Raw genomic sequence first — 276,971 nt, forward strand, 5'->3', positions numbered from 1 at the left:
TTCCAGGATTTATGTCACACGATGAGAGGTCGATTAGAGATTAGTGGGTCAAAGTGAAGGTAAAAGAGATTTGTAATGTACCAAAGTAAAAGTTTAATGTCACGGTATGAGATATCCAATTAGGGTGGATAAATGTGAAATAAGATGGATTGGTCAGTCGAAGTTAGGATAAGTAAGTCAGGTTGTTTATTGTAAAATATGTAAGGAGATGTACTGTTTGACCGAAATGAATGTAAAGTCTTAAGATGAGAGGTTGACTGAGATTATTGGGATAAAAAATATGGAATGAAATTGATGGTTAGCCGAATTGAGGATAAAAAATGTTGGGTTGTATTATTGCAAAATATGGTAGGAGATAAAGTTGTTTGACGAAGTGAAATCAAGGTCTCGAGATGAGAAATAAATTGTGAATTAATTGATAAATGTGGAATGAGATGGTTAATTAGTTAAAGTAAAAAATAAGGTAAAAAGATGAGAGGTCAATTGGGGTAGATAAATGTGAAATAAGATGTATGGTTAGTCGAAGTGAGGATAAGAATGTTCGGTTGTATTATTGTAAAATATGTTAGGAGATGATTTGTTTGACGAAGTGAAAGAAATGTCTTGAGATGAGAGTTCAATTGTGAATTGATTGATAAATGTGGAATGAGATGGTTAATTAATCAAAGTGAAAATAAGGTAACAAGATTAAAGGTCAATTGAGGTAGATAAATGTGGAATGAAATGTATGGTTAGCCGAAATGAAGATAAAAATGTCGGGTTATATTTTATAAAGTATGTGAGAATATGAGTTGTTTTATGAAGTGAAAGTAAGGTCTTCGAGAGAATAAGGGTCGATTATGATTGGTGGATAAAATGGAATGATATGTTTTTTGATTAGTCAAAGTGACGGTAAGGTAAAGAGATAAATGTCAACTGGGAAAGAAATTGATATTGGGGGTTAAAATATTCGAGAAGATTAGTTTTTTGACCGAAGTAAAAGTTAAGGTCACGAGATTAGAAATCCGATTTGAATTAGTAGATTAACGTGGAATGAAATGGTTGGAGATTGAGTCTACATTTGACATCAAGAAGGATTGGGCGGCGCGTTGAGTTTATTTAGACTCTCTGTTTCTTATAACTCAATTCATTTCTATTCTAGAAATTCAGTGGATGCAATGATGCAGCGTGCGTGGCTAGGATGAACCTTTATCAAGATTCGTTGATTCTTACGAATACCGAAAGTTGATAGATATTGAGGAAACCTCGTTTTCTGATTAATAATCTTCCCCTAACAAAGTGTTTTAAGATTCTTTAAATACTCAAACCCTAGCTTGCAAAAGAAATAAACAACTTTTAATAAATTGAAAAAAACACCCGAAACTAATAAAAATGCGATTTTGAGCCCCTAAACGTCGTCAGATGGCCTTAAACCATCATACCTCATGGCAAAACCATGACTTCTTCACAGCACCACGTTTCCGCCCGAAAAACACTAGGCAATCGTCGAAATCTGACACTTGCGAGATATTTTCGGATGCTGCAACTTTCGCATAAACGCCTCTTCGACTCGCACCGCATCATTCCCCCCAGGGTAGAAAAGATTCGTCCTCGAATCTGGAACCGCATCATCCTCATCAGAAGAAGACTCACCCACAAAAGGAACAAGATGCTTCACATTGAACACATCAGAGGTACGCACATGGCTGGTGTAACGAAGGGTCTGTCTAACACGGAAAAACACACCAAAATTTTAAAACTTCGGCTAACCCTTTGTCCGGCTCAGGTCCTCCTCGCAAGCACCTGATCAGCCAACTCTCTCCAAGAAAGAACAGAATATAACGAAGATATAAAACAGCAAAGAGGCAACACAATTACGGCCGAAGCCAACCCTGTATCTTACTATTGATTCACACTCAACCAAAGAAGTTTACAAGGAACCCACGGGTAGGCACAATCCCCAGGCTCAAGAATATCTCTCTCGTTCTTAATTGATGACTTGATCGATTTCTTGATTGAATGCCTTAGGGTCGCCTCCTCTAGAGATATAATAGGATAGAAAACGTGTACAACTAACTTTGCCTAAGTCTACGCTGAATAATTCATCTAAGACTTAGTCTACCGAAAATATAGGGACTTTGACCGGGCCTTACCGAAATACTCGGTCTCGGCCAAGACTTCTTCCATCTTTAACTTAACGCTGCGCCTTTCTTCGGTCGCCTAGTGGATCGGGACCTTATGGGTCCAAAACTGGCCCAAGGCCCAATCCCTAGTCGAGGCCTGACCCATGCACAATGATCTGACCCATGCTGAAACGCTTCGGTCCTCGGTCTTCTTTTTCCCCTCGGTCGGATGCGTCGGCCAGGATACCTTCTCTCGGTCCCTGCTTCAACCATGCTACCTTCTCTCGGTCCCTGCTTCAGCCAGGCTACCTTCTCTCGGTCCCTGCTTCCGCCATGTACACTTTTCCGCACCTATGCCAAGGCCCCCACACGCGTGCCTTGGTATCTCCGGTCTGGTGCCCGAGCTCCACACTTGGCTCTTTTCTGGGCACCTCCTCTCGGTCCTGGCCTCCACTCAAGTTAGCCAGGCCGAGAGTCAGCAACTAGGGTTGTGACAAACCAGCCCCACCTACCGGACTCAACGTCCGCGTTGAGGGGTTCTCCACCAGACCCTTGCTCGTCAAGTACGCCTGCACCTTATCCGCAAACTGCCACAGGTTAGTATTACGTACCCATGTAGCATCTTCCCGACTCTCTCCGTGCCATTGGACTAAGAAGTCCGTGCGCCTATTCTTGACACTATGACCGGCTGTCCTGTGATCCAGAATCTGGGCCACTTCTTTTTCGGTCTCAAACTGCACCACGGGTGGGGCTCGCCTAGCCTGCACCCTGGTACCATCGGCCATATCTTCATGAAACTTCTTCAGATAGCTCACGTGGAAAGTAGGGTGGATCTTCAACCGGTCTGGAAGAGACAACCGATAGGCCACCCGACCGACCCTTTTCAACACCTCAAAAGGCCCGTCATACTTAGGAATTAGTGCTCGCTGCCGACTCTTAGCACTAATCCGCTTCCAAATCTGTGGAGTCAGCTTCAACAAGACCTGTTCTCCGACCTGGAATTCCACTTCTCTTCTACCCGCATCAGCATACTTCTTCATCCGCTTCTGAGCCTTCTCCATGCTCTCCCGAGCCAAGTCTAACATCTCTTGCTTAAGCTTGGCGAAGCGGTATGAAGCAGGACAATCACCCCCACCGTTCCTTGAAGCTACTGTGTGCGGGGTATTGGGCTGGACCCCCAATACTATCTCAAACGGACTCTGGCCCGTTGATGAAGACCGATGCAAGTTGTAACTGAACTGTGCAACGTCTAGCAAGCCGAGCCAATTCTCTTGGCTGCTTGTCACATAATGCCGCAAGTACTCCTCGAGCACTTGGTTGATCCTCTCCGTCTGGCCATCGGTCTGCGGGTGATTGGCCGTCGAGAATTTAAGTTCTGACCCCAACATATTGAAAAGAGAAGTCCAGAACCTGCCTGTGAACCGAGCGTCCCGGTCGCTCACCATGTCCTTCGGCACTCCGAAATTTTTCACAACATTCCGGAATAATAAGTCAGCTGCGGTCTCGGCTGAACACACCTTGGGCACCGGTATGAAAACCGCATACTTGGAAAACCTGTCCACCACCACTAGGACCGAGGTCTTCCCCTCCACCTTGGGAAAACCGAGAATAAAGTCTAAGGAAATCGACTGCCACGGTCGATCAGGTATGGGCAGGGGCTGCAGCAAGCCCGCTTGTCTTCTCTTCTCGGTCTTGTCTAGCTGACACACCAGACACGTCTTGACATAAAATTCCACGTCCTCCAACATCTTGCTCCATGTGTAGGACCGTGAAAGAAGCGCCATCATTCTGCCTACTCCAGGATGACCGGCCCATTGTGGATCATGGGTCTCTCTGAGTAGTTTCTGACGCAAGGGCCCGGTTGGAACGACCGCGCGCCCTCCTTTGGCAAAAAGCAGACCATCTTCAAGCCAATATTTCGTGCTTTCTCCCGCAAGCACCTGCTTCACCGACGCTTGGTAAGCAGTATCATTCTTGGCAGCTTCTCGGATCTCATCCATGAACCCTGCCTCCACCAGTGTCAAGGCTGCCACATATTCCTCGGTCGTCTGGCGGCTCAATGCATCGGCCACTTCATTACTCTTCCCGGGCCGGTGCAGCCATTCGAAATCAAACTCGCTGAGAAATTCTTTCCACCTCGCTTGCTTAGGGGACAGCTTCTTCTGAGTCTTGAAATAAGTGTTAGCCACGTTGTCGGTGACCACCACAAACTTGGTGCCCAAAAGATAGTGGCGCCATGCCTCAAGGCAATGCACGACCGCCACCATCTCCTTCTCATGAGTTGAATATCGAGTCTCAACATCTTTGAACTTCCTGCTTTCGAATGCAACCGGATGCCTCTCCTGCATCAGCACCCCGCCCAAAGCTCGGTCGGATGCGTCGGTATGTACTTCAAAAGGTCGGTCAAAGTGTGGCAGTTGCAACACGGGCTCGGTCGCGACCGCGTGCTTCAGGGCTGTAAATGCGTCTTCACATCTGTCTGACCAGACCCACTCTCGGTCCTTCTTTAGCAAATCTGTAAGGGGCCCGGTCTTCTTGGAATAATCTTGAATGAACCAGCGATAATAGTTGGCAAGACCGAGGAAGGACCGCAGCTCGGTCGCTCGGCTCGGTCGTGGCCACTTCTCGATAGCAATAACCTTGGCTGGATCCATTCTGATTTCACCATGTCCGACAATGTGCCCCAGAAAATTGATTTGCTCCAAACAGAACTCGCATTTGCCCTTGTTTATGTAGAGGTGGTGCTCTCGCAGCTTCTCAAACACCCACTCCAAGTGGCTATAGTGCTCCTCGGCCGAGGCACTATAGACCAAGATGTCATCCAGGTAGACCACAACGCTTCGGTCTAGCCTTTCATACAAGACATCATTCATCAGGTTGCAGAACGTAGCAGGCGCATTGGTTAGGCCGAAAGGCATAACTAGGAACTCATATGACCCATAGCGAGTCACACACGTAGTCTTGGCCACATCTTCGGTCGCCACCCTAACCTGCCAGTACCCTGATCTCAAGTCTATCTTTGAATAGACCCGCGCCTGTGCTAGTTTATCAAATAAATCCAACACGTTAGGGATCGGGTATTTATTTTTGACTGTTACCTTGTTGAGGGCTCGGTAGTCGACGCACATCCGCAAGGAGCCGTCGGCCTTCTTTTGGAACAGAATGGGAGACCCATATGGCGCTTTGCTAGGTCTGATCAGCCCACCTTCCAGCAGCTCGGTCAGCTGCTTCCTCAACTCCACCAACTCTGACGGACCCATCCGATAGGGAGCTTTCGCCGGTATCACTGCCCCGGGCTCTAGCTCGATTCTGTGGTCGATGTTCCTCTTCGGAGGCAACACCTTCGGTAACTTGGGCGGCATAATATCTTCATACTGCCCCATCAAATCTGCAACCCTACTCGGCACATCCGAGTAAACGTCGGGCTTCATCTCCACTAATGTCGCCACGTAGGTGCGCTCTCCACGCCTCAAGCCCTTCTTGAGCTGCATGGCAGAGAGCATGGCCGCCTTCTTCTCCTTGGCCGCCTCATAGCGCCCGGCTATGAAAGATGGATTCTCTGGCGCCGCAATGAAAATCCCTCCTAAGTGTGGCATGACCGCCACATGGGCCGCGGCTAGAAATTCGATTCCTAGGATGACGTCGAAGTCATCAAGGGGGATGGCCATGAATTCCACCCGGCCCTTCCAAGACCCTATTTGTAACTCAGCCGTTGCCTGCCCCTTGACTGGCTGAGCTTCCGAATTCACCGCCTTCATCTTCGAGCGGTGTTGAGCAATCTCTAGCCCAAACTTGCTGATCTCTCTATCAGCAACAAAGTTATGGGTTGCACCGGTGTCAACCATAGCCATAACTTCCTTCCCGTTGATCTTGATCTTCACATACATTAGACCCCGGGCCTTATGTGGCACATGGGCGCCGGCCTGCATTGCGCCTAACATTTGCAGCGGATTCACCCTAGAAGGTACATCATCTTGTTCCTCCTCTTGACCCTGGATCGCACTAACTCTGCCGCGCTGCGGGCATTCCCGCATCAGGTGATCACCATTGCACAGATAGCATCCAGCTTGTCTTCGGGCCGGACCGGCTTTACTCCCTCGGTCCGACTCTGGTTTCTTTCGGTCATGACCGGCACTTTTGCCTCGGTTATGACTTGTCTTTCCCCCTGGTCCTCGATCTCTACCTTGGACTCTGGCCTTCCCCTTGTCTCTGGCGGAGGGCTTACTTGGCTCGGCGCTGACCGCGCCAATAGTTCTATAATCGGCCAACCGATCGGCCCCAGCTATGGCCGACGGTAGGTCCTTCACATCCAATCTTCGTAGCTCGGTCTGGGCCCATGGTTGCAGTCCGGCTAGAAAGTTGAACAACTTATCCTGCTCTGACATATCCCGAATGTCCAGCATAAGGGAACTGAAGCTCTTTACATATTCTCTTGTAGAACCAGTATGGCGTAGACGGCGGAGGGACTCGCGGGCTATCCAGGAAGCATTCCCCGGGAGGAATTGCTCCTTCAGTTCTCGCTTCATCACATCCCAGGTGTCGATCTTGTCTCTCATTGCACTAGCATCATCTGAAAGGCGGGCTCTCCACCAAAGCTTGGCATCACCTACAAGATACATGCTGGTGACCGACACCTTCTTATCTTCAGGGATCTTGGAGGTCTCGAAATAGACTTCCATATCCCAAAGGAAATTCTCTATCTCCTTAGCGCTCCTGGCTCCTCCGAATGAACAGGGCTCGGGTACCTTGAATTTCGTCGATGGAGCTGCTGCGTTCGGGGCATCCGAACCAGCCGCGCGCCTAAGCACTCGCACCTCGATCTCCAGCTCTTCTATCCGAGAGATGAGTGCGTTCTGCCTAGTAATTTGTTTCTGCTCTAACATGTCGCTCAAACGCCAAATGTTCTTCTGAGCAGTTTCCCATTGCGCCTTCAACTCGCCCACCTGACCGAACAGGGAGGGCTCGTTTTCCTCTGCAGGCATGCCTACGAGCTCCTCGAGCTCGGTCAGCCGCGTGTCCGTTTCTGCTTCGAAATCTTCTTGGACCGCACGGCTGCTGCCACTAGTCTTCTTCATTATTTTCTTTCGCCCAAAATATACGTCGCTGTGCTCTGATACCACTTGTAACGAAGGGTCTGTCTAACACGGAAAAACACACCAAAATTTCAAAACTTCGGCTAACCCTTTGTCCGGCTCAGGTCCTCCTCGCAAGCACCTGATCAGCCAACTCTCTCCAAGAAAGAACAGAATATAACGAAGATATAAAACAGCAAAGAGGCAACACAATTACGGCCGAAGCCAACCCTGTATCTTACTATTGATTCACACTCAACCAAAGAAGTTTACAAGGAACCCACGGGTAGGCACAATCCCCAGGCTCAAGAATATCTCTCTCGTTCTTAATTGATGACTTGATCGATTTCTTGATTGAATGCCTTAGGGTCGCCTCCTCTAGAGATATAATAGGATAGAAAACGTGTACAACTAACTTTGCCTAAGTCTACGCTGAATAATTCATCTAAGACTTAGTCTACCGAAAATATAGGGACTTTGACCGGGCCTTACCGAAATACTCGGTCTCGGCCAAGACTTCTTCCATCTTTGACTTAACGCTGAGCCTTTCTTCGGTCGCCCAGTGGATCGGGACCTTATGGGTCCAAAACTGGCCCAAGGCCCAATCCCTGGTCGAGGCCTGACCCATGCACAATGATCTGGCCCATGCTGAAACGCTTCGGTCCTCGGTCTTCTTTTTCCCCTCGGTCGGATGCGTCGGCCAGGATACCTTCTCTCGGTCCCTGCTTCAACCATGCTACCTTCTCTCGGTCCCTGCTTCAGCCAGGCTACCTTCTCTCGGTCCCTGCTTCCGCCATGTACACTTTTCCGCACCTATGCCAAGGCCCCCACACGCGTGCCTTGGTATCTCCGGTCTAGTGCCCGAGCTCCACACTTGGCTCTTTTCTGGGCACCTCCTCTCGGTCCTGGCCTCCACTCAAGTTAGCCAGGCCGAGAGTCAGCAACTAGGGTTGTGACAGCTGGGAAGGCGTAAACGATAAGCATTGGGGTTGATCTTCTCCACAATCTCAACATGACCAATCTTCTTAGCAGCAAGCTTGCTATATTCATGAGCTGGAAAACGATCCTTAGTCAGAATAGCCCACACAAAGTCACCAACTTCAAAATCAACAGCACGCCTTCTCGAATCAGCCTTCTCCTTGTACTTGGCAGTAGCAGCAACCAAACGGTCATGAGTGGTCTGATGAACCTGAGCCAACTGACCAACAAAATCCGCAGCAGTGGAATGAGGACGCACCTTGCTGGGCAGCGCTAACAAATCAAGAGGAGCACGCGGAGACAGCCCGTAAATCACATGGAAAGGACTGAAACTAGTGGAGCGATTAACAGCATGATTGTGAGCAAACTCGGCCTGAGGCAGCTTCAGATCCCAAGCCTTAGGATGATCCCCAACTAAACTGCGCAGAAGGTTCCCCAAAGACCTATTAACAACTTCAGTTTGGCCATCAGTTTGCGGGTGATAGGCACTGCTAAAATTCAGCTGAGTATTAACCAAACGCCAAAGACTCCTCCAAAAGTGACTCACAAAGCGAGTGTCCCGATCAGAAACTATGGAGGCAGGAAGTCCATGAAGGCGATACACATCCCTGAAATAAAGCTGTGCAACAGCCACAGCATCAGAGGTTTTCTTGCAGGGAATGAAATGAACCATCTTCGAGAATCGGTCAACCACCACAAAAATCGAATCAGAACCACGCTGGGTACGTGGCAGCCCAAGGACAAAATCCATACTGACATCAGACCATGGTTGAGTGGGAATAGGCAGAGGCAAGTATAACCCGGCATTAGTCGAAGCGCCCTTAGCCAACTGACAAACACGACAGCGAGCAACAAAACGCCCCACCTCTTTGCGCATCGAAGGCCAGAAATAAGAAGCTGCAAGAAGCTGGAAGGTACGATCACGCCCAACATGCCCTTCTTTGTGGAGTTCCTGAATCATCCTCAAACGCAGGCTGCAATCTGGAATGCACAGCTGCACACCGCGGAAAAGGAACCCATCCTCCAAGACAAAGTCCCTCGAATCCCCCTGTTGGATGCGAATGAGGACCTGAGAAAAGAAAGGATCATCACGATAGAGGTCCACAAACGAATCAAAGCCGGGTACATGGACACGCATCTCCGCCAACAGCCCATGACGACGACTCAAAGCATCAGCCACGCGATTAGACACACCAGCCTTGTGTTTAATCACAAAAGTAAACTGCTGTAAATAAGAGACCCACGAAGCATGACGATGAGAAATCTTGTCCTGACCACCAAGATGCTTGAGGGAATCATGATCCGTATATAAGACAAACTCCCGCTGAAATAAATAATGACGTCAGTGTTTGACTGCCTGGACAATAGCATAGAACTCAATATCATAGGTACTGAAATGAAGTTTAGCGCTAGACAGTTTCTCACTAAAATAAGCAACAGGACGCCCAGATTGGCTAAGTACAGCCCCAATACCCAATTTCGAAGCATCACAATGTAGTTCAAATGGCTGGGAAAAATCAGGAAGAACCAAAATAGGGGCTGAAGTGAGTCGGTGCTTGATCTCAACAAAGGTAGCCTCGGCATCATCCGTCCAGAAGAACTTAACCCCCTTCATACAATCAGTGATAGGAGCCGTAACACTGCTGAAGTGAGGAATAAAACGCCGATAGAAGGAAGCCAAACCATGAAAACTACGAACTTCAGTGATCGAAGAGGGGCGGGGCCACTGATTGACAGCCAGTACCTTACTCGGGTCCACTTTCAGGCCCTCCCGAGACACCACATAACCGAGGAACTGGGTAGAATCAGTAAGAAATGTGCACTTCGAGGAAGCAGCATAGAACTTGTCACGCCGGAGAACAGATAACACCTCACGAAGATGGGAGAGGTGTGCTACCTCGCTGTCACTGTAAATCAAGATGTCGTCGAAGTAAACGACTACAAACTTCCCAATGAAAGGGCGAAGAGCCTGGTTCATCACACGCATAAAGGTGCTAGGAGCATTCGACAGACCAAACGGCATAACCAGCCACTCATATAAGCCCTCACGAGTCTTAAAGGCAGTCTTCCACTCATCACCCATGCGAATACGAATCTGATGGTATCCACTCTTGAGATCCAGTTTGCTAAACACAGAAGCACCACCCAACTGATCCAACAAGTCATCCAACCGGGGAATAGGAAACCGATAACGCACTGTAATCTTGTTGATAGCACGACTATCAATGCACATACGCCAAGACCCATCCTTTTTTGGGGTAAGAAGGGCCGGGACAGCACAGGGACTAAGGCTCTCTCGAATGTGTCCCTTAGCCAGCAAGTCCTCCACCTGTCTACGCAACTCTTCATGTTCTTTGGGACTCATGCGGTAATGAGGACGGTTGGGTATGGCAGCACCTGGAACCAAGTCAATGTGATGCTGGATATCACGCAAAGGAGGCAAGGCACAAGGCAGATTCTCAGGAAAAACATCTGCAAACTCCTGTAACAGCGGCTGCACTAGAATAGGCACCTCAGAACTAGCACCACAGGTAATCAGCGAACAAAATAGAGCAAACACCATGCCCGATTCGACCATGGCGGTCTGAAAAGGACCCCGAGACAACAAGGTGGTAGGGGGGGACGCATGATGAGTGGGGGCAGCACCCTTCTTGGGCTGATTTGGCATCAACACAATCTTGGTACCATGAAATAAGAACGTGTAGGTATTAGCACGCCCATCATGTATAACAGAATGATCAAACTGCCAAGGGCGACCAAGTAAAAGGTGACAAGCATCCATAGGAACCACATCACAATATACAGCATCACGATAATGGGAACCAATGGAAAAATTAACAAGTACGCGCTTGGAAACTGTAACATCCGTACCTTGACTCAGCCAGGACAGACGATAAGGCTTGGGGTGAGGTTCAGTGGACAAACCCAGCTTCGAAACTGCAACCTCAGAAATCACATTCTCACAACTCCCAGCATCAATGATGAAGGTGCAAACTTTGCCACCGATGGTACAAGTGGAATGGAACAGATTATTGCGTAACCACTCGTTGTCAGGAGCACGAGGGGTTAAACATGATCGACGAATCACCAAAAGGGGGCCAACATCACCAGAAACATACTCCTCCGCTGCCTCATCATCATAAACATCATACACTGGGGTTGAATCTGAAGGAAGAGCAGAGTCAGGATCATCCACCTCAGTAAAAAGACCACGATTGGTGGACTTTGGGTTGCGACACTCTGCTTGGCGATGGCCAACTTCACCACAATTGAAACAACGCAAGCCACCGGGACGTCCCTGCGAGGGGGCTGTAGTGCTGCGAGGGGGGGCTGGGGTGGGATGGGCCGGCTGGGAAGAAGAACCAATGCCACTAGTGGGGACAACCTGTTTTCCAAAGCTACCCGAACCGCGCCTGGCTAGCTGTTTCTCAGCCTGTGAAGCACGCTGATGTGCCTCAGAAACAGTCAAGGGATCAAACATATTCAAAATATCCTGCAACTGGAGGCGAAGGCCACCAATATAGCGAGAAACCAACTGGAGAGGGGACTCAGACAGGTCAACACGAGCCACAAAGGTGTAAAACTCAGTGGAATAGTCATCCACGGAACGAGAACCCTGACGAAGATTCTGGAACCGCTGGTACAGGTTACGTTCGTAATTATATGGTAGAAACGCAGCCCTAATATGCTTCCTGAATTTGTCCCAATTCGTGAGCTTTGCCTTACCATGACGAACACGTGTCTGTTTCAACTGCTGCCACCATGCTTGTGCACGACCATGTAAGCGAATCGTAACAAGGGGTACACGACGATCTGCAGGAACTTCCTTGAAATCCAGAATCTCTTCAACCTGAGAAAGCCAATCAATAAACTCTTCCGGTGGTAGACTACCATCGAACTTAGGGATGTCCACCCTGAAAGCCTGCTCCCAGCGATGATTGGGGCGTTCAGGGGATCGATTCCGAAGACCACCGAGAGGGTTTTCATCTGTCATCGTAACATCATCTTCAGGGTGGTGCATGTGCATAGATGCATCCATCCGTTGCGTCAACCATTCAACCTGCCGCCTCAAATCGTCGTTATCACGGCGAAACTCAGCGTTTTCACGTCGCAACTCAGCAAGGTCACCATCATCAGCACCAGGGGTAGGGTTGTGCGGCTGTCTTCGGGGCGGCATACCTCAGGGTCGACTGGAAACTGATACCAACTGATGCAGCGTGCGTGGCTAGGATGAACCTTTATCAAGATTCGTTGATTCTTACGAATACCGAAAGTTGATAGATATTGAGGAAACCTCGTTTTCTGATTAATAATCTTCCCCTAACAAAGTGTTTTAAGATTCTTTAAATACTCAAACCCTAGCTTGCAAAAGAAATAAACAACTTTTAATAAATTGAAAAAAACACCCGAAACTAATAAAAATGCGATTTTGAGCCCCTAAACGTCGTCAGATGGCCTTAAACCATCATACCTCATGGCAAAACCATGACTTCTTCACAGCACCACGTTTCCGCCCGAAAAACACTAGGCAATCGTCGAAATCTGACACTTGCGAGATATTTTCGGATGCTGCAACTTTCGCATAAACGCCTCTTCGACTCGCACCGCATCATGCAATGAGTTAGAACCTTTTTAAATAATATTAATTTATTCTTTCATTATCCCTATCAAGGTTAGAGTGTGACCATTTCAAGAGAATCATATTACTTTTGCTGGCCTACTTGAATAGTGAACAATTGTTTTCCCTAAAAGTTATATTTGATTCTGTCTCTGGTCTGAAAGTTATGAAATTCGAGGAAGTTTGTAAAAGTAACCATATTTTGAGTTTGTCTGTTATATGTGATGGTAATCTCATCTTTGGGCTTGTGAAGCCAGAGAGGCAGCTTGATGGAATTAACCAGGTCGCTGTACTCATTCACAATGATTGTATCTATCTCTGCCAAGAGGTTCTTGGCCTTGCATTTGAGGTATGATCTGCAAATTTGATTAGCTTATTGACTATGACAGATTCTCGGAGCTTGTTTGATGTAAGTTGATTTGGAAAAAAAATCATGTTTGATGAAAAAGTAGATTATTCGGGTTAAAATATAAGTGACTAAAATATCATTTGTATATAATATTTAAAATGTTATAAAAAAATAGTAAGGGTCATTTATTTGGTATCTTGAATGAAGATTTAAATGATGATGGCATTGATGAAGGGAAAAGGGTTATTTGGGTTAACCCTTCATCAAATAGGCCTTAGGTTCCAGGCATCTATTTATGTCAAGCCTTTGGATATAGGTGAACTTGAAAAGACAGAAACGATGAACATAACCCGACCCTTAAGTGGATAAAATGAAGATTTAACCCCTGAAATTACAAATTAATCCTCTTTCTTGTGTATCTTTGGGGTCTCATGTTTATTCAGCTTATATTCTTGAACATCATTATTTCAGTACCGTCCAGATTTCCCAAGCTCCATTAAGGAAATTGCTGTGTTTGTTGATTTGGCTCCAAGATTCCAGCTAATGGCAGAAAAGATATTAAAAAGGCAAATTCATGTTGTCATTGATAACTTGAATGAGGTATTTTATCAGATATTTGATCAAAATCTTCCTTGCTCAAAGCTAATTTTTCTTAACGTGTATTCTTTTTTGCATATTGTGATTTTAGGCCATCGATGGTGCAGATGGCTTCCAGAATACTCATCAAGCGAAGCAATATGAATCTGCAACATTTAGCATAGAACGGGTAAAACTTGCCTTTATTTTTTTTGTGTGTGTTTTCATGGACTTAACATTTCGCTGGTTTTTATCAGGTTGTTTTTACTTTAGAGAAGTTATGCATGATCTGGGGTTCTCTTATGCTACCTTTGACTTACAAGAGGAGTATGTGTCTAGTTTTGGAGGCAGTTTTCTCTAGGATAGTAAAGGACATACTGCTATTAGATGACATTGCTGCTGAGGAAACATTGCAGGTAAATTATATCCATAATGATGTTAGATGGAAATCTAAGTTTTTAATATTGGTCATTTTTAATGTTTTATTTTTCTGCTTCAAAGACTGATTCAGCTAATGATGGAGAACCTATCTTCTTTGTTGGTGTCCCTGGATTCTATCGATGAAAGAAGGAAGTTACAAGAAGGGCGTACACATACACCTTCAATTGATGCTAAAATACCTTCTCTTAAGAAAATTCAGAAACTAGCAGGTAAGCCTGAAACATTTTCTCACTTCTTGCCGAATCTCTTCTGATTGTTGTCTCTCAATTAGCAGAGGTGGAAGAGTTCATCAGAGCTATATTTGCTGATTCACCTTCGAGGAAAGAATGTTTATGGAGAATACAAAATAGCAGCTTATAGAGATATGTTTTTGCACAAATAATTTCCCTGTACATCCAATCAGTCTTACTATATCGCACAAAAAATCTCGGTTTTTTTTACTCATGAATAGCAACACCACAGATAGAAAATTTGTCAAGTTCCATTGTTTTACGAAAGGCTTTTGTACAATATTTTATTGCCCCCTAATTTACCATTTTTGTTGTTGAGGAGTAACACCTTTTGAAGTTAGAAAAAATTCTATTAAACTCAGCTAATGCACTTCTTTTCACCACTTTTCCTACTCTAATGGTTTGGTTTGTTCACCTAAATGTCCATTCAAGCTGTTGTCGTTTCCGTTTTATCTAGATGGCCAATAAAAAAGATTGGTTCAAAATCTCAAATGCTCGTACCATTTATTAATGTTGTGATGTTATTATGGTAAACAGTACTCTCGTTTTGACCTTCAAGTCAAGTGTTTGAATTTAAGCGAATTGGTCGAATTTTGCAGTTCGGTTGATCAGACTAGTTAAGTTGTAGATACCCATCACCGTGTGAAACCAACGTCACTATTGCATTATCCGAGTGAGTTGAAAGATATTTTTTTTATCAATGTTCCTGCTTCAGCAATAAAGTCGAGGGATTTAACTCAAACAACGTTAGAACTCTTCTGGGTGTTTATGAATTACAGACTAGTCTCCGAATAGGCTCATGATATTTAATTTCACTTCAAAGACAAAAGTCCTTATGTAAGGGGGAAAGGAAGGCTTACAGGGCCAGACAATTCTATGACTTCAACAGGACCACTATTTGCTTCCAGTTGCATTAGAGCAAATCCTTCAATTGCTAAGGCAGTTCTTGCTCCTTCATAAAGTGATGGACTACCCTTGTCGGCACCAAACAATAAGATTGATGGGAATCCTTGCACATTGAACCTGCTCATCAGTGACTGGTAAAAAACACCTTATTTAGTTAGTTAGTTAGATGAGAATATGTCTGCAATTGGATATCAAAATCAAAGTATTACCTTCTCTGCATCACAGTCCACATGACCCAGCTTCACCTTTCCTTTCAAGTTCTTAGCAGCCTTCTTCCACTCAGGTGCAAGGCTCTTGCAGTGACCACACCTTCAAAAGCATCATCAAATTCTTTAATGATAATTTATCTATCTTTAGTTTAGTTTTTAGCATATCAGCAATGCTCTACTATTGCATTCACGCCTAAATGATAGTTACCAGGGAGCAAAGAACTCCACAATCCAGAGTTCTTTACTTTTAAGCACCAGTTCATCAAAGTTGCAAGAATTCATATCCACTGATGCACTAGGCTCTGATTTTTTTTTTTGATTCTCCTGAAGCTTTTCCGTTCAAACGTTCCTTTACAAGTGCTTTTACCTATATTAGAGTACATAGTCATTAGCAATTAATTATACACTATAAATGCTGTTTCTCTATGTTCATAAGAGAAAAGGCTATTTTATACATACAAATGTTGTCAAGAGAAACAATTCCAACCTGTTTTAATGCAAATTCTGCAATGAGTTTTGCTTCCCTGTCTCCCTGGTAATCTACCGGAGGTTTCCCAGGAACAAAAACCTTTATTGTTGGAAATCCTTTAATTCCATATTCCTACCCCAAGTTAAAAGGATAATTTATCAGAGCAGCATATAAAATGACAATAATCTATAAGAGATGAATAGGGACCTGAGCAAGACTTTGATGAGCATCAGTATCAACTGCTGCAATAGTGGCAACCCCTTTCAAGACCTTAGCAGCCTTTTCCCATTTAGGTGTCAAAGATTGGCAGTGACCACACCATGGAGCAAAAAATTCAACCAGAACAATTCCATCTGAATTTAGAACCTGACAACACACATACAAGAACAAGTCTATTCGACAGATCTCTAATCTATTTCATTAAGAAGAATGCAATCCTTAGGAACTCTATGGTCTTTGCAACATAATTAAGGAGAGTAGAAGATCAAAAGAGTCCACAGGACGAGTCTTACACTAATGAAATGCCAGAAGAGACCACTCCGTCTGGATTCTTCGCTAGAGGCTCGTATACTGTTAAGTCAAAGGTAGTTTCGATTATAAAACAATCTACTCTATGTTTCATGTTAATGATTGTTCTTTTTTTTTTTTTTCAGTTTTTTGATGATGATAACAAGTGTTACTTGGAGATTGACTATACATTTGACATCAAGAAGGATTGGGCATCACGTTAAGTTGATTTAGGCTCTCTAATCATCAAAATATTTCTTGTTACTCAATTCATTTCTATTCTAGAAATTCAGTGGAGGCAATGAGTTAGAACCTTTTTAGATAATATTAATTTCTTCTTTCTTTGTCTGTTAATGTCTCCCATGTTTTGATGTGAACTGACTCAGCAACGCAACAGCTTAATGTTATTCTTATATTGATCTATTTACACAGAGGTTGTCATCTAACAGCAGATCAGATTTCTTTGGAAACAGTTTTTGAAAGTAAGACCCATCAAATAATCCTACAAACATCTTAGATCTTGGACTAACTTGAGAAGAATCTTTAATCTAGAACAACAAAATTATATCTTTGCAATTGAGTTAATCAAAATAGAAACATAGTTGATCTCTCTGTTTGTTAAAAACAACATTAATCAGAATGAAGCAAAGCTTGATGATGACTATACTATACTACTCCCTGGTTCTTCAAGAACTCCAAGCCTTTTGATTCCTCTTCTCTGATGATGACTATGCTATACTACTCCCCAAAAGCCTTTTGATTCCTCTTCGTTGATGAAGCTGAAGATTTCAGAAAGACCCATTTCACCTTGAAAGATATTTACTAATTGGGGAATATCTTTCTCAAACTTTGAGATGAACCTTTTTCTAAACATCTTTTTACCGGTTTGCAATATAGACGAGATTGGAACTTGTTTGTTCAACAATCCCCTAATCATCAGAACTTTGACAATTGAGCACCTTGGAATTACCCTTCTATCCAGACTGTAGTGAAGAACAGTAGGAACAGATGCAATATCAGACGGCTTCACTCCCATTTTGTTAACAAGATAATCCATCTTACTGCATATGTTTTCCTCGGATAATATCATACAAAAAGGATGTTTTTTCAAAGCTGTTTCAAGGTCATCTCTAGACCATCCACACTTGACATAAGTTTGACCTTTAAGTTCCCTCGTACGAATGCTCAGTTTAGTAAAAATAACTAAGGCGTCGCAAAAGGATAAATTCTTGGAATCGAATCCCATCCGAACAACCTCATCCACTTTTTCCTTAAACTGAATTGGGTTCTGGAGAAGGATTCAAATATGAACAGTAATTAAGTGTGTCAACCGGGTTTCAGGGACATGAAGTTCTCTCAGGAGTGGAATATTGGTGGCTAAATTTCTCACACCGTTTTGTCTTTGTTGTTTGTCCTGTTGGAATTAAATGGTTTAATTAATAAATTAAAGTTTAATAATTGGGATAATTACCCACTAATTAGTAATAACTACTCATTTGGAATAACTACCCACTAACTAGTAACTATCCATTAAGGTCTCTTTGATGAAAAGAGAGGGATTATAAATATAGTGTTAAGGTCCCTAAGGCCATTATCTCATCTAAGAAAAACACCATCGATAAGAGATAAATCGGTTTTAGAAGATCGAAACTTTAAAGTATCAAGAAGAATGGCTGGAGGTAAGTTTAAATTATTTTTCCGCATTAAATCTAAATAAAAGAGTTATTAGATCATTAAGTATATAAATTCTACATTTGGTATCAGAGCCTTAAAAACTTCTGCCTTCTTTGTTAATGAAACTTATTTATAATATTTCTGCACTAATTCAAGAAAGTTTCGTTCATTTAATTATTATGGTTGATTCACGTTATTTATAATTTGAGTATATTTTATAAATGTTATTGTGAATTAAAATGTCAAATGATTCGATTGATTTAGCTAATTAAAGAATAACCACAGCATCTTTAGTTAGGCTGAAAAATAATTGTTTGGAATCATATTAACATTATTGTAATTAATTTCATTAATATAATAGATTTTATCCCACAGGAATTTCTATTATTTGTATGTGATTAATTGGGATGAAATATCATGTTATATATTTTTTTAATTACCCGCAGGAGTTAAGAAAATGAATGATTTGATAGTTTTATCATAAGGTTATGAATGTATCTGACTGAATTGAATCTTTAGCCCACAGGCAAGTTTTATGTCATTAGATATATTTTAATTTAAGCATGATTTACATTGGTAAACATGATTTTGTTTATTTGCCTCAACTTATTTTAAACATGTATAATTAAATTTTACAGTTATGATACCTGGTACTGTTACTGATATCAAGTGTGAGATTCCCGAACTTGTGGGTGATAATTATAAGATCTGGAAAGAAAGGATTTTGCTTCATTTGGGATGTTTAGACATTGATGATGCTATAAGGAAAGATGAGCCAATCATTGATGATGAGAGTACTACGGATGATTTACTTCTTCATGAACGATGGGATCGATCTAATCGTCTCAGTATGATGTTTATAAAGACTAAAATATCTGAGAGTATTCGTGGCTCAATTGAAGAGCATAAAAATGTCAAAGCATTACTGAAAGGAGTTGATGAACAGTTTGCAACTTCTGATAAAGCTCTTGCCAGTACTCTTATAATCAAGTTCACAACCACGAGGCTCACTACTATGAGGGGTGTGCGTGAGCATATCATGAAGCTACGGGACATTGCGGCTCAACTAAAAAGACTTGAGGTTGATATGTCAGAGTCTTTCCTGGTGCACTACATACTAGCGACCCTTCCATCTGCGTACGGAGCCTTTAAAGTCTCCTACAACACACATAAGGAGAAATGGTCAATTAATGAACTTATGACCATGTGTGTTCAGGAAGAGAATAGGTTGTCAATGGATTTGGGTGAGAGTGCATTTACAGTTACACATGGAAAAGACCAGAAATCTCATAAGCCAAAAGGGAAAGGAAAATTATCGGCAACCGGAGGGATTAAGAAAGACCCAAAGGATATAAGGTGTTTCTTTTGTAATAAGAGAGGACACGTTAAAAAGGATTGCCTAAAGTATCCGATATGGCTTGAGAAGAAAGGTAATTTAATCTCTTTTGTCTGTTATGAATCTAATATGGTTGATATTAATTATAACACATGGTGGATTGATTCTGGTTCTACAATCCATGTTTCTAATACCTTACAGGGTATGCGAAACCTAAGGAAGCCAACACCAAATGAAGAACGCATCTATTCCGGAAATGGGATGCAATCACGTGTGGAGGCTGTTGGGACATGTTATTTAATTTTAAGTAGTGGTTTTAATTTGTGTTTAGAAAAGACCTTTTATGTTCCTAACTTTACTAGGAATTTAATTTCTATTTCAAAGCTTGTACCTTTGGGATACTCTTTCAACTTTTATGGAATGTCGTTTGCTTTATTCTATAAATCTAGTAATGTTGGAAATGGTACACTGTTGAATGGTCTTTTTTCTATTAATTTACAAAATGACGCTGCTTATAATACTTTACATGATCAATCTGGTGTAAAACGTTGTGTTATAAATGAAGATTCCTCTACTTTATGGCACCGTAGATTGGGACACATTTCTATTGATAGAATTAAAAGATTAGTAAAAGATGGAGTACTTAATACTTTAGATTTTACTGATTTTAATACATGTGTGGACTGCATTAAGGGAAAGCAGACCAATAAATCCAAGAAAGGTGCTACAAGGAGTACAACCATTTTAGAAATTATCCATTCAGATATTTGTTGTCCTGATATGGATATGGTTAGTCCGAAATACTTCATCTCTTTCATTGATGATTACTCACGATATATGTATATCTACTTTCTTCATTCTAAAGATGAAGTTTTAGACGCCTTTAAAGTATTCAAGGCGGAAGTAGAAAAACAATGCGATAAGCAAATTAAGATTGTGAGAACAGACAGAGGTGGAGAATATTATGGTAGATACACTGAGAAGGGACAAGTGGCTGGTCCATTTGCTAAGTTTCTTCAAGAACATGGTATTGTGCCCCAATATACTATGCCTGGTTCTCCGGACCAAAATGGGGTTGCAGAAAGAAGAAACCGGACTTTGATAGACATGGTACGGAGTATGATGAGTAACTCCAATTTTCCAAAGTCATTATGGATTGATGCTCTAAAAACGGCTGTGTATATATTAAACCGAGTTCCAACCAAGGCTGTCCCAAAAACACCATTTGAATTATGGAAAGGTTGGAAACCGAGTTTGCAACATATACGCGTTTGGGGATGTCCGTGTGAAGTAAGAGTTTATAATCCGAAAGAAAAGAAACTAGACCCAAGGACTATTAGTGGATATTTTATTGGATATGCCGAAAGATCTAAGGGTTATAGATTCTATTGTCCTACTCACAGCACTAGAATTGTGGAATCGAGAAATGCAAAATTTCTTGAGAATGACTTGATTAGTGGGAGCGACCGATCCTGGAACACCGTTCCAGATAAAGATCATTATGATGTGCAACCATCATGCCCAAGTGATAGATTGATTGTTGTTAACAATAACCCTCCAGTACAATCGGTTATTGTAAGAACAATTACTGAAAATCCACAAGTTGTTGAAAATGAACCAGTAGATCAAATTTCTCAAGAGTTACCTGAGAGAGTTATGCAACCAGTTGATCAACAAGTTTTACAAAATAATGTTGATCCAACATTAAGAAGATCTACTAGAATAAAGAGATCAACAATATCTGATGATTATATTGTGTATCTACAAGAATCGGATTTTAATGTCGGAGCCGAAAATGATCCTGAAACATTTTCACAAGCTATAAGTTGTGCAGAATCAAAATTCTGGCATGACGCCATGAAGGATGAGATGGATTCTATGACTGTCAATGAAGTCTGGGATCTTGTCGCGTTGCCTGATGGTGTAAAAGCCATTGGATGTAGATGGGTCTTCAAAACAAAGAAAGACTCAATGGGCAACATTGAAAGATATAAAGCAAGACTTGTTGCTAAGGGATTCACTCAAAGGGAAGGAATTGACTACAAGGATACATTTTCTCCTGTATCAAAGAAAGATTCACTTCGCATAATCATGGCATTAGTTGCATATTTTGATTTAGAATTGCAATAAATGGATGTGAAAACGGCTTTTCTCAATGGAGAACTAGAGGAAGAGGTATACATGAAACAACCTGAAGGATTTTCCTCTAGTAATGGTGAGCATTTAGTATGCAAGCTTAAGAAATCCATATACGGATTGAAACAAGCTTCCCGTCAATGGTATTTGAAATTCCATGATGTTGTCTCTTCGTTTGGTTTTGTAGAGAATGTTATGGATCATTGTATATACCAAAAGGTCAGTGGGAGCAAGTTTTGTTTCCTTGTTCTATATGTGGATGATATTCTACTTGCTGCAAATGACAAGGGTTTGTTATATGAGGTGAAACAATTTCTCTCTAAGAACTTTGATATGAAGGATATGGGTGATGCGTCTTATGTCATTGGCATTAAGATACATAGAGACAGAAAAAGAAGAGTTTTGGGTCTGTCTCAAGAAACCTATATCAATAAGCTTTTAGAAAGATTTCGGATGAAAGATTGTTCACCAAGTATAGCTCCCGTTGTTAAGGGTGATAAATTTTGTTTGAACCAATCCCCAAGGAATGATCTCGAAAGAGAACAAATGAAAAACATTCCATATGCTTCTGCTGTTGGAAGCCTGATGTATGCTCAAGTTTGTACAAGACCTGACATTGCATTTATTGTTGGGGTATTGGGAAGATATCAAAGTAATCCAGGTTTAGACCACTGGAAAGCTGCAAAGAAAGTGATGAGATACCTTCAAGGAACGAAGGATTACATGCTTACATTTAGACGGACTGATACTCTAGAAGTGGTAGGCTACTCCGATGCAGATTTTGCTGGATGTATTGATTCACGAAAATCAACATCTGGTTATGTTTTTATGCTTGCTGGTGGAGCTGTATCTTGGAGGAGTGCAAAGCAGAGATTGATTGCAACCTCCACTATGGAAGCCGAATTTGTATCGTGTTTTGAGGCTACTTCGCATGGTGTATGGATGAAGAGTTTTATTGATGGGCTTAGAATTATGGATTCTATCTCTAGGCCATTGCAATTGTTTTGTGACAACTCAGCTGCAATCTTTATGGCTAAGAATAATAAGAGTGGTAGTCGAAGTAAACACATCGACATTGAATACTTAGCCATTAGAGAACGTGTTAAGGAAAAGAAAGTGGTCATTGAACACATTAGCACTAAGTTGATGATTGCTGATCCTTTGACTAAAGGCATGCCACCAAAGAATTTCAAGGATCATGTAGAACGAATGGGACTTAGTTCTGTTTTATGATTTTATTTATTGTAACAACAATGTTTTAAGTGAAACTCTAATAAGTAATGATTTCTCATATTTGATTTACGTTATGCGCATATTGATCGTTTTTGAGAAATAATAAAGTTCGGACCTAGAATAAAAATATGGTTTATTCATTGAGTTTTATGGGTTGTTATTGAGAAATGTGATGCATTGTGATACATAGAAGATGATTCTCAATTTTAGAGGATTTATCTCTATGATTCATGTATCAAATTTATTGTGATATGATTTTATTTATTAAAAATGTTGGAATTAAATGGTTTAATTAATAAATTAAAGTTTAATAATTTAGATAACTACCCACTAATTAGTAATAACTACCCATTTGGAATAACTACCCACTAACTAGTAACTACCCATTAAGGTCTCTTTGATGGAAAGAGAGGGATTATAAATATAGTGTTAAGGTCCCTAAGGCCATTATCTCATTTAAGAAAAACACCATCGATAAGAGATAAATCGGTTTTAGAAGATCGAAACTTTAAAGTATCAAGAAGAATGGCCGGAGATAAGTTTAAATTATTTTTCCGCATTAGATCTAAATAAAAGAGTTGTTAGATCATTAAGTATATAAATTCTACATGTCCATGATGCTTTCTTAATAGATTTAGCGATTTTAAGATCATCCAAACGAATCACGTCTCTAAGGAAATCATGAAAAGGAAGAATCCGTTTCTCAAGGCTCGTTGTCAGAATTTTCGCCATTGAACACAAGAAAGATGCGAGTTCAGTACCTGAAATGCCCAATGAATAAAAGAAATTCAACTTGGGTAAAAGGGATTTTGAGGGATTAAAAAGGGAAAGTAACTCAGGGCATGACTTGACAAGTTTAAAGATATGGGTATCAGTGAATCCATGGTTTCTAAGAAGTGCGATCACAGAATCAGGCTTCTCTGCATATTTGAAATGTAACCTACGAGATAGAGATAGAGCGTCTTTTGCAGGGAATCCACATGAAGACATGAGATAAGAGACTGCAAATGACTCCGTTGAGATTGCTGCTGCAAAAAGCCTAACCCTGATCTGGGTAAAGAAGAAATCAACTGGAGTTCCATGCCCATTGACGCGGCAAGCTGTTAGCCTTTTGCAAAGCATCCACATAGAACCAAACAGTAGGGTTCTAGAGCTGCTATAAAGAAATCCGAGGAGAAGAGAAAAGAAAAATGTAGTCTTTTAAGAAAACCCAGTTATAATAGGAAACGCCTAACAGGGAATTGAAAACTAACCTTATTTCTTATTTATTTTTATTTTTTAAATTTATTATTAAAGATATATCTAAATTATTATTTTATTAAAATATTTTAATTATTATTTTTATAAATTTGATTATTTATATTTTAATATATATATTTAAATTAATATTTTAAACTATTATTTATATAAATTTAATTATTTATATTTTAATATATATTTATTTTTAATTATTATTTTATATAATATTTTATTTTAAAAAATTTAATCTAATATTCTATAAATAAGAATTTTTTTAAATATAATGACAAAAAATATTTAAAATGAATAACAGTTCAAAATGTCATCAATAAAGTAGAAAATAATGAAATTAAGTATTTGAGAAATAATAATAAAATATAGTTAAAGATTTAATGAGTAAAATTGTTAATAATTTAAAGAAGAATAATTATAATTATTTTTATAAATTATTATATATAGTTATGATTAAAGTATTTTAAATATATTAATATTTATCAATTATTTATGAGAATAGTAAAGTAAAGATTTATTATATTATATTATATTATATATAAATAATAATTGAAATATAAATATATATATTAAAATTATAATTATAAAATTTATAAAAATAATAATTTAAAATATAAATAATAATGTAAACATATACATCAAAATATAAATAATTTAATTCATAAAAAAAAATTAAAAAATTAAATAAAAATAATAATTTAAATATATATATTTAATAATAAATTTAAATATAATAAAAATAAATAAATAACTAAATTAAATTAAAATAAAAAAAAAACTGAATTTGAATATTAAAGTAAATTAGTTTAGAAAATTAAACGGTAAAACAAAGTTAATTTAGAGACAGTATATGAAATTATTCCTTATGAATTGAAGTTAGAACTTCTTTTAAAAATTGAATTATTTGATCAAATAAAATAAAGTATTAATATTGTATTTAATTAAATAAGTGATTTATAATGAAGAAAGATAAGTATGCAAAATTGAGTTGTCAATACTTATTTGATACAAAATTCTTGATAAAAATAAATTGGGTAACATAATTTAATAATTTATACATAACCAAATTATCAAAACTTAAAAATAATAATAATAAAAAATCATCTAATTTAATCCTCTATCATATTAAATAAAATATAAATTTTAAATTTTATTTTAATTTAAAAATTAAAATATACATTTACTCAAATTGAACCCATCCACTACCTAACTTTTGTCTCTCATTGTAACAGATGCTTTTGTCGTTAGTGTTCTTTCCGATCTTTAAGCATTTCACCGTTCCAAAAAAAATTCCCTTTAACGCTAACGTACTCCAGCTTGGTAGTTTTCATCGCCTGTCCAAGATTGAGCCCTGAACTTTGACGGCCGACTTAAAAATCATTTCAGATAGCGCTTGAATCCTCTGTATTACCGCAGTTGTTGGCACAAAGTTAGTCAATGCTTATTCCCCGGATACCGTCATTGGTTCTTATCCGGAAAAAGAAGTTCACGACCTGTGGCCTTCTTCCTCCACGTGACATTGCTCCGTCAAGTTTTCGCCCATTGCGGAAAATTTCCCACTGCTACCTCCCTAGTTTGGACTGTGTCTTAGTCCCAGCGTGGTTGATCATCCTCTCGGACCAGTTACTGCTAAGCTATTACATCACAGATGCGAGCCCCTCCTCAGACGGATTCCTCATTTTGCTCCTCGGCCTACAGAATATTAACAGCCGTTTATAGTTGTTGTTCCCTTTCCAATGGTAGGTTCTTACGCGTTACTCATATGTCCGTCACTAGAAACATAACATCCCATCTGACTTGTATGTGTTTCCACAAATTTTTTAAATTACAAATCTTTTTTAAAATTTAATTGTTTCAAATTTATGGATGAGTCACCCCACAAATTGACTCAAATATATACATTTACTCAAATTGAATATACAATAAATAAATAAATAAATAAATATATATATATATATATATATATTAGGATAACAAAATACTAATTTATAATAACCTCTATAGGTTCAATTTCAATTTTTTATTTTAACAACCTTGTGGTGAATTTGATACTTAATCCCAAATGGGGACAAGTATCATATCAATTCGATCCCATACTTAAAAGACATAATATAGAAGTAGTCAAACTTTTACTAGAATGATTATGTACATGTAAAAGATATGCACAAAAGGCATCCAAGCAAATAATTCAGCAGGGAAAGAAGTCTAAGATGATTTATTTTCTTATTCTAATGTGTAAATTCTTACTATTTCTGCATAAGAAAAATTGTAATCGGTTCAATTTGAGAATACAAAGAAAAGACGGATTTGCACAAAAAAACGTTATAATTTAGATCAAAAATGAAAAAGTCAGATATTGTTCTGCCTTCGAAAAACTCTCAACAACAATTTCAAATGGACAAAAGCTAGAGAATCCCCTTTGACTTACAATTTGAACATGTAATTCTCATCTCTTAAGAAATGAAGAAAGACGAATCTCATCATGATAGACTCATAGACCAGTTAAATAAAGATCATAATCTAGCTAATGCAAACAAAAGAAAACAAAACCCCAGATAAAATGTGGGATGGTTAAGAAGGCTTTAAAACTAACTACTTACCACCACCGCCAGCCCCGGGTTGAAAAAACCATTGTTTCCTTCAGAAAGAATTTCCTCGTGATGATCGAATATATTCAACATTTCAGGAACATCCATTTTTCCATGAAATATATCCAATAATCCAGGTAAAGCCTTCTCATACTTGCTTATAAACCTGTTTATAAAAGTCTTATCAAGGCTGCATAATACAGAGGACAAGGGAACTTCTTTCTCCAAAATTCCCTCCAACATCAACATCTTTATAATTGAACACCTGGGTATGACCCTCTTCTCCAGACTGTATAGAAGAACCGAAGGCACGCAAGCGATATCAGCCGGCTTCGCCCCCATTTTATTTATCAGAAATTCCATCTTTCCGCATATGTTCTTCTCAGACAACCGCAAGCAAAAAGGATGTTTCTTGAAAGCCATTCGAAAATCGTTTTCAGTCCACCCATACTTCAAATACGTTCCAACTTTAAGTTCCCAAGTGCGCTTTCTCAGCTCAGAAACAATAGTCAATGCACTACAAAACGTCATTTTCTTGTGATCGAATCCCATTTCAATAACTTCATCCACTTTTTCCTTAAACTGTGTTGGCTTCTGGAGCAGGACACGTATGCTGTGAGTAGCTAATTGTACCAAGAATGATTTAGGAACATCAAGTTCTCTTAGAAGTTCAATATTGCTTGCAAGTCTTCTAATATCGCCTTTGTTGTCAGCCCATGATGCTCTCTTAATAGATACTGCAATTCTATGATTATCCAAGCCAATCACATCTCTCAGGAAACGGTGAAAGGGAAGAATGCGTTTATCAAGGCTCATTCTAAGAAGATTTGCCTTGGAAGACAATAAAGATGCGAGTTCAGTATCTGTGACCCCCAATGAATAAAAGAAATTGAATTTGGGTAAAAGGGTTTTTGAGGGATTACTAGAAAGTAAGTCCGGGCATGATTTCACAAGTTTGAAGATATAGGTATCAGTGAATCCATGGCTTCTAAGAAGTGCAATCACGGAATCAGGCCTTTCTGCTGATTCGAAATGTACCCTTCGAGATAGAGATTGAGCTTCTTTTGTGGCTAACCCAAATACAGACATCAGATATGACACTCTAAAGGACTGTTTACCATTGCTGCATTTCTTCGTTGAGAACGACTCTGCAAAAATCCTAACCCTAATCTGGGTAATGAAGAACCCAATTGGATAAACCCTTCCTGTTCCACGCATATTTAAGCGGGAAGATGCTAGCGTTTTGCAAAACATCGAAACAGAAACAGAAGCAGTATGTAATATGTATGATTGACGAGATCACAACGTTTTAGGAGGTAACAAACTAGGTTTTACTGACGACGTACCTTGGAAGCGTCTATGTTAGGATGTGTATTTTGCAGTCGCAGTATAGGAATGGCGAAGTGAGGAGATACAAGGAAGGACTTTTGGAGCACAAAAAACCTCAAAAAATTGGCGGCGGCCCAACCGGTCTAGTTTGGTTTAATTATTTATAGTCCCAACTTATACGGAAATGAGAACAATAAACATTTTAGGTTGGGATCTGGATAATTTGGTACTAAAGTTGTGATTGTTTCATTAATTTTTAAGATTATATATGATTTTATTTGTTAAAATGTGTCATTTTTTTTTTGTACCAAAAAGGATTTAGGAACATCAAGATCTCTTAGAAGTTCAACAACATGGCTTGCAATTCTTCTAATTGTCTCTTAATAGCTTTGTTGATCATTCAACTCAATCTCATCTTACGGTGAGAATCTGTTTATCGAGGCTCATTTTCAGGTCTTTCGACATAATTCACAAGTTGTAAGACAATTATATCGCCCATCAAATTTCATTATCTAGAGTGCCTTTCAGAAGATTTGATGAGGGGTTGGGATACATTTTGTGGCATAGTGTGATCAAATGAAGATTTGGATGATGTAACACCAAAACATGACCAATCTTCACATAGCATATTTTGGTCATTTATCGATAAGTATACATCAATTGAGAAGAGCATACGATTGAGTTGCAAAAATATATTTAATCAAACAAGTTGAGAGGTTTATTTGAAATGAAAAGAGTATCCATTAATTAATCTCTTGCTTCATTAGCTGGTGGTGCCATGGCAAATTCCTATAAGAGTTATAGACCAGCTAATAACAGCAACAACATCCATTACAATTCACTACAAGCCTTAAATTTAAAAATATATATATATATTATTAGAAATCTAACTTTTCTCGTGGCTGCTGATGAAGCTGGATATTTCGGGAAGACTCATGTTACCTTGAAGGAGATTCATTAATTGGGGAATATCTTCCACATACTGTGAAACAAACCTGCCTATAAAAATCTTGTTACTGCTGCACAATATAGATGAGATTGGAACTTGCTTCTCCAACAATCCCTTCAACTCCAACACCTTTACAATTGAAAGCCTCGGTATGATCCTTCTCTCCATACTGTAGAGAAGAACCGTAGGAGAACAGGCGATATCAGACGCCTTCACCCCCATTTCGTTAACCAGATAATTCATTTTGTTGCATATGATTTTCTCTGACAGGAACACGCAAAGAGGATTCTTCTTGAATGCCAATTGGAAGTCATCTTCACTCCATCCATACTTTACAAAGGTTTTAACTTTATGTTCGCGAGTTCGAACGCTAAGTCCAGAAATAACAGTCAAGGCATTGCAAAACGACTGTTTCTTTGGATCCATTCCCATTTGAATAACCCCATTAACTCTTTCCTCAAACTGAGTCGGCTTCTGGAGCAGGAGGCCTAAACGATAAATAATCAATTGTAGCAAGAATGATTCAGGGACTTTATGTTGTCTAAGAAGTGCAATATTGATAGCCAGTCTTCCCAGACGGTCTTTGTTGTCGGCCCATGTTGCTCTCCTAATAGCTTCTGCAATTTTAATATCATCCAAACCAATCACATATTTCAGGAAACTGTGCAACGGCATGATCCGTTTCTCAAGGCTCATTCGCAGAAGTTTCACACCGGACGACATGAAAGATGCAAGATCAGTTCTTGAAACGCCCAATGAGTAAAAGAAATTGAACTTGGGCAAAAGGATCTTGGATGGATTACAAGAGAGTATATCCGGGCATGACTTCACAAGTTTGATGATATGGGTATCATTGAATCCATGGCTTCTGAATAGTGAAATGACCGAATCCGGCTTCTCTGCTGATTCGAATTGTACCTTTTGAGATAGAGACAGAGCGTCTTTTGAAGACAACCCTAAAGAAGACATGAGATAAGACACTGTAAATGATTGTTTACCAACAATGTGACATTGCTCCGTTGAGGATGACGCTGCCAAAAACCTAACCCTAATCTGGGTAACGAAGAACCCAACTGGACTACCGAACCTTCCGGTTCCAAACATGTTTAGGCGACCAACTGATAGCTGTTTTTTGAAAAACATTTTAGGGTTTTGTTCCGACGACGTACCTTGTAAGCGTTTCTTCAGATTCTTATCAGCATATGGCAGCTTTAAGAGAGAAAGAAGAAGTTTCTTCAGGTCCTCTGCTCTGCTGAGACGGGCAACTCTCCGGAACTAATGCCTAATGGGGTTTGAATTGATTGCAAAATTAACCCGAACTATTTTCAATTTTTGAAATACCTCCTTTTTTTCTTTTTCTTTTTTTGAACGACACTTAAAATTGACAACAAATAACAGCTATATGATGATAACTTTTAGAACATAAAAGACATGAATCCTCCAACATCCAACGGTACAATTTACAGAAACCATTGTCAGCTTGTGTTCTATTTTTCGAGTGCTCAAGCAGGCAGACAACATCCTTAATTAGCTCTAACTATAATTAATTTTACAAGATTTTACATATTAATACACTTCAACGACGATCATCATATCATCATTTGTGTTCGGCTTTCATTGAATTCAATCTTCGAACTCTTTCGCCAAGCTCTGCCATCACTGCAGGCTCAAGTTTCTTCCTTTCCTTTGATATGGTGGTTGTGTTCATAGACCCAATATTATCAAATGCAACCGTTAGTAGTTCATCAGGATCAAAGAGTTGATGGGTTGTTTTCTGCACTATATTGATCACATCCCCAACCTGATGCACTCCAAGCAACTGTTCTTCCCTCATCTGCAAGTTACAACAACCAATTAATTATAATTCACAATTAATTATTCTTAAACGAGCAAGAGCAAACGCATCAATCACCTTGAAGATTGCCAATGCCACGTAAAACAAAACTGCAGCCCCCTCATAGAATAGCACATCCCAAACTCGAAGAGTTGTCTGAAAAATGCAATCAAAATCACACACCTTTCTTCTTTTTGCATTTTGGAAAGAGAAAGACAGATAATCGAACCTCGGAAGGCAAACTCTTGGAGAAAACACATAAGAACCATTCAGTGGTTACGAGGGAGACATCAATGTCCAGATATTCCAAATGAGCAGCTACCCTGTGATAAATAAAAAGAACGAAAAATAAGATAAGATAAAACAATTTTTTTTCATTATATATTAGATTTGATCTGTTTGAAGAAATACCTGGGACATTTCTTATATAGAAGATCTTTGAAGACTCGTTGTTCAACATGGCAGCCTGATAAGTTATTACTATAGCAATCACTGACTAAAACATTCTCAAGAAGAACAGATAGCATCCAGAAAGCATCTTCTTCCGTTTTCATCACTAGCAATAACAGAGCTGCAACATAATTCAGACCCTGACAATATCCCACTTCAGAGTCACGGAAAGAGTAAGCCACAAGAACACGTTTAAGAGATGCATGACCTTCGGCAGTGTCCAACCATGCATGTCCAGGAAACGTCCGAGGAAGATCCTGCACCATTCAAACCAACATTAGGAGAGAACAATGAAAAAAACACACACAGAACAAATGCATATAAATCTACTACTCACTTGATCTATCTGCCTGGTAGCAGGAGTTGTCTTACCCTCAACGGCTCTAATCAAATCTTTGTAATAACTTTCCGGCACAGTTGATTTCTTCTTATCCGCTCCAGAAAGTGAAAGCCAGAGCTTAGGACGTAAGACAGGCGGGATCCCTTTTCTAATAATCCTTTTAAGAGTGATTGCATTTCCTAATGCAGAGAATTTGAGAGATGATTTAAGGGTCGAAGAAATACGAGTTTGTAGGTACCAATTTGCGCCTTTGCTTGCTTCAAGGGACCACCATACTCTACCTTGTTGCCTTATCTTCTCTCTAACCTCATTCAATACATTTACATCATCAACATTCCCTTCCACTGGGAACCCATAAATATCTTGGAATTTAACAGTCAGATTCGCCCTCCTTGAATGGATACTTGGCCTTAATATGGGAATATGGGATTGATATTCTAAAGCTAAGTCTAATTTGCTCAGAGTCCCATACATATTGGACATTGATACAGAATTGGTCAAATTTGGAATACCATGAAGAAATGGTCAAATTTTATTATGAAGGCGGCCTGAAATTTGAAGATGATAGAAACTCACAGGTTTGGTTCCTTCAAGAAATGGCCAATTCCCAATTGAAATATGGGTTATCTTCTTCAACAGGACGATTATTCACGCAAAGTAAACAAAATATATATATCAAAGGGAAATTAAAGCAAACTCATAAGAGAAAGGAGAGATCTGATAGATTTTCCAACCCTTTAATTCAAGGTGCTTATTCTGAAGGTGGGTTTGATCTCAACAGCAGAAGCAGCAGCAGCATATCCTGATTCTAGAGGAAATAGAACCAGGGTTTTTCTTCTTCTTCTTCTTTTCTTTGAAAATTGAAGAAAAAACAGCTTATAGAAAGGATAGAAAAGAGTGGTAGAAAGATCACGTGAATATAGGTAATCGATGCTTGAATGAGAGGAATAATCGGATGGAATGAAGGGATAGGTCGGGAAAAAGAGATAAAGCTAGAGATATTCATTGGAGCCCCGATTCATTAAGAATATTCAATTGACATGAGAGCGAGTTATGGGTAGGTTTAGTTTAAGTCAGCATTAGAAAAAGATAACAGTTTGAAATTATCAAGATTGCACCTTTTGTTTTGGGGTCCAAGACAGCCAGCCACTTTAAAAATAATAATAATAAATTTGGTTCATTATTAGGCTTTATATTTATTTTAACTAAATATTAATATAATTATTTATATAAAAAATGAAAAGTATTTAGATATTTTCTTATAAAAATCAAATTAGTCTGACAGTTGCAGTTAAACTGTGAGACTAATTAACCAGAATACTCTGTAAATTTTTATTTATTTTAAATTAAATTTGAAATCTATATTTTTTTTATACATGACATTAAACACGGTTAATTTTTAGTTTTACTAATAAAATTTATACATGACATTAAACACGGTTAGTTTTTACTAATACTAGGTCATGTTTTGAAACTCACTCCGAGGTTTGAACAAAAAAATAATTATTTTATTTAAAAATTATTATTTTTATATTTTATTGAGATATTAATTTAGATAAAATAATGTTTTAAAATTTTTATAATTATATATATATATATATTAATGAATTTAATAATATTTATTCCGTTCAAATTCAATTTCACTCCAATTTTGAATATTTTCAAAATAGTCATTCATGTAAAAAATTATAAAATACATTAGACTCATTCGGTTAGGTTGAGATGCAATAATTTAATCTTTTTTATGCCTTGCTTTTGCGTTTGTTGAACATATATACATGAAACAAATGCCTAAGTATCATGCATATTATATGAAGAAATTATGGTCATTAATTAATTTGCCTTTAATTAGTATCAATTGTTTCATGTTCATGTTTCAAAGTGGAATTATATATGTGAAGAACACTATGACATGTCATTACACTTACCATATATAATTAAACAAAAGTGTAATTAAATTGAAATTAGTGTGTCTAAATAAAGTCAAAGTTGATCATGTAAAAGTAAAAAAAAGTGTAATTTGCAAGAAAATCGCAAAAAGATTACATTTTTAATCATTAATTTTCAATGTGATCAATGTAGAAGAAGAAGAACTCCCAAGAAAAAGAGAGAGAAAACAAGATTCATGTTGTTGTATAATAATACTAGGAATATTAATTAAAATCCCAAGTTCAATGTATCTGTTTTTGTTTTTGACAGTAAATTAACATTAGAGGATGATAAATTAATTAGCTAGAAAATGAAAATAAATGATAAGAAATGCCTGGCTCTCCCATGTACGCCGCCGTCGTTGAGTTGTTGCCGGAAAACATGATCAAGATTCATGATTGATCACTACCCACTTGCTGTTTTTGAATCCGACATCGATCCCGATCATCTGATATTCAATGTTTCATGAAATTAATAATTACTCGATCCAACATCTTTCTGAATCTTCTTCTTCGATCCCCTTTTTTTTTCTCTTTTTCTTTCTTTTCATGGCCACGGGAAGAAGGAACTATTGAGAGAAAAGCTAGCTAGGATGCGTGTATATATAAGTAAGTACACATGTTTGAGTTTGACAGAATTATTTGTTTAATTTTTTAAAACTAAAAACAGGCCTTTTTGTTTCACACGTTGGGGCTCTTTCTATGTCTTCTTCTTCTAAGTTCTAATCAGTACCGTCCGTTACATTTAAATAAAACATACAATTGCCTGTGTTTTGATTCTACCACTGTCTCTAATTGTTTGACCCATATCCTTGTTATTGTCAATTTAATTAATTAATGTTTGACCGTTATTTCTAATATACATTCATTTGAAGACATGATTTCATATGGATTTGAAACAAACACCATCCCATTATAATGTTCCCTCTAAAAATATGGAGGATGTTCCCCGTCACTTGGTCATTAAATTAATTCATTCCTCCAATTCCAATATAAGGTTTCTTGTTCATTCTAATTAACATTTGTTTTATGGTGTTTTTAATTATGAGGTGAGATTTTTTTTGTTTATTGATTGATGTTAGGTGATCGATTTGAAGATTAACTTGTCCACCACTAATTTTTCATGGACTTTTTAGCATAAATAAATAAATAATCATAATGGACATTTTTGTTCAAGAAATTAGACAAAATTGTCAAAGATAGTAATGAAAAACAATTAATGATGATAAGTCAAATCAGAATGAAATGACCATGCATCCACGTTCTTCAATTTGCATCAATGTGTAAGATTCAAGGCCATTGTTAAAAAAAGACACAAATGATTATTTCCTTACTTATTTCAACATTTTCTGGCCTTGTTTGACATTAGCTAGACTAGTAGAGGGATTTAATTATTATATATTAATGATTGAGCCATATCGGTGTATTAATTTGTTGTTTAATTTGGACCTTAATTATTTTTTGGAACAAATTAACCCGCTTCAACAGGATTGAAACTAAATTTTTTAATCTATTAAATAAAACTATTATTAAATGAGTTTCTATTTGCTTATATAGTAAAATATCAAATAAGCAAAAGAAATATTAAGATGGTTCATTGGTTTGGGTATATAATATACCCTTTAGTTCACGCGTTACAACCACGCCTACCATCCATTAATTAATTAATTACTTTAGAGAGATTCTTAAGGACGGTTTTTTATGCTTATTGCTTATAATATATAAATAACATGAACTGCAAACCTAAGCTTACATATAAGTTCAAGGCTCAAACATTGTAATTAATTAATATAAGATGAGTGTGGAATTGGTGGATAGCGGCACCATAATTGGGTTCATTGAGGACCAGGAGGCCTTTGACAACTGGACCAACGACCGGTTTGGTCGCATGGACACGAACCATGACGGCATGGTTTCATACTCGGAGTTGATGAACGAGTTGCAGACTCTAAGGGTGTTGGAGATAACCGATTTTGGGCTGGATGAAGTACTAATTATTAGCCCAACTCATGTGTACGAATCCATATTGTTGCAATTCGATCATGATTGTAATGGAAGTGTTGATTTGGAGGAGTTTAAGGAAGAGATGAAAGGAATGATGCTTGCTATTGCTCATAACATTGGATCGCTTCCTGTTCAGATGGTCCTAGAACACGACAGCTTTCTTAACAAAGCTGTACAACGTCAACAATCCCTCAATTAGTTAATGTTGAAAGTTCATTTAATTGAATTCAATCCAATCTTGAAGGATGTGATTTTTCTCTCTTTTGTTGTTGTTGTGTGTTCATATTTTGAAGTTAATTTGAAAATAGCTCAAATTCTTTGAAGCATATGATATAGACAAATAATTTCGAACAAAAATAAAATAAAATTATTTAAATTTGTACAAGGACATAGAAATGGACTATAAGTTGTCATGCATCTGATCTATACAAGGTTGATCTACAACCCTTTTATTTTATCTTAAATATTAATATGTTTTTATATGCAATTTTGAGTAGAAATCGATAAAAACTATATAAAAAAGGGTATATATATATATTAAGAAGAAAGATTGGACTTTTCAAAATCAATTCCTAGAGATCTAACAAAGGCTCTCCTTGCCTCTTGAGCTTGCTCTACGTTATAATTTGTACATTGTTCGGGATTCTCTTTGCATGAAAATGGTTTCTCCTTCTCCATTTCAATAATTGTAGTCGTAATTAATCCCACCCTCCCCATTGAAATACCAACAAAAGCCATTAAAACCATGGCCAACAAGAGACGGGAGATGATCGGGTTTCTTGACATTGTTACCGACTTACAATCCTTCGAGCTCGAATATTATTGATCGTGGTAATTAATTTGTCATATGCACATATGGTAATTTTTTATTTGACTGTTTTATATTTGTGATAGTTGATGGAGAGAATTTTGTGGTGGATGTTGGTGAATATTGAATGGTGAATTCATTTCATCAAGTAATTTTTATTTTTACATTATGAGGATGGGATTGAAATAAGGACTAGCTTGTTATTCCATTATCTAAGACCATGCTAACCCTTTGTTAGTTAGTTGGAACTTGAAAACATGACTCTACATGTGCAATAAGAACAAGAGTTTATTTCATTTTGATTTTTTTTTTTATCTAAGTTTTTGTAAAATATTTGTTTGACTTATTATCATTAATTATTTTTCATTACTATCATTGAAATTGTTAGTTATTTGTTTGAAATTGTTCATGGTACATTTATTTTTATTTGGAATAGTTAGACTCTTTCAAGCCGTACAAAATAAAGAACATAACTCAAAGTATAAACAATTTATTATTATGTGGTCGAAATTTGAATTATTTTGATAACTAATTTAAAATCATTGATGTCATAAAAATCTAACTACATGTGTTTATCAGATTTAGAATAGAACTTATTTTGACTAAATAAACTCGTTTCATCGGCAAATCAAATTAAATTCATTTTTATTAAATTTATTTTCACTAAGGGGATAACTATTATGTTGGTGTAAGTCCTATTTAGTCATCAATTCAAACATATTATTACAAATTTTGTATTATGATTTTATATTTTATATGTTTATCAAACTTTTTTTCCAAACAACATCAATATTATTTTATTGCTTATATATGATTTTGTGAGTTTAACACAAACACACAAATATGTAGGAGACATATGAAATGAGTAACAACTTCATTATCGTTTTAGTCTATTGTTGTCTGAAAATAGAACATAGCAGATATGTTGTCGTTTAAAAAATCATCTGACAAAGGTGAAAGATTTACCTATAGTCAATGCCGGTCCCGAGGATTGGGCTACACAGCCCCAGATAGAAACGCAAAGAAAAAAAATTGTTGTCCTAATTTTATTTTTTAAAAGTTGTTAAAAAAATTACATTTGGGTAATATTTGAACCTATAAACAAATAAAAAATTATCTTATTTTACATCTTAAACCATTCTACTATATATTTTTATGTTAAAACAATTAATAAATTTAATTAAATATTTTAATAGTTTTATAAATGAGTTTCTATAACCAAGCGGAATAAAACTTAGAAATATATATATATATATATATATATATATATATATATATATATATATATATATATATATATATATATATATATATATAAATAAAGAACATTTAAACCAAACAAAATGTATAAGAAATAATTTTAATTTTTTTTTTAAAAATATCCATTTAATAAAAACCGTTTAAGCACAATAATAAAATAAAAAATTTATGTACAAATTTATTACATTATAAAAATTAACTGACTTGAAAATCTTCAAAAAGGGTAATAAGATCTCCACACGAATCTACGGATTTTTCGGATCTAATTTTAGTCATCGTCATGATAATGACATTGTGAATAATCTTTAACGACCTACTTTCGTTGTTAAAAGTTCTCCGAATTCTTTTCAACCAGATAATCCACTAGAAAATTATAGAGATAAAGATCTATCTTCTTAGTCTCGCATTTTTAGTCGCCACAATCCATGCCTCACAATAGCCACTAACAGTTTTCGGCATAACCCATTATATTCCAGTTAAATTTCACAAAAGACTCCGTATAATTGCAATAACGTGACAATCTAAAAGTAGATGAGAAGTTGTTTCAACCTCTTTATAACACATACGACAACGACTCACAATAATCATGCATTTTTTCATACATCTATCGTCAGCGAAATTTTCGCCGTGAATAACACTCCAACCAAAAAAAGAGATCTTAATAGGCATCTTAGACTCCCATAAATTTTTCTAACAAAGATCAATCGGACTAATTAACAAACAATTTAAAGCTAGACTATGTAAATAGAGAGATTTCAAATTGAATTAAATATACAGATAGCATTATATATATTACTCCAAATAAAAAAAATGTGAGAAAATATTAAAATGATAGATAAAATGAGTAATGAAATAAATAAATAAATAAATATTAAATTTTGAATAAAATTCCAAATCAAACCAGCTAAATCTAAGGCTACCCAACTGCATTAATAGTAAATATTTAATATTTATCTTTGACTTTAGAGAAAAACATCATTTAAGTCATCATCATCTCATTGGCATCGGATTACATGAATTCATATAAAATTACCTAAATTTTACTTTTTTACTTCTATATATATATCAATTTAATTTAAAAAAAAAATACAAGATTAAATTTGAGAAAAGAAGTGGTGAATTAAGTAGAAGGGCGGTGAGGTGTTGGTGGATGAATCATCAAGCCAGTCTCTGCATTTATACATCAGAGGTTTAAACGACATCGTTTAATTCATCTCCTTCTTCAAGCTCTGCTCTGTTCTGCTCTGCTCTGCTCTGCCCAATGTCAATTTAATGCTTTCCCAACAAACCCAAGATCTCTCTTTATAGATCAATCAGGAAGCTCCATTATTCATACCCAACAATGGCTGCTTCTCACGTTTCAATTTCATTCCTCATTCTAACGCTTACCCTGATCTCAATCACCGCCGTTTCAGCCAAAATCTCCGCCGTCATTGTTTTCGGCGACTCCTCCGTTGATTCCGGCAACAACAATGTCATATCAACTCTCCTTAAAAGCAATTTCAAGCCCTACGGTCGAGACTTCTTCGGAGGAAAACCCACCGGTCGTTTCTCAAACGGGAGAATCCCACCGGATTTTATATCGGAAGCCTATGGTCTCCGACCGTTTGTCCCGGCGTATCTCGACTCCACGTATAACATCTCCGATTTCGCCACCGGCGTTTGCTTTGCTTCCGCCGGAACAGGCTATGATAACGCAACTTCTGACGTCCTGGTAATTAATTAATTAATTAATTACATTTATTGTCTATAAATTGTTTTACATTTCAAATAATATTGCAGTCTGTGATACCTCTTTGGAAAGAGATTGAATACTATAAAGAATACCAGCAAAAGCTTCGTGTACATTTGGGTGATCGGAAAGCCAACCAGATAATCTCCGACGCCCTTTACCTTATAAGTATAGGCACGAATGATTTCCTTGAGAACTATTACCTTCTTCCAAAACGCCGTTCTGAGTACGATGAAGATCAGTACCAGGATTTCTTGGTTGGGATCGCTCACGAGTTTGTGAAAACGCTCTACAAACTCGGTGCCCGGAAAATCTCCGTCGGAGGTCTCCCTCCGATGGGTTGTCTGCCGCTGGAGAGAACGACCGCCGTCCTTAGAGGCGAAGGTGACGGCTGCATAGAAAGTTATAATAAGGTGGCAATGAGTTTCAATTCGAAATTGGGTGGTTTGGTTTCCAATTTGAAAAAGGAACTTTCTGGTGTTCAAATGGTCTTCTCCAATCCATATTTCATCGTGATGCAGATGGTCAAGAAACCTTCAATCTATGGTATTAACTTAATAAATTTCTTAATCTTAAACTTAATCTTTGTTCATTACTGACATGAATTTGATGAATAAAAAACAGGATTTGAGACGGTTTCAGTGGCTTGCTGTTCAACGGGACTGTTTGAGATGAGTTATCTTTGCGATGAACTCAACCCATTTACTTGTTCAGATGCTAACAAGTTTATCTTCTGGGATTCCTTCCATCCAACGGATAAGACCAATCGTATCATTACTGATCATTTACTTAAACGTGTCTTAAACAAAATTTCTTAAAATTTATCATATATCTAGACTCAATTTTCATTTTAATTAATAGATAATTACCCATCTTTGTGTCTCCATGGACCATATCATATGTTATATGATCAATCATCAAGCTTTTCAATAGTAGTACTACTAATTTGATGTTTTACTTTTATCACTAGAATGTTGTCTGTTTTATTTTATCATGCACATATATAAATACAAGTAAACCACAATTGAAACAAGAATATCATATATAAAAAATTGAATTGATCATTATAATCACAAATTGGGCTCTGTTAGAATTTATTTATTTATTTAAAATTGATTAGAGAACAATAAATGAAATATGGGTGACTTGCCTTTGTTATGTATTAATGTCATTTACATAACATGGGTGGCTTGTCTTTTTTCTGCATTATCCAGCAAGAAATGGATGGAATTCCTGCAAGACTCACCAGTCAACAACAACAGTACTATTACTGGTATTCTTGTTGATTCTTTCTATACCAAATTGAGAAACAAAGAAAATAAAAAAGTTTTAAAATACATTTATATTTATATTTGATTATCAAGAATTATGACAATCTTGAGATTAATATTCTATTGAGCCACAACCAACACATTAAATTCATAAATACTAGTAAAATGTTGACACGTCCAAAAATATTGACAATATGCATGTGAACACCCTTCAATTTTTCTTTGCATTAACTCTTTCAGTTATGTTATAAGTCCAATTCATCTGCTTTTTGTAGCAAATAAATAATCTACCTGTTTTTCATTAATAAGTACACTATTCAAAACTTGTTTGATTTTGGGTTATTTGAGATTTTTGTAATTATATAAAAAAAAAACTCAATTTTGGAACTAATTAATTAATACATGCAACCAACATAATTTGAAACTAATTTAAAAAACTCTAATTAGTGACACAATTTTCAATTACATTTAGAAAAAGTGACATTTAATTGCGTAAAAAGTTGGAGTATTAAATAATCCAGTCCTTCCACCACCTATATATATACAAGTACTTCCCCACTGTCCCAACCAATTAAAAGCTAATATTATTAAATGTTTGGTTTTTATTTTACTCAAAAGATGACTATACATATTATAACGCGGTTAATTAAAGTTTGTTCTATATATATATTGTGTAGTACTGATCGATCATTCAATATATCTTCTCTTTCTAGTGAAAACATTTTAGAGAGAAATGGGTGACGTAACAAAGAGCTGGTTAACGTTAATGTTGGTTTTATTTCTTGTCTGTACTATTGTCGTCGTCGGCGCCATTAATAATATTAATAATGTTCCTGCTGTGATCGTGTTTGGAGATTCATCAGTTGATGCAGGAAACAACAATTACATTCGTACAATTGCTAGGAGTAATTTCAAGCCATACGGTCGTGACTTCGCCGGAGGCATCCCTACCGGCCGTTTCTCCAATGGCCGGATTCCTACCGACTTTATATCGGAGGCTTTTGGCTTGAAGCCCATCGTCCCTGCCTACTTAGATCCAATGTATACCATATCGGATTTCGCCGTCGGAGTCACCTTCGCCTCTGCCGGTAGCGGTTATGATAATGCAACCTCCGATGTCTTTGTAAGTTAATTTGTTAATAATTATTTAGATAATAAGAAAAGAAAAACATCTCATGATGCATGTCTTGTTTATCACAGTCAGTTATCCCACTTTGGAAGCAACTAGAATATTACAAAGAATACCAAAGCATGCTGTTTACAAACCTAGGCGAAAGGATAGCGAAAGAGACAATTAGCGACGCTGTATACCTAACCAGCATGGGAACAAACGACTTTCTTGAGAATTACTACATGAGACTTTCCCGACGGCGTGCCCAGTTTAACCTTGATCAGTACAAGGATTTCTTATTGGAGATTGCTGAAGATTTCGTGAAGAAAATCTATGAACTGGGTGCAAGGAAAATATCGTTGGGAGGGTTGCCGCCGATGGGTTGTTTACCGTTGGAAAGAACGGCGAATTTCATGAGTGGGTCGAAATGTAGAGAGAGTTATAATGAGGTGGCACGTGATTTCAATGATAAACTTGGTTTATTGGTGGAGAATCTTAATAAACAACTTGATGGGATTAAGGTTGTTCTTTCGAATCCTTATCCAATTCTTATGGAACTTATCGACCGACCTTCCTCATACGGTAAGCTTAATTAATTAATTAATTAAATTAATTAATTAATTAATGATTATGATTATATGTATAAATATGTAGGATTCAATGTAGCGGGAACTGGATGCTGTGCAACGGGAATGTTCGAGATGGGATATATGTGCGATGAATATAATCCATTTACTTGTAAAGAGGCGGACAAGTATGTGTTTTGGGATTCTTTCCATCCGACCGACAAAGCAAATCGTATTATTGCTCAACGCATGCTTAACACCTCTCTTTCTCATTTCCTAATTTAATTTTATAATCTATTAATTCCCGCCCGGCTCCCTACTTAATAATAACAAACAATGTTGCTGCTGATGGATGCATATATATATATATATATTGGACCGGAGTTGTAATTACATATATATACATATATATTTTCTAGCTAATTTTCATCTTTTATATATATGTCACTATTTTAATTATTTCTACAAGTGTCATGACAACAACCACTTAGAACTGATTAATTCGATGCTACGTCTTCACTTTAGAACGGATAATTCGATATTACCCATACATGTAAGGGGGTGCTTGGTTCAAATAAAGGAATGGGAATAGGAATGGGATTGATAGATGTGTGGAATGGGAATGGGTATGATTGATAGAAGAGTAGTGTTTGGTTAGGAGTTTCAATCATTCTCATTACCATTGATAACGTTTGGATTTATAAGAGAAAAATTATAAATATACCTTTGTTATTAAAATTATGATTAATTTTATTTTATTAAATTAAAAATATAAAATATTTTTATTTTTATAACATAATTTTTTAAAAATATATAAAATATTTAAGTGACATAATTTAATAAAGAGAAATGATTAGGTGAGGGAATTTGGTAAGGGAATTTGGTGAGGGAATGACGTGGCATAATCTTATTCGCTGAGAAAATCAAATAATTTCTCTCTTTTCTCTCTTTCCTCTCTTTCCTTCGACTTTTACATTTTCCAACCAATGAAGGTGATGCCACGTTATTCCCTCACCAAATTCCCTCACTAAATTCCCTCTCTCTATCACTCCTCTTTAATAAAATATAAATATTTAATATTTTTTCATATTAATTATATTTTTTCAAAATAAAAATACCCTCACCAAATTCCCTCACTAAATTCCCTCTCTCTATCACTCCTCTTTAATAAAATATAAATATTTAATATTTTTTCATATTAATTATATTTTTTCAAAATAAAAATACTTATAACAATAAAATGTTGAATGTTTCAATTTTTTACTAATTATAAATAAATAATTATCTATTAAATATAAATAATATAAGATAAATTCTTTTAAATATTATATATTTTAAATTAAATATAATATTTTATTTAATAATATATTATAACATGGTATAATTTTTTTAACAATAATTTTTATTAAAATATTTCATATTTAATTTTTTAATTTTTTTTATATAAAATTGTTATTTTATTTTTAGTTTTATATTTTAATTAATTTAATTTTATTATTAATATATAATATTTAAAATCAATTATATTATTATTAGTTATTGTAATTATTATTAAAATTTTATTTTAAATGATTCTTTAATATTATTTAAATAATTGAAATTATTTATTTATAAATAAATAAAATTAATTATATTATAATTAGTTATTGTAATTATTATTAAAATTTTATTTTAAATGATTTTTTAATATTATTTAAATAATTGAAATTATTTATTTATAAATAAATAAAATTTATTATTATGTTAATTATAAAATAACGTATAATATAATTACAAAATATATATGATATTATAATTATAATTATTTATAAGAGAAAAAATAGGAGATATTATAATTATAATTATTTATAAGAGAAAAAATAGGAGAGTGGAGATAATGGGAGAGAAAGTATATAGCTCCGGAATGGGATTCATTCCTCCCAATTTAGAGAGGATTGGATGATTCCTGAGTATCCGGGAATCAAATCAATATCCTGGAATCAAAACCACCAACCAAACATCTCATTTCATTCCCTTTCCCATTCCTGAGTACAAAAACCACGTACCAAGCATGCCCTAATATTTGAATTAACAAATGAGAAATGTGGTCAATTTTAAGGAAAGGTATAAGTAGTTAAAGAAAATGATAAAAAAAGGAGAGAGAAGTACTTTAAAAAAATGGGGTTTTATTAATTTGTCAAAAGTTATTATAAAATAATATAAATTATACATAAAATTTATTTTAAAAAAATAAAATAAATAAAAAGACAGTTTATTTTAAACTTTTTATTATTATTCTTACTACTTATATTTTTTCAAACATTTATTATAGTTTAATGGTTAAAAAGACTTAACTTTTAAGATAAGAGTTTATATATTATAGTGTAATATTATAAAGAATGAAAATATAATAAAGGTGTTAATTCTTTACACATGTATTTGGATGCTAAGTATATATATTTAAGTATTAACGAAAGCGCACATTGCTAAACCACTAGACAAGATTATATTCTATTAAAAATTCTTATTTTTAATATATATTATATTTTAATTTAATTATTTTATTATAAAATAAAATTTTAAAAATATTTATATAAAATTAAAATTTATAGTCTTATTAAAAAAATTAAAATAAAATTATTATTTAAAAATATTTAATTTGAAATTATGCGGTAATTTTAATAACTATAAATAATATATATAAACTAAAATTATTAATCTTATTAAAACAAATAATTTACAAATGGCAACTATCACCGTACATAAATAAATTTGACAGTTTGAACGAGTTAGTAAATAAATATGTATTCTTCATATTAATTATTGGTTGCAATTAAATGGTTAATAACTTAAAATTAAAAAAAAAAAAAATGCTGCAAAGTATATAAATCTTATTATTGGTCTGGACTATGGAGAATATGGGCCCAAAATTTGGTGAGTTGTCAAGGCCCAAATCACTATTCAATCTCCGGACCGGAGTCCGTCTCTCCCTCTACATGATTTTAGCCTGCACACAGTCGCCAATGGCCATTCCGGCGGTTCACTTTTAACCATCCGCCGGCGAAGGCAGATTCTATTGCAGTTTCTTCAAAGCCTCAATCTTTATAGAAAGAAAGGGAATTCCAAGGTAATAAGAACGAGGATAGTGAAAAAAGTTATAGTTTGATTCATCATCATCATCATCATCATCCATGGACGTTCTCTTCAAATCAATTGACGTCCGAGATCTCCTCGCCTCTCGTGAACTAGACGATTCATCTCCTCTCTCTGCTCCTGATCTCCGTCTCCTCATCGATCGACTGCAAGTCCACTCTCTCGAAATCAAGTCCAAGGTTCACCACTACATTCTTTCTCATCACCAAGACTTCGCTTCTCTATTCACCCAATGCTCCGACGCTGTTTCCAGATCCGATGAGCTCTTCGAACAAGTTTCATCTCTCACCCGACAGGTTTCTGAGCGGCCGATCGATGTCGACATCCGAGAAACGATCGACGAGATCGGAAGGAAGAGGAAGGAGGCGATGGAGAAGAGGGAATTGTTGCATTTCGTGAGAACAGTTGTGGAATTAAATGAACAGTTTATGCGTTTTAAGGAGGAACTTAGGGATGGAGAGTTAGTTAAGGCTGCGGAGACTATTAGGGACTTGAAGGCAGTATTACGTTTCCAGAATGGAGTAGATGAGGTGATTCCCAACGAGAAAGAACCAGCAGTGTATGGTTTGTTAAGAAAGGAGTGGATGGAATGCTTCGAGGAGGTAAGGTCAATTGTAAATGCTAAATTTGACAATGTGTTTATGATGGAACTGAATTAAGGTGTACAGTGTTGGTTTACTTACACACCATAAGAGATTGCATATACAGTTGAAGGAACACCAATCAGTGGGAAATGTGTACTAGTTTATAATTCACTCCATAATCTTAAACTTGCATAGTTTGTAAAGGAATGTGAAACTTAAATGGATGGACACTTGAAAAGAAAAAGGACCTTTTTTTAATTAGCTTTGGGTTGTATTCCTTCATGTAAATTCCTTGACATAGCATTTTATAGCAAGGTTTTTTTAGTATTTATGAGCGAACTTGGTCTGGTTTGTAGATTCAGGATCTGCTTCTGAGGTTCATGGAGAAAGCAGTGAGGTTTGAGCAGGAAAGTAATTGTCTACGAGTTATTTATACTTTGGATATCAATGAAGTCCATAAGATTGACCTTCAGACAGTATTGCAGGCAATGGATGTAAGTGTCATATGCACCGTCTTCATATTATTCCTATGCGAACTAAGTTAGAATAGATACTTAATACCGATTCATTTTCACTTTGAAGGACATAGGTCTTATTTATGGTAAATTGCATTCTGTGTAGGTGTTGGGAATTCTGAATTATGGGCTATCTAAAGTAACAGACATGGTTATTAAAAACGTTATTACTCCAACAGTGAAAATTGTGTGCCCCCTGTTGGAGGAGACAAGTCATGACACAGGAGGTGTCTCTGAGGCAATTCTGAGTGTTGTTTCATCTTCTGATGTTAAGGTAATCAAACTTGCTCAATATTAATTTCAGATCTATTTTCTCATGATTTGTATTAAACTTCCCAAGTTGTACTGTTGTGCTGACAGAATCTTATGTTTTGAATAAGACGCTGTAATATATAAATTATACTGATATCATATCAGAAAGTTATGTAGGTAACTGATAACATCTTATCCACAACACAACTTGTGCAAATCTCTTAGGTGTTTAAGTGTCACACGTGTCCTTGAAATTGCAACTGAATCAAATCTTGAAGGTTTCAACATATTTGTCTTATGGGGGGATATGCTTCCATTTTTTTTTCTGATATTGGTTCAGAAGCTCTACTTGCGTCGGCATGAAGTGCAATGATCAGTCAGTGTCATAATCACGATTTTTGTTTTACCATAGAAATTACTTATTTACATTCTTATGCTTTATTCCAATTGGGTCTTCCAATATAAATAGGTTGATTGTTGCGCTCCTGTATCTTCCAAAAGGAAAAAGGATCTGATAGTTGTTACCTGAATCCACAAAGAGTACTTAAATTTTCCCAATAACTACAAGGGGATAGGTCAACTATTCAATCAAATGGTATTCAGAATGTTCCCATCTCCTCTGGAGAAACACTTGCTACTCATTTACAGCACATGAACAGGCTGAACACACACTGCCTATTTCTCATGTGACGTCACTTTCTTGAAAATTTAGTGGAACTATGTAAAAGGGTGTGCATTTAGAATATCTTAGTCTTGGTATTTATACTTTTCCTTATGTCTTCCAGGTGGAAAATCTAGATGCTGATACAACCTATTCAGCAATGATTCAAGTTATCAAATTTTTCCATAGATCACTGTTCTTTGAAAATGGACATTGGATGAGGTGTTTCGGAAGGTTGACATGGCCAAGAATGTCAGATTTGATCATTTCGAACTTACTGTCAAAGGTTTGTGGTGTATGTTATATTGGATCTGTATATATTTTATTGTTTCTCACAATGAGGAACACCGTTGGTGAATATAAGTTGTTAATTCAGCATTCTCATTTCAGGTTGTACCTGACAGTACATCCAAAATTGCTGATTTTCAACGAGTTGTCAAATATACATCTGACTTCGAGAAAAGCTTAAAGGAAATGAATTTCATTTCTGCAACTGAGAACAGTGATGAAAGATTGAGCAATTTCACTGACAATGTTGAAATGCACTTTGCATCAAGGAAGAAGGTTGAAATCCTTTCCAAAGCTAGAAACTTGCTTTTGCAATCTGACTTTACACTTCCTCAAGTAAGTCACAAACAGAAGAAATTGTATTTTCGCAATTGATTTGTTGGGTCATTTTCTCAAAAAAACAAATCTTTTTCAGGAACAGACAAGAAAAGTTGCTGATTCAAAGGATGCAGAATCTGCAAACAGCTCCCACAGTGTTGATTTGCTCTTTTCATCTGAGACTTGTGTGGTTTCCAAAGCAGCTTGTCAGTTGATGGAGCTGGTGCATGACACTCTCAAGGTGCATTATAGGGACAGAAAGAAGCTTTATTCTTGCTAACGCATAGAGCTAGGGTAACGTTTTGATAAAACTTAAAATTAAGTGATATTGAATCCTGAATTTTAAGTATCGAATGAGTTGAGTACCTGCAAAATAAATGCTGAATAAACTAAATGAAAATATATAATATTTAAGTACTTGATATGGAACTAATATTGAGGAAGTCAATAAAACTATTTTACCTTTTTAGTGATGTAATTTGATTAATTTCTAGGGATTAGAGTTGTCCTTTGGATGCTTTTATCGTATTACCGAGTTACGTGAACCGTAGCATACCGAGTTAAGCTAGTTTTATAGCATATTTTCAGTTGAATTTAATTAACTAAGTGATTTTACATAGCAATTTTCAAATAACCTTTATTCAAATAAGTTCTTATTCATTTAGATTAAGTGATAAACTGTGTTATCAAGCACTGTCTTAAACTGAATTTGAATTATACTTCTTCTAAAGACACTTGGGTCATCATTATCCTATCATCAACACATAACATTTGTGATGGTAATATCTGCAGGATGCTTGCTTATTATCCGAAAGGGTTGCTTTGGAATTCTATCATGCTGCTAGAGATGCTGTGCTCCTTTACGAAATTGTTATCCCTATCAAGGTTAGAGTGTGACCATTTCAAGAGAATCTGATTACTTTTGCTGGCCTACTTGAATAGTGAACAAATTTTTTTCCCTAAAAGTTATATTTGATTCTGTCTCTGGTCTGAAAGTTATGAAATTCGAGGAAGTTTTTAAAAGTAACCATATTTTTGGTTTGTCTGTTATATGTGATGGTAATCTCATCTTTGGGCTTGTGAAGCTAGAAAGGCAGCTTGATGGAATCAACCAGGTCGCTGTACTCATTCACAATGATTGTATCTATCTCTGCCAAGAGGTTCTTGGCCTTGCATTTGAGGTATGATCTGCAAATTTGATTAGCTTATTGACTATGACAGATTCTCTGAGCTTGTTTGATGTCGGGTTATTTGGAAAAAAAATCATGTTTGATGAAAAAGTAGATTATTCAGGTTAAAATTAAAGTGACTAAAATATCATTTGTATATAATATTTAAAATGTTATGAAAATAAAGTAAGGGTCATATATTTGGTATTTTGAATGAAGATTTAAATGATGATGGCATTGATGAAGGGAAAAGGGTTATTTGGGTTAACCCTTCATCAAATAGGCCTTAGGTTCCAGGCATCTATTTATGTCAAGCCTTTGGATATAGGTGAACTTGAAAAGACAGAAACGATGAACATAATCAGACCCTTAAGTGGATAAAATGAGGATTTAACCCCTGAAATTACAAATTAATCCTCTTTCTTGTGCATCTTTGGGGTCTCATGTTTATTTAGCTTATATTCTTGAACATCATTATTTCAGTACCGTCCAGATTTCCCAAGCTCCATTAAGGAAATTGCTGTGTTTGTTGATTTGGCTCCAAGATTCCAGCTAATGGCAGAAAAGATATTAAAAAGGCAAATTCATGTTGTCATTGATAACTTGAATGAGGTATTTTATCAGATATTTGATCAAAATCTTCCTTGCTCAAAGCTAATTTTTCTTAACGTGTATTCTTTTTTGCATATTGTGATTTTAGGCCATCGATGGTGCAGATGGCTTCCAGAATACTCATCAAGCGAAGCAATATGAATCTGCAACATTTAGCATAGAACGGGTAAAACTTGCCTTTATTTTTTTTTGTGTGTTTTCATGGACTTAACATTTCGCTGGTTTTTATCAGGTTGTTTTTACTTTAGAGAAGTTATGCATGATCTGGGGTTCTCTTATGCTACCTTTGACTTACAAGAGGAGTATGTGTCTAGTTTTGGAGGCAGTTTTCTCTAGGATAGTAAAGGACATACTGCTATTAGATGACATTGCTGCTGAGGAAACATTGCAGGTAAATTATATCCATAATGATGTTAGATGGAAATCTAAGTTTTTAATCTTGGTCATTTTTAATGTTTTATTTTTCAGCTTCAAAGACTGATTCAGCTAATGATGGAGAACCTATCTTCTTTGTTGGTGTCCCTGGATTCTATCGATGAAAGAAGGAAGTTACAAGAAGGGCGTACACATACACCTTCAATTGATGCTAAAATACCTTCTCTTAAGAAAATTCAGAAACTAGCAGGTAAGCCTGAAACATTTTCTCACTTCTTGCCGAATCTCTTCTTATATTGTTGTCTCTCAATTATTTTCAGATTTGTTGGACATGCCCTTAAAGTCCATTACTTCAGCTTGGGAAAGTACAGAATTAGTCCTTTGTGGTTTTACATTAGCAGAGGTGGAAGAGTTCATCAGAGCTATATTTGCTGATTCACCTTTGAGGAAAGAATGTTTATGGAGAATACAAAATAGCAGCTTATAGAGATATGTTTTTGCACAAATAATTTCCCTGTACATCCAATCAGTCTTACTATATCGCACAAAAAATCTCGGTTTTTTTTACTCATGAATAGCAACACCACAGATAGAAAATTTGTCAAGTTCCATTGTTTTACGAAAGGCTTTTGTACAATATTTTATTGCCCCCCTAATTTACCATTTTTGTTGTTGAGGAGTAACACCTTTTGAAGTTAGAAAAAATTCTATTAAACTCAGCTAATGCACTTCTTTTCACCACTTTTCCTACTCTAACGGTTTGGTTTGTTCACCTAAATGTCCATTCAAGCTGTTATCGTTTCCGTTTTATCTAGATAGCCAATAAAAAAATTGGTTCAAAATCTCAAATGCTCGTACCATTTATCAATGTTGTGATGTTATTATGGTAATTAGTACTCTCATTTTGACCTTCAAGTCAAATGTTTGAATTTAAGTGAATTGGTCGAATTTTGGAGTTCGGTTGATCAGACTAGTTAAGTTGTAGATACCTATCACCGTGTCAAACCAACTAACGTCACTATTGCATTATCCGAGTGAGTTGAAATATTTTTTTTTTTATCAATGTTCCTGCTTCATGAGTAGGGTAGGAGTTGTTAAGATTTTTGACAAAGGAAAATCTTTATTAAGGAAAAATGGATACTAACTTACATGGAAAAAAAATTTGGTAAATAATTGTACTTTGAGAAGAGAAGGAAATAAAAGTAAAAGTGATTCTCAACAATTATATATAGTAAATCTTTCATAACTCATCCTTGGTGGTTGTCTTTTCTCTTTCGTCTTCCCCCATAAGTTCTTCAAGGGAGAATTCATCTCCATTCACAATATTTCCATCTTTACCATCCCAAGCTTCAGTCTTCACAATAACAATGGAGCTACCAAGGGGGAGATTTCCTTTACCGCCTTTCTCAGCTTCTTTTACAAACTCTCTGAAACAACCACCAAAACTATTCAACATGTTTCTGAAGAGAAAGAGTCCAAATTTGAATTAAAAAATATGTAGAAAAAAACTAACATTATGTGATCGCGTTCAAATGCACTGCGAAGTGAGGCATATACTCCTTTCTTCACATTGGCAGCCACCATTGCTGGGTAACCGTATCCACCCACTCCCACATTCTTCTCAAGATCCTGTTGCTTACCTGATGCTGCCCACACAAAACTGCAATTGACATTTATAGTGTGTGTTTCGATCAGGTAATAAAGGAAAACCAGAAACCGTGAATGGAAGGAAGATGCTGCTGTTATTACCTGTATGAATTCTTCTTAAACTTCTCAGCTGCGGACAACAACATTTTAATGTACTTGTTCCTTCCTTCAGCTTTAGAGTCCAGAATGTCAGGAAGGAACGATATAAAACAAATGGTTGCTGAACCACATTTCTCATCCATCACATCCTAAAAAACAAAACAAAAAACTAGGCTATAGTATCATACACCACAGATATTTTGTTATGAAAAAAATTCATCATGATTCAGAAAAATCTGCATTTGTCAAAAACTACAATGGTTTAGAAAATAATCAAGATCTACCAAATGAAGTAACAAAAAAACACTTTAATATTAGATTAAGATCCAAAAAATAAACTCTAGAAAAAATCTTATACCAAATGAATTTTAACTTTTGACAATTTTCCAATGAAATCGTGATTGTGACAGTGGAAAACATATTAGTCTCCGAATAGGCTCATGATATTTAATTTCACTTCAAAGACAAAAGTTCTTATGTAAGGGGGAAAGGAAGGCTTACAGGGCCAGTCAATTCTATGACTTCAACAGGACCACTATTTGCTTCCAGTTGCATTAGAGCAAATCCTTCAATTGCTAAGGCAGTTCTTGCTCCTTCATAAAGTGATGGACTACCCTTGTCGGCACCAAACAATAAGATTGATGGGAATCCTTGCACATTGAACCTGCTCATCAGTGACTGGTAAAAACCACCTTATTTAGTTAGTTAGTTAGTTAAATGAGAATATGTCTGCAATTGGATATCAAAATCAAAGTATTACCTTCTCTGCATCACAGTCCACATGACCCAGCTTCACCTTTCCTTTCAAGTTCTTAGCAGCCTTCTTCCACTCAGGTGCAAGGCTCTTGCAGTGACCACACCTTCAAAAGCATCGTCACATTCTTTAATAATAATTTATCTATCTTTAGTTTAGTTTTTAGCATATCAGCAATGCTCTACTATTGCATGCACTTACCAGGGAGCAAAGAACTCCACAATCCAGAGTTCTTTACTTTTAAGCACCAGTTCATCAAAGTTGCGAGAATTCAATTCCACTGATGCACTAGGCTCTGATTTTTTTTTCTCTGATTTTTTTTTTGATTCTCCTGAAGCTTTTCCGTCCAAACGTTCCTTTACAAGTGTCTTTACCTATATTAGAGTACATAGTCATTAGCAATTAATTATACACTATAAATGCTGTCTCTCTATGTTCATAAGAGAAAAAGGCTATTTTATACATACAAATGTTGTCAAGAGAAACAATTCCAACCTGTTTTAATGCAAATTCTGCAATGGGTTTTGCTTCCCTGTCTCCTTGGTAATCTACCGGAGGTTTCCCAGGAACAAAAACCTTTATTGTTGGAAATCCTTTAATTCCATATTCCTACCCCAAGTTAAAAGGATAATTTATCAGAGCAGCATATAAAATGACAATAATCTATAAGAGATGAATAGGGACCTGAGCAAGACTTTGATGAGCATCAGTATCAACTGCTGCAATAGTGGCAACCCCTTTCAAGACCTTAGCAGCCTTTTCCCATTTTGGTGTCAAAGATTGGCAGTGACCACACCATGGAGCAAAAAATTCAACCAGAACAATTCCATCTGAATTTAGAACCTGACAACACACATACAAGAACTAGTCAATTCGACAGAGAGAAACTATTCTCTAATCTACTTCATTCAACAAGAATGCAACCCTTAGGGAGAGTAGAAGATCAAAAGAGAGGCATGAATGCATTATACATAACGAATGTCAATGTGATCAAACTAATTTTTAGGATCGGAATTTCGAGTAGTTGGAAGTTTATTGGTTGGATTGATACAGAACGAGTGAATATGATCGTTGTACCTTTGATTTGAAGTTTGAGGCGGTTAGCTGAAGAACAGGTGAAGATGGTCCATACAGTGCATCTGCATGTAAACAGAGCTCAAATGTTGACAAAGAAAGTAATGTCAATAAGACCCACGATTTGCACATCTCTCTTTCTTATACAAACAAACAAACAAACACAAATTAAGAAGAGTTCCAATTGCCGGTGAAGAATCGAGTAGTCGGAGAAGAAAACTCTGATGATTGCAGGGAAACAAAAACTTCCGATCTCCGGTGGAAGGGGGTACGCGTTATACACCAATTGGGAATAGACACGTCATCTTGCCACGTCACATTTTGAGAATCAACCGTATTCTTAGTATTTCTGTTTTGTTTTTGTTTTTCTTTTTAAATTGAATAATACTTTTAAGTTGTATCAAATCATTCTCATATTACCAATATATTGACTTACAAGTTATGTAAACTCATTTCCATAAACATAAATATCTTAAAATCTTAATAAATCAATAGTTAATATTATAATATACATTATAAAATTTATAATATTTTATTTCATTTTACAAACTTATTTGTATTATGATTAATCCTATTCAATATTCATCTCTACTTATTTTTGAAAATGATGAAACCCATGAACTGAACTAACTAGTAGTAGTCTTTTATTCAAGACAACTCTATAATACAAACTTTTAATTAAAATGAAATATTTGACTTTCCTGTATACAGAAAATGGATTTAGGTATGAATATCAACATGATTATTCAAAAAAAGAGCAATATTGAGCCTGCAACAACAATACTGTAGTATGTAAAATATTGGTCAAAAAAATTGGGTGACAGTTTCTATTGTTGTGCAGCAGCAGCAGCAGCAGGAGGAGGAGAAGCATCTGAAGATTTAGTGTTTCCATCCATCTTTCTGGCTAGCGATGATTTAGGTCTCAAAATAGGCGTCCGTGGAAAGAAATTATTAAGCTGCCACTTCTTCGGTTTCATCTGTCCCAACACTTTCATCTGTTCTTTCCTCGCCTGCCTATTAGCGTACCATTTTCCTCCCCTCCAACCCAAACCATACCTAATTTCATAACAACAATGGACTAATCAAACCAATCAATACTTTGAACCTAAACCATAACATTGACATAGTTTCATTTACCAAGAAAAAAAACAAGTCAATTGAATCACTAATTTACTTTAAGGCAAATGTAACAAACAAGATATACCCGATAATCAAACTGGTTCCTGCAGTGGCAACATATGAAGCAGTGCTAGAATTGGCCGGGGCAATCAGCTTCTTAAACTCACCATGTTCAATGTCATACTTGTTTTTCATCTGCCAAAAAAATCAACATATCTCTAAATGAATACACATGAACAGGCACCTGTAATTGTAAACAACAACTAGTATTACTCACAGCTTTTTCAATGGAGTCCAGTCTTTCCTCAACTTTTGATTCATGATAGTGGCGCATAGTGTAGCCTGCACCATTACTGAAGTTCATGAATACAATGAAACTTAGCAAAGAAAATACAGCCCAAATTTCAAGCCAATATGACCTTCTTCAAATGATTTAAGAATCTGAAACTTGGTTTGTTCAAGATAAGAAGACTCAAACAAAGATCACATTAATGTAAAATTCAAGACATACCAACCCATGCTGTAGCCACTGATGCAATAGAAGTTGATACAGTGAATACAACCTTGTGTGCCTCGAAAATGTCCTGCAAAACTTATCCAAAATCAATTGAAACTCCAAAAAACCAAAAAACCAATTTGATAACAGGGTTGTACATAAAAAGATATCAATTTCAACAAACAAAAAGTAATTTCTAACTAAATACTTCCTTCATAGAAAACGCAGGCTGAGAAGTTCATACCTTAGCGGAGAAATAGGTGTCTTGAACGGCAATCCATGCACTCAAAGTTTTCTTCCGCATCTGAGGCACGGAAAGAAGATCAGCCATGGACGAACCTCTGTTCCTCAGCCGATGAAGACGCTGCATGCTCCTCAGCAAGAGTGAACACCAACCCACTTCAGGAAATTCCTCTCGATAAAATCAGCAATAAAGTCGAGGGATTTAACTCAAACAACGTTAGAACTCTTCCGGGTGTTTACGAATTAACGAGTAGGTTAAAAAGATATGGGCAATTCAAGACAAATACAGGAAATTCGAACAAGGGTTTTTCATTGAAAAGATGCAGACAGACGAACCAGGAGGGAGGGAGATTGAGATTTATTATTATAAGTTTGCTATTTAAACCTACAAATTATTAAATTCAACTTATTTATAATTAAATTTTAAAACAGTTAAAAGTATATTTAATTTGAAGATTCAATAATTTTATTTTATTTTATTTGAAGTAAATCTCAAATATTATTAGTCAAAATAAATAGACTCTTAATTTGACCTAAAGAAAACTATTAAACTTGTACTAGTAAAAACAAAAAGGACTTAAACAAAACAATCTAAATTGACCAAATCAACTTCAAAATTGAATTGAATCAACCAAACAATATGGGGTCCCAACAATATGATATACAATTTTATTAAAACCCATCAGAAATGTGAAGAATAATAATAATTTTGTTTTTATTTTTTATAAAAAGGAAAAACTATTATATTTATAAGTTAATTTTTTAGAGCTAAACAATTTTTTTTATCAGATCAATACAGAGAATTTTCCCTTCATTGTTTTTCACTTGTTTATTTCGATTCCCAAGAGTTTTCGCGACAGAATATTTCATTTTCAATTCTAGATGGTCGAATTCCAATTCGTTCTACCTTTCGCGACTTTGAGCACACTCAATCAGTTGGGAAGGTTGAACATAATAAAATTGGTTATATGAGGTTGAAGATAAAATCGACAATTGTGACATACTACTATGAAATGTAAAAATCCTGAAAATACTTATTTAGGATAAATTATTGTATTACTAAAATTGTGATCGAACCCATCTCTTCAAGACAAAACAAACCAAACTAGAGCTTGAAATGGTCTTTTAAAAATAGGCTTAAAAGCTAGAAAGAAAAAAAAAAGTTTCCAAACCAAGTAGGCTCTAGGGTTTCTTCAATTCATAGAATAAGAATCCTCCCTAAATTCTTCTTCACCAAGATATATACACATGAAAACAAGAACAGAGTAGAGTCAGGCTCTTATTGCAAAGTGAGAAGAAACATGAAATGAAATCAGCAACAGTAGTATTATTGGATGGATTCAGATTTCAGACTCTAATAAGTGCTTTACAACGTTATTCAACAACTTCATAAGAACCCAAACACAGTTTAAGCAAAGCAAAGCTCAGACCGACCGACCGCCGCATAACTCCGATCAAAATGCTAACAAGGATAACCCTAATTACAGCTTTACTTTCTTTCTTTTCTCATAATTATATAGCAAAAACAAAAAGGATAATAAGAACAGTCAACAAAGCTGAGAATTAAAGACAAGACCCACTAGCATTGTTATTATCATCCATCGGCGGCGGCTGGTTCAGATCTAGTACCGACGATCGCATTTTACATTCGTCAATCACAGAAGACGAAGAATCGCAATCGCTGTGGCAATCATCGGGAACCCCCGGCGGCTGGGACGTCTTTACCCCCCGCCCGATTCGCACAGGAATCGGATTCGACGGTCTCCGGGAGAGCTTACTAGACGATTCCACGGTGCTGCTGAGACTGCTCGTCGCCGGCTGCGAATTCAAATATCCAGTTTCTTGATCCTCATACTGATTATCATCATCGTCATCTTGATCCAGATCGTTATTATTCGGGGAGATTGGAGGGGGGAGGAAGTTAGTCTTGGCCTTGGAGCCACGGAAAGATATAGCGGCGGCATCGTAGGCGCGAGCGGCAGCGATGGCAGAATCGAATGTTCCTAACCATACTTGGGCCTTCTTCCATGGGTCTCTGATTTCTGCAGCGTAACGGCCCCATGGCCGTTTTCGAACCCCCCTGTATCTGGGTTCTTCGATTGGGGCTATTTTAGATGGTCCGATTGTAACTTTCGCCGGCGATGGTCTATTTCGCCGCATGATGATCGGAGATGCAAATTCTTGATCGGAATGTTAAATCATTATCTCTCTCTAGAAGAAGGATTTTTTTTATATTTTTCATCCAAAATCATGGTGAGGAAGAGAGTGCTCATTATTTTCTTTTCTGTTTCAAAAACATGATATTATCTAATTTTATCCATTAATTATTTAGGTCTTGTTTGGAAAATGTGAATTCCCATCATATTCATTTCTACTTTTTAGACATTTGTTAATAGCATCAATCACTTCATTGTTCTTATATTACTTATATATATTATAAAATATAAATAATTTTTAATCATTTAATATCAAATAACTCATTTTCACCCAATTCAAAAATAAAATTTTCTTTCAAAAAAACACATTTATCAACCATCACTTAAAATTTATTTATAATTTTAAAATTTGATAAAACAAACCAAATGTCATGATAATGTTAAAACATTGAGAAAAATATTTTTTTTTTCTAAATTAAGATAAAAAAATCATAACTAAGGAAAAACTAAATTATTATAATCCTCGAAAAAAAATAGTTCACACTTATAATAAGTATTAAAATTATTTTTCTGCGCTAAAAAATGTTCATACATTGGAACGTTAAAGTTTTCTTTACGTGTGTAAAATATATTCATAAAATTTATCATTTTTTATATAAAATAAAAAATCAAATTTTATTTTTGAATTTATTTATATTTATTACTTAATTTTTTGTTTGAAATATTATATAAATATATTTCATATTAATATAATTATTTAAGATTATGTTATCAATTAAATGTTAAGTATTTTAAAATAATGTTTTTTATTTATCTATTCGGTTTAGTTATTTTAGGTCACATGAGATTATAAAATTGTGATCAAATAAGATTTTATCAATTTAATAAAATATTTAAACCGCATTCACTCTTGGTAAGATGGGGTATCGGTTTTAGCAAACTAAATCACTTAAGTTATATATAGCCTATATTTAATCGATAATTCTAGTTAGTTTGCGAACACTTATTATAAATTTTAAAATCAAAATCATAAAAATAGTCACCATAAATAATTGTGGTCTTTCATCTTAACTCGGGTGAATGCTTTAAATTCGATAGAACGGTAATCTTAATAACTAAGTTTATATTGTAGTTTAGTTTACACAAATAATATTATTTTGGTATTTTTGAAATTTGTGATTTGTTAGTAATAATAATGATGAAATAATGAATTACTTAAAACATTAATTTAATTTTAAATAAATTTCTCTTAAAACAAGTTCACATGTAGTTTTAGCCTTTAGGGATCATCCTAATTCCCATTTTTTCCTTGAAGGCTTGAGAATAAGAATTATCTCTCTCTAAGTTTCGGCGGACTAATTTATTCTCTAAGCTTGCTTCTGCTGGGCTTCATCCTTGTGTTACATCTTCAAATCAGGTCAGGGTTTTGGATATCTAGCCAATTTTTTTCTAAATAATGATAAAATTTTCGTAATTGATCTGATTCGATAAACCTGGGTTGTGGTTATGCTCTGATGATTGAGGACTTTGTAAATATATCGTCAAACAAACAGGGTTGGGTTCTAATGGATCCTTATAACAAAAAGAGATAATGAAGAAGAAGAAGATGCATTTTCTTTTTCATATTTTTAGTTTTGATACTTTAGAATTCTTCAAAATGGACTGTTAAGTGAAACCCCCAACAATGATTTTGTTTTCTATGACTAACTGCATTATGTTAAAAAGAAACTAATTTGGTTCACTCCCTTTTTTAATCGATGCATATTGTGTTTTCATTTTAGTTCAATGGGAAGCAATGGTCGGCCTCCTTATCACAGACGCCCCCCTCCAGGCATGTCTCATCAGGAACCTTTTGTTTCTGGAATTGGTGGACCTGCAGGTGTTTACCTTCCTTACGACATCTCACCTGCAGAGGCTATGGAGCAGAAAATTGCTGCCCAACATGTTGAAATGCAAAAACTTGTGAAAGAAAACCAGAGGTTTGCTGCGACCCACGGGACTCTCAGACAAGAACTTGCAGCTGCGCAGCATGAACTGCAGGTATTGCAATCTGACATAGGGGTCATGAAGTCTGAGAAAGAGCATCAGACCAGGAACCTTGTAGACAAAATAGTAAAGATGGAAGCTGAACTACAAGGTGCTGAAGCTATTAAGCTAGAGTTACAGAAGGCTCGTACAGAGGCCCAAAACTTGGTTGTTGCAAGACAGGAACTTATTTTGAAAGCGGAGCAACTAAATCAAGATCTTCAGAGAAAACATGCTGATCTACAACAAGTTTCTGTTCTCATTTCAGAGCGTGAAACTCTCAGACAAGAGTATCACCATTGGAGGTATGAAGTACTTACTTATGTTGTTAACCGGCTTATGTTGAAACCTTGGATATTCCTAGTCGTATTAGTTAAAATATGAATATAACTCACCAGAGGTAGCTCGTGGTAGGAGTCTTGAACTAAGATGTTGAGGTCTCCGGTTTGATTCAAACTAAGAACACATTGATTGAAGTGGGGGTAATGGTGGTCGGATGTTGTGATAGAACCATAGTCTAAAAAAATAGAGAGATACATTCATATGATTTGTCTGCATAATACATGTGCTTATAATTTAAGGTTTTGAGCAGGGCTACGTATGACTATGAGAAGAAGTTATACAACGACCATCTAGAATCTCTACAAGTGATGGAAAAGAACTATCTAAACATGGCCATGGAGGTAGAAAAGCTTCGAGCAGAATTAACTAATATTGCTGGTGTTGATAGGAGACAAGGTACCTGCATAATTGACACCTTAGTTTCTGAGGGGGTGTCTTTATTTTCTAGAGCTCTTTGCTTGAATTTTATGTCTTAAAGTATGATAATTTGACGCAGGTGCAGTTTATGGAAGCTCTGCAATGCACAATGAGAATGAGGCTTCAGGGCAGCACCCTGTTGGACAAAAAACATTTGAAGAAGGCTATAATGTAAATCAGGTTTTTCTTTATTCATTGATGTTGATTTACTTCACAATATGGTACGTAGCTTAAAAAAATACAATGAGATGAGCATAACAATGAAAAGAAAGAATAAATTGTTTTTTGTGTCTTTAAATAGCATATATTGATTTATCTTTTCTCTGGTGACAGAATATTCAACAAAAGTTTGTGACACTTATACATTAAGTCTAACAACAATTGCTTCTCATTTTTATTAATTATTTTGAAGAGTGTAACTGGATTCTGATATAGTGAGAATTATACTGTTACGATATGTAGTCTAGATTAGGCAGTACCTTAGTAACTGCAGAGTAGATGAGGGTTTAGGTGAGTAGAGAATGAGAAGGATTGCAAGACCTGCAATCGATAGGAAGATGAGACTGAATTAGAAGAGAATTAGAGTATGAGTAGAGAGAGAGATTCAGAATTACCTGAAGAGTTTTCAAATGATCAGTAGTCTCTTCAATTCCTGTGTAACTGGTATTTAAGGGCTCCTGCCTTCAGAATTATTTCACCCCTCTGCAGTAAAATCTAAGTGCCTCTGCCAGCTGTTTCTGCCAATCACAGCTACAAGAACGGTTATCTGCTGTTACCCAGCTTATTCCAAATCTAGAACCTGCTGTTTGCACAGCTTATTAAAAACGAAATTACAGAACATGACGACTTCGTTAACAATCCGTCGACTTATTAAGGGTTACAAAACCTAACCCTAAAATGCTCTCATAACAGATTCTTGTTTAAATAGTTGGTTAAAGTTTCTAAACAGGTATTTGCACTGTAATGCACTAGAATTTGATGGATATCAAAAGAATTATGGGACAAGAATATCTTGTTATAATTAAGCATGTTTAATATGTTTGGGTTGAGTTGTAACACACCAACCTAGAGATTTAGATTTCGTAGGAAAGAAATGTAGATAAGAAGAATTGTTTAAGCCTTTAAATGAGAGAAAATAGATTCATAAAATAATTCCGTCACATCTGACTCATACGCTTGGCCTATTTGGAAACTATTATTTTGTTGTCCGTTATGATCACTATCACATTAGAAAATCACCAAAAAAAAAAATAAAAACTCTGAAAGTATATTTTTTTGTTCAGAATGAGAAGTGTGATTAAACTAAAACATTGGATTGTGAACCAAAATTTTTCACGAATCAGTTTTCAGTTATAGGTTTATACCAAATGTAGATTTTATTATAATTTGTTAAAGTTGACAAAAAGTTGTATACCAAAACAGTCCATTTATACTAAACTTCTTATTACACTAATTACAATATTATCTACTATTTTGTTTTTGTTTCTTACTTTGTTTTTTCCATCCCCATCCTTTGTAAACGTTTGGATGCATGCTTTTTAATGAAAACGTAATCTTTTTCAAAAAAATTAATTACAATATTTCCTACTTAGTGTCACAAAGGCGCAAGATATACATGGACGGGTATCACATGTATATTTTTTTGGGTAAAGACTATCACTTTTTGTGAGCTTTTAGCTGGGAATCCAGATCTTTAATGTTGATTTTAATCTGCATTTTTGTGAATTATGAAAAATAACAGCTAGTATGAAGATGTTTCACTTATAACTCTTGATATTTGAATAACAGGCACAAGTGGCTCCTTCTGGTGGTGCAGCTTCTGTGGGTGCGGGTGCGGGTGCTTTAGGTACACCTCATATGACGGCCCAGTCTGGACCCAATCCGAGCAGAGCAAGTTATGATGCAACAAAAGCACCACCTAATTATGATAGTCAGAGAGGAGGAGGAGGAAGCAGTCTTGAAGCACAAAGAGCAAGTGGTGGTGGTTATGAAACTCAAGCAATAATACCACCAGGAGGAGGCTATGGCGGCATACAAAGAGGTTCCTCTTTTGGTGATGCACAAAGGGGACATCCTTATAATGTTCAGAGAGGAGGACAACAACAGTATGACCCCCAAAGCCAAAGAGGAGGACAACAACAGTATGACCCCCAAAGCCAAAGAGGAGGACAACAACAGTATGATCCCCAAAGCCAAAGAGGAGGGTTATCATATGATGTGGACAAGACTAATGGCTATGATGTTGCAGCAGCAGCCAGAGGGGGAGGTGCCACTAACCCTCCTCCTCCTCCTCAAGTAGGAAACCATCACCCTGGTGGTAGTTGGAGATGAGCTTATATGATTTTGCACGTTGCGAGAAAAAAACACTGTTTGCCTCCCAAACATATTGCACAAGAACAAGTGTTGTTCTCATTTTGATAAATGTTGTTTCTTATTACTGTTCTTATTTGTCTTTCAATGCTTGTACACAATGGCACTCTCTAATGTGCTGAAAATCAAGGGTGCCAAATTGTTTTGCTTTGGTGAGAGCAGTCTGCCCATTTTCTCTTTGTTAGATAGTTTGATATTTTGATTTCAGCTCAAGTGATAGTTAGCCTAATAGAGTTTAAACTTTTATGATCCTTTATTTTGCCTTCACTTATTATATCATACTACTAATGAAACTTTCATGCAATATTCTTATTTGTAAAACTTTGGAAAATGTTTTTTTTTATGTGAAGAAATTCTGTCAAATTATTTCGAAACATTTTACTTTTATTTTTTAAAATATCGTACCTATTTTTGAAGTGTAGTTCTACAAATAAATTAGTTAAACATATTTTTATAAAGTAAATTTAAATACAAATGTTTATTTAGACTGAAATTTAGATCTACACTCATACATATCACATTTTAAATATGATCGGTGATGTTGGGAAATTTTAATCTTATTTTATTTTAAATTAAAGAATTTTTATTTGTTAAACACAATTAATAAAAAATAATTATAAATAAGTGATGAAAATAATACTCTATTACAAAACAAAACAGTATCAAAATGTAGTACATTTGTTTTGATATATATATTTGTAAAAATGTGTATAATTGATATTCAAGTTGTATTTTAACAAATAAATTATGCCTAATATTTAGATGCACTGTAATTTTTTTAATATTAATAATAATAATTTATATTATTTGTAAAAATTTTATTTTATTTTTTATTTTATAAATTTAGCATATAATAAATATAATAATGATACAATTAGTTATATAGTAAAATAAATTAGTAATAAATAAAGTGTTAATAATGATAAAAATATGAATGTAAAACTATTTTATTCTGAATTAAAACAAGATAAACCTAGAAATTCTGAAATAATTCAATGGTAATATAATGATAAAATGACATTTTATATTTTTAATTAAAAAAATGCTATATTCATACATTAATAAATTTAAAATAATTTTATTTAAAGAAAATTTTTTAATATATATATTTTTTATTTACTAATTCAATTTTTTTTTGTTATTGTTATATATGTTAAATTGTTGTTGTTAATATTTAATTTCCTTAATTGTTATTATATATTATTAAACTATTATTGTATTTTTATTAACTTATTATTTAGTTTTTTATAAGGTAGTAATACAAAATTTTATTTTTATTTAATTTATAAAAAATTATTATTATATTAAAAATTATTTTCCATATAATTTTATTATATAATAATAACTAATGTAATTTTATAGTTATTTTCTAATAAACTAAAATATAAATATTATTATAATGATAAAAATATATCTAATAATAAATTTTCAAAATACTTTCTTAGTTTTTCCCTTAAAATATGAAATTGTATTGAAAGCATTTGCTGGGTTACTTAGGTTGTGAAAGATGCTGAAAAGTTTAAGAAATCTAAACTCTCACCTTAACTTAGCGTGACACACTGCACAACGGTGGTGCTTTAATGTTTTTCTACTGTCGTGTCTAATTGTTTTAGAAATAAAAAACTTTTATATATTTTTTAATTACTTTATTTTTTATGTTTTTAAATATAACAAGACATAAAAGACATTTTCTGAGTGATAATCTATAACAAATAAAAAAAAATATCTTTATAAATAAATTTATACTTACTAAAAAAATGTAAACATATAAATCTCAACCTTATGCCTTTTTTAAAAGTATCAAACAATGGTAATAAGTAAGATTATTCCAAATCTAGCATAACTAACTTTAGCAATTATTTCTAAAATTTAGTATAAAATATTTGACTTATCAGATAAGTCTCACAAAATATAACGAACACAAATAATAAAACTGTAAATAATGAATTTAAATTTTAGATTTTTTTGTTTGTTTTAATATAACCTTATTTTTAATTATTAATTTAATAATTCGAATACTTTTTATTATACAAATTATTATTAAATCGTGAATTATAATATATTTTTGGTCAATATTATATATATTTAAGAGATTATCAATTTATTATTATTTTAAACTTAATTAGCTATATTTAAAATTGATTGATATTTTATATTATTTATAAATTAGCTAATAAATTTTGAATATATTCCTAATGTCATTTTAAATTATTATAATTAATAAATTTTCTATTATAAAATCTTAACTAACATCTATATAATAAAATAAAATGGTCTTTAATTTATAAGAAAAGAAAGCATAACACAACAACCAGTTTATGTTGAACTTACACACCTTTTCTTGACACCCTTAGCCGGCACAACTAGTTTCTCACTCTGTTTTCAAACTTAATTATCATAAAAACATTTAAAATTATAAGTTCATGTAAAATTAAGAATTTATTTAAAATAATAAAAGTTGATTTTATATAAATATTAGTTATATATTATATTATTATTTTATATATAATTAAATATACAATTAATTTATAATTAATAACACAAAAAATATAATTACAAAATTAATTATATGAATTAATTATTTATATAAGTAATTATTATTATTTTTAATATATGAATATAAATTCATTGATAAATTTAAAATCTTAGTTTACATAAATCAGAATTATCAGGTTCCTTTTCAATAGTAAAATTTACTTAAAACTAGAAAATTATTTTTTAATGATAAAATTTTAATAGTTAAAATCTTGACCATGGTATTAAATGGTTTATTACTCATGATAATAATGTCTTTTAAGTTCAATTTATATTAAATTCTTTCAACTTTTATGGATCTTTATAACATATTGAAACAAATGAATCATAATATTTAAGAAATTCACGTAAAGTTAGGAAAACAATCGGGTGATAGAAAAACAATTGGCCTAGAAAGAAAGTAGAGGAAAATTGAGTATGTAAGAGAGGTAAATAATTGGCGCGCATGAGAGAGAAAACAGTTTTGGTCTTTTGCTCTATATTCGGAACAAATATGATGATTACGACAACTTGACACTACATTCCCCTGTCTGTATCGCTGTCGTGGGTGGGGTCGAGGGCCATTGTGTCCGAATCACACAATCTTTCTAACATCCTCCGCAATATTTGTCGGATTCTTTTCAATCATCAACAATTCAACCACAATCTTTATCCTTGTGATAATAGAGTTACTCTCACATTTCAATACTCTGCATTTTTTCCTCTTCTTTGATTTTCCTAAATCATCGTTTGTTGCCGTCAATAGAGGAATCAAACTGAAGATCATTGGGTAAATGGGTTCGAGAGATGATAACGCAATTACCGAAGATGGGCTCAGGAAGCCCCTTCTTCATACGGGAAGTTGGTACAAGATGAGCTCGAGACAATCTAGCATGTTGAATTCCTCTGCCCAGATGCTTCGCGATGGGTCCGTCTCTGTTCTCTTTTGCGTCCTCATCGTTGCACTCGGTCCCATCCAGTTTGGATTCACTGTAATTACCTTCTATTCAACTCTGCCTTTTGTTTTTATTGGTTATGAATTATTATGCACCCTCATTGTTAGCTATGGGCATTTGCAGTGTGGCTTTTCCTCTCCTACGCAGGCTGAGATCATTCGTGATCTAAATCTTTCCATCTCCGAGGTTAGGTTCCTGATTCGTTTCTCAGATCTTTATAACCTTACTGAAATCGTTGTTGGATGGACAGTTCTCGGTATTTGGGTCGTTAGCAAATGTGGGAGCTATGGTCGGAGCAATTGCCAGCGGGCAGATTGCAGAATACATTGGCCGTAAAGGGGTATGTGTGTGTCCCAACATTTCTGAACCTCAAATTCTTGTTTTCTTCTGCATTCTTTGCTTTGACATGATCTTCTGTTATTTAGTCTTTGATGGTCGCTGCAATTCCTAATGTGATTGGCTGGTTGGCCATCTCTTTTGCTAAAGTGAGTAGTAGTTGTAGTATTCTATGATTTCTACAATCTGTAATCCTATTCATCCATTCCATTCAGACAGACTGAATCTTCAAGTTATTCTCTATGTAGGATTCATCCTTTCTATACATGGGACGATTGTTAGAAGGATTTGGTGTGGGCATAATTTCATATACGGTAAAATGAATGGATTTTGAATTTTCCTTGATATTTGTGATTTGAATGTTGATGAAGATGGTTCTTGAAATGGCTAGGTTCCAGTATATATAGCTGAAATAGCACCTCAAAACATGAGAGGAAGTCTTGGATCTGTCAATCAGGTTCATATCTTATTGCTTTCTTGTTACTTGTTTCTCAGCCTTTGGTGGAGAATGAAATAACATTATCTGTGAATTTATAGCTTGCTGTTACTATCGGAATTATGCTTGCTTATTTTCTGGGACTCTTCCTTCCTTGGAGGGTGCTCGCGGTTGTAGGTCAGTTCTTGTTCATTATCTAAACTGATTTCTCTCATTTTTTATGTTTGTGTAAGATATCCTCAAATTCGGGCTTTCACAGGAATTTTGCCTTGCACCATTTTGATACCTGGTTTATTTTTCATACCTGAATCCCCTCGTTGGTTGGTATGTTTCTTAAACCTGTCTTGTAACTTATGTTGAGTTTTTATTGTAAAATCTTTCTGAAATTATAATGGCTAGGCTAAAATGGGGTTGACTGAAGATTTTGAAACTTCACTGCAAGTTCTTAGAGGCTTTTCTACAGACATTACTACTGAAGTGAATGAAATCAAGGTATCAGACTCAAATACCATACTTTTGGATTACAACATTACACATAAAATCTGATCATTCGGTTTGTATTTCGCAGCGATCAGTGGCATCATCGAGTAAAGGAGCAACCATCCGGTTTTACGAGCTGAAGAGAAAAAGATATTGGTACCCTTTGATGGTAATTAATTAACTCATTGATTTGGAACATGGTATTTGTGTATAATAATGTTGGAAAACTAAGCAAGTTAATTTTCCTATATCTGTCCAGGTTGGGATTGGATTGCTTGTTCTGCAACAACTTAGTGGTATCAATGGTGTTCTATTCTACTCCAGCAACATCTTTGCATCCGCCGGTTAGTTTGTTACCAAGATTTAAACTTTTCCGGGCATGATTATTGAATTCATAGCCATTTTTTTTTTTGGTGTTGTTTGAACTTGGGCCAGGAGTTTCATCTAGTAATGCAGCAACATTTGGCCTCGGGGCTATTCAGGTTATTGCCACTGGTGTTACAACATGGTTAGTAGACAGAGCAGGTCGAAGGCTTCTTCTAATAGTATGTTTTCTCTTGCAACTTCTTACATTTTTTTTTTATTTCACGAGTGACTGACAAGTGTCATTTGGATTTTAAATGCAGATATCCTCGTGTATAATGACGATTAGTCTTTTCGTGGTGGCCTTTGCCTTTTATATAGAGGATTTTGTAGCTCCTGATTCCGAGCTTCACTATAGAATGGGCATACTTTCGCTTGTTGGACTGGTGGTAAGTCAGCAACTTTTTATAGAATAGTTTTAGATTGAAAAATATATTTCTAAAAGTATGGATGTGCGTTCTCAGGCTTTCGTGATCGCTTTTTCGTTGGGAGTTGGAGCAATTCCATGGATCATAATGTCTGAGGTAATTTGATTGAAAACAATTGGAGAGATTTGTCAAGGTTCAAATTGTTAAAATGTTTGAAATTTGGTTCAGATTCTTCCTGTGAACATTAAAGGACTTGCTGGAAGTATAGCAACATTATTGAATTGGATGACATCTTGGGCTATCACCATGACTGCAAACTTGCTTCTTGCTTGGAGCAATGGAGGTACATTCACCATCTATGGAGTTGTAGCAGCATTCACTATAGTATTTGTGGTCCTTTGGGTTCCCGAAACAAAGGGACGAACACTCGAGGAAATTCAATCGTCGTTTAAATAGAGGAAATCATTGTATTCAGATTCAGTTATTCTTTCGGGCTTCAATTTCAGCCTATGCAAGCAAAGTTTTTCAAGTTCTGTGAAATAGGATTTCAGTTTGCCTTCATTTCACTATTTGTATAATTGATACTTTTCCTATTGAATTTGTTCCTTATTTCTTATTTTGATTCTTGTCTCATTAATTTTAAAATTAATATAATTAGTTAAATATTGTTTTTAATTAGTAATATTGTATCTCATTATGACAAAAGTTTGATAAGTGTAGGATGATTTCAAAATTGAGACAAGACATATACCCTAGAAAAACATAGGCTCCATGAATTTGTTCATCAATATGCCCATAAAAACAAGAACAGAAACCGCTTATTAGATTGAAAAAAAAAGATTGAGAAGAAACATGAAATCCAAAACAGTTTAAGAAAACCTCAGACCAATCATCAATCATAAGGATAATCGTGATTCCATCTTATCATCAATAGATCAAGCAAAATGTAGTTACTTTCTTTTCTCATAATTTAAAAAAAAAAAACATAAGAACAATGAACAAAGTTGAGAAAGATAACAACTGATTCAATCAAAGACAAGACCCACTACTAGCATTGTTACTATCATCCATCCATCGGAGGTGGGCAGTTCAGATCGAGTACCGACGATTGCATTTTACATTCGTCAATGACAGAAGACGAAGAATCACAATCGCTGTGACAATCATCGGGAACGGCCGGCGGCTGGGACGGCTTTAGCCCACGGAGGATTCGCACAGGAGGCGGCTTATTAGCCGATTCCACGGTGCTGCTGAGACTGCTCGTTGCCGGCTGCGAATTCAAATATTCAATTTCTTGATCCTCATACTGATTATCATCATCATCCTGATCCAGATCGTTATTATCCGGGGCGATTGGAGGGGGGAAGTTAGTCTTGGCCTTGGAGCCGCGGAAAGATATGGCGGCAGCATCATAGGCACGAGCGGCGGCGATGGCAGAATCGAATGTGCCTAGCCACACTCGGGCCTTCTTCCATGGGTCTCTGATTTCAGCAGCGTAACGACCCCATGGCCGTTTTCGAACGCCCCTGTATCTGGGTTCTTCTTTTGGGGCTGTTTTAGATGGTCCGATTGTGTCTTTCGCCGGCGATGGTCGATTTCGCCGCATGATGTTCTTGATCTTGATTATTGTCGCTTTCTCTCTCTAGCCTTTTCTTTTTCATTCAAAATCATGTTTCTTTTTCTGTTTCAAAACATTATATTATCTTATTTTATCCATTAAATTGCCTTATTTGGAAGATTTTTTCCATTTACTCAGAATAATCCATTATCTTTTTTAATAAAAAAACTACATCAAACATACATATAATTTATTTGGAGATTTCAAAACAAGATTTGATTTGATTCCCATTCACAAACTTTTAATCCTATAAAGTTGACCTAATGAATAAATTCCTGAGAAAAATATTGCTGCTAATAAGAAGGTGTAGTGATATATATCATAGGAAGTGAAACAAAAGGAGTTTAAAAAAATCAAAAAAAATCAATGGTCCAAAAAGCAATAATGATCATAAAAATCACCATCATACATAGTATTGTATTTGGTTTCTTTAAGGAAGGACAAAAGAAAATTGGATGGTTGACATCATCATCATCATCTTCATGTTCACCACCTGTGTTTTATTCACCACAACAAAATGAACAAACAAAAAGAAAATAGAAAGAGCACCACCCCAAGCCTTAAATCTCATTATGTCAAATACTAGAGAACCTATCCATTTTGGCCGCAGGTAAAACAAAACCGGGGTGGAGGAAAAAAAAAAAAAAAAAAAAAAAAAAAAAAAAAAAACACAATCTTTCAACATCTTCATCAATTGGCCTTATCTCCTTCCCGAGGTTCTGAGCCAGCAGCAGATATGGGTGAACCAGATTGGTTGGATGAATTTTCAGCATCCAGATTAGTCTCATCTTTTCCAGGTGGTTTCTTCTGGTTTTGATGGTGAAGAATAAGCTTAGATGATGATTTAGTTGTTGGTGGAGGAAGAGGAAGAGGAGATGTTTCAGGACAGTAAACCATCTGATAAGGGAACAACATAGCCGGATCAGGTACAGACAGACTTGGAACGCTCACACCATAGTTGTAGGAGTATCCTGGTGATGTGTGAATGAATTTACAAGTTTGCCCATACTTGCAAAATCCATTTAGACTATAGTGAGAACACACAGCTTGCCCCCCCTGCATTTGTTACACACCAACTCAATCAGACTGAAATAAACTAAAGGGTGAAAAGTTGTCTTTTGAAATAAACTCAATCAGTCATTCATAGCTTGCTTAATTTGAGCTGAATCTAAAATTAAGTTTAACTTACAGGTCTTGTTGGAAGTCCAGCAAATGGGTTGGTCAGATAGTTTGTAGCTAGTTGAAGGGCTCTTTCCTTAGGATGATGGTACTTGCAATCCATACCATATTTGCAGTTCCCAGTGCTCATGAAATTACGACATTCAGGTTTATCTGGCCTTTCAGGTAGATAAGGAACTGCAGAGGACATCATCATCATGTGGGCTGGGGCTGGTGCTGGTGCTGGGGCTGGACTAGATCCTGAATCCATCAAATTCTTGTAGTAGTAGTAGTAACCCAGATCCGACCCAGAAGTAGGAAATGAAGACGGAGGAGGAGGAGGAGGAGGGTTCATGCATCCCTAAAATACAACAACAAATCAGATAATAGATTGATTAAGAAACACAGTCAATTTTGAACACCAACCAGATAAGTATTCCAATTGTTTGGGGAATTTGTGGTTTGTGAAGAAGGTATGATAACAGGAACATAGTTTTGAAGTCCTCCTTGTACATATGGCATATTATTGGGAAGTGGCCATGCTTGAATGCCACCACCACCACTTATTAGTGGTGTAACAGAGGAAGGAGGAGGGATTGGAGATGACCCAGAAGCTCCATAAATAGCAGCAGCAGGCCCAGAGACAGGAGGAGGGATGATTCCAGCAGATGCAGCAGGTTCAGGATGATGGAATTTACATGCCGCTCCAAATTTGCAGTGTCCAGTTCTCAAGTAATACGGACATGATTTTTCATCCTAAAAAACTCAATTACTGAACTGATAAACACGAGAATGAAGTTTCTAGCAATTAATATAGCTAATGAATGTATGTTAAAACAGTAAGAAAAAAAATGAACCTGTCGCATTGGCAGACCCAATATATTGAACAAGACTGGTCCAGCACCACGCCTATCGGGTGGATGATGATATTTACATGTCAATCCATACTGGCATGTTCCTGTCTTCAGAAAGTACTGAAGACCAACCAATATCAGTAAATGAGACATGAGTAGAAGATGATCAAATCCGAAAGAAAACAAAAGCATTTTGGATTAAAGAATAACCCAAATGAATCAGAATCTAAGTTGTTCTCGATACTGAATCATTAATGCATATAATCTAAATTAATTTAACTATACCACACAATCTGGTTGCCCGACTCTTTCTGGAAGTTCACCTCCAAGCTTCCCACCCTTGATAAAGTTTCAGACAAGTTATTGTTGCTGCTGTTAATATCTAATGAAAACCAAAAAAAAGAAATATGAATCTAGTACCTGTCCATTAGAAGCGGGATGATTGAACCTGCAATTGTTTCCATAACCACATTGTCCAGTCCTCATATAGTATATACAGTCCGGTTCACCAGGACGATCAGGATAGCCAGCATTTTGAATATGATCATCAACAGCCTCAACAACGCTGAGCCGTTTCACAGCATCTGATGTATTTATTGTGACATAAAGAGAAAGTGGGCTAAGTGGGAATTACTTTCCAAATACAACAATGAACATATACAACATATTCAGAAAGACAGTTAATTAAACTAATTAATTACAAACAGAGATTGATAGATAGATACCCTTTGTAGGTTAGTTTATGATCAAAACAATAAATTAAACGAACGAACGAACCCCTGATCGGTCGCTTTGGAAAGATCAGTACTTGAAACCCAACAATCATCAAATGGAAGAGAATAGAAGAGATGATAATGGTTACCTTCCAGTTCTCCGAGTGAGGGATTGGCCACACCAACATTGCCCCCCCAGACTTGGCGATTGTCAGGCATCGATGATGGGTATGTGGGGTATTGATACAATCACAAAAAATATACTATTTAATGTGTTGTATGTATATATATGTGTGTACGTAAAAACCCTTTTTGATTCAGTCAGAGACGCTTTCCCCCTCTGGTGTATGTTGCGTTTGTGTGTGAAAAGAGGGTTACCGAACAGAAGAAGAAGAAGAAGAATGATCAAATCAACGCAACCAACGCAAGGTAGTCTATATATCTCTATCTTCTGTTTGTGATTTTGGCCAATCCCAAAATAGGCTTCTTCTTCGTCGTCGTCTTCGTCTTCTTCTTCTTCTTCCAGATCAATGTGTAACTAATGATAATAATAATGTGATAATAATCAAAAGAAGGAATTGAAAGGAATATATAGGTCTTTCTATGGCCGATCAATGTGAAAAAATCTCCATATATTCTCCTCCCCCCACCAACAGTAACAACACAAAATCTCTCTCCTTTCTGTGGGTGTTTTGGATTCGCAAGTAAACAATTCCGGATCCTCCTCCCTCCTACTCTAGAAAGAAAGAAAAGAAGAAGAGAGAGTGCAATATTTAATAATTATTATTTTATTGGACTATTTATTATCAAAGAATATTTTTTTATTTTTTTATATACCTCGTGTGAACAAATAAACAAATCTTTTGTCTTTTATTATATGACCAAACTACCCTAATATTAAGTGGGTCATCTGGGCTTTTTAGGAAACAATTACATGGTATTTTATGTAAATGTGTGATGTGTGCATCTATAATTAATATTAGACTAATCAAATAAATCCGAGTTAAATTCCCTTCACTAATAATATTATTTTACATTTAATTTCATTTATAATTTTTTAAAATTTAAATGAACTAACTTTAACCACCCAAAAACGCTTTCATTTTTAGGTCTACTCAACTAGAAACATTTTAGAATTGAATTCGTGAAATTTAATTTCATTTATTATAAATCAATTACCTTCAACATTTTTTAATTTATTATTTTATTCATATTTTTAATTTTAAAACTCATTTTTTTTATATAATTTTCTAAACAAATCTCAAACAACCATGTCTCCTAAATTTTTATTTTCAAGATTTATTTTTTTATTTCATAAAATTTTCAAGCGGTTGGATTCCAATACGACGTGTCACGCGGTTTAACGTCGTTTGGCGAATTAAAATTGAACACGTTTAAATAAAGTTTTCTATCCGTGTTTCTTTAAGATCCGAGAACGATTACAGTATTTTCTTTTAATAGGAAATGAGACTTGCATAAATATTTAAGTTTTGAACACAAAATAAATAAACTAGTCCATGTGTTATGTGTTATAAGTAAATAAATCAATATCAAACTGAACTCATACTTGTTAAACAAGGGATTTGATGGTATCCATAGGTGTTAAGAGACCAAACTAATTTATTGAGTAATCAATTGATGTTTTATATAGAGTAATAATACCATATATATGATTAAGAAACTGGGCAAAATAGGTAAGGAGAAGAAAGTTAATGGTATATAATTTATTTAATTATTTAACTAATTAAAAACTCAAATACATTATTTTTTTTCTTAAAAAAAACAAACAACCACATATGAATGTCAGAATTCAGACAAAAACTTATAACATGTACCCATAGGGTTGTTTCCACTTATTTTGTCATTTATTGCCTTTTGGTTTTGGGAGCTTATAAAAAAAATATACTATTCTTCATTTAGATACTTATTTGATTATGTTGTCATGTAAATAGAATTGAGTTTAAACCTTGATTATAATTTTTTGTGTTAACTTATTAGTTAAAGTTACTATAACATATTATTATGCAAACGTAAATAAACTCAATTTATAAGCTTAATCAAACTCACTTAAGGGTGACGGTTCGATTTGGTCGATTTATTAACTAAAATACATATCCAAGCCGTTGACGTCAGTTTACTCAATTTCAAACTATCGGTTTTTCAGTTTGATTAGTTGAGTTTGAACAATTTCATTAATTTAATAGGTTTGATGAATTGATAAAATTATCAAAATAGATTATATATATATATATATATATATAACAACCAATACTTATTTTCATGTATATATAAACAAAAATATTATAAATAAAATTCAATAACATAATGAATCAATCATCATAATTTTCAAAACATAAATTTATTATACCTTTTTTTTACTAAACTAAAAATAGTCAACAATCATGAAAATAGATTTGTCTATTATTAATAATAATTTTTTTTCCAGTATACTAACCAATCTTTAAGTTCAAAATATTATCTCAATGTTATGACCTAATAGTAATAATACATTTATTAATTTTTATTCTCGTCTTGTTTAAATATTATTTTTATATATTTAATCAGTTTGAAGGATTTTAGTGGCGTTGAAATGAGATACCAAATAATATTGTGGACATATCTCCTAAAAAGAAGAAAGGAAAGTTCATTGGTAGCCATTTTGAATTAATTTGATGGATTTGGCAAAAAAATAAGAAACCGTAATGAATTCATTTTTGGCTGGTTCGATTAGATATTCAATTTGGTTTGAATGATTTCGGTGGAGTTTGAACGATTTTATCAATTTACTTGTACTATATATTTTATTTTTAAAATTATTAATAAAAAAATTATTTAAAAATTATATATATTTTTTATTCGTTTATTCTTATACTTGTGATTTTTTTATTGGTTTATTTTTAATTAAATAAATTTGGTAAAAAAATAAATGACAGTTGTCGCACAATAACCATTTTTTATAAGTATTTTAATATTTGTGTTATATATAGTCTTTTTGTTGTAGTTATATAAATATTATTAAAAAAAGATTTAAATACTGTACAAAAAAAGAAAAAGGTGACTTGCTCTAGCGGTCTGGCCTATGAGGCTATGAATTATGATGGTTTTGCGCCGACAAGCGGTCGAAACCGGAAATGAAGAGCAATCGGTCGTGGACCGTTTATCACCTCAGAACCGTTTATGGTGGGACCCTTTCTTCAAAGAGGCGTCGTCAGTTCTTCTTCCCTCCACTCTCTTCTTCACGGTGATATCTGTCTTTTTCTCAACTTCGTTATCCTTTCTCGCACAGAAGAAGAAGAAGAATACTGAATTCAGACTGGAGATGGAGGAGAGATCGACGGGAGCAATCACGCCGGCGGCGAATGAAGAACCGAAGCCGTTAATCGTCATTCCGCCAGGGGAAGCCGATGGCACCGATTCACCTGTCTCCGTGCAGGCTGAGACCGATAAAGATTTATTGTGTCCAATATGCATGCAAATCATCAAAGACGCTTTCCTCACAGCTTGTGGCCATAGCTTTTGCTTCACCTGCATCACCACGCATCTTAACAATAAGAACGACTGCCCTACCTGTGGACATCACCTTACTAATGCACAGCTCTTTCCTAATTTTCTCCTTAACAAGGTAGGTTCCTTCTTACATCTCTTCTCTATCAACCTTAATTGCTTTTACTGTTGGAAATTCTCGACAAGGAAAGTAAACAATGTTCATATTTATATATTTTCCTTTTTAGCGCAGTTGGCTGTCTTCTAAACTTGTACATAGGACTAAGTCTGATAGTTTAGATCTGGTAATTCTTTTGTTGGACATAATGCAGTTTATTGTTGTTTTTGTACCACTTTTTTAGCTGTTGAAAAAGATCTCTTCTCGGCAAGTATCTAAAAGTGCAAGGCTAGTAGACCATTTTCATCAGACACTGCAGCAGGTCAGTTATTGTTCATGCTAATCAACTTACATCTTGCTAATTTTGGATGATTATGATTTATGAATGAATCATATTGGTATATAAGTATGCACCCGGGGTTAGCCAATGTGGAGGGATCATATATCTTATCTTTGCTGTTTATAACCTGGACAGACGTACCTGTCTATCCATTATATCATTCTCGGGACTTAAATCTTCTTCAACTTAGTGAAGCATAATGTGACTCTTACATGCTACTCAGACAGGGATTTGAAGTGTCGGTAAAGGAGCTAGACATTATGTTGAAACTACTTGCGGAGAAAAGGCGAAAAATGGCGCAAGAAGAAGCCAAGAGAACTACACATGTCTTAATGGACTTCTTGCAGTGTCTGAGGAAAAAGAAAGTTGCTCTGCTGAATGAGGTTTGTGTGTGCATAATGAACTGACATTTTCCGTCTTTCCACTCCTACTTGCTAAAGATTCACATGCCTAAGATTAATGTTTTTTTTGACTAATCAATCAATTCAACCAATTTAATATACGAAAAAATGGCTTTGTCACTAAGGGTTGTTTATCGATACTTGAATATTGTGTTTGTAATTATTTTCAGATACAGACAGATCTCCAGTGTATTAAAGAGGACATAAATTCAGTGGAGAGACATAGAATTGAGTTGTACAGGGCAAGGGACAGGTACACAGCACAGCGGAGGGTTGCTGATGACCCTGCGATTACAAAATTTGGGTCAGCTTCCATTAATAGGAACACGGGCGTTCCTACGTCTAGTTCTCGTAAAGCACGAACAGGGACCGCCACAGGAGATTTTCAATACATGAAAGAAGATGTACAAGTTCAAGTAAGCCCTCTCTCTCCAGAGGGGAAGGAAATTCCTGGTGGATTGGAATCAGAACATATGAATCAGACAAGTTTGTCTGCTATGAAGACAAAGCGTGTTCATGCACAGGTCAGTGTGTTCAATTTTCTATTTAATATATTCTCTGTGAAATATGCTTGTTTTTTCCTGGCATAACATGAACATCTAGCATCTGACTTTGAAAAATCACCTCATAAGGATTTGAATTCTCGAGGCAAATCAAAGTTCTCTTAACCCTTTTGGTTGCATCTTTGTACGTTGAATTTGACATCATTCATGCTTTGCTACAGTTCAATGACCTAAAAGAGTGCTACCTGCAAAAACGACGACAATTAACAAACCTTCCACCTAAGCAGGAAGATACTGATAAAAGCATCGTATGTAGAGAAGGATATAATGCTGGACTGGCTGATTTCCAGTCTGTGCTTAGGACTTTCACACAGTATAGGTGTGGATTTGTCCATATTCTTGTAGAGTTTTCTCTTTCTGTGCTAACTTTTTTCACTTGATGGTTTAATTACATTTCCTCATTCTAAACAGTCAACTGAAGGTCATTGCTGAACTTCAGTATGCAGATCTCGTTTACCATTCAACCAATATTATTTCTAGGTAAGATCATCTTTCTATATGGTACAAATGTTTAATTCTTAATTCAGATCAATTCTAGTATAAAGGCATGATAATTGGAATAAACCTAAAAGAGAAAGGAAAAAAAGTTATATATCTGAAGATAATATATAAAATCCATATATAGATATAGTTGTAGTTATCAACAACTTATATATCCATGGCTCCATCATGTGGATCCCAGTGATCAAAGAAAGCACAAAACAAAAAATAATAACTGAATAAAGACAAGCACCCAAAAGGGAAAATAAAATCCATGCTAACTGTGAATATCTGGTAACCCGCTTCGACGTCTTCCCACAGATCCGCCTTATCGAGCCTTTTGGGGAAGGCAAGTTAAAATGATAAACTACGTTTGTTTGTTTGTTTCTTTCTTTTAAAGTGTTCTGAAATCAAAGTCTAATGAAAATGTGAACTTTGCTCGTTTGTGCAGCATAGAGTTTGATCTTGATGATGAGTTGTTTGCAATTGCTGGAGTATCCAAGTGTATAAAAGTCTTTGACTATTCATCCGTGAGTTTCTTGTTTCTGTATTATTATTTCAATAGAAAACTATGGTGAATTTCTATGATTGAGAATGTGTTGTCTAATAGAGATTATCTATTTATAAAATATCATACGTATGTTACAATGTAATAATATCCTTATTAAATAAAATGAAACATTATTCTAATCCTATAACATAATATATACCTCATATTCTAACACTCCCCATTAAATCTAAGTTAACTTATTTTACGATTCACTTAGATTTGCAAACAATTTAGGCTTTAAAAGAATCAATGTCTTCGTTTTACACTCTTATGCCTCATCTCCCGCACTTTAGGCTTAACCTATGGCTTGCCTTGTCTAGTTGGCTTCTCTATCTTTAGCTCACTTTATCTCTAACATTTTCTTTTCTTACTTTATTTTTTTGTCAAATCGGCTTCGTCTCTTGCTTGCTTCTTTATCCTTAGCTCACTTCGCCTCTATCAATTCACCTCAGCTTGTTTCGATTCTCTCTTTTCCATAAGTGGAGATGAAATCCTCAAAACTAGTTTTAGGTGGATAATTCTATATTATGTAAATCTAAAAGAAATAATCAAACAGAAAAAAGATGAGAGAAATACATGATCTCTTAACGAACTAAATTAACCATTGCCCTCCACCAGTGGCTACGCCAACCATTGTCGCAAGGCATTGAAAGAAACCCTTAAAGTTTTAATCATGCAGAAAACAATTTGTATAATTAAGCATGTGCTGCCATACCTAATAAAAAAACAGAATGGGACTTCCTCCACACTTTCACGTCAATTAAGAAATGATGATTTTGCACAGGATGTCAATTTCTTGAGTTTAACGGAAGCTAACATTTATTTTTTTATTATGTTTTGTGCTTCTTTGTACTGCCTTCGATTGTTCAAAAGTGAACATATTTTGTGCTCACATTTTCTCTAAAAAATAACAGTTTTTTTCCCTTCCAAATAACCATCTGGTTATTTCTTTTAATTTATAACAAGAAGTCGTTAAAAAGCCAAATTGAAAAAGGCAACAATGTTTATTTAATAAATATAAAATTACAGGATATCATACACAAGGTAATAATATCCTAATCAAATATAATTATCCTTAATCACATCATTTTAATATTATATTATGAAATATCATTCTAATCCCACAACACAATAATAATGCGTAATATTTTAATAGTTCCAAGCACTGTTAATATTTTAAAGTTTCCAAACAATGTCCAATGTCATTCATTGTGGTCTGGCCAAATTCAGGCAGATCTTAGTAGCCAAATATCCAGTTTTTTTTTCTTTTCAATAAGCACAATTGTTAGTTTGTGGTTATGGCGAGAGAAGGGCATGAAATAGTTGCAAACCTCATTTATCGTTCATCTCATTGTGTAGTCAAATTATTGATCTGGAACTTTGGTGTTACTGGTGGTGATGGAGGACAGTTTTTATGGGTGGATGATGTCAATGAACATAATCAACTATTCTTGGATTAGACAAATGTAACTAATGTAGTGAGTGGCTGCTTTTGTTTACTTTGTAGCACTCATCCAAGGAATCATGAAAGAAATCAATGTTCTGAGGACACAAATATGTAATCCATAAAAAAGTAAAAAAACTACCTTAACAACCGACTTTCTTGCTTTTACATTTTAAGTGTTAGTCATACAGTAGTTATTTGATGCCTTTTCATATTGGTTCAGTTCCATTCTATTGAAAAAAAGGATTAAGAAAAGATCCCGGAGTAAAATTGTTGGCTAAAAGTTTTCCTTAATAATTCTATGTCCTCCATCTATAATCTTTCTTTTATACTGTTGGTAATTAGTTTTGCATGATTCGAGATCATGGTTTCCTTCTCTAGACTTTATTTGATTGTTGTTTATGATGCTATCTCAGGTTATAAATGAGCCTGCTGCTGTTCATCGCCCAGTAGAGGAGATGTCAACCAGATCTAAGCTTAGTTGCTTGAGTTGGAATAAGTTCACCAAGAATATTATTGCTAGCAGTGACTATGAAGGAATTGTAACAGTTTGGGATGTTACCCGAAGGCAGGTAAATCTAATTGCTCAATTTAATTCCAGTTAAATAACAGTACATGGATATTACTTGCATGTAGTTTATTATTGTTTAGTGTGTAATGATTAAAATTGGCAGAGTTTGTCCAAAGCCCTAAATTGTGAGCACCAATTGACAATGGATTTAATTAAAGTTTAAAATTTGGATAGTGTTCTTAGAACACTTAAATTGTTCTTTTAAAAAATTGTAACTTTTTTTTTTGCGTCCATGTGAGATTTTAAAATTTCAAATTGTGAAACTTACAAGTTCATTTGAAGATGTGAGCAGTTATTTTTGTATTTTATTAATTCGATTGCAAATAATCTGAGTTTAAAGGGAAGACCCTAATGTGAACATTCAAACGTATTCATGTATTTAAAGTCAAATTAAAGTTGCCAAAAGTAATGAAAATAGATTGTGAGATTTTTCTTCTGGGAGGCATGTCGCACACAACTGTATAAAAATTGCATCATTTGGATCAACGCATAAAGAACTAATTTTCTTTCAATCAGATCCTCTCTCCCTGAGAGATTGATAGGTCTTATAGTCGTCCAATAACTGTCCCATTTGATGATTTTTCTGGATTCTCTTGCCCTATATAAAACTGTTCAAAAAATTGAAATCTCAGCATAGGGAGAAATAATGTTCATCATTATTAGAAAAACTTGGAGCAAGATTATGTGCATAATTGATAAAGTCATTTTTTGTTGTTGTTGCATTCAGAGTGTGATGGAGTATGAAGAACATGAGCATCGAGTATGGAGTGTTGACTTTTCACTCACGGAACCCACCATGCTTGTGTCTGGCAGTGACGATTGCAAGGTGAGCAAAAGATTCTGTATCTCGAGGTTGTTTGATGTAGGGTTATTTGGATTATTTGAAGCAAATATTGTTTGATGATCAAAATATCTTTATTTAATATTTTAAAATGTTGTAAAAGTGAAAGGATGAGTATTTTAGTATTTTGGTTGATGAATTGAGTGATTTGATTGAGAAAGGATTATTTTGATTAATCTAAATTAACCCCTGATAAAACAAGCTCTTAAATTTCTTTCTGATCCCCTGTTTCGATACCAATAATATGATAACGGAATGGTGGCTGGTTTGCCTTAATTTTTTTATCTTCAAAATGTCTATCCGTCCTGGATGATCTGTGGAACTAAAATACCGGATTTCACTTATACTTTGCTGTGTGAACACGAGAGGAGAAAAAGCAATTTGTAATTTCTCTTTGATTTCCTTTCCTGATTGGATGTTTTTTGTTCTTATTACAATTCCAATGACTGTATTTGTAATTGAGTAGACATCAATGTCTAGAAAAATTGAGCTTTGAATGAGTGTTCAGTTAACATTCATATGATAGAATGAATGAATGTACAAGGCATTAGTTGCCTTGTTGTGTTCCTGCTCTGAACTCAAATTGTTATCTTCAATGTTACAGGTGAAGATATGGTGCATGCAGCAAGAAACTAGTGTAATAAACATTGACATGAAAGCAAATATTTGTTGTGTCAAGTACAATCCCGCATCCAGCTTTCATGTTGCGGTACTTCCTACTTCCTAGTCAAGTAGTAAATAAACTTCTTTTTACCATTAGTCTTAGAGCTTGTTTAATGTAGGATTTCTTTCAAATAATCCAATTTTTTGTTTGATGAAAAAGAGAGGATTATTTGGAGTTATTTTGATTAAATGACTAAAATTATCCTTTATATTTAATATTTTTAAATATTATAAAAAATGAAGGGTATTTTAGTACTATATATTATGATTTGAATGATGAAGTATCATCATCAAACAAGGGTCATACTCTAAAATATTATAAAAAAAAAAGTTACTTTAATAAGGTTTTTCATTCTCTTTTGGTCAAATATTTTTGGGTGTAATTTTGGCAGGTTGGTTCTGCAGACCATCTTATCCACTACTATGATTTGAGAAAGACCACGCACCCACTTCTCGTATTTAGTGGACATAACAAAACAGTGTCATACGTTAAATTCCTGTCAAGTGAACAGCTTGCTTCGGCATCTACTGACAGTACATTACGATTATGGGATGTCAAAGCAAATATGCCAGTAAGTAGAGCATTTTTTGATCGTGTTTTTAAATCTATGCTTCACTTTTCCTTTTTATTTTTTATGGTGGGCTGTGTTTCTTAGGTTCATACAACATTTAAAGGCCATAAAAACGAGAAAAATTTTGTGGGTTTATCTGCGAACAACGAATTCCTAGCTTGTGGAAGCGAATCAAATGAGGTGTTTGTGTACCACAAAGTAAGTCATATTATTATTATTATTATTCTGTCACTGCCATTTGGACATTTTTTCGCCTCTTAATCTCAAATTGCAAATAAAACTTGTAGGAAATTTCAAGCCCAGTGACACGGTATAGTTTTGGATCCTCTACTGGGGAAGGAAGTGATGAAGACACTGCGACGATGAGTTCATACTTCATTAGTGCGGTTTGCTGGAAGGGCAATAGTTCGACTTTGTTAGCTGCGAATAGTCAAGGGATGATTAAAATGCTAGTACTTGCAGCCTGAGGTTGGTGAAGTTATTGGAAATGTGAAAATAAAGATCTCTATTCTAGGGAGTATAGTGAGTTAGTTAGTTAGTTGATTCTCATGACCTAATACAATGTTTGTAACCTTAATCGGGCGTTTTAAACCAACTCGGCCCAACTTTATATATCATAATGTCTTATATTAGAAATAAGTAGTTTACTACCTATGTTCTATTTGTTTATTTTCTTTATGATTGTTCGGTGTCTTTGCTTTTATTTGCACAATCCCCTTAGATTAGTCATTTCTTTTTATGGACGGTTGATTGATTTTTTGGTTTTACTTAAATTTCTTGATAAATGATTTATTGTTTTCGTGTAGAATTAGTCAGTTAAAATTTTGTTTTCCTGCACTATATGATTTTTTACTATGTGTCAGATTTTTACCTCTTGAAAATGAAAATAAAGAACATAAGAGAAGAGGAAGAGATTTTGAATAATTTGATAGTATCTATGAGCTTGTTTGATGTTGGGTTTTTATTAAAAAAAAGTGGGCTATACAATATTTTAGAATGAATTATTAAAAAATATTATTTAAAATTAAAATTGATTTAAAATAAAGTAAAAGTATTTTTTTATAAGTAATTAATTCTTATTTAGTTAAATTGGGAGTTATGGAACTTACAAATTATTATAAAATATAATAATGAACATTTTTATAAAATTAAAATTTTCTCTAGAGAATCCAAATCATGCAAATATATTGTATGAATAAATGAATTTGTCATTTGAGTTTCAAACGATGTGCGTCAAAAAAAAATTATATTAAATTTGGATGGCAAACGGATGGTTTGAATAGCAAACGACCCATCAACGATTTGAAGTATTTTTTAGATCACAAAAATCTGAAATGAAAATTACGGGCTAAAAAAATGTCGTACCAAACTGGAGCTGTAATTGAGTCAAGCCGAGCTCAAGTCAGTTTGAGCTCGAGTTTGACTCGATTAAGTATTTATTAGCTCAACTCGAACTCGAGCTCAAACGAGTTTATAAATTTGAGCTCGAGTTCTACTCGAAAAAATTAAAATAAAATAAAATTTTTAAGTATTTGTAAAGAAAAAATATTTATTTTTAAATTTTAATATTAAAAAATATATTATTTATTATCATACTCGAAAAAGTTCGACAAGTCATCGAACAAATATTATATGAGCTTGAGCTCATTTCGAATATTAAACGAGCCGGCTCGAACTCAATTCGAACTTTGTCAAAATCATACTCAAGTCGAGTTTTGATCGAGTGTCTCGCGAGCGACTTCCAAACAATTTTATTAATCTGCAGTCCTACCTAAGCACAATACTAACTCAAATCCGAGTAATAGATGTAATATATATTATGAGATTGAATGTTTATTATATTTTATTTTTGAAAGGAAAAGAAAAAGTTAAAATTGGATCAACGGTATATGTTTCGGATCTTATTCGGGGCGGGTCCCAGCGGAAGAAAGCTTCACATTTCCTTTATCGGGCTGGGCAGACTGCAGTCGCAAAATCAAAGATAAGAGAGAGAGCATATTCTCGGGAATCTACTCTTTCCCTATCAATCTTTATTCATATTTATAATAAATAAATAAAATAACTCATTCCAATAATTCAATTAATATATCAAAACTATTTATTTATTTATTATCATCATCAACTCAACAATGATATATATAATATTTATTGTTTTTTCTGTTTGGTTCATAATCACAACACTACTCCATGCAATAATGCACACTAACTATATATAATTAAATATCGAATATTATAGAATCAAACAAAAGGCAAATAATCATTTAATATACTGACGGCTGTGGTTTTTGCACCATTTGAGTGGATTACTGAATACATACTGCTAATTAAATATTGTTTTATGATCAGTCATAATTCATGTATTTCATATTTTTAAATATAAGTCGGTGGGATGGCGAACCAAACCATAATCTAGATGGAAATATTATGATGTTATTAACTTGGAATTTAATTGAGAATAATGACGGGCGGGGTTTAATAATTATTCTTTGTATATATATTTTTTTCATATAAGAGTTTCTCTTCAATTTTATTTGTGTAAATGTATCAACTTTAAAATTTAATAAAAATAATAATTCATTTATACATAGCTTATAATTATCATTAATTTGAATGGGGAAGTTCTAATTTCTTATTTCATAAAATAAAAATTTGAGCTAGTTAAGTTTTGAAATAGGGTCAATATGATTCATTCATTGATTTCCTTAATCCCCAAAAGTCTATATACGTGTACAATATTATTCTTTTAAACCAAATAATAATTCATCTATTTATTTAATTATTTAAAAAAAAAATTATATGTATATTAAAAATTATAATAATCATTTAAACACAATAAAAAATTATTACATGAAAATAATTTTTTTTACTCAATAGGTTATTGAACTCGTAAGTACTCGAGAAGAACGATTAGCTCCCGAACGAACTATACTGACTTTCTGAAACTGTAACCCCCGGAAAAATCCTTTATTTCGGTTTTGCAAAAAAACTCGAGGTTCGAAAATTCAACATCAGTTTGTGTGTCAGAAACTTTCTTTTAAAATAAAATATTATTTTATAAGATTTTTAAATGATCTCTAACAATTTTTAAAATTAATTAAAAATAATTAATTTGGTGTTCCATTCTTAAATAATTCGGGGATTTGTGTAATCAAATCACAATTTTTTTTTTAAAACCTTTAGTTTAAATTAATTAAACATAATTAATTAAAAAAATTATTTATTTTTAAATAGAGTCGCCAATTGATTTTTGAAAATCAATAAAAGTTGACATACATGTACAAAGTTATTGTCGAGAGTTTCTTTTAGTTCGTAGTTTGGTGATACTTGGGAAAGACTTTCACGCTTCATCCTCCGTACCCATTTTAAAACAGTCTCTACTTATAAAGTTGACTTTTGAAAATCGGTTTTATCATATTTTATTTTTACCGATTATTATTCTGGTCCTACTCATGTTTCTAGGTTTTAATGCTATTTAAAATATTAAAACAATAATATTTAAATGGTGATACATGTTGCTGATGATAACTATAGAGAATTATACTTGAAGAATATCAAATTTTAAGGATGTTAGAGTTTAGAAATAAACACAAAACATGCCTTAGTCAAAATATTTTTTGTGGAATTATCCCAAAAATATTATGAAATTATTTTCTATTCTTTCGGGATTTTTAAAAATTGATTTGAGATTCCAAAATTACAAAATAATTTTGGGTTTTGAAAAGTGGGACCAAACATGCCTTAAGACCGGAGTTGTAAGCCTTGGGTTCGTTTTTATCGGTTAGGGTCTTTAAACCCTCGGTTTGGGTCGAGGAGCCTCTCGGTTGAGGCTCGGGATCTTCGGTTAAAGTTCTGAATTCTCTCGGTTTAAGTGTTAAGGACTCTCGGTCCTTGGCTGAGATCATCAGTTTGGGTGCACAAACCACCGGTCTTGGGTTAACTTTAGGTTAAGTTCATCGATCCTAGGTTAGAGAATCCTCGGTCAGGGTCAAGATTCCTCGGTCCTATGTTTAAACCTATCAGTCATAGGTTAGATCTCTCGATCATGAATATACAAATCCTCGGTCGGAACTCTTGATCCTAGCTCAAAAACATCGATCGGATCTCTCAGTCCTAACTCAAGAATATCGGTCGGACATGTCGATTCATCTAATTTCTCGGTCAGATCTCTTGGTCCTACGTCTCGATCAGGACCGATGATTGTCGGTCGGACCTCTCGATTCTAAGTCAGACCTGTCGGTCCTCAAGAACACAAAAGTTACAAAATTTTTAATTTTGATTTAATCTTGGATTCTTTGATCCAAGAATTTGGGTAGCTTCACAAAGCTCCCAAGAACATATTGATCATCATCTCAGGGTATCAATCAACCTGCATGATGATCAAATCGTTTAAAATAGTTTGTGATTAAAAATTGGATTTTGATTTTAAAATTGTATTAAGAAAAAATGAGCTATATAATATATTTCTTATATCTCATATATACTTGATTGATACCAAAATAAGAACACTGACCGCTCGTTTTAACCAAATCAAGAACTCAAAAATTTCAATTATTTTGATTTTGATCAAATATGATCGGGATGAATCAAACATGATCCAAACAGCTGCCCAACATGATTACAATCCTGTTGGGATGCGGGGTTGTGATTCAAGAGAATTAGTTCAAGAACAACAAATATGTTTTTTTTTAAAATTAAATTTGGGTTTTTCTATTTTAGGTTGATTGATTGTCTTTAATCTATCCTGAAAGTTTATAAATGATTTTAGAAATAGTTTTCAACCATAAAACACTATAATCAATAAGCATACAAGCTTATGCAATTTGAAATATAAAAATTTCAAATTCATACTATAAATATGAATTAAAGGTGATTGGAACCTTACCAAGGATTGAAGAATACTCTTAGATCCTTAAGGAAGATTTTGGATGCTTAGATCCATTTTTTAAGGCCTTAAACAAAAAATTCAAAAAATTTGAAAACTTGAAGCTTTAATATCGGATTTTTGATTTTTTTCGATTTGAATGTGGAGAGTGGATCTCTTGTCTTTGAAATGACTCAAAGAGAGTATTTATAACATCCCTAAGTGATCCATCCAAGTAGATCGAATCAGCTAAAAACTATTCATGGTATTTTGGTTGTTCTTGATTCACCCGTCTATCTTTTAGTAATTACAAGAACTAATCTCAGAAAATGTCACAATAATAACATTATGAGTGATACGCATCGGACGACTACAATCATTAAAAGTTCGACGATTTTCTCAAACCAGATAGTTCACCAAAAAATAATTAGAATGATAAACTCAAATATATAGGTCTGTCATATTATCTGCATCAATCCAAATTTCTTAGCAACTACCAAAATACTCAGATATCACTCAATGAATCTCAATAATATTGCACAAAAGACTTCAGATACTAGTCACCCATCGACAATGTAAATTTAAGTGAATTGTCGATTTAACTTCTTCGTGACACATATGACTAACCATGATACAACATTTTTCACGCACATATCATCCGTAAGAATTTCACCGTGAATAACACTCCATTCAAAGAACGAGATATTGAATGTAATTTTTTACTCTCAAAATTTCTCCTAACAAAAGTTATATGGAATCATCTTAGTGAATAACTTGTAACAATGTCTCACATGAAAAATATCCATGTCTTGCTAACGCATAGGTTTTGTTCAAACCGGGACACTTGATTGTGTCATATCAAAAATAAAACTTTATTATGGAACGAACTTTCCCTAATGTTCAATCTCTTTCTATATCTAATTTAACTAACGAAACAATTAGACCGATGATCAAACATGTTCTTAACTGTGATATTTTTACATATACCAATGAAAACAAACTCAAAATACATCGTTGCTAGATTTTTGACACTACACCAAATGTCGTTCCTAAAACTGATCGAAAAACTGTCTTCACAATAAATCTAGACTGTTCACAAATTTTTTCCACATATAATAAATTCCTTTCCAAATACTACACCCCGCTGATACTAATGTCATAATGAATCTTATATGGCTCATCTCATCGATTAAGTTTCACTTTTTTTTTAATTGAATGAAAGAAAATTGATTATGTAAGATGAGTAATGTTAATAGTAACATTCTGGTTGGTTAGAATTATTTTATAAAACTTACACTTTAAACACAAAATAATATTTTAACTCAAATAATTAACTTTTCTTTAACAATATTTAAGAATTCATATTTTCTTTCTTTCAAATAACCTTAGATAAAAAAACTGGGGTCGTACAATTTTGTTAAAGTATCAAAGTCTTAATCAATTAATCTAATTTGTTTGTGATATGGATATTTTTCAACTTTCAATTCTTATCCAAAATCTTCAACAAACTTGTCAATTGTTTGGTTTGGATCAGTTTGACTATTGATTGGTTATATTAATTACCATTACTCAAAGGCAATTAAATTTGTTGTCTAAGTGCAGCATGCATGTGGAGGTAAATAAGAGCGACCTTTAATTGAATTCATCTCTACCGAGTATTAAATATTAATCTTCCATTATAATGAATTTTAAATATGTTTGAAAATTTAAATGAAAATTAGTAGTACCCAAACAAATACGTGGTAGTTAAGTAGGATTGACAATTTGACCAAACAAACAGACCCTACCACCAAGTCAAAATCTTTTAGCCCAAATAAGTTATTCATCGTTCCTTAATGTTCAAAGTTGCTTTTGACTATTCGACAAACGACTTTTCAATTCATCTTATCACAACACAACATAAATGTCTAGTTTGAATCAAAGTTTAATTAATAATTACTTTATTGTCGTTTTATATTTAATTGATATATTAATCTTCTTTCTTTAATTTTCATTATTATTATCATGTTTTGAAATGATATTTGGTTTGGCAAGCTAAGCTTATTAGACATCAATATTTGCTTTGTCTTTAGATTTTGTGTCTACTTTGTTATTACATTCATATGTTTAGAAATATATAAGTGATTGAATTTGAATCAACAAATATTATTAATTAATATATAAAGAATTATAAAAAAAATCATAACATGTTTCATCTAAATCAATTTAAAAAAAATTAGTTTTTAAGTAAATAATTTTTTTTCCCAAATCCAATTCGGTTATCTCGTTATTTAAATAATAATGATAAATGATGATTTTGAAGAAGTAGTGATTAATTAAAAAGAAATATTAATATATAATGATAAAATAAAAAACAATAATTTAAAATAAATAATATTTTAATATTTTTATTAACGAATTAATTAATATAATAAATGACGGGAAAGTGAAATTATAATTTTTTTGTTTTGGTTATCATATAACCTCAAATGAACAACACTTTAGTGCTAGCTCTTGTTGTAAAAGAAGTGGTTCATTGTTTGTGGTCATGTTAGCACTAGAGATGACAATGGGACGATACAGGGAGAGAATGCATTTATAATATTATCCCGTTTTTACTTTTGGAAATTTTTTTACTATCATTTATGTCTTATTCGGTTTTGGAAAATTCTCACGGCATCATTTATACCATATTTTTAAAGATAAATATATTTTTTATATAATTAAATTATATAAACGAATTTTTTAATATAATATATATATATATTATAATATATTAAAAATTATATTATTATAAAGAAATAAACTTAAATTTTTTATAAAATTTAATGAATAAATAAATATATTTGTGATTTTAAATTTAAATGTATTTTTAGTGTTCAGAATAAAATCGGATCGGTTCAGACGACGGACACAAATACCATCCTATTCCATCTTTGATCAACTACCGCTCAAACTTAAAAATAATAGCTCCAAACAAGACAATTTCAAATGGACATTAGCTATCATCCTATATTAAAAAAATATATATTAAAAATTTCATAAAACAATCATTAATTTAAAAATAAATGAGAGAGGGAAAGGTAAAAAATGTGATGCTCTTTGAGAAAATGCTCTGCGGCTTCCATTTGAGCAGAACATTCGTACAAATGTGTATAAAACTCCATAGCTAGCCATCATCAATCAATCAATCGTGGCCATCTTCAAATCTTCTGCGTTTAAAACAGAGCCGCCGGCCGCCAAAATTCAGTAGCCAATATGAAAGCAGAGTACAGTATTAACAGTAACGTTGACGAAGACGACCACCTCTGCAGGACCATCGAGATCGCCGTGGTCGAGTTTCCGGCGTTAAAACAGATCGGACCGCCTGTAACCTTCCCGGACGACATGGGCTCCGGCGACGAACATCTGTTCATTCCTCCTCTGAACTTTTCAATGGTGGATGTTGGCATTTTCAGGTCTGGATTTCCTGAGAGTGCCAACTTTCCATTTTTGGAAACCATAGGCCTCCGGTCCATCATGTAAGTGTTCATATGAATTCAACTTTAAACTTTAAACCTAGCTAGTTAGAGAGATTAGGGTTTATGTAATTTGTTGGTACTTACGTACGAACATTGATTGATTGATACATGTGCAGATATTTATGTCCGGAAGCTTATCCAGAATCTAACAGAGAGTTTATAATGGAAAACGGGATTCAACTGTTTCAATTCGGGATCGAAGGGTCTAAGGTATGAATGTATATATGATAATGTTCTTGATTGAATTAAATAAATTAATTATTTTGCATTTGCAGGAACCATTTGTAAATATGCCCCATAACACCATCAGGGAAGCACTCAAAGTATTACTTGGTAAATAATTAATTCATCAAAACTACATTAATAATTAAATTTGTATAATATTGTACTATGTTTAATTAAATTTATTTGTGTCACAGATGTCAATAATCATCCTGTCTTGATTCATTGCAACAGGGGAAAGGTTACTCTCAACTTAATTAACCCAACTATATATAATTTTTTTCCCTATAGTTTGAGTTTGAATTATTGAGATGTTGATGATGGTGGTTTCAGCATCGAACGGGTTGTCTGGTGGGATGCTTGAGAAAATTGCAACAATGGTGTTTATCTTCGGTGTTCGATGAATATCAGCGATTTGCGGCTGCGAAAGCTAGAGTTTCTGATCAGAGATTCATCGAGTTGTTTGATGTCTCCACCTTCAAGCAACTGCCCTTTACATTTTCATCATCTAATTAACCGCCAGGCATTTTTTGTTTTGTTTTTTGGTTTCTTCTTATGATCAATTTGATGATCATATGATAGACTGAATAATAATAAGTTTATATTTTTGAGCATGGTGACTTTATTATCCGCTAAGTTAAATGTGTATAATTGGGCTCATTTAGAATATATACGAGTGACTGTCATGCCATTGCCTAATTACTGAAATATATTAAATGAAAAAAACAAACAAAGTATTATCCTTATTTACCCATTTTCAGGTCCTTCAAATATTTAATGAAATCAGCAAGTTTTTATGATTCAGAATTTCTATACAAAAGTTTCCAAACTCTCCATTTAATTGATAATCAGTAAGTTTTTATGATTCATTCTTCAAATTTGTTTTTAATGATTTTGTTGTTAAACTTAAATTACTCTTATTTATATTATTTTGTCTGCATCATTTAAAAAATAAAAATAAATAAAAAATGTCATAATTTTAGAAAGGACAGGTTTTTCCACAAATCAATCCTGAACAAGGCAGCCCATGAAGACAGTCCATTTTGAAGCCCAAAATCCATTACATGATTCTTGTTCATTTTGGTTGCTTGAACTTTTTTTTTTTTAAACAGTCCATAAAATATAAAAAAGAATGAGAATGTTGTCCACAATTCTTTTTCCTTAATCATTTGTGGTTATTTTTTAAACAGTCTTCTAAGAAGAAAAACATTTGAATATGTAGTTGAGTTTCATGCTAATATACAAATTACAATTGGCACAAATTTATTGTAAACCACTCAGTTTGCTGTCTCCTTTCACTTAAAGTATTTCTTAAATGAACATAATTATACTTACCTTGTTTTGAGTAAAATTAAAATATTGATATATCTATTATTTGTACAAATCTTACGATAATATAATTTTAAAAGAGAGCAATGATTATATGATTTGTTTATCCAATTCTTTAGATTCTTACCTTTTTTTCACAAACACCATTTCTGGATATATATATATATTTGTTCTGAGGTTTCCTAACTAAAGCTAGAGCTAGATCCAATATTTGAGCTTAATTTTCTTTAGAAAAAGCAAAAGAAAAGGAGAAACATATAAGAGGTGATTATTGATTAGATTTAAGATACATATGTATGTATGATAATGACAATTTGATTGGTTTCCATTTTGATCCATAAAGAAAGAGCATGATAGATATAATTCACTTCATGAAGTAAATGTTTTTAATATTAGATACATATGTTTTTAAAAATTAAAAGGAAAAAAAATACATGTTATTATTATTATTGTCCTAAGCTAGCTAGTCCTTTTCTTCTGTACTTTATGTAATAATTTACTTCAAGCTTATTAATAAAAAGTAATTATATATAGTAAAATTCATTGAATTACAAACAATTAGGAGGAACAATATACAATTTTATAAGATATATAATATCTTGTGTATAATTGTACAACATCTCCATAGAATTAATGTTGTAAAAAAAAGAAATAAATTATTATTATATTGTACCGCTAGCTAGCTAACTATATATATATAAATGGTTAGTCCGCGCGTTTAGTCACTTTTATTAATTGTTTTTATTATTTTTTTAATTCGATTCTTGATATAGAAACTAAAAAACCTGAGTCTGAAATAACAAAATATTATTATTTTTGTTTCCATTTTATTTTGTTTTTCCTAGTAACAGTAACGGTGTAACGAACTCTTGGTCTTCTATCCCTAAATCCCTAACCGCGAAAAGATATTCATTTTGAAAGGGTGGAGTTGGTAAAAAAGTTAATCATATTTTATTTAAGAATTATAAATTATTGAGTAGCGTGTGTATTTCTTTTAATGTTTTTGATTTTTGTATATTTTTTTTTTATCGTGTCATGTTTTTTTCGTTGTTATTAAATAATTTTCATAAATTTTATTTTTTTAGTTTTTCATTAAAATTACAATTTATAATAATATAAACATTGTTTTTTATTTTTGAAGTAATTAAACTATACGAAAGAAAGGCCTAGCTAGCTAGCTAATTAAGGTCCTGCATTGATGGAGCGGACGACATACATGGTGCCACGTGGGATCGGTGATAAACTTTTCTCAAACATTTGACAATGCAAGTAAGTGAGAGACACCAAAACAATGAAATATATTTTTCTTTTGTCCCTAAATGACACTTGTTGAGCAGAAAATTAACATTAAATAACTTACAATTCCTATACTTAATTGAAGCAAATTATAAGTTTGGGAATTAATTGGAAGTCTTATTTTTACCTTACATATATTTGTGCTATTTAAGAAAAGAAAGAAAGGTGATTTAATTGAGATACATCAACATCAACATAAAAATTAATGTTTTTAATATTAGATTGACATTTTATTAACCCTTTGAAGTAGAATCCAATAATTTAATTTATTAATCAACATCATCAACCTAGTAAATTGCACACATATGACAGCTTCATATATATATATATATATATATATATATATATATATATTCTGGGGAAATATTATCATGAGTACTCATTGCTCGCTCGCTCGCTCGCTCACATAATACATACATAATAGGTATGAGTAGTAGCTCATAGGTATTTTCTGTCATCTTCTCTGTAGTATCAAAAATTCCATTCCAAATCTTTTCTCTCTCTCTCTCTCTATATATATATATATATCTGCAAATTCCAGATCCCTCCTTCGTCCGTCTCCGTCGTGTTCGTCGTCTATTAACAGGGTACTTACGTTGAAGCATTATCTCATATTCCCTTCATCTATCTCCTTACTTCGTCTTCTTCGATTCGAAAGTGTATCAGAGCATTATTTCTTCTTCTTCTTCTGATTTTGCAGTGAATAAAAAACGACAGGATCCAACCTCAGCTCAGATTGTTTCTGTTCCGACCAATACCATCACGACATCCCCCGATAAAAGGTGCGTATTAAGTCCTAAATCCAATAATAATAGTGCAGATTCGTTGAACCTTCTTCTTCGTTATTTGTAGATACAAATGGAGTCGGTCCGGCATTGAGGATCAACGAACGAAGGTAATCTGATCGATGCTATGGAAAAGATGTCTGGTTCAGTTTTAGTTATGTTTTGTCTTGTTTGAAAGCAGGGAGGGTTATCAAGTGGTGGAGTGATATATTATTGGGATAGCTGTTGTTGTTGACTATCTTTATTTATTTACTTTGTCTTCTTTAGGAAGAAAAGATTTGAGCTGGACACATTATCATCTCCTTACGTAGAAAAAACGAGTAATCATCTCATTTTATTTAAAAACAAATTTAGTTGTTTCTCGCTATTATAAGTTATATAATTGATATAAGGCAATCAAATCTCATAATATAATATTTCGACAGTGAACAACTCTGCTGTCGCTTCTTCTTCCGCCGCTGCTGCAGCAGCAGCAATTCCTACGGCTTCAGTCCCCCACCTTGACAAGAACCAGATTCTTGATTTGCTTTCTAATTGCATGAAGCTCGCCAGTGAAAATGTTAGTAAGATCAGCTTTATTCATGGTTTTTGTCTAACCAATGTTTTTTTTTTGTTTTGTCTATATGGTACAGAAAATCAACCAGAAGAATGCATGGGAGCTGAATCTGATAGATCACTTGTCGGATGTTTTAAAAATGGAGGAAGAAGATGGAACAGAAACCAATTTTCAGAAGGTAAGTGATATCTTCCTCATATATATATTACTATCAATTGTTAGAAATATGTATCATAGCTAAAGTGCACATTATTTATTTATTTATTTAAAAGTCAGATTCATTAGCTTCATACCTTAATTGTTATAATTTATTAACTGTTCATTTCTTTTTTAGTTCACTATTCCTTCTCATCCTTACCTTGTGCTGATTATGGAAATAAAACTTGCTATAACTTTTATGTCTGTAAAATAACCAAAAAAATACTCAAAAATAACAAAAGAGTCAAAAATTGGATACACAACAAATGGAAGAGAATTACTACTCATGCTATAACTTTGACTTGTTTGATTAGATTTAAATTTTAGCTTTATTGATAAAGAAATATGCTACCTTATTGACGACATATCAATATATTAGGATAATCATCCAAATGATTGTCAATATATAACCAATGTTATGGTCTGGAGAAGCAAACATATATATATTTTACATGCAAGGGATGTGTAATGATTGCTTATTTGAAGCAATCACATTGACCCAACAACTTTCTTACATTTGCTGAGTTCATATTATGTACATTATTATAGCAATTGATTATTTTGTTCATATTGAGTATTCCACTGCAGGCAAGTTGTACTCTAGAAGCTGCAGTTCAAATCTATTCCATGAGGGTTGACTATGTGCATTCAGAGGCATATAAAGTCCTTGGTGTTATTAATCGGGTGGGCCGAAAAGATGAAGAAGGTTGGGGTTTTACTATTTTCTATATGGTAGTAGCAGGGCCGGCCCTGGGGTAAGCCCGGCAAGCCCTTGGGTTAGGCAGCCCAATTATTAAAATTAGTAAGATATTTTATTAAATTTGTTATAATTTTAAACAAAAATTGTTGTACCTTAGTGGTGGAAAATAAGTATGTAAAATTTTTAGTTGATCATGGGTTCAAATCTCACCCAAAACTATTTTTTTAATCCATTTTTTAAATTAGACTTAAGGCAACAACAAAGTATACTCATAATGAAGCATAAGATAGTAGTCCCATTGCATATTAGGACTCTTTACATTCTTTAGGTTTCATTTACATTGTAGTTTGAAATTCTTAAGTACATTTAGCAATGTAAAAGATTAACATGATGAATAATAAGGATACAATGCACCTTTGTTCCTCTAATCAAACCTTAGAGTGTATAGTTCATATCTTCAATACTGTAAATAAGATTGAAGAACCAGTTGCTTTCACAAATTTGACTGTATAGTATTTCTAGAGAACATTGAAAGGTAGAATCTCTTCAAATTGAGACCTCAAAATCATTTTGTCTTTTGATACCATTTGCGCTAATATGACTGAGCCATAATTGGGTTGGGGATGCATCTGTTCTTCATTTGTTTTCTATCCCCTTTGTCACATGTCATTATTTGGATTAAGGCCTTTGCTTGCATACCTAGACTAATTAGTTTTGATATTTTGTAAGCAACTGTTTAATCTTTTGAGAAGCAATTTAATGAGATCTTTGCATTCACATTTGTTAGTTTTTTTATTCTTTGCTAATATGTTATTAATGTTGAGGATACAGGATCCAAATATAGTCAGGGTGAAAGCAGTTTTAATAAAGGGTCAGACTGGGAGGTTAGTACACAGAAGTCACTGTTTACAAATTGATGACTCCACAAACTTCATATTAAGAGTGTGTGCATGCAGGTATCACCTTTATCAACACTTAAATCGTCATTTGAGGCTCTCAATGTGAAGAAGTTTGATGGTTACTACTTGCTTTTAGCTCAGTCATTCTTGTCCTTTAACTGTGGTCTTAAAAAACAACTTTTGCTTGCAGTTGCATTCACAGTGGATCCTCTTTATCATCAAACATCTGCACTCTTTGATGAAGGTGGAGTCAAGGGTTTATTGTTGAACCATCTTGAGATATATGGAAGCTGTCAAGTTCTCTTTGACTCATTTGAAGTGCCAGGGAAGTTTATGAAATGTGGCAACCAACTCTGTAATCAAGATACTATTGATCTTTCTTTTGCCAAAGGTATGTTGGTTTTGTTATGTCATGGTAATTCTGATTTTGTATCAATTGGACATATAAAGAGGATAACTTTTTGTTGCTATCAATATAGATTGCATTGACAAGATGGTGGTGGGCATGCGCTCGTCGGAGGAAATTTCTCCCACACTCAAGCACATAGTGAATCTTTTTGATGAAAGCGAACGAAGGTCATCCAATACATTTACTTCAGTTAACCATGTACAAGAGGAATTCCATGAAACTTGCAACGACGCCTATAACAGGGATAATGCTGAGCTGGGATTGGATGACAGTGGATTTGACAATGGTGAGACATGGGCTTTCAAGAATGCTGATCTGGAAAGTGTAGTTGGTGAAGATCTGTATGGAGGAGATCCTAGCTTCGGAGATTATCATGAGGTTTTTCACACAACTCTTTTTTGGATGACAAAAAAATTAAAAAAAATTGCACTCTGTTTTTGTCAGGATACTGCAAAAATATGATTATTGTTATTGTTGTTGAGCCCATCTGAAAAACAATATATATAAGTGGTGTAACTAAATATACTGGATCTTTTATTTGTTAGTATTCTTGTCTTGAAAAATAGAAGATATATATAAAATAGTGTTACAAATAAATAAAAATAAATAAGATATACAAAGAACGAAATCACCGATTGAGATGTTGATTCGAGGCATGTGCTTAGCACATTTCCCTTAAAACAGTTTCACCGTCTCCTGTTTGTGCTGGAGCTTATCGTAGATGGCTGTCTCCCAGGGTACAACGAATCTAGTAGTGATTCAGCACCAGAATCACTACACAACGAACTTGACCAACGTACCTGAACTATCACCGGGATCAAAGCAGAATTGTGTGAAGCCACAATTAAAATGATCAATGGAAGGTTTTTTCTGAAAAACTAAGAAGTAGCTAGCTTCTTGTGATGTTGAAAATAAAACCAATTAAAATTCATTTAGGATAATTGAAGGATAAAAAGCTATGTAATTCCGTAATTGTTATATCTCTCCTTAACAACGTATTATCAATTGAGATATATAAAGATAAATTAGCCAATCAACATAATGACTAATTTTTTAACGTAGGAATAAAATCAATTAATGCAATCAATTGCATTCTCATCAATTGCATGTGAAAGGTTTCAAACATATGCATTTATCATTGCATTTGATTGAAAATTTCTCATTTACACATTGATATTAATACCCATTTAACTGACTCATTCAATTAATATTTAATCCAAATATATTATTTATTTTTATACAATAAAATGCATTATGCAAATAAATTAAACCCCACTTGGATTAATGGAAAAATGCTACATTTTGCTATTTTACCAATGTGGACAAATCCACTAACTCGATTTTATTCTTGGGACTCACCCATTCTCAGAATTGTTTTTGAATTCTCATTTCCATTCATATAATGGAAATAATCTACATAGTCTAAATTCCAACAATCCCCCACATGAATGGAAATTGAAAGATTAACCCGGTGAAGGTTCAACAGTTGAATTCTACATAGGATAGGTAGGTGTAACCCTTTGAACCTTCCCTTGTGAAAGCATATAACTTTACTAGCTGATTAGTAGACTCGATGTCCTTGAACTATTCTACCTTTTGTGTAAACGATTACACACTTTCACATAGAATTCTCCCTGATACATGTCAAGCTCTCATGGTTGTGTCCATTTTGGCCATGGAACACGCGCCTGGTTCTGTGAGAGGGTCTAGAATTGAGCCGTGCAATTCCTTCGAAGCGGCCCCACTTCTCCCTCACATAGGTGATCTCTTTGCTCATAAAGAATCATTAAAAGCGATATGCTTATCCTCGTCAAAATATATATTGTTTTATTATAGGATTATTCCTCAACAATAATTTTCCAAGTTAGTACAATTAGGTTGTCCCATTGAACCTAGTTCTTGGGATCTCCAGTCTACATAGGTTGGGTTTTCCTTCATACCGACTTATAGTAGGCTAATGTCTCAAAAGACTTCAAACTATCTCTCTATTCAATAATCTTATTAGTGGATCCACAATGTTATCTTTGACTTACATAGTCAAATTTGATAACCCCATTAGAGAGTATAGTCTAATGACATTATGTCTAAGACGTGCATATATAGACTTGTCATTGACTCTAAGCTTGTCCAATTTCAAATTACTATCACAATAATTAGAAATTTATGTTGGTACATTCTTAGTTAACCTTGGAACATCTTCTAATAAGAAGCATATCATTCGTACATGCTTATCATTTAATTTTTTTTATGAAAATATTGTTTACTTGGCTAACTAGTAGACAAAATGTCTTTGAACTATTCTGCCTTTGTGTAAACGATTATATATTTTACATAAAAATATTTTATTTTTCGACATAAGTCAAAATTATAGATTATAACGTTTAATCTATCCATCATAAGTTTCTTAGAAGATTTCCATACGTAGATTGCACTTCTAAGTGTAAACATATTCACTTTAAGACGTAAAGTCTTTCATTTAATGATATCAATATATCATTTGATAACAACATGATATTTCGTTTAGTGCAATTCATATCCTTTATGGATTTAATCATTTTTATCGTAATTTTCAACGATAGAAATATCGTACAAAAGACACGTAATGAAATAATTTTCATTGTCTTCATGATATATATAATTGTCACATCCACTTTTTAATAAAAGTATGATCAAATTTTCATATCATTATTATAAAATTTGTTATAAGTCATATCAAGACTTAAAAATTTTTCCTTTTCATTTATTTCATAAAATCATTTTGAAGACATTGGTTCTTCAAAATTTTATGAAAATAATGTCAAAATATGACACGTCTCTTGATTTCAAAATCCTCAAATCTAAAATATAGATTTGAACACCAACTCAGCAAATATAAACAATGTATTTTCTTGTTATTTTATTTCTTTTTATAAAGTTGCGCAACTTTATCTTTTATAGAGAACATATTTCTCTAACAACAAATAATTTTTACATTTATCATAATATACACAATTATTTTTGTGTTATAATCAATAAAAAGTATTTGCCCCCACATTCGTGTTGGTATCCTTTTTTAAATCACACACATTTGTATGATTTAAATCAATGATTTTATAATCAAGAAATTGTCACATAGTTCTTTTACAGATTTCTTTTGTTATACTTATCATACAATGAATAAGATAACTATATCATAAATATTTAATTGAATAACATATAATTTCTATACAAGAGATTAGAATGTTTATTCATATATAAATCATTCTTCACATAATCTCTACATAAGAAATTAAAAATATTTAATCAATTAAAATATTCATTTCAACACTTAATTTCTATAAAAGAAATTAGAATATTTAATCAAAAAAAAATATTCACCATATCACATGATTTCTACAAAAGAAATCATAATGTTTCAAGCATCTTTGACCGAAGTCGCTTAAACATTTATTTACGGTTGCACGTTTGCATCCCGTAATATCGGCACGTTTGGCACATTATTTTTCAAATCAAACACAAATTTTCTTGCAGTTATTAGATTTCAAAAACATCAAATTAAACAAGTCTTTATGATGAAATTGAACCATGTATATCAAATATATAATCGAATAACATAATCAAATGATATGTCATATATATTATAATTACTTCATATATCATTAAACAAATATCTTTCTAAAATACATAAATAATTGACAATTTATCTTTAATCAAATATAAATAACTAATTGTTATAAATAATTATTCATGTCATCAATTCGTCCGTTTCTTAATTAATTATATGACTTTAACTTTTCATAAAAGTTTTTGTATACCAAAAGACAAATAGTTTTAAAAAAATTTAGAATTTTATATTAAAACAAAATGCATTTATAATTGATCTTTATTCATATATGTATAATGGCTATATAAACATATTATGAATGAACACGAATCATCATATTATTAACTAATATGCATGATATATATACAAATAATCACTTAGCAACATAATCAAATAAAATATAATTATAAATATATTTCATATCTTAATTGAAGCACTTACATTGCCATATTTTGAACAATAATCGACGTGAAACGACTATGCATGCTCAAAAATAACTTTGGGTAAATTGTTCTCACCGAGACAATTTTTGCAAAGACAATTTCGACTAACATAGTCGTGTCTTTTTAAATGCATGATTATAATAAGTTCTAACACAAATAACTTATTTAATCTCAAGAAATTTAAATGCCTTAAAATATTAATAACAACATCATTTTGACAAATAAAATTTCTATAATTTCTACACAAGAAATTAGAATGGCTCCAGTACTTAAGGAATCGTTAAGTGTGCCAATTCACATTTAATAATTTCTATAGAAAAAATTAAAATGATTTCAACATCCATGATTAAAATCATATATCAAATATCATTCATCTCACAATTTTTTACACAAGAAATTGCAGTGATTTCAACATCAATGACTAGAGTCAATTTAGCAAGTCTGATTTTTACCAAGAAAAATCATTGACTATCATTCATCTCATATTATTTCTACACAAGAAATTAGAATGGTTTTAATATAGTTCAACATCAATGACTAAAGTCATTTTAACTAGTCTGATTTCTACCAAGAAATCATTGACTATCCATTCATATAATAATTTCTATACAAGAAATTTGAATGATTCCACCGTAAATGACTAGTGTCATTTTTTAACACATTCATCTAATAATTTCTATAGAATAAATTTGAATGGTTTCGTCATAAATGACTAGTGTCATTTTTTAACACATTAGATTTCTACGAAAGAAACCATAAGTGACTAGATTTCTAAAAAAGAAATCATTGGCTAAAATGAGATTCGAACTAGGGACCTTTCACCTCCTTGCTTGCGCATCTAAACTTCGAACCACTACGCCAATGCACCATTTCATTGCTATACCGCTTTTATGACCTTTTGTCTTCTTTCTAGAGACAACTTATACTTCATATTTGACTAAACTCTGTCAACAAATGAATATATGCACATTTAAAACGATAACATATTACCATAATAAAATGTAATATATAAAACAATGTATAAATAAAGATATCAGCTCTCTTTGTTTATTAAATCTTCTACCATATTCTTATTAATTATATTGCTTAATTAAAAAGAAGGTATATATTATAATTAATTATTTTTAAACTGAAACCATATGTTTCAATTATAATTAATTTTAACACCATAAGTTTTATAAAAATTGAAAGCTAACATATTAGTTACTTTCTTATTTTTATTCATTATTATTAATAATTTTAATAACCAAACAAATCTTCAAAATAAAACTAGAACAAATTAAATTAATTATGTTCTAATTTATTTTATATATAATATTTATATAATGAATATACACATTAAAGTTCTTTAAGAAAAAATTTATATCAAAATATATTAGCTTATAAAATTAAGCTTTAACAACATAAGAACATATGTACTAATAATCAACATATTTATATATAATAAAGACTTATCTTTATTTGTTGTTTTTTTTTTCTTAAGATGAATCATTTCCATTTTTCGAAATGAGCATTATCTCTTTCGCAACACCGCGATTCGTATTCCTGAAACTTCAAAGACAAAAAAAAATATTCGATGGCGCAAGCTCTTAAATAGCTTAGCACAAAGAAACTGTTTTAAGATTGTTAGTATTCTTGTCTTGAAAAATAGAAGATATATATAAAATAGTGTTACAAATAAATAAAAATAAATAAGATATACAAAGAACGAAATCACCGATTGAGATGTTGATTCGAGGCATGTGCTTAGCACATTTCCCTTAAAACAGTTTCACCGTCTCCTGTTTGTGCTGGAGCTTATCGTAGATGGCTGTCTCCCAGGGTACAACGAATCTAGTAGTGATTCAGCACCAGAATCACTACACAACGAACTTGACCAACGTACCTGAACTATCACCGGGATCAAAGCAGAATTGTGTGAAGCCACAATTAAAATGATCAATGGAAGGTTTTTTCTGAAAAACTAAGAAGTAGCTAGCTTCTTGTGATGTTGAAAATAAAACCAATTAAAATTCATTTAGGATAATTGAAGGATAAAAAGCTATGTAATTCCGTAATTGTTATATCTCTCCTTAACAACGTATTATCAATTGAGATATATAAAGATAAATTAGCCAATCAACATAATGACTAATTTTTTAACGTAGGAATAAAATCAATTAATGCAATCAATTGCATTCTCATCAATTGCATGTGAAAGGTTTCAAACATATGCATTTATCATTGCATTTGATTGAAAATTTCTCATTTACACATTGATATTAATACCCATTTAACTGACTCATTCAATTAATATTTAATCCAAATATATTATTTATTTTTATACAATAAAATGCATTATGCAAATAAATTAAACCCCACTTGGATTAATGGAAAAATGCTACATTTTGCTATTTTACCAATGTGGACAAATCCACTAACTCGATTTTATTCTTGGGACTCACCCATTCTCAGAATTGTTTTTGAATTCTCATTTCCATTCATATAATGGAAATAATCTACATAGTCTAAATTCCAACATTATTTGCATTTAAGATACAGTTATTGTAGATGATATTGGCATACGTAAGAGTTTAAATTTGAATTAAAACAAAAGAAACATAATTTGGTGCTTCCTAGCCAGTCTATTATTAGCTTCATTGTTACTTCTTTTGTTTTGGTGAGCTTTAGAGGATGATACAAATTAGGAGCTAAAGGATTTATGATATGCTATGACAAACTTGAATTATGAAATATCCTAGAAATGTATCACTAATTAACCTTGGAGTTGGCCTGATGATGGATGAGTTGTTGAATAAACAACATTCAGGCCACATGTATAAGAACTTTTATTGACATGGTATGTATTTATTCTAGTCTCATTTGTTAATACATATTTTAACATTTCAAAAGAGAAAAACCTAATTTGTATAACTCTTCTTCCATTTCCCTTTTTGTCTGATCTATCTGCTTGTTGAAAACAAGCTGATATTTCTTTATAGCACTTTTGATTGACTTTGCAGGAAGGCGAACCTTCCATTTTCCAACCCCATAATCTGGAAAATAGTTTCGATAATGTTGTCGATTATATGTATCTGAGCTTGGGGATTAACTCAAAACACAATGCCTGGGCGGGTCCTGATCATTGGAAGTATAGGAAGCTAAAATTAGGTAAGTCTGTAAACCTTGTGGCAGGAGCACTACAATTACAGTTTCTATGATGTGTTCTTTCTAATATATGATATTTTTTTCGGTGTAGGTTTAGCTGAAGCATCCAAAGAAGATGGATTGGCTGAGGCAAAGAAGGCCAAGAGCAAAAGAGCAATAGAAGTTGATATTGATTTCATGAAAACATTGGATAATGATTTCATGAAAGCATTGGCTGGTATTTTCGCACCTCCTATGAATCCCAAGTCGCTACTTCTTTCCGCAAATAGAGCACCTATCAAAAAGCTGCCTGAGGATTGCCACTACGAACCTGAAAATCTTGTCAAGCTATTTCTTTTACCTGAAGTCATGGTAATGACTTGTTTAAGTTATTTTTGTGGCCTTTAATGATATTTTAATGGTCAACTTAATTTTATTGCAGTGCTCTGACAGAAGGAAATGGAGAAAGTCATCATGTGAAGATAATGCACCATGGGAAGATAATGCATTTATTGGCGAGCTTGACAATGAAGATGATCATACTGATGTGGAGGACTTGAACAATCTTGTTCCTCAGCCTCGTCGGGTTGGTTTATATATTGTTGTTTTTAAGGTATTTATCTGGTTGTGGTTTAAGAACTAATTGAAAGGTCTTCCTTTTCTTGATTTTTTATGACAGGTAAATAAGATTGAAGTCAAATACGACAAATTATCTAAAGAAGTTGATGTTCAGGCATTAAAAGAAAAACTTTGGGTCTCCATACAAGCATACAACGAAATGACCACTCAAGTAAGTAAACTAATTCAAACTTTTGGCTAGTTGTATGTTTTCTTATTAATCCACAAATGTGAAGTCTAAATGGTTGTTTTCTTACTAGGATGATGAAAAAGAGACAGTATCATTTAGGGAGGTGTTAGCTAGCTTCCCAAGTGACAACTGCAAGGCAGATGGAACTGAAGATATCTCTGTTCACTTGCGCTTCATGTGCTTATTACATTTAGCCAATGAGCATGGATTGAGCTTACTCGGCTCTAGCGAATTTGACGATGTAACCGTACATTTACCATCAAAATAGGTATGTCATCTGTTATCTTTTGTGTAGTGCCATGCCAAATAGCCTTATATTAGTTATTAGAAGCAAGATCTTTTGTGTAGTGCCATGCCAAATAGCCTTATTAGAATAGAAGGAAGGCTTGAAAAATACTAAGTTTTGTGAACTGTCTTGAAAAATGAAATTATTGAATAGGTATTATATATATTGTATCTGGGGATATAGAAAACTTGCAAAATCAGTAATATAATAGCCTTCTTAATATGTAAAATTGAAACTTTAATAAAATTGACATCATCAAAATGTGCTCAAGTGGAACTAATATATTAAATAAACACTTAGGAACAGGGGCAAAAATTAACCCAGATCAACTCACTGCTTCAATATAATAATCAAATAGAAGCCACCATACACATTAGAGAAGATATGATTTGGGTTGGGTTGGGTTGGGTTTGGGTTCAGGCTTTCCATCCCTTCTGTCGAGCTCTCAGCTCCCACATTGCACTCAACTTCTTCTGACCTAACAATACTGCTTCAGCCTTCTCCCTAGCCTCTTCACAAGTTTCCATTCCTGAATTGCATTTGTCCGCTTCTTTCTGATACTGAGATGATACCTTTTTTTTGTCTGAGTAAGGCCATGTCTGCACGTCTCTGACTTTCCAAAGTTTCAGCTCCTCAGAAAATAGCTCAGAAAGGTTCCTCTCACTGTCCTCAGTATCTTCAGGATCACGCTTAGCACAATCTACATTGACATAATAAGATACAAAACCAATTGCAAAGATTGAATCTTGCAATCAAAGAACAAAAATTAATGAAGAAAGATGACAACTACACCTGTAAAAGAGTGTTGAAACTTTTTCTTTTGTCCCTAAAACACTGGAGTATATTTTTCTTAGATAATATCAGCTCCGTGTGACAATTATAAATTAACTGATCACCAAAACAATGGAGTATATATTTCTATTTGTCCCACTTGTTGAGCAGCAAATTAACATTAAATGACTTACTTACAATTCCTTACATATATTGTGCTATTTAAGAAAGATGATTTTCTTTGGTAGTCATAATTACCGAACTCAAATTTTCATCTTTCATGACCTTGGCACTTGGTGATTTTTTTATTGTTCACTTTTCTTTTTTAGAAATATAAACACTTTTTTATGACCTCCAGACTTAATGGGTTCACCCTTTTAAAATATATATATATATATATATATATATATATATATATATATATATATATATATATATATATATATATATATATATATATATATATATATATATATATATATATATATATATATGACTTCACTATATTTATAATGTAAAAAATAAGTTATTTGATGACTTTTTGGTTTATTTGTATTTACCAAACAAATTTGTACATATGATTTCTTAATTATAAGTTATATTTGAGTTTATAATTCTCATTATTCAAAATTGTGCAATTCTAAATTCCAGGGATACAGTTGGGTCATCTGTATTGATACGAAATTTATTAAGAATTGTTACATTTAGACAGTAGAAGTACATGTCAAGGGAAAAATGTATAAACAGTACAAAGTACAAACAACCCAATTCTTACCATAGATTAATATTAATTTACTACTTCTTTATAGTAAACAAAGTCATTAGTTATTACCTTTAAAGTTTGACGACTTATGCAAATGTGTCAAGTGATCTAATTGAGATACATCAACAGAAAAGAAAAAACAAATGTTTTTAATATTTGATTGACATTTTAACCCTTTCAAGTAAAATCCAATAATTTAATTCACTAATCAACATCACCCTAATAGATTCGATGTTAAGTTCTCTCGCACACATAACCAATAAATGTATTTATTGTTTCTTTCTCAAATAATTCAATTGTACTAGCTCTCTGTCCCAGGCTAAGAATCTCGGTCATTTGCCTGAGACCAATAAGACCGAGTATTCTTGATTTGGTAAAGAATTACCAGTCCTATAATTTTTGATCTAGATCACAAGATCTTTAAGTTGAAGCTTGCTCATATGATTAAGGAGAACAAAAGTCATAACATAAATCACGATTATTAGATCTTTACAAAGATCAGTTTCTAAAAAACATTTTTAGGTTAAAATTTAGAATTTTTTAAATTAGGTCATTTCAATGCCTGATTTTTATTTCATTAGCTTTGAAACCAAAATATAAACATCATAGCATCATTATCACGATTTTTTAAGATGAAATCAAAGTTCATTTTTTCAAAAATACAGTTTGATCAAACATGATCAAAACGATGTTACAATGATTTGAGAATTATCCTAACGTATTTAACAACTATTTGAATAAAAAACAAGATTAAAATTCAAGAACATGAATTTTTAAAAATTCAGATTTTTAATTCAAATTTTTTGTTTTTTTAGTTATAGGTTGATTTGATCGAATCTCTTTCAACCGAAAGTTCATATAACATCTAGGGAGTGATTCTAAACAAAGAAAGTACACAATTGAACCCTAGAACATATCAAACTAAACCAATTTTCAATTCCAAATTGAAATTCAACAAATCTGTCTAATTCTTTGTCATCTTCTTCTCTATCCATTCTACTTCTATTTGAGTTACTTACGATTTGCTGGAATCATGTACAGGTGGGTCACGACAAGTGTATCAGAGTTAAACAATCCTCGGCAAAAATCCGTTGACAACAATGACAAGATCACAAGCCATGTAAGAAAGCATCCAAAAGCTAGGCGAGCAAATGGATAATCTAGAAGCCTATTCTTACTAAACTAGAAACGGTCGTGGCAAGCCAACTTATTAAGTTGCAACAAGAATTTCAAGAACAACAAAGGATAACATAAATAAAGTTTTAAAAACAACAAAGGGTAATAGAAACAAAGTTGGTATCCCAATTCATAAAGTTACAACAGAATTGCTAAACAACTCGAACTCATACACCAAGAAACCGCAAGATTCCAACAAGATGCGATCAAACGTCTCGAACTAATGCAGTCGAAATTCTTAACTAATTTGCAGACAAGTTTGAAGCAAGAAACATACCTAACAAAAGAAATGAGGAAGAAATTATAAGGGTATTTTCTTCAAATACAAAAGGAGGGAAAAATTTTGTTGAAGACGGACTTTTGAGGTGACAAGATACAAACTTGACAACCGACAATAATTCTCAAAAAAACGGAAGCTCATGACCTACGAAACTCATGGGACTACAATCAGTAAAAAAAAAAATTATCACTAAAGAATTCTAGGATTGATATGGAAAAATTTGATGGAACAAATCCAAGGAGTTGGGTTAGAAAGACAACACAATTTTTTGGAAATTTCATATTTGAAGATATTGACAAAGTTTATTATACAATTTATTTCTTTAAAGGACGAACGGATATATGAGTTACAAATTATTTGGTGGATCATACTATAACTTCATGGGATAAATTTACTAATGAAGTTTTATTAGCTTTTCAAGAAGCAGGTTATCAAAACATCATTATTAAATTTCATCAACTTAAGCATCATTAACAGAATACATTGACCAATGGTGGGAATTACGATAGCTAGTTATTGCAAAAACGTACCTCAGAGCGAAAACTACTACGTGCAATGTTTCTTTGGGGGTTTACAGGATGAGCGGAAAGAGATGTTGAAACTATTGGAACCAGAAACCATAGACAAAGCCATTAGATTAACAAAAAAAAATTTAGGATGAATCCATACCTCCTTTACAAAAATATGTCAAGCATGCGAGAAATACGACATGAGACTCAATCTAATCAACCAAAGCCAGCCAGACAACAAAAGAAATAAATCTAGTATCAAACCATAAAATAATAAATTAATTACTTACTTTGCATTTGCAGGAGCCATTTGTAAATATGCCCCATAACACCATCCGGGAAGCACTCAAAGTATTACTTGGTAAATAATTAATTCATCAAAATTACATTAATAATTAAATTTGTATAATATTGTAATATGTTTAATTAAATTTATTTGTGTCACAGATGTCAATAATCATCCTGTCTTGATTCATTGCAACAGGGGAAAGGTTACTCTCAACTTAATTAATCCAACTATATATAGTTTTTTCTCTTTTTCTTTCTATAGTTTGAGTTTGAATTATTGAGATGTTGATTATGGTGGTTTCAGCATCGAACGGGTTGTCTGGTGGGATGCTTGAGAAAATTGCAACAATGGTGTTTATCTTCGGTGTTTGATGAATATCAGCGATTTGCGGCTGCGAAAGCTAGAGTTTCTGATCAGAGATTCATCGAGTTGTTTGATGTCTCCACCTTCAAGCAACTGCCCTTTACATTTTCATCAACTAATTAACCGCCAGAGGCATTTTTTGTTTTGTTTTTTGGTTTCTTCTTATGATTATTTGATGATCATATGATAGACTGAATAATAATAATAATAAGTTTATATTTTTGAGCATGGTGACTTTATTATCCGCTAAGCTAAATGTGTATAATTGGGCTCATTTAGAATATATATAAGTGACTGTCATGCCATTGCCTAGTTACTGAAATATATTAAATGATAAAAACAAACAAAGAATTATCCTTATTTACCCATTTTCACGTCCTTCAAATATTTAATGAAATCAGTAAGTTCTTATGATTCAGAATTTCTATACAAAAGTTTCCAAACTCTCCATTGTATTGATAATCAGTAAGTTTTAATGAAATCAGTAAGTTTTTACGATTCATTCTTTAAATTTGTTTTTAATGATTTTGTTGTTAAATTTAAATTAGTCTCGTTTATATCATTTTATCTGCATCATTTACAAAAAAAAATAAAATAAAAAATGTCATAATTTTAGAAAGGAGAGGTTTTTCCACAAATCAAACCTTGAACAAGGTAGCCCATGAATACAGTCCATTTTGAAGCCCAAAATCCATTACATAATTTGTTCATTTTGGTTGCTTGAACTTTTATTTTTTTTAAAACAGTCCATAAAATATAAAAAAGAATGAGAATGTTGTCCATAATTCTTTTTCCTTAATCATTTATGGTTATTTTTTAAACAGTCTTCTAAGAGGAAAGTCATTTGAATATATAGTTGAGTTTCATGCTAATATACAAATTACAATTGGCACAAATTTATTGTAAACCACTCATTTTGCTGTCTCCTTTCACTTAAAGTTTTTCTTAAATGAACATAATTATACTTACGTTATTCTGAGCAAAATTAAAATATTAATTTATTTGTAAAAATCTTACGATTATATGATTTTAAAAGAGAGCAATGATTATATGATTTGTTTATCCGATTCTTTAGATTCTTACTATTTTTCAAACACATTTCTGGATATATATATTATAATTTGTTCTGAGGTTTTCTTAACTAGAGCTAGAGCTAAATCCAATATTTGAGCTTAATTTACTTTAGAAAAAGCAAAAGAAAAGGAGAAACATATAAGAGGTGATTATTGATTAGATCTAAGATACATATGTATGATAATGTCAATTTGATTGGTTTCCATTTTGATCCATAAAGAAAGAGCATGATAGATATAATTCACTTCATGAAGTGAAGATAAAAAGAAAGATAGAAAGGCAAAGTGGGGGTTGGCTGGCTGGCTTTGTCAAACCTTCTTTTTTGCCTCATTCTCATTCTCATTTTCATGTCATATATATATATATATATATATATATATATTATATATATGCATGCCACATTGTCTGGCTAGTTGATTCGTGACTTGGGTATCCAATATTTCTCTCAAAGTAGCTTTATTTTCATTTTATTATTGCATCTTTCATCTTTTCCCCCTTTAGTGCTGTTTAGCCTGAAAATAATAATTCAGTTGTCCCCTATCCTTGTCCACTTCATTTTTACTTTTTAAGCCTTTAATTTCTGATCAAAACTCTTTCTTCTAGCCTTTTTTTCTTTATCCGTCGTATGTGTGTACCAATTTCCGACACGATTTCATGTAATGCTGGTTGCGTTCAATAGGGGGTTCGATTCAATTGGGACCATTTTGGCACTAGTCATGGGATTTATCGATATCGAAACTGTTAGTTGGCAGCAGCTAGCTAGATATATAGTAGTGTTGGGCTATATGTATGTATATGAAGAAGTCTTATTTATAAGTTTTTGTAGGATTGACATAAAATAAGTATGCATGCTTGTAATTTTTTAATTATATATATGGACCCGACAATTTTGGAATAAAATGGTTACTTATAAAGTCATAAGATTCTTGGGGGTCTTAAATAGTGTGACTGACTGTGACTTGCAAGTGAGAAGGAAATTTTAGAAATGTGGTCCTTTTATTTTCAACTTTTTATTTATATATATATAAATTTTGGAAAAATTATTGACCATACACATGAGAAGATAAGTTTTGCTTGTTCTGTACAATCTCTAGGATGCAATGAATGGGAATAGGATGAAGAGTACCCTACCTTATTTAAAATGAAAATAAAGTTAGAAATTTCATGCAATTTCTCATGAGGAATTATTTATTGCAATAAAAATACATTGATTTCCTCTAGATAAATTGTTCACTCTTATTTACCTAAAGAATTCTATTGAATTGAGGAGTTATTTGTTCATAAGCTATTGATCAAGATTGTTGCGACAACAATGGAGTTTTCAAACCCGAGTTAATTTCCGAACCCAAGTTCATCTATCGATATAAATTATTAGGATGGAGAAATGTGTTTAGGCATGGGATGAGTCAAACAAAACAAATGATAAAAAATAAATTCTAAATCAGAAACGGAAAAAAAAAAAAAAAAAAAAGAAGAAGAAGGTAAGTGATTGAAGTTCACTAATAAAAATACATCTTCTCATAATCAGGCACACTTTTCATAAAGTGTATAATTTACATATAAAGTCACACTTTAACTAATTAGGCAGAAAACTTTACCTTAAATCGTGTCAATTTTAAACCGTTATTTAACATTACATGATTATTAATATTCAACTCAAACTAAATAAAAAAAGTTGACTTAAATAAATAAATCATAAATAACTTAAATAGATAATACATACAAATAAATGGAAAATAAAATTATCCAAAAACAAGTTTATCCCTCGGAACTCCAAACTCTTCAAAATTTCTAACTATTGACTTAATTTATTTTGTGAGTTATTATTTATTCCTTCAAAAAAAAAGAAGGAAATTCCGGCTTTAAAACAAAGTAATTAATCTTATTAATAATTCTGAATTTCTCCATAAGTAATACAAAAATATCCTAGCAAGTGGTCACCATTAAGATCCAACCATTGCATTCATCTCCTAATTTAGGCAAATCTCCAATAAAACATTAATAAAGTGTATTTATTTTATTTTAAAAGTTGTGAGATATTTATGTATGGAGGGGGTAGAGAATAAACTAATAATTATTTCAATAAATATTGAGAATCTGACATTACATAGTAGCAGTGACACACACAAACACTCAAGTAATAATTAAAACTGATGACTTCTACCAAAGCAACCCTTGAGATTTTGTCTTTCTACTTATAATAGACTGTTTTTTTATTATATATAAAAAAACAACTTAAAATAACACACATTTATATAATAATAATAATAATAATAATAGACCTTAATTAATTATTAATCTCGGATCAATCAAGCTGTGGCAATTGGAGTTGGAGCAATATTATTGTTGACATTATTGGTATTATTAGCTGCCTCCTGATGGATGATAGTTTTCATAGCTTCAAACCTGGGCTCCTTGGCCTGAAACTTTAATGATGCATAGAGTTTCATATAATCATCGAATACAAACTCGGGGTACACATCCTCGGCCTCCCTCTCGACCAACGTAGGCGCAGGAGAGATCACGGCATCGTTTCCCGGGTTGTAAAAGGAAGCAATCGACATCCTCGTCCCCTCTGTTTGAGCCACCACTCTATGAACCACACTCTTGTACTTTCCGTTTGTTATCACCTTAATTTAGTTAATTAATTATTATTATTATTAGCTTATAGTGTAATCTAAATCTTTATTTTATTTTTATTCTTAATTAAGTTACCTCTAGTTGGTCACCGAGATTGACCACGATGGAGTGGCGCATTGGGGGGACGTCGATCCAATGTTTATCGTCCTTGAGGAGTTGAAGGCCGCTGACTTTGTCATCTTGGAAGAGCAAAATGATACCACCGGCATCGGTATGGGCACGGAGACCCTTGAACATCTCCGGTTTAGGGCATGGTGGATAGTTAGCCACTTTAGTCCCAAAGTTTGGACCTTTAGAGCCAGAGAAGGCTCTTTTCAAGTACCCCTTTTCCAGCCCCAAGTTCTCACAGAACAAGTCCAAGAGATTTTCCGCTTCAACCTCCAATCTTTCAGCAAATTCCTTCATCACTTTCCTAATTAATTAAACAAAACAAATTATTATTATTATTATATGAAACATGCATGTGGATGTGATGGGAGGAATTAACGGGTAATTATAATCATATATATGATAATAACATGACCTTGCAGCCACTTGTAGCTAAAATATTATTATTATTATTATTTTGTGAATGAATTACCTGTATTCATCTTCGAGATCTGGGATCTCGAAGATGTTCGAGTTAGGGAGATGGCGGATGAAGAAGGTGGTTTCCCAGTCCATATCGGTGACCTCTGTTTGGAGTTGATCATGATGATGAAGGGCTTTGGCTGCCGTTAGCTCTTTGAATCTACTCTCCATGCTTTGCTTGTAATGCTCTTTGTTCAACTTCTCCACCTTGTCCATAAGTTCAATTGGAATCGAATGATGCACCAGCTGCAACCAACCATGGATCATCATCGATCTTATACATATAATCTTCTATATAGCTAGCAAGAAATTAATAATAAGTATTACGTACCTCAAAGAATCCCCAGTTCTCGCAGGCATCTTTGATCAATGCCATGGTAGCTTCTCTATCTTCACCTTTGAGCTTCTCCATGTCCACAACTGGGAAATTCTCCATCTTTTTTGTTTGTTAATTAATTTAGTGAATTGTGTTTTCTTTTCTGAGTGGTTCGATCTAGAAGTGGGAGTCAGGAAGGGGTATTTATAATTAAGAGAAAGCTCATCGATCAACTTCAACAGTACTCCATAAAAGAAAAGGTATAGGTAAATTAAAATTGCACGTACCATGGTGAGTGGAGAATAATTTTAAAAAAATTATTTGAAAAATGTAACTAATAATAAATTAAAAATGAGTTTAAAAGTAGATAATAATTTGGTTCAGATAGAATTTTATTTAAGTAATTAAATTTGGAAGGTGGAGCCCAGGGGTGCACGTTTGGTCCAAGTCAAGGGAGGCTTAAGTTGTTCAAAACTTTTATTTCTATTAGGCTAGGTATAGGGTTCCATGGTCAGGATTGATCGATCGATCGAAACTGGTCCCCTCCTTTGGATCTTGTTTTTTTTATTTCATTCTCTTTTGACCATGGCTGCTGCCTCTCTTCTAATCTCATCCCTATCAATCATCTCATTCATTTTTATCTATTCATTCATTATTTTTATATATAATATCCTTATACTGATGAGTTTTGTCTTGGTTTTATTATTTTTATTATTGAGATGATGATAATGATAATAAGAAAAGGTTAAAGAGGAGGGATATTGTGGATGAAAGTGAGAGAAGATGGCCATCACATAGTTGAGAATGACTCTAAATAAATATTAAGGTTTTATTCATTAAAAAAAAAAATATTTGTGATTTTAAGGGGTGATGTTGTAACGCTCAAATTTCAAATACATGTGGGGAAATGAATTACAAATATCTATGAAGAAATCATTGAACACCACAACTCAAAAATAAACATAAAAATATATATAATTTATTAGTCTTATTTTTATAAGGAATTTATAATATTAAATGATAAAAAAATTAAATAAATAATATTTTAGTATGAGGTGGAAAATTGGGGAGGAAATTAGAACGGGAAGAGAATAAAAAGAAAAGTTTTATTATCTTTTAATCCAATCAGATTGCGTGTCATGTCATTCTCGCCCATTTTCTTTTTCAAATTTCTTTCTCAATCATTTCTTTTTTAATATTTTGTTAATGAATTGAAGTTATTTTGATGCTACCTATACAGGAAATGCTTGTATTCCACTTATAAAAACTGACATATATACAAAAGTGAAACATCACCCTTATTGTTATTTTTTTTTTTACAGGTGGGCGGTGCCCAGTATCAGTATCAGTATCATCGAACCCTGAATTAAATTATGTAATTGATTAGAGAAAGAGGGTAAATTTGACAGAATGACCTTAAAGATGGCTTTATTTGACCCGCGCATAAAATTAAATGCGTTGGTGACACATTTTATTTTTTGGACGAAAATGCCCCCGTTGCGAGACGCAACTTGATGCATTGTGAAAGTCTACAATCGCAAGACGCAACCCGGCATTCGCGAGACAGAAAAAAAAATTGTCTCGCGAATGCCGGTTGCGTCTCGCGAATGTCTGTTGTGTCTTGAGAATGTCAGTTGCGTCTCGCGATTGTGGAATTTTCATAGGGCATTTGTGGACTTTTCACATGGCATCCGGTTGCGTCTCGCAACGGGGGTATTTTCGTCCAAAAAATAAAAGGTATCACTAGCGCATTAAAATTTATGCGTTGGTGATAAAAAGTCAAATAAGGCCATCTTTAGAGTCATTCTGTCAAATTTCCCGAAACAACTACCAAAACAAATTAACATTTTGGGCTACATTGTTTTAAGCGAGAAATTTGACGAAATGGCCTTATTTGATTTTTTTACCAGCGCATAATATTAAATGCGCTGGTGACACTTTTATATTTTTTGACGAAATTGTCCCTATCGCGCGACGCAACCGGCATTCGCGAGACGTCACCGACAATCGCAAGACGCAGTTTTTTTTGTTTTTTTGAAAATTTTACAATAAAAAAATGTTGCGTCTCGTGATATAAACTTTTCGCAACGGGAGTATTTTCGTCCAAAAATTAAAAAAAAAATGTCACCAGTGCATTTAATTTTATGCGGGTAAAAAAATCAAAAAGAACATCTTTAGGGTCATTAAGTCGAATTTCCCGAGAAAGAGTGAAATTAATATTTTATCATATTGTTTAGAATTTTTTACTTAATTTTTTTTTTTAATTTTTTCTTTCACATCACTAATATTATCTATCAAATAACTATTTCATCTACTAAAATATTTTTACTTAATATTTAAACGACTGTCCATTTTATAATATCAATATATTGATCATTTAAAAAATACTTTCTTTGTAGTTAAATTTAAATTTAAGTACAAAATAATATTTAGTAATTAAACTAATTAAAAATAATTTTATTTTTATCAAACAGTTTTTTTTGTTATTTTACAAAATCTCTACAAACCTTGTGATAATGCAATATCAAACGAGCTCACCTTCCTTTTTTTATTAATTTTTTTTTTATGTAATGTTTTAGTTCGTTATGTTTAAATTTATTCGGATTTTATTATATTTCATGAACCATTAAAAAATGTATATAGAACACTTTGTTTATTGAGAGAGTTGTTTGATAATTTTTTCTATTCTTGTTATTGTGCTATTTAGATTTAAGATTTGCAAAGAATATTTGTTTTATACTTACTAATAAGATATTAGGTACACTATGATTCAGTATTAAAACATTGTTTTTTTTAAAAAAAAAGGAAAAAAAAAAGAGAAAAAGGAGACAGAGAGGAAGTTGCTCAGCTGTTGCGTTCTTTGAAAATGACTTATGTGCATACAATACATCTTGACATGTTCAAATTTAGTTTTTTGGACCCCAATAATTAATAATAATAAAATATATATAATTATTCAAATTAACATGCAGCCCCTGATTAATTATTTCAGTGTCAACAATACAAAGTTAGTTATATGTATCTAACTAATAATATTAACTATAATATTGAATATACATATAAATCTTTGTCACAACAAGTAATCAGTATATACTAGCTACTCAAGTCTTATCAAATAAATTTATTTAAAAAGTTGTTTGTTCTTAGAGATATCATGGTCCAATTGAATTATACAACTACCCCACACAAGCGTCAATCAACATTTATTTATAAAATGGGACAATAAACAGTTGGCCTTCCTCCCATGACTAGTATATATAATATTAATTATTATCATTATCTCTTATTTATATGTACAAGTAGTGAAATTTAAAGTAATTATGTTATATATTTTTTTATGTACCGGATAAAATGTGGGTATTTGTAGATGTATATATCCGACAAAAACAAAGGCGTTTTCAAATATATATCGAATATTAGTGTCCATAACTAAAGTTATGCTCCTTTTGCAAAAGAATACTTTATTATATTGTCATAATCAATTGTTTTATTTTTTTAAGAGAAAATCAAGTTCATTGCATGTAGCTCTTCACATTTATTTTCGATCTTAATTTGGACATGAGGATAATATTGACAAGCAATCTTCGGATAATTCATTAATAAAAAGGAACGGCTATTTTTAGATAATAAATATTCATTTTTTTGCATGTCTTTGTATTATACTTCTTTTTTCTCTTTTTTTTCATTTTTTTGGGTCTCACCCATGTTACTTTGTCTCGCCCATTATTTTGAAGATTCCTTTTACCTTGTACTATATTATATGATATGTTATAAGTTATTTTATTTAGTCATGTTGAGACACAAATATACTTTATAATCTAAGGGTTCAATTAAAATATATAAATATTTTATCAAAAACAACAATTATTCTGTCTACTTGACTTAGAGAAAATAAAAGGGTGAAATTCAAATCAATTAGGTATATCTTATTTAGGCCAAAATTTAAATTAAATAATAATTAATAATAATTTATCCCTACCTTAAACATTATTTTGTAGATCTCATATGGGCTCAGATTCCAAAAGTATCATCATCCACGACATGGCATGGGCTGGGGATAACAACAAAAGTTTATAATTAATTAATTAATTAATTTTGAAAAGAAAAAAAAAATCCCTAGAAAATTAAGAAAAATAGGACCAGAAATTATTTAAAGTAACTAAGCATCTAGCTAGCTAGCTAGCTTTCAATGTGCTGGGATCACCACTTAAGTGAAGTGGTCACAATTTGATCAAGATAGAATAATTCTCACTTCATGATTTGTGATAAGGATCACTCTTTTCTCTTCTTCTAAATAATATTAATAAAAAATAATAAAATCAATGTCAAACATACATAGTATAGAATGGGGACCAAAAAAATACTTAGATCTTAGATTAGATCAATGCCACAAACTCATAAAACCACAATTTATAAAGTAAGATTGTGCAAAAAGTAATTACATAAGTATTAAAGACAAGAAAGTCACCATCTAAAAAGATTATTAAGTTAAAGAATTTAGACAAACGTTAATTATGTGGTATAGATCGAATTTATTCATATAATCACTATTAAAATAAAAGAAATATAAGTTTTTGATTTGTGTCATTGTTATGTATAATTTATTTAACTTATAATGATAATCATTATCATAATTTAGTTTTATAGAATTGATTTTTTTGATAAGCATAAACAAGTTCTCTATATTAGAGATTAATGAAAAAAAATGTCATATTTTGTTTAAAAGAATATTAAATTAGAACAATAAATGAAATTCTAGAAAGGATTCATTTTCATTTGATTCTCTTATTTTGTTAAAAAGTAATAAATAATTAGACTCAATTTTTTGTTACAAATATTGAGATTTATTAGAAGAAAAAATTCAACATGAATAGATTTGTTTTGGGCAGTTATAACCTATTTTTTCTCTTTCTTTTTCTTAGTTTTAATCAATATATAGTAATAACTCATTTAAATAGTTAATTACATTTAAAATGAAATACTAAAAGATAAATTTCAGACTCAGCTTTTTGAGGTCTTATTCATTGGTGGGGATAGGCTTGTAGTACTGAATTCAATGAATGTTTCTTGGACCACTAAACCAATGCCAAAAATAAAATATAATTCATAACTAAATAACATTATTATTGGCCTAATTTATTTTCATAACTAAAATACCTTAAGTTTTTCCCCTGTAGTTTTGAAAATAGCTCAACTTTACCCTTAAACTATTTAGAGAACAAATTTGTCCATAATTTCTTTTTAATTCGTACTAAACTAGTCCCGAATATCATACGCCAGTTCTTATCGTCGTTAAATTTAAAACGCCACCATAAAAAAACAAATATGTGTTATTTCATCTCAATTAGTATGTGTGTAATGCTAATATAAAGGAAATAAATATGTATAATTAGAAATTTAGAATATGGCAGACAATAAAAGACAAAGTAGCAAAGATAAATAAATAAAGACATAAACAGTGAAGTAAGGCAAACTTTAAGGAGATTCTAGAGGCTTTATATTTGGTCATGGGTGGCTATCATGAAATTATATTATTGAGTTTCCCAAAATGGAAATCAGTAAAAGAGATGGGATAGCCATGTGATATGTTTCTCATATTTTACAAATTGAGATTATTTTATTCAATCTTAAAACAATAAGCTCAATCTTTCTTATCTTCAATGAGACTGATATAATTATAATATAATGATGATTTTCTTTGTCAATAACCGCTAGGAATTGCCTCTCTTATAGTAGTTAATCTAAATTTGAATTTAAGAAGAATAAAGTATCCTCAATAATAATAATGTTTTGTATTTGGGTCAATTAAAGTGTCTATAACGTTGTACTTAAACAAAGAGTAGTTAGTAGTCAATTGGATAATCTATTCATTAACAAGGGAGGTTGAATTGGCCTCTGACTTATTTGTTTCTAAGATTGAATGATTTCAGTCAAGTAAAGTGTCTATATCATTTTTTTTATCGAAAAAAATGTGCTTATTTCATTTTCTCAACAAAAATAAATGTGTCTATATCAAACAGTGTTACTTTTGTCCATGCACTAAATTTGAATTTAATAGTAATGTATCTATTTCGAATTCAAGACCAAAATCAAGCATAGCATAACTTTTAATTTCTCAATCAAAGTTTCTTAATACATTAGACATTGTTACATTCACCCTATCAATCAATTGTTACAAACTCATTGCAATAAAACTATCATGGATAGATAGTGGATTATTCGGAAAAAAATAATAATAATAATGATAGTTGATTGATAAAATATATCCACATAAACTTCTTTAATTGCTCTTCCAAAAACAAATAACTGAAGGCAATTTATTCCCCTCTTCTCAAAGAGATGTATCATTCCATGAATACAAAAACCAAAAGAAAACTGCAAATGAAACAAAATAGATACATTACAAACTCATTGGCTTTCAACAACTTATGCGATAAGAAGAAATTGAGAAGAAATCTTACTCGGTAAATATTTGAGGGATCAGCCTTTGTAGTATCCTATTTCTTTCATTAGGTGGCGATAGCTACGACACCGTATGAGTCGCTGCCACATATATCGGAATGAGTTTAATCTGCTCAATTGCAAACGCTCTTGAACAAACCTGCAGCAGCATATTATTTAATATTAGTAAACAATACAATCAGCAGCACAAACTTATGCATCTGGGTAGCACAAACATATCATATACCATCTTGCAAGACATCTCTGGATGCCTCTAGAAATTGGTCTAAGGAAGGAAGGATCCCTTTGCAGATACAGTATACCAACCTGCAATGAAACCCTCACTAAGAAAATACAATTCTAGATAAGATCGTGAAAATAGTATTTCTAGAACAATCCTCTAATTTCTAGCATATTTCATGATATTATAAGAGTACAACTATGTTCTAGATAAAGATACCTCTATTAGAGCAAGTGCAGCAGGATCCTCAAATATTTCAAGTGTGTCTTCTGCTAAATAATTGATCTGGAACATTGGAGTTTCAGGTGAACATTAGATGAGGGGATTTTTTTAATGGTATTATTCATGTGTTTATTTGTTTCAACAAAAGAGAGAAAGGAAGAGTACCCCAAATTCCGCATTAATAAAAGCATGAACAAATTCCAATAGCTGTAATTTTGCCCACTCTGAGCACTCGGTGGGGTTATCTACACGAGGAGGATGCCTCCAAGGAGCACCAAACCGCATTCTGTCCTTTGGAATTTTCCCACTCCGTGCATCATTAGCAAATTTCTCCAGGAGAGACAATGCTCTATCCATGGCCGGATTAACAACTGTTTCCTATAATGGCAAACAAAAATGAATGAGAACATATGAAAAAATTACAAATAATTTGAAGTCAGCAGAAATTTGAATTGATAATAAGAAGCTTCAAATGATAATAGTAAGCAATGGAGTGTCGGATCATATAAGCGTTAAGATTTTCAACAAGTGGATCCCTGCATCAATTTATGCATTAAATCCCTTCATTTGGAAAAAAAAATTGTTTTTGTATCCTTCACCAGATGAGAAACCATCAATAAATTTCTGAATATGTGTTCGACTAAGTTAAGTTTCCAAATGTGATGAAAAATCTGACAGAAAAAGTGTTTCTAAATGAAGCTTAGTGTGTAAATTAGATGTATAAGCAACTTACTTGCAGATGTGCTAAATAGACATCCACAATATCCTCAAATGTGCTACCTTCGCCATCCACGGTCCTATAAATTACAACAAACATGAACTGAGCATTCGTTATGAAGATTTGAATATTGCAGAATGAGACTTTTTTCACTAAAGAGAGATTTGTTCTTAAGAATCCTTATCCTGTGGCAAGAGGATTAGGCCAATACAATGATGAAAAAAAATCAATCAAGCACATTATGTAAATGGTATCTGAAATATAAAGGAGTGGAATGTATTACTGAAACAAGTGCCAGAATATGAAATTTATTTCTTTTTTATTCATCTACACACCTAAGGAGTTGTATATGCTCATCGATCTCAAAGTGAATTGCAGTTTATGAAGTTTGATTGAACTCATTGAAAGATTTGCAGTTTCAAAACTGTGCCTGGAAGAAAGTTTTTGATACAAGTCTGAAATTTAGTTTTGTGAGGATCTATTCCAGACATTGATTTAGTGCTATTGACAATCAAGCATTGAAGTCTCAAAAGATCTAGTTGTTTTATGGAGATTATTTAAAGAAGATCCAAAGCAATTCCTAATGGAATATGACAATGGAGGGTTATGCTCAAAGTAAATATAGATAAGCATGTAAATACTCACTTTTGGTAGTAGTTGCTTTGTTTAAGGGCGTAAATCTCAAATAAGTGACGAGGATTTGGTCCTAACACATCAAGAATGAGATTCAACTGCAGTTTTCAATAGCAAATAAGATTAGGTGCAAAGAAAAGGATGGAAGAATTTGTGAAAGGTAAACCCAACAAAAGGAAAATGTAGATGAGGAGGACAATAATAAAAGTTTACCTCAGACACACTAAAGTAATCAGCAACCATATGCAATTTAGCTTCTGCAGGACTCCACCCATAGGTCTATCAAACACCAAAATGAAACATATAAATTCATCTACAAGTCTTAGTCATCAAATAAAAATGTGTAAGAACTCCCAAGCAAGTACAGCAACTATGGTAATCTGTAAAACAAATACAGAAACTACATTTCAATCAGATATTATCTTTTAGGAACCACACTCTTATGCCTTGTTTGAGGAAGGGTTAGGCAGCCAGCCCAGTCGATGTCTGAATCCAAATAACCCCTTATCACATCATCTCAATCAAATCATCAACTAAAGTACCCATACTTTATTTTATTTAAAATATTAAATGTAAAGGATATTTTAGTCATTTAAGATAAATAACCCCAAATAATTCACTTTTTCATCGAACAATATTTCTTTTCAAATAACCGAGAATATTTCCAAATTACCCTACATCAAACAAGCTCTTAGTATAACAAAATAGCTTTGGTTACAATACCTCGCGAGAGATGAAAATCTGATCAAACCCAAAATCCTTGAAAGCTTGGTATGAATAATAGCTGCCACAAATCAGTAAGTTCAGATTTCAGAGGTTGCTCTGGAAAAGAAAAACTAGGAAACAAAAATATAGCATAAAAACAGAGAACTGTGCAAATGATAAAGGATAAAAGGCAACCACAACTATTGTTTCTTTTTATTTGTCAAGAACATCCTTCTCTTTTCCCAATTTAGTATTTGCAACACTTGAAGCATACACTAAGAAATAACCTTGGCTAAAAGTAAATACCAGAATAGTCTTTTGAAGTAAACAACCAGGGAAAATATCAGCTGTGAGTAAATAAATATTCATTGTAACTGGCCAAAAGGAAAGAACGTGTCTGCCAGCATTACAAAATGAAAAAGGAATCTGAATTACATAAAAACCTTGCGAGGCTCAATATTAAAACAACATTTGACAATGTAAAAGAGTGGAGAGTGTGGTTTTGTTTGATTGGTATACATATACTTAATAAGCATACAAGGCTTACCAATCAGATGTCACAAAAATAACTGGCAAACACTTCTCGTTGACTCCTAACCAAATTATTCTCCATATCAGGCTGTCATGATACAAAGATCCACGCACCATTGTATCATCCTTCCGAAGAGCATGTCTTAGTAGTTCAATATTGTTTATCACCAGCTTAGGCTGTAACATAAGGACTACCAAAAAATTACTTCAGGGACAACATATAGATTAAGAAAGAAGCTCTTCTCTTGTTGCTGTGAAATTGCGAAAGAAAGTTTCCACACAATAAATTGTCAAGCTAAGGCAATTCACATAATAAGAATATCATGTTGGTAGTTCAAAATGTTTTTTCAAGCAATTCAGCTGCAATAAGAACATTCCAAGAGAATTCTTCAAGTATGAGTGTTCTTGTGAATTACCTGAAAATGGCCAATCTCAGCAGCTGAAGATAACAAATCCAGAAGCAAAAAAGGCCAATCAGTTGCGGAGTTTGCTAGAGTGCGTGAAAATCCACCTGTACGATTCATTTGCTCGATAGCATTGACTCTCCAGCTTTCCTGAACCTTAACCACCTCCTTGGCCAGTTTTAGAGCCACCATAGCTTCCCTGAAATAAGAAGATTCTTCAACAGGTGCATTTTTCAATCCAAGAACATCATCAATCTCCTTGACATCTTGTTTGGCAGATAGTGCAAATAGCGCCCTGTTCCAAAGCACCGAAGTAGATGCCTTATCTGTCAGTGCCACATTCGAATTGGAGCCAGATTGGAGAATGCGCCTGAGGGAGGTATTCATACCGTTCCATTTGGAAAGGGTCTTGAAGATTTGCTGAGAGCTAATACTTCCAAGTTTAACACCCTTTTCAGCCATTGATTCGAGACAAGTTTCTAATTGTGTTCGAAGGGCAGGAAGAGATGGTGGCGGACAATTGGACCACGATGCCCAAGGAAAAGAATGTCCATAGTGTGGGTGGTGATCTTCAATTGATTGAGCGAAGTCAACGTAGCCTGTAACATGAGGGGCAGTGTTCCATTTCTCTAGCAGACCTGCAGGAATCAAGAAAGTACATTTATATTGATTTTTCTATAGAGAAGCGGGAGTGAGGAGAATCTACGTACGTTCGAGGATGAGGGTTGTCTTTCCGACGCCGCGAGGTCCGTGGAGAACGAGAGGATGAGGGACGCGGTGGTGCTGGGCATGGTTGTTAAGAACGGTCTCGAGAAGTGGCCTTGGAATTATCTTCCATGCTTTGTTCACCATTGAAGATTCCTCCTTCTTCTGCTGCTGCTGCTGCTGTTGATGGTGGTTGGTCGACTGGGAGTGGAAGGGCAGTTAGATTCGGCGGCAGTCGGAATCCATGCTTTCTTGGTCATGAACCGCCACGAAACGCTGACTGTAGACAGACCGACCTTCACTAGGTCTCAGGTTGGGCTTTACTAACAACCACCAAATTAGCAATTCTCTATTTGTTAATTTTTTGCATTCTTTATATTTTTTACTTATAATTCTTTAATATAAATTATGAAATTATATTTTTAACCTATGCAAATATTAAAATTTATATTAATAATATAACTTACTTTTTTTTTAATAATTTTATTAAAAAGAAGGTAAAATACATTCAAATGTTACAAAAATTAGAAAGGAACCAAAAATAAATCAACATAAAAAATTTAAATGTAAATAAGATCGAAATGTTTTATCCCATACAAATAAAAAATTCTGGATGGAATTGAACACTGGTAACATGAAACTTGTACCTATAAGTTTTTCCTTCAAAAACTCTTATATTTCTTTTATTAAAAATTGTCACTGCATGATAAAGAGAAATTGATTTATAGCTTATACAATATTATTATTAGAACTTCATTTGATTCAGAAGTCGGCGACATTTGTTAGTGTGTTCTATTGAAAATAAAGGAGGTTATACATTAGAGCTAGTGATTAATGAATTATTCCCTCTACAAACAATAAAAATTTATATTTTTTTCAATTTTATTATATGTCAAAAGACTCATTTAATATTTTTAAAACCAAATAAAAAAAATTGATTAAAATTTTGATTTCCATGCCTTTCTCAGAATCTGTGATTGAATCATTTGGAATAATGGATAATAAATATAACTTCTAATAACAATAATAATAATAAAAAAAAAAATATATATATATATATATATATATATATATATATATATATATATATAAATGATTCTCCTTAAAAACTCAAGAACTATTTGATTGGCACTCAAATAATTGATTAGACTTTAAGAACTCTGCTTATATTTTATGTTAGTATATTATTTATTAGATGATGATAAATTTAAGTTGAGCTATTAATTATAAGAACTTATTTTTTTAAATGATTTAAAATTCTTGTTCATATAAAATATGTAATACATTATTCAGTTTAGTTTTACTTTAATTTTTTCTTAATTGCCTCTCACATTCTCACTCACTCACTCTCACAAGAATTAATGACAATGGTCCAGCCCAACCCAATCTAAATCATAATTGAAAACAATTAGTTTGGGCCGAACTGGCCCTTGCAATGCGGTTATCACGTGGCCCATGAGAGTCAATAATAATAATAATAATAATAAAAGCATGAGTGACGGCCGTCGTTCTCACTGGTTCAGTTAGTTACGCGGTTCTCCAATTCCCTCCCTCCCTCCCTCCATCTTCTCTTTCTCTTTCTCTCTCTACCCTTTTTCACTTTAGCTTTCATACCAAGTAACAATTTCTCAACTATTATACATGTCAAGCCGACTCCTTTTCTCTATCTAATTCACCCATTTCCAAATCCCATTCAAACCCAGTTCTAATGGGGGAAGGGATTGCATTCCGACCAAAGCCCCAAATGCAGCCATCACCCGAAATCCTAGACCAGATCAATCGCCTCCTTTCTAATCTCCTCCACTCTTCTTCTTCAATCAAGTCTTTTACAGGCCGATGGCAGGTAATTCAATCCAAGATCGCCTGTCTCAAATCATGTGTTACTGAAATCTCCGATTCTCCTCACTGGTCTGAAAACCCTCTTCTCCAAACTCTCCTTCCCAACCTTCATTCCATCCTCATTCGCATTCAAACCCTCGCTGACCGCTGCTCCGACCCTACTTTCAATGGTGGCAAACTCCTCATGCAGAGCGACCTCGATATGGCCGCCGGTTGGCTTTCCAAGCAAATTCACGATCTTGATATCTTACTTAGATCCGGCGTGCTTCGTCAGTCAACTGCTATTGTTCTATCTCAACCAGGCCCTGGCTCGGATAAAGAGGATTTAGGGTTTTTCATACGAGACCTTTTCACAAGGTTGCAGATCGGAGGGATTGAGTTTAAGAAGAAGGCTTTGGAATCTCTACTTCAAATCCTAAATGAAGATGAGAAAGCGGCGAACTTGGTTTCGAAAGAAGGGAATATCAGTTGTTTGGTGCATCTTCTCGATCTGAATAATCATTCTTCTATTAGGGAACAGGCGGTAACGGTCGTGTCCATTCTCGCTTCCTCGGGTGAGCAGTCTAGAAAATCGGTTTTCGAAGAGGGAGGATTAGGGCCTTTGCTTAGAATCGTTGAGTCTGGTTCAATGCCGTTGAAGGAGAAAGCTGCCATGGCGGTTGAAGCAATCACTACCGACGTCGATAACGCTTGGGCGATTTCTGCATACGGGGGCGTGTCAGTTCTGATCGAAGCTTGTCGTACGGGATCATTGACGACGCAAGCATATGCAGTTGGGGCTATTAAGAATGTGTCCGCAGTTGAAGATATTAGATCTGCATTGGGGGAAGAAGGTGCTGTTCCTGTCCTGGTCCAGCTTCTAGTTTCTGGGTCTGTAGCAGCACAGGAAAAAGCGGCTAACTGTCTCGCCATTCTGGCGTCTTCAGGCGAACTTTTCCGCTCTATGATAATCCAGGAAAAGGGTTTGCAAAGGCTTCTGCAATTGCTTAAGGATTCTTCTAGTTCGGACACCTTACAGCATGTTTTGCGAGCAATTCTCTCACTTTCCTCGTCCGATTACATATCTCGAACTCTATCATCTTCTGCAACATTCATAATCCAAATCACCGAGCTCATCAAACACGGCAACATACTTCTCCAGCAAATTTCTGCTTCCCTGCTCTCGAAGCTGTCAATTAGCGACGGAAATAAGCGGGCCATAGCTGGATGTATGGGGACTCTGTTGAAGCTCATGGAATCATCTAAGCCAGACGGGTTGCAAGAAGTGGCAGCGCACGCTTTAGTGACTCTGCTGTCCGTTAAGTGTAATAGGAAAGATTTGGTTAGAGATGAGAAGAGTCTGATGCGATTGGTACAGATGCTCGATCCAAAGATTGATATGGTACCCAAGAAGTTTCCACTGCTGATAGTTTCAGCCATCATGGCGGGTGGGAGTCAGGGTTGCCGGAAGAGACTGGTTGCAGCCGGTGCTTATGGGCATTTGCAGAGGCTGTCGGAGATGGAAATTCCGGGAGCAAAGAAGGTCTTACAGAGACTTTCCGGTAACCGGCTCAAAAGCATCTTCAGCCGGAGTTGGAGGGAATAACATGAAAAGTCACTAACCCCGCCACAGGGAAGAAAAATAAAAAGGTAAAAATCACTATTTACTAACACACTTACCAAAATTCATTTGTTTTACACTATTTTATTGACGAATTTACCCTTGTGAAAATAAAAGTTAACCTGTTTAGATGAATATTGCTAGGGTTACATCATATAACAGAGGCCCCCCATGTTATATGTTGGTAAATACTTTATGCAGCAATTCCAACTTTATAATAATATGATTATATTTTGTATCATTTGGATAATGCACATGCGATGATTGATTTTACTTATTTTTCTCTGTAATACATGATATTTATTTTTGAGTGATCTGTATTTATTATAGATCCACACAGTTGGCTTTGTCTTCATACTGACTGACATAGGATTGGAATTAGCCTAACCACCAGAAATTGATCTCATCTTCATGTTATTGAGATCAGCCATCCACATGCCATTTCAGTTGTTTTCGTCAACTTGCTTACTGTGTGGGTCTCTCTTGGTTCCTAATTAGACAACCCTTTATTTAAGATCAATTAAGACTTGGCATTGCTAGTTAATTTCTTGTCTGCTCTAGGTTCCTGTTTACACCTAAAACCAAGATAAAAATCAAGAGTTTGACTTGTCGGCTTTTGCTAACTTAGAATAAGTCAAACCCAATTAGGTGTCTTAGTAGCAAAGGAAGAAAAACTAAACCCAATTTGCCTACATGAATTTCAATTCAACATTGGGCGGTTAATTCTTGCTTTTCATATTTATTTTATTGTCAACATAAACTTTTTATGTTCGGTTTGGTTGGTATATAGCTAGGTGTTGGGGTCTAAGGAGGGGAAAATTTAGAGGAGCTATTATTTTATTGTCAACAATGAGTCAAGCTTCAAACTTTATATTCTTATCTTTGCACCAGCTGGAATAAGTCTTGTAGTAAAACCTTAAATTACGGTTAATCAAGCTGATAGAGATCAAAGATGTGACATATTTGTATGTGCTAGAATTATATATTATCCTTTTGAAAGAATCATTGAGCCAAATGTTTATTGTTTGTTGCACCTCACCTACCAAGTGATTGTGATAGATCAAATCTTTCTTTCTTTCTTGTAATAATATAATGAGGTTTAAGGAGGAAAGGATTTAATTGATTTTATATATTATGAATGCAGATATCTGGATGAATTCGTTTGGACTCTTCTTCTAACCACTGGAAGTCATCAGAAAGCTACTTTCTCTGAAAGGCAAGCAACAACACAGATAAAACAACCATCCCATATACTTGTGTAATATAGGGGGGGAGGGATTCAATATAATTTTATATACACATGATTGATGAAAACCTAAAAAAAAATTGATAAAAAAAGGTTCCTGAATTAACAGCTACAATATGGTGGCTGAAGATGGATGCGTTGTTTTTGTGGAGTATCCTGTTTTTTAATTTTTTTATTTTATAACCTTTTTGAAGAGTGAGTGGTTTGTGAAGATGATGATAATGCAAGAGAGGCAGTACTAATATATGTTGTAATTACTGTCTGTTTATTTACAATATTTGTCTAAGTGTGATAATGTAAATTGAAGGAATCCTGAATATATATGAATAGCTAGATAGCTTGTGTTCTGTCCTGTATATATGAATCATGATCATGATCTATAACTATCTTTATTTACCCATGATTCATTCTGTTAGTTGTTGTAAATGTTTAAGGTTGTGGGAGTTGGGCATATCTAATCTAGGAAAAGTGTAAAAAAATAAAAATCCATTTCCTTTTCCTTTTTATTAGCTAGGTAGCAGTCAAGGTAGCAGTGCATGCGCCAAGACTATTGCTTTATTTACTTATCCTTGATCATGTTAAGCAGTCTCTTTCTCTCTTACAGTATAAGTGAGGCTAGAAGAGTTTTTGGGTGGTGGGTCTTGTTCTTGTGGGGAAAAAGAAAAGTGGTAGATAGATTAGGGTTGGCTTGTGAATTGTGATGGTGGGTGGTGGGTCCATTTGCTTTTCATCCATGATTATTGTGAGTGATGCTTCTTATAATTGGAAGAGCTCTGTATATATTATTCATCATGTATTGTGTGCTACAGCCTACACTAACACTTCTTTGATAGTTGAGAATCTTGAGATTGAATAGAAAAAAGTGTTTAGTAGAAGAGAATATGGAGAATCAATCCTGTTGTGTCTTTTGTTTTTAATTTAGTGAAGAAGAAGGGTACAAATTAATGGAATATTATTATTGGTATTTGATAGAACAAACACACAAACACACACACTATTATATTATTATAAAAGTTCATGTAATAACTGAGTGTCCATGTTATGAGTTGTCTTGTCCTTTCTCTAAAAAAGTGGAAGAAGAAGAAGAGGAATTGTCTGGCAGGATAAATCCAAATGGCATATTTGCAGGTTTTAATAATTCTACTAACAAAAGGGAAGAAAGGCTGGTGCTGTTTGTCTTCTATTTCCTGTGATATATCCCCCTTTAAAGTTATTTAACTGCATCTACAACCTGTAAAGCTTCCCTCTTTCTCTGTATAAAGATATAGGGTAGTATTAGCCATTAGGGTTTCCCCACTTCATCTTCCTTCTTTATTACACTACTTTCTCCAACTTCCTATATTAATGACTCATAAACTCATACTCTTCAAGAAAGTGTTTTAAATATTGGCCCAATATGTATGTAACTTATTTTAAAATGGGTATTTTTTTGTTTTTATCTAATAATGATGAGTTGAGATTATACAATAACACAATTGTATTATATGGGTTTTTCACTATAGTGTATTACTAAAATTGAACACTTATTCAATGTTTGATGCTTAATTGAGTTAATCATATAGTTATGTGAATGGTGGGGTATTTGACTTCTTAAGGATTAAAGTGTAGATTACTATAAATGGAGGTTAATTGTATGTTCATATTACTTCATTAAGGAGTTAATTCCCTTGCTAATCATAACACCATATAAAAAGTAAAATAACTCCAAACAATAACACTATAGTGTAAAAAGAAAAATAAAAAAAAATAATTTGTCAAGAATGGGATTTGAACCCATGCCCTTTCGGACCAGTACCTGAAACTGGCGCCTTAGACCAACTCGGCCATCTTGACTTGTTGAAAATATAATCAATATTATTTTATTTAAACATAATAATAGCGATATAAAGTGTTTTACAAAAGCTAAAAAGTGCGTGTAGACTCGAATATTAGTCTTTTAAAATTCTTATGCACTTTTATTAAAAGTTGATTTTTATTATTATATAATATATTTCCAATAAAAGTCAAACTAATTAACCTAATAAAGAGGCTCAAATATTCAGACTTTGGAGCTTCTCTTTTATATGGCTTTTTACACTTTAACCATATGAAAAAGAAACCCAATTATTGAATACTAGACTTGCACTAAATAATAAATATGTTTTGTTTAATCAATTTATTTTATGTTCAAACAGCCTAAATAATAATGTCAAATTTCCAAAACTTTAAGTTGAAATGACTCGCCTAACTTACTAAATATAAAAATAAATAAATAAATGTAAAAGAAGAAGACTTATTAATTAATCAAGCACAAAACAAGCCTTTTATAGAATATATTTATCTCATAAAAAAAGATTATTAATCTAAGCGATGAAAGTGAGTTTCATCTAATATGAAATTGAGTTAACTTTAGGTTTAGGGTACAATTTATTCAATTTTATGTACACTCTTCCAAAACAAATAAACTATTATAAATAAATAAATAAATAAATAAAAATTAATAAATTTTCATGTTCGGTAAATAGCAAATCCTCGACCCCAAAATCAGATCGACTTGCAATAAAATGTTTTTGAGTAGTTTGGGTGGGATTCAATAATTAATGTTCTTTGGGCTTTGGGATTATTGCTTAGTTGGGCTTTGGGATTTTTTCTTAGTTGGGCTTTCCTCCTCCTATTTTTGAAACAAAACAAATATGTCAACAAGAAAAGGCTTGGATGTGTTTGGGACTTTGGGAATCTATCATAATTATCTATTTCTTCTTAAACTTGGTCCAATTTGATTTAGTTGTAAGTTTGTATCTCTTAAAAATAACATTATCCAATAAATGAAATCACATCTTCCAAATATGTGTTACTACATCAAACAAAGTTTAAAATCCGAAAATTGATGAAAACGGTCCATAAACTTATTACTTATTTTTAGGATTTCTGAGTTCTTTAACGTTAAAATTTATGTTAAGTTATTTTTGTTTGTTGAACATTTTTCTTACTTTTGTTGTCATTATTAATCACAAAGAGTTAAACTGTAGGTAAAAAGGTAAATATTTGTGTTTGTGTTGTTAATTGTTATGGTCATTTTTATCATATTAATTATACATTAAAAAAAATAATAATAAAAAAATAAAAATATTATTTACATTTATGTATAACAGCTATTTAAAGAGCTAGCAGATGTAATAATGAGCCCCACCCACTTATGACCCCCCAACCCACCTTCATTACTATCCATTTTCATTCTTTCACACTTTTTATAACAATGTCCAACTTTAAACGCAATATACAATTTTAAGTAGTTTCTGCATTTTAGTTTTCCATTTAAATTATATATCATTACATATATTAATATGTTATTAATGAGGCATGACTTAAAAAAAGTGATATATAAGAGTTTCATATGCATATACCTACCGTATAATTTTGTAATCAATCAAATTTTAATTAGCAGATTAATAATTATGGCCATCAATTAATTTATTGTTCAAACAATAATGTATTTTAGCTTATATTTGTGATTTACTGATATTTAAATTCAAAGATTACAAATTTATTTAAAAAACAAATAAATAAATGTTTGATAGAAAAATAAAATGAAGACGATTTAATAAAAGTTACAATAATAGCATGATAAACATAAGTCACCTTAGTTTATAAACTGAATATACAAACACGATACTCTCTATTTCTTCTATATATTATTATCTAACTACTATATTTAGTAACCAGTTGGAAACTCGCACTTGCCGAAATCTGCAAAAACACAATAAAAAAAAAATTATATTATTTAATAATTGTGACTTCAAACTTAAGATTTGACTTTTTTACTTGGAAAAATTTACTATTTACTAGAGAGTAATTATGAAACTTACTGGGTTGTTGACTGGTGATGAATGCGGCCCCACCAAAATAACACGAACCCATCGAACGGCCCTTCTTTTGATAATAGCTGTTGAAAGCATACGCTGCATGAGCTTCCAACGTGTTAGGATCGTAACACGCAGACCCTGGTTGGATCGGATGGCAGTCGGCACCTCCTTCCCCACAAGCATAATCTAGACCCGCTTGCAGCCGATCTTTCCCTACTTCACCATTCGCCACGCACCAACTATGACCCCCTGACGCCGTCGCAGATATTGTACCTCCTCCTCCTCTAACAACAGGCGTCGACATTCTCTGCTCTCCTCTCGCCGGCGAAATCGACCTTGAACTTTCCGGCGAATTCTTAAGCCCGTCAACGGTGAAGGGGATATTATAGACTTTTTCCTCGTTTGGGTAAAACAAGCCGTAGTTTCTCTCTGAAGTGGGACCGAATTTCTGGTTTTCGTTGAACAGAGCGAAGAGATAAACTGTAAGATCTGTTTTGGGTCTTAAAGGTGTCCCATTTCCGGTTAGAACGCGGCGGACTAGGTTCCCATTATATGCTGCCGCATTTTCAAGACTTGCACCGATTTCATTGTTGTCGCCCTTCGAAGGCCATCCGGTTTCCGACACCACAATCGAAATGTCGTCGTACTTCAATGCCGATAGTGCAGCGAAAACGGCGTCGATTTGGGCATCGAAGAGATTGAAATATCTCAATCCATTTCCTGCATCAACGTTTCCAGGGTTTTCCCTAAACAGAGCATAATCTAGAGAAATGACACCGGAATTCCCTTCATAAGCGAAAAACGGATAGGCATTAACCATAAGGAAGGATTTGGTTTCCCTGAGGAATTGGAGCAGGGGTTTTACGGCGGGTTCGATAATTTCGGGGCGGAAGGAACCGGCGGAAGACGGGAATGAGTTTGCTAGAGCGCTTAGGGCAATGGGAGAAGAAATTTTGATTTCAGAACCGAGATTGTATTTCAATAGAGCTGCTTGGATATTTTTCATGGCGGGTACGAGGAAGAGAGTCGTGTTATGGGAGGAATCGACGAAAACTTCGTTTCCAACAGCAATGGCTTCGATTTGGGTAGAAGGATGGTAGACGACTATGTTTCTTTGGACCCATGAATAGGCGAACGAGAGGCGTTTGGCGGCTTTGAAGAGGAGTTGGTTGGGGAGGTTAACGGTAACTTTAATGCCGGAACCAGACAAGGCTTTAAGAACAGAAGGGTCGGTATCGTAGACACGGATCTTGTTGATTCCTTGAGATTTGAGTAGCTGGACTACTTTAACAGCTGACGGAAGGTTGTCGGCAACCCTGCCGTAGTTTACACCGATAGAGCTGGCATCTGCAAAGCAAATAGCAATGTAATAATGTATTAGCTTATTAGGATCTAAAGCAATGGATTTAGTATATTGAGACATACCTGTGAATGATGAACAGAGAGCAGAGAGTCCCAAGAAGAAGAAGATGGTCATATGAATGTCCATGGTGGAGAAAGCCCGGGAGAATTCTACTGTAAAACTGAAAGTGAAGAAAATGGTGAAGAAAGGTGTGAGCTTTAATGGTGGATGAAGTTTGGAAGAGATAGAAAGAGATTGAGTGAATCGAGGGTGGTGGGGCCGACAGTGACAAGAACATGATGTTGGGAATCTAACTTATTACTGTTGCCAACGGACCATCGATCAAGCACCTTCTCATCTGTTTTTTTTTTCTATTCATTTATAAATAATTTTAAAAAAATCTCAATATAATTGTAATAACCTTGATTGTTTGTATTTGAAGATAATTACCCTTAAAAAGTTGTAATATTATTAATAAAATAATATTATTTTTCAAATATAAGTAATATTTGGTTATATATTTAAAAAAGAAAAATAGAAAAGAAAAAGATGATAAAGTAATGATCAATTCAGTAGCACAATAATGGGAAAATAAAAGTATTATGACTTTACGTTACGGCTCTACGCGTGGCCCTCACGCCAATGTGGGGTCCGACCGTTTCCCATTTTATGCCCGTTGGGTCTCCATCCCAATGCCTTGCCGACTATCTATCTATCTATGCCTCCTCGGGATTTTAACTTAAAAAATATTTAATTAATATTTCAATCTCCTATTAATTAATTGATTTTACCGTTGTATGTTTTTTAGAAGACCGTTGAAAAGAAAATACATCATAATTTTTTTTTTCCAAAAATCTATAATAAAATATAATTTATTTATTAATTAAAAGATACGAACATATAAATTTCCTAAATAAAAAAATAATTAAATTTAATATTGCGTAAAAAATAATTTATAACCTAATTGGCTGTTAGGGCTGCAATATCTAGTTCATTTTGAGAGAAAGAGAGGAGAAAGAAAGATGTCAGGGTTTCCAAGTCAGCAGCCGACAGAGGAAGATAAGAAGCTCAATGATCAGCATATTAATCTGAAGGTTAAAGGCCAGGTCTTGATCCTAACCTCATAATTCAAATGAAATCCAGGGTTTTCATTGATTTTCTTTTCATAATCATCTTTAATGTTATCCATGGACTAAAACTCCACTTTTGTTGATTTGATTCTCACTGTTGGAATTGTCACTCTTTCATTCTGATTTGGATTTATTTGAAAATTCTGATATGCATTATTTGAAAATCCAATTGAATGAATAAAAACAAAGCAATTCATTATTGTAGGATGGCAATGAAATTTTCTTCAGGATAAAGAGAAGCACTCAACTAAAGAAACTCATGAATGCTTACTGTGATCGCCAGTCAGTTGAGCTCAATTCCATTGCCTTTCTTTTCGATGGACGTCGTCTTCGAGCTGAACAGACTCCAGATGAGGTGATTGATGATGATGAATCATTTTTCTTGTATTGATCTGATTCTAATAACATTATTGATCTAATGCAATCAATACCTTTTCAGCTGGAGATGGAGGATGGTGATGAAATTGATGCCATGCTGCACCAGACTGGAGGATCAATCTGATTATATGTTCTTGTCTAAAAATGGTGCTGAACCTGTTAAATCCTTTTCATATTTGCCACACTATAAATTTATTCCGAAACCTGTTTAAATTGACTGGTTTTCGCCCCCAATCTCAACTGAAATTGCGGTATTGCAATCGAGTTTTGTAATTATCTTTGATGATATTTAAGACAATGAATAAGTGTATCAAATTCCTAATGCTTAAGCGGGAGAAGAAAAAGTAAATATATAAATGTTTCAAGAATATGCATTATTTACAGGAGAGGACCAAACATCCTTTAAAATATGCAAGGATGTTCATCCATTTTTTTTATCAAATTGTTCTTATTTGATGGACCGTCCGACTAATAATAATCAACCTTTGACCCAACTTTCCTATGTAAATTTGTATTATATTATATGGTTCAATTTACCCCAGTGGTTGTTGATGTCATTCGCTTGACTGTTTTGCTCCAAATCTACCTGTCATTGGCTGCAAAAAAAGTCAACTGCCAAATTCAAATATATCACACACAAAACAGCTCAATTTAATGGGAACAACTACTTACTGTATTTTGTCTCCCAGAAATGAGGTTACGATCCAATAGTGGATTTATTTGACGCAATATTCTCCTTGTAAACTTCACGACATGGTTATAAATACTGCAAAAAACACTCTTTTAATTCTGCAAATTCTCGCTACTTGACTAAACAACAAAAGAATATTGGATGGATATTGATTGAAGCCACATACAACAATCAATCAGCTTCATTTGTTATAAATGTAAAAGTTTCTCGAACCAAATAACACATAGTACCTATGCCTGTGTCTGTTGCAGGCTGAGAAAAAAGCAACAAAACCGTTTAAAATGCTCCTGCTGGATCGAAACACCTGTGAAAGAGAAGAATGGAAAAATGTAACATTTGTTCAAATTTAGTAATTACTTTAGTAAGATCATGAAGGAATGCATTTTTCTCTAGACCTTTGAAAAGAGGTCATTCCATAACGAACGCCATATGGAAGCTTCATAAGTGGTCATTGTAGCCTCAGCCTCTGAAGCTAAGCTCAACATGTTACTCATGAACATGGATGCGTCTCCAACAGAATTATAGATGATAGTACAAACACTGGTCATGAAGCTGAACAATCCAATGGTCAAGCGTATTGGAGCACATACGATCTCCCAAAGTATGCAGAATATAGGATATATCATGAACATTACTGCACCAAAGAACAATTAAATTAAGAACTAAGAAACAAAACATACCCCTCTTTTAGAATGAAAAAAATTACCAAAATATCAAATCACCCTTACCAATATTCGTCACGACTGACTGAGTAAACCAAACCGGACACAACATGGTCTCCACAAGCGTCTCCATTAGATTGTAAGCGGAACCTATGATCAAACATGTGACTGAGAAGATTCCATCTATCATATCTGTGATTGCATTCGAAACAGGAAGGAGTAACTCAAAGCCCTCCATTAATGGCCCGGACATTGGCTTTGTAAAAAGGGAAATGAATGACTTAGTTGCACGACTCATCAACACGACCCATTTAACAGCCTTCTCAAAATTATGCAGAAACAGCATTGTACCCAAGTACTTGATCCTCGATATCATTTCCCACCTTTCAATCCAATTAAAAAGAGGCCCGCATAAACGAGACGCAGTTGCCTTCAGAACGGGGATGTTTTTGTATAAATCGTAGAACCCAATCAACACAGTCACAACAGAAATAAACACGTATAAAGCTCTGGCTAAAGGGCACATCCATGGACGGTAGAGATGAGAAAAAACAGGGTATGACTGAAAGAAAATAACCCAAGATGGAAGTCCAGATTCCAGCAGAGTTAGTAGTCGTAAATCACATAAGATAATATTCCTTAATTCAAATGGGAGGTCAGGGTCATTGAAGCGGAAAAGAATCAACACATCCTTGTAGTGAATAGCTTCAACCTCATCTTCACAGTCACTTGTTGGTGAATGAACTGGCTCGTCACAAGGTTCTTCCAAATACATACCACCTGATATTTCAGGATGAACATATTTAATGCTTGTTCTTCTTTGGCTGGGAGAAGTCTGTGTACACAAGGTTGTTTCCATAAACTCTGGATATACTTTGGAACTATGGGAAGATTGTGCCCCATAACAAATATTTTCACAACAATTGCTTTCATCATCATTTTCACCCCTTCCATTTCTTGTAAATCCTTCGGAAGCATCATAGAAAACTTCGCCTAGGTACAATAGAACATACGATGTCAGTCAGATTTACTCATTTCATAAAGCTGATCTCCTAGTACAACCATTCTAGGACAGCATTATACAGCCAGTTTGGACTAACCATGCTTATAGCATAACTGTCATGTGATAATTCTATTCTATAAGGCCAATGGGCCATTTCATGGTTCTATTCTATAACGTCCACTAAGTAGTTAAGATTAGATAAGTTAGAATTAGATTATATCGAATTTGTAGCAGAAAGGCAAAGTCTAATATCTCATCTTAATTCTATAGGCTATGGGGTTCTCCAAACTTCTCATTTAAGGGCTTAGGCCATTCCTTTCTCATCTCCTCTTGCAGTTTGTTATCTCAATCCCTTCAACTTGTTATAATAACTTAGACTCTTCAATGGCAGCCAAAGATATGACCATTTGTGTTATACTTGCTCCAGCTTACAACCTTACACCACCAATGAACTCAGTTCGTTTTCAAAATCAGCAATCTCAAAAATGATCTTAAGACGTGTCTAACATGCTAACAGAAAAGGAAGGTTCTAAAAGGACGGAATGGGAAACAGAGATTAAAGCTATCTAAGAGATGAAAACAGTGAACATTCATAGCGAAGATCATTCTGGTTTTTTACCATGGACTTACTTAAGGAAGACACATCATCATTAACCCAAAGCACTACAGCTATAAACCGGTTATATGAAATTAATAATCATATACGACCACATATCCAAGAAGCTTGATTTCTTGCAAATTCATTTTACTATTCGATTCACCTTGAAATTGGTATGAAGAGCAACAATAGTAATGCATCATCACAGGGATATGATCAATAGATAAGGATAAAACTATGAATCAAGACTATCAACATGCAAAAAATTAAAGTCTTAGAAGATAAGAGGCAATCAACAAAGAAAACCAGAGTTAAATGAGATAACATGTGCAAGATTGTATAATTACCTAGACTTGACTCCAGATGTTCCAAGAGGAGTTGTTGTTCCTGTTCTGTTCCAGAGAACCATGAAGAAATGCATTTGGCAGCTTTAGCTATACTATCAAATTCCCATCGTCTCATAAATTTAGATTGTATAGCTAGGGCTGTATCGGTCTGAGAAAGATGATGATTGAAGACACGTTATGGGAGGGGAAAAAACAATTTATAGAACACTTGTTACTTATGATGGCATAAGTACCTGAAGTTCATTCAAATAGTTGATACCGTGGACATCACTCCAAGCAACTTCAAAGACGATGAATCCGTACAATATTCTATCCAACTTGCTATTCGAAATTAATGACTTCTTTAATTTCTTTACAGGCAGTAGAGCCTTTTTTCTAGATAATGTTGCAGCATCAATTAAAGAGGACAATTGTCTGAATCTTTTTGGTAATTGAAGAGGATTTGGTTCTGAGGAGGTTGACTTCATCCTGTTCTTTCTCTCCTTCCTGGTTTTAGTGTTGGCGAATGGGGATAACCTGGACTGTACATGCAAGAGAATAAACAATGATTCTGAAACAAAACTAACAGTGACTATTGATTACTATTTGCTTTTGCAACCTTAGTGACCATAAATTGCCATAAGTGTGCAGATTGTAATCCAAGGTTTCTCAACCATGGTCTGTTGTCCACCAGAATATAGATCTTCTTACTTTCAGGGGGCAGGAAAAGGTTAAGATGTGAAAGGTAAGACTGCAAATCCCTGAAATAATACATTATGCACAAGATCATATATGTCAACAAATTGTGTATTTTCGGATAATTCTATGTCTTACACCAATAATGGTGTCTATTATGAAGTAAAGTAGTATACAATTTAACTGGCTTAGGTTTCATACTTCAAATTTCAGAAGGGAAAAGAAAGAAGAAAGAATAGGAAAAGCAATCATTGTTACCCGAACTGCAAACGCGTCAATGGAAATACATGTCTCCGATTCTTCTGTTTCTCCATTCAAACAAAGCTGTGAAGCAACTCGAACCACTGTCAAATCAATCATTTGCAAGCCAAATACATGAAAACAACAATCTAATCCAATCTAACTCAATCAATCAAACATCAAATGTGCAGTAACCAGGGAGATGATGAGGGTAACTCCAGAAAAGATAAGAAACATGCAAGGAAGAAAAATGCGTGATAACATAAGAAAGAGTGTGAAGAGATGGAGACGTTGACCGGCGGTGATTCGACAGCGGTGGCGGCGCGGCAGACGAGGAATTAGAGATAAAGAGGGAGATATCGATATTTGTAGGAGTAGAGAAAGCAACACGTGTTGAAGAACGGCGAAGCCAGCAGATAACTGAGGAGCAGGACATATATGAATCATTAATTTCTGGAAATCCATAGATGAAGTAGTCTCTAGCATTGAGTTGAAGATTGAGGTTGTTGCTTTAGATGAAGCTTTTGTCATTCTCTGTCGAGGATTCCTCTTTTCATGTCAGAAATCGCGTCCCTTTAATCTAGAATAAAACAAAGTTATTAACCATATTCATAATATATTATATCGTCCTTTATATTTTATTATAATTAAATATTATTTTTAAATAATGCATAGTTAACTCATTTGTTTGGGCTTCTTTATATTTTATCTTATCATTAATTATTTAATCAATTAAAATATTTTTAATTTATTTTTGTATAAAAAAGTAATTCAAATATTTTATTTTCTTTAAAAAATAATAATTTTATAATACAAACTCTTTCAAATCAATCTAAATATAATGGACTTGTTTAGAAAAATTAGACATGAAAGTAATTTTTTTTTATAAAGAATTAATTCTCAAAAATTAAAATTAAAATTATATATAAAAAAATAATTAATAAATAATATAATATTTACATATAGAATAAAGTATAATTTAGTTTGAACAAATAAATATTTATAAATTTATTAATATATACATAATTAAAATATTATTTTATCTAAATTAATATCACAACAAAATATTTTAAAAAATATAATTCTTAAATAAAAAAATTCAAACACAAATTCACTTTCCAAATCTTCTAAACAGGTCCATTATATTAAAAAAAAAACTTATAATCAGACTGTTTGTGTTTCATCATTCCTTGTCCAATAACATTTGTTTTATTATTATGAAACTTAAAATGTTAGTTTTAGTATGTTTATTCATATAGTTATTTATAATTATATTATACTTTTAACCACTTAACTATTTTAAAGTTTATTTAGTTTATTATATTGGTTAAAAAGTTATTGTAACATAATTGTAACTTACTTTTTAATTTATTTACTTTATTTTATTTGTTCAAAAAATATTGTAACAACTTATTCACATTATTTCTTTAATGAAGAGAATTACCAATAATTAAATATAACAATTATAATCTCCTCAACCGATTCTAATATGAATGAATGATCCCATTAGATACTGGTTTTTCTCCAGTTTAACTGTTAGCTAATCGGGAATGATATTTGTGTCCCCAATCTCGACTCTATCCCGATTTCATCTATGCCCCGAACACTAATAAATATAAAATATCACTAATATATTTATTTATCATACATATTTTGTAAAAATTTTAAGTTTATCTATTTAGAATAATACGATTTTTAATATATTACAATATATATAATATTAAAAAAATTGTTTATATAATTTTGTGATTTTTTTTATTCCTTTTAGAAAAAATAATATAACAGTAGATGAATTCTTTAAAATCAAACGGAGCAAAAATGTTAATAACAAAATCTCCAAAGTATAATAAAAAGTGGATAGTAAATACATTGTTTTGTTATCTAGGTCACCCATTATCATCTCTAATAATTATCCTCATAAAGCAACTTAAGGCCACAGAATCACAATGTAAAAAAATATGATAGTAATCATAATTTTAATAAAAAAAATATATACATAAATAAAATATATAAAAAATATATTAATTGATTTATAATATATATTATTTAAATAAATAACTAATAATTAGAAAAAATATTGGGCTCTTCAAAATTGGAATATTGTGCAATATAAGTTATTTTACCCCTTTGTCGTGCCTCAACCTAATGTCAGAACTAATGTAAATTTAAGTTTTGTGATTCCTAAATTGTAAATATTTTTTTTATGAAAAAAAATAAAATAAAAAGTTATATATATAATATATATTTAATATAAAAAGATAAAAAAAAAGATAAGAAAAAAATAATTAAATAATATAATATATAATTAATAATACTATTATTATATATTAAAAATTATTAGTTTTTGTTATGTCAAGGTAAAATTAGGTAATCTTTAGACTTTGTGGCATGAGCAATACAATCACAGTTTCTATGATGTGTTCTTTATAATATATAGTATTATTTTATTTTATTTTTGTATAGGTTTAGCTAAAAGCATCCAAAGAAGATGAATTACCTGAGGCAAATAAAGGCAAACAATGACAAGAGCAAAAGATCAGTTGATATTGATTTCACGAAAGCATTGGATAATGATATGCCGGATGTTTTCGCACCTCTTCTTGTTTAATTTTTTTTTTTTAGTTTTTGATGATATTTTAATGATCAACTTATTTTTATGGTAGTGATTTGACATAAATAAATGGAAAGTCACTTGATAAATTATGTTCTAAAATAGATATTTCTAAAAAAGTTCTCTTATCTTGAAAGAATCCAAATGTTATTTATAATAAATGAGATTATTGTTCTTAACATAAAAATATGAACACACGTATCTAATAATAAATATTTTTTTCAACACAAACATATGATTAATAAATTTGTGCAGCCAATAATGTTGAATCGTGCCTAGTTCCGAAAAAATTAGGCTTATAAAAAAATATTAACAATATGTTGTTTTTTTACAAATATATGATTAATTTATAACTAATAATATTATTCTGTTATTTATTTTACTATTACAGGAAATTTTTTACTAAGTATTATTTTTTATTTTTTTTAGGAATTTAAAATTATTTGGAGAATCTTAATAAATCAAATACCTGCCAAGGCCACATTAGATAACTATGTAAAATTATATAAAGAAGAAATCTATCAAAAAATAATATTGAGTCGAATAAATATAAAAAATAGAAAAAGTAAAATAAATAATATAATATATAATTAATAATACTATTATAATACATTTATATATTAAAAAATATTAGTTGATTAATATTTCATATATCGTTTAAAAAAAAAATATTTACCTTCCTAAAAATAAAGAAAAAGACATATTGATATTGATTTCACCAAAGCATTGGATCAATTATCTATCTCAAGATCATGCCATTGATGTGCCACAATTGATTTCCTGAAGTCATGCTAATATCTTATTTAACTTATTTGTGTGTCTTTTGATGATATTTTAATAGTCAACTTATTTTTCTTGTAATGTTTTGACAGAAGGAAATAGAGAAAATATATTTCTGGGAAAGTTCTCTTATATTGAAAAATTAAATGTTATTTATAGGACTGTAAATGAGATTATGGTTTTTAACTGAAAAATATGAACACGAGTGACACGAATGAACATATGATTAATAAATATTATTACCAGTAGATATAATAAATATTTATTTCAACACAAACATATAATTAATAAATCAGTGCCGTCATTAATGTTGAATCGTGCCTCGTGCTAAAAAAAAAAATTAGTTATATAAAAAAAATATTAATAATAATTGTTTTTTTAGAAATATATGATTAATTTATAACTAATAATATTATTCTGTTATTAATTTTACTATTACAATTTTTTATTGGGTTTTGTTAAGTTATTTAATAATTGGTTATTTTAGGGATATTTTTTTTTATTTGGTTAGAAATTCAAAATTGGAGAATCTTAATAAATCAAATACCGGCCCAAGGTCACATTAGAAAACGACGACGTATTATATAAAGAAGAAATCTATCAAATAATATTCAGTCGAAAAAATATCCCCATAGCAGCGTAGCGGTGGGTGAGAGAGAAGAGAAGAGAAGAGAACGGCAAGAAGAGCAAAGATGGACGGGCAAGCTGAAGAAGAAAAGCAACCGGCCGATAGCTATGTCGATCTGATCAACACTTTCTGTGAGATTACTTCTTGTTCACGAGAAGAAGCTACTTTCTTCTTGGAAAGCCACAGGTTCGATCTCGATTCCGCCGTTTCCACCTTTCTTGAAACCTCAAACATCGACGATGTGGCCGCCGCCGTCACTGCATCCCCTGGTGTTGTCGCCCGTCCTTCCAATCCACTACCGCATCCACGTGTCAATTCATCACCATCCTACTCCCCTACTCATTCCCCATCCGATTCTCCATCTCGCTCCCGATCGCCGTCCCCTACTGCACCTCGCCGAGCTCCAACTACCGGTTACAGTCTACGATCGAGGCAAACAACCAAGCCTTCTGGTAGCCGCACTGGAGGAATTCGAACCTTTTCTGATCTTAACCGTCGACCTTCGAACTTGGAATCTGATAGTGACTCTGATGAGCCGCAAGAGTATTACACTGGTGGAGAGAAAAGGTATTTCTTGAATTACTGTTTACTTTTAATACTTTTCTTTGAATCAATGTTTTGTTTCAATTTGAAGTATAGCATTATCATATACTCAATACTCATTGACATTCTGAATTTAGCTGGTAGTTTGTGAATGTGGATTCAATTGAAGTGCTGCTGGATTCAGGTGTACTGAAATCCTTTGATTTTTTTGGAAATAGATATTGAAGATGGTGTCAATACATGGAGTTTTCTTTTCTAGGTCAAATAGATTTGGATTGTATAAGAAATTTTGTAGCCTAAACAAAACCCTTGAAATCTTACTGAATCCACATTCCCTATCAATCTTTTTAGTTTGTAAATGTAAGTTCTGTATCTTCACCCTAATTCTATTCTTTCTTATACTTTGATTGAAAGTATTGGAAGAGTGAGTAATCTACCAAAAGACAGATAGCATTCGATTTGCTTTTCTTTTAATCCATTCTTTCTTAAGTTATTTCAGTGCTTGTATGTTCAGCTCCATGTTACAGTATCACTTGCTAGTGTGAATTCTCATTATTCAATCAGATTTTTTGCTGGAATCGTTACTGCAGATTTCTTTGTAGCTTCAATTGAATTAATACACTTCATGAATGTTATGTGAATATCTGTCATCATATTTGCAGTGGGATGCTTGTCCAAGATCCTTCAAAGTTGAATGATGTGGAGGCAATTTTCAAACAAGCTAGACAAGCAGGAGCTACAGATCCGCCTAATCACCAGCATTCATCTTCAAGCACTAGAAGTTTTAGAGGAACAGGTAGACTTCTTTCGGGAGAAACAGTGCCAGGAGCTCCACAGCCACCTGAGGCTATCACACACACCATTATCTTTTGGAGTAATGGCTTCACTGTGGACGATGGTCCACTCCGTAGGCTGGATGACCCTGCTAATGCAGTTTTCCTTGAGGTAGTTACTTCTTATCCTTATTCCTCTTTCTTGGGTTTAAAACTAAACATTTTTTTCTTGTATTCCTTCCATGCAGAGCATCAAAAACTCAGATTGTCCAAAGGAACTTGAGCCAGCTGATAGGAGGATTCCGGTCCATGTTAATCTAATGAGAAAGGAACAAGATTATTCGGTGAGTTAGGTAGACCAGAGCTAGTTTGAAAATACCATATTTTTTGGTTTGTTTCATTTTTGCATAAATATTTTTTCCTTGTGCAGGCTCCAGAAAGGCAAGGACTGAGCCATGTTTCTTTCCAAGGACAAGGGAGAACATTAGGTGGTGTCATCGACAGTTCAGTGCCGCCTGTTGCTGTTGCTGCTGCAGCTGCACCTTCACCTACGGTTGCTCCACCTCCATCAATGGGTTTGGTTCTGAACGATGCATTGCCAACAACTTCCATTCAGCTAAGGTTGGCAGATGGAACCCGAATGGTTGCTCGTTTCAATTATTGCCATACCATTAGAGACATTCGTTCCTTCATTGACGCATCCAGATCAGGCGGGGCTAGGAATTACCAACTTCAGACTGTCGGTTTCCCTCCTAAACAACTTGCTAATCTAGATCAGACCATCGAGGAGGCTGGCATTGCCAATTCTGTAGTTCTTCAGAAACCCTAAATTGTCCCAGACTTCTTTCTTTCATTACTTTGCATGAGGATTTTTTTATTTTATTTTTGTCTTTATAAAGCAGTGGATTTGTTATTCTAGACATACACTCTTTAATTAAAGTCTTATCTATGCTTATTCTATGGGAAAAAATAATGCTCAGTTTTTTATGTTTGATGTGTTATTATTTTTCTCTATTTAAAAATAAAATAAAGTCAGTATTTCTATAAAATATATATAACGTTCTAAAAAAAACAAGTATAAGCTAAAATCAATTATTAAATTCAAATTCTGAAACGGGTTAAAGTGCTCGTCTTTTTATTTTTGTCTTTCTAGAAACTCTAGCTATCTCCGCCATCGTTTCCCTCCAACTAGGGTTTCTTCGATACTTTTCCTAATTATCCATCCATCCTTCAATCCAGCTTACACTGAATCTATGTTTAACTAGTCTACTTATATTCACTTCACTTTCCTTTTCCGTGTAACTAAGCTAAGATCATTAATGGCCAAGACCAAACCAGGAAAGAAGGACTTGGATTCTTACACCATCAAGGGGACAAATAAAGTCGTCAGACGTAATTCTTTTATTTCATTATGTTTCGACATTCATAATCATAGGCTCATTCATCTAAGTGTTTTGATTTTATCCTTTGAAATGATGTGTTTTCCAGCTGGAGATTGCGTGCTTATGCGACCTTCCGACTCTGACAAGCCACCGTATGTTGCTCGACTGGAGAAGATAGAAGCGGATCATCGGAACAACATCAAAGTCCGTGTGAGGTGGTATTACAGGCCGGAAGAGTCTATGGGAGGTAGACGACAATTCCATGGGGCAAAAGAGTTGTTCTTGTCGGATCACTATGATTTCCAGAGTGCTCATACAATAGAAGGGAAGTGTATTGTTCACTCCTTTAAGAATTATACTAAGCTTGAAAATGTTGGCTCTGAAGATTATTTCTGTCGATTTGAGTACAAGGCTGCTACTGGAGGGTTCACTCCAGATAGAGTTGCTGTGTGAGTATATTCTTCATACTTGAGAGAACTTTTGCATAATATGATTGATGTTTTCTGAATTATGTGTGATCTTTTTGTGTTTCATCAAGGTATTGCAAATGTGAGATGCCATATAACCCTGATGATCTTATGGTTCAGTGTGAGGGCTGTAAGGACTGGTAAGCCTTCTTCCTTTGTTTTGGCAATATAATTATTTCCTTGTTTTAATAGTGTTTGCTAGCATTCCACTAGATAAATGATATGGAAAAATTGAGTTTTTTTGTAAGGACATGAGACATATGTTCAATTGGTTGCTTAGCACATCAAAATCAGTGCTCTCTTCTTTTCTATTTTGTCACAACACTGCATAATATCCTAGCAATCTTATCATTGTTTTATTGAAGGATACATAAAAATAAAGATGATTTAGACTATTATTATTAAGAATTATCTAAATTTGGAGATTTTATTTCTTTTAATGTTTTGTTTATTTGTAACAATATATATGTGGCATTATCAATTATAAATGGCATGGTATTCTCCAAAATACAGTTTCAACTATATATAGGGTTTAGGGTTTCTAGTTCTCACCCGCACACATTGTTGTGTCAATCCTGAAGAGGTTGACAAGGTAGAGTCGTGGTTCTCTCCATCTCAATTCAAAGGGTGTTGACCAACTGTTTCTGTTCTCAAATGATTTCAGAGGTGTGTTGGTTCAAGCGGGAGGTCATTCTGTCATGGTTCTAATTGTATAATAGTCTATTCATTTCTTTTGACCCATGAAAGAGGTGTAGGTCCTTGTCGCCTTGTTCATCCATGTTTTGTCATCGCACCACTACTCATATCCTAGGCATCTTCATCAATTAGATGTCACTAATGTATTTTACATGATGATTTGATATATGGAGCAACCATTAGTGTTTGATACTCATGTTACAAGCTTCAAGTTAATTCTTCAAGAGAAGTTTGAAACTAAGGATCTGGGAAATTTATGATATTTCTTAGGAATTGAAGTGTCTCGTAACAAAAGATGAATATTTTTATCTTTCCGAAAGTTTGTTTTAGATCCTTCCTATGAAAGCTGGATTGTTGGAATCCAAACCATGTGAAGCTCATATGGTTCCTAATGTAAAGTTAAGGATTGACAATGGTGATTAAGACTATCAAGAACAATGTAGGATGTTGGTAGGTAAGTTAGATTATATATATATATATATATATATATATATATATATATATATATATATATATATATTCAAATATTAGAAAGAGGCACCTGGTAAATGAATACTATACAAAAGCAAGCCCATCAAGAATTACATAATTTGTGTAATGCCAATTGGGCATCTTTTTTTCCCAAAAAAAATAAATTGGCCATCTTTGAGTGTTGAAGCAAATGAGGAAGCTAGCACAATTCTCCACAATTATGCCTTCCAACTTTTTAGCGAGAATCAAACTTAAGACCTTTGGTTTCTTATTCAAGACTCTTTTCACTTGAGTTATCTTAGTGGATATGTTATTGATTCTATCTTTTATTTTTTTTACTTTTTTAATTTAGGAAGATAACACGGCCTCTATAGTCAATCTCATTGATTCTATTGCTATGAAAAGAACAAAATGTTACGAGGGATTATTAGGGTTATGTTTTTTAACCCTAAAATAAGTTGACGGATAGACATAACCGTTATTAATAAGGCAGTTAGTCAAAATATAGAATAGTTAATTTTGATTAAGAATAAATAATTATTTATATGGAAATAAATAATTATTAATAAGGTATTAGTAAAAAATGTGAGATTGACGGAAAATTGATAATGACAGCCGGAGAGTATATATAAGGAAGATAATATAATCTACATTCTGATGAATTGATTATGGTGTGTGGAAGCTATATAAGAAAGAGATCATGATCTGCATAAAACACACAAGTCATTATTTGAGAAATTTCTCAAGATCAACTTCTCTCTATCTTTTTCATTGTCTCCCATTGTATTCACCCTAGTTATAGGGTTCTATCTCTCATCTATCAATTCAATTGTTATCTTATATTCTCTTCGTTCTTATTCTACTTCTATTATTTATGTAATTTCAAGTTTAAGATATATCATTGGTATCAGAGCGACGTTCTTGACAATATGGTGGAAACACGTATCGATGGGTAGCTGAATGAAAGCCTTAAACATAGTCAGACGCATTAATGAATAAAGTGTTGTGAGTTGTCAAAATGAATTTTCCAAAATTCTTTGGAAAAAATGTTAAAGATGTCGAAGATTGAATTTATGAGGTAGAAAGATTTTTTCGAGTTAACGACACGTTTGAAGAAGACGAGGTTTATCTTGTGACAAGTCACATGAAGGAAAAGGCACTACGATGGCTTAGGGAACACGTGGTCATGCAAACTCTGAGCAGAGGATTGACGTGGAGAGAACTAAAACAACTATAGCAACGTGAGTTTGGGTCATGTGCAAGGGACGATCCACGACATATACAGAAGAAAGTGCTTCCATAACCGTGGAAGATAATCGCGGAACAATGTCAACAAATAACCGACTTGTTAAAATAATGGAGGATCGCTGATGAAATTGAAAGACATAATCAAAAAGCCGATAAAGAAATAACAAGGCAAAAGTGGGAAAACGATCGTCAAAAATTGAAAGTTGAATTCGATGAATTACTGGAAGATGACAAGCAACCTGTAGAAGATGTTGGACAATCGACACATTCCACATTGACACATTCACAATCGACGCCTTCCCCATTGACATATTCGGCTCTAAACAAAGACGAAACCTTTTTTGATGACGATTGTTCTAAAGTGGAAGACGCACCTCCTGTTGACGACTTTTGTTATGGAAAAAAATGGAGACTTTAAATACTCATGATATAAAACAGGACAATCTCGGTCTCGATGAAGAAATCTACGATAATTCAAGTTTTCGATTATTTATTTGCATGTCTCCCAAGTGTACGATGACAGAGAGAATCCGAAGTCAACCTACGTTGAAAAAGATAATCATTATTGGGTTGACTTGAGAGAATTAAATTTTAAAGAAATATTTGAAGATGTTTTGGGCCTTGAAGATAGGATGTTGTCATTTGATCCCATTTCTCAAGCATACTTGGTCGAGACTTTGTGGTTCGAGAAACCTCAAGATGTTGGATCTTGCTTTCAGAAAGTTTTATGGCATAAAACATGGATGAGATGCAAATACTTATTATGGTTTGAAGATCACCGGATGCAGAGTTCTATAATTTTTCTTATGCCTTACAGTTGAGAAATATTTTGAGACAATTTGTGTGGTTTGAAGAGTCACCAGATACTTGGGAGTATCAGCTAAAACTTCGCTTATTGTCTACGTAGGAGAATTAATCTTGGTTGGAACCTGAATTTCCAAAACTTGGGTTTGTTGTAATAAGTCTTCTTCTTTTAATTGTGTTGTTCGTGGTCGAACAAATGTTGAAGGGGAGACTAATGTTACGAGGGATTATTAGGGTTAGGTTTTTTAACCCTAAAATAAGTTGACAGATAGACATACCCGTTATTAATAAGGTAGTTAGCCAAAATATGGAATAGTTAATTTTGATTGAGAATAAATAATTATTTATATGGAAATAAATAATTATTAATAAGGTATTAGCCAAAAATGTGAGATTGACGGGAAATTGATTATGACAGCCGGAGAGTATATATAAGGAAGATAATATAATCTACAGATGAATTGATTATGGTAGGTGGAGGCTATATAAGAAAGAGATACTGATATGCAGAAAACACACAAGACATTATTTGAGAAATTTCTCAAAATCAACTTCTCTCTATCTTCTTCATTCTCTCCCATTGTATTCACCCTAGTTGTTAGGGTTCTATCTCTCCTCTATCAATTCAATTGTTATCTTATATTCTCTTCGTTCTTATTCTACTTCTATTATATATGTAATTTCAAGTTTAAGATATATCACAAACCACTTTGAAATTATTGCCACTTTATTAAGTAAATATTGAAATTGTTATATTAGTGAACAACTTGCTGATATGATAACAAAAAGGACTTGCTGCAAAACGAAATAGAGAAAACATTGTAACAAGTTAGCAAGATTGATGTATTTGCTCCAACTTGAGGGATGATTGTTAATGAAAATAACATAAAATAAAGATTATTTAAATTATGAATTATGTAAATTAGGAGATTTTATCACTTTCCATATCTGATTCTTGACAATATATATGCTATATAACATTAACTATTAGTAATTGCATTGAGTATTGTCAAAATCTAGTTTCAATTAAAAATGATTTTATTTATTTATTGTTTCTTTGCTGTTTTTCCCATTGATTACCCATAATTTTTTGTTTGGTGGCACTTTGGTTCACTCGTTTGTCTTGCTGCTTTTATCATTGAGCTTTGACAACTCTCATTTATATCATATTGTATGCATGAACATTTAAAAAAAATATATATATTTTTCATTACAATTTTATTGATTTTTCTTTGGATGGGTAAATGAACTACATGAACAACTTTTGTGAAATAAGTCAGTATTTTGTTGATACTAGTGGATGCTAATCCATGAAGAAATGGGTATGCTATTGCTAAGGCTATTAACCAAAATGAGACACTTAATTCTGTCAATATTCAAGAGTATAAGCATACTTTTTGATATACTTGCTCGTTATCTGGCATTTGATCTCATTTGATTGTTTCATACACCAATGCAACTGTCAGCATGACTTCTACTTGTTTGTATGTCTGTACAAATATATCTTCTGCAGGTTTCATCCTTTTTGCATGGAAATGTCTGTTGATGAGGCAAAGAAACTGGAGCACTTTCTGTGCAGTGACTGTTCATCTGATGATGATACCAAGAGATCATTAAACTCATTTCAAGTGTCTCCACCTGTGGAGGCTAAGGTAAGCATTGTTTGCTCCTCAGTTTTACATCTATCTTCTGAAAATCTTATCTAATAGACATCTTCCACACAAAGACTATTTAAGAAGGCAAACAAAAGACTAAGGCTTTGTTTGATATGGGTTATAATCTAATATTTTATCACCAATCATATCTTTATAATATCTGGTCATTTGACTCATTAAACACGGTTTTGTTTTTTCAAATGTAAAAATCTATTACTTTGAAATAACCCCACATCAAACAAGGCCTAACATCATAAGGTGAAACAATTGAGTTAGAGGATCTGATTCAGTAAATGAATTTGTTAATGGTTTGTAGGTAGAGCCTAAGCGAAGGAAGCGATGAGCACAACACCCACATATGTGGTGCAATTGTTGCCCGGGTAAGAACTGAGGAGGAGTTAATCATTTACTGATATTCTTGATAGATAGGTCTGCGTTGTTTGTAGCTGTTGCTGATACAACGCTGTACTTGTTCAATTGAGAAGTGTTTGTTTGTTTGTCAAGAATTGTTCTTTTGTGTGCTAGATAGAGACTTACAACAGACAGTTTCTCTCATCTTTTGGATTATGTGCTAAGCTACTTGGATTTCTGTTTTAATAATTTTGTTGGGTATAACTTATTGAATAGTGTTATTGGGTAAAAGGTTATTTTGATTAATGATCTGAATAATGTATAAATGGATGGATGGATAACTCGAGATTAAACTCAAAGTAACACTAATAAGCTTTAAGAGGCATCCAACAACCATGTCGACTGTTTTTCTTTCCATGCATTATTATTAGGAATGATATGCATATAAAATTTAAGACTTAATTGATTGACCTGAATAGTATTCAAGGAAAATAACTTTATAGACTCTCGACAGATTATTGACATTTTAAGTAATAAATGAATATATGTAATAAATGAATATATGGTAATGTTAAAAATAAAAATGTTGAAATATAACTTCAAATTAAATAACTAATATATGATAATATTATAAATACATAATATTTTTTTTTCATTAAAATTACATAATATTTTCTCAATAAAATAATGAAATGTATATCTTATTATATTTATTTTAAGAAAACTCATAAAAAATGAAATCATCGAGCACTTGTATTATTTGGCAATACTAATAAAAAAGAGCTGCGTATAAAATATCAAAATCTAATTATAACTTAGGTCTTTTAACTTTATTTATAATTTTGTAAAATTAGTTCAATATTTTTTCTATTATAAAATCTTAGAATCACTATTTAAGATTATTTAAGTAGTTAGTTTTATGTATATTTTTTTTAAGATTTATAATAGATATTTTAGTGGTCAATAATATTTAAAATTATATTTTTTTTAAATGTCAACTTTAATTAAATAGAAGACCGCAAGAAACGTTCAATAGAAGACAATTGGAGAGGGAAAAGAAAAACAGAACAAAACAAGGGGTTAGATGCCGATAAGGTTTAAAAAAATTCATCATATACAAAACCTCTCTTTCAAATAGAGTAGCAAACGCATGGAGCATAAACCCTTTTAATTTTTTGGTGCTATAACTCCTATTTTGAAAAGTTCTTATGTTCATTTCTTTCCAAATCGTCTATTACCCGATGAGGGGATGTTCTTTCAATCGTCATCAATATTATTGTTCTTGCCCTACCTGATATATTTCTCCCAGAAGTCAATAACTTTGGGAGGTACATCCCATTGAATGTTGAGCAAACTCTGTAAGAATACCCATGGAGAAGGATGTGATCGATGGTTTCCTTACTCCTCCCGCAAATACAACACCTACTAACTATGTGCATCCCTTCCTTTTGAAACTTAATAGTAGTAAGAACCTCTCCGTGAATTGCTTCCCAAGCAAAATGGGGGAGTTTTAATTTTCGTCCCCAAAAATAGTTGCGTGATAGAGAGAATCCTTTCGTAATAAACTTATCGTCATTTCATAATCCTATTTAAAATTGTTATTATAAGTATAGGTTTGATTTTATATACAACATTTAATTTTTGATTTACTTAATATTTCAAATTACCCATGCTAAAAATAAAATTAAGATATTGTGAAATCAAATTATTTTCAACATGAATTAATAAATAGAAGTAAAGACTTCTATTGAATTGTATTGAATAATTAATTGATTTAAAAAAGAAAAGGGGGGATTTATTTGATTTATTATTATGATTGTGGTTAGCATTGATTATTTATTATCCAATGGAAGAGGCATGCTGGGCCTTGTTCTTTGTCGATACAATAATAGATTTTTCTTTTCTTTTTTTTGTTTGTCGACGCGCTTCCTGTGTTATCTGCTTCCTCCTCTGGTTGGACAAACAATCAGAGGAAGGAAGCTGCCTACCTGCCTGCCTGCCTCCATAAATTTCTTTCATTTTAGGGTTTCAAACCTACTCTTTTGGCTCTTTCCACTCCTCCGATTCTCGATCCAGGCGTCAATCAATGCTCATACAACATTACCAATTTCAAGGTAATTCACGCTTCTAAATCCACGCCTCTCTTACCCACATGTCAATTTCATCATCTAAACATTAATCCAAGGTATTAGGGCTTCTCCTTGGCATTTTGTTTTCTTGTGATAGCGACGTCCTTTGCCCAATCTGTCTTTGACATTTATCGCACCTTGAGGAGGTGACGTATGATGCCGGGCTTAGGGTTTTAGTTGGACTAATATCATAAAAACAAATCTTTGGCAAGATTCCAAACCAACCATCCAATTCTGCAAACGCAAACGATGAGACTTATTTCCCAATTATGAATTCCTCAAATTTTAGTGCTGCTGCTGGTGTTGGAGGTGTCGGTGTTAATGGGTTTTCCAAATCAAAAAATGAGACTTTTACATACGAGGCATTGCCCAGTTTCAGGGATGTTCCCAACTCGGAAAAGCAGAATCTTTTCCTTTCCAAGTTGAAGATGTGCTGCATTATATTTGACTTTAGTGATGCCACGAAGAATCTCAAGGAGAAGGATATAAAGAGGCAGACTTTGCTCGAACTTGTTGACTATATATCATCTGTAAATTCAAAGTTCAACGAGATAGTAATGCAGGAAATTACAAGAATGATAGCACTGAATCTATTCAGAACTTTGCCATCGTCTTATCATGACCATAAGTTGCCTGATATATACGAAGTGGACGAGGAGGATTTGACAATGGAGCCATCTTGGTCTCATCTTCAGATTGTTTACGAATTTCTACTTAGATTTGTAGCTTCTTCGGAAACAGATGCTAAACTTGCTAAGAGATATATCGACCATTCGTTTCTAATCCATTTGCTGGACCTTTTTGATTCCGAGGATCCAAGAGAAAGGGAGTATCTGAAGACGATTCTCCATCGTATTTACGGGAAGTTCATGGTTCATCGTCCCTTCATCAGAAAAGCCATCAACAATGTCTTCTACCGTTTCATCTTAGAAACAGAGAAGCAAAATGGAATTGCGGAACTGCTCGAGATTTTGGGAAGTATAGTTAATGGCTTTGCATTGCCCTTAAAGGAAGAGCACAAGTTTTTCCTTTCACATGCATTAATTCCACTTCACAAGCCCAAGTGCATCTCTATGTATCATCAACAGCTTTCATACTGCATAACTCAATTTGTGGAGAAAGATTCCAAACTAGCTGATACTGTCATTCGCGGTCTTCTGAAATATTGGCCTGTTTCCAACAGTTCAAAAGAAATATTGTTCCTTGGAGAGTTGGAGGAAGTTTTGGAAGCTACTCAGGCTTTAGAATTTCAGCGATGTATGGTTCTCCTTTTTCCACAGATAGGGCGATGTCTGAGTAGTTCGCATTTCCAGGTAATATTATGGTATTTCCTTCTTCCTTCTATTTCGAGCGATGTTTGGTACAGGTTTTTTCTAAATAATCCAATTATTGAAAGAAAAAAAAACTTTTTGGTTTTTATCACAATCTCTATCACCAAACACATTTAAAAATGGTCAAAAAAAAAAAGAAAAGAAAAGAAAAAGTGAATGAGTGAGTGATTTTGGCATTTGATATACAAAGTCTGATTGAATTTCATTTAGTGAAAGATATACAATTTATCCCATTTCAAATAATCAGTTATTTGGAGATGTTCTATCAAATTAGGCTTGCTTTTCTTTTTAAAGGTAGTTTGTGATTTGAAATAAATTAAAGGGTATATTGGTTTATGATTGGTGATGGGGATAGTGAGTTATTTGAGATTAAATTCAAATAACCCAAGTGGAAAAAGCCCTTGGGGTTATTTGAGTTAAATGACTAAAACATCCTTTATATTTTAAAATGCTATAACAATAAAGTAAGTGTATAGTTGATGATTTGAATGACCATCGGCTGACTATTTTGCTGAACAATTCGTCTGAGTCAGGGCTTTCAATCAAACATGGGATAACCAAGTATTGATATAAAGAAGGATTAGTACAATATTGTGGCAATGATATTCTGTCATGAGTATAACAGTTTATATGTCGGTTTTCCTTACTGTAACAACTTAGTCCCTCGTTAGTTAGTTGGTAGAGGGGAATAGTCTCATAGGCTAGAGCTATGATATGAATGGTGTGTAGAAGAGTTTGTATTCGTTTCTCTATTGACGTGTAGAAGTGGGGTTATGTTTACAAAACTAGTTTATGACTAAAAGAAACAGTTTATTAATGGTGTTTTGGTATTTTAGTTGATGATTTGAGTTATTTGATAGAAAGAAGTGATGAAAATCCAAATAAACCAATGGTGGCATCACACAAGGCCTTGGTCTCATCCCCTCTCTATATTCAATATTTAATGTGAAATATATATTTGTTTTATGTGACAGGTGGCAGAGCGGGCCTTGCTGTTATGGAACAATGATCGGATAAGGAATATGATTACACAGAACCGCAGAGTAATATTACCCATAATCTTTCCGGCCTTGGAAAGGAATGCACGACATTGGAACCAAGCTGTTCAAAGCCTGACGATAAATGTGAGGAAGATATTTTCGGAAGCTGACAAGTTTCTGTTCGACGAATGCCTTGAAAAATACAAAGGAAGTGAAAGTAAGGAAAGTCAAGAACAAGAGAAGCGGGATCAAACTTGGAAACGGATGGAAGATGAGGCGGCCTCCAAGGCTGAGCCTCCTCAGAGTGAGGAGTCATTGTTTGTTTCTAAGTTTTCTTCATCAGTTGCCATTTCGTAAAATTCGGGGGTGGTTTGACAAACATTGTTATTAGTGTGCAAAAGTGTTTTTTAAGAAAACTGACCTAAAAAAAGGTGAAGAATGCAGCAGCTTGTTTTGAAAAGTGAAGATGGCTCCTCCCCTCCTTTTGTGTAAGACTAGTGTTTGAAATTGCCCTTTCTGTTCTGTTCTATTTGTATTTTATTATATAAAGTTATTCTAATTCCATCTCCTGGAAGAAGAAGAAGAAGTGTAATGTTTATTCTTTATTCTTGACATTTGTTGTATCGGATATTCAAATCTCGCGCACACACACAGGGATGTTCTTGGTTCTGAATTTTGTTGCACAATTTTTTCCCTTTTTATTTATGTATGAACAAAATGCAAATAAAGAAGGTAATATTTTGATTTGGATGTTGAATGAAATTGTATGCTAATAAAAGTCCTGGTGGAATTTAGTGGCCTCTTACCTTATCCAGAACTTGTTTGATCTTTCCTCGTGAGAACATAGTTAATTCTCTTTGAAATCGAAAGATTTGTATCCATCTAGATTATTCTATTTACATTTTTCTAAATAAAAATAAAAGAATTGAGGTTTGGTTTAGGTGTTTGTGAGTGATGGTGTCATAATTTTCTCAAGATTTTGTGATTTGTGGGACCAAATATTATTAAATATTTAATTTATTGGACCTACTCAAAAAATTGGTTATTCGTCATGTACCAACAGGTCCACAAGGGGACAGCAATCCATCAAAATTTCTGTAGGTGACATCATCCATTTTGATCTCTTTCACAATTTATATTTATTTGTAAAATTTTGTTATTGGATTAAGACCATATGTTTTTATTTCTTTTAAAAAATTCATATATTTTATTTTTACAAAAGTATAATATTTGTGTAGGAAAAATCAATCAAATATTAAAAAATAATGTGTGCAGAGATATTTCAAAAGAATGAGTTCTCCGGCCGAATTTGTCGACTCTCCAATCTAATCTCATATAATGTTAATATGATTAGCATTGTGTAGGATCCGCACAAGTCGTTTAAAATTGTTGATAGTTTTACAATTTCCCTCCAACCGAATTATTCACTATAAAATAAAAGGTATAAGTCCATTATTTTATACACGTAAATCTAACATATTCAATCCATGTTTTTCTAACCCTAATGACTACTAACCTAACCTAGTGAATATAGAAGACTTCAAATATCAGTGATATATACCATTACAATGTAAGAAAAGACACGAGAGACCGTCTCCACCTTCTTAAGATACAACGACATCGATGCATATATTTATCATCAGCATCGTGGATCACACTCCACCCTGAAAAAATAGATTTTATTGAAAACCCTAGTTTGCATAATTTCTCCCAATCCAACTCCTATATATATATATATATATATATATATATATAAATAATGACCATGTTTGAAAATAGAATAGGGAGTTGAATTTATCAAACAAACAAATGTTATTAAATTTGTTAATGTATAGGTAACTTAAATATATTTCCGAACATTATTTCATATAAATCAACACCCTAATAAGATATTTAAAAAATAATTTTAAATAATAAAAAAAGTCCAAATCCAACTCAAGCTCCTCCCGGAGGTTGGGTGTTTACAAACATGGCCAATAATATTCATTGAAAATGATAGTTATTGAGTGGGCAATGGGGATGTAGGGTCATGGTGCAGCATCTATAGATAGGTGGTGGTGTTACAAATATATATATATATATATATATATATATATATATATATATATATATATATATATATATATATATATATATATATATATATATATATATATATATATATATATAAACATACTTGACTTAATAAGCAGAGAAAGTGGTAAACTTTATAATTCAACCATGCAATAATTAAATGTGATACCACCATCTGCAGCAATAAGAGCTCAAAGCTATTGGTGCAAGCAATATTGTTGAATCTGATCAATTTAATCATTATGCATTTTTTTTTGCAAGTGCACCACACAAACACATACATTATTACTATCAAATTAATTAAGCATGCATATATTATTTATTGGTCATGTATCCAACTGTAAGTGTCAATATTAATGTTAAAGAAACACTCCAATGATCTAGAAGACACTCACCTCTCTTTGAATATCATAATAAGAAGTTAAGTTTGGTTTATGAATGGAGTTCTATATAATAAAAAAAATAAAAGAATTATTATTATAATTATTATTGTCCTAAGCTAGCTAGTCCTTTTCTTCTAACTAACACCTCTTGTCACAAATTGAATGAAAAGCTACTATCTGCCTTTCATTTTCCCAGGCTCACAATAGTACAGCCCAAATTGTTCAAGGGTATTTATGTAATTTATCCTGTCACCTAATTAATAAAAAGTTATATATATTAAAATTCATTGAATTACAAACAATTATAAAAAAAATGAGATTACGAAAAACACACTTATTCTGTGAGGTTTAAACCCAGAATCTTAAGGTTAAAATATTCACCTCTTTTTGCTACTATACTAGAAGTGTCGCTAGACTAGAAGATGAGATTAGAAACAATTATATATATATATATATATAATATGACATTAAGAGGAATAATATATAATTGTTTTAAGATATATAATATCTTTCTGTATTAATTGTACAACATCTCCATAGAATTAATGTTGTAAAAAAAGCAATAAATTATTCTAGCTGAAGAAATATGAGGAATGGAGAGATAGAAAGCTGTTTGAAATTAATAATTAGAAAAAAAAAGTGTATATATGTAGTGATGATGATCGATCATCGCTTGTTGTGAAGTGGGTTGGGTCCTGTGGGTACTCTTCGTTTCTGATCAGATACGAATTCAAAGGAGGAGGACACATGAGGACTAGGATAGAACATGGCTCGATGGATTATTAATGCATTCTTCTTCTGTTTTCCGGCGCCGGCGCCGTACTGAACGCTGCTGCTGCTGCTGGGACATAGTAAGAAGAAGAAGAAGAAGATGAACAAGACAAAGCAGTAGAGGTGGAAATGCCTCATTGTCTTTTAATTATCAAACAAGGAATATGTCCACTAATCTTATTAATCATATGACCCCAATATATATATAATAAATGGTTGGTCCATTACCTCTTCTACCCTGCGCGTTTAGTCACTTTTATTAATTTATTATTATTATTAAATTTTGAGATGATTTTAAATGAATAAATATTATTAAATTTGTTAATATATATAGATATAATATAATTCATTTAAATCACATCTCAATCAAATATTAAAAAAATAATAATTTTAAATAAACTAAAAAATAAATATCCAAAGGTAGACATTTCAAAGAGGGCCAAATTTAAAATTTCATTTTGTTTATTTATTTTGTGTTGGGTAACTTTTTTTTTATTGATAATAATAATGAAAAAAAGGTAAGACTCTTGTTCAAGTCTTAAACTAGTCATTTAAGTTATGTGTAAAAATATAGGAGTTTCAAATATGCCAGTCACATGAACAAAGTTAGATTTGCGTTTGAGAGAAAATGGGTCAATAAGCTTTGTAGTCTAATGCTTGAGACTCTAAAAAAAAAAATGGTAGACTTTAAACTTATTGATTTGCCTTTAGATGTGCATAAAAAATCACATCATCATGATAAGTCGTATATGTCGCAAAAATGTGGAATCAACCATTCACTTAATTGTGCATTGTCAAGAAAAGCTACTAAGTAGTATCTGAAATCTTTCGTAAAGTATGATTGAGATATATTGAGCGATGTCCGAGTTTTGAGTAGTTGTTAAAAAAATTGGATTGAAGCAGTTAATATAGTGGACCTACATATTTGAGTTATATTCCTATTATTTTATGGTGGTCTATCTGAATGTAGAAAAATTGTCGAATTTTTAATGATCGTAGTTGTAAAATGTGTATTTTTCATAATACTTTATTATGATCATCTTCTTTATTGTGACTTTGCAAATAACATGTGAGATCTTCTGCAGAATCTCCTTAAATTTTAATGGTATACACCAACAAAAGTCGTCGACTTCTGAGTCAAAATTGAATGAAATTTTAACAACAAAATCGAGAACAACTGGAAACCAATTCCCCTCATCCTATGATGGACAATCTATAATAAAAGAAATAGAAAAGTTTTTGAAAAAAATTTATGGATACGAGTGTTTCAAATGATTTATGTTACATACGTTAGTTTCAATCCAAAAAATAGGGACTTGTACGGGATGGAATTTTTTCGATTTTATTGGCATTTAAATTTCTTACGTTGTTTTTTTATTTATTGTTTTTTCCTTTGCTTTTTGTAATAAAAGTTGACATTTTTAAAAAAATAATGTTTTTGAGATTTGTTTCAGAACTTTTGTAGAGTCGGTCGAAAAGTTAATTGTTTTTTATGCATTTACGAGCTCGATAAATTGTTGGCTAGTGTGTTTGTATTTTTTATTTTATTTTTAACATTTTTTTTTGTGTCATGTTTTGTGCTTGTGCTTAAAATATTTATTTATTTTTTTTTATAATTTTTTTTTTAAAATTACAATTTATAATATTATAAACATTTATTTTTTCTTTTATATCGAAAAAGGGCTAAGGTCCTGCATGATGAAGTGGAGGACATTCATGGTGCCACGTAGGATCGGTGATCAACTTTGTCAAACATGGGATGGGCATGAATATGCTGTTTTCCACCTTACCACCCATAGTGTGTCATTTTAATATAACCTAAAACGACGAACTAACGTCGTTTTGACGTTACTTAATTTAACGACCACTGTTTGCATGAGCAAATTTAAATTTGGCCCTCAAACTTCTTATCTAAATTTTATTTATCATTTTAATAGTTTGGATACATTAAATATTTATAAAAAATAATAATAATGTATATTAGAAACGATAAAAATTGTTTAAGCATAACGAAAACATGACATTAGATAATATAAATAAAAGTACAAACATATTATCGAGTTTGAAAAAAAAAATAATTTCCCAATCGACTCCACTAATTTTCTGGAATGAAGATTAGAAAACGGTATAGCAAGCATGAATAATATGCATAGTACAATTATGATTATTTAATATTCGACGATTTCTCTCAAGCTAGATAGTTCATCAGAAATAATCGAAATAATAACTCAAATACGTAGGTTTATTATATGAGCCGGGTCATTCCAAATTTTCCAACAACTATCAATGACTTAACATCACCAATTGAATACCAAGTCATACTCCACAAAAGACTTTATATACTAGTCATCATTTGACAATGTAAAAGTAAATGAATAACCAATTCCACATGCGTGTAACAAATTTGATATAAATCTTAAATTAACTAACCAAAAGTATATTTTCTTTTGTCCCTAAAGGACACTTGTTGAGCAGCAGATTAACAATAAATGACTTACAATTCCTAAACTTAATGATGCAAATTATAAGTTTGTGAATTGGAAGTCATATTTTTACCTTATAAAGTGATTTAATTGAGATACATCAACATAAAAAAAAAAAAAATGTTTTTTTATATTAGATTGACATTTTAACCCTTTCAAGTAAAATCCAATAATTTAATTCACTAATCAACATCACCTTAATAGATTCGATATTAAGTTCTCCCAATTAGGTGCACACATATGACAGCTTCATATATTCTGGTAAGTGTGGGAATAATGGGTTATTGGAAAACTGCCAAAATTGTTGAAATGTTTATTATAACTCAATAGGATGAATTATCAACATAATGCTGCCTGGTCATAATTCAACCAATAAATGCTCTCAAATAATTCAATTGTACTATTTATCTAGGGGTTTGCCGTCACAATATATTAATAAAAAATGGTCTTTTTCAATATTATATTTTTAGACCTATAAACAAAATGATTGGGCGGTACTGTCTCAAAAGACGGGTAATATTTTGGTTCTTACAATTTAATTGATCATACAAATATTTAATTTGAATATACAAAGAGGCATTTGATTGAGATCATAAACTAGTGTTTAACATTTACATATAATTTGTTACAATAATTTTGTGTTTTGTCTCGTAAATATGAGAGATACGTAAACAATAAAAATGTTACGGATTTAATGTGGTTTATCAAGATAAAACTTGACTATGTTCGTTAGAAGAAAAAATATTATTGATAAAATGATAATAAAGATTACATAACGACGACATACTAGAGTTATGACACGAATTTATATAACACTCGATCTTCCCCGAAACCCTAATATATATACAAAACTGAGACTAAAAACGATACTTTCAAGATAAAGATTTCAATTTTCTAAAGTGTCTGACTATACATTTAAATAACCTTAACTAGGTCAACACTAATATTCTAAAAAAAATTTCTAAAATATTGTTATAATATTCTTTTAGTTGTATTATCATAACAAAATATCATATTTTTTTTTGTGTTACCTTATTTTTTATATATCAAAATTATACACCAAAATATATAGTTTTATTTTATTCAATATTCTTCTTTCTTTCAACAAACAATTTAAGGCTAATTAACATATGTAGTAAATTAACGTAAAAATTATAATCAAACACATTTTGCATTTAAACATAATTTTATCTTTATTTTTATATAAAAATAAGTAAATGAATTAAGAAAAATTAACATAAATTCAATTTAAAGCGTCTTCCAAGAGAATGAAATTTATGAGCATTGATCTTTTGGTTACTTTTTTCAATTAACAACCTTGGTGGGGGTAGAGTTTAGGGTTCGTTTTCTTATGTATTTTTAATTGTTCTTTTTGGATTAACTTATACATCCTAGTATACACACACCAAATTATTCAGGTTATCAAGACCAGTATAAACACATACCAAAATGTCAAGCTGAGGGCTGGGTCTGACTCTGGCGGTTCAGCCATTAAACAACTTTGAAATCGTTTTTTCGGATTAGAAAAAGACTTTTCAATGGTCTTTGTACTTTTATTTTATTATTTTGTATCCGTTGAAGATTCTCATAGTGACGGGACTGTTTTTGACTTGACCAATGTTTAATGTTTTATTGATATTTCAACTCTAAAATAAAACGTGTATGACCAACTTATCTATTTGATTAACAATAGTATATAGTTTCTAATATTCACGCTAGATTAAAAGAAATCTTTTAAAGGAAAGTTCCAGACTAAAGCCAGAAAGAAAGGGGGAGAATTATCAACAGTTTTCCGCCGGAAAGAAGCCGGCGGCGGCGAAGTGGGTCCTCTTCTTATTTGTCCAAGTCCACTTGCCGTAACCAAATTGAACACTTTGAGCGCTTGCTTACATGAACAATGTCGTCCAAAGTTTAAACCCTTATTCGATTCTTATCTGATTTTGCGTGAATCAAAAAAGACCGGACCTTTCCCAAACTATGTTGTTCCGACAAATACCATCACAAAAGCAGCTTACGTTATTATTCATTTTGTTACCCTGTCTCTGTTTCCTGACCGAATCCAAGTGTTCGAGAGGCTGCGACTTGGCTTTGGGTTCTTACCGCGCCCCAGCACAATCGAACTTCACCTTCATATCAAGAATCTTCAATGAAACAATTCCAAACATTCTTAGCTACAACCCTGACGTAACCGATCAGAATTTTGTTAGTGCAGGCAGGAGATACAACATCCCCTTCTCATGTGACTGTCTCAACAGCGAATTCCTCGGCCACATTTTCAACTACGCTGTCATTTCCGGCGACACCTATGACCGGATTTCCACAGAGTACTACGCTCATTTGACCACGCTGGAGCTTCTGCGACAATTCAATAATTTTAGTGATTTCAACATACCTGATAACGGTGTCATACTTAACGTTGTAGTTCCTTGTTCATGCGGCGACCGTTCGGTGTCTAAAGATTATGGGTTGTTCTTAACCTATCCTCTAATAACTGGGGAAACTTTGGATTCAATTGCAGCCACAGCTAATTTGACTGTGAATTTGCTTCAGGGTTACAACCCGGATGCTAATTTCACTTCTGGCACTGGTGTGGTTTACATCCCGAGTAAAGGTGCGTATTAAATTCGTTAGCTTGTATTGAACTCAATCCATTTTATAACCCAAGTTTGCTCACCCTTCTTCGTTATTTGCAGATAGAAATGGAGTCTATCCACCATTGAGGATCAACAAAGGTAATCTGATGATATGGAAAGATGTTTTGTTCAGTTTTAAGTTTTTTTTGTTGTTTCCAAACAGGGATATCAAGTGGAGTGATCATTGGGATAGCTATAGCTGGGGTAGCAGCAGTGTTTTTGTTGGCTATCTTTATTTACTTTGTCTTCTTTAGGAAGAAAAGAATTGAGCAAGACAAGTTGTTGCTCCAAACATCTCCTTATGTAGAAAAGAGTAATCATCTCCCTTTATTGAAAAAAAAATGATTGTTTTTCACTATAAGTTGTATAATCGAAGTAATACCTTTGATATAAGGTAACACTATCATAATCAAATCTCACAATATAATATTTCAACAGTGAGCAACTCTGTTGGCAGTGGTGCTGCTTCAGTGGGACTTACAGGTATAACTGTCGGTAAATCTGTGGAATTCACCTACGAAGAGCTTGCAGCAGCTACTAACGATTTCAGTATCGCAAATAAGATTGGTCAAGGTGGTTTTGGTGCGGTTTATTATGCTGAGCTGCGAGGCGAGGTCTGTCGTTATTGCTTTGTTTTTGTGTTTGTTGTTTGAATTTACAAATAAACTTGGAAAACTTTGCAGAAAGCAGCCATCAAGAAGATGGAGATGCAGGCTACGAAAGAGTTTTTAGCTGAACTTAATGTTTTGACTCATGTTCATCACTCGAACCTGGTAAAAAAATAGTAAAAGTTATATATACGCCTGTCTTTTGCAAAAAAAGTAACTTTTGCCTTGGATGCAGGTGCGGTTGATTGGATATTGTGCTCAAGGCTCTTTATTCTTGGTATATGAGTATGTAGAGAATGGTAATTTAAGCCAGCATTTGCGTAGGTTAGGTAAGATAAAAGTCGGTTAATCTAGTTGAGTTGGGACAAATCAAACTTGTTGTAATAAGTCTTTTAATTAATCATTTTTCAGATAGAGAGCCCCTTCCTTGGTCTACAAGGGTGCAAATCGCCCTCGATTCAGCCAGAGGTCTTGAGTATATTCATGAGCATACTGTTACTGTCTATATTCATCGAGATATCAAGTCTGAAAATATCCTCGTAGATAAAGATTTTCGTGGGAAGGTTGTTTTTTTTGTTTTTAAATTCGGAGAACAAGTTGGTTTCCGTTATGTTATCTCAATGGTTTGGTGCGATTCCCACTTTTTTCTTTAGGTTGCGGATTTTGGCTTAGCTAAGCTGACTAAAGTTGATAGCACAGGAACACCCACAAATCTTGTGGGTACATTTGGATATATGTCACCCGAGTAAGTAATAAAACTGTTAATTATCTTGAAATTTTGAGTAACAGTTGATCAACTTGTTGTATGTTTATGTCAGATATGCTCGATATGGCGAGGTTTCTCCTAAAGTTGACGTTTTTGCTTTTGGAGTGGTGCTTTTCGAGCTTATTTCAGCAAAAGAGGCCATTGTAAAGGCGACAAGTTCATCTCATGAATCAAGAGGTCTTATTGACTTGGTAAAAATTAAAATTGTATTGCATTTCAATGCCTTACTAATATGATTATCATTCTTTAATCTAATTGTTATTTTACTCTCTTTTTTTTAGTTTGATGAAGTTCTTATCCAGCCCGATCCAAAACACGATCTTCGCAAACTGATTGACGCTAGACTCGGCGATGACTACCCGTTCGATTCAGTTTGTAAGGTAGGAGAAATTTCCTTCAATTAAGATATTTTATTTTCAAAAAAATATTCTTTGACTTGACTAGCTTAATTATACTGCAGGTTGCTCATCTAGCGAAAGCTTGCACGCAACAAGATCCTCAACTAAGGCCGAGCATGCGATCCATTGTGGTGGCGTTAATGACCCTTTCGTCCTCTACGGATGATTGGGATGTGGGTGCTTTATTTGAAAACGAAGCCCTCGTTAACTTAATGTCTGGACGATAGACCATTTTATGTATATTATAGGCTCGTTATTTGTTGCATGCAATAAATCAATGTAGTATGTTTTAATCAAATTTATGAATATATACAGCATTTTCATAGACAATTGAATTAAATCATCTTTTGGTGATACCAAAACTATAAATGCATGTAAATTGTTAACATAAGTGATAGTCTGAATAGGGAATTAACAATATTATTGACATTTTATATTAAAAATGAATTTTAAAAACAAATGTTATTATTATTTCCTTCTTTTTTTTCCCGCTACTCTCTTTTCCTCTTTCATTACTTGAAGAAGAAACCTGAATCTCTATGAATAGATTAATGGTGATGAATTTCAAGCCCTAACCGGATCGTTGATTCATATCTGATTTGGAAGTTTCGGAAATTTCCTCCATGGCAGAGTTCCCTAGTCCATCGAACCGCAGAACACTGGTAGCTTCTAGAGTTCAATCGCCTACAAGCACCTTCATACTCGGTTCAAACGACGACAAACTCGAAAGGGACCAAGCGCGAGCCGCCCGCGCTGCAGCCGTACGCCGAAGATCTGCTGCTTTTTCCGCCGCTGCTGCAGCAGCAGCAGCACCACCTCCGGCTTCAGTACACCTTGACAAGAACCAGATTCTCGATTTGTACAACAATTGCATCAAGCTCGCCAGTGAAAATGTTAGTAAGACCAGCCTTATTCATTGTTCTTGTGTAACCGGCCATTTTTGATGTTTCAATTGTTTATTTGTTTTTGTCTATATGGTACAGAAAATCAACCAGAATAATACATGGGAGCTGAATCTGATAGATCACTTGTCGGATGTTTTAAAAATGGAGGAAGATGATGGAACAGAAACCAATTTTCAGAAGGTAAGTGATATCTTCCTCATATATATATTACTATCAATTGTTAGAAATATGTATGATAGCTAAAGTGCACATTATTTATTTAAAAGTCAGATTCATTAGCTTCATACCTTAATTGTTAAAATTTGTTAACTGTTCATTTCCTTTTTAGTTCACTATTCCTTCTCATCCTTACCTTGTGCTGATTATGGAAATAAAACTTGCAATAACTTTTTTGAAATAAGAGTCATTTCTATAAGTCTGTAAAAATAACCAAAAAAAATACTCAAAAAAAAACAAAAGAGTCAAAAATTGGATCCACAAATGGAAGAAAATTACTACTCATGCTATAACTTTGACTTGTTTGATTAGATTTGAATTTTAGCTTTATTGATAAAGAAATATGCTACCTTATTGACGACATATCAATATATTAGGATAATCATCCAAATGATTGTCAATATATAACCAATGTTATGGTCTGGAGAAGCAAACATATATTTTACATGCAAGGGATGTGTAATGATTGCTTATTTGAAGCAATCACATTGACCCAACAACTTTCTTACATTTGCTGAGTTCATATTATGTACATTATTATAGCAATTGATTATGTCGTTCATATTGAGTATTCCACTACAGGCAAGTTGTACTCTAGAAGCTGGCGTTCAAATCTATTCCATGAGGGTTGACTATGTGCATTCAGAGGCATATAAAGTCCTTGGTGTTATTAATCGGGTGGGCCGAAAAGATGAAGAAGGTTGGGATTTTACTATTTTCTATATGGTAGTAGTATACTCATAATGAAACATAAGATAGTAGTCCCATTGCATATTAGGACTCTTTACGTTCTTTAGGTTTCATTTACATTGTAATTTCAAATTCTTATCTTTGGCTTGATAGCCAGTACATTTAGCAATGTAAAAGATTAACATGATGAATAATAAGGATACAATGCACCTTTGTTCCTCTAATCAAACCTTGGAGTGTATAGTTCATATCTTGAATAAGATTGAAGGACCAGTTGCTTTCACAAATTTGACTGTATAGTATTTCTAGAGAACATTGAAAGGTAGAATCTCTTCAAATTGAGACCTCAAAATCTTTTTGTATTTTGATACCACTTGCGCTAATATGACTGAGCCATAATTGGGTTGGGGATGCATCTGTTCTTCATTTGTTTTCTATCCCCTTTGTCACATGTCATTATTTGGATTAAGGCCTTTGCTTGCATACCTAGACTAATTAGTTTTGACATTTTGTAAGCAACTGTTTCATCTTTTGAGGAGCAATTTCATGAGATCTTTGCATTCACATTTGTTAGTTTTTATTTTTATTTTTTGCTAATATGTTAGTTAATGTTGAGGATACAGGATCCAAATATAGTCAGGGTGAAAGCAGTTCTAATAAAGGGTCAGACTGGGAGGTTAGTACACAGAAGTCACTGTTTACAAATTGATAACTCCACAAACTTCATGCTAAGAGTGTGTGCATGCAGGTATCACCTTTATCAACACTTCAATCGTCATTTGAGGCTCTCAATGTGAAGAAGTTTGATGGTTACTACTTGCTTTCTACCTCAGTCATTCTTGTCCTTTAACTGTGATCTTAAAAAACAACTTTTGCTTGCAGTTGCATTCACAGTGGATCCTCTTTATCATCAAACATCTGCACAGTTTGATGAAGGTGGAGCCAAGGGTTTATTGTTGAATCATCTTGAGATATATGGAAGCTGTCAAGTTCTCTTTGACTCATTTGAAGTGCCAGGGAAGTTTATGAAATGTGGCAACCAACTCTGTAATCAAGATACTATTGATCTTTCTTTTGCCAAAGGTATGTTGGTTTTGTTATGTCACGGTAATTCTGATTTTGTATCAATTGGACATATAAAGAGGATAACTTTTTGTTGCTATCAATATAGATTGCATTGACAAGATGGTGGTGGGCATGCACTCGTCGGAGGAAATTTCTCCCACACTCAAGCACATAGTGAATCTTTTTGATGAAAGCGAACGAAGGTCATCCAATACATTTACTTCAGTTAACCATGTACAAGAGGAATTCCATGAAACTTGCAACGACGCCAACAATAGGGATAATGCTGAGCTGGGATTGGATGACAGTGAATTTGACAATGGTGAGACATGGGCTTTCAAGAATGCTGATCTGGAAAGTGTAGTTGGTGAAGATCTGTATGGAGGAGATCCTAGCTTCGGAGATTATCATGAGGTTTTTCACACAACTCTTTTTTGGATGACAAAATAAAATAAAATTGCACTCTGTTTTTGTCAGGATACTACAAAAATATTGTTATGGTTGTTGAGCCCATCTGAAAAACAATATATATAAGTGGTGTAACTAAATATACTAGATCTTTTATTTGCATTTAAGATACAGTTATTGTAGATGATATTGGCATACGTAAGAGTTTAAATTTGAATTAAAACAACAGAAACATAATTTGGTGCTTCCTAGCCAGTCTATTATTAGCTTCATTGTTGCTTCTTTTGTTTTGGTGAGCTTTAGAGGATGATACAAATTAGGAGCTAAAGGATTTATGATATGTTATGACAAACTTGAATTATAAAATATTCTAGAAATGTATCACTAATTAACCTTGGAGTTGGCCTGATGATGGATGAGTTGTTGAATAAACAACATTCAGGCCACATGTATAAGAACTTTTATTGACATGGTATGTATTTATTAGAAGTCTCATTTGTTAATACATATTTTAACATTTCAAAAGAGAAAAACCTAGATTTGTATACCCCTTCTTCCATTTCCCTTTTTGTCTGATCTATCTGCTTGTTAAAAACAAGCTGATATTTCTTTATAGCACTTTTGATTGACTTTGCAGGATAATCTGGAAAATAGATTCGATAATGTTGACGATTATATGTATCTGAGCTTGGGGATTAACTCAAAACACAATGCCTGGGCGGGTCCTGATCATTGGAAGTATAGGAAGGTAAAATTAGGTAAATCTTTAGACCTTGTGGCAGGAGCACCATAATTACAGTTTCTATAATGTGTTCTTTCTAATATATGGTATTTTTTTCGGTGTAGGTTTAGCTGAAGCATCCAAAGAAGATGGATTGGCTGAGGCAAAGAAGGCCAAGAGCAAAAGAGCAATAGAAGTTGATATCGATTTAATGAAAGCATTGGATAATGATTTCATGAAAGCATTGGCTGATATTTTCGCACCTCCTAAGAATCCCAAGTCGCTACTTCTTTCAGCAAATAGAGCACCTATCAACACAAAGCTACCAGAGGATTGCCACTACGAACCTGAAAATCTTGTCAAGCTATTTCTTTTACCTGAAGTCATGGTAATGACTTGTTTAACTTATTTTTGTGGCTTTTGATGATATTTTAATGGTCAACTTAATTTTATTGCAGTGCTCTGACAGAAGGAAATGGAGAAAGTCATCATGGGAAGATAATGCATCATGGGAAGATAATGCATTTATTGGCGAGCTTGACAATGAAGATGATCATACTGATGTGGAGGACTTGAACAATCTTGTTCCTCAGCCTCGTCGGGTTGGTTTATATATATTGTTGTTTTTAAGGTATTTATCTGTTGTGGTTTAAGAACTAATTGAAAGGTCTTCATTTTCTTGTTTTTTTATGGCAGGTAAATAAGCTTGAAGTCAAATACGACAAATTATCTAAACAAGTTGATGTTCAGGCATTAAAAGAAAAACTTTGGGTCTCCATACAAGCATACAACGAAATGACCACTCAAGTAAAATAATCCAAACTTTTGGCTAATTGTATGTTTTCTTATTAATCCACAAATGTGAAGTCTAAATGGTTGCTTTCTTACTAGGATGACGAAAAGGAGACGGTATCCTTCAGGGAGGTGTTAGCTAGCTTCTCAAGTGACAACTGCAAGGCAGATGGAACTGAGGATATCTCTGTTCACTTGCGCTTCATGTGCTTATTGCATTTAGCCAATGAGCATGGATTGAGCTTACTCGGCTGTAGCGAATTTGACGATGTAACCGTACATTTACCATCAAAATAGGTATGTCATCTGTTATCTTTTGTGTAGTGCCATGCCAAATAGCCTTATTAGTAATTAGAAGCAAGATCTTTTGTGTAGTGCCATGCCAAATAGCCTTATCAGTTATTAGAAGCAAGATCTTTTGTGTAGTGCCATGCCAAATAGCCTTATTAGAATAGAAGGAAGGCCTTGAAGAATACTAAGTTTTGTGAATTGTCTTGAAAAATGAAATTATTGAATAGGGATTATATATATAGGATCTGGGGATATAGAAAGCTTGCAAAATCAGAAATATAATAGCCTCCTTAATATGTAAAATTGAAACTTTAATAAAATTGACATCATCAAAATGTGCTCAAGTGGAACTAATATATTAAATAAACACTTAGGAACAGGGACAAAAATTAACCCAGATCAACTCACTGCTTCAATATAATAATCAAATAGAAACCATAATACAAATTAGAGAAGATATGATTGAGGTTAGGTTGGGTTGGGTTTGGTTTGGGTTCAGGCTTTCCATCCCTTCTGTCGAGCTCTCAGCTCCCACATTGCACTCAACTTCTTCTGACCTAACAATACTGCTTCAGCCTTCTCCCTAGCCTCTTCACAAGTTTCCATTCCTGAATTGCATTTATCTGCTTCTTTCTGATACTGAGATGATACCTTTTTTGTCTCAAGTAAAGCCATATCTGCCCGTCTCTGACTTTCCAAAGCTTCAGCTTCTTTTAATTTCAGCTCCTCAGAAAATAACTCAGAAAGGTTCCTCTCACTATCCTCAGTATCTTCAGGATCACGCTTAGCACAATCTACATTGACATAATAAGATACAAAACCAACTCCAAATATTGAATCTTGCAATTAGAGAACAAAAATTAAAGAAGAAAGATGACAACTTCACCTGTAAAAGACGTGTTGATCAGTCCTGTTAGAAACAACCCACAATGCGAATCAGCAAATAAGTAATAGATCTAGAGAGAAAAAAGAGGAAGGGTTTATGAAGGGCGCACCTAGCGGGATCGAGAGTATTGGCTCCGAAGAACAATCACAATTGCAAGGAAGGCAAGAGAGGTAGGAAGAAGGACGGTTGATTGCAGCTAGTCCTTCCATAGTATGCCAGTACAGAGGAGGCCCTAGTATGTAGCCGCTCAAGCACAGCGCCAATATGCATAAAATCGTCTTCAACAAATCGGGGCTGCACGATCCGCCATGGCGATTAAGCGCCATTGTCGCTCCTTCCGTTCACAAAGAAGTAATCTTGAAGTTCAATGAGTCTCTTCGAATTCACTTATCTCTCTCTCTATGTTTGCGCGTGTTTCTCTCTCTAAAATCCAGAGAAAAACTCTGACTACAGCCGGAGAAGATGAAGATGGAGAGCTATCAACGCGGTAATATATATTGAAACTTTTTCTTTTCCGAGCCGTAATAGTAAACAAGTAGTCTTTTATGTATTTTTACTGCTTAAATACTAATTTTATTTATAGAGAATCTCATAATTATCAACCAATCTATTCATTTTAGTGAGATTCAACAAAATAATAAACTTTTAAATATGACTTTTTAATTATAGATTTTTTAATAATTTAATTTATTATCTTTAAATAATCTATTAAACTTAAAAAATAAATAAATAATTTAAAATAAAGTAGATGTTATATGTTATTTTTAAATATTTACATAAATTAAATTTCATAATTATTCTATTAATAAAATAATAATACTAATTAAAAATATATCATTAATAATAATTTTGTATAGAGTTGAATTTTATTATATTTAGATAAATGATATAGATGTGATTTTAAAATGAAATATAAATGATAAAATTTAAATAATTGAATTATTTAATTTATAATATAATTTAATATATTTAAATAATTAATTAATCTATTTAATTTATAAAATAATATATATATATATATTATTTTAAAAGTAAGAAAAAAAAGATAATATCAGTTCCAAAAAAACATTAGAATTTTAAATATTAATAAAATAAAAAAAATTCATCATGTGAAAAGTTTTTTAAAATTTAAAATAACATATTTGTAATATGTATATTTATTTTATTACAAAATTAATATATTATAAATATTTATTTTACATGTTTTTTTTTAATATGTAAAAATTATATTTTATGAATATATTTTTGTTAAACTAAAATTAAAGATTTTTAAAAGAAGGATTGAGTCTCGAACTTCAAGATAATTTATTTATTTTGTTGCTGCTAAAAATCAGTATGAATTAGTTATTTTATATATATCGAATTTGAATGAATAATAATAATAATAATAATGTTTTCGATAAAAAGAATTAATTTCGTTATTTATTTCCGGTACTTACTTAACAGAGATCGCAGTGATCCTCTCTCTCTCTCATCCGTCATAGCTCGCCGGAGTCCTATCGCCGACAAAATCATACAACCATAAAATCCGACTTATTTTTGAGAGACTTTCTTCGTTGCCGGTAGATGTGCCTTATACGTCGATGGCTTTCGGAATACCGTCGGACCTGATCCGGCAAGTCCAGACCTTGATCCGGGAGGAAGTAGGTCTATCCTCCTACGACCCTCTTGACCCTGCTCTCCCTACCGTTCCTTCTCTACGTGAATCAATCGCCAGTTTCGACCAATCTGCACCGTCCCTCCGTTGTTACCATTGCAAAGGCAACCTTCTCAGAGGACTGCAATCGTCGATTTGCGTATACTGCGGAAAGTTCCAGCCCAAAGACGTTCTTCCTGATCCCATCAACTTCAAATCGACGTGTGGCTATAACTGGTTGCTTCATTCATTGGACTTAAATGGATCAGTAAGTGCTATTTCTTCATTACATCTAATATTTTATTATTATTATTATTAAAGATCTTGAATCTCATCAAGCTTGGGATAATCCTGCGAGTGTACTAGGGCTTGTTGTCTTTGTGTGGTGAAATCATTTGTTTCTTTATTATTGTAGGAGACTGTGATCTCATCCATTGAAGAAAGTGAATTGAGCAGAAGACGAACTTCTAAAAAAGAAGTTATATTATCGGATCTCTTGGATCTTAAAATAACATTCTCTGCTGCATCAAATAAAGATGATATCAGCCTTCCAGAAGATGAGGCTTTACAGAATAAACTTTCCTTAGATGTCTCCGGAAACGAATTTGACAACTTTTTTCCTGAATCAAGACAGGAAAGTGGTTTTCATGCATTTGAAGAGCATCAAGTGGAAGGAAAACAGGTTGGGATAATAGAAAATATTGATCAAGTAAATCTCCAAACTGAAAAGTTGGCGCAATTTAAGAAGGAAGAGTCTTTTTCTGGCTGGGAAGCAGATTTCCAGTTTGCTGATTCTGGAAATCAACACGAGACTTCAACATCATCTATATCTGAGCCACAGCTGAGTTCTCAAGCAGATCTTTCTGCTCATTTGGATTCTGTTTTTGGATCCAGTAAAGAACTATACAAAGGAAATTCAGCAACCGGTGATTGGACTCAAGATGATTCATGGAATTATGCAAAAGATGCATCATCAATGCACATGAAGGATGAAGGGAAAGTTAACACAGCCATTCAAAGTGGAGACGGTAGTATTGTAGACTGGTTTACAAATGAGCAACAACAAGCTGGAACCATTAATGAACCAGAGAATACATGGGGTGATTTTGCAGACTTCACAAGTACACAGTACAAAAGAACTGGTGATCAGATTGATGTGGTAGCAGCAGCCCAGCAGGAAAGCGAGAGAGATTTTGTTGATTCAATCAATGGCTGGAGTGATTTTGCGGCTGAACAGAAAGAAGAAATCAATTTTGTGAGAACAGATAATGCCCAAGGAGTTTTTGGTCCAGGATCATCAAACACACAATTTCCACATACCGAAAAGGACATTTATTCCAACACAGTTAACACCACCACCACTACCGCCGGAGAACAAGAAGATGGCTCCCTTGATGATATGTGGGATGATTTTACAAGCTCAACTGTTATTGACCAACCGAGTGGCGATCATATTGCTGGGTTTCCCGAGCAAAGAGATGAAATTAATTCTGTCAGAACTATCAACAATCAAGAGATGAGTTTTGATATTTTCTCTGCTTCAGACAGGTGAAAACACTTTATTTATTTTTCTCTTAGTTTCTTGATCTATTTAAATGAATTTCTTGACATGATAGCTTCTCTACATTTCCGAGTTCTGATATGAAATTGGTTGATTGTTTTCCACCATGGTTGTGAATCTTTTTGTCTTGAGGGCTTCAACCCTGCACTGTTCTCCCGACAATGGTTCTTCCATGAAGAACCGCTCCACAAAGATGAAACAATAACCTCTTTCTTGCTTTCTTTCTTTTTCTAAGTTGAACAATAACAAAAACAGAGGAAGATAGATTGAGCGCAAAGGCACAGGCACGAGGAAGAAGCTCGTATACCAATGAACAATTAGGTTTATAGAACTTGTGAGAAGATGGGGAAAGACTTAGAGGAATATTTTGAGAGAATGAGAGACTTGGAAACTACTACTCTTTATTATTCAAAACTAATCTTGCTTATAATACTCCTATCTAAACAATTTTCTTGCATGTGCCTGTCACATCATTTCTAAACAATCAATCCTTCCTATTTAGGTTTTAATAAACTTTCCCTATTTCATATAATTTTCCTATATTCGGGACCAAGTGCTTGTGCAGGACAATCTTGAATTCATTATTTTCTTACATTTACTTGGTTGTGTTGTGTGTTTAGGTCAAATGCTGTAGATTTTGGAGTTGTTGAAAACAAGAATAGTAAGGAAGAAGATGAAATTGAAGATGTTAACAACCTATCCAAAAGCCGTGAAGTTGACATAGGAGCATCTTTAATGTCACAAATGCACGATCTTTCGTTCATGCTCAAGGACGAGCTTTCAATTCCCTAAGTCATTTTTTTTCCTTTTTTGGATGAATTAAAAAAAAAACTGTTGTACTTTGAAATCCTGTTTTCATATCACATTAAACGGTTGGTGGGTTTATGGGAGAGGTTCATTATGATTTGTTACAGTTTAATTCATTTGGTGGTCTATCTGTATTTCTCAACTTTCTGTCATCATCCCACAGGAAGTCTGGCAAAGCATAATAAAACTTTCATGCACAACAAAATCTTCAGGCTGGCTAGCTGGCTGGCTGGCTGCTTCTGTTGAAATTATTGTACAAGTCTTCTATGATCTCGTTCGGTACATGTTTCGATACATATCTTCTATCTGCATTCCGATTGAAGGATCAACCTGCAAAAAACACACATTACATGAATGACTGGCTGACTGACTATATATAAAGTGGAGAAGAAGAAGAGAATTATTTATTACCCGGCGAATGTAGTTGTGAAAAGCCACGTCTTTAAAAATCGGAGGATGAAGACGGGTTATGATTTCAATGGATGTACTACATTGTAAGAGGTAATTAGAATGAATTAGCAATGCAGATAAAGCGCAGACATTTTTGTCAAAGACGAAAAAGTGAGTATATATTTACATACTTGGGACGGCTCAGCTGTGGCGATCCCGATAGACAAATGTAACAGCCAAGAATATACTTTATCAACCTCAGAGATGGTTGAGCATCTTTCACAAGCCTCTCCAACAGCTTTTGGAAAAGTCCTGTAAGAGCTAAAAACCTTTCTTTACTTTGAAGGAAATAGTTCAGACCTGGTTCCTGTTTCAAGAGTCTCAAGATTATATAAACCGCAACCTGTAATAATGATAATAATAATAATAATTAGATTGGAAGCTAATCAAGTATGTATAGACTGAGATTTATTCATGGAATTAATGAATTTACAGATGTGGAAAGTTCAGATCCATAGTTCATTGAGTGTAGGCATTGAAGAACGACGCCTGCCTCCAGAAGAGAATAGCAAATCTCTTTATCATCAACCATGAAAAGGGCGCCAATAACACCCAAGCTCGTAAGCCTAAGGTTCTCAAAAGGCGTCTCTTTGAGTTTCATGGAAAGGAAAGGGTATAGATATACCGGGATCTGGGCTGCAAATTATCCAACATTTTATATGATCAGAATATGAACTCTGCATGCAACAATAACCTGCTTGCTAAAGATGATGAATAGTAAAAAGCTTTTATACCATGAAAGGAACAGGAAATAACTGAGAGGTTCCAATTCTAAGCTTGCTACCTAGATCTAGGTAGACCTAATGCTCTCAACCAGATGACCCTTGCACTTGTCAGTGTTAAAAAATGAAACGGCTTATTTTCTGCCGAGTTTTGTGCAATATTTTCTATCCTACCCCTCTAGTTAGGCTGTACACAATGACCGACACTTTACTCAGATTTCCAATTTTCATATGTGAAGTGTATGTCAGTTTCAACATGTTGATGGATTTGATTTTTGGCTATACTGATCATCGCATTACAATTTGACAACCTTTTCTAAGGATGTTTCAAGCTCATTTAGAATTTGTTTAATCTAGATTCTTTCATAGATTTCAAGGGCAAAGCTCTATATTCTATAATCTGCTCCAACACTAAATTTTTCTGCTACCTATTGTTCTTTGCTTTGCCTTTTTACTTGTTTATTTTTATCATACGTCCAATATCATGATGTCGTCGACATAACCAATAAGATAGTTATTTTATTTTATGTCGAGGTTCTTATAAATATGGTGTGATCTGTTTGTACCTGTGTTTGGTTACAAATGTTGTGAACTTGTTAAACTAAGATCTAGGACATTGTTTGAGGCCATATGATGATTTATGCAATTTGCACACTTTGTTGGGATATGATTCGATTCAAGATGGATTTCATATCGTTCAGTTGATGTAGGTGCCCTTTCTTGTTGGCTGCCAGTAAGAAAATAATCCTTATAGTATTCAGGTACTTCATAGTCAATCCCATATCATGAATGGGTGAGGCCTTTAGCCACTAGTCGTGATTTCAGTCTTTCAATCGTTCTGCCTACCTTGTGCTTTACTTTGAATACTCATTTGTACACAATTAATTTTTTTTGGTAGGTTGCAGTCTTGCAGATAGACCATGTCCATGTGTCACTTTTCTGAAGATAGTTTATATCTTCATTGACAGTCGAGTGTGGTTAAGTGCTTCATTGATGTTGTTTGGAACTTGGATATCATCAAAGGAGGCAATGCTTACTCGATAACTTGAGGACAACCTACATAAGAGATGGATTTGAAAATAGGGATGATCTCATCCCTTTCCTCAAAGCAATTGGAACATCCAAATCGTTAATCAAAGGTAAACTAGAATGATGATTTAAAGTCGTACTTGTGAATATTTGTAGGAGATTGACTAGGTTTTAACACTCGGAGTGGTGATGAATGTTACTTTTGTCTAGTGTATTAAACCTCCTTCAATGCTTATGTTAGTGGTGATGATGGAGTAGGTTAGGTTTGGGATATGCTGACGAGTCAATTAGCTGTGAATGTTTATTTACTAAGATCCACTTCTATTCTGTTGTAAATAAACAATCTTATAATAAGATCCATTTGGATAAGCTTCCGCCTAGGAGGTCTTCATAATAGAAGAGACATTGACAATAAGCTTGCGCTTGTTTGGAGCGATCATCATAAATAATTGAAGTGTCATTTAAAGTACATCCATAATTGACGAATTTGTAGGTTCAACTCCTATTGGATGCACACCAATGAGACTGTCTATTGGAATTGTCTCAAATTTTGAAGTCCAAACAATCTATTTTCAAAATACCAAGGGAGTTCTTTGACTCACTCATATTCTCCCCATAGTATTGGAACTTAAGGTAGTGCAAATGTTTTTCCATGGTGTTGTAGATTTTCTTGGAGATGATCGAGTAGCACTTCTGTAAGGATGGATAGCCAAAGAGCAAGCATCAAATGGAGTGATGATTGAGTTTATCTTAGTGTTGTGTATGGATATGGACAAAGAAGGAAGAGGAAGAACACCCAATAACCTTGGTCGGGGTATTGTGAGAAATGAGTTGGGTGTACAGGTAATGTATGAACACATAAGACATTAGATTGGGCTTTGAAAGTTAATGATATGGCATTCGATTGATAGGGTAGGTTTTGGGGACATTTGAAGAAATCATTAGTGAGTGGGTTACTCTTATAGGTACATGTTTTTATGTTCGGTGACAATTTTTTGTTATGAGTGTCACACAAGAACTGAGGTGGATGATTCCTTTGGAGTTTAGGAAGATTCTAGGCTGGAGGTAAAGTAGTCTGTTTTTGGTGTTATCAATCTTGAGTACTTAGATGGATGGCTGAAAATGTGTTTGAATCAACTTCTCTGAGAAGGATTTGTGCAGACTGCGCCTTGGGATCCATTCCCGCTTCATCTTCCATGACAGGGAAGGTTTCCATACACCATCATCATCAATTTCTCTGGAAAAATCTTGAAACATCCACTGCTTGTAATATGTCCTATTTCAACAAACTTTTCTTCAGTTCCTTCTGGGGTGAAAGGGGTCTTTGGCTTGTAAATATGTCTTTCCAGTTCTTCCACAAAGGAACCTTCGTATTAGCCTTTTGAGGACATATTGGGGGCATTACACCTATTCGTAAAGTAACACACTTTCTGGGTTATGACTCCAGTTGACATGTCTTTCACAAGAATCCCCAATGCAAGACCTTGAGTTTTAAGAATATGTTATTGTTTGTAAGACTAATGTCATCTCTACCATTCAAGGGGCGTCAACTCGGTTCCCATCTACCATGCTACCATTCAAGGGGCGTCAACTCGGTTCCCATCTACCATGCTACCATTCAAGGGGCGTCAACTCGGTTCCCTTGAAAGTAAGTGTGGAAAGCCAAAATCCTTTAGGATTTCTTTTATTGTGTGGGAAGCAATCCACATGAGAGTTTTAACTACTGTCAAACTTAAAAGAAAGGGATGCATTTAGCCTGTAAGTGTTGTCTCCGTAAGAAAACCGAAAAAACTATCGATCATATTCTTCTCCGACCTTTTCAGAGACATGTGGGTCCTTCTGCTAAACTTTCTCTCAACTTTCATTGGGACGTGTTGATAGACTATCATTCTCATCTTCAAGAAAGTGACTTTGACCCAAGACTGTGAAAGCACAAGCTCCAGACCACCAATCTATGTTCGGGTTGAAGTTGGGGTGGACTTTATATTTCTCTTCTTATGGGGTGTGTTGTTCGAAGAGAAGATGATTCTATCCATAGGGTTTATATTCAAAGCTTGAGGACACACCCAACTTCAAAGGTCTGATGAAGGAGATACTCGAAATCAAGCTTGGATCTGCAGGACATCGAGTATGAACTATAATATCCTCAAGCTTGTTAAGAAGCCACATGAAAATCCTAGAAGGAAAGGAGAATCTAGAAGAAGAAGAAGAATATTTGTAATTCCTTCAACTTACTTACCAGATCAAGAAAGACCTTTAGCTTCTATAACTAGTATTTCTTCTGAATTAACTACACTATCTACTATTAACTGTTGTTTCATCATTTCCATTTCAACAGCCAACTAAATATATATATAAATAATCATTTTGATGTTGATCCAAACTTGTATGAACTAAAAACACAAGCCAAAAACCCTTACCCAATCCAGCCTTAACATAAAAAGAAGTTCTTATATATTAAAAGAATAAATATATAGATTGATATTCTAACCTTTGATAAGTTGCAACTTTGTTTGTGGATGATAAGCAATGATCTGAAATAAATTAAAAAGAGTTAATAATCATGATGATAAATTTATGATGCAATAAGTGTAAATGGAATTGGGAAGAAAATGAATATTATTATTTATTATAAAGGAAACCTGAAACAGAGTGATAGCTAGGCAGACTCGCTCGGAATCCAATGCAGTGAGCTTCAAGGGTTCAAGTGATTTGTAAGTGTTTACCACTTCCTGAAAAAGTAACATTCATTCATGTAATTCAAACAGTCAAATCATAATATTAAAATAACTTTAACTAGGGCCTACCTAGGGAAATACATGTGAATATTAATTACTTGTATTATTTATTAACAACCCTTGAATATCATCATATAATCATATAATCATTTTGTAACGTTTCAACAAGAAATTGTAATTACTTACCAATAGCAGTGTAGTCACCGCATTGGGAAACTCCCAAAGTCTTATTGCAAGATCAGGAGTTGAAGGGTGCCTCTGATCCCATAAAGAAAATCAAGAAATCATATGTTAAACAAAATGCATGTCATTTTTTAGATACAAGAATAAAGATTTTATTTTTCTTATAACCAAAACAAGATGGATTTGAAATCGAACCTTTATAAGAGTCGCCATAGCCTGTGCCTTGTTCGCAGGGTCGGATATCTGCTGCATCAACTGATCAATCGACGCGGATTGCATACGCGGTTCGAAACTCGTATTCGATGGATTCGATTTGAAGGGACTCGAAGCCCCAGACGGAAAGAGGAGTTGATCTTGTGGATTCCACATACTCGTTTCCCTAGATTTTCTCTCGATCGAGATCCGACAACAAATAATTTCTACGGCGGCGCAGAATCTGACTCCAAATATTTTCTCTTGAAACGTCTCAATACCCCTATGTTTTCTCTATTTATAGCTGTAATTGACACACTAGAATGCAACAAATGTTTCATGCTACCAAAGTTAGATACTACTGGCAAAAAATTATTCAAAACACTCTAATATTTTATTTAATTTTAATTGAATAAACATATTAATAAAAAAAAGTGCCAAATAATCCACATCAATCAAGTTCTTACAAGGTTTCTTTTGTTTTAAAACTCTTAAAAGTTATTTAATCAATTTTTTTTTTCTTCTTTAACCTTTTACATATATTTATAATTCTTTAATTATATATCTTTTATTCATTTATTATAATAAATGTAATATAATTTAATTATTAATCAATTATTTATAATTAATAATATAAATGTAATGACTTGTGTAAATATTGATCAGACTCTTTCATAGTTAAAATAATTATGGTAAATTTTAAATTCTTCTCCTTTGACCTAAATCTAATAGATTTAAATAAATAAATAAATAAAAGATTGACCAAAAAAAAAAATATATATTTGGTCCTCAGTCTTCTCCCTTTCCTGATTTGTTGCCGATGAATTGCAGAAACCGTTTCTGTGGCCTATCTATTTCAATGGAAAATGGAAGTGGACTCTTCATTGATTCAGATCCGATCAGATGCTTCCTCAATCATCACCTCACTCTTATCACCGACGACCGCCGCCGTCACTATACTCAATTCTTAGCCTATGGACCGCAGGCCGCCGGTCACTCAGTTCCCGGTAAACCTCAATTGTCAAAGCCCACCCGATCAAGAAGATGACGACAACAGGAAACGTACCACTGAGATGGATTTCTTCGCCGATAACAAGCAATCAGTCCATCATCCCATCCCTAGATCTTCTTCTGCTCATGATGATTCGATCGGATTGGAATTTCATGTCAATGTAAGTCGAAGAAGACCTATCTTATTTTATTTTCTTTTTTTGCTGATAAGTTTCCATTTCTTGTATAATTATAGACTGGATTGCACCTTCTTACTGGAAACACGAGTAGCAATCATTCCATGGTGGATGATGGCATGTCAACTAGGTTTGAAGATCGAAGAACTCAATCTAAGGTAAACATGAATTAATGTGTTTGACTCAGCTCAGATCACAATTTCACTTATTTGACATATACTATATTTGTGATTCATTATTGGGGATTGTATTTTTTTAATCTCTATACTATTATTGCCACCATAGGTTTGGAGAATTATAGGACAAGTATTGAAAAAAATATATAAATATAGAATTTACTATTCTTACAAAATAACATATAAATAGTAAACATTAACAAAGATATTCTAATACATGAGGCAATTTATATATAAATACAGATCAATTTCCTGTCAAACCGGAGTGTTCATTCGGTCCACAACCGGTCAGATTGAAATTGCGGTCCATGTTTCTTTTTGTGATGATCATGGTGTTCGGGCTAACTTGTGTGCACTTCAAACTAATGCTCATAACAACCCACACATCTTAATTCATGTTCTTTCAATCTTGAGATACTGAGATGGTAAGCCTTGTAGTAAAAGTCTGTTTGTCTTCTGAACTTACTAGAGGTACCTAATATGTGTGAGCATACAAAATCTAAAAAAAAAACACAAGGAAGTTTCAATATGTAGCTCATTTTTTTAGGATTTGGAATGGGCGGTCATTGTACTGTTTCTTTCTAAGAAGTTCCAACTATTATGTTATAACTTTTTTTCAGATGGCACTTGTGCAAGCAGAGCTCGAGAGAGAAAAGGCAGAGTACGAGGGACTAAAGGTAGAGTACGAGAGACTGAAAGTAGAGATGGAGAGAAAGAACGCTGAGGTTCTTCAAATGGGGGATTTGTATACTCAGTTGAGTAGACAGTATCTGGCTCTTAGAGAAATGTACGATGTAAAATGCCAGCAATTGGATGAAGTTAAAGGAAAAGAGAATTTAGACGACAACAATAAATGCAAGGGTGTTGACAAAGTCCGACAGTTCCTAGACCTGGCTCCGTCCTCCACAGCCATCGTGAACTCTCCTCCTCAGTGTTCGTCCTCTGCTAATAATGTGGAATTATATGGTAATGGTCAAGGAAGGGAGAATACTCCGGATGAAAAAGTGTCAAATCCGAACAAATCTCAGACAGTTAACTGCAATTCTGCATCGCCTTCTTATTCTAAAGGATCTTCTGATCAAGCTTCTGCTTCTGCTGAAGCTAGTATGAGAAAAGCCCGGGTCTCTGTACGTGCCCGGTGTGACACGCCTATGGTAAGAAAGAAACAAAGAATATACCTATAAAAACTAGTTGAGTTAAAATGATAAAACAATTAAGATGTTGGTTTAAATTGTTATATGACAGATCACAGATGGGTGTCAATGGAGGAAATATGGGCAGAAAATGGCAAAAGGGAACCCGAGTCCCCGAGCTTATTACCGTTGCACAATGGCAGCGGGTTGTCCAGTTCGAAAGCAGGTAGGAACCCATGAACTTAGAATTTAAGATACTTGGAGAATTGTTTAATTTGTTGGGTAACAGGTACAAAGGTGTGCAGAAGATAAAACTATACTGATAACTACCTACGAGGGAAAGCACAGCCACCCGTTACCACCGGCTGCGATGGCGATGGTTTCAACCACATCCTCAGCTGCCAAGATGTTGCTTTCGGGCTCGTTGTCGAGTGCGGATGCAATAATGAATTCCAACTTCTTCGCAAGAACTCTACTGCCATGCTCATCATCAAACATGGCCACAATCTCTGCATCGGCTCCTTTCCCAACAGTCACACTAGACCTCACCCAAAATCCTAATAATTCTTTACAACAATACTTCCAAAGACCTCCACCCCAGTTCCAAGTCCCTTTCCCAAATCCACCTACAAATCTGGAGGGTGCAGCAGCTCTAGGGCCTAATTTGTTGCCACAAATGCTAGGGCAGGCGTTTTATAACCAATCTAATTTCTCCTCGCAAGATGGAGAATCGTCTGCAACTCAGCATAACCCTATGGCGGATACAGTTGCTGCTTTGGCTTCTGATCCTAATTTCGCTTCTGTTCTTGCTGCGGCTTTAACCTCGTTTATAGGTGCCGCTGCTCATCCCACCGGTGCAGGAAACAACAATGTTGGTGCTAGTGACAACAAGTCTACTGATAATAATTCTAGTCATCCTGGATCAAATTGATGTCTGTACTGTTTTGTTTGTTAACCATGCTTGTATCTCATAATCAGGCCTTTTTTGAAATTCAATTCTGGTCAAAATCAATTCATTCTGACCAGAATCTTTATTTTTGGGAGGTTGATTTGTTTAGAAATGCTTGGATGTAACATTTAGGCTTTTCTTCTATTCTTTTATTTTTTTGGTTGGAATAATATGTTTAAAGACATTTCCCATCCCTTTTCTCTAGGCAATTGTGTTATTTTACAATTGTTATATCTTAATGAAGACATTTATTATGTAGAGTGTCCATTTATTTATTAAATATATGAAACAGTCTAAAGGGGAATTTGATATCACAATTGTATTTTTTATTTCTTATAATGCAATGTTGTATCTAAACTAATTATAGTCACAAGAATGATAAGACTGTGAAGAAATAAAACATCAAAATGGATTACATAAAATAGTGTAAATATTTTTAAATTTAATTATTTTGGAAATAATAAGTTTGTATAGGACTAGTCATTGAATATGGGGTTGTAATTAAATCTTAGAAGCTAAGCATGCATAATTAGATTAGGAGAGTCATAGACAAGTTAATAATAATTGTATACACAACTAATTAACAATATATTTGGTAGATGTCATGACTAATTTAATTTGAAGGGAAACAAGATGATTATTGATTTTCAACCACTTAGTTTTTGTTGATATCTCTCTTTTGTAATATATATGAAACAATTATCTTATTATTATTATTATTATTATTAATGCCATTAAAATGAGGCAACTCAAAAAATGAAATAACTTCATGCACCCCTTTTCCTTAATCTTATTAATCTCATCTTCTATTAGAATTCAAGAAATAACTAATGTTACTTTTGTCCCCACAAGACTAAAGATTAAAATTTGTATTAAATATTAAAGTTTACATTTATATTATCCAAACCTAATGTCTCAAGGTTATTAATATTTTGTTTATTTCTCAAAATACATAAACCCTTTACACATGGAATTAATTAGATAACATTTAAGATTGAGAAATAAATACAAGAACATTTGGTAATACCAAAGAATGTGTCCAATTGTTGGGTAATATTTGTTTGTTAGTGGTGTATGATTGAAAAAAAGAAGAAGGTATAAATACCCTTCAAATAAAACAAATGAGAAACTGAAGTAATTACAGAGTTTGAAATTAAAATTGAAATTGAACTATTAAATATCTGTAAGTCTATCTGTAATATGTTATATGCATGCGTCCAACAAGGACAACCACCACCACCATCTACAAATATTCCAAGAACCAACAACAACAACATTAACCAAACTTCTAGGTGGTTCAAACCACCATTTATTTATAAACAATTTCATCATCATTATTATTATTATAACCCACTTCATTCATTTCATACCACAATTTCTTTTGAAAACATTTTTTTTATATATATTTGGTTGATCTTTCAAAGATAAAAAAAAGAAAAAAGTATATGGTATAAAAGTGTGAATTGAAAATTACATTAAATGGCATAATCTAATAGGAGATATGAGGAAGCTCTTTCACAAATAATAATAATAATATTTGATCCAGTTAGATGAGATCTTTACTAGTTTTTAAATATGAGACAACCATATATAGTTATTGGTTGGCCAATGTAAGAACACCCATTTGGATTATCCGTCCAAATTCTAGCTGGTTAGAAATTGGGATGATCTAATTAATTTCATTATCATTCTCTCTTTGAAAACAAACAAGGTCATATTATCCATATTCCATACCACATGTTGGCATCTTATCTTGCCAGTAATGACCGGCCTGCCTGCCGGCCGACCCATTACAAATTAAGGTTGTAAAATTAAGATTGACAATTAGTTAGTTAATTGTCAACTTTAATTAAACAAGTTCCATGAGATAAGATAAGATTGATAGATTCAGTTCAGGAAAGGACACGACAGGACAGGACTGGACACACGCCAGTCTCCAGCTCGACACTAGACCTTTCTATGGTCCCCACCTGACCAACAATATATTTGGTTTTGGTATTCCTATCTATTGAGTTATATAAATATAACAAAAGAAAGTTCAGTTAAGTTCACTTCATATATAGCATCAAAAGAAAGAAAATAAATTCTATGGATTGGTCAAGAGGCCCCACGGTCGGCCGTGGCTCATTCGCCACCGTCTCTGCCGCCATATCCAACCTCACCGGACACATTTTTGCAGTCAAATCCACCCAATTATCTTCTTCCAATTCCTTGCAAAACGAACAGAGGATTCTCAGCAATTTAACCCATCCCCGTATAATCGGCTACATTGGTCACGACACTACAGTTGAAAATCACAAGTTCTTGTACAATTTGTTCTTGGAATTCCTTCCCTACGGCAATCTCAATGATGAAACTCTCCGACATGGCGGAACAATGAAAGATTCGTTAATCGCTCTTTACACTCGACAGATTTTGGATGGGTTGGATCACATTCATTCAATCGGAATCGCACATTGTGATATTAAGGGACAAAACATTCTCTTAGGAGAAAACGGAGCGAAAATTGCCGACTTTGGCTGCGCCAAATGGGTTTCCTATCCGCCGCCGCCGGAAAATGTAATCTCCGGTACTCCCACGTTTATGGCTCCTGAAGTTGCAGGTGGGGAAGAACAGGGTTTTCCGGCGGATATATGGGCGCTTGGATGCACTATCATTGAAATGGCCACCGGGGGATCGCCATGGTCTAGCCACCACCGCCACTACCGCCACCCATGTTCCATTCTTTATAGAATAGCGTTTTCCGGCGAGTCTCCGATCATCCCTGATTTTCTTTCCGGGAAAGCGAAGGATTTTCTGGGAAGGTGTCTTAGGAGAGACCCGAAAGAGAGATGGACGGCGAGGGAGCTGCTTAAACACCCGTTTGTTGAAGAATCGAATTATGCAGAAAGGGAAAATGAAGGATTGAATTCGAAATCTCCGATGAGTACACTCAATCAAAGCATCTGGAATTCGGTTGAAGATGTTTCGGAAGTTCCACGTCCATCGAGTGGGTTTTCTCAGGGAGACAGGATCCGGCAGCTGACGTCATTCTCCGGGAAGCCAAATTGGTCACGGGAAGAGAATTGGGTCACAATTAGAGATTACAATTACTATAAGACTCACCAGCTTAATTAGAAATAATCTAATCTCAGATTAGATTGACAATTTTTAGTTATTAGAACTCACATTATTATAGATTCTTGCTTTTATTAGTTAATAAAATAATTTTATTATCAAACTGTTTATCAAGATCATGTGATAAAGAGTGTTAAGTTAGTAATTTAAGCTGTTATAATAGTCGAAGAAAATGTGATAAACAGGGTAATAATGTCCTTAAAAGCCAAATCCACAATAATTTCAGATAATTAATTTAGTAGAATTATGGAATTAAACCATGTTTTCAGAATGAACACATTTCAGTGGATTTTCTTGCAAAGATGGAAACATGATAGCTATGTGAATTTGAGACATAAATAAAAAAAATAAAAAAAAGCTCTAATTTACCATAATTTTTTTTTTTAAAAATCCATACAATTCCGTACAAACCCAAGATCATTTCTAATTTCTTAATACTCATAGCTCACTTGTAAAGCCTGATAAATAATGGTTTATACCTTTTTTTGGTTCTAATTAAACTAAAATTATTTTGCATTTCATATAATAATTTTTTCTTTTTTTAGAGTAGGAGCCATTTTGATTTTGATTTCGGCTTTCGTTGCATCTCAATATTTTTCTCCATCTCTTTCGCCACTAGTTAGGTATTTTTTTCGATAAAGGATTCTCTAACAAGATACTATACAAAAATAAGATTTTACCTTGGGATCGAGAGTCATACCTTTTGTTTACAAAAAAACAAAAAAATTATGTTTTATCGTACGACGGTGAACCTAAAGTTAAATTAAAAATCAAATACAATATTGTAAATCAACACAACCCGGGCAACGCCTAGCCTTTCGTTCGAATATTGTAAATCAACACAACCCGGGTCACGGAAGCAAACTGAATATATTTCTACAAGATCAGACGCTATTCCAGTTTGTACAAGTCATGAAAGGGCAATTCAAAGGATCAGATAATTGTTACACTCAATTTCAACATGAAACACACGGAAAATATAAAGTCCCTTTTATCTTACCATTCTATTTTTTCTTATGGTTTGGACATGTTTATATGTCATGTTTATAAGAAAATGAGGATCTGATCATGAGTAAATAAAACACAAATTAACTAATATATGCTAGATCTAGTACTTGCATAGACAACAAATTAACAAGACGTCATTTAAATTAAATTAAAAACAAACAGTGATTGCTAACATATATTAGTTGGTAAACTCAACATAAGGTGATTAAATTATAAAAAGAAGAAGCATGAATCAAACAAAATCTGAAGTTTTTTGAGGGGAACTCATCCTCCAAAAAGAACCGATCCAGTTAGCCAAAGAGACCAAACATATATATAAGTGAGTTTTGAGGAGAATAATATATGTATGTTTGGTGCAACATTTTGTTGTTGGGTGAGGGTCCTCTTCGGAAGAATGATATTGGTGTGGCCGGTCTTTAGTACCAACCACCAAACCAAGGCTCAGAGCTGCGTGCCCTGTTCTCTTCCATCGACCTCCTGCACAAAACCATCTCATCATTTCATGACTACTAAATTTGGCATCACTTAACTCAGTACAAACCAACATTAATTATTATTAATTCTATCTAGATCATGGGTCAGAAAGAATGAAAGATTTAATTAATCTTGACTCTTGAGGAACTAAGAAAAAGAAAAACCATACATACCATGATCGATCAGATCATGAAGAAGAAGAAGAAGAAGAAGAAAACAGGAGCCAATTAGGCCATAAGAGGATCTTTCCATTCTGAAACCCCTTCATTTTTATCATCTTCAACTCTTTCTTTGATGTGATCATGAGTGGAGTGGAGTATCAAACTAGCTAGCTAGCTAGGGCCGGCATTTATCAAAGTAAAAGAGATGGTGGGTGGGTATTGGGTAACTGCAGCAGGTTCATTGAATCTAGTCATATTTCTTATCAAACAAGAAACCAAAAGAGCCAAGCATGAGGCATGAATCATGATGCAGTGTTCCTGTCCTATATGGGTGAACGTTAGGCCTTCAATAAAAAATAAGTGTTACCTTTTTAACACTTTTTATTCTTCCGTCCAAAAGAGAACAATAAAGTTGTAATACCAACCATTTACTTTTCACAACAATACCATATTTGAAAACACTTTAATTTTATTTTATTATCATGTCCTTAACTTATTTGTTTAAGTAAATATAGGTCCCATTTGATGATATCTGAACCTCAATTATAATTGTGGTGGTGACACATTTGTTAAGACTTAATGTTTATTTATTTTCAAAATTCACATATTTATCTTATCTTGCCAATTTTGTTTCTTTTATATATAATGTTTAGTCGGACTCATTTGAAAATGTGATTGAAAAATTCTAGGTCCAGTGTTTTAAGAAATTACAATACTTTATAACCCATTTTTTATATTTGGATCTAAATTATAATGACCCAATTATTATTTGAGACTCAAAACTTTAGGCTCATTATAAAAAAAATGACAGTTGTCATCTAATTTAAAAATAAAATATTAGGTCAATATAAATTTAACTATGCCTGTAAATAAACCGACCGAACCGCCTAGAACCGAACCAAACCGCCTGAAACTGAACCGAAAACAAATTGAACCGATCAACCGAAAAACCGACGGTTTGAAATAGCTTGAACCAAAGTCTTTCGGTTCGGTTTGTCGGTTTATTGTTTGCCAAACCGAACCACCGACCGAACCGATAAGTTATATTTCTGGGTTTGGGATAATTTTTTGTATGGATGAGAGAGAAGCATATGTTCTTCATCTTCATTCTCATCCTTATTTATTTGCATAAAAAAAATTTCTCAATATTTATGTTGTAGTTTTGTAGAGAGGTTTAGCTTATTTTTATTTGTGGTCAAGGTTTCAAAAAATTTGATTTTAAAAACTAAATTTGAGATTTAGAATCAAAGCCCAACTAACATTCTTTTAAATAGAGTATCCAAGACAAAGTCTTTAAAAAATTAAAAATTATAAAAAAATTTAACTGTTTTACAAATTTTAAGTTTAGTTATTTTTTAAACCGAGCAAACCGAATAAACCGATCGAACCGATCATCAAACCGGTCAAACCAAACCGATCAATAAACGAAACCGACGGTTTAAGATTTAGGCAAACCGACCACAACGGTTTGGTTGTTCATTTTGGCCTATAAACCGACCGAACCGAACCGAACCGCTTACAGACCTAAATTTAACGGATCAGACAGTCATTGAGTAAAAAGTCCCAAATAGTTAAAAGTTTGATAGTTGAAACTCCAAATGGCTCAAATCAAAATTTGAGTTTCATCATAAAAATGCTCAAAATTCAACCCAAAATAGTAATTGGGCCAAATTATAATTGTGTTTAATTTTTAAAAGAATGGTTTTGGTTAGATATTTTACTCATAATAGCTTAAGTTAATACGGAAAATATTACTTGGATTGAGTCTATCAAATTCTATCCCATTTATCATAACACAAAATTACCTCATTTTTAGAATTTGACTTACTTTTCATTTTTAGAATTTGACTTACTTAGATAATTTTTGTACTATTATGCTTGAAAAGAATGGTAGAAAGTTTATTGTCAATATGTTTACTAAAACGTTATTATTATAACAATATAAAATTTGAAAAACAGATGGAGACGGTCAGTAAATTCATTAACTTTTTTGAAATTTTTTAGCTTGTTAACAATATCTTTCTTTTTTTTTTATGTTTGAATGTGTTTGGTGAAATTTGAGTACTCATTCTCTTAAAATTTTTTTATTGCATGAACTTTTTCAAAAATAAGATAAAATATATATAATTTAAATAATGATCCAAGTCAAATCCTAGATAAAATATATAGTCAAGGGAGCACTCAACATTTCTGTTTCTATTTCATTAGACCATTTCAATTACATACAATTAATATTGCAAAGTGGAAGGAGTTCTTCATCTATAGATAATAATAATAATAAAATAGGTTACAAAACCAATCTATAACACTATATATATATACTATATACTACTACCCTTCTCAATCTACATTTAAAAATACAAATCTCTCTTGCTTGCTTTTTTCTTTCTCTCTCACATGTATACACATTTTACATTTAGATCGAATCGATAGATCGATCTCTAGTTGCATGCATTACATACACATATTAGCTAGCAGGAGATGCTTCTTGATTCCTTTCCAACAGAGTACTTTTTGGAAGGAACATTATGCATATTATAATATAAGTTCATTTTAGAATGTTGCATTCCATATTGCCTTGTGACTTTCTCCACATCTTCGATGCACTTCTTTCATCCTCTCAATAGACTTACATATCCCACTGCAAGTCCAGTCGAACGAAGCCGCACAAACGTTTCCCGCCTGAGCCTTCCACTCGCAATCTGCATGTAATTATTATTATTGTCAAATCTTCATATTTTAAATAAATGTCTAATTAAATTACCTGGTGGGGTTCCACAACATAGTCGTCTATCATCTACATGTTGGACGTCAAGTCCGATGAACCAAGATCCCAAGGAAACATCTTCATTCGCAAATTTATGCAGCAGATGTCTGGAAATTCATATGTATGCACTGTTTGTTATTATATATCATCATCCACAAACAAAAAACAAAAAACTAATAATTAAGAAGAATACATGAACTTAACTGATTTATTGATATATAAGTGGCCAGATCGTGTGAAATTGCGTATATTTGTCCAGTCGCGTGTCGGAAATACTTGTTTCCCGGCTCGCCAAACTTCCAAAACTCGGGTTCATGGTACCTAACACCTCTGTTTTCACAAGATAGTACTAAGAATCTCGTAAGTGGCTCATCATAAAAATAAAAAATAAAAAGCTTACTTTTCAGCTAGGACAGGACCAGATTTCATACACCCGACGTATACACGCGGCCTTTTCCTGTATCTTGCTAAGATTTCCCCTAAGGTTGCTGCAGCAGCATCAACAATTCAAAAGTAAAAAAACAAGCAATTATTTAATTATATAATCAAACCTGTTAGAATGTACCTATATTTACATGGACATCATCGTCAACCTTGACATAAAAATCTGCATCCCACAAGGATAATGCTGTAGCAAAATATATTTTTGTCTTAGCCGACAACTCCAGATAACCCTCTACATGATCCTGGATCAACAAAATGTTATTAGTGTCTCGTTTACTATACATTTTGTATTAAAAATGATTAAGTTAGTTTTGGTTTCATTGGATTATCACCAGCTTCAATAGATCTTTGTGTATCTTGTCCTCTGCTTCAATTGTTCTATCGAGTATGCCACCCACAGTGGCACTGAATTTCAAATTCATATAATCAATTATATCGTTTTTGCGAGGAATATAAGAGAGACTCATGCACACACGCACCTATGACCGATGACAAAGCGAATAATTATACCCTTCTCTTCTTCCATCTTGTTCCTTCTTTCACCTGTTTTTGTAGGAAGATAAAGTTATTGTTTTTCAGCTTCTAGATAGATAGTTAAAGAGTTAAGTTGTGACCAACCTTGTGGCATCCATGTTTCACGAATGGAATCCCTTCTCTTCCTGCTGCTAAATGCTGTGTTTATTCCTACAACAACAGAGTATCTTCTTCTTTTTCTGGTTTTTTCAATTTTCATGTCATTTGACCAGGGAGATCCGTTCACCATAGACTCCTGTTGAGCCCTTGCAGCCGCTAATTCCATCTCTAGATGTGAAATTGTTTTGTCCAGACTTCTGCATCCATCACAAAAAGATTACAAAAATTAGAAACAAAAAGAAGAAAGATTCAATAATCAAAAGTAAAGAGAAAGAGATAGACTTACTGTACATCACGATGAGTTTTGGATACTTGGCCTATAATGTCTTTTGGCTCTGGCTTTACATCCTTGTCGTATAACTATGGAAACCCAATTCAGTTTGTTTCAGTACAAGTATAATCGGAATCATATGTATATATATAAAAAGAATGCTCACAGATTTTATATTACAGCCCTCTGAAATCAGTTTGAGTTTTTCAGCTTCAACAGTTGTTGTTCTAATCATGCCTTCTTTGGACTCTGTCGGCATTGTCCATGTTCTGCTACAAAAACAAGAAAAATTACTAAATTCTGGAAACGGGTATGTTTTATGTTCTTCATCTGGATTTCTGTAAATTAATTTAATGGACACTTTCTAAAAACAACTAGAACACATGTCAGTCAGACCTCATGTACAAGGACACTAGCTAATGTCATTAATTATAAAGACTCCATGCTGTCTTTAATTCCATCGGAAGGAAGGGCAGTACCAATAATGAGGATGGAAATGGCCTTCAAGGGAGAGTAAATACTCTAAATACATAATTTTGACCCTATTTTTAATCAAAATTAATAGTTTAAATGGCTATTCATAAAATAATTTACATTTAGTAAAAATCACAATAATTTAAAATTATTTCAGATCTTGATCCATTTTTTTAAAATAACAAATGAGAAGTATTTAGTAATAATTATTTGCGGAGGCGGTGGTTATTAGAAGGCAGACATGGATTGGGACGACTAAAAAAATAAGATTTAGAAAATGGATCTTTGTCCCTATAATTTTCTTAGTAGACTATTCGGTTAAAAGAAATTAGAGAACATTTAACCACCAAAGTAAATCGTTAAGAATTATTCACAATATCATTACCATGACAGTGTCGAAGATTAAATTCGGAAAGTCTATGGATATGTGTGAAGACCTTATTGATCTTCTTAAATATCCTTTGGAGTCAGTTAATTGTTTTTCTGTTTTAACTTTTACTATTTTTTCATGTTATGATTTTGTTGATGTGTTTAAACGATATTTTATTAAATGAATTTTTTTTAAAATAAAGTAAAATATTATTTAGATGATTACTCAAATATCATCACAAATTAAGAATTTTTAAGATTTTTAAATGAAATGGTTATTGTGTCAAAAATATCATCACAAATTGCTCTTTCTTTATTTACAGCTTGTGCATATATTTTTTTTCATTAATCTAGTAGAAAAACAATTGCGTATATATATATACTTTTAAAAACAATTTGAGTCCATTAATTATTGAACACATAAATTTATATACCTTTAAATTAAGACATGAAGTAAATTTGTAGACTGACATAGTGTATTGACTTAATATATAATAGAATTATTTGAAAAGATAATATGATCTGGATCCATAACCATGTGAGACATACATGGTCAAGATATTAATAATGATTAAATGTAAAATAGAAGCTCAAATAATTAATTAATTAAACGTTTGAAGTCAATAATATATGTTATTTTTAGAGGAAAATTGCTACATAAAATAAAAAAAAAGGTATATTAAAATGTATGAAAAGTTGAATGGTTGTTCGTCGGCAGGCCCGTTCAGACAAAATTAATTCAATAATGTGAAATGCAAAGTATGAGAATATGCATATTAATTTTAACCTAATGATGGATGTAATTTGTTACAGATTAGAGAAGAAGCATGAGCAGATAGATAGATAGATAGAACAGAATCCATGATTACATACATATACATATGCATACTGACATACCTGGTTGTGAAAAGCATGCCGGCGCAGAAGCAGCCAATGCAAAGCAAAAACGCCCATTTTCGAGGTATCAGATCATGCACTATACTTCTTTTTGATACTTCTCCTCCTCCTCTGCTATAGCTGCTATTCCTATTCACATACATTTAATTTATCTGCTTTGGTTTGATATGGATCTCGAATTATCCAATTAGCTAGCTAGCTAGCTAGAATCAAGAAGAATCAATTCAAAACTGATATTGACTATTAGCTAGAGATCATCGAGGAAGAAGAAGATTGAGTAAAAGACAAAGAAATAGTTCCTTTCCTTCGTGTTACTTCCACTTGTAATCTTCTTTCTTCTTCTTTCTTCCTTTCACTTCTCTTCTCTTCTATTCTCTTCTCTCCTCTCCTCTCCTCTCACCAATTTTATATTAAATATATATATCTCTCGGTCTCTCTGGATTCAGACCTTGGCAATTAAGTGCGCGTTTCTTAATATGAATTTACCATCTTGGCCCTATCCTTCCCGGGCTTGCTTAATCAGGGTGGTCCCTCCAATAAGTCCTCCTCCGCCGCAGTGACATAAATACCCTTTTGCCCTTAGCATGGGGATTTGTTTGGGATATCCCCATGACAACGTCGGTAGTTTACCCTTTTATATAGTTATATATTTTTTACATTTTCATATTATAATAAGTCCCGGCCCCAATTCAATATATATTCAAATTTATTTAGTTCATTCATATGTATCAGTTACAAACAACAGTAGCTAGACTAAGCTAAGTTAACCCATAGAAGAAATTCATTGACCGACGTAATCGTGTGGCTAAAAAATAAATAAATAAATAAATAAAAGAAGAAGGTGAGGCCAGGGGGGTTTAAAGGCACGTGATAATACAGATCAGGGGGTGGAACCACGTGATAAGACCTGGTTTCCCTACAGGTGGTACTCTCTTACTGGTGGAGAAGCTCACACCGTGGAATTGTCCTTGTACTACATTCAATTGTCTTGCTCCCACTCACAGTTATATCCTGACACGTGTCATCACACTCTCTCTCTATTACCCTCTCTTCTCTCTGGCCATATTATTTTTATTTTTGGGGGGCACAACTAGCAATTTGTTTTACCTAATTAAATTGAAAAGAAAAAAGTACTATTTACCATTTATCATTTGATGTTACGTTTTTTTAAAATGAAATTAAAAGTTAAAATAGATAGAAAGTGAGAAGAGGACGAATTGTAGGAAGCTGCTTCTTCTTGTGGGAGGAGGAGGAGGAGAAAGGAAATTGAAAGAACGGTCGCTAGCTAGCTAGCTAGCTAGTTGAGCCATGAAAGGAAGCTTCTCATGTAATTCTAATCTTCATAACAATTAAAATAAGTATTCTCCATATTATTAAAATATTTTGTATGATTAATTTAGTGATAAAATTGACAAATAATGGATTTGGTTGATAAGTAAGTAAAAATAACCCATAAAAGTCACTTAGATTCTCTACTACCCTAAATAGGGAATTAAGGACCGTTACATATTTTACTCATCTAGAAGCATCATGGAATATATTTAGAAAATAGAATGGAAGAAGAAGAAGAATGTTTGAAGGAGAAGCTAGCTAGCTAGGTGTGGTTGAATGGAACAGGCCATGCGAGGGAGGGAGGATAATTAATAATAAAGCTGCCAAGAACAACAAGTGAAAGCAGAAGCAGCAACCTTTAAATTGAATCAATCAATATGTGCAAGACTTATGCCATGTGCATTGGGGCCCAATATTGCTGCTGCTTAAGGGAAGAAGAAATATGATCCTTTTTATTATTATTATTTGTCTATAAGAAAATAAATAAGATATCTATCACTTTATTAACTAACCTTAGCTACTATATGATTACTGGAATCGGGATCTTTACAGCTAGGGGCCATATATCCAAATATATGTTTTGCTTTATTTTAAGCCTCCCTGCGCAGGCATCATGTGATTTTGGTTGCCAATTCACATGTATTATGTATACAATACCTCAAAAATGGGAGATATGTCTTTCAGCTAAAATATCTAGTCTAATAACCTGTTACGATCCTCGAATAAGAAAGCGCACCCTCCTCGGTCCTATGGAACAATTGGGCCAGATTTATGTTCCGTTTATTAATTCATCTTTTATCTTCTCTTTTATTTCTTTAAAACCGAATTCTGTTATTTTATAAGTTGTTATAACAAATTTGTAACCGACTCTTAGGTACTTCAGCCTCTTTAAATGGTGATGCCCACCCCACTTTTTGGGGCTATGAATTGATATTTTGGAACTTGGTGTTTAAGTTATCTCTCGGCCCTCCTCCCCTTTTGAACCGCTAGGTGTAAACTAGTGGTATTTCTCCCCTCCCCCTCGGCTCTTCTCTCCCTAACCTCGAATTCACCTCTAATTCTATGTCCGCTGCGCTAGAGTGTTGAATTCCATCATCGGTCCCGAACATCAAGAACCCGTTTCTTGAATTAAAGAACTTGAAAAGCTCGGCCATAATTAAAACTCCTAACATCTTGGTATCAGAGCTGGCCGATTCTCAACATGGTAGAAACTCGCCAGCAATCGAAAATGGAAGCGCTCAAGGCCCTGATTGAAAACTTGTCCCAGCAAACAGCAGCAATGCAAGCTGCCATAGACCGTAGATTTGATGTTGCTGAAGAAAGAATGGCGGCCCTTGAAAGCGGGGCATCTGGAAACGTGCAAGAACCCCGCTACAGACCCTATGATGATAATTCTTGCCACGGTCCTTCACCATTTAGGCCCCCGCACCCTGGCCAGAACCGCGATCAACACTATGCTCCTCCTACTCGGCTAACCAAGGTCAATTTTCCTCGGTTTGATGGGTCGGATGTCGAGGGCTGGCTAATATCTGCCGAGCAATTTTTCAGGGTGGATAAAACTATGGATGCCACGAAACTAGAAATTGCACCCATTCACTTTTCTGGCGAAGCAAGTATGTGGTATGGATCTTATCTACAGAATCGAGATCATATGGAGGCCCTATCTTGGGACGTGTTCAAGAGAGATCTTATGACGCAATTCGGACCCTCTATACACGACACTCCAATGAGACAATTGATGAATCTAAAACAGGTTGGGTCGGTTCAAGATTATAATCTGCAATATATGTCGATCTCTCAAAAACTCTACAACATGCCAAGGGAGTACGTCATAGATTGTTATTTGTCCGGTCTAAGGGAGGAAATTGCAAACTGTATCAGGTTGCGATTCCCAGATTCTCTAAACGAAGCCATGGCCATGGCTAAAGTCCAAGAAGCAACGTACCGGTCTTTAATGAGCAATGAAAATTTGTACAGCGCCGAGCCACCACTACTGCCCAATCCGAGCATCGTCAAACCAAGTTGGCAAAGCACGAACAAAGCCCCCTACATCAAGCCGAGCTCGTCATATGGGTCTTCTTCGAGTGCAAATCAGGGCCATGTTAAGCAATTGGACCCAGCCTTAATGGATGAAAAGAGAAGGAAAGGCCTATGCTACTCTTGCGACGAAAAATGGCAACCAAATCACAGGTGTAAATCAAAGTTATTCATGGTCTCGGCCAATCAAGAAAATCAAGAACCCGACCAAGAACCTGCTCCGGAGGTAGATCTTGATGATTCTCTTTTACAGCCTGACGCAGTGGAAGAATTAGCCATATCCTTACATGCATTGACGGGTTCTAAAACCTTTCAAACGCTCCAGATTCTTGGAAAAATTGGGAACCTACCGGTCGTGATCTTAATTGATACAGGCAGCACTCATAATTTCATTAATAGCAGGATAATGAAGAATATTAGCCATGACATACTTCCTACCCAAGTGCTCTCGGTCCGAGTGGCAGACGGCTCTAACATTTTATGCTCTAGTTTCTGCCAAGATCTGAAATGGTCTATGGAAGGCAAGTTTTATCAAGCAAATATGAAGGTATTGACAATGACAGGGTATGATATTGTGTTGGGAATCGAATGGCTGATTACTCTAGGCCCTTCAAAATGGGACTTTGAAAAATTAACACTCTCTTTTAAAAGGGAAGGGATAACCACGGTCTTGCAAGGCATACCCCATACACAAATCAATTTAATGAAGGGTGATCACCTAGAGAAGCTATTAAAGAAAGGCAATGTTGCTGCCATGATCCAAATAAGAAGTGAAAACGAAGCACAATTTTTCTCGCTCCATACAAGGCCACCAGATGATATTCCTGAAGACCTTCAGCAAATGCTAGATGATTTCAGCCCAATATTCCAGCAACCTGAGAACTTACCACCCGCCAGGGAACAAGATCACCGTATCCCATTAAAGGAAGGCACGGAAGTTGTATGCATGCGTCCCTACCGATATCCTGCCCTGCAGAAGACAGAAATTGAACATTTGGTCAACGATATGCTAGACAAGGGAGTCATAAGAAGAAGTCACAACTCTTTTGCCGCCCCTGTGGTGTTGGTCCGAAAGAAAGACTTATCATGGAGAATGTGTATTGATTATAGGCGGCTCAACTCAGCAACCATTAAGGATAAGTTTCCTATCCCGGTCATTGAAGAGTTAATGGAAGAATTGCATGGGTCCAGGTTTTTTTCCAAGCTCGATTTGCGCTTAGGATTCCACCAGATAAGGATGCACCCAGGTGACTGCCACAAAACAGCATTCCGTACTCATGAAGGCCTGTATGAATTTTTGGTGATGCCCTTCGGCCTAACCAATGCACCGTCCTCCTTCCAAAGCTTAATGAACGCGACCCTGAAACCATTTTTAAGGAAGTTTGTGCTAGTATTTTTTGATGATATCCTAGTATACAGCCCGAGCTGGAAGGAACATATCCAACACCTACATAAGGTACTTTCAATATTGCAACATAACGAATTATTCCTTAACAAAGGGAAATGTAATTTTGGGTGCAAGCAAATTGCCTATCTTGGCCATATCCTTGACGAGAATGGTGTAGCCACAGATCCAGCAAAGTTAGAAGCAATGAGCACATGGCCAGTTCCAGAATCTCCTAAGCAATTGAAAGGGTTCCTTGGCCTGACCGGATACTATAGAAGATTTATAAAAGGCTACGGCTCTATAGCACGACCACTCACGGCCCTGTTGAAAAAGGGTCAATTTGAATGGAATAAAGAAGCTGAAGATGCATTTCTATTGTTGAAGCAGCGTATGCTTTCCCCTCCGGTCCTGGCGCTTCCAAATTTCGATATTCCCTTTGTAGTAGAGACTGATGCAAGCGGAATTGGTATAGGGGCAGTTCTAATGCAAGAAGGTCGACCAATTTCATTCATAAGCAAGGGTATTGAACCAGAAAAGTTACCATCATCCACGTATGAAAAGGAACTCATGGCCTTAACTTTTGCGGTGGAGAAGTGGCAATCATACCTTAGGTACAAGCAATTTATTGTAAAAACCGATCATGAAGCCCTTAAATACTTGCTGGAACAAAGAGTTCAAACCCCGGCTCAAGAGAAATGGCTCTATAAATTGGTGGGATATGACTTTGTTGTTCAATATAAAAAGGGAAAGGAAAATTTGGTGGCAGATGCTTTGTCTAGGCGGGTAGCAGGTGTTCAATGTGCAGGAATTTCGGTCTATCACACTGCTGTTCAAAAACAGATTCAGGAAAGCTATGAAGAAGATCCCAACTTGACCAAAGTCATTTGTGAAATTCTGGCTAATGTTGATTCTCACCCAGAATGCTCATACGACCACGGGTTATTGAGGAAAAGGGACCGGCTGGTGGTGGGGAAGAATAACGACCTCAGAAATACCTTAATTGCAGTTATGCACTTGGGAGCAGAAGGGGGGCATTCGGGGACCCTGGTCACCCAGAAGAAAATGCAACTTGTTTACTATTGGCCAGAAATGCTTAAAGGCATTAGGGAATTTGTTCGGACCTGTGAAGTGTGCCAAAAAAAAAAATCTGATAACTCAGCATATAGGGGCCTGCTTCAGCCTTTAGCAATTCCCAATCGATTCTAGGAATCGATCTCCATGGATTTCATTGAAAGCTTGCCTAAGTCAAAAGGTAAAAGTGTTATATTTGTGGTAGTTGACAGACTATCGAAGATGACCCACTTTATGAGTCTGCAACACCCCTTTTCTGCCCGGACAGTAGCTGAGTTATTTGTGGACAACGTTTCCAAGCTCCACGGAATGCCAACAACCATCATTAGTGATCGGGGCAAAGTGTTCTTAAGCACCTTTTGGCAGGAATTTTTAAGTATACAAGGAGTAAAACAAGCTTTATCTTCAGCTTATCACCCCCAGACGGATGGCCAGACCGAGATAGTCAACAAATGCTTGGTCACTTATCTACGCTGCATGGCTGGCCAGACACCGAAAGATTGGGTACGCTGGTTGCCTTTGGCTGAATGGTGGTATAACACTAATTTTCATACAGCAATACAAACAACTCCTTTTGAAGCCATATATGGATATCCTCCCCCGGTCCACACACCCTATGTAGCAGGTGACTCGAGAGTGGAAGAGGTGGATGTATCGCTAACGGCCAGGGAAGCCTCACTCCAACTCATAAAATTCCATTTGAAAAGAGCCCAGAATCGAATGAAGCAGCAGCAGGACAAGAAGAGGAAAGATGTCACATTGCAAGTGGGTAGCTGGGCATTGGTGAAATTACAGCCATATAGACAACGTTCTGTCCAGAAGTTATTCCACAAGCTCTCACCAAAGTATTTTGGGCCATTTGAAGTGTTGGAAAGGATTGGGGAAGTTTCTTACAAGCTGGAACTCGGGGCCGACAACAGAATACATAATGTCTTCCATGTCTCACAATTAAAATCATTCAAAGGTACCCCTGCTGCTGTAGAAAATATTCCCCAACTTAGCACACAACCAAACAGGACCGGAAAAATTGTTGGTGAACAAGACATAATGGTGCAAGGAAAAATGAAAAAACAGTTGCTAATCAATTGGGATGGGGCCCAAACAGAAGACCAAACTTGGGAGGATGCAGAAGTTATAAGTATTCAATGCCCAGAAATGATAGCTGCAAGGAGGCCAACAAGACAACACTCTCTTCGTCGGGGTCGACGAACTTCTGATGGGGGAGATGATGTTACGATCCTCGAATAAGAAAGCGCACCCTCCTCGGTCCTATGGAACAATTGGGCCAGATTTATGTTCCGTTTATTAATTCATCTTTTATTTTCTCTTTTATTTCTTTAAAACCGAATTCTGTTATTTTGTAAGTTGTTATAACAAATTTGTAACCGACTCTTAGGTACTTCAGCCTCTTTAAATGGTGATGCCCACCCCACTTTTTGGGGCTATGAATTGATATTTTGGAACTTGGTGTTTAAGTTATCTCTCGGCCCTCCTCCCCTTCTTGGACCGCTAGGTGTAAACTAGTGGTATTTCTCCCCTCCCCCTCGGCTCTTCTCTCCCTAACCTCGAATTCACCTCTAATTCTATGTCCGCTGCGCTAGAGTGTTGAATTCCATCATCGGTCCCGAACATCAAGAACCCGTTTCTTGAATTAAAGAACTTGAAAAGCTCGGCCATAATTAAAACTCCTAACATAACCTCAGACTTCATCAAACACATTCTTCGGTTTCTCAATTACCTATCAAACTCACATAACTTGGTGGTAGTTTCAATCCATCATCTAATCTAACAGCCTCAAATTCAAGTTCCAAAGGCATGGAAGAATAAAATAAAATATAATCTATCCAATACTCTGTACACATGAATACTATCTTTCATAGTGGAAGAAAAGATCATAGAATGGGTCATATTATGAATGTGCAACTAATATATGTTAAGACCACTCCTATCAAGAAGCTTATTTCAGGGTCATATATGGGGATGATGATCAAATCATCAAAAAGATCAACAACAAACATGGTACAGCCACCCACCTTCAAATTTACTTTTCTCTAAATCAAATTTCTTCTCATCAAAAGAACAACATAAATAATGAACACTAAAATATAATTTATCTCTTAAACATATGAAACATGTCTTCCAAGAGCATGTGCTATTTTAAGGAGTTCATAGTTGGGTCCATGTGAAATTTGATTTCCATTACACCTTTTTTCAATTTAAGTTCAATAGAGTAAAAGTTCCACTTTTTTATTCATCAAAGGTGAAATTTGAAACCTTTTACTACTAGTCTGGGAAGAAAATGGGATCCGAAAACATTATTTTTTAACACAAAATGAGATGGGGTTTTCTCTTCATTTGAAGACAACTTATTGTTCAAAGAGTTGAGATGAAAATTCTGAAAAAAATATAAAAAAATTCAATTATTACAGGAATCGGGTAGGCCACCGATCTCTCCAATTAAACTGTGACTAAACCCCGTGATTTTGTCAAAGTTTAAAACAGATAAGGAAAAGTCATACATCTTCCAGAAGTGTACTTCTTGTTCAATTTTCGTTCAATGTTTCAAGATGTCACGATCTGTAATGTATGGTTTTGTTTACCCCGCGGTATATGTCACTTTTGCGCTTACCGTGTACCAACTAAAACTAAAAGAATATCACTTTTCAAAAAATATTTGACAATAATATCTCTTCAATTGTACAGCATATTAAACTTTCTAGCCAATAAAACTTGAACAAATTTCAAGGTACATTGCTCCAAGTAATTGACATTAAAATGGAAAGCCAAAATATAAGCAATTTACTTACGTGTATGTAACCGGGATTTGTGGTCGATGCAATTGGAATGAATTGCCTCGTGCTTAGCTGTTAGAAGGAGAAGGTATATGCATAACATGAGATTTCTTAGGATTATGAAAGGAAGTAGATACCAGTGGCAACTAAAAACAAAAACATATATATCAACAGTGTCAAGCCAACATCCCAAATCCCCAGAGTAGGAAAATTGTTTTCTTGGTCCATTGAGTCAGATTCAGGCAGTTAATGGAAGAACCAACATTACACACATCAAACACGTAAACTGAACATAGAACAACAAAAATTACTTTCAGATCGAAAACATGTATTATGCTCACTAGAACGGGAAACAAAAGACAAATTTTGGGTGGGTCACACAGCAAATATTTACATTATCTATAATCATCATCATATTCCATTTTCAGATATAAAAGGATGGCAAGCTGTAGTAAAAAGAGACAAGTCATCTCACTGAAACTCTTCTTACACAATTAGTAACTAATGCATCTTCCATTCATTCTGGTGTTGCAGCAAAATAGCATGTCATTTATATTTTTCCTAATAGTACTTGAACTGAATCTGTAAAAGATTAAGTTAGGTAATTTTCAACCTAATTATTAGACACTTGATGAATGCCATATAAGAAGCTACTGGGCGGTGGCACCACAGTTCAAGAAAACAAAATATGTATATGACAGCTTAATTATTAGAAACTGAATGGAAAAACAGCACATCAAAACCTGTTGAGGACCTTATATTTGATTCTTTGGGACCCCTACTATATGATGAGCCCAACTCTCAAGCCAATGCTTAAATATTATATATACTGTTATCTGAAGATATTCAACGCAAATTAAGAAACTGATATTACACCAAGAGCATTTTAGGTTAAAAAACAATGACTTTTTCTCAGGAAATATAAATTAAGCAATAAAGACAGAGGACTGAATAAGATCGAGAAAGATTGGAAATAACATATACAATCAAAATGTTCCATTTTAGAACCATCATCAGTATGAGCACTGAATAATTTGGCTCTATCATTACCATTTAGGGTTAGACATATCGAGTATCAAAGATAGACATTGGAACGAATAAAAACTAACTAGTTGTAACAGTGATCAGAACTTATCAAAACAGTGCTCTTAACAATGGGAATTGATTGATCAATAAACAGGAAAAACTAGTAGTTTTATTGCAAAATTTAATTTATTGACCTAGGTAAAATGTAATAGACAAGAAAGGAAGGCAATTACAGAGGGTGGGTATCCGATGATCTATAATAATAAGAAAATATGTATTCAATTCAATGTGCAGCAAGCATATCATTACTGAAGGCGTCATCGATGATAACGGAGGCAGGTGAATCTGTAGGCGGACTGGAGTTGTTGATAAAGAAGAAAGATCTAGCCGCCATTAGCTTCTTCCTCTGCGGAAATCTGGGACCGTTGATCCTTCCCGTGAAGCAGAGGAAATTAGCGTCGTCATTGGCCTCCGCGTGAAGATTTGGGATCCGATGCGGCGGCGATTGGATTCCGATCGAAGAGATCATGAGCTTGAAATCAATTCGGTGAGACGAGGACCTGGCGTTGATTCGAGAATCACGAAGCTTCGCAAGAGCTCCTGGCTTGAGGAATCTAAGGTATGTTTCGTGGGATTTCTTGGAAGATGATGGCGGCGTTGGGATGATGATCTTCATGGCCGCCGGTAAAAGAAGGATGATGAAAAGAAGTGAGAAATTGGGGGTTTTAAGGAGAGATGCTGCTTGGCGGGAAGACACGGAATAATAGGTTTTGAGAGACAAAATATGTTTGAGGCGCCGTTTCCCTACAGACGCGCCCATTGCTTTTAGAGGGAACTCCGCAAATACTCAAATTTGTTAATAAAAATATATATATATATATATATATATAATTTTAATCAATTTCAACTATTATTTACATTTTTTTATTTTACTCTACATATTTTTTATTACTTTATTATTTTAGTGACAATATTTGAATAGAGTAGATTAAATGTTTTAAAATTATTTATTTATATAAAATTTTAAAATATATATAATAAATTGAACAAAGGGAGGAGGCATGTTGTTTCCCTTTTTTGTATAATTTTTTTAATTTATATTTATTATTTTTTCACGATATAAATTATAGATTTATTAGATTAAAGAGAAAAGATTGAAAAGTAGAATATAATAAGTTATATAGATTATATATATTATATAAATATTATAATATATTTATAAGGAAACTAATATTATAATATAATAATAATATTATTATAATTTATATAATATTATGATAATATTTTATTTATATTATTTTATATTATAACATTAATCATATTTTTTATTTTTAAATAAATAAAAAGATAAAATATTTATTTCTTTTATAAATTTATAAATGATCTCATTGAGTTTTTTAATTGAATCTTCTTTTAGAAAAAAAAAAAAAAAGGTTGCGTCACTTCTTCCGCCCATATTCACTTTTTTTTTTTTTTTTTTATTTATTGGAGAATTTAACGAAATGACCATAAGAAGGGATTCAAATGAGTTGGTGACCACCGCATAAAATTTATTGCGCTGGTGATCACTTAATATTTTTTTGACGAAAATGTCCCTGTCGCGATACGCAATTGGATGTCATGTGAAAAGTATTCAATGTCTTTAATATTTAATATATTTTCTCTCATTTCTCCCATTTTTTTTTTATTTCTTGTTATCTGTCTTCTCCTCATTCTCTCTAAAACCCTAAACGTCGAACAACCAGACGACCGAACCCCGACAATGAAATCATAGCGAAGGCAACCATGAATGAGTACAAGGATGTCTAGTTAGGGGTGTTCAACCGACCGGTTAAACGGTTCCGGTTAAGACCGATTTTGTCTTTTATTTTACAAACCGGTTAACTGGCCGTTAATGGTATCGGTTTTACCGGTTCTGGTTCTACCGGTTTTAGTCGGTTCCTGTCAGTTAACCGGGTTTAACAGAAACCGATAATTCAATTTTTTAAATTAATTAATAAATTTTGAAATTTAAATTATTATTTGGACTTTCCTATTATATTATTCTCCATCCTTTCTTGTCTATATTATAATATATTATATTATTATTATAATATATTTTATTGACATATTTAGAAATATGTTATAATATATTATTTTATTTTAACAATATAATATATTTTATAGCTATTTTGTTTAACTATTTTGATTTTGTTGACTTATAATTCTAAGTTATTGTATCGTTATAAAAATAATTTTATATATTTTAATGAAATTATTACTGTTTGTTTTTAATTTATTTTTGTAATTTTTTTTATATAAATTATAGTGTTTTTAAGAAATAATTCAATAAAAATTATAATTTAAAATTTTAAAATAAAAAAGATTTATAGATTATTAAATATTATTTATAAAATAACTAGTACAAATTAAAAAATATAAAAATATATAATTAAATTATTACCGGTCGGTTAAACCGTTAGAAAAATAGGTAAACCGAAAACCGAACCGTTTAACCGGTAAAAAACCGGTTAACCAAAACCGCTAACCAATAAACCGTTAAAATGAAACCGGTTAACTATCGGTTCAGTTAAGTTACCGCTTTTCCATTTTTTTTAACAGCCCTATGTCCGGTACTGATATGCTTCTTTATCCTTCGCTCATTGTTGTTTATTTCTTGTTTGAACGCATAGTAGGGTTTAGTTTTTTTTTTTAATTGCCTTGATTGAATTCAGATGTGGATGGAGTCCCTGTTGATGATGTTGGATGCGGTGGTGCGGTCTCATGTTAATTCGCCTTGCGGAGCGGGCGCGATTATTGATTAATTGATAGTTATCGATTGTGTATCGCGATTGCGTCTCGCGAATGTCTATAAGAGTTTTTCTATAAGTTTGGACTATGATTTGTTTTGATCTATCTTGTTGTTTAGGCGATCGAAATGAGTAAGAATGATGGTGAAAGAATTGTATTTGTAACACTGTTGGGACAACTTGTTTTATTCTCTTGTTAAAAAAGTTCTTGTATTAAGTCGTCGACATTCTAGTTTATTTATATATCATATAAAATATGAAGAGAAGAGAAAAGCCATGAAGAGAAGAGAAAAGCGCTCATCATCTCCATCTTAGGGTTTAAGGCGGAGAAGTGATGGGAAGAAAAAAATGAAAAAATTGTTTTTTTTTATAAGGGGGTTGCGAGACGCATGCGTATTGCCTCTCGCGAAAGAGTAAAATGGTCTTCAATCAGGATAAATGACCTTCAGTGCGATGTTTTTACCCATAGGAGAATTGCAGTTTTGTCAGGAGCCACGGAGTAATTAAGGACAATGATAGTCAAGATCAAACAAGATCAAGAATGTTGTTACATTCACTTGGGCTTGGGGTCGAACTAAAAATTAACTATTTATAATTATGAGAAATCTTACTTATTATTCAAAACAATACGCTCTTTACAAAGAAAGAAAGACAATTAAGAATCGGAACCTTTTTTAATCAGTAAAAGCAAAGTTAGTAAGTAAAACATGTTACACAACAACATATAATCTCGGCAGATGCAAGATTATATCCTCCTATCTATCTATCTATCATATACAAGAAGAAAGGACTAAAATTCATCGTGCAACATTACTACTACTACTACTACTTAACGCATCATCATCCTCGGAGGAATCAACAGGTGAATCTGTGGGCGGCGGACTGGTAAAGAAGAAAGATCTACCCGCCATTAACTTCTTCCTCTGCGGAAATCTAGGACCGTTGTTCATCCTTCCCGTGAAGCAGAGGACACTACCATCGTCATTGGCCTCCGCCGGGGGCGATTGCACCATTCCATTGATGGGAGGAGGAGGAGGAGAGATCTCGATCTTCTTCAATTCATTACGCTGAGACGACATCATTGCGCTGATTCGAGAATCACGAATCTTCGCAAGAGCTCCTGGCTTAAGGTATCTAAGGTATGTTGTTTTTTCCGAGGATTTATTCTTCTTGGAAGAAGAAGAAGATGATGATTGCGTTGGTGTTGTTGTTGGGATCTTCATGGCCGGTTGTTAATAAAAAACTTTTATGAATAATATATGAAGATAAGATTGGACAATTGAGAAAAATGGGGTTTTAAGGACGAGGCACTGCTTGGCGGGAAGACACACTTCCTTATGAATAGGTTTCAGACACAAAAATATATGTCCGTTGAGGACCCCCCCGTTTCCTTATAACCAATTCCTCATGTAACTGATATTTAAAAAAATAACATTTGTTCATATTAATTAATTTCAATACATATAAAAATATTTAAATTGCAAAGTCAATCAATTCTAACAAAAAGTTGCACACCAATGTCACGTTCAATGGGGTCACTATTAATTGGTCTTTGGGGACAATTTTATGTGTTAGTGAATTGTGATTTGTGATACAAGACACGCCTTAATTTGATTTTATACAATTCTTCCAATTAAATAAATAAATAAAGAGATCTTAATTATTGGATATGGTGTTACTAATTAGACCATTTCACACCGGAGGAGGACGTCTCTCCATGATATAAACTCATTCTTTGCACGTCTGTCTCAACAATGTTTTAAAAATACTAAACAGCACTCGTTAAGTTCTTCCCTGCAAATGCAATTGTCAACAACTATCATCATTTTTTTCATTCCTGCAACTAATTAACAAGATCAGCCCAGGCCTCTCTAACAATTACTGATCATACCTCCTCTCACTTGTTCCTTTTCAAATGATATTTGTTAATCTTGGCTGATCTTTCTAAATTTGACAGGCTTTTAAAGATAACTCCGCCCCCCAAAAGCTGATCATGGTTCATACAATTGAAGTAGGTGACACAGGAAGAGTAAGCGATCTCATGACTCTTGAACTAGACTCCACAAATCCACCAACCAAGAAAAGGTCCATCCAAACTGGCGTCTCGGTTTATTGCGGTACAACAAAAAAAAAGCTTCATGTTACTAGACCATCCTCCTCATCCTCAGCATATAGAACAAGTAGAAAGACGGGAAGCACCCACATGAATAGGAAGATTTCCCGTGTCAATGTTCCCATGCTCAGCTCTGAAGACATTTCTGCAGATAATACTCCGGTCAGAGGATCATCTCGTATAGTTGAAATAGTCGACCTGAAATGTGGAAAACCTGAGGGAACGTGGCCTGTCCGAATCACTACACGACTCAAGAAACTGGGCTTCACAAAACTGACGTCTTCTAAATCTGGCAAATAAGTTATTAGTCTCTTTGTATTAATGTTTGTTTTTGTTTGTTTATTTGACTGTTCAATAGTTATAGACATGATATGATATACAATTTAATCGAAATGTATTGCTAATGAATTGGAAATAGGATGTATGTTTCTTCATCAATTTTACAAAATGGATACTGTTAACAAAAAGGCAAACAAAAACATCACTTCTTTTTCCCAGCTTTACCCTCTTTTCTTCTAATGATTTCATCAGCATACTTGACTCCCTTACCCTTGTATGGTTCAGGCGGCCTCCATTTTCTGATGGAAGCTGCAAATTCGCCAATGACGCTCTTATCATACCCGCTCACCACTATTCTAGTGTTTTCCTCCACCTTCACCTGCAGGCCATCTGGGATTTCCATCCTAACCGGATGAGAGAAACCCAGATTCAAAACCAAGTCTTTTCCTTCAAGTATGGCACGGTACCCAACACCCACTAGTTGGAGCCGTTTATCAAATCCTTTAGAGACACCCACCACCACGTTGTCAGTCAGAGTCCTGATAAAAATAACAAACCAAATTTCAATAACAATTCAGTAATGAAGAGAATAGTTCTCATTTCCATCAAGTACCTCTACCTGAACAAGCCATGCATTTGGTTGGCCCTTCTGGTTTCCAGTGCCTTTCTGACTCTAAGTTCCCCGGATTCCTCTTTCTCAACCTTAACTTCACGCGGATAAGTGATTGAAAGCTGGCCAAGAGGACCCTTTACACTCAAACCCTGTCCTTCCAATAAAATTGTCACATTGGATGGGATACCAATTGGTTGCTTTCCAATTCTAGATTCTTTACACTCAATATTGCTCTTCTTTGTGAAACCAACACGAATTGCAGCAGGTCTAGCAGAAATACAAATTCTGCTCCTCTCACTCCAAAAGGAAGAGTTCAAGTTGCTGACAATTAGAAGAAAATCAACGTAAATGGAAAACCAACCAACTCCCATTTTCTCATTCACATATATATTCATCTGGAAGACCAATTAGACACCATTTGGAAAACATACACATTGACATAGCTGCAACCCCAAATTGCAGCTTCCATATTGGAATTAAATCTCACAATTAAAACAACAAATTAAGAAGCAGATTTCCATACATCAACATATTAAACCGTAGCATAAAGCCCTAAAATTTGAGTCATTTCTTGATATTGACTATACAGTAGGAGGAGAAGTCTTACGCAGTCTGAAAGGAAGTAGAAGCCATGGGAATCAGCTTTGTGGCTTGCGCCGATGGTTGGATCGGAATGGTGGGATTGTGCAAGAAAGGCGGACGAGGCCTCAGCTTCGGCTTCCACTTTTTTTTCTTTTTTTTTTTAACTTAGAAAATGAAGACCTATCTAATTACAACGGACAACGGGACCGGGAAATTTGATGAAATGGCCCCCATAACAGGGGAAATTCCAAAAAGGGCCCCCGCCTACTAAAGTTGGCAAAAAGGGCCCTTTTGCCCCGCGAAATGTCGGAAATACCCCTTCGGCGCCATTTCTTACGCTCAAAGACGCGAATTACCAATCACGCGATTCATCTAAATCGCGTGAGTTCATCACCGCGATTTAGATGAAACGCGTGATTAGTAATTCGCGTTTTTAAATGTACGCGATTTACCATGCACGCGATTTAATCTAAATCGCGGTGATGAACTCACGCGATTTAGATTAAATCGCGTCCATGGTAAATCGCGTCTTTAGTCGTATATATAATATTTCGGCCCTAATTTAAATCAAAACCACCCCGATTCTCCCTCCCACTCCGACTTCCAAAACCACGTCTTCTCAACTGCCGACTTCCTTCAACATCGATCAAGATCATCGTTCCTCAACATCGTTCCTCGTCCAACATCTTCGACTTTCCACCGTCTATTCGACATCATCGTCTTTCCACCGTCTTTTTGACATATTCCGGTGAGTTTAGGGCTTAATAGTTAGGGTTAGGTGTTGATGTGTATTATTCCGTTTATATTGATTTATATTGATGTATTTAGGGTTTAGGGTTTGGTTCTGGTTTCGTTTATGTGTGTAAATGCTTTTAGGGTATATGACGAGTATTGTATCAGTGTTCTTATTCTGCATGCATGCATTTCACGCTTATTCATTCATTTCTCGTTTAAGAAATGACATTTCCGTTTTTGTTATGTGCTTGTGAAGAAATGGTATTTAGGGTTAGGGTTTAACTTTTGCTGCTTTACTGCACCTTAATAGAATGGCAATGAGACAGGTTTCGTGTTTGTTATGTGCTTCTGAAGAAATGGTATTTAGGGTTAGGGTTTAACTTTTGCTGCTTTACTGCACCTTATTAGAATGCCAATGAGACAGGTTTCGATGTTATATTAAGAAATTTAGTCAACACGTGCTCCTAATTTGCCGTGCTGAATCAAAAGCCATAAATGATCCACACTGTATGTTCACTTTCTTGGACCATATTGCACTTGCTATAGGAAGCAAATATATCTTTCACTTTTACCTTGATTGAATGCATTTCTAAAAGTTGATCAAGTGTTAATATGTTTAATTGGAGGCTGCATCTAGATGAGTGTTCTTATATTGAATACATTGATTGTAAAATCCTTTTTGATGAGTGGATGACTCGGGAATATATATGTGCATCTATACACTAGATGCTATGATTGAACTGGACCAAACTATTTTCTGTCATGATTTATTCTGTTCCATTTTTGTTGTTGGTCTTACTATTTAATTAAATACTTATTTTGTTTTGCTAATTATCATGGTGATCCCATCTTCTTCCTTGTTTTGTAGATGGAGTCCACTACAATACCCGAGTTTGCTGGGAGGGTATCCTGGAAAACCAATATGGGAAATATTGCTGCCAAGTTTGCCAAGATGAATCTAACTGAAAGGGTAGAGGAAACCCAATTCAGATTCTTATTCAAAGGGCACCCGTTACTGCGTTTCTCAGGAATGATTATACACCACATGCTCCTCAGGAAGTCCAACTCAAATTCTATGGAGATGAAGTTCCTTGTGAATGGAGAAGAGCTGTGCTTCGGGATGAGGGAGTTTGCATTGGTTACAGGTCTCAATTTTGGGAGATTCCCTAATGAGCAAACAATTTTCAACCAGGTTGAAGAATCTCCAACTTTGGTTCTTAAATATTTTAAACGTATTCCACTTATTAGAATAGCAGACCTTCATTCAAAATTCCTGTCCTGCTCTGATAGGGAAGATGCATGGAAATTGGGGCTGGTATACCTTGTTTCCCATTATCTCTTTGCCCTTGACCCGAGGAGGATAATAAATATGAAACTCTTCAGCATGGTCGATGACATCGACACCTTCCTCAATTTTCCATGGGGAAAGGTGGCCTTTAGAGCAACCATGAAGGGTTTGAGCAGAGACCTTGATCGCTACAGGACGCTGTATCTGCAGAAGAAGGATGCCGCCTCGGGGAAGAAGAAGAACAAAGACAAAGAAAAAGATGTCGATGTTTCTTATACCGTATATGGGTTCGCACTAGCCTTACAAGTGTGGACTTATGAGGTGATCCAAACTTTTGTCCCCAATCTTGCAATTAAAACGACGCTTCAAACTGAAGATCCTGTCTGCCCAAGAATAATACAGTACAAATCAAAGAGGAAGAGCACTGCCTCTGATCTTCAAACTGCCCTGCAAGGCACGATTGTTAAGCAAATGGAATTGTCTGAAGAAGAGAAGATCTTATATGCTGGGGATGACTTTGAAGATATGGGAGGTAATGTTTATGATGTCTTTTTTGATCTTGACTGCAGAAAGAGGAAATTTGGAGATATTGACGATGGAGTTCCTCATAAAAAAACTGTCATGAGGAAGAAAAGGCAAATTACTCCAGCCAAAGCCATAACTTCCACAAGAAGAAGAACCCGCAACCCTACCCCCAGCACCAGCACCAGCAGCTCTTATTCAGTCGAGAGCGCCACGAGTAGAAAAGACGAAGAAGAAGAAGAAGACGAAGACGAAGAATCCTCTCCCCCAACTCCAACAGCAACAACTCCCCACGATAGATGTAGATTGGATCAACTTTCGAAGGAGCTAAATGAATTCAAAACTGTAATGAGAAAGGAACTGACTCTCTTCAAAACTGAAATGAGAAATGAAATAAGGCTCATCAAAACCGAAATGAGAGATGACATAATTCTCATTAAAGGGATGTTAAAGCAACTACAGCAAGGGGAGAATGATGTGGTGAACACTGAGGACAATGATGTGGTGATTTTGGAGAAAGACAATGCTGTGCTTGTGGAGGAGAATGAAGTTGAGGTATGTATTTCTTGTATTTCCTTGAATTTGGATAATTGGTGCATTTCTTGCATTTCGACTAATTGCACAGGCTTTTCTGTTTATTGTAGGATGGACAAGAGGAAGACAATGATGTGCTGATTTTGGAGAAAGACAATGTTGGGCTTGTGGAGGATAATGAAGTTGAGGTATGTATTTCTTGCATTTCCTTGCATTTGTATAATTGGTGCATTTCTTGCATTTCGACTTATTGAAGGCTTTTCTGTTTATTGTAGGATGGACAGGAGGAAGACAATGTTGGGCTTGTGGAGAAAAAAATTGTTGAGGAGGACAATGAAAACGAAGAGAAGACAGTTGAAGATGGTGTTAAAAATACTGAGGTATGCATTTCTTGCATTTGGTGCAATTCGCGCACTTTTCCTAATTCTTGCATTTGGACTAATTGAAGGGCTTTTCTGTTTATTGTAGGATGGACAGGAAAAAGACATTGTTGGTCTCTTGGAGAAAACCACTGTTGGGGAGGGGGAGGACAATGGCAATGAAGAGCAGACAGTTGAAGATGGTGAAAAAAATTTCGAGGTATGCATTTCTTGCATTTGGTGCAATTCGCGCACTTTTCCTAATTCTTTCATTTGGACTAATTGAAGGGCTTTTCTGTTTATTGTAGGATGGACAGGAAAAAGACATTGTTGGTCTCTTGGAGAAGAACACTGTTGGGGAGGGGGAGGACAATGAAAATGAAGAGCAGACAGTTGAAGATGTGGAAGAAAATTTCGAGGTATGCATTTCATGCATTTGGTGCAATTCGCGCACTTTGCCTATTTCTTGCCTTTGGACTAATTGAATGGCTTTTCTGGTTTTTGTAGGATGGGCTTTTGTTGGAAATGGAGAAGATAGTTGAAGATGGGGAACACAATACTGAGGTATGCATTTCATGCATTTGGTGCAATTCGCGCACTTTGCCTATTTCTTGCCTTTGGACTAATTGAATGGCTTTTCTGGTTTTTGTAGGATGGGCTTTTGTTGGAAATGGAGAAGATAGTTGAAGATGGGGAACACAATACTGAGGTATGCATTTCATGCATTTGGTGCAATTCGCGCACTTTGCCTATTTCTTGCCTTTTGACTAATTGAATGGCTTTTCTGGTTTTTGTAGGATGGGCTTTTGTTGGAAATGGAGAAGATAGTTGAAGATGGGGAACACAATACTGAGGTATGCATTTCATGCATTTGGTGCAATTCGCGCACTTTGCCTATTTCTTGCCTTTGGACTAATTGAATGGCTTTTCTGGTTTTTGTAGGATGGGATTTTGTTGGAAATGGAGAAGATAGTTGAAGATGGGGAACACAATACTGAGGTATGCATTTCATGCATTTGGTGCAATTCGCGCACTTTGCCTATTTCTTGCCTTTTGACTAATTGAATGGCTTTTCTGGTTTTTGTAGGATGGGCTTTTGTTGGAAATGGAGAAGATAGTTGAAGATGGGGAACACAATACTGAGGTATGCATTTCATGCATTTGGTGCAATTCGCGCACTTTGCCTATTTCTTGCCTTTGGACTAATTGAATGGCTTTTCTGGTTTTTGTAGGATGGGATTTTGTTGGAAATGGAGAAGACAGTTGAAGATGGGGAACACAATACTGAGGTATGCATTTGGTGCAATTCGCGCACTTTACCTATTTCTTGCCTTTGGACTAATTGAAGGGCTTTTCTGGTTTTTGTAGGATGGGCTTTTGTTGGAAATTGAGAAGACAGTTGAAGTTGGTTGTCACAATACTGAGGTACTCGTTCATGCATTTCCGAGGAATTTACTCTGACAGCACGCAGTCTCCACTTGCAATTCTTATCCAAACATTTCACAACCCAAAGTTCTTTTTTTGACTTCAACACTTTGAATTCAAAATGATTAGTCATGGCATATTTATATAACCTCAGCTGAAGTTCTTTTTTATTCTCAAACAAAGAACCGACTTCCAATCCGATTCCGGTACTTACTGCCTCATGTAAAGGATTTTCACTACTTGGTATGCTACTAGCAACCCATTCACTGCAGCTTGGTTGAGTACGAACAACAACATTGTTTTGTTGTGTACTAGGAACCCAAGAACCGCTTGGATTTGGATTGGTACTAGGAACCCAATCAGAACTACTAGGTTGGGTAATAGGAACCCAATCATCATCAGCATCATCCCCCACATTCAGACGCAAATGTTCATCTTCAATGTCATTTTCAAAGAAAACCTCACGCTGCATCGGGAAGACGTCGGGGTCATCAATTTCTGGAACAGCTACACTTTCTTGAGTTGGTAGTGACTTCTCTACTAAGGATACACACAATGGAGTGCGGTTGTGGACTGAAACTGCTTCATGTAAAAAGAACTCCACATCCACATCTTTTTTTATATCAGTTATATAAGAAAATTTGGCAATCATGCCAGGAGCATTATACTTGGCTTGAAGCAATAAATCATATCTAGATTTGTCAACATCGGTAGCAGAATAAATTTGATCAACTAATTGGGCATAAGTAGAATTTTGGGGAACAATCATACCGCTGTTTGACTTTGCAGAAAAATGAGTAAGATCGTCCGTAGTTTTCCACTCTCCATCAAAGTAAAGAAGTACAGGTACTTGAGCTGCAATTGAAGTACAAGTCCTTAACCCTCTCTATATTATATTAAAGCTATAATTAAAGTACAACACATACAAGTAAATAGACACCAACTAAATAACATCTTCAAATAAGTATTCAAATTGAACAAACTTTGTTTCTTACAAGACTCTAATGAAATCAAGTCTATCAGTACTAACAAATAATAACATATAACAATTGTTAGGTGTAAATGAACTAACTGAAAGAGAAATATGATTGAGTAAAGACTGTTTATACCAAAACCATATATATACCCAGCTTTATACTCTATCAAGTTCAAAATTTATCATCATTGTTAATAAATAAGCCAAGGTTCAATATATAAGAAACAATCCATAGAAGTACAGGTTAGGGTTTGATGATAAACAATTTCAGATATTATTCTTCCTTTCAATTCAATTCATTTCTTCTATCTGAATCTTTCATCTCTCTTACTCTCTTAGTAATGATAACTAAGAGTGTTTACGTAATCAAATCATTTCAATCATCCACAAATTACCCTTACTTTATTTGAATAGCAATTTAAATATTACATAAACATACCCATTTTGAGAACGAAGATGTGTGGGTAAGCTGCTGCTGCTCGTGGTCGGGTTCTTCAGGGTATCGTGGTGTCGTCGTAGTCGTCCGCTGCTGCTGCTCGTGGTCGAGTTCTTCAGGGGAGGGTCGAGTCGGAGTGGCGAAAGCGAGAGAAGAGAGAAGGGGAAATTAAGGATTCGTGGTTTTGTTATAAATTAGGGCACAGAAATAATATATACGATGAAAGACGTGAATTGTTATTCACGTGTTTCATCTAAAACACGTGAATAAACTCACGCGTTTTATTGTGAAATGAATTCACGTGTTTCATCTAAAACACGTGAATAAACTCACGCGTTTTAATGTGAAATGCATTCACGCGTTTCATCTAAAACGCGTGAGTTTATTCACGCGTTTTAGATGAAACACGTGAATAGCAACATTGTTCCTTGTTCCTTGTTGTTTGAGTTATGTGGAGAATATGCGTGAATAACAACATTGTTCCTTGTTGTTTGAGTTATGTGGCGAATAACAACATTGTTCCTTGTTGTTTGATTATACACAATACGCGTGAGTTATGAGGATAAGTTATGATATTGTTAACATAAGTAATAAAGCATAAATAGAAGAATATTCAGTAATATAAACCACCATAAATCATAAATATCCAAATTAAGTATTGTTATAAACCATAAATATCATAAATATCAAAAATAAGCCATAAATAGAAGAAGAACAGTAAGTCTAAACAACTCCAAATTAAGTAAGCAAATGCTGCAAATCACAAGCAGCAACAGATTGAAGCAACTTTGTATGAGGAACAACATGTTCATCCAATATGCTTGACAAAGCAGCCGCTGTCTCAAAAAGACAATTGTCGGGGAGAACATCAAAATCCTTTTCTTCAATTGATCGATACCTGCTGTCTATCTCGAAGTATACTATTATAGTTTTCGCATCCCTTGGCTCAGCAAATGGATAATCTGGATTATCCGATTCTTTAATAGTACCACCTCCAGCAACTATTAACTCAATGAGATCCTGTTTGTAAAGTGTGTTGAAATTCCCTACAAATATAAAAATGTAACCGTCGAACAGTTTCGAACGCTGAAAAACCAACAAAGAAGATAATTTCAGTTATCATGCAAAAAAAGAAAAAGTACAGATAGGAGGAATAATACCAAACTCACATTATTCAACAACAGAAGTCTGCCTTTTCTAGGACCACCTTGGGCTCCATGATTATCATGTTTAACCTCATAAGGTTCCTCATCAACACAGTTTTCTGTTTCCAATGATGATTTTATCCCTAAACAAATGTGTATGAAAATAATTTTTAATCTAATTTAACAGACATATGTATGAAAATAATCTTGTTAACAGAGACTCACAATCAATAGTAAGGACCCATTTCCCGTTCAGAATTGCCTTCAATACTTTTTGAGTTCGGCCGCATGCACCATTGGGATCAGTGTAAGCAATAACATGAGTTACATCTTCTCTCCACTTCGGAGACACCCTTGCACCAAAAGTGCGAGCAAATTCAACTATCAACAACTGTGTAAAACAATAATATAATGGTTATTACATACAAAACTAGTTAATATGGACATAGTAGAGAGAATAGAACATACATTATTTTCAGGTGATAATTGATTGGGACATAAGGTCATAACAGTGTTTGTTGCCTGCATATTATAAAAAAAAAGAGTTGAACGAACTGAGAAAACAATTTTATTAAAATCCATTTTAATACATACCATTTTGTTGAACGAACTGAGAAAACCAGACGGCAGCTCCTGATCTAAATACTACAATATCCATCATTATAAACAGCAGAATATACATCAATAGCTAACCATACAATATTCATGTAATTGAAAATCAACAATCAATCAGTATATATAGGAAAACCAAACCTTAAACCCTAAATACAACAATATCCATGAATATGAATGGCAGAATATACATCGAAACCTAACCCTAAACATAAATACTATAATATCTATCAATATAAATGGCAAAATATACATCAAAACCTAACCATAAACCTAAATACATCAATATCCATTATAAACAGCATAATATACATCAAAACCAAACCCTAAACCTAAATACATCCATATAAATGGCAGAATATACATCGACACCTAACCCTAAACCCAAATACTTCGATATACATAGGAAACGGCATAATATACATCAAAACCAAACCTTTACCCCTAAATACACCAATATCCATGAATATAAACGGTAAATATACATCAAAACCTAACCCTAAACCTAAATACTTCGATATACATAGGAAACGGCATAATATACATCAAAACCAATCCTTTAACCCTAAATACATCCATATCCATGAATATAAACGGTAAATATACATCAAAACCTAAGTCTAAACCCTAAGCCCTAAACTGACCTGATGATGTTGAAGAACGATGATGTTGGAAGGATCTCGAAGATGTTGAGGAACGATGATGTTGAGGAACAATGATGTTGAGGAACGCTGATGTTGAGGAACGATGATCTTGATGGATGTGGGAATGGAAAGTCGGCCGCAGTCGGAGTGGGAGGGAGAATCGGGGAGGTTTTGTTTAAAATTAGGGCGTGAAAATTATATATAAGACTAAAGACGCGATTTACCATGGACGCGATTTAATCTAAATCGCGTGAGTTCATCACCGCGATTTAGATTAAATCGCGTGCATGGTAAATCGCGTACATTTAAAAACGCGAATTACTGATCACGCGTTTCATCTAAATCGCGGTGATGAACTCACGCGATTTAGATGAATCGCGTGATTGGTAATTCGCGTCTTTGAGCGTAAGAAATGGCGCCGAAGGGGTATTTCCGACATTTCGCGGGGCAAAAGGGCCCTTTTTGCCAACTTTAGTAGGCGGGGGCCCTTTTTGGAATTTCCCCTGTTATGGGGGCCATTTCATCAAATTTCCCACGGGACCGGCCATACACGGTGTGTTTGATTCAGCTTATAAACTGATTATGGTGTGTATAATAATAATAATAAAATATAAATTGAAACATATATATTTCCTTCTTATTTTTTTACGCACAAATCCAAAGTTTATGATTAATTTATTATATTTATATATCCTCTTTACTTTATTTTTATTTATTTTAAAATTAGTATAATATTATTTTTTCAAATATTATAAATTTTTTAAATATAAAAAGAGAAATGATGTGGGAGAGAAAGAGAGATAAATTATAAGCCATCTCATTTTTACTCAAATTCTCTCCCCAAATTTCATTCCCAATCATTTCTTATTAAAAAATATAAAAATATATTTTTATATATTTATTTAATTATTTACTACAAAAACAATGACAAAAATACTTATTTAATTAAAATTTTATATTAATAAAATCTTATAAAAATTAATATATTTATATAATTTATTTTAAAATAAACTATTTTTTAATTTAAATAATTTATTAATAAATAAAAAATATATTTATATATATATTATTAATTATTAAATATTATAAAAATATATAAATAAATAAATAAACCGGAGTATAAACTTAATAGGGTTTACATAGGAGACATAATTATAGAGATAAAATGTGAGGCAAAAACGTTGTATTTATTATTCTTTAAAATGAAATATGGTGGCGGATGAAATGGAGTAACTCATTTGAGTGAACCACTATAAATCTATATTTTTTTGTCTTTTTCTTTTTTCGATAAGAGTCGAGTTGATGATGTGAGATGAATCTAAAAAAAGATGCGCTCACTTGCGTTGGATCTTGAGATGACAACGGGTACCCTATATGTCGGGTAGTGAAGTATCTATCTCCGAACCTAATTTTCATTATATTACCCGACCCCAATCCCGAACCCAATAAGTATCTGTATACTTTTATTCTCATCCCCGATTCATCGGGTACCCCATTACGTACCCAATTAAATAACTTATAAAATTATAGATATTGAAGAAAGAGAAACATTAATATTTTTAAAATTATTAATATTGAAATATTAAAAATATAAATAAAATTATTACTTATTTACATATTATTATTTTTTTATTTTTTTTTATAAATCTTAAAAAAATAAACTAAAATGAGAAAAATATAAATTATAGAAAAAGATAGAAAATAAATATGAAAGAATGAACAATATTTTGTTATTAAAATAAAAGTTAAAGTTAAAAATTTATGTAAAGAAATATATTTTTGGAAATATAAAAAATTTAAAGATAAAGTATAGTTTATTTATGAATGTTTGGAATGAAATATGGATAAGACTAAATTAAATGATGTATATTTAATGATATTTGTAATGATGACGAATTTGAAAAGTCACACGTATTTATATTTTTGATTCGATTCGGTATTCGTATTCGAATTTTTATATTCGTATTCGTAATTTTGTGATTCGAATTCGAATAAAAATATTCGATTCGACAAATAAACTAATACGAATACAAAATCAAGATATTCGATTCGGTATTCGTTAATATTCGATTATATATATATATATTGTATTATATATATATATATATTATATATATATATATATTATTATTATATATATATATATACCATATATATATATATATACCATATATATATATATATATTATATATATATATTATATATATATATATATATAATATATATATATATATACCATTTTATAAATATTATTTATTCTAAAACCCTAGTACATATATATATTTCTTCGGTTGAAAACTTGAAACCCACGTCTAGTCATTCTACTGCTAATCACTCAAAACCTACCACCGCCTCCATCTTATCTCTTCTCTTCTCCAGTCGACGTTACTTCGGTCGTCGCCGCCGCCTCCATGTAGTTCTCTTCTCCGCTCGTCGTTTTCTCCACTCAACACTACTCTAGTGATTTCTCCGATGAATCCTTTTCTTCTTCGGCTATGTATTTCTTGACCAACTGTAACCCATATCTAACATGACTATTAAATATTGTATATCATTTAGAATATAGATATATTTTTTAACATTTTAAACTCTAATTATATATTTGTTATGAAAGGGAGAGAAAACTATGATCGAGATAAATGATGATGAATGTGATGGTGTCTTGCGAATTGAGAATGTGAATGTTGATGGGGAGAAAGATAAGAAAGAAGGTAAAGATGATGAGGTTGAGGAAGAAGGTAAAAATGTGAAAGATGGTAAAGATGATGAAGTTGAGGAAGATAACGGGCATTTTGAAAGGAAAAAGAGAAAGAAAGTTTTCAATTATAAATTTTAAACTTTAATTCTTGAGATTTCCACCAAGCCAAGGCATCAAACTGTACACTTGTATCCTCGTCTTAAGTTCTAAAAACCACTTTCTCCAAGTAAATATTCAAATCCGATGAACCTCAACATTATCCAAATAACGATCAAACATAGACAAACCAGAAGGCACAAATTTTTCTTTAGACGTGGAGTTCGCACACGTATAAGAACATTGTACTGAAGTAGTAGACTTTCGGGATTTTGATTGATCAACTTCAACATACTCAAAGAACAAGTTATATAATGCTTCTCGAACCTTCATCACATTTGTAAGTGCTTCAACCTCACTATATATGTTATCGAAAGCAAAATCAACCAACCTCATTTTGAACCTAGGGTCTAGTATCGCTCCAATTGCAATCAAAAGATTGCATTCTCCCCAATATTTGTCAAATTTCTCTCCTTCATCTTTTTTATCATCACTCGAATAAACTCATAAGCATGATTTTCTTTTTCATTAATACATGATTGACTCACCAAATAACAACAAGATAAACATTTGAAGTAGGATAATCAACTCCAGAAATTACATGAGTCGCTTCATAAAAAACCTCTAAAATATCAATAACATCCTTCACTGTTTCCAATCATCAGGGCTAGGACAATGACGATAAAAAAGTTCACCCTCTTTAAATATAGGAAATGCATCATTAACTCTATAGGCCTCAACTAACATCTCATATGTAGAATTCCAACGAGTTGGACAATTAATGATCAATTTTTTACTTAGATTCCTAAATGATGCACAACATCTGAGAATTTTCTCAACCTAGACTTTGATTGGTTAATAAATCGCACACTCTTTTTGACATCATCAATAATATATTGAATCTCAGAAAGACCATATTGAACAACAAGGTTCAATATATGTGCAGTACACCGAACATGAAACAACTTACCTTCCAATGGCAACTTACGACTCTTAGAGAATGTTTCTTTAGTAATTCGAATTGCTGAATCGTTGCTCGAGGCATTGTCCACAGAGATAGTGAAGACTTTATGCTCTATCCCCCAATCTTTTGTACACTTCATAAGCCCATTAAAGATATCATGACCTGAATACCAAATAAACAAATCAAATTACTAAACAATAAATATAATGCAAGAAAAAATTTAATTATAAAAAATAAATTTATCAGCATGTGGAGGAGGTAGAGGTATGAAGCTAAGAAGTCGTTTGTGAAGGTTCCAGTTTGAATCAACAAAGTGACCGGTGACACACATATAAGAAATCTTTTGCACCTTTGACTTCCAAATGTCAGTGGTTAAGGAAATCTTGTTGATGTCTCTCAACGTCAATTGTAATTTTTTATTCTCTATGTCATATACATTAATGACATCTTTCTTTGTCGTGCACGAAAAATCTTTTCAAATAGTGGTTGATTGATACTCAACATGAAAGTAAAACCAAAACTTTCTACAACATTAAACGGTTGCTCATTCATTAAAATCCAATGGACAATGGCTTCTCTTTGCTTCATATGATCATATTTACCATCTGACAAAGGATTCATCTCAAACTTGGATTTGATAGGCTGAAATTGCAATGTCTTTTGCTTTTCAGTGTGCATTTTCTTTTGCACGCACCTCTTCAAGTGATTCCAAATATGACTTGTTGTACCGATAGTTGACCTAGAAAGAAGACTTTTGTAATATATACATTGGTACTTAAAATTTCCATCATTTCCGATCACTTCAATGAATTCGGTATGAGCTTTGGAAACTTTCTTTCTCTTTTTCCTTTCAAAATGCCCCTTATCTTCCTCAACTTCATCATCTTTACCATCTTCCACATTTTTACCTTCTTCCTCAACTTCATCATCTTTACCTTCTTTCTTATCTTTCTCCCCATCAACATTCACATTCTCAATTCGCAAGGCACCATCACATTCATCATCATTTATCTCGATCATAGTTTTCTCCCCTTTCATAACAAATATGTAATTAGAGCTTAAAATGTTAAAAAATATATCTATATTCTAAATGATATACAATATTTAATAGTCATATTAGATATGGGTTACAGCTGGTCAAGAAATACATGGCCGGAGAAGAAAAGGATTCACCGGAGAAATCACTATAGTAGTGTCGAGTGGAGAAGACGACGAGCGGAGAAGAGAAATACATGGAGGCGGCGACGGCGACCGAAGTAACGTCGATTGGAGAAGAGAAAAGATGAGATAGAGGCGGTGATAGGTTTTGAGTGATTAACAATAGTCATGTGGGTTTCAAGTTTTCAACCGAAGAAATATATATATGTACTAGGGTTTTAGAATAAATAATATTTATAAAATTAAAATTAATAAAATGGGATATATATATATATATTATATATAATATATATAGTATATAATATATAATATAATATATAATATAATATATAATATATATATATATAATATAATATAATATATATATAATATATAATATATATATATATAATATAATATAATATAATATAATATAATATAATATAATATAATATATATATAATATATATATAATATATATAATATAATATAATATATATATATATATAATATAATCGAATATTAGCGAATACCGAATCGAATATCTTGATTTTGATTTTGTATTCGTATTCGTTTATTAGTCGAATCAAATATTTTTATTCGAATTTGAATCATAAAATTACGAATACGAATATCAAAATTCGAATACGAATACCGAATCGAATCAAAATATTTGATTCATTACAACCCTACTCATACCCGAGTGATTACGTCCAACACCGATTTAAAATATATCAACCCGACTATCAAATACTCACAGATATCAGGTATTCCCTAGTTCGATAAGAGGTTGGACCGATTTAAAATATATCAACCCGACTATCAAATACTTACAGATATCAGGCATTTCCTAGTTCGATAAGGGCCGCGCCGCGCCGCCGGGCGTAACTTAACTTTGGCCCTATCTAGAATAAGAAAAATATATTTTTATATATAGTTTTCCAAATTCTGTTATCTTTAAATAATAATTAACTGTCAATATTTTATAACAATACACTAAACAGAGTAAAAAGCCCATATTTTGAATTTTAAAAACTTTGGACTGTTCTATGATGTTAGCTGGGCTTACCCATAGCCGCTATGTGTTGGATTGTTTGGGACACTCTAGATTGTGGTATTTATTATTATTATTAATTTTCTTCTTTTTTATTTTTAGTTTTATATTTTGTAAATATTTTTAATTAATATTTTTTTTCAATTAAACTAGCTATAGTTAGTCGTGTAGTATTTAGAAACTTACATCTATTTATTTTTCAAAAATATTAATTTTATTTTTCTTTAATTTAAATAGTAACAATTATTTTTAAAAAAAATCTATTATAATTTCTTGGGATAAAGATAATTGTATACATTGACTAAGCAAATATAATGACTTTTTTTAATTTTGGTATTATGAAGTTGTATATGAGTTAGTGTTTTCTATCTAAAAATTGTCTTTTAAAAAATTGTTTTCCAGTTTTCTAAGTAATTTTGAAGTCACCAAATGAATTGTCTTTTTAAAAAAATCAAAATTATTGGAATGATGAAATAAAAGATATTAATATTCAATTGGATTATTATAGTGTATTAAAAATATACTACAATAATTCACATTAAACAAGTACAAAATAGGCTAGTATAGTACAAAAGCTTATCTATAAGTAAAAGGAAGAAAAACAAGGAGGAAGGTATGGGTATTGAGCAGTCAAATTTGAGGTGCATAATGCAGATGAGTAGTTTAAATTAGAAAGAGGGTTACAATTATTTTTTTAATAACATTGTGGTTGAAAGCATTTATTCAAGAGTTTGTTTGATGTTCATTTATTTGGTGTGTTTTATTAAAAAAATATTATTTGATTTAAATTCAGGCTATTTAGATTTTTAATCGATTTGAATTATTATAATATCGTTTATTTAAAATTAAATATATTTTTTTAAATATTTTAGTTAATATATATTGAATAATTAAAAAAATAAATATGATATGAATAATTTTTTTGATAAAAAAAAAAACAGTACAACCTTACAATCAAGCAAACTCTTTGTAGTTGTATCTTTTTAGTTTGATGATATTATCTCCAAATATATATAATACAAAGTCTTATTTAATTTATTAATTATAATATTTTATTTTTATTAATTTTAAATATAAAAAAAAATATTTTAATAATTTATTTTAAATAAATATTTTTTTAAATATAACTTATTTTCAATAAAATGATGATAATTTTTTAAGCACACAAAAATTAAATATGACATCAAAAAAACAAATTTACAAAACATGATAAATAAAAAATACAACTATATATGTCCTAACAAATGAAAGACTATTTTTTTTTGTTTATATATTGTGTTTTATTTTTTTTAACTATAATAAAATATATTTATCAGCCTTCTTACTTATTAATTCACTTAATTTATTAATTAAAATATTATATATTTAATTTATTATTATATATTAATATTCATTTAAAAAAAATACATAAGTTAAAATTACTCTATTTAATATTTTTAAAATAAATTAATATTTATTTAAATAATCCATATATAACTGCACAAGTTCCAAAAATAAAATTCATAAAAAAACTGAATAGATGAAACGAACAAATAAAAAATAGATAGGTGTTTGACTAATTAAAATATAGTATAATGATACAACTTTACATTCCGATTTGATTAATTAATAATTAATGTACTAAATATACTATATAAATTTATATATAAGACTACCCACAGCAGGGTGTCAAATTTTTTCATTTAACACCCTGCCACGTCAGCTTAACACCTCTTTTAACACCCACTTTTTAACATGTCATACAGCAGCGTGTTATTCAAGGTATCAAAATTACTTTTTCACTTTCTCTCACTTCCACATCATTTAAACATATACATAATTTTATTTTTTTTAACCACAAACAATATTATTCATCACTTGATAAATCAAACATACAAATATTATTTAAAACGAAGAAGAAAACAAACACTCTAAACATTGGTAATTTTTTAAATAGTGTTTTTAAAACTCTAATAGAGAGTTGTTCCAAATTTATTCCAAATATGGTAGAAAATTTCTGAAATTTTTTGGTGTCCAAATGACACAAACCAAGTCTCTATTTATAGATCGTGAAAAATAAAAAATATTGATATAATTTTTTTTTTTTTTTATTGATCAATTATTATTAAAATGTATTTTTAAAATAAGAAAATTAAAATCAAAAGTAAATATTAAACTGCCACATGGCAGCGTCTCATTGGCCAAACAAAATTTGACACCCGTATCAAATTTTGACACCCAAAATTTGATCCCCAGTTTTGCCCCCCTGCTGCCTCCCACCCTCCTCTTTTGACACCCAAATAACACCTAATTTGCTCCCCTGCTGCGGCTAGTCTAAGAACTTTCTCGACTTGGTTTATTAAAAAATTCAACAGTCAAACATTAATTAATTATATTATTATTATTATATATATGTAGTACCCTTTAAATTAAAAAAAAAATCAGCTCTTCAAACTCAACCATAAACATATTTAGAATGTCGGTGTTAGTGAAATGAATCTCCATATATATTAATTGGGTCACAAACAAGAATCTTATCTTTAGATCGTGAGAGAAGTGTGGTGTGGGTCTTATCATCATTATCATCCTGCAGCCTGCCTGCCTGTCCCAACTAACTACCTATCAAAATTCGGTCTTCTTCAACCGCCATGCATCTACCATTCTTCTCTTCTCTAACTCCCATTCTTCAAATTTTACATTCATCATCTCCTCCCTATATATATTAATACTTCTCAAATTACTAGCTATATAGTACCATTACCATATTCCCGGACAAAGAAAAAAACAAAAAGAGAATAATCAATTTTTTTAGGTCAGAAAGAGGAAATGGGTACTGAGGAGTTGACGACTAATTGTACTGATGTCGACTTTGATCATCAGGATCAATCCCCGCCCCCACAGTACTCAGGTGATCATATATATGCTCTTAATTAATATTTATTATCTTCAAATTTATATATGTATATATTGGGTTAATTCGACGTTCTTGCTAATTAATTAATTAATAATTTGAATATATATGATCAGAATCAGATGATGATCACTCAGAGGAGGAAGAGGAGGGTGGCGATGATAATAATAATGAAAACTCTCCCAAGCCGCCTGTCGAGTTCTCTGAGGATGAACTGACGCTCATTACTAGGATGTTTCATCTTGTAGGAAAGAGGTATGTACGTATATAGCCTTTTTATAATATAATAATTGAAGAAGTTCTTAATTAATTAATTAATTATTAATTAGGTGGTCTTTAATAGCGGGGAGAATTCCAGGAAGAAGTGCGGCTGAAATTGAGGAGTACTGGACTTCAAGATTTAATTAATTAATTAATTAATTAATTAATTAATCAATTGAAGAAAGAAAAAAGAGTTGTTCGTTGTCTTTACTCTTTATAAATTATTTGCATGCTGTTAATTGTTGTCTTTTATTAATTACTTGCTCGTACGTACTGTTGTTTGTATTAATTTGCATTCAGAGGTCTTGCTTTCATTTTTAATTTTCAAATCTCTTTAAATAATTAATAAAGAGGGGAGTCGTTCATGCGCATCCCATTGTTTTACTATTATTATATATATATATATATAGGGCATGCAATTGATGAATGTATTAATTAATAATAGTTATTTCTTCTTCCATGGTTTGAGAACAGAGAGTACGACGATGATGGCAATAATGAGGAGTATACTAATGACAATGATTATGCATTTTCTCGACCGTTTCTGCAATTGCTTTGCCGTTTGGAGAGCTTCTGCACCCATGTTCACATGTTCCACAGCATTTGTTACCTATTTATTAATTATAATCATCATATAATAATCATGCCTATAATATACTACTAGCAATTACTACAATCAATAATATCGATCCATCCATTCGGTACGTACCTGAATTTCAATGTTGTCTAATATGTCTTGTTGAGCTTGGATCAACACCGCCATATCAAGATAAATCTGTTAATTAATTAATTAAACAAACAAACAAAAAATGATATAATGTTTTTAAACTTAAAAAATGAAAACAGAAAAAAGAAACAGAGGATCGATCGATCGATCAATTAATTAATTTGTTCTAGACGTCGGTCGCGTACCTGATGTAGGTCGAGGAGCTTCTTCTCGATCTCCCTAACAGCGTCGTGTCTCTCTTGAATCTCCTCCACAGTATTTAAAAACTGTAACAATTATATATATATATAAATATAATTGTCTAGCTAGTAAAATTCAAATTAATTAATTAATTAATATATAATCATGTGTAGGGCACCCACCTGTCCTCTTCCTTGTTCATGCATAGCTTTCTTGAAAATCTCTTCGCTGCTTCCGGTTTCTATTAGATCATCAATTGTCTACAATCCAAATCTGAACATAATTAATTAGCTAGTATAGAAGAAAATCCTTGTTAATTAATTAATAATTGGTTGCCTGGCAAGTTCTCTCGTACCTTTTCATCTGGTCTGATCCCTGTAACTGATCGATGATCACATAATAATGGAATTATTAATTAAAATATAATGTTAGCTCAACAAGAAGTTCGATTTTCTTCTACAAGCAATTAAATTAAATGGTCAAAATTAATTATGTAGCTAGCTAGGAACGTACGTACCTGTCATAACCCTTCTTTCAACTACCTCACGATATTCTTCTCGTATCCGTTGTCTCATCATCTAACACATATAGATTAATTCATGATCACAATAATATTCCTAATTAAACTATAACTTATTAACAGAAACTTAATTAGGCTAACTTTTCATGATCGATGTTCTTAATTAGTACATATATATGTATACCTGGAATTCGGTCATGAGAGTCGCAAACTTTTTGGTCACCACGCTGCATATATGCATTATATATATGAAAAGAAGGATTCCAAACAGGGATTTTGTTTTTTTGACAAGAAATATTAATATCTAATTAATTCTCAAAGGAGAGCTATATAGTATAGCATATGCATGATACCTAGCCATATTCATCCTCAACCGATCAACTGCTGTTCCCTTTTCGCACCCTGGCAATTGTCGGTTGGCTAAGTTCTGAAAAACGATTAATTAATAATAATAATATCACTATATATATATATATATATATATATGGGTGAAATTAGCTATATATATAATACCTCTTTGTTAACTGTTTCCAGCTTCGACTTGACATTACGCGCAACCTTCTGGACTTGATCAATATCTCTTTCCATCCGCTTTTTAATAGCTAGAGAAATTAATTAATTAGATTGATTGATTGATTCCTCATTTAATTAGCAAAAAAAAATAAAACGCAAAAACCTTTCATGGCAGAGGCTTTTGTAATGGACATTGATTCCTCATTAGCATCCTGCGGTCATAAAACATAAACTAACCAGATTATATATTATTTATTATATATATTCCGCTTTTGTAATGCAGCATATATATATAGATATACCTTAAGATTTTGTAGTAACTGAGGCAGGCTCTCCATTTGTTTTTCTATTTCTTGTATCTATAACATTTTAACATAAAATGCATCATGCATTACGTACCAAGAAAAAATGTACGTATAAATAAACAAGATCAATTACGACTGATGATTAATTAATGTTCAAGTTCTTGTTTTGAGAAACTAGTACCTGCTTATCGAAAGGTTCCATTGCGACATCTAAAACGGCCTGGTTACCCTTTTCAACATCGTGGCTTCTAGACGACCAATCTTTAGAATCGGTAACAAATGAATCCTGTCGACGCATTCAATTAAAATAATCTTATAAATTAATTGCATGTTATTGAACAGAAACAGGTTTAATTTAACTGTGACTGATTTCCAATTAACCTAACAGATAGATCGATTATCAATATGGCATTCAGATTAACAAAGATATAGTTACTATCTAGAAGCTTAATTAATTATTACAACCCAAAATGAAATTAAAATACCTTGAGCAAGTCGTTCATCTTAATTAATCAAATTTCCTTGAAAGAGAAATTAGCTAGCTAGGCGACTGTTGCATATGTATATATAATTAATTAATTAACAACTTTTTGAACAAGGCAGGCCGGCTAAAAAGAAAAGGAGAGACGTTAATATTAATGACGAAGAAAACATAGTGTCTTGTTTTCTTCTTTATTTTTGGCCGTTAGTAAATTTATTATTTTATCTTTTAATATAAATATTTATAATTTTAAAATAAATCGCCTTCATAGCTCAGTGGTAGAGCGTCAGTCTTGTAAACTGAAGGTCTGTAGTTCGATCCTGCATGGAGGCATTTTTTTTTTTTTTTATTTCGATCTTCTATTTAAAAAACCCAATACGTTTTTTTTTTTAAAATGCAAATGTAACTCTAAGAAAAGAACAAGTGATGTTATCATAATTCATAACCATTAAGAGCCATACACTACTAAACACTTGGATTTGTACATCTTCATGAACTTTCATCCATAATGGGCCAAGGATTCCCACATAACCCATCATGTATGGCCGAGCTAGGAATAAATGTGAAGCACCGGCTATAGACAAACCAAGAGGATCATTTGTCAAGACAATTATCATAACTGAAACAAAAAAAAAAAAAAACTCATTCATCTCTAATTATAAACTACTGGAGGGACTATCCATTGGGTTATTCCGGGAATCATTGGTGCGTATTAAGGAGATATTGATTGAGGCAGCTAGATTAGCAGGTCTAAGACAATGAACTTGATTTATATTATTTTCTGATAGATAATTTGGTTGGAGATTAGGAATTGTAAAATATTCAATAATTTCAAACGCCCATTATATCTTTATATTATATGAAGTTCGATATTAGAAATTGACAGCTTAAGTCGGAGATCTCATTCCCCTCTCATTTAAGAAAAGGGATCAATATATAAAACCTCTTGATATTTCATAAAAAAAATACAACAAAAAGATAGTACAAGTATATAGTACTAGCTAATTGCCTATTTTGTTCTAATATGGTCATGCATTTGGTCGAATCTCACTAATTGCTCTAACTATTGTTGACTAATAAGGATTAGTTATTTATCTAATTAATGTGGGTTGTGACAATTGGATTAGCTAACGTGGACGACCTCAAATCATGTATATAATAAGTTAATTAAACAAGAGGTCATTCAAAAATCCAATCAATAGAATGTAAACAGAAACTGGAGTCATTCAACTAATCTATTGTATAATTAATTTATTCACGCACCTAGATTAATGACCTAATCGATCGTTAACTGTTTTTAATCCTAACTTGTGGCCTTTGATTTATTTGATATATATAAATCATTAGCATGTTCAAACAGCCATTTTATTAACTAATTTCTTTCTTGTCACATTATTATTGGATAGAGACTAGCTACTTGAATAATTATGTCTCTGGACTTATCCACAAAATTAAACCATTTATGTACTATTAATTTAATAAAGTTATTAATGAATTGAATTATCAGTATAAGGACAAGGCGGGTTATATTATATTATAATACTAATTATATATACTATCATGTACAAACTATAAAGAGAGCAATATATTTTCCATTAGTACCCCAAAAATAATAGATTCATGCATCATATATTTTTCTTATTTATTTAGTTTCATACTAATAAATAGGTTTGGACTCTTCGAGAACCCTTTGTGCGAAAACTAACAACGACGTTTAATTTATTAAAAAAAACACTATTACAAGATTAATTTACTATTTTGTGATACTCTATATATGATTGTCGTTTAAAAACTGCAGTTAAATGTAATGTCTATATATATATATATATATATTTTTGTTAATCTAGCTAGCTCTTAAATGGATTATAAGTCAAGTTGAAAACAAAACAAAACAAAAACAAAAATGCATGATATCCTTGTTAATTATTATAAACATATATATAATGTGATTATGAAACAACTGCATACATAAATAGTCAATATAAATAAATAGCCAAAAATCCCATTAAGAAAAACAATAATAAATAAAAGAAATGATGATGATCTTATATATGAGGCACTTTAACTGGTCACCACCACCAAAGGCACCGACTAATCATATGATGTTGAGATCTAGCTAGCTAGGTGTATCCAAGAAATTGGGTCTATATAACCCCCACCCAAAAAAACAGCACATATCTAAATTATGGATCATACCAACTACTAATTGGTTAGTAGTAACATGAAATAGAAAATAGAAAAAAAAAATATATTAAAAAACATGTTTAAATAAAGGTTTAAACTCTTAACCTAGAGCAATAAGCTTTCAAACCAAAAAAAAATAAATAAAATTAACTAAACTAATTTATTTATATTAGATTTAATACTAAAATATTATATATCTTTATATTACATTTTAAAAATGTTAATTTTTTAAAAATAAAATAATATTGCATAGTGCCCTCAACCATATCTAAACCCTCAGGACTCTTGATCACACAACCAAAGATTAAAATGCAAGATTGAGACTAAAAAAAACTTTAATGTAAGAGCTAGTTTTTACAACTCATTAAAAGGTAACATATTTTTATTAAAGAACACTTTTAACCACAACACCATTTTCACCTAAAAGTTTCAAATGTTACTATTGAAACTTTTTCAACACTTATTTCTACAAGTTTTGCAACTAATAAATATTTAGCCACCACTTTATAAAGTTTTATTCTTAATAAAATTTAGCTATAACATTTTTTGCAATTATGTTTTAGTTAGTTTTCATAAAATAAGGGCAAGTTTATAGGCGATTAAATCATTTATTGCTTAAAAAAAAGTAAAATTGTCAAGTTTGGTTCAAAAGTGACTCTCCTAAGAAATATATCAAATTGTATACATAAATACAATTGAAGGCAAGATGGGTTTCGACAAGATAAGGGAGATTGTTTACTCTATATTTTTCTAAATTATTACCAAATTGAGAGTAAGTTAATACAATAAGTTATAGAAATATGAGGAGGTAAAAAAAATAGCCCATATACATACTACATATATTAGTATGTGAGCAGGTGAAACATAATATCATGTTATGATTCTTATGAAGATGACCTTGCAATTTTTCTTTGAGTCATCCAAGCAACAACATCCCGAATCTCATATTAGCTAGGTTGGAATATTTGTAGGCTTTCATTATTCGGAGGGCCAGTTTATAGGAGTTTGAGGGAAGGATCGAGAAACTCTCGGAAAACATTTATTTTTATCTCCTTATCTTCCACATGAATTGGGAAATTTGAATTAAGTTGACATGTTTCTATTTGTACGTCTTGTTATTTTAATTTGTTTTCTTATCTTTCTATTGATCTTGTTTTGCAATTATATATTCATGGCCTCCCCTAACTAAATATATTTGAAGAAAATGAGTCTGGTATTTCTCTTTAATTGTGAATATTATTTTTGTGTTTAGTTTTATGCATATATAAAGTTATATGAAAGAATTTATAAATATTGGTGGGTTAAAAGTTCCAATCTAATCATCTGTATCAAACAAAAATGAACTTTTGTGCAATATATATATTATTTTGTTTTATTTAACAAAAAAAAATACATGATATTTCAATTGTCCATACTAATACGACTATAATTATACATAATACATGCATGCAAACATAAAAATAAATTAATAAATAAAGAGAGCTGCTAGCTAGCTAATAATATAATTAATTTGGTGGTCTCCGGTTATCGGATTGCTTCATTTTCGTCACCTATCAATGAAATATATTTACGTACTTACTTTAAAAATCCGTTCTATATAAAAATGAAAACAATAAAAAAGAAAGAAAGATATATACCTTGGAATTAGTACTTCTGATTATGCTGATGGGAGAAGTGGCTGTATCTTCCAAACAATTTGAATCCTTAGAGGAGGACGGCGGCGGAATAAAAATTAGGTCGGAGGAGGAGGAGTTGTTCATATGATTTGTCTTGATTTTCTTCTTCTTGGATGAAGCAGCGTCGGAGACCAACGAGGAATCCATACTAGCACTGTCGGAGGCGGAGGAGGAACTATAAGTTGTAGTTGTTGTGTTTTTTGTTTGGTTGGTCCATAGGAAGTATTCAAAGTAAGAAGTCCAAGAACTACTCATCTCTTCTTCGTCAATATCAATATCATCTCTATAATATTTATTATTTGGATATTGATCATCTTTGTAACCGCAGCTGCTACAAGTGGTGGATGTCGAGTTTTTCTTCATTAAGATGATCAAAATGGGAGATTACTTAATAATAATTAGCTAATCATCTATCTATATATAGGATCAGAATGTATGTAGAAAAAAAAAAAGAAGGAGAAAGGTGTACCTTATTATATGGACCACACCTATATATGTACATTTTGGTCTCATTCACTTTAATGGGGTTTATACTTTATAGCTTATCATCTTATATTAATTAAATATAAATACAACCAATATTCATATATCAATTTTATTCATTTTTTAAATTAATATTTATTTAATATTAGAAAAACAGGCCGCCTATTGGGATAAGGAAGGCTTGGGTGGGCTTCACCTCAATTTTCTCCTTCAATTATATAATTAAAAATCAATAAAAGAAAATTGCACTAATTGATGTTTTCTTTGTGTGATCACGAGGTTAAGTCTTTATATTTAAGTAGATTATATTTTTCTTCGGCGGTTATTTATATTTTTTTTATGAGGTGATTTCTGAAAAACATAAATAAAAGTCCAAATATTTAAAATTTAACCTAGTCATATCATTAAGTTATATTCTAATATGCATCTCAAAGGAATTCAAATAATAAGATATATCAAATTCAAATTGCAGCAATAAATATACAAATATAAAATTTCAATATAAAATCATGTTACAACTTAAAATTTTATTCAAATAAATCATAACCCTAGGTTGTTCTCATATTTAATCTCGAATTGAAATATGACTATTTATTCGGTAAAATATTTTGAAAGTATGAGACCAGGCTTATTTATTCACTTTACCAAATTTTATGTGATTGAGGGCAATCTATGTAATGGTGGGCCCAACCCAAATAAATATATATATATATAGGGTCTAAATAGTTGGGTTCAATCGGTTTTTTACCGAAAAATTCATCAAAATTGTTGGTGTCGGTTTTTCAAAATCTTCGTCCATCGTTTGGCGGTTAAAGATCGGTTCGGTTTGATCGGTTATAAAGTCAGTTTGGTCGGTTATAAAGTCGGTTCGGTCGAATTATCAGTTTAATAGTTGAAAAAATATTAACTATAATATAATAAACTAAAAAATAAAAATAAAAGTAGTTGAGTTTTATAAAAAAAATCAAATATATATAATATAATAAATTAAACTAAATAAAATAAAAATTAGTTGAATTCTGTAATAAAATTCTAATAAATTATATAATAAAACAACTATTAAACTTAAAAGAAAATATATTAAAATATTAATTAAATAATTTTGAGACATCAAATATACAAAATAATAAATATGTGTAACAGAATCGAATCCTGAACAAAAAAAAAATTATGTTCATCTTCCACCACTACCACTACCACTACCACTACCACTAGACTAGAAGGATGTATATTTATAAATATATCAAAAACACGTATATACGGTCGGTCGGTTAAATCGTCGGTTTGTTTATAACCGCCAACCAAACCGGACAGAATCGGTACAGGAAATTATGAACGGGCGAAAACTCGGTTCGATCAATTTATAATTATTTCGGTCGGTTTTTCATCGGTTCAGTTTGATTTTTCCGGTTTAGCTTACACCTCTCTATATATAAATGGATATTTTAATATATATATATATATATATATATATATATATATATATTACCAGAAAATGTAACCTTACTTTTAATTTTTTAATTTAATTCATTATTTGTTTATCAATTTAAAAAAAATAGTAATTTACTTTTATCCACATATTTATTCATATTTTGTTTAACTCAATTTGTTTTTAAGTTTTTTTTCAAATAAAATTTCTGAATTCGGACCAGTTTGGGCTTATCATTTTTATTGGATCTATCCTAATTACCATATGCATATTTTTAATAAGCAAAAATATTTTATTATTTTATTTTGACCGTAATCTATATTCAACAACCTACTATCATTCATATAGGGTGGGATGACGCTTAGGCCTCGAAAGTTTGTTTTAAATAAAAAAGGAAGAAAAATATGGAAAATGAAAATAAAAAAGTAAAGAAAATAATCAAAACCAAACCAGACTTAATTATTTAATAAGTACAAAATAGGAAAAAAGATCTGAAATCAAATCATAAGAAAATGCACATTAATATCATAATTTTTTGTCCCTATATCTAAATAATATTTTTAAAGTAAAAAGTTACCTCAGATTTTATAATCTTTTATCTTTTTCTCTTTTTATTTATCTCTTTATTTACTCATTGACAAATTCATATTTTTAGATATCTTTATATATATTGCAACACTATTAAAATTTAAAATTATTTTATTATTAGATTTGATGCAGCACTTTTTTAAAATTTATTAACTTCAATTTTTAAAACAAAAGGTGAAAACAATTTTTAAAATAATCTTAAAAACAATTTCTTATTCTTGTTTTAAATCATTGATTTTTAGATCTCATTGTTTATGTACGATTTAAATCATCCTCTTAATTTAATTGTATTTTACTTATAGTTCTATTTGTATGTGATTTATATTAAAATGAATCATCTTGTTTAATTGAAAGTTGATTATTATTTAGATCGAATGAATATATTATTTTTAATATATGTTGTTGTCTTCAAAAACAGTATAAAGTATATAAATTTAAGACTAATTGATGAGTTATATTTCAATTTGAGTGGTTTAATCCTGAATCTATTTATTTTTGTAGAGGATATATATATTATTGGATCTATAATATTACTCAGATATAATAAAACTAATAGTTAATGTGATATTCATTCATATGTTAATCACTATTTTTCAAATAAAAAATAATAATGGAATTAATAATAATTAGGGTAAATAATGGAATTAATAATAATTAGGGTATTTTGGTATAATTTTTTATTAATATTTGTTTGACTAAATTATTTAGGTATAATTGCACTAACTAAATATTAAACAATTCCTATATGTGTAAAACCAAATTAAGGGGAACTTTTTGTTTTTCTAAAAACATATGATCATTTGGTTGTCCTATAACTGGCATATAATATATAATATATATATATATATATATATATATATATATATATATATATATATATATATATATATATATATAATTATTTTATTTATTTATTTTTATTGAAAGATGTAATTGAATATTTATAAGCAGGTCATTCCAAGGGAAGATTATTGTCCAAGTGAGTTGATATGTCTTCGCAGACTAACTACACCTCAAGCATGAGGCCAAATTCGCAAGGCTTATTGAACTTGAAGAGGTATACAATGTCTTATCTTAATCTAAAATGTACACATAGGTAGTAGCTACAAAACTTAAATCTTGTTTTTGGATCGCTTGTCATATATGTTTATGTTTTATTTGTTTCTTCTTCTTTTTATATATGTTTATGGTTTGATTATTGTAATAAGCTTATGGTTGAATATAACAATCTTTGTGTAAAAAATCATATTAGAGGTCTTAGCTTAAACATCTTATTCTTATATATATATTAAAATTCATCTCATTTTTTTCAATTAATTTATAAACTTATGTGTAAATAAAGTTGATCAGTTATTATATTTAATTTATGTTTTGAAGAGCTGATCATGAAAATTAAATTAAAACTTAAACTCTAAAGCACACAATTGGATTTGTAGCAAAACAGGGAAAATGACTAATATATAAAGTACAGAATTTGATCACTCTGAAAGCATTGGGATGGAAATACAAAATTTTCTAAGATATCTGCGAAAACACAATCTTAACATAATATAAGCGCTTCATATCTTCTCATATATGTAGGCTTCAAGATTATTCTTCATCTTTGCAGTAAACCAACCAAACTACTTTACCTCCAGCTTAGAATCTTTTCTAAACTCCAAAGAAATCATCCACCTCACATTTCAATGAATCCAAATGTTTCTGAAATTCAGTAGTAGAAACATCTTCACCATCAGTGTACAACCAATCTTTAACCTGAATCATGCATAACAATCACTTGATAAAGGTAAAAGAAGTTGTATTGGTGACAGACAAAATATAATTAAATCCCAAAATTGTTTATGCTTGAAAAATATTTATTATTGACAGATAGTTATGTAATTTGAGTTTAAATGACAGATGAAGATTATAGTGTAGTGGGTAGAGAGAGATAGAATACCTTATCAAGTTTCTCCATAAAGGATTTACGTTCATCCTTGAAAGATATTTTTTCAAATTCTTCTCAGGACTCAAGCTGCATTTCTAAAAATAATAGTCAGATGTTAGGACTCTTAAAACTAGAAAAGGTACATCTATGAAACTCAGAGAATGACAACCATTAAAAAAAATTAAAGAAAGAAATATCAGTTTCCTCAAAAATTTCAATTTGATCGGCATGTCTAGTTGTTGATCAAATTGGAATTATTGAGGAAACTGATATTTCTTTCTTTAATTTTTTTCTAATGGTGGTCATTCTCTGAGTTTCATAGATGTACCTTTATCTAGTTTTAAGAGTCCTAACAGACTATTATTTTCATAAATGCAGTCATAATTTTCATAAATGCAGTCATAAGAAGATTTTGAAAAAATATCTTCCAAGGATGAGCACAAATCCTTTATAGAGAAACTTGATAAGGTATTCTATCTCTCTCCCACTACAATATAATCTTCATCTGTCATTTACACTCAAATTGCAGAAGTATCTGTCAATAGTAATATTTTTAACGTAAACAATTTTTGGAATTTAATTATATTTTGTCTATCTCCAACAAATACAACTCTTGTTACCATTATGATTGATATGCATAATACACTATGGTGAAGATGCTTCTGCAACTGAATTTCAAAAACATTTATATTCATTGAAAGTTGAGGTGGATGATTCTTTTGGAGTTTAGGAAAGATTATAGGCTGGAAGTAAAGTAGTTTGGTTGGTGTTATTAATCTTGAGTACTTAGATGGATGTCTGAAATTGTGTTTGAATCAACTTCTCTGAAAAGAATTTGTGTAGGATGCACATTGGGATCCATCAGGAAGAGCCTTATATTTTGTTGGACAAGACAGTTTATGAAGCTAGATGTCTTTTTATGCATGCACATACTATATTTAACATTATTAAATATTGATGGTGTTTGCGATGGACAGTTCAGCCATGTTTTGCTTTATAAGATTGATGCAATTTAAAAGAGTCTTTACTTTTTATATGACTAGATGCGGTGATTTTTATTTTGTATTGGCATTGTGAGTTAAAAAACACATATGTTTGGTGCAAGCAGGGGCAGAGCCAAGTACAAGCCGGCCCGGGTTGTAGTCCGGGTAGCCTTAACAACCTGTATGTATTTTATCAATAACAACGGTAAATTATCGTCGTTATTGGTTATTTTCCGTCGCTAAAAGACATTGGTGACAGCAAACTATAAAACTAGCCCGGATAGATTTTTTTAATAAAAAATTAGTCCGGGTAGGTTTCAAATCTTGGCTCCGCCCCTGGGTGCAAGCTTGTCGAAAGTGAATGTCATTCAAGGTAGGGAAGGGCTAGTAAGAAGACAATCGGGACATTCTAGATGAAGACTGTCAGAAAATTATATTAACAAGTATTATCTCAAAGTATGAGATCATCTCAAAAGTATTTGATAGCGTAAAACTAACATTATAAGAGAAGGCGTTGATGGTGCGTAATGATGATTCATTACCACTCAATCAATCTCGTTGTGGGTCTATGCAAACTCAAACGAGTTTAGTAAATTGATTAGGGAATTTATTAATTTCTTTTCATTTTTTTTATAGTTACAAGAAGACTAATTCACTTCTCTTCTAGAAGTAGGGGCTTGTTTGGAATTAAATAAAAACCAATTAAAAAGACAAGATGTTACAGTAGTTAATCATATACTATCATTGAACACTGAACAATTGTTTATATTCATGGGATTGTTTATACAAATGAACAAGTGAATGTTCATTTGTTTATGTTCATGGGATTGTTTATACAATTGAACAAGTGAATGTTCATTGTTTAATAATCCAAATTCCTAAAAAAAAAATAAAAAAAATAATTTGTTAAGCAGAATTTATAGAGGATCCATAAACAAAGCATCCATATGATCCTCATTCGTAGCTTTAATTTTGTCTGAATCATTTATGTTTAGCCTCCCAATGAAATGAAAAGACAATAAAATGAGAGTATAACAAAATCTATGGACAACTTTAAGAAATATATGATTAATATTTTTTAATTAACATTATTAACTTTTTAAAATAATAATTATATTTAATTATATATAAATTTGTAACATTTTTTTTTTGTTTACAGAGAAAATATAAAAATAAAAAAAATCAAATAAAAAAAAGTAATTTTATTATTATTATTTAAATTAGAAAATTAAATATAGTTAAATATAAATAAGTATTTAGTTATAAATTATTATTATTATAGTTTAAATCTTGTTTTTGGATCGCTTGTCATATATGCTTATGTTTTATTTGTTTCTTCTTCTTATGTTTATGGTTTGATTATTGTAATAAGCTTACGGTTGAATATAACAATATTTGTGTAAAAAATCATATTAGAGGTCTTAGCTAAAACATCTTATTCTTGTATATATTAAAATTCATCTCATTTTTTTTTAATTAATTTATAAACTTATGAGTAAATAAAGTTGGTCAGTTATTATATTTAATTTATGTTTTTGAAGAGCTGGCCATGAAAATTAAATTAAAAATTAAACCCTAAACCTTAAAGCACACAATTGGATTTGTAGTAAAACAGGGAAAATGACTTAATATATAAAGTACAGAATTTGATCACTCTGAAAACATTGGGATGGAAATACAAAATTTTTAAGATATCTGCGAAAACACAATCTTGACATAATATAAGCGCTTCATACCTTTCCATATATGTAGGCGTCAAAATTATTCTTCAGCTCTTTGTCCTCATTATCTAGCAATTCCATTTTTCTTTTAGCATTAACAAGGGCTTCTTTTGAAAGAGACATTTCTGGCCCCATTGTTTTCTCAGTAATATAGAAATTCCGCAGTTAAAGTTGAGGGTAAGATACAAGCAACAACATGTTTGTCTAGAATGTCCTTCAATTTTCCAAAGAAAAAACTACCTTAAATTTCTCCTTCAAATTTACTGTATTCCTGTTCATAAAAATGTCCTTATAGGACTCCAGAATGAGCTTCTAGGTACCTTTACCGTATTTATCAACTTTAGAGCATCATCTTTTGCAGTGCTCCACCTTCTGTAAAAAATTTTACGTTTACCCAAACTCTCTACATTCAAGACCCTCTTTTTCATTGGTGATCCGCTGCTCTTCTTATCAGTAGCAGCAGATGCACCCTCATCTTTGGGGCAACTCGTAAATATTATTCTTTCAGTCTTCTGTATTGCCTCCTTGGGTTCGGAGCAACTCGTAAATATTATTTTTTCAGTCTTCTGTATTGCCTCATTCAAGTCTTTGCAGCTTTGTCTAAAAGTTTTTTATATTTTTCAAACCTCGGAGTAGAGGTGAAACCATCTGCAGAAGATTCTGCATGCATCCATTTAGCTGTAGAAATTGGAACCCAGTAAATAAAACAAACAAATAAAAATTACTGTAGTAATTTTAATAATTCAGACAAAGTCAGTAAACAAACAAAAGATACTTAATAGTCGTTTAAATAACCCAGACCCAATCCTCAGTAAACAAAGAAATGAATCTAATAAGTTTAGAAAGCATCTCACTAAAGACAATTAAAAGAGAAAGTCCAAGCATCATATAACTCGAGCATGTTCTCTTAATATCTTGCACATACTCGAGAAAATGCTCAAGTTTTTTTATTCTTGCACTTTCTTTTTTAATTGTTTTTAGTTGGCTGACTTCTAAACTTATTAGATTCATTTTTTTGTTTACTAAGGACTGTATCTGGGTTATTCAAACAATTACTAAGTATCTTTTGTTTGTTTACTGGCTCTGTCTGGATTATTAAAATAACTACAGTAATTTTTGTTTGTTTGTTTACTTACTATGTTTCAATTTCTACAGCTAAATAGATGCAGAATCTTTTGCAGATGGTTTCACCTACACACCGAGGTTTGAAAAATATAGGAAGTTCTTAGACAAAGCTACAAAAGACTTGAAGGAGACAATACAGAAGACTGAAATAATAATATCTACGAGTTGACCCGAACTCATAGATAAGGGTGCATATGCTGCTATTACTAAGAAGAGCAGCGGATCACCGATGAAGAAGAGAGTTTTGAATGTGGAGAATTTGGGCAACTGTAAAAAACTTTTATAGAAGGTGGAGCACTGCTGAAGAGGATGCTCTTAAATCTGGAGTTGAGAAATACAAAGGTAGCTGAAAACTTATTCTGAATTTCTAAAGGGACATGTTTGAAGGATAAATAGATAAATTTGTCAAGAGATCCCCTTAAGGTAGTTTCTTTCATTGAAAAAAGAGTCTTTACTTTTTATATAGCTAGATGTGGTGATTGTTATTTTGTATTGGTATTGTGAGTTAAAAAACACATGTTTGGTGCAGGCTTGTCGAAAGTGAATGTCATTCAAGGTAGGGAAAGGCTAGTAGGAAGACGATCGGAACATTCTAGCTAAAGACTGTCAGGAAATTATATTAACAAGTATAATCTCAAAGTATTTGATAGCGTAAAACTAACATTATAAGAGAAGGCGTTGATGGTGCGTAATGATGATTCATTACCACTCAATCTCGTTGAGGGTGTATGCAAACTCAAACGAGTTTAGTAAGTTGATTAGGGAATTTATTAATTTCTTTTCATTTTTTTATAGTTAGAAAGACTAATTCACTTCTCTTCTAAAGCTTGTTTGGAATTAAATAAAAACCAATTAAAAAGACAGAATGTTACAGTAGTTAATCATATACTATCATTGAACACTGACCAATTGTACCAATTGTTTATGTTCATGGGATTGTTTATACAAATGAATGTTCATTTGTTTATGTTCATAGGATTGTTTATACAAATGAACAAGTGATTGTTCATTTGTTTATGTTCATGGGATTGTTTATACAAATGAACAAGTGAATGTTCATGGATCAATGATCCAAATTCCTAAAAAAAAATTCTCTCGAGAATTGGTTGAACGACTAAAAGATAATTTGTTAAGCAGAATTTATAGAGATCAATAAACAAAGCATTCATATGATCCTCATCCGTAGCTTTAATTTTGTATGGGTCATTTATGTTTAGTCTCCCAACGAAATGAAAAGAAAAATACATTACGATGAGAGAGTATATGATCCTCATCCGTAGCTTTAATTTTGTATGGGTCATTTATGTTTAGTCTCCTAACGAAATGAAAAGAAAAAGACATTACGATGAGAGAGTATAACAAAATCTGGGACAACGGCCGCCCGACGGGCTCGAACCCAGGAACTTAGGGTTGGTATCCACCTCTTTTTGCCGCTAGGCTAGAAGAGAGGATAATAATAATTATATTTAATTATATATAAATTTGTAACATTTAAATTTTTTATACTGAAATTATAATTTTTTTTGTTTACAGAGCAAATATAAAAGTTCAGAAAATCAAATAAAAATAAGTAATTTTATTATTATTATTTAAATTAGAAAATTAAAAATAGTTAAATATAAATAAGTATTTAGTTATAAATTACTATTATTATAGTTTAAAATATAATAAATAAATTAAGATTTTAAAATTTTAAAAAACTAAAGGATAAAAGAAGAATATTAAACTCATAGTGAAATCCTTCACCATATTTCATATTATATTAGAAGTTGCAGATATAGCATGACAGTAAGAATGATAAAAAAGGAAAAAGATAACTTAAATGAACGAGAAAGGCGGCATACCTGACTCGGGTGAGAAGCAAGGCGGTGCATCTTTGAGACCGACCTTCTCCAACCCTCCCGCAAACGCAATCCCATTTTCCGATTTTGCTTCAACCGTCCATAAGCATGGCGGTGGATCTTCAATCAAAGTTGATGTATCTGAAAACGAATCCAAATACATGAGCAATAAGTGATTTCAGATAGGGTTACTACCTCCTTCACAAATCATACCTTCTTCCAGTTCAGGTTGCTCAAATGATGAACAAAGAGATTTTGCGGCTCCCATCTACCCCTTGTCCGAGCTTTTACATCCTTCTCCACCTCCTGGTACAAAATTAGGATTACCAAATTACTAATAAGAATCGCCAAATGATTGGTTCTTCGGTTAAATAAAATCATTTTTCTAATATTTTAAATATATTTGAATACAGCATAAAGATAATGATATTTATAAATTCCATACATCTTCATCACACCAAGGAGCCAAGATCATTTTCTTGTTGCCCAATGCTTCAATAAATACATCAAATAGGCTAGTATGGACATTACCCAATATTTCTCCAACTTGTTCAACCAAAGAACTCATTAGAATATCATTTTTTGCACCATTGTCACGGAGAACTACAAGCGCCTAGTTAACAACCAAAATTAACCAAATCATTAGAAATTAAATGAATAAAATATATATATATATATATATTCTACATAATATATCTTATGCATAGTAGCATCAAAGGTCATATACTTCATCTGCGAATTCGCCTTCTTAAAAGTTAAAAATAATAATAATACAAAGGGGAATTAGTCAAAAAAAAGTATGAGTTATAATATTTTTAATTTATTTCAAATTTTAAAATAAAATATTTTAACATTGTTATAGATTTTAATATTTTAAATTATTGAAAAAATAAGATGATAAAAATGAACTCTTCATATAAAATTTAAAAAACAATTTTGTATTCAACTATTTAAAAATCCAACTAACATAAATTATAATATTCAAAAACAAAACCAAAAAAAGCTTAATTTAGGGTAGAGTGGTATAGAGAGAAAGAGAAATAAAGGAGGAGAGAGTTTTAGGCATGCAGTAAAACTTGGATCTTGGTCAGAGGTAGGGTAGATTTTCTTTACTTTGAGTTCTGCAGCTACACAACAAAAATTACCCAAGTTTCAAAATTGGAGGGAAAACACAGGACAGGGGGTCGGGTAGCCTTTTGTCCAATTTGAAAATAATAATAATATGTTAATTGCCTATTTGAAAATTCACAGAAAATATAACTAGAGGTTTAAATCTTATTATTAAAATTAAATAATAATAATATGTTAATTTTTTTTCAGTTGCTTTGAATTGATATGCATCAGCAGGTTTTTTTTTAGATCATATTATTAAAAATATATACTTTTATATGAGTTTGTAGTTTGTAATAATTTTTAAAAGAAAGTAGAATACATATTTTATTATTTTTGATTGATTATTAAAATTACAAGGTTAAATTCTCAAACCTAAATGGAGGTGTAAAATCAATTTTAATTGGATCATTTTCTAGCCCATTTGAGTGATACTTTAGTTTGTAACCACCAGTAAGCTCCTTCACCATTCCTATCAAAATTTAAATTCATTAACCCCAAAAATCTAAAAAGCATATATATATAGAATACATATAATACAAGAGAAGGCATCAAGAGAGTTTGACTTACCAATCAGCATTTGCTCTTACCACTCAGCATTTGCTCGGTTAGCTCGATCCATCAAGTCATTATAATCAGCATAAGCCATATAAACTCACATGTGGTAAACTCTGGGTTATGGGTCAAGTCAAAGCCTTCATTTCTGAACTGTTTTCCTATATAGTATACACATGATCTAGTCCCTTAAGGTAAAGTTCAGGCGCGATACGCATGAAAAGCCTCATATTCAGATCATTGTGGTGGGTCACAAATGGACGTGCAGCTGCTCCTCTAGCAACCATGTTCATCATAGGTATCTCAACCTTAAGACAGTGCAGACACATTACGGCCAACAGTAATAATTCATAAGATTAAGGTTGCTTTGTTGAAACTGACAATTAAGTGATGAACACTGAAAATTAAGTATGAATGACTTAGGTATCTGAAAATATCTAAATTTGTAAGTACATGAGTAAATTGATTTGATAAAAATGTGTAACTATTGATTTGATAAAATGTCAAACTATTGATTTGATCAAATATAAGACTATTGTTAAGAAAAAAAAAACTTACAAAATATTATACCCTTAAAATCACATAGTTGATTAATTTTCAGGGCTAAAGTTGTGTTATGGATGGTCTTACTAGATTGCCAAGAGATTATTTGAAAATAATCTGGGTTAGTTAGAAAAACCTTGTTTGATGAAAAATTATATTTTTTAGGGTTATTTGGGTTAAATAACTGAAATATCCTTCATATTTAATATTTCAAATGTTATACAGAAAAATAAAGTGGTAATTTGGTATCATAATTTGAATGATCATAGGATTAAATCCAAATAACCCTTCATCAAGCAAGGCCCAAGTTAAGGTATTATACCTAACCCATTTAGCGAGATTTTGTAGCTTAATCAAAATTATAATCTTGTTTGATAAAAAAATGGATCATGAGGGGTTATTAGGGTAAGCAACTAAAAAAATCTTTGAATTTACTATTTAAATGTTGTAAAAAATAAAGTATTTGCATTTTGATATTTTGGTTGATGACTGATGAAGAAATTGATGATGGGATGAGGGGTTGTCTTACAAAAAAAGTCCTACATTTTAACACTCTAGTTAATTCAAATTCAAAATAAACAGAATTTGGGGCATTCTTGTCATAAAAATAGTTAAAAATCAAATAAATATGCATCTACATTAACATGAATACCTGGGTGCCCAACAACACCAACAATATCTCCACGCTTTATAGCCGAATGAAGTTTCGAGAATGCAGCTTCATCCAAGTCTGATGTTCTAGAAGAGACGTTAAATGGAAATTTAGAAACACTCTGAGTGCTAATGAAAAGAAAGTGTGAAATATATTTTGATTACACGGCATGACGGCACAAATTTATCAAGTTCAACTTTTTTCTTTCTATTAAATAATTAATAAACATTTTAACTTGACAAAAACAGTTCAAAATCTACACTATAATCCCTCTTCTTCACTAGAACAGCCACTAAATTACTTCACATCCTTCCCAAAATGAACCATTCTGACAGCATAATTCCAAAATTAATCAATTACCTTGCATCATACCCCCTGCACTGTGTAGGTCATTAAAGAACAACTTTGCGGAAGATGATCGCTTGTTCATAATTCTCCCTTGAAAAGGAATCAGTAAAGACATCAGTTCATCTGATTATGCTAAGCAAATAAATATAAAAGCTTAAATTTTGAATTCATATACCAGCTAAAGACACTTCAACGTCTTTAAGATGTTGCCCATTGTTTAAGCCTCCGTATTTCTCTATGTACTCCAGGATGGTCAATGAAACCTGGAATTTGTGAGGATATGGGTTCTTCTCAGCACTCTTCTGAGCTGCAAGAAATTTGATCCTATTTTCGAAGTATTGCTGTGGGAAAAAAAACATGTGTAAAGAAAATGAACACTAGAATGTAGGAATAATACAATGAAAAATGATTGAGAACAATATAAGAATGGATCAAAATAGTCTTACAGCTGGGTCCATGTCTTCATCATCAGCTGTTTGGGCTTTCTGAGACTTAGATGCAGCATCCGGCTGAAAAATTATAGAATCGCTATCAAGGAGCAAGAATACAATATAGTACTTATTTACTCCAAAAGATTGTAGTGCATTGAGTCTGAAACTGCTATCTTTCAACCCTTTTCTTATAAGGTGATAAGGAAAATGGTCTGGTATATAATGTTTGTTCAGTACAAAATATTGAATGTCCACTGTAGGAAGTGTAAAATCATAATTATCTAATTCATGTTAATCATCCTAAACTGATGATAAAATAAACAAAATTGAAGGTACCTGTTGCTATCCCATTTTTTTTAGCTTTTCATCTTCTTTGCGTTTCTTCTCTTCTTCTCTCTGCTTATTCTTCAACTCCTTCTTCAGAGCACTGCAAGAGATTGGGCATTGAAGAGACAAAATACAAATAAGGAATTGAAACACTAAACCCTAACCCTAAAACCCGACCACATTTCTCCACCAAAGAGTTATGCATGGTAACAGAGATCGTTTGAGAAGAAAAAAAACTCACTTTTTGCTAGGGGATTCGCTTACAGGTGAAGCAGTCTCCGACGTAGGAGGAGAAGAAGAGCTTTACTTTCATCGTTGCCTTAATGAGAAATGTAAAATTACTTGGAGAAGAGAGAATCAGCTGATCCTGTAGCCTGTCAATAGAATGCAGCAAAACTCGTCAGTCTAACAATCTCAAAAGTAACTATAATTCTACATAAGATAGTTACCAATTTCTTATTGTAAGCATCCATATTCTTGTTGTATTCGGTTTTCCTTTTCTCTGTTTTGGCTACATATTGAGCTTTCTCCTAATATCTTTAGTTTCTGATTTTTCTGGCCTGAAAATACAAGGAAACGATAATTAACAAACTGAATATTTTCACACATGATAACAGGGTTGCAATTGAAATTGTCATGAAAATGATTTTAACACTGAACAAATTTCTTTTGGACAGATAAACTGTAAATGCAGATAATTCAAGAATGACCAAGTAAGCACTATTTTTAGGCTCAACCTGGAAACTCAAGACGGAAGATTATTAAAATTCAACACTGGTTTTCAATCTTGAACATTACAGGTCACCATGAAGGTTACTAGGTTAGCATGTTCATCTTAAGATCTGTAATAAGTATTCAATGTGCATGCCTTTGAAACGTAACAACCAAGTATAAGAACATCAAACAATTTTAAGCCTCATTTTCTTTAGCTAGCAATAAACATCAAATGTAAAGCAAACCTTGATCCCCATGGCACTATTGGCTGCTTATCTGCAAACTTAATTTCCTTTGAAACCTGAAAAAATAACCCACCATTCACAAGCACATATAAAATGACCAGACAATCTCAAAAAATGGTGGATACTGTGAAAATGTCTCAGCAACCATAGGTTTAGTTGTAATCATCTTAACAATACCTGCATCAACATTCTTCAAAAACTTTGGTTCCTTCTCAATCTCCTTTCCTGATCGCCTATCGATCTTGGTCTGGAGCTCAGCAAACTTCACAGCAATGTGGGATGTGTGACAATCCAGAACTGGTGCATACCCGTTTCCAATCTGACCAGGGTGGTTCATGATGATGACTTGAGAAGTAAGGCTAGCAGCTTCCTTGGCTGGGTCGTCCTTTGAGTTGGAAGCAACGAACCCACGCTTCAGATCCTTGACAGCAACATTCTTAACATTGAACCCAACGTTGTCTCTGGGTAGGGCTTCTGGGAGAGCTTAGTGGTGCATCTCAACTAACTTGACTTCAATTGAAGACCGATGAGACCGAAATAGACGACCATGGTCCAATGAAACGTCACATTGGATAAGAAGATTACCTGAATAGCAAAGAGATGAAACGAGATTAGGAGATGAATCGAGTCGACCGGAATTGCAGGAGCTTCAGCCAAACGTTTATGCTGTTCTTCGCTTTACGTTTACTTCAATGCGAGCTCCTCCTTTCTTCAAATACTATCTCCTAGGGTGATTAGCTTAAACAGAAGCCTCGCGACTCACGCGTACTGTCTTCAAGACAGCTTTCCAGCAAATAGAGGACGAATCTCCCTGGACAGCTTCGTCATTTTGCTGCAGGTCTTACTGTAGCTTTTGACTGTCGAAGCTCTTCTTGACCGACGGTCCGACAGAACGGATCGCCCTCTCCTTTCTCAAGAACGTAATCACTCTCTTTTCGACTAATCATTTTCTCAACAATTATACAGAGATACGAAAAAAAATAATAATAACCAAACCAATCCGATAATTTATCAGTTTGATTTTATCGATTTATTGATTAATTTATTTTAATAGATCTAATTAACCTATTTTTTTAACAACGATAATAATAGTAGTTTAATCGTTAAATAGATAATAATTTAATCATATATATTTACTCATATTTATATTAGTTATTTTATAAATATTAAATAATATTTAATAATATATATTAATTTTCCTTTAATTTTAAATTATAATTTATATAGAATTATTTTTTTTTAAAAAATCTAATTTATATAATTATTAATTTAAAATATATACTTTTAAAATATATTATAGTGTTAGAATAATATAATATATTATAAAATATTTTTAAATATATTTATAAAATATTATTATAATATATTATATTATAAAAATAATATAAAATTAATAAAAAATTTGAGAATAACATAAAAGTACAGAACAAACAAGAATTTTGAAAAAAAAAATTATTCATAAGTTTAATACTTAATTTAAAATTTTGAATTATCGATTAACGGTTAACCGACCGGTACTGACCAGAACCAATGATTTTAAAACCGGCGAAACCGATACCAATAATGGTCGGTTAACCGGTTTGTAAAATATGAGGTAAAATTGGACTTAACCGCTACCGTTTAACCGGTTGATCGACCGGTTGAACACCCATCGGCATACTCCCTCTTTTTTTAAGGAAAATTTGACGAAATGACCATAAAAAGTCTCTTAAATGTTCTGGTGACCAGTACATAAAATTAATTGCGCTGATGACCATTTCAAAATATTCTGATGAAATTACCCCTTAATGCGAAAGTCAGGATTGTCATGCGACGGAAAGTACCAACTATTATAAGCTTCTTTCGTAGAGGAGGGGATGTTTTTATCGGACGCGGCTTTACTAACAAACCCTACCACTAGAGGGCTCGTAAATGAGATATTGGAGGGGGACATGAGGATTACTTCGTCGCAAACGCGGCGTCGATTGAGAAGTTGGAAAGAATTGAAGTCAAGACTGGAACAAAGGGTGACATCAGAATAAATTGTGCACAAGTGAATAGTTAAATTTTATGGAATTGTCTTATTTTTTTAAGAATGTTTGTGAAGATAAAATGTTCTTTAATTCAGATATATTCATTTGGGTTAGGTTAATAATGTTGTTTTATTATTCAATCTGTTTATTATGTTTTACAATTTATAAGTCGGTCAACAAAGTTCATTTGTTAAGAGTAAATGAATAAAATCAAAAGTTAAGGAACAAAACAATTGCTTAATTTGATTATTGCTTATAAAATTTTACAACTTAATAAATAAATTTGAAACCTCCTTATAACTTTATACATTTCTTTTATATATATATAAATATAAAGTTATATGAAAGAATTTATAAATATTGGTGGATTAAATGTTCCAATCTAATAATCTGTATCAAACAAAAATGAACTTTTATGCAATATATAATACAAAGGTTTATTTTGTTTTATTTAACAAAATAAATACACGATATCTCAATTGTCCATACTAATATGACTTTAATTATACATAATACATGCATAATACATGCATGCATGCTGAAAGCAAAACATAAAAATAAATTATTAAAGAAAGAAAGAAAGAAAGAGAGGTGCTAGCTAGCTAATAATTAATTTGGTGGTCTCTGGTTCTGGGATTGCTTGATTTTCGTCACCTGTCAATGAAATATATATACGTACTTTAAAAATCTGTTCTATCTAAAATTGAAAACAATAAAAAAAAAGAAAAAGATATATACCTTGGAATTAGTACTGATGATGCTGACGGGAGAAGTGACGGTATCTTTTAAACAATTTGAATTGTCAGACTTTAGGAGGGGAAAATAAGTAATGATGGGATGATTTTGATGAGATAAAAATATTTTTGGTAAAATTATTTAAAAGGTATTGATATATAATAATAAATAGTAATTTAAAATAAAGGGTATTTTAATATTTTTAGTAACGAATTGAGTGATTTGATTGATGAGATTGGGTGAAAAGATGTTTGAATGGGTTGGGTTATTTAAATAACCCTAACCGAGCAAAGCCTTAGAGGAGGATGGCGGCGGAATAAAAATTGGGTCTGGGGAGGAGGAGTTGTTCATATGATTTGTCTTGATTTTCTTCTTCTTTGATGAAGCAGCGCCGGAGACCAACGAGGAATCCCTACTAGTATTGTCGAAGGAGGAGCAATGATGACTGCTATAAGTTGTAGTTGTGTTTTTTTGTTTGGTTGGTCTATAGGAAGAATTCAAAGTAAGAAGTCCAAGAACTGCTCATCTTTTCTTCATCAATATCATCATGATCTCTATTATTTGGATATTGATCATCTTTGTAATCGCAGCTGCTACAAGTGGTGGATGTGGAGTTTTTCTTCGTTAAGATGATCAAAATGGGAGATTACTTAATAATAATTAGCTAATCATCTATCTATATATATAAGATCGGGATGTATGTAAAGAAAAAAAAAGGAGAAAGGTGTACCTTATTATATGGACCACACCTATATATAAATATATATACATTTTAGTCTCATTCACTTTAACGTGGTTTATATCTTGTCATCCGTATATTAATTAAATATAAATACAACCAATATTTATATATCAATTTTATTCATTTTTTAAATTAATATTATTAGAAAAACAGGTCGACAGTCTATTGGGACAAGAAAGGCTTGGGTGGGCTACTGGGCTTCGCCTCAATTTCTCCTTAGATTATATAATTAAAAATCAATAAAAGATAAAATTGCACTAATTGATGTTTTCTTTGTGTGTTTATGAGGTTGAGTTATATTTAAGTAGATTATACTTTTCTTCAACGGTTAATTATATATATTTTTTTACGAGGTGATTTCTTCACAAACATAAATAAAAGTCCAAATATTTAAAATTTAACCTCATCATAGCATTTAGTTATATTCTAATATGCATCTCAAAGAAATTCAAATTAGATATATCAAATTCAAATTACAGCAATAAATATACAAAAATAAAAATTTCAATATAAAATCATGTTACAACTTAAAATTTTATTCAAAAATATTTACAACAAATAAATCATAGCTCAAGTTTGTTCTCATATTTAATCCCGAATTAAAATAAGATTATTTATTAAGTTCTTTGATATATGAATTTATTATATTATTGTTAGTATTTTTTATTTTGAGAATATGAGAAGAATTATTTATTCACCTTACCAAATTTTACGTGATTGTGGCTATATATGTAATGGTGGGCCCACCACAAATATATATATATATATATATATATATATATATATATATATATATATATATATATATATATATATATATATATATTATATTAAGACTATGTTTATGTTTAGTATAAGTCTTACACCTGTATATAATAATTATATATACATAATAAAATAAATTATTATGCGTAGATTAATATTTAAGTATAAATTATATACTAAATGGAGTATAATATAATTCTTGTTCTAACTTGTTACAAGAGTGTATAAATTTTATAAAATTTAATATTCCTTATTTACCTTTTAATTTTATAAAATTATTAAAATTATAATTTCTTTATTATATTTTAAAATATAATAATAATAATAATAATAAATTATAACTATATATATATATATAACTGGTTTAATTTTATAATTTAAATAATAATAATAAATACTTAATTATTTATTTTTATTTAATTTTAAAAAATTTATATATATTTATTTTATATCTATAAACAAAAATTATATTAAAAAAAATTTAAATGTGACAATTTTATATCTGATTAAATATAATAATTATTTAAAAAAACAAATAATGTTAGTAAATAATAGTTATATATATATAATTAATTTATAAAATAAAATTTCATTACATTATTAATAAATAATATTTGTAATTAATTATATAAATTAGTGATATTATTATTATTAATTAATAATACTTATATGTATATATATATAAACATTATTTCTAAAATTAATTTATAATTATACATTTCTAATTTAAAATATAATTTTATTAAAATTATTATTATTAATTAATATATAAATAATTTTTATTTATATAATTATATAAATTAAATTATGAGGAATTATATATAAAATAATATAATTCATATAATATTATTATTTATTTTTAAAATAGATTAATATGATAATTATATATTAATTTTATTAATTTTAATATAATTAATAATACAAACTACATCTAAAATAAATAAAAATAATAATTTATATAAATATAAGGACAAATCTTTTATATTTTTTACTACTTTCTTATAGCACCAACCAAACACAAAATAATAAACATATATAATTTATACATATTTTATATACCTAGTACTAGTACCGAATACAAACACTACTTAATATATATATATATATATATATATATTACCTTTAATTTCTTAAATTTTTTTAATTTAATTCATTATTTATTATTTAATGTTTAAAAAATAATAAAATTTATTTTTATTTTATAATTTTCTGTTCAACTCAAATTGTTTTTAAGCTTTCTTCAACTCAAATATTTTTAATCAACAAAAACACTTTATTATTTTAATTTGACTTATACTAAATCCAACAAATTATTATCATTCATATAGACTGAGCTTAGACCTTGAAAAAATATTTTGAATAAAAAAAATGAAAATGAAGAAAAATATGGAAAAAGGAAATAAAAAAAAAGAAAAGAAAATAATCAAAATCAAATAAACTTAATTAATTAATTAATTAATTAATTAATTAGTACAAAATAGGAAAAATATCTGAAATCAAATGATAAGAAAATGCACATTAATATCATAATTTTTGTTCCTATATCTAAATAATATTCCTTAAAATAAAAAGTTAGTTCAATTTTTATAATTTTTTTCTTTTTGACTTATTTAGTAACTCTTTTTTTATTTATCTCTTTACTTATTCATTGACAAATTCATATGTTTATATATTTTATATATATTTAAATTGCAACACTATTAAAAATTATTTTATTATTCACCAGCAATTTTTGAAAATTTATTAGCTTCAATTTTTATAACAATAAGGTGAAAACAATTTGCAAACAATGTCACTGTTATTTGAAATTTTTAACTTTAATTGGTGTAAAGTTTTTATTAATTTAATATTATATATAAATTATAATTGTTAATTTTATTAAAAAAAAAAATTATTGTTTCAAAATATTTTATTTTAAATTATTATTATTTACATGATTTGCTTAGACGTCATTTATTTAGTAAATATTTAGATAGTTATTCTAAAGAAAAATGTATTATAAATTATAATTTTATTATAAAATTAAACATAAAATTAATGTTTAAAAACATTTTATTTAAAATTATTATTGATTTTAACAATTATAAATAGATTATATATATATAAATTATAATTATCTATCTTTATTAAAAAATCAAAATTTCAAAATATTTATTTTTTATTAAGCTAAAATATTAAATATACATTATAAATTTTTTTTTATAAACATTTTAAAAAAAAATCCAACAAATTCTATTTCCTAATCATTTCTTTAAAAATATTTTTATTTCAAAAAAATTAATTAAAATGTTAGTTTTAATAAAAATAAAATCATACCAATTAATGGACAAGATTAACTAAAAATATATAATAAAAACAATTTTATTTTTTAAGTAAAAAATAAACTCAAAGTTATATAAAATATATATTTTTGAAGTTAATAACTATTAGTATATTTCTTAATTTTAATCAAATAAAAAACTAAGTATTTTAAAAGTTTTTTTTGTAAAAATATTATTATTAGATATAACTTTTATTTTTTAATGATTAAATATAAAATAATTATAAACCGTACATCTAAATATAGTTTGAAAAAGTTAATTAAGTTTTTAGTTACCTACCAAAACTATATGAATTCCAGATTTTAATTATATTGAAAATAATATAAAGTCTTATTTAATTAATATCATTAATTAAAGGTGAACTATATAATCATTTTTATTTAATTAAATTATATCACTTTTACTTAATTTGATTTTATATATTTTATACATTAAACTATTAATAATTAGTATTAAAAAATAATAATCTATATACAATTATGGTTAAATAATCTCTCACTTTTTAATGATTTTTTACGCGTTAAAATTATAAGAAATGAATGGCCAAAAATATTTTGCAATTAATTAGATTAGATTTGTAGATATACATATTTAATGTTTAAATAAATGATATAAATAATTCAACTTACTTTTGGTGGTAAATTAAAAATAAATCAAATTAAGACATAAAATTAATGATATTATAAAATAATTAGAATCAATTATCTTCATTTGCTATTTTTGTTTTTGAAATTAAGGTCTTATGCTTTAAGAAAAAAATTAATTCTTCAATTATTTTTTAAATAAAATTTATTTATTTTATATTGGAGATTTGAAAATTCATCGTTTAAGATAAAAAAATATTACAAAAGGTTAATTAAGAAAACAAAATAAAATAAAGTTAAAAATTTTAATTACTTTTATACACAATAATATTCAAATTTTTATGCTTTGTATTATTATTATTATTTTTTAAAACCTTAAGAATATATCAAAATTTCAAAAATATTTAATTAATAGACAAAAAAAAATATTAAAACTGCATTTTTAAATAGACTCAAATATATATATATATATATATATATATACATCAATAATATCTATACATCTATATTGTTCTTATAAACAATTTAATCACCATAATATTTTACAACAACAAATCGACTAAAGTTTTAAGTATCTAATCGATTTAAAATTTAAGTATAATTTAAAATTGATTCAAGAACAATATTAAGCGCGTAAGTATTCAAATATTAATGAATATAGAAGGAATCTCAACGTTCGCATATAAATGTTTAACCCGTATAAAATTTCAAATATGAGATCAAAATGGAAAATAAGCCAGCGCCTATTCATAGTATTTAGGAATATACGAGTTCGGGAGATTATTTGGTAAGAAAGTATATTGGCGCTCTTAATTTAAACATGATCATTTAATTTTCAAATTATATATTAATTTAACAACGTTCAACTTTTAAAAAAATAAAACGCGCGCGCCAAACAAATCTTAATACAACATTCATATATTTTTTGAATTATTTTTTGTATATGATAAGAACTCAAATAAAAAAATGTCAAACATTGTTTAATACAATTTTTTTTATTAGTCTATTTGATTTGTTTTAAAAAATATATATACATTCTACCTTTTCACTCTATGTTGTATATCTATTTTTAATGATTATTCTTCACTAATATTTTTATTTTTATTATTGTTTAACAGATTTTATTTTTTATTTTTTGTCGGTCTATTTTTTAATATGTTTTGCTGGTGCTTATCACTAAAGTGTAAACCCTGAGTCATATCTACCAGTATAAATGCATATCAATACACCATTTTCTAATCACCGTCTAAACAAGTTCTCACAGTACATTTTTATCTTTGTGAGTTTTTCTAATATCTCTCAAGTCTTTTACTAAGCTCTCTATTTATATATATATATATGCACAATGCTTCTATTTATGTTTATCTCATTCGTTTTGAAGTCTTTCATCATTGTATATACATATATATTTGATATGTCATAGCTAGATAAGTTATATATCAAAATAGGGATCTATATAAAAACAATTTATAGAGATACTTATTTTGATTTTTAGATCTGAGTGATTTTTTTCATAGATTTACTCTATCTATTAATTTTGTATCACTTTAAATTATATATAATTTTTTTTATGTAATAGCTAGTTATTTTTTGATCTGAGGGATCTCTTTTATAGATCTACTCAGATTATATATCTATATCTCTCTATATACATATATTTGTAGTGATTTTTAGATAGGAATGATGTTAGATCTGAGTTCTTTCATCGATTTACTAACTTTGTATCATCTTATACATATTGAAAAGATCTGAGTTCTTTCATCGATTTATTAACTTTGTATCATCTTATATATATTGAAAAAGAGATGTAGATGAGTTTTTTTTATACAAACTTATATATTTATTTTTAGATCTGAATGATGTTTATGATAATTGATTTATATATTATTGGATCTATATTACTCAGATATAATAAAATTATATTGTATTATGTATCTAATAGTTAATGCTATTCATTCATATGTTAATCAACTATAATCTACATATCATTATTTTCAAACCAAAAAACGAATGAAATTAATGATAATAGGGTATTAATTTGGTATAATTTTTTGTTTCTATTTGTGTAAAACCAAATTAAGGGGAATTTTTTATTTTTCTAAAAACATATGATTATTTGGTTGTCCTATAGCTGTCATATATATATATATATAATTTATTTATTTTTACTAAAAGAGGTGATTGAATATGTATGAGCAGATCATTCCAAGTAGAGTATTGTCCAAGTGAGTTGATATGTCTTCCCAGACTAACTTCACCCCAAGCATGAGGGTCAAATCCGCGAGACTTATCGAACTTGAAGAGGTATACAATGTCTTATCTTAATCTCTCTACATCACTATCTTTTGTTGATTATATGTGATAAAAGTAAAATGTACACATCGATTAATTATCGGTACCGGCTACAAAACTTAAATCTTATTTTTGGATCGCTTGTTATATATATATATATATATATGCTTATGTTTTATTTGTTTCTTCTTTTTCTTATGTTTATGGTTTGATTATTATAATAAGCCTACTATGGTTGAATATAACAATCTTTGTGTAAAAATCATATTAGAGGTCTTAACTAAAAAAATCTTATTTTTTCACTTAATTTATAAACTTATAAGTAAATAAAGTTAGTCAGTTATTATATTTTATTTATGTTTTGAAAAACTGACCATGAAAATTAAATTAAGGCTTAACTAAACATATTTTCTGTTATTTGTTGTATACAATGCTGTGACAAAAAAATTGACATAAATTTTTAAACTTATAGATGCAGATGAACATCTACATGAGAATGATGCTTCATGGTCGACAAATGCAAGGTGAAAACCAGAATATGAATTCGGTAATGGATGAGCAAGCTCCTCCTAATATGAACTTGCTTATGAATGAGGAACACAAGAACCTGAATTTCCTAATGGAGGAGCAAGCTCCTCCGAATATGAACATGTTCATGAACGATATGGACTTGAATGTGAATATGGGGCAAACATTAAATTTGAACATGATGGGACAACCGATCATGTTTGATGAACCGAATGCATTCGCAATCGAGGAACCGAATCCACACATGACGGGGGAGAATTTTAACATAGAGGCAGAAAACAATAACATGACCAGAAGTGAAAACCATGTTCTAGAGGCAGTGGAAGCCTTCCATGAAGATGAAGAGGGCGAGGGTGAAGGCGAATACTGGGCCGAGGAGGGCGAGAGTTCTAACAGGAGGAGGAAAACTTACATTCGCCACAGCCAAGCACAGATTCAGGAAATGGAGAAGTATATTATTTTCTTTCCTAAAAATTATATCCCTTTACACACATTCTTAGAACATTAAATAAATTATTCATTGTATGTATTAATTATTGTATGAATTTGCAGATATTTTAAGGACTGTCCACGCCCTGATGACAAACAAAGAAGGATGTTGAGCCTTCAATTGGGTATGGATTTGGTGCAGGTTAAGTTCTGGTTTCAGAACAAACGGACTCAATTGAAGGTATACTTTTTTGATTTTTTAAATATTTTCTTACTTTTGAACCATTTATTATTGATTGATTTATGTAAATATAGCCAAACAATTTTTTATTTTGCTGGATCTAAACATTGAATTTATTTATTTATTTTGTTTTGCAAATGAAATTTTATTATTAAAAACTGCTAAATTGTGATTTAATTATTTGTTGGGATATTGGGAATATATGATGAGAATAATTTATTTATTTAATGAGAAAAAAGTTTGGAATTAATGTGGTTGAAATATGATATTTGTGTTCTATGATTACATCATTATTTGGAATCACACTTTTTGTGATTCTTGTAATATAAATCAATTTGGTAAAAAGTTAATATTAATAAATTATTTTTAAGACAACTAATTAATTTTACCTTTCTAATATATATTTTTTAAAATAAATATAATTACTCATCTCATTAATGACTAGGAAGAGGCTATAATTTGGTTGGGCTCATTCATTTATTTTATATATTTATACTTATGTTTGGTTGAATGAATTATTACAAACTCACTGTAATTTCTGAAATGAAGGCTCAGCAGGAACGTGACGAGAATTGTCAACTTCGTGATGAAAATGAGCAACTTAAGACAGATAATTTGAGGTACAAAAATTTCATAAAGAATTTCTTGTGTCATAAATGTGGCGGACCAAGCAATAAACATGGAGAGATCTCGACCGAAGAGGAGGAGCAGCGTTTGATAGCGGAGAATGAGCGCATAAGAGAAGAAGTAAGAAAGTTTATTTGAATTGAAATGAATTCATATATTATTCTTTAGTTTGATCCATACAATTTTAATTGGTTGCAGGTTGCTAGAGTTTCTAATATAGCTTCGGCCGGGTACGTATTAATTAAATTAATTCAGACATTCAGTTTGTTAATATATCTTATAAATGTATATTAATTAATAAAGAATGCAATATGTGACAGAAGAAGTAGGAACATGGGGACTAGGCCTAACAACAACTGCATGATCCAAGGGCAGTCATCTAGAATGGTATCAGAACAAAACCAGATAAGAGCAGCAGTAGTGATGCCGGGACAAGGTGGTGGTAGCAGCATGTCTAGGGTCTCGATAAATCATCAGCAGCAGCCGCCTCGGCCACAGCAGCAGACTCTGCCAGGGGATCTAATAGACAGGGATATGATTTGGCAGATTGCAATGATATCCATGGAAGAGATTGTTAAAATGGCCGAAATGGGGGAACCTCTGTGGATCCCAAATCGTTCTGATTGCGATATCGGGTTCAAGTTGAATGAAGAGGAGTATTTTCGGGTTTTCCCCATAGGATTCGGGCCTCGCCCTGGAAATCTTTACTGCGAGTCCTCTCGCCACTCCACCACCCTTACCATTAGTTCCGGTTCTCTTTTGGATGTTTTCATGAGTCCGGTAAGTAGTACGTACATATAATTATTTACTAATGGCATATTAATTAATTAAATAAATAAAAACTGTACTGATGATGATGATCAGACTCATTGGAAGAGCTTCTTCAGTGCCATTGTTTCAAAAGTGTCTTGTTTGGAAATCTTGTCAAGTGGAATGTTGCCAGGAAATCATAATGGTGCATTGCAAGTGGTAATTGACTATTAAGTGTTTGTTTATATATGTTATAAATTTATAATGGTTGCAGGGCCGGCCCTGGGGTAAGGCAACCAATGCACTTGCATAGGGCCCCCCACTTTTATAGGGCCCCCATTTTTTATATTTAATAATATTTTATTATTAATATTATTTTTTCCTCTTTTTTCTCTTTTAATATTAAAGATATATTATAAAAACAACTTTTTTATCTCCTTTTTAGTCTCGTATTATAATATATTAATTATTTATATTTTATTTTATTAATTAAAATTAAAAAAAAACAATTTTTAGGGGCCCAAAATTTAAATTTGCATAGGGCCCCAAAATCTCAGGGCCGGCCCTGAATGGTTGGTTGGTTGCATTATTGCATATAGCTAGTTTATATATAATGGATGAATGAAGGAATGAAATTGGGTGGTGCAGATCTTTATAGAGTCGCATGCGCAGACTCCTTTTGTTCCGATCCGTGACAACATAGTGGCAAGGTACTGCAGGCAAGTGGGTGAAAAGAAGTGGGCAGTGGTGGACGTATCTCTGGACATATTCCGGTCATTCCATCTAGTGAAATCGAGGAAAAGGCCTTCCGGGTGCATAATTGAAGATATGGGCGATGGATTCACAAAGGTGACTTGGATAGAGCACGTTGAAGCAGAAGAAGCGTCTGGTGTTCATCCAATCTACAAGGCTCTGGTCAGCTCCGGGTTAGCTTTTGGGGCCAAACGTTGGCTCGGTATTCTCCAGAGCCAAACCGATCGTCTGGTCAGTGTCATGTACAGCACCCTGCCCTTTTCTGACATAACGGTGGCGATAAGTACGGAAAGTAAAAGGAGCCATACTCGGTTATCTGAGAGGATGGTAGGGATCTTTAACTCGGGAGTGAGTGCGGCTATAGGGCATCATCCTTGGACTACTATAATTCCATACAATGGCCCAAATCAAATTAGAGTTCTCATGATCAGGAACACAGATATTCCCGGTCGTCCCGTAGGGGTCATCCTTGTCGCTACATATTCCTTTTGGCTCAATGCCATGCCCATCACTATCTTTCAATATCTCCAAAATCAACAAACAAGGAGTCAGGTACATTATATTTCAATTCTGTCTGTCTGTCTTTGTATATATAATTAATTAATTAATCTTGTCTTAAATAAACAGTGGGATGCTCTTACATCTTCTATGCAACCAATTGAAGAAATCTCCCGCGTTGGGATTGGCCGAGATAATGCTAACAGCGTATCCGTGCTACGACTTAGTGTACGTAACAAATCTTCTTCTGCTGCTTATAAATTGTGAATTAATATATATAAATGCATGCTTATGCAGCCTGATATGCTGGTCCTGCAAGAGGAAAATTGGGATCCAATGGGAGCGTACATTGTATATGCCCCGGTTGACAGCACGGTGGTGAACCTGACTTTGGTGGGTGGGGATTCGGACTTCGTGACAATGCTTCCTACCGGTTTTGTGATAAGTCCCGACGGTCTGGGCAATGGAAGTGATGGGGCCGGGTCATTGGTAACTTTATCCATGCAGATTTTGGTTGATTCTAATCTCAATGTTGTGGTTCAACAGTCATCTGTCGACGCTCTTACTACTTTGCTCAACAACACCGTCGATAGTCTCAAGCTTGCCTTCATGAACCAGGAAGATCTTTTCTTTACTTAGCTACCTACCTAGCTTGCTTCCTTGCTTTTTCAAAAACTATTTCTCTGTCTGATGCTTTCAGGAATATTATTGTGTTCTAGTTCATGACTCTTTATTTTCTTTTTTTTCTTTTTTTAAGATCTAGCTCTCTGTTTTTAATTGAATTCAGCTACTTTGGCAGCCTTCATTTCTATTTTATTTGGGAGTTGTTTTCAATCTTTTTTTCTAGTTTCTTCAGCTTTTAAAAAACATTTTTTTTTTATTATAATGGCTCTATCATTTGCTAAGGGTTTTCCAACAAGTTTAAGCCTCTTTGCAAGGTTTATATCATTTAATTTGTTAGGATATTTACAATTTGTTTATGAAATAATGCTCTATAAATTAAGTTTTTAAACGCTCATTTTATTGTGATGCACCGTTGAAAAATGCTCTATAATGAAATTGTTATTTTGTTATCCAACTAATATTATTTTTCTTTTTTTAAATGTCAAAATGATTTTGAAGGAATATGATTTATTTTAAATAGAAAAAAAAAATGAGATAGATAGTCTAAGAACCTATGTTATTTTTACTGTTCAAACTAACTTTTTACTTTTTTTTTTATCAAAGATAATCACTAACAAAAAAAGAGAGTATAATATCTAATTAACTTAACACAATTTTAGTGTAAATTGAACATAAAAATTAATTAAAACATATAGTAATAAGAGTCTCACTGTGTGAACCCAAATCTAAAAAGTTAATTAAAACATATAGTATCAAGAGTCTCACTGTGTTTATTCAAATCTATATGTTTTTTTTTAAACAATAGATAATTTTTTTTTCTTAAACTAATAATTATTATTAAAAAAATAATAAGGGATTAACTAATATCAATTTTGCGATAACTTATGTGATTTAATTTGTTGAATTTAAAAGAAAATTAATTGTAATTAGTGAGTAATTACAAAGATCAAACATCTCTCCACCAAAACTCCTTATAAGTTGTAGAAATGAGAATAAAAGATGGAATATTCTCATAGACATTGCAAAAATTACTAAAAACGGGTCAAATTTTCTGTCCCAGCTAGAAATGTCCTGGAAAATCACAAAACTCTGACTAGTAGCTAAGCTTAAGCCAATGTCCTGACTGGAAATTTTCCAAAAATTGCTGGTGGAAGAAGATGACAAGAGATGCATATATGGTTTAATTTGTCAGAAATGAGAGGAAAAAAAAATCAGTGCAACTTGGCCCAACGCTTTCCCCATCAACCATTTCCATTTCTACTAGTATAAATGCCCCCAACCAACTCTCACTCCATACTCGTTACACCAAACATAAAACTAGTAGCTTAGAGCCTTGGACTAGATATATAATGGCCTATTCCGCCAAGCAAATCTTCCCCTTGACCCACGTTTCCCAACACAAGTTCTCGGCTCCTATTAGGCATTTTCGTCTCCCACTTTTCTCTTCCAATAATAACAACCAAGTGAAAATTAGCCTCTTGCCCAAGAGACCTTTGCATGTGTCGGCTTCTCTCCAGGGTCCGAAGGATCCCAAGCCCCGGGAAGCATTGGGTCCTGCCAAAGCGTATGAATCAGAGCAGTCTCAGCCGATCTCGATTAACATAGAATTTGACCGCGAGATGTCTCAGAAGCTCAGGATCGGGGTCTATTTTGCTACTTGGTGGGCTTTGAACGTGGTTTTCAATATATACAATAAGAAGGTCCTTAATGCCTTCCCATTTCCATGGCTTACATCTACTCTTTCATTGGCTGCCGGGTCGGCTATGATGCTTGTTTCTTGGGCTACAAAGGTTGTTGAAGTCCCAGAGACTGATCTCAACTTCTGGAAAGCCCTGTTACCTGTAAGTATTCATTCATGATTCTCCCCTGTTTTTTTCTTTTGCATTTCTAATTAAAAGTTTTTATTTGTTGTTTAAGGTTGCTGTGGCACATACAATTGGACATGTGGCCGCCACGGTTAGCATGTCCAAGGTTGCGGTCTCCTTCACTCACATTATAAAGAGCAGTGAGCCGGCTTTCAGTGTCCTCGTCTCCAGGTTTCTTCTGGGCGAGGCTTTTCCAATGTCGGTTTACTTTTCGCTACTGCCCATAATTGGAGGATGTGCTCTTGCCGCTGTCACTGAAATCAACTTCAATTTGACCGGTGAGATTTTGCATTCAATTTCCTTGTATATTGTTTAAAAATTATCTTAACGTGAATATGAAATCGATACGGAACAGGGTTTATGGGGGCGATGATATCGAATTTAGCGTTTGTATTTAGAAACATTTTCTCAAAGAAAGGAATGAAGGAAGGGAAGTCGGTTGGAGGGATGAATTACTATGCTTGTTTATCGATTATGTCTCTCTTGATTCTCATTCCATTTGCAATTGCAATGGAGGGTCCGACGATTTGGGCGCTCGGCTGGGAAAAGGCGGTCACCGAAATCGGACCTCATTTCGTATGGTAAGTGTTTTCGTTAATTGGTTGGACCTCCTCATATCGAAAACAGGCCGCCAATAATTTGAATGTTTTTTTTCAGGTGGGTGGTGACTCAAAGTGTGTTTTATCATCTTTATAATCAAGTTTCATACATGTCCTTAAATGAGATCTCACCGTTGACATTTAGTGTTGGGAATACGATGAAGAGGATCTCTGTCATCGTCTCCTCCATCATCATCTTCAACACTCCTGTTCAGCCAGTCAATGCCATGGGAGCCGCCATTGCCATCCTCGGAACTTTCATCTATTCGCAGGCCAAGCTATGAAAGGAAATTAAACCAATGTACTGCTTGAAGCTTATATGACGATCATGTAACTAATTACAGCTATATAAATTAATTAATTTATTTAATTAGTGTTTTTTGTAATATGGCTTAATTAAGATATCAATAATAATATTTCTTCCCAAATTTCCGTGGTGTTAATGATATGAAATATCACACATTTAGTGATTATATGGGAGCTAAAGAGCAGATGAATAGGTCACTTTCATGAAAAATCAATCGTCACGGCTATTGATCTAACACAAGTCGTACTTTTTTGGTTTTGTCCACTGACCCACAAGATTGCAACCACTTCTTTTTCGTCAAAGAGGTTCTCATATTTTCAGTAATTTAATTATTAAGTCTATTTAGAAGAAAAAAAAACTATTTATTAATCCATTTTCAGATTAAGTTTTATATTTGTCAATAGTATTTATAACAACAGTTTTCAAAATTAAATTAATACAAGATTTAAGACCAAAAATGTCACATTTTTATTGGAAGCGGGTATGGTAGAGTGTCATATTAGTTCTCTTTATTACAAAAATAAAAAACTTGAATTCTAACCCCTATCGGATGTTGTCTATTTGTGATCGAATCCCTAACCTTTGTGTGTAATATATATAAATTTGGCGTGTTGTGTGGAATTTGATCGGAATCAAATAGGTTATGCCGGAGACTATCGATGGCTATTGGAAGACATGAATCGAGACAACTAAAATAACTAGACTTACTAGATTGATCTATGTACTTATAATTTCCGTGGACTATCTTATTGGAATGAAAACCGGGAAATATTTAATAACTAAAATAGGTCATTAAGAATCATTCATAATGTCATTACATCTGAAAAATATATTGATTCGTTTGGGAGCTCATTGTTCGTCTTGAGAATCTTTGCGTCGTATTTTTGTTTTTTATTTTGAACTCTTTTTTCATATTATAGGTTTGTCTTCATACTTAAACAAGATTTTTATTTTAATTGTACCATCATTATCAATTGTGTTATGTTGTATCAATAGAAAATTCTAAAGCAACTTTATGGATGAATAACAGCCACTCAACAAATATCCCCACCAACATAACACAGACAAACTTTTCAAGAGAAATTAACCTTATACACAATTGATATGAACCGTTCAAATTCAACATGTTTCTTTTCTTCAAAATCAATTATTTAAGTACTTTTATATTTTACCTTATTTATTTATATACAATTCAAATCACATATTTAGAAAGAAAAAAAAAAACCCACTGCAATTCTAGTCAAAATCATTTTTTTTATAGTTAAAATAAAATAGAAAAGTCAGTTATTTGATTTTTTGTTGGATGAATTATTAAAATATATTTTAAAATTAAAATTAATAAAAACAATATAAAAATATTTTGATACTTTAATTGATAATTAATTAAGTGATTTAATTATTTGAACGAAAATAACAATATAATACTGAGTTTTTTTTAAAACCTAAAAACTTCTATAAGTGGTTAATTAATTGCATTTCAAACTCAACACACATTCACATTGAATTCACATTGACAAAAGATGTTGATGTAAATTATGACTAGTTGCTAAATGCAAAGCCAACAATAATATTCTCGCCCACATTTCTTTCAAGTTCTCAACAACCGCATGACCGGGTAGGTGGTGTAGACACTCCTATTTTTTTTAGGGACAAAGGGCGATTTAAGCATTATGGGAGCCTGGGAGATGACAGTTGGTTATTTTTTCCTCGTTAAATTTGCATAATTCACGAGGGTTGGTATGGGCTGGGATTTAATGAATTATTGAAGATGATGCAGTGCAGTGCATATCCCTCTCACCGATTTGTTTGCTTATGATTATTGCATCTGAATTCATATATCACATGCAACTATATATATATATATATATGTGTATCTTTCAATTTGTGGCTAATTAATTAAGCATGCATGATGGACGGACTGAGATCAATCCCTGGTCTTCATGATGGGTCTCTATCTATCACATGTGAACGTCAACTATTGCTTCATACACATTGTTAAGGGATTTTTTTTTACCTTTACCACTAAATAATAAATAGTTTATACTATAATCAAGTGTTGTTGATTTTGTAACCTGGCTCCAGTGAATATCTATGTATACTTTTTTTTTAATTAAAGCAAACTAGCATAACACCCTATAGTCATCACCCGTTTACATTTAAAGAGCTTTCGGGATCCGGTGTGAATCGAACTGATGATCTTTTTGTCTTTTAAGTCGATTATTTTCAACTGATCACTATGGTGGGGTAGCATATAAGGAAGATTGTGCAGCTCATTGAAGTCTTTTTTATTTAATTAGGAATCAACCATAGCCCAAGTTATCATCTCTACTTCAATATAAGTCGTTCTAATTAAGAATTAAATTCGAAACCTTTGATATCTTAGACATTGACTCTTGTCACTTTAGCTATATAGTATGTTTGAAGTACTATTTCTATAATTCATCTAGTTGCTTAGTTTATTGGTTTCCTTATCTCTTTTATATGTTTAACATCTCTTTAAATTAAACCGGCAGAAACACGGTTAAGAAAATGTTAATCATCTAAATGGACTTGCTTCTAATAAGAAGTATAGTAAACTGAATATTTATTGCTTTTATGATCAACATTATTTGTAAATAACCAAATTATGGTCTGATTTACCACGATTTATTAGACGAGGTGCCTAAAATAAATTAATGATATTGTTATGTTCCTTATATACAGCCTTAGGTTAGGGTTCAAGATATAACCAATTAATGTAACATGTAACTCTAATAAATCTTTTTTTAATTTGAGTTTACTACAGGTCCGGGGTGGCTAACATGACCCTGAAGTCCTAACTCGATTGTGTAATTAAATATTAATGTTGGCATATGTAAGGCATATATATTCTCCATTTAGAAGAAATTATTATTTTTTTAAATAGGTTACAAAAACATAAATCATTGTCTCAATTTATCTTTAAATATGCTTAGTTTTTAAATGTTTATATATTTGGATTGAAATACTTACAAGTTTGGTCCTTGCCAAATATATGACCTTTCTGATATATAAATAATTTTGGAAGAGAAGAGGTCTTGGATTCGAGTCTGTCATGCACCAAGTTCTGCGTTTCGTTAAATAGTTAAGCATGTTTACGGTTTATGTGCTTAATCCCTTGTAGACACATTTTTTATTTTTTACAAACAAAAATATAATTGAGGTCATCATAACGTTCTCCTTATAAACCAAGGATCAGGCACACATGGGACATTGAAGTCGTTTGTTTAATTTGTGTATTGACGGTTCATCATGGACCAAATTAATCTGGTGCTTAAGAGAGTTGAGACTCTTTTTTGTTGTTGTTACTAAGAATGGAAAGTGAGGCTTGTCACAAATGGTTGATGGTCCATATTCTGCTAGAGCCTAGCTTAGCTAATTGACAAACAATTTGTATTTTTTATTTATATTTGCTTAGAACAATTTTGTAATTGAGCCCATTCCCTGCCCATATTGAATAATACAGGAAATCAACGGTTCCAAATCAATCAACAAGTATCACTCCAGGCTCCAGCCCTAGTCCGGCCTTCCCCTTGTACAAGGGACAGATCGAATGCTCATAGGGGTCAAAGAGTGGTGTACATGTTTGCCCCCACTACCCCATCCTTTACAAAGATTATACATTCCTATGCCCTTTTGAAAAATAAAAATAAAATAGAATAAAGAAGATGTACAAAATTACTTTCTGTCCTTATTTACTACTTAACTTATTTTTGTTAATCTTTATTTTATTTTAATGATCCATGCAATTTTAGTATTCCTTATTTACTACTTAACTTATTTTTGTTAATCTTTATTTTATTTTAATGATCCATGCAATTTTAGTATAAAATAAATAGTCGATTAAGCATAATTAGAGATAGTAATTTGAAACCGCCTCGCGAAAACCGAACAATATTGCCCCGTTTAGGACGTTTTTTTCCCGAAACCGAATGGGATGGGATGGGGAAGATATTTGTGTCCCCGCCCCGATCTCATCCCGATAATGCACATAACACCATAAAACATAATTAAATATATTAAATCACAAATATATTTATTTATTCACTATATTTTATAAGAGTTGTAAGTTTATTTTTTTATAATAATATAAAATCTTAATATGATATATAATATATATATTATATTAAAAAAATTATATAATATTATTGAATAATTTTATTTTATTTTAAATATATTTAATTAACGGTGCCCCGCGGGGATCCCTAAAACCGAACAAAATCGAATGGGGCGGGGATGATATTAAAAAAATCCCCAAAATAAAAACGGGGTGGGGATGATAAAATGCATTCCCCGCCCCAAACCACCCAATTTTCATCCCTAAGCACAACGACAAAAGCATAACATTTATGGGGAAAAACACACACAAATAATGCAAAAATTAACGTGTGCGGAGATCTTCCAAAAGGGCAATGAGCTCTCCGACTGAATTTATCGGCTTCCCACTTCGGACCTCATATGATGTTAAGATGATAGCATTGTGAATGATTTGCAATGGTCGTTTGAGATTGTTGAAGGTTCTACGATTTCTCTAAAACCGAATAACTCACTAGAAAATAATGGGGATATAACCTCATTGTTTTAGACCCGCAAATTTAGCTACCTCAATCCACGTTTCTCCGCACGCACTAAAAGTTTTCGGCGTAACTCAGTGAATATCAGTAATACTCCAAAGAAGACTTCGAATAATCTTAATATACATTTTAAAAGAAACGAATTTCTGAACATACCAATATATAATACTTTAAGAGAATAAAGTTTGGAGTTGAGGTATCAAACTTGAATATTAATGAAAATAAATACTTCGTGTGAGGTTATGAATTATGATGGTACAGTATTGGGCTAGTTTAATCTTGATATTAAACACTAGTATAAAAACTTGTGTGTAGACATAATTTAAGATTTTAATAGAGATAGTTGAAACTGTTAAATATTTCATATTTGATCGAAAAAATACCTTACAAAAAAAATATGACATAACGAATGTTAATTACAATTATTAAGTTAACATTCTCTATAAATAAACGAGTGTAAGCTGGTTTTTTTGAGCAGGCGACATATTTTTTCCTTTGTCCGTAATCAAAATTGTACAATTTTTTTTTTTAATCTTTTTTCATAAATTATTCTCATATTTACCAACGAACCTAAAATTGACTATTTTACTTAAAATGTTAACAACTTGTATTTGTCACTAACTAAACAAAATCGTCTCTGAAAAATATCAAAATTGATGATATATATAAATTTTATATTTTAAATATATCATCTAAATTAAAATGTAAAATAATTGATTAAGAACCTTTTTATCTTTGAATAATTTAAGATAAATATGCTCAAAACAATTGTATTCTTTTAATAAAAAAGAAAGTAAATATACTCTATGTTCCAAAATAATATAGCAACCCTATGAATATAAACAAGGAATATGGTGGCCCAAAGTTATTGGTTCACAATAATTTGTTCAATTGATCAGTCTATAACTCTATATACTTTTTTTCCCTTTTCCCCTATTTCCCTTTTTCCTAAGACAGAGCACATGTTCATGTCACGTCTCCTTAATTATGAATAAAATAATTAATTGTTTAATTCTGATATGATTAATTATTTCACTTTGGTGGCTTGCAAGATACTAACGTTGCTTACTTAATATTATCATGATTATTCATATACACGTTCAGGGTTGCAAAAGGAAGGAATTAGCGGGATTTGAAATATTTTCAAAGTAAAAACTTTTTACAAATGCTAATATAACACAATAAAATACTTTATATTGAGCCACCCCAACTCACAAAGTTATAATATAAATATTTTTAATTACTAATAATTGATATAGTTTTTAGTCAGACACACTACACTAGTATTAACGTTTTACAGGGCAGCCCATTTAATAAAATAAAAAACACATTTTTAATACTTTTTAAACATAATAGACTAGTCATTTAGAATAAAAACATAAGATTATTATTTGGTTATCATTTCTAACCTCACCAAAGTTTTTTCATATCATTTTTTTAGCTGTCAAAACTTAGGTTAACATAAATTTCAATTCTCTTTTTCTGTTTGGTTTGGGCAATATTTACAAAATTATTGCAATTTTTAAAATAATTTTAATAGCTTAGTTGCAAAGTTACAAAATTTTAAACAATAATTCAAATTCGTGGTTGAGGCCAAACATGTTTAAACTAGACTAATAAGGTAATTTTTATTTTTTCGATTTTCATTAAAATAAACATTTAATTTAAAATGGGCCATGAGAGTTAAACACAGAAAAAAAATCAGGATAAAATAATAATAATTTAAACTATATGATATGATGAGTGATGACTTTTCTCGGCTTACCTAATAATAATTATGAAGCAGTTGTGAGATATTAAAAAATATATATTGATGAACACGAAAAGATATCTCAATTAATCAGTGTCCTGTTTTTGTTTAACAATGACCTGTAACAATTTAATTATTTGAAATTTTGAACATCCAAACAAATCAGTTAAGGCGGAAGTTCCCCACCTTGTCAGTACTGTCCCTTCTATCATATGCTATTTTACTTGTATAAATTTGTCACATTATTATTATTGTGACAAATTTATTCTAACTTAAAAATAAATAAATAAATATTGTTTCAAAAGGGCTACATATATACCACTATTGCCCGTACAATTATAATGCTAGCTCTTGAGTCTTGCATTGCCATCGTAAAGGTATTACAAGTTAATACATTATTACATTCTCCATTCAAAAAAGATAAAATATACATTGAAATAAAATTAAATAAATTGAATAGGATCTAACAATTATATGAAGAGGTGGCGGTGGAGGACATTAATTATTGCTAACTGCTCCTGATTTTTTTATATATTGCTTAATAGAGAAAAACAAAACTAACATTATAATAAACAAACACATTAATCGTGACAGATTTAAAGATAGAACTTGTCTATTATTTGAATGAAAAGCCCACCAATATAATAAAATAAAATTGAAAAGAAATCACCCAATAGAAGATAACGACACAATAATACTAATAATACATGCACTTATATAAATCCTCCCATGAAGTTAGTGTAAGATGACACTCTAAAGAGAGCAAGGAAGAAGAGTATTCACAACTCTAAGGAAAATGGTGAATGTTTTATCCCATTTAGGGGTTGTTTCTCTTACATTGATATTATTAATAAGCTCTATTAATGGTCAATTGGAACTCGATTTCTATGGGAGGAGCTGCCCCAAAGCCGAGAAGATCGTGCTCGATTTTGTCTCAAACCACATTCCCAATGCCCCGCCTCTCGCGGCTTCTCTTCTTAGGATGCATTTCCACGATTGCTTTGTCCGAGTAATTAATTACCATCTCCTACCTCATTTTCATTTTCATGTACTCTTCTTATTATTAATTTGTACTTAAAACAACCTTCATTAACCTTGAAGGGATGCGATGGTTCCATTCTATTGAATTCAACCGTTGCCTCGGGAAACCAAACCGAGAAGACGGCGCCTCCAAATTTAACGATTAGAGGCTTTGACTTTATTGACAGAGTCAAACGCTTGTTGGAAGCCGAATGTCCAGGGATTGTTTCTTGTGCCGACGTTTTGGCATTGGTTGCAAGAGACGCTGTTGTTGTCACCGTATGATAATTGATAGAAATTATATTATTTTTATAAACACATTAATTAATTGGTTGATGAAAAATAACTAATTATTTGAGTTTGTGTAATTGATAGGGAGGTCCTTCTTGGAAAGTACCAACCGGTAGAAGAGATGGTTTAATCTCTAGTGTTGTAGAGGCCTCAAACAATATACCTGCTTTCTTTGACAACATCACCACTCTTCAAAATGATTTTGCTAACAAAGGCCTTGATTCGAAGGACCTCGTGGTGCTTTCAGGTAAT

The 276,971-nt window shown here is 32.9% G+C and overlaps 47 protein-coding genes, 1 long non-coding RNA gene, 2 other non-coding genes and 2 pseudogenes across 59 annotated transcripts in view; 28 read left to right on the forward strand and 24 right to left on the reverse strand.

Moving 5' to 3' along the window:
* Positions 1-12,936: 12,936 nt before the first annotated feature.
* Positions 12,937-14,389, forward strand: LOC124939715 (centromere/kinetochore protein zw10 homolog). The gene is made up of 5 exons (XM_047480160.1): positions 12,937-13,119; positions 13,591-13,719; positions 13,808-13,885; positions 13,953-14,111; positions 14,189-14,389. Exons 1-5 carry the CDS (start codon positions 12,937-12,939, stop codon positions 14,387-14,389), a joined length of 750 nt encoding a protein of 249 aa, XP_047336116.1.
* A 786-nt stretch (positions 14,390-15,175) lies between these two features.
* Positions 15,176-17,703, reverse strand: LOC124939716 (annotated as a pseudogene).
* Positions 17,704-25,527: 7,824 nt separating this feature from the next.
* On the reverse strand, positions 25,528-28,119 carry LOC124938588 (transcription termination factor MTERF8, chloroplastic-like). Its single transcript, XM_047479055.1, has 2 exons — positions 26,688-28,119; positions 25,528-25,779 (listed from the first exon to the last, which is right to left on the reverse strand). The coding sequence occupies exons 1-2, from the start codon at positions 27,927-27,929 to the stop codon at positions 25,750-25,752; spliced, it is 1,272 nt and encodes a 423-aa protein (XP_047335011.1). The 5' UTR covers positions 27,930-28,119; the 3' UTR covers positions 25,528-25,749.
* A 576-nt stretch (positions 28,120-28,695) lies between these two features.
* Positions 28,696-30,219, reverse strand: LOC124938289 (transcription termination factor MTERF6, chloroplastic/mitochondrial-like). The gene has a single exon (XM_047478709.1). The coding sequence runs from the start codon at positions 30,094-30,096 to the stop codon at positions 28,891-28,893; it is 1,206 nt and encodes a 401-aa protein (XP_047334665.1). The 5' UTR covers positions 30,097-30,219; the 3' UTR covers positions 28,696-28,890.
* A 121-nt stretch (positions 30,220-30,340) lies between these two features.
* LOC124940348 (TBC1 domain family member 2A-like) lies at positions 30,341-32,630 on the reverse strand. The gene is made up of 5 exons (XM_047480861.1): positions 31,575-32,630; positions 31,199-31,494; positions 31,017-31,110; positions 30,866-30,943; positions 30,341-30,787 (listed from the first exon to the last, which is right to left on the reverse strand). Exons 1-5 carry the CDS (start codon positions 32,058-32,060, stop codon positions 30,551-30,553), a joined length of 1,191 nt encoding a protein of 396 aa, XP_047336817.1. The 5' UTR covers positions 32,061-32,630; the 3' UTR covers positions 30,341-30,550.
* A 2,670-nt stretch (positions 32,631-35,300) lies between these two features.
* LOC124939718 lies at positions 35,301-35,708 on the forward strand. The gene has a single exon (XM_047480162.1). The coding sequence runs from the start codon at positions 35,301-35,303 to the stop codon at positions 35,706-35,708; it is 408 nt and encodes a 135-aa protein (XP_047336118.1).
* Positions 35,709-38,792: 3,084 nt separating this feature from the next.
* On the forward strand, positions 38,793-40,272 carry LOC124940062 (GDSL esterase/lipase At4g26790-like). The gene is made up of 3 exons (XM_047480541.1): positions 38,793-39,291; positions 39,360-39,855; positions 39,934-40,272. The coding sequence occupies exons 1-3, from the start codon at positions 38,920-38,922 to the stop codon at positions 40,125-40,127; spliced, it is 1,062 nt and encodes a 353-aa protein (XP_047336497.1). The 5' UTR covers positions 38,793-38,919; the 3' UTR covers positions 40,128-40,272.
* A 999-nt stretch (positions 40,273-41,271) lies between these two features.
* LOC124938409 (GDSL esterase/lipase At2g04570-like) lies at positions 41,272-42,608 on the forward strand. Its single transcript, XM_047478843.1, has 3 exons — positions 41,272-41,703; positions 41,781-42,273; positions 42,346-42,608. Exons 1-3 carry the CDS (start codon positions 41,314-41,316, stop codon positions 42,540-42,542), a joined length of 1,080 nt encoding a protein of 359 aa, XP_047334799.1. The 5' UTR covers positions 41,272-41,313; the 3' UTR covers positions 42,543-42,608.
* A 2,632-nt stretch (positions 42,609-45,240) lies between these two features.
* On the forward strand, positions 45,241-50,800 carry LOC124938530 (centromere/kinetochore protein zw10 homolog). The gene is made up of 13 exons (XM_047478983.1): positions 45,241-45,991; positions 46,330-46,467; positions 46,595-46,762; positions 47,526-47,687; positions 47,792-48,025; positions 48,105-48,248; positions 48,800-48,892; positions 49,093-49,188; positions 49,660-49,788; positions 49,877-49,954; positions 50,021-50,179; positions 50,257-50,413; positions 50,484-50,800. Exons 1-13 carry the CDS (start codon positions 45,428-45,430, stop codon positions 50,648-50,650), a joined length of 2,289 nt encoding a protein of 762 aa, XP_047334939.1. The 5' UTR covers positions 45,241-45,427; the 3' UTR covers positions 50,651-50,800.
* Positions 50,801-51,310: 510 nt separating this feature from the next.
* LOC124938551 (protein disulfide-isomerase like 2-2-like) lies at positions 51,311-53,904 on the reverse strand. The gene is made up of 9 exons (XM_047479017.1): positions 53,741-53,904; positions 53,348-53,506; positions 53,159-53,272; positions 52,865-53,037; positions 52,670-52,769; positions 52,411-52,587; positions 51,913-52,058; positions 51,677-51,823; positions 51,311-51,590 (listed from the first exon to the last, which is right to left on the reverse strand). Exons 1-9 carry the CDS (start codon positions 53,867-53,869, stop codon positions 51,404-51,406), a joined length of 1,332 nt encoding a protein of 443 aa, XP_047334973.1. The 5' UTR covers positions 53,870-53,904; the 3' UTR covers positions 51,311-51,403.
* Positions 53,905-54,359: 455 nt separating this feature from the next.
* Positions 54,360-55,934, reverse strand: LOC124938549. The gene is made up of 5 exons (XM_047479015.1): positions 55,597-55,934; positions 55,368-55,440; positions 55,134-55,198; positions 54,942-55,051; positions 54,360-54,793 (listed from the first exon to the last, which is right to left on the reverse strand). Exons 1-5 carry the CDS (start codon positions 55,720-55,722, stop codon positions 54,565-54,567), a joined length of 603 nt encoding a protein of 200 aa, XP_047334971.1. The 5' UTR covers positions 55,723-55,934; the 3' UTR covers positions 54,360-54,564.
* A 956-nt stretch (positions 55,935-56,890) lies between these two features.
* LOC124938550 (ethylene-responsive transcription factor 3-like) lies at positions 56,891-70,023 on the reverse strand. The gene is made up of 2 exons (XM_047479016.1): positions 69,674-70,023; positions 56,891-57,464 (listed from the first exon to the last, which is right to left on the reverse strand). Exons 1-2 carry the CDS (start codon positions 69,962-69,964, stop codon positions 57,159-57,161), a joined length of 597 nt encoding a protein of 198 aa, XP_047334972.1. The 5' UTR covers positions 69,965-70,023; the 3' UTR covers positions 56,891-57,158.
* On the forward strand, positions 59,034-63,155 carry LOC124938548 (protein FLX-like 2). 4 transcript variants are annotated; one of them, XM_047479011.1, is made up of 5 exons: positions 59,034-59,168; positions 59,533-60,081; positions 60,369-60,514; positions 60,615-60,715; positions 62,324-63,155. In XM_047479011.1, exons 2-5 carry the CDS (start codon positions 59,537-59,539, stop codon positions 62,864-62,866), a joined length of 1,335 nt encoding a protein of 444 aa, XP_047334967.1. In that variant the 5' UTR covers positions 59,034-59,168; positions 59,533-59,536; the 3' UTR covers positions 62,867-63,155. The 4 variants fall into 4 exon arrangements, with proteins under 4 accessions (XP_047334967.1, XP_047334969.1, XP_047334968.1 ...); XM_047479013.1 differs by having other exon boundaries at positions 60,615-60,706; XM_047479012.1 differs by having other exon boundaries at positions 60,621-60,715.
* Positions 66,061-68,985, forward strand: LOC124938547 (sugar transporter ERD6-like 6). The gene is made up of 15 exons (XM_047479010.1): positions 66,061-66,411; positions 66,499-66,561; positions 66,626-66,715; positions 66,801-66,860; positions 66,960-67,025; positions 67,103-67,168; positions 67,249-67,324; positions 67,407-67,471; positions 67,547-67,639; positions 67,716-67,796; positions 67,887-67,971; positions 68,063-68,172; positions 68,254-68,379; positions 68,455-68,514; positions 68,587-68,985. Exons 1-15 carry the CDS (start codon positions 66,214-66,216, stop codon positions 68,812-68,814), a joined length of 1,467 nt encoding a protein of 488 aa, XP_047334966.1. The 5' UTR covers positions 66,061-66,213; the 3' UTR covers positions 68,815-68,985.
* A 328-nt stretch (positions 70,024-70,351) lies between the features above and the next one.
* On the reverse strand, positions 70,352-73,432 carry LOC124939771 (zinc finger CCCH domain-containing protein 5-like). The gene is made up of 7 exons (XM_047480213.1): positions 72,851-73,432; positions 72,409-72,572; positions 72,274-72,327; positions 71,992-72,108; positions 71,561-71,890; positions 71,166-71,495; positions 70,352-71,032 (listed from the first exon to the last, which is right to left on the reverse strand). The coding sequence occupies exons 1-7, from the start codon at positions 72,918-72,920 to the stop codon at positions 70,667-70,669; spliced, it is 1,431 nt and encodes a 476-aa protein (XP_047336169.1). The 5' UTR covers positions 72,921-73,432; the 3' UTR covers positions 70,352-70,666.
* A 2,506-nt stretch (positions 73,433-75,938) lies between these two features.
* On the forward strand, positions 75,939-83,381 carry LOC124940183 (E3 ubiquitin-protein ligase COP1-like). Of its 2 annotated transcripts, none has more exons than XM_047480666.1 (13): positions 75,939-76,323; positions 76,547-76,624; positions 76,870-77,025; positions 77,214-77,567; positions 77,768-77,925; positions 78,018-78,086; positions 78,538-78,616; positions 80,497-80,652; positions 81,379-81,477; positions 82,097-82,201; positions 82,548-82,727; positions 82,812-82,925; positions 83,015-83,381. In XM_047480666.1, the coding sequence occupies exons 1-13, from the start codon at positions 76,021-76,023 to the stop codon at positions 83,192-83,194; spliced, it is 2,031 nt and encodes a 676-aa protein (XP_047336622.1). In that variant the 5' UTR covers positions 75,939-76,020; the 3' UTR covers positions 83,195-83,381. The 2 variants fall into 2 exon arrangements, with proteins under 2 accessions (XP_047336622.1, XP_047336623.1); XM_047480667.1 differs by having other exon boundaries at positions 76,303-76,323; positions 76,778-77,025.
* Positions 83,382-90,747: 7,366 nt separating this feature from the next.
* Positions 90,748-91,832, forward strand: LOC124940044 (tyrosine-protein phosphatase DSP1-like). Its single transcript, XM_047480521.1, has 5 exons — positions 90,748-91,088; positions 91,205-91,298; positions 91,364-91,421; positions 91,508-91,551; positions 91,644-91,832. Exons 1-5 carry the CDS (start codon positions 90,826-90,828, stop codon positions 91,824-91,826), a joined length of 642 nt encoding a protein of 213 aa, XP_047336477.1. The 5' UTR covers positions 90,748-90,825; the 3' UTR covers positions 91,827-91,832.
* A 3,015-nt stretch (positions 91,833-94,847) lies between these two features.
* LOC124939719 (condensin complex subunit 2-like) lies at positions 94,848-105,801 on the forward strand. The gene is made up of 14 exons (XM_047480164.1): positions 94,848-94,879; positions 94,988-95,040; positions 95,146-95,279; positions 95,353-95,454; positions 96,063-96,180; positions 97,006-97,058; positions 97,131-97,191; positions 97,264-97,464; positions 97,553-97,860; positions 104,511-104,658; positions 104,747-105,006; positions 105,077-105,220; positions 105,314-105,424; positions 105,513-105,801. The coding sequence occupies exons 1-14, from the start codon at positions 94,848-94,850 to the stop codon at positions 105,708-105,710; spliced, it is 1,923 nt and encodes a 640-aa protein (XP_047336120.1). The 3' UTR covers positions 105,711-105,801.
* Positions 105,802-105,948: 147 nt separating this feature from the next.
* Positions 105,949-109,351, reverse strand: LOC124939720. The gene is made up of 2 exons (XM_047480165.1): positions 109,294-109,351; positions 105,949-106,473 (listed from the first exon to the last, which is right to left on the reverse strand). Exons 1-2 carry the CDS (start codon positions 109,349-109,351, stop codon positions 106,145-106,147), a joined length of 387 nt encoding a protein of 128 aa, XP_047336121.1. The 3' UTR covers positions 105,949-106,144.
* A 177-nt stretch (positions 109,352-109,528) lies between these two features.
* On the forward strand, positions 109,529-110,048 carry LOC124940675 (tyrosine-protein phosphatase DSP1-like). The gene is made up of 3 exons (XM_047481208.1): positions 109,529-109,588; positions 109,675-109,718; positions 109,820-110,048. Exons 1-3 carry the CDS (start codon positions 109,546-109,548, stop codon positions 110,000-110,002), a joined length of 270 nt encoding a protein of 89 aa, XP_047337164.1. The 5' UTR covers positions 109,529-109,545; the 3' UTR covers positions 110,003-110,048.
* Positions 110,049-113,018: 2,970 nt separating this feature from the next.
* On the reverse strand, positions 113,019-114,665 carry LOC124938604 (1-aminocyclopropane-1-carboxylate oxidase-like). The gene is made up of 4 exons (XM_047479076.1): positions 114,495-114,665; positions 114,174-114,409; positions 113,669-114,005; positions 113,019-113,583 (listed from the first exon to the last, which is right to left on the reverse strand). The coding sequence occupies exons 1-4, from the start codon at positions 114,597-114,599 to the stop codon at positions 113,263-113,265; spliced, it is 999 nt and encodes a 332-aa protein (XP_047335032.1). The 5' UTR covers positions 114,600-114,665; the 3' UTR covers positions 113,019-113,262.
* A 5,890-nt stretch (positions 114,666-120,555) lies between these two features.
* Positions 120,556-125,402, reverse strand: LOC124939995. The gene is made up of 12 exons (XM_047480470.1): positions 125,085-125,402; positions 124,387-125,012; positions 123,987-124,147; positions 123,458-123,518; positions 122,948-123,013; positions 122,747-122,832; positions 122,117-122,180; positions 121,549-121,761; positions 121,381-121,446; positions 121,168-121,247; positions 120,941-121,080; positions 120,556-120,854 (listed from the first exon to the last, which is right to left on the reverse strand). Exons 1-11 carry the CDS (start codon positions 125,224-125,226, stop codon positions 120,960-120,962), a joined length of 1,686 nt encoding a protein of 561 aa, XP_047336426.1. The 5' UTR covers positions 125,227-125,402; the 3' UTR covers positions 120,556-120,854; positions 120,941-120,959.
* A 1,219-nt stretch (positions 125,403-126,621) lies between these two features.
* On the forward strand, positions 126,622-130,120 carry LOC124937654. The gene is made up of 2 exons (XM_047477954.1): positions 126,622-128,547; positions 129,663-130,120. Exon 1 carries the CDS (start codon positions 126,788-126,790, stop codon positions 128,501-128,503), a length of 1,716 nt encoding a protein of 571 aa, XP_047333910.1. The 5' UTR covers positions 126,622-126,787; the 3' UTR covers positions 128,504-128,547; positions 129,663-130,120.
* A 1,396-nt stretch (positions 130,121-131,516) lies between these two features.
* Positions 131,517-131,597, reverse strand: TRNAL-CAG. The gene has a single exon. It is a non-coding gene; the product is annotated as a tRNA-Leu (tRNA).
* Positions 131,598-133,320: 1,723 nt separating this feature from the next.
* On the reverse strand, positions 133,321-135,183 carry LOC124937918 (glucan endo-1,3-beta-D-glucosidase-like). The gene is made up of 3 exons (XM_047478252.1): positions 135,032-135,183; positions 133,610-134,953; positions 133,321-133,490 (listed from the first exon to the last, which is right to left on the reverse strand). The coding sequence occupies exons 1-3, from the start codon at positions 135,093-135,095 to the stop codon at positions 133,456-133,458; spliced, it is 1,443 nt and encodes a 480-aa protein (XP_047334208.1). The 5' UTR covers positions 135,096-135,183; the 3' UTR covers positions 133,321-133,455.
* A 746-nt stretch (positions 135,184-135,929) lies between these two features.
* Positions 135,930-136,916, forward strand: LOC124937919 (small ubiquitin-related modifier 1-like). The gene is made up of 3 exons (XM_047478253.1): positions 135,930-136,054; positions 136,284-136,433; positions 136,518-136,916. The coding sequence occupies exons 1-3, from the start codon at positions 135,971-135,973 to the stop codon at positions 136,578-136,580; spliced, it is 297 nt and encodes a 98-aa protein (XP_047334209.1). The 5' UTR covers positions 135,930-135,970; the 3' UTR covers positions 136,581-136,916.
* On the reverse strand, positions 136,788-141,210 carry LOC124937917. 3 transcript variants are annotated; one of them, XM_047478249.1, is made up of 9 exons: positions 140,691-141,210; positions 140,356-140,497; positions 139,991-140,278; positions 139,758-139,905; positions 137,876-138,802; positions 137,543-137,781; positions 137,378-137,451; positions 137,129-137,222; positions 136,788-137,052 (listed from the first exon to the last, which is right to left on the reverse strand). In XM_047478249.1, exons 1-9 carry the CDS (start codon positions 140,744-140,746, stop codon positions 137,011-137,013), a joined length of 2,010 nt encoding a protein of 669 aa, XP_047334205.1. In that variant the 5' UTR covers positions 140,747-141,210; the 3' UTR covers positions 136,788-137,010. The 3 variants fall into 3 exon arrangements, with proteins under 3 accessions (XP_047334205.1, XP_047334206.1, XP_047334207.1); XM_047478250.1 differs by having other exon boundaries at positions 136,788-137,068; XM_047478251.1 differs by lacking the exon at positions 140,691-141,210 and having other exon boundaries at positions 139,991-140,273; positions 140,356-140,492.
* Positions 141,211-144,690: 3,480 nt separating this feature from the next.
* On the forward strand, positions 144,691-146,964 carry LOC124939879 (plant UBX domain-containing protein 4-like). Its single transcript, XM_047480335.1, has 4 exons — positions 144,691-145,258; positions 145,897-146,179; positions 146,256-146,351; positions 146,438-146,964. Exons 1-4 carry the CDS (start codon positions 144,756-144,758, stop codon positions 146,834-146,836), a joined length of 1,281 nt encoding a protein of 426 aa, XP_047336291.1. The 5' UTR covers positions 144,691-144,755; the 3' UTR covers positions 146,837-146,964.
* Positions 146,965-147,128: 164 nt separating this feature from the next.
* LOC124938405 (chromatin remodeling protein EBS-like) lies at positions 147,129-153,440 on the forward strand. Its single transcript, XM_047478840.1, has 5 exons — positions 147,129-147,399; positions 147,496-147,838; positions 147,928-147,996; positions 152,589-152,727; positions 153,047-153,440. The coding sequence occupies exons 1-5, from the start codon at positions 147,327-147,329 to the stop codon at positions 153,071-153,073; spliced, it is 651 nt and encodes a 216-aa protein (XP_047334796.1). The 5' UTR covers positions 147,129-147,326; the 3' UTR covers positions 153,074-153,440.
* A 1,561-nt stretch (positions 153,441-155,001) lies between these two features.
* Positions 155,002-158,271, forward strand: LOC124938102 (serine/threonine protein phosphatase 2A 59 kDa regulatory subunit B' gamma isoform-like). Its single transcript, XM_047478475.1, has 2 exons — positions 155,002-156,523; positions 157,516-158,271. The coding sequence occupies exons 1-2, from the start codon at positions 155,480-155,482 to the stop codon at positions 157,876-157,878; spliced, it is 1,407 nt and encodes a 468-aa protein (XP_047334431.1). The 5' UTR covers positions 155,002-155,479; the 3' UTR covers positions 157,879-158,271.
* Positions 158,272-164,985: 6,714 nt separating this feature from the next.
* LOC124938275 (lysM domain receptor-like kinase 3) lies at positions 164,986-167,865 on the forward strand. The gene is made up of 11 exons (XM_047478694.1): positions 164,986-165,842; positions 165,925-165,963; positions 166,028-166,177; positions 166,303-166,478; positions 166,548-166,637; positions 166,708-166,801; positions 166,884-167,035; positions 167,126-167,217; positions 167,291-167,429; positions 167,520-167,618; positions 167,699-167,865. Exons 1-11 carry the CDS (start codon positions 165,209-165,211, stop codon positions 167,861-167,863), a joined length of 1,830 nt encoding a protein of 609 aa, XP_047334650.1. The 5' UTR covers positions 164,986-165,208; the 3' UTR covers positions 167,864-167,865.
* A 394-nt stretch (positions 167,866-168,259) lies between these two features.
* On the forward strand, positions 168,260-172,065 carry LOC124939721 (condensin complex subunit 2-like). Its single transcript, XM_047480166.1, has 9 exons — positions 168,260-168,529; positions 168,620-168,721; positions 169,340-169,457; positions 170,071-170,123; positions 170,196-170,256; positions 170,330-170,530; positions 170,619-170,926; positions 171,558-171,678; positions 171,767-172,065. The coding sequence occupies exons 1-9, from the start codon at positions 168,260-168,262 to the stop codon at positions 172,063-172,065; spliced, it is 1,533 nt and encodes a 510-aa protein (XP_047336122.1).
* Positions 172,025-172,730, forward strand: LOC124939722 (condensin complex subunit 2-like). The gene is made up of 3 exons (XM_047480167.1): positions 172,025-172,243; positions 172,338-172,448; positions 172,533-172,730. Exons 1-3 carry the CDS (start codon positions 172,076-172,078, stop codon positions 172,728-172,730), a joined length of 477 nt encoding a protein of 158 aa, XP_047336123.1. The 5' UTR covers positions 172,025-172,075.
* A 264-nt stretch (positions 172,731-172,994) lies between these two features.
* On the reverse strand, positions 172,995-174,053 carry LOC124939907. Its single transcript, XM_047480369.1, has 3 exons — positions 173,720-174,053; positions 173,611-173,634; positions 172,995-173,518 (listed from the first exon to the last, which is right to left on the reverse strand). The coding sequence occupies exons 1-3, from the start codon at positions 173,934-173,936 to the stop codon at positions 173,220-173,222; spliced, it is 540 nt and encodes a 179-aa protein (XP_047336325.1). The 5' UTR covers positions 173,937-174,053; the 3' UTR covers positions 172,995-173,219.
* A 1,002-nt stretch (positions 174,054-175,055) lies between these two features.
* LOC124937865 lies at positions 175,056-177,748 on the forward strand. Its single transcript, XM_047478195.1, has 3 exons — positions 175,056-175,514; positions 175,662-176,794; positions 177,428-177,748. Exons 1-3 carry the CDS (start codon positions 175,194-175,196, stop codon positions 177,597-177,599), a joined length of 1,626 nt encoding a protein of 541 aa, XP_047334151.1. The 5' UTR covers positions 175,056-175,193; the 3' UTR covers positions 177,600-177,748.
* A 130-nt stretch (positions 177,749-177,878) lies between these two features.
* Positions 177,879-183,105, reverse strand: LOC124939723 (CCR4-NOT transcription complex subunit 9-like). Its single transcript, XM_047480168.1, has 8 exons — positions 182,932-183,105; positions 182,740-182,811; positions 182,458-182,547; positions 182,307-182,349; positions 178,498-178,700; positions 178,196-178,407; positions 178,026-178,101; positions 177,879-177,944 (listed from the first exon to the last, which is right to left on the reverse strand). The coding sequence occupies exons 1-8, from the start codon at positions 183,103-183,105 to the stop codon at positions 177,879-177,881; spliced, it is 936 nt and encodes a 311-aa protein (XP_047336124.1).
* A 640-nt stretch (positions 183,106-183,745) lies between these two features.
* LOC124938840 (probable WRKY transcription factor 31) lies at positions 183,746-186,630 on the forward strand. 2 transcript variants are annotated; one of them, XM_047479363.1, is made up of 6 exons: positions 184,061-184,100; positions 184,175-184,273; positions 184,535-184,716; positions 184,912-185,445; positions 185,537-185,650; positions 185,714-186,630. In XM_047479363.1, the coding sequence occupies exons 3-6, from the start codon at positions 184,714-184,716 to the stop codon at positions 186,353-186,355; spliced, it is 1,293 nt and encodes a 430-aa protein (XP_047335319.1). In that variant the 5' UTR covers positions 184,061-184,100; positions 184,175-184,273; positions 184,535-184,713; the 3' UTR covers positions 186,356-186,630. The 2 variants fall into 2 exon arrangements, with proteins under 2 accessions (XP_047335318.1, XP_047335319.1); XM_047479362.1 differs by lacking the exon at positions 184,535-184,716 and having other exon boundaries at positions 183,746-184,100.
* Positions 186,631-188,427: 1,797 nt separating this feature from the next.
* Positions 188,428-189,490, forward strand: LOC124939724 (mitogen-activated protein kinase kinase kinase 18-like). The gene has a single exon (XM_047480169.1). The coding sequence runs from the start codon at positions 188,462-188,464 to the stop codon at positions 189,488-189,490; it is 1,029 nt and encodes a 342-aa protein (XP_047336125.1). The 5' UTR covers positions 188,428-188,461.
* A 3,950-nt stretch (positions 189,491-193,440) lies between these two features.
* On the reverse strand, positions 193,441-197,326 carry LOC124937959 (probable beta-1,3-galactosyltransferase 2). Of its 3 annotated transcripts, none has more exons than XM_047478299.1 (11): positions 196,989-197,326; positions 195,415-195,517; positions 195,264-195,337; positions 194,963-195,174; positions 194,824-194,887; positions 194,677-194,749; positions 194,466-194,586; positions 194,301-194,388; positions 194,105-194,230; positions 193,898-194,007; positions 193,441-193,835 (listed from the first exon to the last, which is right to left on the reverse strand). In XM_047478299.1, the coding sequence occupies exons 1-11, from the start codon at positions 197,129-197,131 to the stop codon at positions 193,687-193,689; spliced, it is 1,263 nt and encodes a 420-aa protein (XP_047334255.1). In that variant the 5' UTR covers positions 197,132-197,326; the 3' UTR covers positions 193,441-193,686. The 3 variants fall into 3 exon arrangements, with proteins under 3 accessions (XP_047334255.1, XP_047334256.1, XP_047334254.1); XM_047478300.1 differs by having other exon boundaries at positions 194,963-195,171; positions 195,415-195,520; XM_047478298.1 differs by having other exon boundaries at positions 195,415-195,520.
* A 9,430-nt stretch (positions 197,327-206,756) lies between these two features.
* LOC124940741 lies at positions 206,757-207,348 on the reverse strand. Its single transcript, XM_047481275.1, has one exon. The coding sequence runs from the start codon at positions 207,307-207,309 to the stop codon at positions 206,917-206,919; it is 393 nt and encodes a 130-aa protein (XP_047337231.1). The 5' UTR covers positions 207,310-207,348; the 3' UTR covers positions 206,757-206,916.
* Positions 207,349-210,219: 2,871 nt separating this feature from the next.
* Positions 210,220-210,645, reverse strand: LOC124939725. Its single transcript, XM_047480170.1, has one exon. It carries the CDS (start codon positions 210,643-210,645, stop codon positions 210,220-210,222), a length of 426 nt encoding a protein of 141 aa, XP_047336126.1.
* Positions 210,646-211,407: 762 nt separating this feature from the next.
* LOC124940367 lies at positions 211,408-211,848 on the forward strand. The gene has a single exon (XM_047480879.1). The coding sequence runs from the start codon at positions 211,416-211,418 to the stop codon at positions 211,833-211,835; it is 420 nt and encodes a 139-aa protein (XP_047336835.1). The 5' UTR covers positions 211,408-211,415; the 3' UTR covers positions 211,836-211,848.
* Positions 211,849-211,891: 43 nt separating this feature from the next.
* Positions 211,892-213,157, reverse strand: LOC124940366 (50S ribosomal protein L6, chloroplastic-like). The gene is made up of 3 exons (XM_047480878.1): positions 213,035-213,157; positions 212,434-212,748; positions 211,892-212,353 (listed from the first exon to the last, which is right to left on the reverse strand). The coding sequence occupies exons 1-3, from the start codon at positions 213,058-213,060 to the stop codon at positions 212,017-212,019; spliced, it is 678 nt and encodes a 225-aa protein (XP_047336834.1). The 5' UTR covers positions 213,061-213,157; the 3' UTR covers positions 211,892-212,016.
* A 17,221-nt stretch (positions 213,158-230,378) lies between these two features.
* LOC124937515 (transcription factor MYB114-like) lies at positions 230,379-230,947 on the forward strand. Its single transcript, XM_047477782.1, has 3 exons — positions 230,379-230,522; positions 230,642-230,780; positions 230,855-230,947. Exons 1-3 carry the CDS (start codon positions 230,441-230,443, stop codon positions 230,931-230,933), a joined length of 300 nt encoding a protein of 99 aa, XP_047333738.1. The 5' UTR covers positions 230,379-230,440; the 3' UTR covers positions 230,934-230,947.
* Positions 230,948-231,231: 284 nt separating this feature from the next.
* On the reverse strand, positions 231,232-233,534 carry LOC124940751 (syntaxin-132-like). Its single transcript, XM_047481290.1, has 13 exons — positions 233,517-233,534; positions 233,213-233,317; positions 233,029-233,085; positions 232,890-232,938; positions 232,727-232,815; positions 232,567-232,640; positions 232,398-232,440; positions 232,211-232,271; positions 232,049-232,074; positions 231,876-231,953; positions 231,699-231,779; positions 231,496-231,561; positions 231,232-231,396 (listed from the first exon to the last, which is right to left on the reverse strand). The coding sequence occupies exons 1-13, from the start codon at positions 233,532-233,534 to the stop codon at positions 231,232-231,234; spliced, it is 912 nt and encodes a 303-aa protein (XP_047337246.1).
* Positions 233,535-233,773: 239 nt separating this feature from the next.
* On the forward strand, positions 233,774-233,845 carry TRNAT-UGU. The gene has a single exon. It is a non-coding gene; the product is annotated as a tRNA-Thr (tRNA).
* Positions 233,846-241,522: 7,677 nt separating this feature from the next.
* LOC124939726 (heat shock 70 kDa protein 17-like) lies at positions 241,523-244,638 on the reverse strand. Its single transcript, XM_047480171.1, has 2 exons — positions 244,519-244,638; positions 241,523-241,627 (listed from the first exon to the last, which is right to left on the reverse strand). Exons 1-2 carry the CDS (start codon positions 244,636-244,638, stop codon positions 241,523-241,525), a joined length of 225 nt encoding a protein of 74 aa, XP_047336127.1.
* A 4,322-nt stretch (positions 244,639-248,960) lies between these two features.
* Positions 248,961-251,046, reverse strand: LOC124940535. The gene is made up of 4 exons (XR_007099475.1): positions 250,853-251,046; positions 250,690-250,767; positions 250,330-250,415; positions 248,961-249,442 (listed from the first exon to the last, which is right to left on the reverse strand). It is a non-coding gene; the product is annotated as an uncharacterized LOC124940535 (long non-coding RNA).
* Positions 251,047-252,360: 1,314 nt separating this feature from the next.
* On the reverse strand, positions 252,361-252,902 carry LOC124939727 (annotated as a pseudogene).
* A 9,415-nt stretch (positions 252,903-262,317) lies between these two features.
* On the forward strand, positions 262,318-266,310 carry LOC124939728 (homeobox-leucine zipper protein MERISTEM L1-like). Its single transcript, XM_047480172.1, has 9 exons — positions 262,318-262,823; positions 262,926-263,043; positions 263,593-263,790; positions 263,869-263,900; positions 263,991-264,450; positions 264,535-264,639; positions 265,069-265,725; positions 265,801-265,899; positions 265,969-266,310. Exons 1-9 carry the CDS (start codon positions 262,318-262,320, stop codon positions 266,308-266,310), a joined length of 2,517 nt encoding a protein of 838 aa, XP_047336128.1.
* Positions 266,311-267,581: 1,271 nt separating this feature from the next.
* On the forward strand, positions 267,582-269,187 carry LOC124938348 (glucose-6-phosphate/phosphate translocator 2, chloroplastic-like). Its single transcript, XM_047478769.1, has 4 exons — positions 267,582-268,136; positions 268,213-268,438; positions 268,516-268,741; positions 268,818-269,187. The coding sequence occupies exons 1-4, from the start codon at positions 267,645-267,647 to the stop codon at positions 269,041-269,043; spliced, it is 1,170 nt and encodes a 389-aa protein (XP_047334725.1). The 5' UTR covers positions 267,582-267,644; the 3' UTR covers positions 269,044-269,187.
* Positions 269,188-276,174: 6,987 nt separating this feature from the next.
* LOC124938350 (peroxidase 3-like) overlaps positions 276,175-276,971 on the forward strand; it is a 1,458-nt gene continuing 661 nt past the window's right edge. The window contains exons 1-3 of the mRNA XM_047478770.1: positions 276,175-276,417; positions 276,510-276,707; positions 276,804-276,966. Coding sequence (XP_047334726.1) covers positions 276,205-276,417; positions 276,510-276,707; positions 276,804-276,966 — 574 coding nt within the window. The 5' untranslated portion in view covers positions 276,175-276,204. The remainder of the gene's footprint in view (positions 276,418-276,509; positions 276,708-276,803; positions 276,967-276,971) is intronic.

This window comes from Impatiens glandulifera, chromosome 5 (assembly GCF_907164915.1).
Source record: "Impatiens glandulifera chromosome 5, dImpGla2.1, whole genome shotgun sequence".
Classification (NCBI taxonomy): domain Eukaryota; kingdom Viridiplantae; phylum Streptophyta; class Magnoliopsida; order Ericales; family Balsaminaceae; genus Impatiens; species Impatiens glandulifera.

What these genes read in the sequence shown, in the direction of transcription:
- LOC124939715 (XM_047480160.1), top strand. Translation starts at nt 12,937, where the DNA reads ATGAAATTCGAGGAAGTTTGTAAAAGTAACCATATTTTGAGTTTGTCT. An exon ending in TCATTGATAACTTGAATGAG is followed by an intron (nt 13,720 to 13,807) that starts GTATTTTATCAG and finishes TTGTGATTTTAG; the next exon opens with GCCATCGATGGTGCAGATGG. An exon ending in CAACATTTAGCATAGAACGG is followed by an intron (nt 13,886 to 13,952) that starts GTAAAACTTGCC and finishes GGTTTTTATCAG; the next exon opens with GTTGTTTTTACTTTAGAGAA.
- LOC124938588 (XM_047479055.1), bottom strand. Translation starts at nt 27,929, where the DNA reads ATGTTTTGCAAAACGCTAGCATCTTCCCGCTTAAATATGCGTGGAACA. An exon ending in ACCCGGGGCTGGCGGTGGTG is followed by an intron (nt 25,780 to 26,687) that starts GTAAGTAGTTAG and finishes AATATTCTGTAG; the next exon opens with GCCGAGGAGCAAAATGAGGA.
- LOC124938289 (XM_047478709.1), bottom strand. Translation starts at nt 30,096, where the DNA reads ATGTTTTTCAAAAAACAGCTATCAGTTGGTCGCCTAAACATGTTTGGA.
- LOC124940348 (XM_047480861.1), bottom strand. Translation starts at nt 32,060, where the DNA reads ATGTCCAATATGTATGGGACTCTGAGCAAATTAGACTTAGCTTTAGAA. An exon ending in CTATATAAGAAATGTCCCAG is followed by an intron (nt 31,111 to 31,198) that starts GTATTTCTTCAA and finishes TATTTATCACAG; the next exon opens with GGTAGCTGCTCATTTGGAAT. An exon ending in CCAAGAGTTTGCCTTCCGAG is followed by an intron (nt 30,944 to 31,016) that starts GTTCGATTATCT and finishes TGCATTTTTCAG; the next exon opens with ACAACTCTTCGAGTTTGGGA.
- LOC124939718 (XM_047480162.1), top strand. Translation starts at nt 35,301, where the DNA reads ATGAGTGTGGAATTGGTGGATAGCGGCACCATAATTGGGTTCATTGAG.
- LOC124940062 (XM_047480541.1), top strand. Translation starts at nt 38,920, where the DNA reads ATGGCTGCTTCTCACGTTTCAATTTCATTCCTCATTCTAACGCTTACC. An exon ending in ACGCAACTTCTGACGTCCTG is followed by an intron (nt 39,292 to 39,359) that starts GTAATTAATTAA and finishes ATAATATTGCAG; the next exon opens with TCTGTGATACCTCTTTGGAA. An exon ending in CAAGAAACCTTCAATCTATG is followed by an intron (nt 39,856 to 39,933) that starts GTATTAACTTAA and finishes AATAAAAAACAG; the next exon opens with GATTTGAGACGGTTTCAGTG.
- LOC124938409 (XM_047478843.1), top strand. Translation starts at nt 41,314, where the DNA reads ATGGGTGACGTAACAAAGAGCTGGTTAACGTTAATGTTGGTTTTATTT. An exon ending in ATGCAACCTCCGATGTCTTT is followed by an intron (nt 41,704 to 41,780) that starts GTAAGTTAATTT and finishes TGTTTATCACAG; the next exon opens with TCAGTTATCCCACTTTGGAA. An exon ending in CGACCGACCTTCCTCATACG is followed by an intron (nt 42,274 to 42,345) that starts GTAAGCTTAATT and finishes ATAAATATGTAG; the next exon opens with GATTCAATGTAGCGGGAACT.
- LOC124938530 (XM_047478983.1), top strand. Translation starts at nt 45,428, where the DNA reads ATGGACGTTCTCTTCAAATCAATTGACGTCCGAGATCTCCTCGCCTCT. An exon ending in CAGTATTGCAGGCAATGGAT is followed by an intron (nt 46,468 to 46,594) that starts GTAAGTGTCATA and finishes CATTCTGTGTAG; the next exon opens with GTGTTGGGAATTCTGAATTA. An exon ending in CTGCTGAGGAAACATTGCAG is followed by an intron (nt 50,180 to 50,256) that starts GTAAATTATATC and finishes TTTATTTTTCAG; the next exon opens with CTTCAAAGACTGATTCAGCT.
- LOC124938551 (XM_047479017.1), bottom strand. Translation starts at nt 53,869, where the DNA reads ATGTGCAAATCGTGGGTCTTATTGACATTACTTTCTTTGTCAACATTT. An exon ending in CTCATCAAAGTCTTGCTCAG is followed by an intron (nt 53,273 to 53,347) that starts GTCCCTATTCAT and finishes AACTTGGGGTAG; the next exon opens with GAATATGGAATTAAAGGATT. An exon ending in TCATAGAATTGACTGGCCCT is followed by an intron (nt 52,059 to 52,410) that starts GTAAGCCTTCCT and finishes TTTGTTTTTTAG; the next exon opens with GATGTGATGGATGAGAAATG.
- LOC124938549 (XM_047479015.1), bottom strand. Translation starts at nt 55,722, where the DNA reads ATGCAGCGTCTTCATCGGCTGAGGAACAGAGGTTCGTCCATGGCTGAT. An exon ending in ACACCTATTTCTCCGCTAAG is followed by an intron (nt 55,441 to 55,596) that starts GTATGAACTTCT and finishes TAAGTTTTGCAG; the next exon opens with GACATTTTCGAGGCACACAA. An exon ending in AGTGGCTACAGCATGGGTTG is followed by an intron (nt 55,199 to 55,367) that starts GTATGTCTTGAA and finishes GTAATGGTGCAG; the next exon opens with GCTACACTATGCGCCACTAT.
- LOC124938548 (XM_047479011.1), top strand. Translation starts at nt 59,537, where the DNA reads ATGGGAAGCAATGGTCGGCCTCCTTATCACAGACGCCCCCCTCCAGGC. An exon ending in TGGTGTTGATAGGAGACAAG is followed by an intron (nt 60,515 to 60,614) that starts GTACCTGCATAA and finishes AATTTGACGCAG; the next exon opens with GTGCAGTTTATGGAAGCTCT. An exon ending in AAGGCTATAATGTAAATCAG is followed by an intron (nt 60,716 to 62,323) that starts GTTTTTCTTTAT and finishes TTTGAATAACAG; the next exon opens with GCACAAGTGGCTCCTTCTGG.
- LOC124938547 (XM_047479010.1), top strand. Translation starts at nt 66,214, where the DNA reads ATGGGTTCGAGAGATGATAACGCAATTACCGAAGATGGGCTCAGGAAG. An exon ending in TGGGCATAATTTCATATACG is followed by an intron (nt 67,026 to 67,102) that starts GTAAAATGAATG and finishes TGAAATGGCTAG; the next exon opens with GTTCCAGTATATATAGCTGA. An exon ending in CAACATCTTTGCATCCGCCG is followed by an intron (nt 67,972 to 68,062) that starts GTTAGTTTGTTA and finishes AACTTGGGCCAG; the next exon opens with GAGTTTCATCTAGTAATGCA.
- LOC124938550 (XM_047479016.1), bottom strand. Translation starts at nt 69,964, where the DNA reads ATGCGGCGAAATCGACCATCGCCGGCGAAAGACACAATCGGACCATCT. An exon ending in ATCTGGATCAGGATGATGAT is followed by an intron (nt 57,465 to 69,673) that starts GATAATCAGTAT and finishes GATCAAGATGAC; the next exon opens with GATGATGATAATCAGTATGA.
- LOC124939771 (XM_047480213.1), bottom strand. Translation starts at nt 72,920, where the DNA reads ATGCCTGACAATCGCCAAGTCTGGGGGGGCAATGTTGGTGTGGCCAAT. An exon ending in ATCCCGCTTCTAATGGACAG is followed by an intron (nt 72,328 to 72,408) that starts GTACTAGATTCA and finishes AACTTTATCAAG; the next exon opens with GGTGGGAAGCTTGGAGGTGA. An exon ending in ACAATTGGAATACTTATCTG is followed by an intron (nt 71,496 to 71,560) that starts GTTGGTGTTCAA and finishes GTTGTATTTTAG; the next exon opens with GGATGCATGAACCCTCCTCC.
- LOC124940183 (XM_047480666.1), top strand. Translation starts at nt 76,021, where the DNA reads ATGGAGGAGAGATCGACGGGAGCAATCACGCCGGCGGCGAATGAAGAA. An exon ending in CAAAGCGTGTTCATGCACAG is followed by an intron (nt 77,568 to 77,767) that starts GTCAGTGTGTTC and finishes GCTTTGCTACAG; the next exon opens with TTCAATGACCTAAAAGAGTG. An exon ending in CATCCAGCTTTCATGTTGCG is followed by an intron (nt 82,202 to 82,547) that starts GTACTTCCTACT and finishes TAATTTTGGCAG; the next exon opens with GTTGGTTCTGCAGACCATCT.
- LOC124940044 (XM_047480521.1), top strand. Translation starts at nt 90,826, where the DNA reads ATGAAAGCAGAGTACAGTATTAACAGTAACGTTGACGAAGACGACCAC. An exon ending in ATAGGCCTCCGGTCCATCAT is followed by an intron (nt 91,089 to 91,204) that starts GTAAGTGTTCAT and finishes ATACATGTGCAG; the next exon opens with ATATTTATGTCCGGAAGCTT. An exon ending in TCGGGATCGAAGGGTCTAAG is followed by an intron (nt 91,299 to 91,363) that starts GTATGAATGTAT and finishes TTGCATTTGCAG; the next exon opens with GAACCATTTGTAAATATGCC.
- LOC124939719 (XM_047480164.1), top strand. Translation starts at nt 94,848, where the DNA reads ATGGAAAAGATGTCTGGTTCAGTTTTAGTTAT. An exon ending in TGAAGCTCGCCAGTGAAAAT is followed by an intron (nt 95,280 to 95,352) that starts GTTAGTAAGATC and finishes TATATGGTACAG; the next exon opens with AAAATCAACCAGAAGAATGC. An exon ending in CAGAAACCAATTTTCAGAAG is followed by an intron (nt 95,455 to 96,062) that starts GTAAGTGATATC and finishes ATTCCACTGCAG; the next exon opens with GCAAGTTGTACTCTAGAAGC.
- LOC124939720 (XM_047480165.1), bottom strand. Translation starts at nt 109,351, where the DNA reads ATGGCTTTGTCTATGGTTTCTGGTTCCAATAGTTTCAACATCTCTTTC. An exon ending in CATCTCTTTCCGCTCATCCT is followed by an intron (nt 106,474 to 109,293) that starts GTAAACCCCCAA and finishes TTTGATTGCAAG; the next exon opens with ATTCAATCTTTGCAATTGGT.
- LOC124940675 (XM_047481208.1), top strand. Translation starts at nt 109,546, where the DNA reads ATGCCCCATAACACCATCCGGGAAGCACTCAAAGTATTACTTG. An exon ending in AGCACTCAAAGTATTACTTG is followed by an intron (nt 109,589 to 109,674) that starts GTAAATAATTAA and finishes TTTGTGTCACAG; the next exon opens with ATGTCAATAATCATCCTGTC. An exon ending in TTCATTGCAACAGGGGAAAG is followed by an intron (nt 109,719 to 109,819) that starts GTTACTCTCAAC and finishes TGGTGGTTTCAG; the next exon opens with CATCGAACGGGTTGTCTGGT.
- LOC124938604 (XM_047479076.1), bottom strand. Translation starts at nt 114,599, where the DNA reads ATGGAGAATTTCCCAGTTGTGGACATGGAGAAGCTCAAAGGTGAAGAT. An exon ending in AGAACTGGGGATTCTTTGAG is followed by an intron (nt 114,410 to 114,494) that starts GTACGTAATACT and finishes GGTTGGTTGCAG; the next exon opens with CTGGTGCATCATTCGATTCC. An exon ending in GATCTCGAAGATGAATACAG is followed by an intron (nt 114,006 to 114,173) that starts GTAATTCATTCA and finishes TTAATTAATTAG; the next exon opens with GAAAGTGATGAAGGAATTTG.
- LOC124939995 (XM_047480470.1), bottom strand. Translation starts at nt 125,226, where the DNA reads ATGGTGAACAAAGCATGGAAGATAATTCCAAGGCCACTTCTCGAGACC. An exon ending in CAAAGCAACTACTACCAAAA is followed by an intron (nt 122,181 to 122,746) that starts GTGAGTATTTAC and finishes TGTAATTTATAG; the next exon opens with GACCGTGGATGGCGAAGGTA. An exon ending in TTATTAATGCGGAATTTGGG is followed by an intron (nt 121,447 to 121,548) that starts GTACTCTTCCTT and finishes CCAATGTTCCAG; the next exon opens with ATCAATTATTTAGCAGAAGA.
- LOC124937654 (XM_047477954.1), top strand. Translation starts at nt 126,788, where the DNA reads ATGGGGGAAGGGATTGCATTCCGACCAAAGCCCCAAATGCAGCCATCA.
- LOC124937918 (XM_047478252.1), bottom strand. Translation starts at nt 135,095, where the DNA reads ATGGACATTCATATGACCATCTTCTTCTTCTTGGGACTCTCTGCTCTC. An exon ending in TCTCTGTTCATCATTCACAG is followed by an intron (nt 134,954 to 135,031) that starts GTATGTCTCAAT and finishes TTTGCTTTGCAG; the next exon opens with ATGCCAGCTCTATCGGTGTA. An exon ending in CATCACCAGTCAACAACCCA is followed by an intron (nt 133,491 to 133,609) that starts GTAAGTTTCATA and finishes GTGTTTTTGCAG; the next exon opens with ATTTCGGCAAGTGCGAGTTT.
- LOC124937919 (XM_047478253.1), top strand. Translation starts at nt 135,971, where the DNA reads ATGTCAGGGTTTCCAAGTCAGCAGCCGACAGAGGAAGATAAGAAGCTC. An exon ending in ATCTGAAGGTTAAAGGCCAG is followed by an intron (nt 136,055 to 136,283) that starts GTCTTGATCCTA and finishes TCATTATTGTAG; the next exon opens with GATGGCAATGAAATTTTCTT. An exon ending in CTGAACAGACTCCAGATGAG is followed by an intron (nt 136,434 to 136,517) that starts GTGATTGATGAT and finishes ATACCTTTTCAG; the next exon opens with CTGGAGATGGAGGATGGTGA.
- LOC124937917 (XM_047478249.1), bottom strand. Translation starts at nt 140,746, where the DNA reads ATGGAGAAACAGAAGAATCGGAGACATGTATTTCCATTGACGCGTTTG. An exon ending in ACTATTTGAATGAACTTCAG is followed by an intron (nt 139,906 to 139,990) that starts GTACTTATGCCA and finishes CATCTTTCTCAG; the next exon opens with ACCGATACAGCCCTAGCTAT. An exon ending in GGAATGACCTCTTTTCAAAG is followed by an intron (nt 137,452 to 137,542) that starts GTCTAGAGAAAA and finishes TCTCTTTCACAG; the next exon opens with GTGTTTCGATCCAGCAGGAG.
- LOC124939879 (XM_047480335.1), top strand. Translation starts at nt 144,756, where the DNA reads ATGGACGGGCAAGCTGAAGAAGAAAAGCAACCGGCCGATAGCTATGTC. An exon ending in TACACTGGTGGAGAGAAAAG is followed by an intron (nt 145,259 to 145,896) that starts GTATTTCTTGAA and finishes TCATATTTGCAG; the next exon opens with TGGGATGCTTGTCCAAGATC. An exon ending in CTAATGCAGTTTTCCTTGAG is followed by an intron (nt 146,180 to 146,255) that starts GTAGTTACTTCT and finishes CCTTCCATGCAG; the next exon opens with AGCATCAAAAACTCAGATTG.
- LOC124938405 (XM_047478840.1), top strand. Translation starts at nt 147,327, where the DNA reads ATGGCCAAGACCAAACCAGGAAAGAAGGACTTGGATTCTTACACCATC. An exon ending in ACTCCAGATAGAGTTGCTGT is followed by an intron (nt 147,839 to 147,927) that starts GTGAGTATATTC and finishes TGTTTCATCAAG; the next exon opens with GTATTGCAAATGTGAGATGC. An exon ending in TGTGAGGGCTGTAAGGACTG is followed by an intron (nt 147,997 to 152,588) that starts GTAAGCCTTCTT and finishes TATCTTCTGCAG; the next exon opens with GTTTCATCCTTTTTGCATGG.
- LOC124938102 (XM_047478475.1), top strand. Translation starts at nt 155,480, where the DNA reads ATGAATTCCTCAAATTTTAGTGCTGCTGCTGGTGTTGGAGGTGTCGGT. An exon ending in TGAGTAGTTCGCATTTCCAG is followed by an intron (nt 156,524 to 157,515) that starts GTAATATTATGG and finishes TTTATGTGACAG; the next exon opens with GTGGCAGAGCGGGCCTTGCT.
- LOC124938275 (XM_047478694.1), top strand. Translation starts at nt 165,209, where the DNA reads ATGTTGTTCCGACAAATACCATCACAAAAGCAGCTTACGTTATTATTC. An exon ending in ATAAAGATTTTCGTGGGAAG is followed by an intron (nt 167,036 to 167,125) that starts GTTGTTTTTTTT and finishes TTTTTTCTTTAG; the next exon opens with GTTGCGGATTTTGGCTTAGC. An exon ending in TTTGGATATATGTCACCCGA is followed by an intron (nt 167,218 to 167,290) that starts GTAAGTAATAAA and finishes TGTTTATGTCAG; the next exon opens with ATATGCTCGATATGGCGAGG.
- LOC124939721 (XM_047480166.1), top strand. Translation starts at nt 168,260, where the DNA reads ATGGCAGAGTTCCCTAGTCCATCGAACCGCAGAACACTGGTAGCTTCT. An exon ending in GGGCCGAAAAGATGAAGAAG is followed by an intron (nt 169,458 to 170,070) that starts GTTGGGATTTTA and finishes TTGAGGATACAG; the next exon opens with GATCCAAATATAGTCAGGGT. An exon ending in TGATCTTTCTTTTGCCAAAG is followed by an intron (nt 170,531 to 170,618) that starts GTATGTTGGTTT and finishes CTATCAATATAG; the next exon opens with ATTGCATTGACAAGATGGTG.
- LOC124939722 (XM_047480167.1), top strand. Translation starts at nt 172,076, where the DNA reads ATGGTCAACTTAATTTTATTGCAGTGCTCTGACAGAAGGAAATGGAGA. An exon ending in TTGTTCCTCAGCCTCGTCGG is followed by an intron (nt 172,244 to 172,337) that starts GTTGGTTTATAT and finishes TTTTTATGGCAG; the next exon opens with GTAAATAAGCTTGAAGTCAA. An exon ending in ACAACGAAATGACCACTCAA is followed by an intron (nt 172,449 to 172,532) that starts GTAAAATAATCC and finishes CTTTCTTACTAG; the next exon opens with GATGACGAAAAGGAGACGGT.
- LOC124939907 (XM_047480369.1), bottom strand. Translation starts at nt 173,936, where the DNA reads ATGGCGCTTAATCGCCATGGCGGATCGTGCAGCCCCGATTTGTTGAAG. An exon ending in AATACTCTCGATCCCGCTAG is followed by an intron (nt 173,635 to 173,719) that starts GTGCGCCCTTCA and finishes TGTTTCTAACAG; the next exon opens with GACTGATCAACACGTCTTTT. An exon ending in GATCAACACGTCTTTTACAG is followed by an intron (nt 173,519 to 173,610) that starts GTGAAGTTGTCA and finishes ATGTCAATGTAG; the next exon opens with ATTGTGCTAAGCGTGATCCT.
- LOC124937865 (XM_047478195.1), top strand. Translation starts at nt 175,194, where the DNA reads ATGGCTTTCGGAATACCGTCGGACCTGATCCGGCAAGTCCAGACCTTG. An exon ending in CATTGGACTTAAATGGATCA is followed by an intron (nt 175,515 to 175,661) that starts GTAAGTGCTATT and finishes TTATTATTGTAG; the next exon opens with GAGACTGTGATCTCATCCAT. An exon ending in ATTTTCTCTGCTTCAGACAG is followed by an intron (nt 176,795 to 177,427) that starts GTGAAAACACTT and finishes TTGTGTGTTTAG; the next exon opens with GTCAAATGCTGTAGATTTTG.
- LOC124939723 (XM_047480168.1), bottom strand. Translation starts at nt 183,105, where the DNA reads ATGTGGAATCCACAAGATCAACTCCTCTTTCCGTCTGGGGCTTCGAGT. An exon ending in GATCTGAACTTTCCACATCT is followed by an intron (nt 178,408 to 178,497) that starts GTAAATTCATTA and finishes TCATTATTACAG; the next exon opens with GTTGCGGTTTATATAATCTT. An exon ending in TTCACAACTACATTCGCCGG is followed by an intron (nt 177,945 to 178,025) that starts GTAATAAATAAT and finishes TGTTTTTTGCAG; the next exon opens with GTTGATCCTTCAATCGGAAT.
- LOC124938840 (XM_047479362.1), top strand. Translation starts at nt 183,903, where the DNA reads ATGGACCGCAGGCCGCCGGTCACTCAGTTCCCGGTAAACCTCAATTGT. An exon ending in ATCGAAGAACTCAATCTAAG is followed by an intron (nt 184,274 to 184,911) that starts GTAAACATGAAT and finishes ACTTTTTTTCAG; the next exon opens with ATGGCACTTGTGCAAGCAGA. An exon ending in CCCGGTGTGACACGCCTATG is followed by an intron (nt 185,446 to 185,536) that starts GTAAGAAAGAAA and finishes GTTATATGACAG; the next exon opens with ATCACAGATGGGTGTCAATG.
- LOC124939724 (XM_047480169.1), top strand. Translation starts at nt 188,462, where the DNA reads ATGGATTGGTCAAGAGGCCCCACGGTCGGCCGTGGCTCATTCGCCACC.
- LOC124937959 (XM_047478298.1), bottom strand. Translation starts at nt 197,131, where the DNA reads ATGTATGTGAATAGGAATAGCAGCTATAGCAGAGGAGGAGGAGAAGTA. An exon ending in TGAAACATGGATGCCACAAG is followed by an intron (nt 194,888 to 194,962) that starts GTTGGTCACAAC and finishes CTACAAAAACAG; the next exon opens with GTGAAAGAAGGAACAAGATG. An exon ending in CGCTTTGTCATCGGTCATAG is followed by an intron (nt 194,750 to 194,823) that starts GTGCGTGTGTGC and finishes TTTGAAATTCAG; the next exon opens with TGCCACTGTGGGTGGCATAC.
- LOC124940741 (XM_047481275.1), bottom strand. Translation starts at nt 207,309, where the DNA reads ATGAAGATCATCATCCCAACGCCGCCATCATCTTCCAAGAAATCCCAC.
- LOC124939725 (XM_047480170.1), bottom strand. Translation starts at nt 210,645, where the DNA reads ATGAAGATCCCAACAACAACACCAACGCAATCATCATCTTCTTCTTCT.
- LOC124940367 (XM_047480879.1), top strand. Translation starts at nt 211,416, where the DNA reads ATGGTTCATACAATTGAAGTAGGTGACACAGGAAGAGTAAGCGATCTC.
- LOC124940366 (XM_047480878.1), bottom strand. Translation starts at nt 213,060, where the DNA reads ATGGCTTCTACTTCCTTTCAGACTGC. An exon ending in TCTACTTCCTTTCAGACTGC is followed by an intron (nt 212,749 to 213,034) that starts GTAAGACTTCTC and finishes TCTAATTGTCAG; the next exon opens with CAACTTGAACTCTTCCTTTT. An exon ending in CAAATGCATGGCTTGTTCAG is followed by an intron (nt 212,354 to 212,433) that starts GTAGAGGTACTT and finishes TATTTTTATCAG; the next exon opens with GACTCTGACTGACAACGTGG.
- LOC124937515 (XM_047477782.1), top strand. Translation starts at nt 230,441, where the DNA reads ATGGGTACTGAGGAGTTGACGACTAATTGTACTGATGTCGACTTTGAT. An exon ending in CCCGCCCCCACAGTACTCAG is followed by an intron (nt 230,523 to 230,641) that starts GTGATCATATAT and finishes ATATATGATCAG; the next exon opens with AATCAGATGATGATCACTCA. An exon ending in TTTCATCTTGTAGGAAAGAG is followed by an intron (nt 230,781 to 230,854) that starts GTATGTACGTAT and finishes ATTATTAATTAG; the next exon opens with GTGGTCTTTAATAGCGGGGA.
- LOC124940751 (XM_047481290.1), bottom strand. An exon ending in TGAAAGAAGGGTTATGACAG is followed by an intron (nt 232,075 to 232,210) that starts GTACGTACGTTC and finishes ATCATCGATCAG; the next exon opens with TTACAGGGATCAGACCAGAT. An exon ending in GGATCAGACCAGATGAAAAG is followed by an intron (nt 231,954 to 232,048) that starts GTACGAGAGAAC and finishes TTTGGATTGTAG; the next exon opens with ACAATTGATGATCTAATAGA.
- LOC124939726 (XM_047480171.1), bottom strand. Translation starts at nt 244,638, where the DNA reads ATGGGGCCAGAAATGTCTCTTTCAAAAGAAGCCCTTGTTAATGCTAAA. An exon ending in ACGCCTACATATATGGAAAG is followed by an intron (nt 241,628 to 244,518) that starts GTATGAAGCGCT and finishes TGCATGATTCAG; the next exon opens with GTTAAAGATTGGTTGTACAC.
- LOC124939728 (XM_047480172.1), top strand. Translation starts at nt 262,318, where the DNA reads ATGCAGATGAACATCTACATGAGAATGATGCTTCATGGTCGACAAATG. An exon ending in TGGATGTTTTCATGAGTCCG is followed by an intron (nt 264,451 to 264,534) that starts GTAAGTAGTACG and finishes GATGATGATCAG; the next exon opens with ACTCATTGGAAGAGCTTCTT. An exon ending in ATCAACAAACAAGGAGTCAG is followed by an intron (nt 265,726 to 265,800) that starts GTACATTATATT and finishes TTAAATAAACAG; the next exon opens with TGGGATGCTCTTACATCTTC.
- LOC124938348 (XM_047478769.1), top strand. Translation starts at nt 267,645, where the DNA reads ATGGCCTATTCCGCCAAGCAAATCTTCCCCTTGACCCACGTTTCCCAA. An exon ending in AATCAACTTCAATTTGACCG is followed by an intron (nt 268,439 to 268,515) that starts GTGAGATTTTGC and finishes GATACGGAACAG; the next exon opens with GGTTTATGGGGGCGATGATA. An exon ending in ATCGGACCTCATTTCGTATG is followed by an intron (nt 268,742 to 268,817) that starts GTAAGTGTTTTC and finishes GTTTTTTTTCAG; the next exon opens with GTGGGTGGTGACTCAAAGTG.